This window comes from Salminus brasiliensis, chromosome 14, assembly GCF_030463535.1.
Source record: "Salminus brasiliensis chromosome 14, fSalBra1.hap2, whole genome shotgun sequence".
In the NCBI taxonomy this organism is placed as follows: Eukaryota; Metazoa; Chordata; class Actinopteri; order Characiformes; family Bryconidae; genus Salminus; species Salminus brasiliensis.
Window position 1 is genome coordinate 6,410,892 of NC_132891.1, and position 288,358 is coordinate 6,699,249.

Sequence of the window (288,358 nt, forward strand, 5' to 3'; positions counted from 1 at the left end):
TAGCGTGGTGTATTTGCCAGGCCAGGAATTGAACCCTTGTTATACCAGAAGACTCTGGAGACATGAGAGTAGAATCGTAAATTTAATCTTCACAAATAATGAGATGGAAACAATGTTAGCAAGTTTAACTGTTGATTGTCGTTGGCACAGGCCCCAGCGTCAGCCAGAAAAAACAGGCTTGTTTTTCAACACTGGTGGAGGCTGGTGATTGGCTAAAGAGGGGTGCAAACTACTATGTTGAGGCACTGTGTGAAAGGGTTAGATTTCTTACCGATGAACTAAATTAAACATCTTCATGGATCAAGTAAGGTTTCAGCATGCCTGCTAATGTTTTAAGGCATGTAATGTACTTGAATCCATGTTATACACTCTTCTGCAAGGGTTCTGACTGATTCTATTATCCAGAGTGTTTCAGTGATTCAGTGATTCAGTGATTCAGTGACCCTGAACCATGCCATGAAGGCCTCAGTGTAGACCTTTCCCGTAATGCATTGCTGTGTACATTTGAGGATATTTAGGTATTGTTGCAGTAACATCTCTAGGTTTATTGCTCAGTGTTGTAAATGTTCAGGATGGTACACTAACGGGGGAGTGCGAATGGGGCCGTGCCAGTTGCGGGCCCCACTTACGCCACCACTCTGAGTATTTTTAATTTGTTTGACAGACACTTCTGCAGGCATCCCATGCTTCTACAGCGTCAGCACAGCACAGGGCCTGTGTCTATAAATAAGGCCCTGCTGGATGCCCCCCCGAACCCCTCCCCACCCCCACAGCACTTGCTCATATACGCACCTTTTTACCCCCTAAGCAACAGCTGTCAAAAATAAATACTCAGCCTTGCATCCTTTAATTGCCTTGCAATTATTTTCCACGCGTCAGATGAAGAAAAAAGCGGATTTGTGTGTGTGTGTGTGTGTGTGTGTTTGTGTGTGTGTGTGTCAGTATGTGTGTGTGTGTGTGTGTGTGTGTGAGTGTGAGTGTGTGTTTGACTTCTATCTACACTGTGTATTGAGAGAGAGGCAATGTGTTTTTTTGGTGCTAGATTCTCACAGAACATGCTGTGAAGTGGCCCAGGATCAACAGTGACCCCCTGCTATTTCAAATCCACACAACAGCATGAAGTTTTCATTTCTTTCTGGAACATGATGTCAATCATCTCTCACTGAGCTCCCCTCAGAGTGCAGGAGAACCAAGCAATAGTGCATGTCTCTCTCTCTCTCTCTCTCTCTCACTCTCTGTCTTATATACATATGAGCACCTATATGTAATAACAGTATGGCCAGCATTAAACAGTATGTGGAAGTATCTGTATGCAATAAAATACTGTAGATGTATTACAGACACACATGCACACTTTTACCACCCCTCTCTCCCGCTCTCTCTGGCTGCTGGCATATCTCTTGCCATGCCAGTCAGCTTTGTGCCAAATCCTGGTGGCAAATGAATATGACTCTGTCTTTGTGCTCTTTCTCTCTCTCTCACTCTGTTGTCTTGCTCTCAATCTCTCTTTGTCTCACTCTCCTTTTCTCTCTCTCTCTCTCTCTCCCTCTCTTTCTGTTTTCTTTTTTCCCTCTTTTTGTATGTCGATCTGCCTGCGATGAATAGGATCAAAGGGAAAGAGAGAGAGAGAGCGAGAGAGAGAGAGAGAGAGAGAGAGAGAGAGAAAGGGGTAGACAGCAAGAGCAAGAGAGGATAAGAGAGAGAAAGAGAGAGAATAAGGGAAACAGCAAGAGTGTGAGAGAAAGCAAGAGAGGCAAAGAGAGAGAGAGAGAGAGAGAGAGAGAGAGAGAGAGAGAGAGACAGACAGACAGACAGACAGATAGAAGAAAGCAAGTGAAAGAGGCAGCCAGACAGGATGAATAATTGGGAGAGAGAGCACGGTGAGAGTGAGAGAGAGAGAGAGAGAGAGAGAGAGAAAGATAGAGAGAAAGAGAGTGTGAGAGTGAGACAATGAGAGAGTTAGGGTGAGACAGAGTGAAATAGAGGGAGAGAGAGAGAGGGGGCATTCTGGGCATAACTCCACTGGGCAGTCTTCCACACTGTGGTCTGGCTATGGGCAATTTGACGTGATCAGACAGAAAGTGATGTCACTGTCTTACACAGATTATTGCTTGGCACAGCGCTGGACGACTGCACCAACTTGGACCCACTAGAGTTCATATTTTACACTGATCAGAAACCAGTGTGTGCCCCAATACTGCAACACTGCATCAAGCCAATCTGCCCGTCAGCAGCGGACAGGAAAATCCTCAGTGTGTGCGCGTGTGTATATGTGTGTGTGTGTGTGTGAAGAAGTGAGGGCTTGCAGCTGTCTGGGTGGGAACTGGCAAATGGACATTTCTATATTGGTTATAGCAGATGTGTATGTTACTTCCTGTTCAGATGCTGGGATGTGGCATATGGCCAGTAATATGCTAATAATATACTGTAGTTCAGCGTAAAATAAAAGCGCTGCTGAACTCCAATCACTTTCAGTGATTATTATAGCCATAATAAGTGTTTATAATAAGTGTTATATTGGGACATCACTGATATTAACCTGTTTCAGTCATATGACCTTTTTCTTACAGTGGTCTTCTGCTACATCTTAATGGTGGAAAGACATCCATCCATCCATCCTCTTATCCGCAGTGGGTCTGCAGCCTACCTGCAATCATTCGCCGCAAGACAGAAACACCAGAACCACACTCAACCATTCACTCACACATACTGGCAGTAGCATAGCCAGTTCACCTGTGGTGTGTATTCCTGAGAGGAAACCTGCATAGACACAAAAAAGAACACACCAAGCTCCTCACTGACAAGCTCCTCATCTAACCCTCAACCCCAGGAGCTGTGTGACAAAAGGCTCCGGGTGGTCCAGCGCTGCCACTATGACCCAAGAATGGCTGGTTCGAATCCTGGGTCATGCTGCCTGCTAGATATCAGTAACCGGAGCCTGAGAGAGCACAATTGGCCTTGCTCTGCCAACAGGCTGCTCAAGACAGCACAAAGTTGTGTTCGACTGCTTTGCTGATATGCTCTGCAATGCTGCAAACTAACAGCCAGGTTCAGCATTTTAACTTCTTCAACAGAACTGCAGGATTACTGTTACAGGGTATTTCTGTAAACATTGCATTCATGTATGTAGCACACACTCAGCCAAGCGATTTACACACAGGCTGCTTCAGCTACATCTCAACCGTGGAGAATTAGTCTCAGTTCTATGTTGAAAAAAATGAATTTTTTACATTTAAGTTAATTGATATTTTATCTTTATTGTTATTCACGGGACAGCAGTAAAGAAGTGGGCTGCAGATCAGAAGGTTGCAGGTTCAATCCCTAGGGCTGACATCCATGGCTGAGGTGCCAAGGTGCCTAGTCCCCAAATGATCCCCTGGTGCCGAGGTGGCAGAACGTTAGTGTGAGTGTGTCTGTGCAGTAATTACCACAGTGGTGATAAAGTGTGCATAATTTTATTGTTGTTGTTTGCTGTAGTTTTCTTCATTTGTGAATAAGACAATAAGCATAATGACAATTTGTGAATAATGACAATAATGTTGAATTGAATTGAATAAAGAATGATGCATTCTGGGAGATTCAGGTCAAGCCTTTTGTCGAAAAATGTTGAACGTAGCCACTATTGGCAGCACGTGGGGACAATAAGCAGGATTTTGTACAGTCTTAAGCAGCTTTTCTCTGAATAGTCATGGGCTGGAGTGTTATTAGCTGCTAATTAGCTCTGATTTTGCCAATTTGCAAATTTGACAGTGTAAAATGAACACTCTTCATGTTGAACGCATCAATCGCAGTGTTAACACTGGCAAATTTGCTGTGCTTCTGTTCAATAGTTTGTGTCTGTTCAATAGTTCAGCCTAATTCCAGCCTTGTGCCCAATTATTCTGGGTAGGCTCCGAACCCCAGACCCTGACCTGTGGTTGGTGTGGCGCAACAGATAACACCACTACCTGCCACTGAGCTACCTCACCATGTGGGAGACTGGGGTTCGATTCCCGGTCTGGGTGACTATACTGCGCTACACCAATAAGAGTCCTTGGGCAAGACTCCTAACACTACACTGACCCACCTCTGTAATACGAGTTACCTTGTAAGTCGCTCTGGATAAGAGCGTCTGCTAAATGCCATAAATGTAAATGTTAATGTAAGAAGCATACAAGAAGATAAATAGATGGATGGATGGATTGATAGTTCATGTCATTTATTAAAAAGTCATTGGGTTATTTTGCTCTCATAAATAGTAAATACTAAGAGAAGTGCCTGTCTGCGCTATACAGTCTTTATTATATAGCCTTGTTTAGTATGCACTGTTAAAACTGCAAGATCCATGTGGAAGTTTTGGAGCTTCTTCAGTAAAACCCTTTTCCTGAGGGTTCCTTAAAGCCTCTTAAGAGGTTCCTTCACAGTTTCAAACCGAAGAACATCCAAAAGTTACTCAAGGTTGTCAGGTAAGACGTTAGCCTAAGACCTAACCCAAGAGCCTCACAAGCACTCAATGCCTCCGCTCCACCTGAGCTTCATAAAGGAGCCATTTCTCTGGGTGATGATGTTCTGGTGTTGGGAGCAGACGTATGAACGTTTGGGTGGATGTTTCAAATTTAGTGCCTTCAGCTACAGATGCAGGTCCTCATACAAGGTCATACAAACCGCACCTTACTGTGAAACAGTACTAGTTAAAAAAAAGTTACTAACTTTTAGCAGTTCTAGCTAGATACAAACCGCTGAGAATAAACTACAATACACTATATGGACAAAAGTATTGGGACATCTGCTCATGTATTGTTTCTTTCAAAATCAAAAGTATTAATAAAGAGTTTATTCTGCTTTTGTTGAAGTTACTGTCTCTACTGTATGGGGAAGAAGGCTAATAGATTTTGGAGGAGCATTGCTGTTAGGATTTGATTGTATTCTGCAACAAGTGAGGTTAGTGAGGTGAGTTAGCATTAGTGAAGTCATGATGTTGGATGATCACCACCCCACCTCATCCCCAACTCCTAAAAGTACTGGATGGAGCACCACCATCATTCCAGAGAACACAGTTCCACTGCTCCACAGCTCAATGCTCTCTACAGGGACTTGATCAATTGTGTGTGCATGCATTTGCGCATCTGTTTTACCAATGGCTGCAACCTAAAGTAGCTGAATGCATTCATTAGAAGAGGTGTCCACAAACATTTGGACATTGGAAAATTCCTATTCCTGAATTTCCCAAAGGCCAGTCAGCCCCTGCCATGATGTGTTTCCGGGCAGTATCAGGGAGGGACGCGTTCTCTTGATGATACTTTGTGGTGAAACGTGATATTTTTGGTTAGTATTATTTGTCTCTGCCTGCTGGTGCAGGGTGATGTCATCAAACCTCAGGATGTTTTTAGAGGTGGGTAAGAGTCAGTATATTTAGAGGGAAGATAAGGATAAAAAACAGCCCTTTTATCTTTTTAAAGATGGAATAGGACTGATCGACCTTAACAAGCACAAGGCCTTGACCTAACACGGTAAAGAGAGGGGGGGGGGGGGGGGGGGTTGTTGTGATTACTGGTTTACTTTGAGAATCTGCTCTGCTTCTCTAACGAGTCGAGCCCTGAGGTGCGTCAAACGCTGCTCGGTCCACTCACTACTATTAATACGGGTCTCATCCCGGTTTGGACTCCAGCCAGCAGCGAGCTCACTGCGCATGCGCGGCCAGGTCGCTACTCGAGTGGAGTTTTAATGATGAGGCAGACGGCGGAGTGCGCGAGCGCGCGAGCCAACTTTGAGGGACTTTAATAATAGGAGAAAATAAACAAAAGCAAGTAAACAAACAAACAAACAAACAAACGGCTAAACCGTAACTGCGAACTGCGAGGAGTTCAGTGTGTGTGTGAGTGTGTGTGCGTGTTTTTGTTTTTGGCGCGCGGAAGAAGAAAAGAACAGAAAGAAGAACAAGAAGAAGAAGAAGAAGAAGAAGAAGAGGTGGAGGAGAAGGTTGGAGAAGGGAGGAAGGTTGGAGCAATCTGGTCACCGTAAGTGCTGCCCCGCGCCGCGCGTCCACGGAAGCTCGCGCTCTCTCTCTCTCTCTCGCTCTCGCTCTCTCTCTCTCTCTCTCTCTCTCTCTCTGTCTTTCTGTGCCTCTCTTTCTCTCGCGCGAGCTTCTTCTGACAGCAGCGCCGCGCACTCCTCCACGCGCGTCGTGCTCGTTTTCTCGCTCCTGCACGTGAACCGTGTTTTTAGTGTGTTTGGATGAGGCCCCGCGGACGGCGCGTGGATCTGTGAGCTCGCACCGACCCAAGCAGAGTAAGTAGCGCTGGACACGCACGTTCACACACTGCTGCGCGTGCAGGTTTCCGTCTGAATACGTGTGTTAAGAAAGTTTGATCTCCTCCAGGTGATTAATGTTAAGGTGTGTGTTCATGTAGACTGTAAAAACAGATGACTGTTTAAGCAGTATTTCAGTGCTATCAAGGCACGAGAGCAATTGCTTAATAATTTTTTTTATTATTTTCATTTATATATTATTTGTGTAGACATTTTTGATGGTGAAACGTATATAACATATATAATATATAATATATAATGAAACATCTGTATTGTGGCTAATCCAAAGGGTCAAAAGTACTTGAAATAGCTTTATAGCTCATTATTGGAGGACCTGAATAATACACTGTCCAGTGTGAGCTCCATGAGCCCACCCTGTCAGTAATACCCAATGATAGGGTCTAAACACATCTTGCATGAAATAAGATGAGATCTTGCCATCAGAATCAGATCTATTAGAGAGGATCACGGTGGGCAGCATGACAATATTGTGGCTGTATTCAGTACTCAGTACTTAAACAGCACGGCCCACCTGAATGATTCACTGCAGTGACAGCAGGCCATAGTCAGTAGGAATGCAAGAAGTGCCCTCACACTGTATGTGTTTGCTTGTGAGTGCAGTGAAGGGAAGCACCGTGGTTTATGTTGCAGCTTTGGCTGATAACTGACTGATAGGAGTTGAGCAGCAGATATTTTAGTAGTTATAGAGATATTAGAAGCAATAATAGGCCCAATATGATAATAGTAATAACTGACTTGACTTGACTTGGTAGAAATGTGCCAGTGCCCACACTGCAGTTTAAGGTTGTGCTTTAAAAATGCTAATAATAATCAGAATAATAATAAAAAAGGAATTAGACATGAAAGAAATGATGAGAGCATCCAGGATAATTAGTCCTGCTTACCTGGATTTAGCGCAGTGTTTAAAGAGCTAAATAAAAATCATAGTTCTCAGTATTTGATCACATATTTTAACGTGTTAAGCGTGTTGGTTTGCTGTTCTGTCTTCTCCACCTGATCAAACTACAAACTCCTATTTGTTTCACCGTCAACTAGAAAGTGCATTACGGCTTCATAGCTCCTGCTCTTTCACACGCTGCTGATTCAGGTCCTCCAGTGTGGAAACGTACCACGCATGAAGCAGACAGGCTTGAACACCCCGGCTAATGGAAGTTCAAACAACATGTTAGCTTCTGCTTAAAAGGTGTCACCTTCTGCTCTTAACGAGTCATTGCCAGATTAAGAGAGAGAGAGGCCGTAGATCCTTTTCATCCAAATGTCACTCGCTCACATTTTGCCGTTTGCCACAGTTCACTCTTTATGGTGCTCTCTAACGGTTAGGCCTCTGTCCCACACAGCTCCAAAACAAAAAAGAGGTAACTAGGTGTGTGTGTGTGTGTGTGTGTGTATTTTTCACCGTATCATACTTTTTGCAATTAAACAGCATTTCAATCAATTATAGATTTAATAATTTAGATGCTTAATTGTTTGCTAATTTGTAAAAAATAATGTAAATAATATTAATAATAATAATATTAAGAAGAAGAAGAAAACAAGCAAGATAAGATCTGTTAGGAGGGGGCTGTTAGGTCTCTCTCTCATGCTCTCTCTCATGCTCTCTCTCTCTCTCTCTCTCTCTGTCTCTCTCCTCTCCTGAGTGCATTCAGTACACTATTGCCAAAGCTTAGTAACTGTTATAACTGTTATTAAAAATCAGATTAATTATAGTGATATTAACAGCAATAATTTGGCTATTAACTATAATAATAATCATAATAATCATAATAACAGTAATAATAATAATAAGCAGCAAACAAACCCACACAGACACATTTAATATCCTATATGGGGAGGAAGCTGTTAAGGTCTCTGCTTGATAATAACTGTTAATAGTTGAACATTCAGTAAATGTAATGCTACACAGTCAGTACACTTAATACCAGCAGTCTGTAGTTAATAGCAATAATGATAATAATAATAGTAATAAGAATAATTGCCCCCATGAGTGTACGTGGGCTGCACTTGCCATGGTCTGTTTCACCCCACGCCCCACTATGTGTGTGTGTGTGTGGAGAAGCAGTAATATGGTGTATGGTGCTGTGAGTTGCCTGTTGGCCACCAGCCGCTGTCTCGCAACTCCATCCTGAGCTCGAACGCGTATTAGATTACACACACACACACACACACACACACAGAGGATGAGTTTGGGTCCTTACACAGTCCTGCGGTGCTGAGAATGTCATGCATCAGCAGCGTAAGACTTTTAAATGCACTGTGTTAATCAGAACGAGGTGCATTGTGGGACTGCGCGTCAGCTGAGTAGTGAATTTGCATAAACAATGTACTCCATGGTCGTTTTTAAAGGGCTAATAAAATCACAGAGGACCGCAGGGTCACATCACGGTACAAATCTTGAATCAGATGAATTTGAGCATATGCTAAAAGATGCACAGATATGGCACAAACATTACATTTACATAAGTACAATATTTTACATGCACACATTTAATGCCAGACGTTAGAAAACTGAAATGTAAAAGTTTTATTCAGGTGAGAACGATGTAGATATTTTCGGTTGTGTAAATTCAGAGCTTAACCTATTTCAGTGAGCCTTTTCCTACGTTCATTTCCTTTGTTTATTTCTTTTGTTTTATTCATTTTTAGCTCTGTTAGAGCTGCTGCACACTCCAAACATATAAATCCTTCAAAAGCTAACATAGCAATCTACATAAAATAACTACAACATTACTAATTATAGCCTGTGATCTAAGGCTCGTGGCTAAACGGCCTTAATTACAGGCAGCTGAAATAATAAGGTAGTACATTTGTACTTGGTTTTATATAAATATCTCCTCTTTCTCCAAATAAACTGTGAAATAAATTGTATTTATACGCTGAGCTGCAGTGACGTATGCGTCCACGTGACTGCTTCATTCCATCAATCATTCTTTGCCATTTTATTCATTTCAAAGCTGATAAATTGAAGGAAACGGCTGGGATGAGGCCTTCATTAATTTTTCTATTAAGAGGGTAATTCATTGTACAACTGTGCAATTATTTCTATTTCTATAAATAATTAGAAGTGAAATCTAAATAGAAGCTAAAGTGTTGCTGCTTTAACCCCTGAAACAGCCTAGGGTCTGCCGGCAGGCTGAAAGTGTTATTACAAACCTCTATTACTAAAGAACAGCCCCACCAGTTTGTACAGAAGTCCCGGTAGATACTGAATAATACGCCTTAGTGTGTAATAAACCTTGTGTTAAGGGGTTAAACCCTTTAACCCCTGTGAGTATAGTGGGGCCACACTTCACTCAGTTGTTCACTCTCATAACTACATTACTGTCACAATTTACACCGGTTTTGTAGGCCCTAAAACAGAGCCATGTGGGACGCCACAAAATATGCTTCACTAAACAGTTACCAAATAATTGATAAAAGTTTATACATAAAGATTAAAAACTGAATAATTAGCATAGGGTGTATGGGGTTAATGACATACACTCTCTATAAATATTTCCCAGCACATTTAGCATCGATCAGCAGAGGAATTGAAGTTTGTTAGATTATGTTCTTCACTTTATAGATCCAGAAAAATAGAACTACAATTAGGACTAAAATAAAACTGATTCAAGCACTAAAGATTAAAATAGCTTGTGTTGATCAAGTGCAAAAGGACTTTTGAAAAAAGTTAAGATGACTGTTAAATGTTTTATTCATCTGGAAATGATTTGAATCACTTAATTCTATGCATGACTTCTTCAGTGTGCTTAAATAGAAGCAAAAGTGTGGTTTGAAAATACTGCGAGAAATATAAATCCATCAGAATGCTGCTTAAGTACATGGAACTGAGTAAATGGAGCCAGCTATTACTCACCTCGGGTTATGAGACTGTTAAGTGTGTGTGTGTGCGTGTGTGTAGTAGGACAGTGGGCTCAGAGGGCACAGATAACAGTAAAAATCAATGCTGCTCAGCTCCTTCCCCACTGAGCATTAAAGGCTAGAGTTTCAGCACACAGTGACACTGTGCGAATGAAAAATTAAAATGATGTGCCCTTCAGCCTGCGGCACACACCCACTCCTGAAACACACTTCCTCAGCACACACGTACACTCCTCTGTGCGCACTTATCACAAAGGCCAAGTCACTGTTGGTTATGCATGTGATTGAACAGTCTCATAGATTAGTTACCTTAAAGCAGCAGCTGCAGAATCATGCTGATGCGCCACTGATCTGTCTCTGTCGTTCCCACTCTGGGGCTTAACGCTGGAGCTGCACGAGACCTCTCGCTAGAATTGCATAACGCTGCATAACCCAAGTCTTATTTGTGTAAGATCCAGTAATATTACACTACCACTTCAGTGATTACACTGCCCAACTGTAGAGGGAGCCCAGGAGCATATGAGGAGCTTGTATATTGCTGCTTTAACTGAGGAGCAACAAACCATGAAGAGCTGTCCAAAATGCTGCCTATCTGTCTATAGATCTATAAACCGATTAGCCATTACATTAGAACTGTGAAAAAGTATAATAGTAAAACACATTGATTATCTTCAACAATTGAGGGTCAAGTCAAGAGGTGGATATATTAGGCAGCAAGTGAACAGTCTGTTCTTGAAGGTAATGTGTTAACAACGGCTATAGTTTGGGTCAAATTGTGATGACTAGACGACATTTGATTTCTGACTTTTTTTCTACATTTACATTTTTGCCTTTTTCACTTATTGACTTGGCTTTTTGAATCTGGCAGTTGTTCTTTATGTTGTGTCAGAATTTCATGATGAACAGACCAAAGTAAAAAAAAACTACATTGACTTTTATTTAAAAAAAAATTCTTCTCCTGTAAAGTTGCCATTTTTGACATACCAGGTTTTTGCGTGACTGCGAAAATATGCACATTTGTACTTATTTAAAAAGTACCAGAGAGAAAACTGAGGTGTCAAAAGAGGCGAGACAAGCTGCCCCCCAAACCTTTGATAAGCTGTGCAGATGGAGAAGCTCCAGCGTGGTCTCAGTGGTCTCAGTCACGACTGAGAGACGCTCTGCAGTGTGCTTTATGGCTGCTGCTATATTAACACCACTGTCACCAGGTCAACTTGTGCATAAGTGCATGTTTGTGTGTGTGTGTGTGTGTGCACGGGTGTGCTTTTGTACATTTTATTATATAATCATATAATATAATTTGCGTGTGCATGTGTACACGTGTGTGTGTGTGTGGGGGGGGGGTATTCTTATTTTATTGTTTATTACTTCTGTAAAAGATATTTCAGCCTTTCTGTGATAGTGAGTCTCCAGACATTCTTCTTCCCCATATCTGCCCACACACACACACACACATGCACACATGTCTGCTCAGACAGAAACAATGATGCAGTAACAGTGGCTATTGTGCTTCTTTATGGGTGTCTGTATACAGTTTCCTGTAGCGAGTAAACAGTAATGGCACGTTTACCTTGTTGCTCTTTCTGCAATGCTGCCATTTATCATACTGATTCATATACTCGGCTCTGGGAGTGGTGCATAACTCCAGCTGGACGCACTGTGAATGAAAGCATACTAGTGTTATTAATTATCATGAATGAACTTGTTTTTACCTAAAGTCTTTCTAGTAATTAATTCATTACTGTTAGTCCTGTAACGCTAATTACGTTATCGACTTATCGTACAATATATGGACACAACCTCAATCACTGACATCAAAATTGTCTGTTGCGTTTACTAAATGAAGAGAGACCCTTCATGTGAATGATTGTGTTTATTTAAGATATTCATTTAGGATTTTTAATATTTCAAGTCCAGTGTCTGAATATTCTTATTAAGTAAAGGTTTGTTGTTCTTTGAAAGGGTGTAATTTCATTATTATACCACCATATCACAATTATTTCTGAGACAATTTATCGTCCTAACTACTGTACAAAAGAAGCTCTATGCTGCCTTTACTGTTGGATGCACTGTGCTATAGAACGAATGGAACTTTGGTTATTGTTTAATCAGAGTAACAATTAAAAGGCGAGTGAAGTGTGAAATACCAGTGTCTAAATGTTTGTGGACGCCCCTTCTAATGAATGAATTCAGCTACTTTACTAAGCACCCAGAGAATAAGACACACAATCTCCTCTGATATATTTAAGAAGCCAGCCACCACCTTGTTTTGAACAACCAACATCCTGACCTCACTAACACTCTTGTTGTTGAATGCAATCAAATTCTCACAGCAATGCTCACTCCAAAATCTAATTAAAAAAGTCTTTCCTGGAGAGTAGAGACAGTTACTCCAACAAAAGCAGGATAAACTCTTCTTTTTAATATGCTTGATTTTGCAAGAAACGGCCAAAGAGCAGGCGTCCCTATACTTTTGTCCAAATAGTAAATGTAAATGTGACAACAGCACTGAGATACAGTGTTATTGAGCCTCAGCATTGAAGGCTGTGTGTGTGTGATGTGTGTCCACAGGTATCTGGATTAAAGGTAACCAAAGTGGAAGCGTTCAACTGATGGAGAATACACAGGAGCTGAACGAGCAGGCGGTAAGAGTGGCTCTAAGCACGTGTTGTGGTCTGTTATGTGTAATTGCTTAACCTGTTTTTCCAAGAGCAGAAGAGCAGAGAGTAGAGCACAAAAGCAGCTTTTCCACTGTTTTGGTCTGATTGTCAAAAGCCTTCAAGGCGTTTAGGGCTGATTTTTACTGTCGTAGTGGGTCGTGGGTGACGCAGCCTGCTTTTCAGCCTGATTCCTTCCACCTGCTTCACGTCCTGGCTGTAGAATTTGAGGAACACAGCGATTGCGAGTGGATTCTGCAGTTGTAATTGTCCTATTGTGCATCTGCAAAATACTGTTAGTCTGTCACCGGGTGGTGAAGGTGTAGAGAGAGAGAGAGAGAGAGAGAGAAAGAGAATGTGTGTGTGTGTGTGTGTGGGCCACCCAGGCCTGTAGTGAGAAGCACTAGGGCTTTAATATTTGGCAGATGAAGAGTGGGCTGAGGGGGGTATACACAGTAGCCATATGGCCACCGCAAATTTGAATGGTGTCCATATACTCTCTCTCTCTCTCTCTCTCTCTCTCTCTCTTTCTTACTCACTCACTCTCTCTCTGTCTCTACTCTATTGGATAGGCTTGTTGGTAACTCTCTGGGCTGATTATTCTATAGGATATTAAGTTTTTTCTTACTTTTGTAGTTTTGTAGTTTTATTTTAGAAATATCAGGTGGGTGTTATCAATCGAACAGTGGAAACCATTCCATTTAATCCTGTTGTGTCTAATATAAAATCTATTATAGCATAAGATCTATTTAAAAGTATGTATTAATGAAAACAGTAATACTACACACTCTTAAAAATAAAGCATACGACAGGTTCTTTAAATGGTGCCACAGAAGAGCCATTTTTGGTTAAATATATATGTGAAGACCCTTTTTAAAGGTTAAAGAAGTGTATGTAAAGGTTCTTCACACACATCTCTTTCACAAAAAAAGGTGGTTCTTTGTGGGGAAAAAAAGTTCCTCAGGGCATTACTCAAGAAGTAGAAGAATGTAGTGTTAGGAGTTTTGCCTGAGGACTCTTATTAACAGAATCCTAGTCTGCCATGAGAAAGGTATTATTGTTATATGCTACTATGCTTCAAAACCACATAAATAACAACTTTTCTATTCTATTGTATTATATTATATTATATTATATTATATTATATTATATTATATTGACACTGTCAGATGCCCTTTATGTTGTATCCAAAAAGGTTATTGGGTGACAGTGACAATAATTAGTTTATGAGTTACTATCAAACTAATGTAAAAAGCAAGGGAATGAACTGTGGAGGTACTTGCATAGAGCTTAAGCAGTTAATTAACCAAAAAATACAAATACTCTTACTGTAATTTACCTCAGTTTGTGTGTGTGTGTGAATGTGTGTGTGTGCGCATGTGTGTGTGTGTGTGAGTAAGAGAGGGAAAGAGTGTGTGCTTTAGTTTTGGTGAAGCCAAGCTGTAGCTGTAAGACAGGGCAGGGTAACAGGTGTAAAGTTTCCTTGTGCTTTGAGTTATTTACATTTTCTGCTATTAATAGTTCAGATTTTCAGGGGCAGTGATTAATGGAGTGTGATTGTGATGTGCTGACAGCCTTTGGCTTTGTTTTCTGTTTTTTTTTGGGTGGTGCATCCCGAATCCCACCATACGTAAATGTAAAATTAGTATGGCGAGTGTGTGCAGTGTGTGCAGTGTGTGAGGATTTTGCTGATTTGGCTTAGCAGGCTGGAAGAGAACGATCAGGATGAACCACTGAAAGGATCAGAGCATGACCAGGCTGAATTAAATAGTCGGCATGAGCTAAATAACTCTTTTAAGGACTCATATGTTGGTAAATTCATTTTTCTCACGGTTTGGAAATGAGTTTGATGTAGAAAGTAGTTTCAGAACATCCTGTTCACTCTTCAGTTCATCCATGTCTCCCAAACCCAAGCTGCAGAGAAACAGCCTCTTAAAATGAATTGTTTTTGTGATGTCACCAGTGCTGATGTCAAAAAGACATTTATCTGTCTGTCCAGCAGTGGTTTACTGCCATGCCATTCACGTTAACATTATAAGGAGTCTTTCAGTCCGGACTGCTTTTTGAATGAGGCTGACCAACTAGAACAGGGCTCATTTACATCAATCAGTTTGAAAAACTGTTTATTTCTAGGGCATAAAGAGAGATGTAGACAAATGTTGAAATGTTTTTTATATATATATATATATATATATATATATATATATATAGAGAGAGAGAGAGAGAGAGAGACAGACAGACAGACAGATAGATAGATAGACAGACAGATAGATATATAGATAAACAGATATATAGAGTAAGTAAGACACTGTGATCCAGCGACAGCTTTACAGGAGGAGGAAAAAAACCTTCTTAACTTTCAATGGAGGTCAAAGTAAAATATTTAATTTTAAGCCATTTTTGGAGGATTTCTATTGGTCCATTCATCAAGACAGTGTAATGCAATAAAAAGAACAACTTCCAGATTTGTCAAAATGTCAAAAAGTGAAAAATGGGAAAAAATGTACATTTAAGGTTTTTGTGTGTGACAGCAACGATATCATAAGGTGGACAGAGAATCTGTTTGTGGTCCTCAGTGGGGTCCTTTTAAAAAGTCAACCTTTGAATGAAATGATAATCATATGCGTCTGAACCAAATACATGACATCATCATAATTATTGCCAATTGGAGCTAACCTGAAAGGCAGACTTAATCTAATATGTTGATCTAACTGAAGTGAAGTCAAGTTGTGTTTATTTATAGAGCCATTTGTAAACAACAGATGTTGAGCAAAGTGCTTTACAATCCAATAAAACAGTTTTACCGCTTTAATTTTGCTTTGAGGAGAAAAATCAATGCATGCAAAGCAGATTGGTAAGAGACTGTAAAAAAAAGCAAGAATCATATAAAACAGTTAAACAGTTGGAAATTTAAGGCCAGTAAATCCAGTACAGTGATGTGTGGTCAGTGATGGGTGAAGCTTGCTGAAGTGGACGGATGGAGATGATGTAGTTTGCAGTTCTGCTGTGAGGGACTTTGTGTTTGGCAGCAGATTTGAAGGTTTTTTGAAGGTTTTTCCTCTTGACCTCTCCATCCAATCCAAAGTCCATCCAATCATTTTAACATGTTTTACATATTGATGCAGAGACATAGAGATGAGTGAACAAGCTACTTACTGAAAAATCAATTGTTAGGGGGTGGATATTAATAGTAAATTACACTTTATGTCCAAATGTTTATGTGCACTGCTTCTAATGAACGCATTCAGCTACTTTAAGTTGCAACTATTGGTGACACAGATATGAAAATGCACACACCCTTGCGCATGTCTAACACTCCTAAATAATAGAAAGCCGACTTTGGATAGTATTTTTTTTATATCCTTGATTTCAGAAGAAACAATGAGCAGGTGTCCCGATACTTTTGTCCATACAGTATTTAGATTAGATTCATTCTCCAATCCAGCATTTCCTGCTGACAATTGCCTGATACTGATAACTATCAACATCTATAGACAATAATATTGGGACACCTGCTCATTCACTGTTTTTTCCGATATCAAAAAATGTAGTTTATCCTGATTTTGTTTTTGAGTTTTTTGAGAAACTGTTTCTTCAGTCCAGAAAAGAAGCCTTTCCACTAGATTTCAGGATAAGATCAGGATGTTGGATGATCACCACCCCACCTCATCCCCAACTCCCCAACCCATCCCTAAAGAGAACTCGGGTACACTGCTCCACAGCTCAATGCTGGGGGGCTTTATACCTCTCTAGTTCCCACCTGGCATTAGGCAGCATGTTGCCAATCGGTTCATGTTCATCTGCTCCAGAGAGTCCTATTCTATTGGCAGTACTTCTGTACAGAGACTAGACAAGCTGTGTGTAACTGTATCATCAATGGGTGCAGCTTAAAGTAGCTGAATGCATTTGTTACAAGTGGTGTCCACAAACATTTGGACGTATAATGTGTCTGTATTAGTGACAATGTTGCATAAACTGTTGTGGTTTCCACTGATCTTGGTATGAAAACAGTCAGTGAGCTGCAATCCAAATCATTTATACTTTACACAAAATTTATTTCTCTTCTGTTTGGCTTTACTTTATTATTATGAGTGCGGCCTTGATTTTCCCAACTGATTTGAGCCCAAAATGACCCTGTGTGTTGAAAATGTATCGTATTGTACCGCACACATTGTACTGTGAAGGGTGTATCGCTACACCCCTAGCTAGTGCTGTTTGATTCCTTTTCAGTAACAGAGGGGGGAGAGCAGAGTGAGAGAGTGGCATGCTGTGTGACCCAGGGGGATGTGTGCAGGCTTTTGGAGAAAGAAAGCTGAGGAGAAACAGAGAAAAGAATGGAGAAGAAAAAAAAACACTCCTAGCTGCAGCCTTTTCCTCTGGCACAGGCCGAGCCCCAGAGCTGAGACCACAGAGACAGAGAGAGAGAGAGAGAGAGAGAGAGAGAGAGAGAGACTGAGGAGTCAGGTTACGCACACACACACACTAACTCAGTGACTTTGTGACACTCACATCATTCACACATAAGTACTTAGAGATAGAGAGAGACACTGCCGCTGAGTCTGTGAGAGAGAGACAGGAAAAAAGGCAAGAGTTTGAGAGAGAAACAGAGAGAGAGACACTGTCATTGAGTCTCTGAGAGAGAGAGAGAGAGAGAGAGAGAGAGAGAGAGAGAGAGAGAAAGAAAGAGAGTGAGAGAGAAGAAGAAAGAGAGAGAAAATGAGAACAGAGAGAGAGAGAACACTAACCGCAGTCAAGTCCATAAGTATTTGGACAGTTACACAATTCTGGTACACCAAATGGATTTTAAATTAAACTGTAAATTTTAAACCGTAAAAAAAGTTGTTTTGGACAAACAAACATAATTACAAGGATATATTTTTTCTTTTTTTATATTTTGTTCTTCCTTTGGTACTTCCTTTGGTACTGCCAGTTAACCCACCTGTTCATATTTTTGGGTCATTATCCATCTGTATGGCAAAGCACCTTCCATCCGTTCAGTTTTGCAGCATTTGGCTGAAGCTGAACAGAAAGTTGAGCTGTAAATACTCCAGACTTCACCCTGCTACTGCTATCACCAGTCACAGTCACATCATCAGTGGCAGCCATACATGCCTATGCCATTACAGTGCCTCCGCCATGTTTGACAGATCATATGTCATATGCTTTGGATCATGAATTTCTCATTTTGTTCTTCACACTCAACTTAATCTTGGTTAAATCTGACCAAAGAATCTTGCTCCTGAACTGGACTTGAGTTTTTAGATGTTTTTATTAGTCTAGTCTGGCCTTTCTGTTCTTAAGTGTTACCAGTGTTTTGCATCATTTGCATTTGAAGGAAAGCTGCTGACAATGATAAACGTACCTCCTCAGGAGTGTTCTTGACTTGCCTATGAAAAAATAATCTATTAATAATTGATGTGATTATGTTTTTATAGAGCGGCTTTAATAGAGCTGCTTTAATACCAAACACCACAACAATTTTACTGGTAGAAGATCTTCCCATCCAACCTGGAGCATTAGGGCAGCCAGTGTGAATCCCCTCACATCCAACCCACTTTGCACAATGGACCAAATCATTAGCTAGGCCTGACGTAGCAGGGTAGTGTTATTATTATAAGCCTCAATGGTCTTCAACTTCTTCTCTTTTTCTAGTTTGAGGAATAAAAGCCAAAACGGTGACAGGTCTGCTTGCCAATAAATGATACATTGAGAAATGCTGAAGTGTGTGGAAGACCTCTTCCTGTTTCTGCAGTTAGGCTGACATGGTGCCAACAATGAATATAGGACCAAAACATGCTTTTACACTAGGTTTTCCTGTCTGTCTTGTTGAGACAAGGTTTGGTGAGAATATTTTGATTAAACTACAGTATAATGCTGATGGACCATCTAAAAAAACACAGGTAATCATCCAAATACAGCCAGGAAAACAAGAACAAACAGGCCCTTCTTCAGAGCTTATCATTTAGACATATTGTTCTTCATGGATGTAAGTTAACATGGTTCTCCTAATAATAAATATCAGCAATTTAAGTGTGTTATAATCACAGTTATACACTTGAGTTAATGCTGTACTATGAGATTACAGATTACAGTATACGGTAGAGCACTCCCTCTCATGTATTGGGCTGCTGTAGTGCAAGCAAGCAGATCCTGCATCACCCATAAGAGTTCTTGGTTAAGACCTGTAGTGCTCTACTCTAAATAAGAGTGTCAGTGGAGTGCTGTAGATAAGTGTATTAGTGTATATTATACAACAGTTAGTTCGACCTCACAATCTGTGGGTCTCCTCAATTATAACGTCGCTCTATCTGTGCCACAAAATCTGAGCCTCGTAGAATCTGCAGTTATCTTAGACGGCATACAGGGCTCAACAGGCATCTTACTGAACCTCTAGGGTGTTCTGTTTTTTTACTTATTGGTGGTAGAAAATGACAATATTCAAGCATATTGCTGCTGTCTAATGAAAAACATGTATCTCTATTGTCACCTTGTCAGTGTTTAGACTGAATGAATAGACCAATAGAAATGCTCTAAATGACTTGGAATAAACTCTTATATTACATTGGCATTGACTTCCATTCAAAGTTCAGAGCATTTTTGCCTTCTCCTGTAAAGTCACCATTTTGGAGATAAATGGTTTCCATTGGACAGCGGCAATATTCAGTGTAAAACATAAAAAATAAATGAATAAAGCAATAGAACATTCCAGGTTGTGTGTTATCATAAGTAACATTATTGTTATTTGCAGTAACACACTCCATCTTGTGTTCTACTGCTTAAATTGATTTTTCACGCAAAACCTTTACAGGAGAGGGGAAAAACAAGTCAGTGTAACAAAATACATTGTGGAGCATTTCTATTGGTCCATCCAACATATTTTTTTTTATAAAGAACAACTGCCAGATTAACATTCTGTCAAAAAATCTATTTTTTGTGACAGTGACGATATATAACCAGACCACATTTCTTACTATAAGCAGGAGCAGTATGTTTATAAATATACACTAATCACTTCATCACTCATCAATACACAAAAATCCTAATTATCAGGGTTTAGATGAGTTATTGTGACGTCCTCTTTGGGACACTAATCTTTTTACAGCGACAGGCCACATTTCCTTTAGAGCTGATGCAGAGCACAGTTCACTCTCAGACAATGGCCACTCCAGGGTCTGTGTGTGTGTGTGTACATGTGCGTGTGTCTGGTTTTGGGTGAAGGCCTGAAAGGACACTTTGGGTCCAGACTGAGCACATTATTTAACAAGCACGTCGACATCTGGGAAGCAATTCATCATTTAATTAAATGCTGCTGAAACCCTGCCCCTCGGTAATGAGATTAATTTAAATAATTAACGAGGAGCTGACACAAGCACAAGGCCTCATGAATAATTAAGCAGCATTTTTTGTCCTTTTCCAATCAGAGGGGAAAGGGGCACTTTAATGCTAGAGTGCTTTTTTATATAAAGTTTCAGTTTATACTGTAACACACACATCACATACCCTCTCACAGACATACAAACACACACACACACACACACAAACACACACAATACGTATGCATTCACCCACAGAGAGACACAAACACACACACACACATACACACACTCACAAGTGCTGCGTAGGTGTGTCTGGCTTGCTCTGGTGTCCAGTTTCTCTCTGTCCTCTTTCCCCCTGGCGGAATATACCACTGTAAGCACGCACACCAGGTTGCTATGGAGACGGGGCGGTCTAAGACTTGGGCACAGGGAGGTCAAAGTTATAGAAGACTCGGAAAACAGAGACGCTGGAGCACAACGTCGTATCACAGAAATGGTAATGGGTATTTTGCCGTCATTTTGGAGCATTGCTATGGGTCCATTCAGCATGCAGTATTCTTACAGTGTGAAGAGCAGGTGGCAAATGTAAATAGCCTAGGTAAAAAACAATGGAGTTGCAACCCAGCTAGCCATCACTGTTGATAGACATTGTTATCTGGTTGGGACGCAGGTTGTGATGTTAAGTAACCAAAATTCGTCAGCTTTCAAATGTTACATATGACAGCGATTTTTCAGCCTCATCAATCTGATTAATGTATTCTGTACCTTAAACCAGAGCATTCATGAACATATTCTCTACAATAATGAGTTTCACGTTGGCTACATGACCAAATTCCAATAAACCAAAGTTATTGAAGTCCAGACAAGCAGAATGTTTAGGTGACGCTGGGCTACTGCACTACAGTATCTGCATTTTATTCATTACTACATTTGTAACCCTAACCCTAGTCCCAAATTCTAATTTTGTATATTATCATTATGAAAAATATTGGATACCAGCTCCAGACCAGAATTCCCATATCAGTGCATTCCTACAAATAATCCTACCAGACTCCTTTATCTTTAAACATGTACTGGAAATATGAAGGACAAATATACACTACTGTTCAAAACATATATTATAAGTAATACATCCTACATTTCTATCAAGGTATCTGCTTATTGAAATATGACAAATGCTGGATATTACTTAGGGCTGCTCAATATTGGAAAAAATAGCATTGCAGTATTTTTTTTCTGTGATAAATACTTCAGTTTTAAAAATTACAGGGATTTCACCAGATGTGTATTCAACATGCCATGATATTAGTAATGCACTCTGTGTATCCAATATAGGAGTAAAATAAATAATACAATAACAGGTATATATTGTAATGTCAAATCATTTTAAAATGTCCAACCCTATATTGTGCAGCCCTAATATTAATTCCATTAAAACTAATTCTTCCTCAGTCATTTCTGATGATTCAGCTTCAGCTCTGCTCACCATCCAGGACTAACATGTAATTACTTTACACATTTATCTGCAACCAGGTGGGGGTTCTTTTATTGAAAACATTGTTGAATAGATTGAAAAGATGCCAGACCGATTTTAACAGTGATTCCAAACTTTTGAATAGTGGTGTGTAAATAAGCCTGCAGTTAATTTCTAAAGAAGCTGAGAGCTGTGTTTGAGCTGAGCCAGTGGATATACACTCAAGTGGTTTGTAAAGAACCTTTGCATTAAGTGAAGAATCTTAAAACCTTTAAAAGGTTCTTCACACTCACACATCTCTATTACAAACACGATTCTTCACAGGATCAAAGATGGTTCTTCCACACTGTATAAGATCATTGAGGACATTTTTGGAGGTTCTTTAATGTGAGGACCCTTCAAGAAAAGGTTTTTAGAAGAAAAAGGTTCCTCTGAAGTTCCTCAAAGCATCTTAAGAGGTTCCTTCACAGTTTAAAAATGAGGAACTTGTAAAATCTTTTACTTGTAACAGTGAATGACCTCACTTAAAGAACCTTTTGAAGCTAGTCTAGTTTTAAGAGTGTAATGGTTCAGCGAGGAGAGAATTCTGCTTCAGGTTCGTTCAGGTTCTTTAAGATTACTGGACTTAAAAAGTGACGTGCTGAGTTTACTGTTTACATGATTCAGATGTGCACATCCTCTCCTCGTGAATAACATATATGATATCAACACAATTACTGCGAAAAGTAAGACCACCAGACTCTGGTGATGTCATGTAATTTATTCGTTCGGTCAGTTGGAAATACTAAAGGTGAATGACTTGATCTAATTTTAGTTTTCGTGCCTGATTTGCTCAAAGCCTCAGGTGGTTTCACCTCTGTAGACAATATGGCTCGTCACCTGGAAGACCCAGACAATGTATGTGTGTCTGTGTGTGTGTGTGTGTCAGTGTGTGTGGGTGTGTCTTTTCTTTTTTCTTCCTCTTTCTTCTCCTTTTAGCGTTTCTCTGACCTGTAGAAAGGAGTATTTCTGGGAGGAGACGCATGATATAGTCTTACACCTCCCTGGGGCTTTCTGAAATGTGTGTGTGTGTGTGCAGTGGGGGTGGGGTGGAGGTGTATGGGGGGCTGTAACAATGTGTTTTACATGAAAGCATGAAAGGAAGAGGATGAAGTTACAGTGGTGATAACCGTAATACTCGAGAGCTCAAAACAAGTGTGTATGTGTGTGTGTATGTTTGTGTGTGTGCTCGAGAGTAACTGAGCCTGAGTTTCTGTAAGTAGCACATAAAGATCATTAGGAATTGTGTTGAGGGATTCATGTATGTGCAGCCGTCCCAGTCTGAGTGGAATCAAGTAACTTCTCAGCAGCGGTTATTTTCAGTGAGCGAACAGGAGAAATGTCTTAGGAAGCCATATTTGCTGCGTCGCTGCCGATGGAGCTGCACTTCTGCGCAGAACTGTGGATGAGCTAGAAGTATTAACATCATGGTCAGTCACCAGTGTCCTGCTTTGTTGCCCAGTATTACAATGAGGAATGTGGGTAACACCATTGCCTTCCCCATGGTAGACTAGGGTTTGAATACCTGGCTAAGAAAGCACTTCACATTACGCCAATAAGAGTCCCTGGGCAAGACTTCCAAATCTACATTCTCCAACCTGTGTAACATGATTCAGATCTGGAGAAAAGATTCACTTGGCCTCAGCCAAGTGCTATAAATGTAAATGTCCAAGCATATATAACCATGAAGTATACCATAACTTACTAAACAGACCAGACCAGTCCACAGCTAATTAGAATAAAACAGCTGCTTATCTGGGCAGTAAGTGTTTATTTCCTCAGTAAAACACTAATATTAGAATAAATTAGGGATGGCCCGATCAAGAGTTTGTTATCCATGATCCGATCCGAGTCTCTTACTGCTGACTATCTGCCGATTCTGATCCGATCTTTGCATTTCAGCCCCACAATTTAGTTAAGCTTCACTTATTCACGCTAGTGAACAGCAGTAAAATCACTATTTCTAGGACCAGTTTCTGTCATTTTAATCGGATTCACTTTCTTTGGAGCAACGTTTTAAACGACTGTTTTAAACTCTATAGAGTTTAATATTTATTAATATATAATTAAAGTCCAGTCTGACTGACCCACCTGACCATTCAGCTCGCAGTTCTTTTAGAACTCTGCAGTCGGATCATTTGTGTGTGCCTTAGCATTAGCACTAGCCTCCTCCACGGTTCTGAATGCGCTGTTCAGAGCTGGTTCAGAACCAAGTAAAGGAGCGTGGTTCTTTTGCTGGTAGAACAGAGCATTTTCACCCTAGTCTGGTTTCTAACCAGGAGAAAATTAAGGAGTAAAGATCGGTGGAATGCAGAGTCAAGCTCTGTTTAGTTTCCCTCACCGTAATAAGCTCCCAGATGTAACTCTGTCTGGAGTAGCTTTCCACAGAATGAGAAGTTCACCTGCAGCAGCTAAGAATTATCTCTATTAATGGAGCCAAGAGGACAGATTGCAGCCTTCTACAGCAAACCTAAGGATCGGAAGTGGATCAGAATCTTAAAAGCTGAGACCCGATCCATTAAAAATGCCTGGATCAGCCCCTGATCCTGTGTCACTGGATCACATCGGGACATCCCTAGAATAAATACTAATAACATTCCTACAGAAAGTGGTGGAGGTTCTCCATCACTGTGTTCATTAGAACATCTCCAAAGTTCTCCTCATGGAGTCTAGTATTATTTAGAGTTCTCCTCAGATCAACACCTGGTTTGGTGGTAAATCAGGGCTTAATGATGGTAAATCAGGTGAGCTGCTGCTGCTGCTGATGGAGTTGAACTCATCCTCCACGCTGTGCTGGCTGGCCTGGGGGGCGTCCAGGAGAAACCTGGAGGAACCGAGCTCTGTTCTTCAGACTAGCTCACCGACAAGATCTCACTACTTTCTTCAGAATGAAAAGCTCTTGCTCCTTTTTACTGGATTTATGTGTATCTGCATCTGTTCTAAAGGGATCTGGAGAATAATAGCGTAGGTGCCTACAACCTCTGCACAGTACTGTATATTTAAAAGAGATAAGAGAAAAGGGGGGAAATAATAAAACAGTGATTGAAATTAGAAAGTCGAGATGATAAAAGTGAAAAAGCAGTGGGCCTGTTACAACAGTTACTTTATTGACTAATTGTACAATATATGGATATAACCTCAATTGTTTTTGCTGACCTCAGTATCACCCATTGTGTTCATTTAGCAAGGAGAGCCCATTACATTATTGTTGTTGTTATTATTATTATTATTATTACAGTTATTTCAATGTGTATATAATCCAGACAAAATAATTTGCATGGCAGGGCTGAATAACAGTTGTTTCAGTTGTACAGTGAAGAAATGGTGCTTTACATTTATAAAATTCAGGTGGAATAAAATAATAGAAGTGTCACATGATCAAAGCAAGAAAACATATTTTATTCATGTGCAACGAGGGAATCGAGAAGGGAATCGAGAAAAGGGTTGAACCAGTCATGCTGATATGACTGAATTATGACTGAAGTAAGAATTATGACTTTTGGTACATTCACCCCCACAAACAATAACCAACAATAAACCAAGCCACACTCTAAATACACACTCTAAATACATAAATATGGTAAGTGGTTGCCAATTAATACATTGACAATTCTGACAGTTTTCTACTAAACTTTACTGAAATTAATTTAGTTGACACTTATTAGACTTTTGCAACCGCTCGTCAAGATTTAATTGTGTAAAAGTGCCATTTCGTCCAGTGAAGGTGGACTTCAAGGGAGACTACAAAATCTAAGGAAAATGAAGGGTTGTGAGCCCTTTAAGTAAGATGAAGGATTTTCTGAAGTTGTTACTGTGTAGCTGTGTTCTACTGTCAGTGCCCTTGAGACCCAGACAGTGTAATTGGCAGAGCTTTTATTGGGCAGGATCCTCTGTTTCCACCTACACACACTCTGAAACCCTCTCCAGGCTCGACTTTCGGCTTCACCTGCTTGCATGTTTCCATTCAACTGTGTTCTCCACACTCACACATCTGTCTTACAAACATGGTTCTTAATAGAACCAAACTGATTCTTCTGTGGCATCACTCAAATAACCATCAGTAGCACCTTTATTTTTAGAAGTGTGCTGGGCTTTAACATTTGCTGTTTTTAACTGAAGCTCCTCAGTTACAATGTATCTACAAGTAGGTTATGGTGCTTGGTGGTACTACTGAACACTCCATTATACTGCGTATGAAGTGTAAGTCGCAGAAGTAGAAGAGTAAAAAACTGTAAAGTACAGACTTTGGGAAGAGCAACAGGGCTGTTGAATGATAAATAAAATAATTAAATGATCTGTTTAGAATAGTTTTTGTCACCTTGTCTGCCTTGAGATGAGATGTGTGTGATTTCATTTTTATTAGAACTTAATTCTTGGTGTTCTATGGCTTTCTCAATCATTTCAGAATCATCTACAGCTCTGTTCATCTTTCTAGACCAATGACCAACCAATGACCTACCAGCAGGTTTCAGCTCCAACTCAGATCTAACACACCCCTTGTTTAGCCTATCAGGGACTTCTGAAGGCAGGTTATTAGGTGGATTAGACTAGGTTCTTTGAGTGATGCATCGAAGAATCCCTTTTGGTTCCATAAAGAACCTCTTGTAATAGATCCTTTCAACTGGTAATGGAGCTTTACACCCAGCCTTTAAGACGTTCTGAACACAAAATGGTTCTTTATGAAACCAAAAGTGGTTTGTCTACGGCATCACTTAAAGAACCCTTCGTAGAACCTTTATGTTTTTAAAGGTGTAGATCCAAGCTTGGATCCAAAGTCTGAGAGAAGGTAGCTCTCCAGGAGCACGGTTGGAGACCACTGTTCAAGACACATCTAACATTTCCTAACAGCCTTTTACTTCACCGGTTTCAGATTAGCAGATAGGCCTGTATATCACCGCTGTTATGCAAAAGCCTCATATCTCCATATCTTTTGCGTTTTTTCACTTTTTTATATAATCTGAATCTGGCTGCTGTTCATCATATTGTGTCAAAATTATATGATTAATGAACCAATAAAAGTTCTCAGAAATGACTTGGAATAAAATCTTTTCCCACTGACTTCCATTAAAAGTTAAGAAGGTTTTTCCTTCTCCTGTAAATTTGCCATTTTGAGATACCAGTTTTTTTTGACAGCAATAATTTTAAGGCAAAATTTCACACACACACACACACACACATTCCTTTCACAGTAAGACATTTGTGGACCACACTAAAGTAATATAAGAGCTGCAGTGAGAAACATGGGGTGTGTGTATGCATGTCTGTGTGTGTGACATTGTGCAGTGACCACTCAGCACTCTAAACATGCTGCTGGACCCCTCCCAAACCACACACTACATCTGACACACATGTGCGCTCACGTAGTACGTACATATGTGTATGCATGTGTGTGTGGCTATGTGTGTGTGAGTGTATGTGTGTGTGTGTGTGTGTGTTTTCAGTTAAGGCCCCAGATGTCTCCAAGCTGTGTAGTTTGGAAGGGCTAAATGGTTGAAATTGATTATGAGACGTTTATAGACATTCTGAATTGTGTCATGCTTTGATCCAAACCCCCTTTGTGTACTTGAGGTTATTTCACTGTAAAGCTCTGCCATTCTGTAATTTAAGGGGTGAATGAGGAAAAATAACACAATATGGCAATGTGGTATGTGTGCTCAGAAGAGATGAGAGACTGTGCAAATTAGCCTGACACTTTAACAAATGAATGCAATCGAAAGAGAGGAGGTGGGACAGAGAGAGAGAGATCTGAATGAAAAGCAGATCAAATATACACTTTTAGGACAAAAGTTTTGGGACATGTACACGTTACACCTACAGGAGCTTTTAGAACATCCCCTTATAAATCTATAGGCATTAATATGGAGCTGGTCCCCCTTTGCAGCTCTAACAGCAGTGTTTGGAGCTCTGCAGTTATCGAGTCAGCAGAGCGCTGGACACTTTTCTGCACCATGCTCTGAGCTCAGCACTCGGCCCTGACCCCACTCTGTAACTTTCCGTTGTCTGACACTTCCTGTCTGAGTTTCTGTGGTTCCTAAACTCTTCCACGTTTCAGTAAAACCACTCACAGTTGATGGTGGAAGGTCTATAAGGGAAGAAATTTCATCAGCTGACTTGTTTTTGACTCCTATTACAGAACCACGCTGGAGTCCAGTGAACTCTGTAGAATCACCCATTCTTTCAGTAATGTGTAGAAAGGCAGACTGCATGGCTTGGTGCTTAATTTTATACACCTGCGGCAATGAGACTAAATTAAACACCTGAACTCAATGATTAACAGGTGTCTCAATACGTTGTGGTCATTTTAATCGTGTACACTCCTAAAAATAAAGTGCTACAAAGAGTTCATTGAGTGATGCCATAAAAGAACCATTTTGGCTTCCATAAAGAACCATTCTTAAAAGAGATGTTAGTGTGAAGAACCTTTTTAATTGGTAAAGAACCTCTACATGCACTTCTATACACCTTTGAATGGTTCTTGACATATACAGCTCTTTTAAAAAATGGTTCTATTATGACCCAGGTCTTTAAATCAGGACCTTGAATCCAGTTTCCAGTTCTGGATTATGCTCTTGCTGGAAGTGAAGAGAACAAATAATGTAATTGATTTGGCCACATAGTGTCAAACCTAGTGAGAATTAGCGAGGATGCAAGGTCCAGTTTTGAAGACCTCTCACTCAAAGAACCCGTTGTAGCACCTTTATTTTAAGAGTGTAGTAATAAGGGTGAGCAATTGGGCCCCTGTAGTTTTAGAGGGTTAATAAAAGATCAGGTGTTTTTATTATAGAATGGATATGAGGACTACAGAGACTAGATTGCAGCTAGTTCCATTTATTCTGTTTCACACAGTTTCCACCGTGGATTGTATCATTGGATTTGTGGATTTTTAGTCTTCTACTCAGTTGCATTTTAAATTAGTTACATTTTACTTGTTAACAACTAGTTCATTTTTGTGCTTAATTTCATTGGTGCCACCATCTGTATTGCTTTCTGATTGGCCCCTCCCTTCTAATGTCATTGAATTTTATATGCAATAAAAAGTCCACACTCATCAGTTCCTCTACTGATAGAAGTTGGAGGTACTAAGATGTTCCACTGCTGTACATTAACTTGCTCTTTTGGATAGTTTTTCAATTTTTTAGAACATATGTTTATTGTACAGAACACAAACCGTGAACTGGAGTATGGGTTAATGTTACTCTCCACAGCTCTGGTTGTCTCTGAACAGCCATACCCATTTATTTTTTATCAGGCAGTGTTTTATTAAAGGCCGTCGCCATCCCATGAAAACTCATCTGGCAGTTTGTCTGGTATAATTAGTTCCTTCAAAAAGTCAGTAAGAGGAATTTAAACAAGAACCTGCTGACTGTGGAGTGTGTGTGGGGGGGAAGAGAGAGAGATAGAGAGAAAGAATGAAAAGTTCGTAGAGTTTTAAAAGTAGGAGAAAATGAGAGAGATGAGAGTAAATGGAAGAGAAAGAGTGATAATAACAAGTGAAAGAAAGAAAGGCTGGTGGGAGAACGGCGTCTCTGTCATTCCCACTTCGGGCTGGAACGCTGCTACTGCACTGCGGAAGCGTGATGGAGCTGCACAAGACCTCTCTTTGGAACAGTATGGAGCCGCGTAACCCGAGTCAAATTAGTGTAAAATCCTGCAATAGCACTCTACCACCTCAGCCCACATGCTTCTTGTCAACAAATGCACGTGTACAGCTGTCCATGAGGGGGGGGGGGGGGGGGGGGGCTAAGTGTGAGTTGTATTTACAGCAGTGGTATAAAAATGTCAATTACACTCCCCAACTATAGGGATAGCCAAGGATCTACAAATACTAGTCCTCGCAGGGAGAGAGAAAGAAAGTAAATGATCAGTAATTAAATAAGTGAGGCTGTGTCCCAATTGTGTACCAAACACTAACACTATATGATATAGACTATATAGTCATCTTAATAGTGTGGGGTTTGCAGGTTAGTACACAAAATATTAAACATACTAACAGGAAGTGATTAAGCGTTGCTATGCCAACATACATGCATCATTATCCGCCATTGTTTTGTAAAAAAAAAAAATGTTCCAGGTACCAAGTGTTCCAAGTAGCTCCTCCTTTTCTATTTCACATTGCATTGTGGGATAATAGTGTCTATCATATCCACACTCAAAAATCGTCTGGTTCTGAGTATGCATCGTGCATATTTGAGTGACATTTGATTTGAACTTTTATCTGTACTACATACTTAATAACTAAGTAGTAATTAGTACGCAATTGTGACACACCCCAATAGAGAGAAATAAAAGAGACAGAGAAAGAGAGAGAGAGATAAGTAAATAAGAGCGAGAGAGAGAGAGAGAGAGAGAGAGAGAGAGAAAAAAACAAGTAAATGAGAGAGAGAGAGAGAAAAAAAACAAGTAAATGAGAGAGAGAGAGAGAGAGAAACAAGTAAATGAGAGAGAGAGAGAGAGAGAGAGAGAGAGAGAGAGAGAGAGAGAGAGAGAAAAACAAGTAAATGAGAGAGAGAGAGAGAGAGAGAGAGAGAGAGAGAGAAATTATCACTATCCTGAAATTTTAATATTCAGCTGATGTTTCTTCTCTTCATCTGCAGGTGAAGAAAACTCTCTCTGATACGCAAGCTCCGGACCCCTCAGACAACAGGTAACACGCAAATACACACTTATACACACACATACACACACACACACACACAAAGAGAGAGAGAGATGTTGAAGTCATTGCACATGTGAGTGGGTGTACTGTAAGAATGTTTATTCTAAGCCTTTTTGTTCCTGGATTTGAATGTGTGTGTGTGTGTGTGTGAGAGAGAGAGAGAGAGAGAGAGAGAGAGAGTGTGTGTGTGTGTGTGTGTGTACACTAGCTGGCTCAATCTTTGTGTGACTTATTGAATTTTCATACAGATGTTTCTGCCATAAGCAGGAAAAAAGCAGCTGTGTCACCCTGAATGATATAGCATGATTAAAGAAGCAGAGAGTGTGTGTGAGAGAGAGAGCGAGTGAGTGAGAGAGAGAGATATAGACAGATAGAGAGAGTGTGAAAGAGAGAGAGAGAGAGAGGAAGAGTTGTTTCATTTCCTGGTATGATGAGAAGAGTGGGAAAATCCTCGGAAAGGACAAGCAGTGGTCATCATTACTCTGGAACGATGGAGACTTCTCACTCCTTTCTCTCCTCTCTCATCCCTTCATCACTGCAGCATTTAAACTGTCCAGATCCTCTATTAACTGACCCGTCCATGCTCTGGCCACTATGTCTTCGTTTATAGCAACCGCTCAAGCTCACTAGGACAATGCTGTAACTCACAACTCTCAGCTTAGACAGATTTTCATTAGACAGTAATGAAGGAGTTGAAATCAGGCTTAAGAAGAACACTGTTTCCTGCAATCAGCAGCCAGAGCCCAGGAGAGCACAATTGGCCATGCTCTTTCCGGGTGGGTAGAGGGCTCTCACTCTCTCTCTCTTGCATTATGTGCTTGCATGTGCTAGCTGACTGGTTCCCGGCCCTTTCCTCCGAGCGCATTGGTGACCCGATGGCAGTTTAAAAAGAGGTGGTGGCTGGTTGCGCATGTGTCAGAGGAGGCGGGTGTCAGGCCATATCCTTGCCAGTGTTGGGAGCATTACATGAGATAAGAGGAGACATGTGGGTTAGGTCCAAAATGTCCATCACACACTAAACAACTAGGATCATACACTACACCACTAAACCCAACTGAAGGTGCCCCAAAACACGTCTCCCTAGCATTACCTGGCTTCTGTAAAAACCAATAGTAATTCTTCTGTGGTGCTGCTCAACAAACCTTTTGTAGCACCTGTCGTTTTGAGAGTGTTAAGAATGTTAAGAGTGCCAGACTGGGTCAGATCAGAAACTACAAAGACATAGAATTTAACACCATGATAGGGTAACATGACCAACAAATTTGATGAAGATGAAAGTGAGTGTCTGATTTTTTGCTCAGCTTTACTTGTAGTTCCGTTCCCTTGTTCCGGACCAAGCAAGAAAATGATACACTGTTACATGTTAATTCCTGGTTTGCTTTGTGTTCATACTGACATATCTGCTCTCAATCCAAAAAGGGGAGAAAGGTGACGCATGACGCACATATGACAGGTAGATTCATAAGACTGCACAAGTCCTGCGTGATCTACGCAATAAGTAGCAGGAACAAAACATTAAAAACCTTAAGACCAAGCTGCTGGATCTTTAAACCTGGTTTATTAAATCACCTTGTCTTGATATCAGTATTAAAAAAGCTGTAAAATTTAATGACACTGTGGCTGCGTCCCAACTTACACACGTGTTTACTTACTAAGGTAACTGCACTTATGAATGCACTTCTAATGGTGGCTAGTTCTGAAACCCTGTTTAGTGTCAGAAAGAAGAAGTTAAAGCACAGAAACATGGGCAGGGATGCGAGGAGACTCACCCGTGTTGAAGCGGGCAGGGGTGCTCGTAATATCTGAAAAGCGTTATACAGGTGTAGAACCACTAAAGCATCCAAATGATTTATTGAGTTTTCATGGTTCTATATAGAACCATTGCCTTTACTAAACAACCCCATGAAGAACACTTTTTTGAGATGGTATCTGTTGTGTATGTTGTAGTCTATGTTTTAACAGCAGTCTCTTATATGTCTGCAGGTCTTTGGAGATGCAGGACCTAACCAGCCCTCAGCACACAGTCACCAGCAGCAACGACAGCAGCTCCAAACTGGACAAGAACCTCCTCGCTAACAACATCACCACCAATGGAACAGGAGGTGAGAGACAGGCTGACAGAAACGAGTCCATGTTGAACTGATGAGGTTTACTGATGTCCAGTCTTCATGATATACCGGCGCTTTACTGCTTTACACATCAGAGTAGTAATGAAGGCATGAGAACCAACTCGGGTTTAAATATTCAGGTTTGGGGGGTCGAACTGAGCAACAGGAGCGTTAGTGAGGTCAGGATGTTAGACGATCACCACCTCACCTCATCCCCAGCTCATCCCCCGCCCAAACGTATTGGATGGATCTACATCATTCCAGAGAACACAGTTCCACTGCTCCACAGCTCAATGCAATCAGTGTCAACAATGGGTGCAACTTAAAGTAGCTGAATGCATTCAGTAGAAGGGGTGTCCACAAACATTTGGACATATAGTGTATGTGTGCTGTTGATTTAATGAACCCAGTATGTGTGCAGATTCAGATCTAGTATAATGAACTGGTGCATCATATGTGGTGCATAAGAGTGTTTTTGTGTGAGAGTCCAGCACACTGAAATCTTTCCCGTATTTCAAGGTTCATTAAGTGTTGATATCTCTCTCTCTCTCTCTCTTTCTCTCTCTCTCTCTCTCTCTCTCTCTGTGTGTCTTTGTCTCTCTGGCAAACTTCCTCTATTTCTCTTTCTGGCTGCTGACCTATCTCACTCTCACTGTGTGTAGATCTCTCTCTCACTGTCTCTCCCAATCTGTCTGTAGATCTCTCTCTCGCTCTGCCTGTAAATCTCTCTCTCGCTCTGCCTGTAAATCTCTCTCTCGCTCTGCCTGTAGATCTCTCTCTTGCACTGTCTGTAGATCTCTCTCTCTCTCACTCTGTCTATAGATCTCTCTCTCTCTCTCTGGCTGTAGATCTCTCTCTCTCTCTCGCTCTGTCTATAGATCTCTCTCTCTCTCTCTCTGGCTGTATATCTCTCTCTCTTGCACTGTCTGTAGATCTCTCTCTCTCTCGCTCTGTCTATAGATCTCTCTCTCTCTCTCTCTCTCTGGCTGTAGATCTCTCTCTTGCACTGTCTGTAGATCTCTCTCTATCTCGCTCTGTCTGTAAATCTCTCTCTCGCTCTGCCTGTAAATCTCTCTCTCGCTCTGCCTGTAGATCTCTCTCTTGCACTGTCTGTAGATCTCTCTCTCTCTCTCTCTCGCTCCGTCTGTAGATCTCTCTTTCACTTTTTCTCTTACTCTGTCTCAGCTTCTCTGGCACTCTCTATCTTTCTCTCTCTCTCTCTCTCTCTATCTCTCTCTCTCTCTCTCTCTCTCTCTTTTTCTGTGCCGCTGGAGGAAAATGTTAATTAAACACACGCTCACTTCATCACACTCAGAGCAGCTCACTGATGATATGTCTAAAAGTGTGTGTATGTGTGTGTATGTGCGTGTATGTGTGTGAGTGGGCAGTGCTGATCTCATCTGGTTTTGACATGCAGGCCTGAATGAAACAATAGAGGAACACAGAGAGGAAAAGAGAGCAGATCTCTGTAAATCATTCAGATTAGAGTCCAACTAATGATTTTAACAGACACACACACACACACACACACACACACACATACATACATACTGCCAATACTGTGACATATTCAACATTCTCCTCAGTCTACCTCATCAGCTCACAGTCTAGTTTGAAGTACACACATATACACAAATACACCACACACACTCACACAACCACCCACACACAAACCCTCCACACACACACACATACACACACAGGCAAGAACACCACTGTCTTTGAAAGCTCATTCATCTTACTTAAGTGTACTTTCTCAGCGTCTTGCATACATGCAGTCATACAGCGACATACACACACACTTGCACAAGACACACAATACCTATAGCCTTTTCCATCACTATGCCTCAGTGTTGCCATGGAAACATTGTAAATGTGATACATGGGTGTGTCCATATACATTAAATAGACAAAAGTATTGGGACACCTGCTCATTTATTGTTTTTTTCTAAAATCAGGGGTAAACAAGCAGCTTGTCACCTCTTCTAATGAATGCATTTAGCTACATTGCTGACACAGATGTGCAAATGCACGCATACACAGCTTGTCTAGTCCCTGTAGAAAAGTACTGCCAATACAATAGGACCCCATTGGCACCATGCTTAATGGGGCTAGAGGGTTAGAGGAGTATAAAGCCCCCCAGCATTGAGCTGTGGTGCAGTGGAAATGTGTGAAATGTGGTTGTTGCTCCATCCAATACTTTTGGGATGAGTTGGGAAGTTGGGGATGAGGTGGGGTGGTGATCATCCAACATCCTGACCTCGCTAACGCGCTTGTCACTGAAAGCAGTCTGAATCCATAATCTAGAGGAAAACCTTCTTCCCTGGACAGTAGAGACAGTTACTCCAACAAAAGCAGGATTACCTGGATTTCAGAAGAAACAGTGAATGTTCAGGTGTCCCATTATGTATGTCCATATAGTGTAAGTCCTTATCTATTCAGTCCTTGATTAACTTAAATCAGGTACGCTGCTGGTGGACCTGAACAAATACATACAGTATATGGAGTTCACAGAGAGGATCAGCTCCCAAACCTGTGTTTGAACCATCACCATTAGTTTGCTCATTATGAAATGCATATGTAAGAAGCCTTCAAATGCAGCAACTAGAGGAGGTTATTTTACACCCAAAGCTGTAAAGTTTACACTCAAACCGTTACAGCAAATCTGTCCTGCACATATGTTGGATCCTTCCCAGATAACATGCCCATGTGGGACTGGTATGCGTAGCCTAACTGGGAACCAAAAAGCCTACCAGGGTCCCACCAGGTTCCGTGATGGGACCAGGAAAGGTTAAACATGAGCCCCATCTGGGTTGTATACATGGGCCTAGATGGGACCCATGTGAGATTAGGGTGGGCTGTAATGATGAGGACCATTTAGGAAGCCCAACTGGGTCCCGGTAACAACACCTGTAGAAATCCACCCAGAGCTCATGCCCACCTGAAACCCACCTAGCCCACGTTCCACCCATTTGAGCCCCACATGAGCATGTTGTCTGGGTTTGTGTTTACAGTTATTGTTAGAGATAGAAATTTCAGGTCCAGAAAGTAATAATCCACCCCAGGATTTTGTTCCACCTGCCTGGGCAGCTCTGGACCTGAAATTGCCATCTGTAGCTATTGTTCTCCATGATGTACTGACTCCGCCCCCCTCCCTCAGGAGAGAACATGACAATCCTAAACACGGCTGATTGGCTGCTGGGCTGCAGCACTCCGCCCACTGCCTCAAGTACGAAGGACTATGGTATACTGCATGTGTGTGTGGGGTGAACATACATGATCACAGAACAGGGGTGTCCAGCTCTGGTCCAGCACAGTTTGGTGATTTCCCTGGACGAACACACATGGTTTAACTACGGGTGTGACTGAATCGAGCCGGGGTGTGACCAAACTGTGCTGGACATCAGTCCTCCAGAAGTGGAGCTGAATGTGGAGTTGAGTCCCCCCGTCTTAGAGTGTGTGTGTGTGTGTGTGTGTTTTAGGGTGTGCTGTGCTGTGGAACAGAGGAGGAGGGTGTAGGAACACTGTTGACTGTAAAGCTGTAAAGTGGATGAGTTGTTTGTTTGATGCAGTTTGATGTTTGAATTCATGCTTCCAGTTATTCTGCCTTCAAATAATGGATCCCCTATGGAAGGCCTCCCTCTCTCTCCCTCTGTCCCTCTCACTCTCTCACTTCCCCTCACTCTCTTGCTTTTTCTCTTTTTTTCTTATTCTCTCTTCCTCTCTCACACAACTCAATAGCTGTGTTCCAAAACCTAGCCTGCATTTCCCGGCTGCTATGCTGTAGAAGGCTGTTCCAAAGTGAGGGGCCCATCGCAAACAGCCCAGAAATGCAGCCTACGTTCAGAGTGATTTGGAGGCCGCAACTGATGTATCCTTCCCTGCCCTTGGCCACCCATAGTTCTCTGTGCACATGCATTGTGGAAAACCTGTCAGCCTCCAGGGCAGGGTTTGTTTAAAAAAGTTTTTATCATTATTTTTACATTAATTCATTTTTGTGAAGAAATGAAAAAGCACACAAATCTTGCACCACACCAGAACTCTCCTTTTACAGACTGCTGAAAGCTAAAGAGAAACTGGTGGATTTGCTGCAATTTACAGAAACAACTGGAATCCAGGCAAAAACCAGATCCGCTGTAGTTACAAATGTAGCAACATGCAAAGTTCCATTAAAACGGAAAGCAAGCAAACCTGGATGAACCAGTCTACTAAATGAGCCTTCTTTAGTCATTTGGTTGGATCTCTGTTGAGTGCAGCTGCTTTTAACCCAAGTGGATAGACGCTTGTTTTATTCCCAGTTTGGCCGTTTTCATAATAAACACTGCAGCCGTGTTGCAGAAGGTTTTGCCGCTCAGTCTGACTAAAGAGGGCGTGTCCAAGTCCTCTATAGGCTACTAAGAGGGAGTTTTCATAGGACAGTCCTACTGAGGACGCGCCCTACACTACCTTTCCCTTTACTTTTTTCTTTCTCTCCTTCTCTTCCACACAAGTCAACCCTCCCTCACTCTCTCCATCACTCTCACTGTCACTCTCTCTCTCTCTCACACACACACACACACACACACACATTTTCTCTTTCCTAGTTTTTTTTTCTTTCACATTCTCTCTTTTCCTCACTCAATGAAAAACTCTCTCTCTTTCATCACTCTCTCTCTCTTTTCATCTCCCCCTCTCTCTCTTTCTCTCTTTCTCTCTTTCCCTCTTTTCCTCTTTCTCTCTCTCTCTCTCCCTCTCTCATTTTTTCTGTCTTTTCTGTTCTTTACCTTTCTTTTTTTATTTGCAGATTTTTCACTGTCACACTATCCTTCACTTTCACACTCTCACACTCTCCCTCATTCTCACACTCTCACACTCTCACACTCTCCCTCACTCTCACTCTCTCACACTCTCCCTCACACATTTCCTCACGCTCTCACTCTTTTTCTCTCTCACTTTTGTACGCTCTCTCTCTCTCTCTCCCAGTTTTTACTTTTTTCTTCTCTGTCCCTCCCTCTCTCTCACTCGCTCTCTTTCTCAAACACACACTTTCTCACTGGTTTCCTGTCTTGCTCTACTTTTAACATATCTTTCCTACATGAAGCTTAAATAAGTCATAATCTCTCTCTCTTTCTCTGTCTCTCTCTCTCTCTCTCTCTCTTTACGTCTCAGTAAAGACAGAGCCTCTAAACAGCAGTGAAGCCGTCAGCACAGCAGGAGATACGGGACTGGACACTTACACAGGGTCAGGTAAGATATCACATACACACACACACACACACACACAAAATGCCTTGTGTAACCCTGCTGGAGAACTCGCTGAAAGCTCTGAGCCCTCAATCTTTGTACTGTCCTTGGGTTAACGTCATCAGGACAGCACTGGCTCTTTATTTAGCCTCATTACACACACACACACACACACACACTTACATGCACACACATTCAAATACACGAGCACACACAAACAGATTCAGAAATTCTCCAACCATTCAGCCCCCTGCAGAGAGAGCTGAGGCCCATACTCCAGCTGACAGAAGGGCCTGATGTCTCAATAGAACGAGAGAGGAAGAATAGTGTGTGTGGGTGAGAGAGAGAGAGAGAGAGAGAGAGAGAGAGAGAGAGATGGTTTCATGGTTTCATATGTGAGTTTATTAGAAGAGTCTTTGAATGCGTTGTCTCTCCGTGAGTAGAGAGATACAATATTAGCCTTATTGATAAAGCAGCTTTGAAATGTCTTCACTAAATGGATGAACTGGAGAAGCAAACAGAGGAGAGGAGAAAGGGGAAAGGAGAAAGCGAGAGGAGAGGGGAGTGAGGAGAAGAGTAGATTATGAGACAAACATTTTATTTAAAAAAAATGGAGAAAAGGGGAGAGGAGAGGAGATGTCACAAGGAGAACAGCGGAGACAGAAGAAGCATGAAGAGGAAGGGAAAAAGAGTCAAAGACAAGAAAATAGGAAAGGTAAGGAGAGAGGGAGAAAGAACACTGTAGGAGGTAAAAGATTCTTGAGGAACCTTTGGAGGTTCTTCAGTTTCAAACTATGCAGGAACCTCTTATGTTTTTGCTTAAGCTTTGAGGAACCTTCAATGAACTCTTTTCTTCTAAAACCTGAAGGTTCCTCAAACCTCATCCACAGTGTCAAACTGATGAAGCTCCAAAGGTTCCTCAATGATCAACTTCAACTTTTACAGTGTTGGAGGAAAGGAGAAAGGAGAGGGACAGTGAAAGGAGATGAGAGGAATAGAAGAGGGGATGATGGAACATAAGAAAGGAGAGCAAAGGAAAGGAGACGAGATGAAAAAAAGGGAAGATGGGAGAGAACTTCTCATAAGAAAAGAGGAGAAGAGATAGGAGAGGAGAAGAGAGAAAGAGGAGAGGAAAGGACAGAAGAAGAGAGGAGGAAAGAACTTAAGACAAGAGAGGAGAAGAAAAAAGCATATAGGAGATATGTAGAAAGGAGAAGAAGAGAGGAGAGGATTAAAGAACACAAGAAACGAGTGGAGAGGAAAGTAGACAGGAGACAGGAGAGGACGAGAAGAAATCAGGGGAGAGTAAAAGACATGAGAAAAGAGGAGAGGAGAAGAGACAGAAGAGAGGAGGGAAAGATCATTAGATAAGAAAGGAGTTGAGTGGAGCTAGAGGAGGAGAAGAGCAGAAGAGAAAAGGGGAGAGGTGAGGAGAAAAGGAGAGCGGAGGAAAGAAAATAAGATTAGAGGGGAGAGGAAAGAAGATAAAAGAGGAGAGGAAAGAAGACAGGAGAGGAGAAGACATGAAGAGAAAAGGGAGAGGAGACAGGACAAGAGAGGGGGAGAAGAGGGGAGAGGAGAAGAGAGGAGGAGAAAGGAGAGGAGTGACGACAGGAGAGGAGAGGACAGCGTGTCTTTGATGTGGATGGGTGTTTGACTGCAGAGGGAAGTTCCTGTTATTTTTTTCTTCTTCTCTACTGAATGAGGTCCAGCTGCTGCACAGCAGAAAATCTCTGTAAACTGTCACTCAGAATTGTGTACATGTGTGTGTGTGTGTGTGTGTGTGTGTGTGTGTGTGTGTGTGTGTGTGTGTGTGTGTGTGTGTGTGTTTGGGTTTACAACTTTTGGCAGATGCTCTCAAAGCGCAAGACGTCTAAGATGCACATTTTCTTTTACAGTTTGAGGAGCTAGTAAAGAATATATCAGAGTGAAGGAGATGATAAATGACACATGTTTCATTTTGCAGGAGTTTCTCAGTGTAGCCTGTGTGTGTGTGTGTGTGTGTGTGTGTGTGTGTGTATGAGTGTGTGTGTGTGTGTGTGTCATAAATGATTTATCAACCTAAACTGATACCACTCGTAATGTTATTTTTATGTGCAGTTATAACCAGCAGCGGATTCAGTCCTCGGCCTGCGCACCAGTATTCACCACCCCTCTACCCATCAAAGTAAGACAAGGACACTTACACACACACACTCACACACTCACACACACACACACACAAACGTCCATTCGCAATCACATGGGTTTTACATGTTCTCTTCTTTACACACATCCCAACACACTTCAGACAAACCCTCCTGAATGAATGTCTTAACGTCATCATCTGTTTCACTGACAGGCCTTACCCCCACATCCTGTCCACGCCTGTGGCTCCGCCCATGTCCCCTTACAACGGCCAATCCCAGTTCAGCAGTATGCAGCAGTCCACTGTGTACACACCCTACTCCCAAACCACGCAACCCTACGGCCTCTCAACTTATGGTACCGCCTTACCTCTTCTTCTGCAGTTTATCTTTCCCTTTATATGTTTATGGTGTCCAAATAAACCACTTCTTAAATGTGAAGTTTTTGAATGCGTTCACATTATGAGTCATTAGAAATCAGATTTTTCTGCCTTGACAGTTTACATTTGTGTCCATATTTGGACTGTGGACGATGTTTTCAAGATTTCCATTTTCTGACCATTCTCATTACAGTCGCATGACCAGCATTACATACACTAAATGGACAAAAGTATTAAGACACCTGCTTATTTGTTGTTTCTTTCTAAATCAAAAAGAGAATTTAAATGAGTTTTCCTGCTTTTGTTGGAGTAAGTATCTCTACTGTCCAAGGAAGAAGGCTTTCTACTAGATTTTAGAGCATTGCTGTGAGGGTTTGATTGTCAGGATGTTATGTGATTATTAGCCCACCTTAAACCCAACTCCCAAACTCATCCCAGAATTGCATTAGATGAAGCACAACCATCATTCCAGAGAACACTGTTACACTGCTCCACAGCTCAGTGGGGGGGGGGCTTTATATCAATCTTATACCCAGCAATAGGTTCATGTTTATCTGCTCTAGAAAGTCCTATTCTATTGGCAGTACTTCTCTACAGGGACTGGACAAGCTGTGTGTATGCATTGCACAACTGTGTCAGCTATGGATGCAACTTAAAGTAGCTGAACACCTTCATAATAAAAGGTGTCCACAAACATTTGGCCATGTTGTGTATGTATCAAATCTAAGAACGCATGTTTTGAAGATCTGTGTTATATGTAGGCAAAGAAAAAAAAATGAGCCTGCAGTGTAAACAAAGCCTTTCTGTCTTCTACCACTGAAATGTCTTTATGTCAGATGTTGCAAAGTGTTTAGAGGTCTTCCTCCGATCTGTACTCTCAGCAGATTTGGGGGTGATGTTACCAGGGATAAAGACAGAAGGGGGTCTGTCCCAGACCCAGTCCACCCTCCAGTCAGGGCTCAGCTACAGCCCTGGTTTCACCACCCCTCAGCCTGGACAGACGGCCTACTCACCCTATCAGATGCCAGGTAACCAGGCTCATGTTTTATATATAGGTGACCTATGGTCACCCAGTAGATGGGGCATCAAAATGCTTTAATTTGATGGACAGTAGTATCTATGCCTATGTTTGACCTGGAGGCATTCGTTGGCTAGTGCCTTGAAAAGTAATGAAATGTTGATAACCGAGATCTACCAAAAGGGTCGACCTGATCTGAACGCTCCTTTCTTCAGGTGTTCCTCTTTGAGAACCACTTTGTAACAGTCTCCTTCCTCTCTCACTCTTTCCAGCTTCAGGTTTTACAACTTCCCCTGGCCTCTACACCTCCAACAACTCTGTCTCCAATCCAGCCAACTTCAGCACACAACAGGTACTGTTAATGCCACAGCACACACTAACTCCACAAACACCTCAAACCCATTATTTATCCTACATCGGTTCTTTTTCTACACATAGACAAATGCTTGTTGATGTTTGTTGAGGAATGTTGGGTCAGTGTGTCCTGGCCTTTACCATGGTACAGACACACACATATGCACACACACACATACGCAAACACAAACAACCCCATTTGCAGAACGATGATATCACTGACAGACAGCCTAGCACTAAAGCAGGCCGAACCATCACCGTAATCACCATCATTCATCCAATAAACACACTAAATCTCTCTCAAACATTTATGATTAGACATTTTGCCAAAGAAAAGAGCCAAACTGGATTCACCTTCCCCAGAAGAACCTGCCTGTGTAAACAAAAGGGGAGCGCAGAGAGTTATGACTGTGGTTGAAATGAAGGAGTGAGCATCCTACAGATGGATGAATGGATGGTGGGGGAAGGTTGGTGAAAAAAAAGGAAAGCAGTTTTGCTGAGAGCATTTTTACTACGCCATTCATGTGCTCTGAGACTGACTTAGTGACAGTTTTAGAGGCATCTCCTCTAAAAAACTCCATCTGTCTGTGTGTGTGGGTGAAGAACGCTCACCGATAGAGAAGAACCGAGGGATTCATAAAATCCTCCCTTCAGATACTCTCTCTGTGCTCCAGCCAAGGATCCAACCGAAGTCTTCTCTTCTTCTCTCTCGCGCTTACTCGTATTCTCTGTGGGAAAAGTTGCCTTCCACTGAGCTTCTTCTTTCAAATGCTGCCAGAACAGTTTGGCCAGACACACTGCTAACATTTTGTGGATTCTGTGGTGACCCATTCACTTTACCAGTAGAGCTGAAGTCTAGCTTTTCGGAATAAATACAGTCTCACATTTGTGTTTGTAAAGCTGTTTTCATGTATGAACTTCTGGAGAATCGGGTCCGGAGTTTCCTCTTCATGCATTCAGCCGGATGCTTTGCGTGGTTCAGGCAAGAGGTGGTACCTATGTAGCGCATGCAGAAGGCACAGCGGGGCCCAAAAAGGACAGTAGCAGCATTTTGACGAATAATGGTGAACAAGACTCAACCCAACCCACTGGGAATTCTCTACTTAGTAGTCAGCAACAGTCAGTTCTTCCCACTGATGTGTTGTACAAGAGACAGATTGTGATGACTAAAGACTGGGTCAGTACACCTCCAAAACATCAGGCAGGTCTTCTAGGGTGGTCAGTACCTACCAAAAGCGGCCCGAGAAAGGACAACCAGTAAACTAATGAGAGGGTCCCAACTGTGGAGGGTCTGAGCTGTTGTAGTGACACAAGGGGGACCTGCACAGTAGTATGCAGATGGTTGTAATGTTATGGCTGATCACTTCTTAATGTGACATATTTCTGAGGAAAACAGGACATAAGGGTGTAACATGACTTTATTTATTCTGATTTGATTGGATTATGAAAAAGAGGGTGTGTCCTAACCAACATTTTCAAGTGTATGTGAAACACCTCCAAGGGAGACTAGTACTGACAGCACAGTAGACACAGGAGGAGGAGGAGGAGGAGGAGGGAATGTTGTTCCAAGAGCTATATTTATTCCTCAACATGCATTCGGGAGCAGTGGTGATGACCAGCGATTGCTTAATGCTATTAAATTATTGGTTATATATAAACTGCCAAATGTAAACAATGTGAACCCATAGACTGTGCTTAATAAGACCAAGGGCATGAACAAGCAATGTCACAACAGGGTCATTTTTAACTCAGTTTGATGTTAATGCATTGGGCAGTAGATTGAGAATTCACTAATATTATGTATGCATTGTTCTTGAACCACAGGAGTATCCGTCATACACAACATTTGGGCAGAATCAGTATGCTCAGTATTACTCCGCTTCGTCCTACGGCTCTTACATGACATCCAACAGCACATTGGACAACACAGGCTCCACCTCCAGCTATCAATTGCAAGATCCCGCCCCCGTAATAACAGGACAGGCTCCTGAGCTGCACCCAGGTGAGTGCTGGCCAATTAGAGAACCATACAAAAAGAGTGTCATTGAGACTACTGATTATAAATTATGTTTAATGTATGATCCTCATCAACTCATAATCATACCAGAAGCAGAAAATGCCAATTCTCGCACAATTCTGCTTTAAGAGGCAAAGTTCCAGGGCTCTGAAGATGTCAGTGGTCTAATGCGCTGCAACTTTGGCTCAGAGATCACAAGTTCAAATTCTGAGCTAATCCGCTTTGTCATTGGCGGCTCTAGTTCAAGAGAGATCACTCTGGGTGGGTAGATGGTACTCTCTCCCCTCATCACTTTTTAAAGTGATGTTGGACAGCACAACAATCTGGTGTGGTGGAGCATGGGGACCCGTAACTTTCCTGTGTCGGCTGCCTGGCAATGTCGCATCGGCGGCAGGAGGTGGCTGGCTTCACATGAATCGTAAGAGACACGTGTTAAGTTTTTACCCTCCCTAGCATCACTAGTGCTAGGGGGAGCTACGTACGGTGGATTAGTTGGAAGTACCAAAAATGTTTTCCTTCTGAGTTGATCCTCTACTGGGAAGCTACAGTATGCATCCAATTCCCTGCAGACATTCATTCATTATCTTGATATCCAATTAAAATCTAAATCATAAACAGCTAAACATATAGCAGTGCCTGAAGGATGTGTGTTACCTGCATTTAGGTGAGTTTGAGGCGGGCCAGAGTCCTTCCACACCCATCAAAGAACTGGAGGACAGGACGTGCCGAGCAGGCGGAGCTAAAAGCCGGGGGCGAGGGAGGAAAAATAACCCCTCACCACCGCCTGATAGTGACCTGGAGGTATACACACACCCACACAAATCTAAATGGATTGTGCTTGTAAATAGGCATCTTTGAGTATGTAAGTAAGTGTATCCACGTTCATGTAGTGTCGTCGTCAACAAGATTTTGATATTGAACCTAAAATCAAGGGTTGAATCTGAATGCTCAATATCAAACGATACTATAGCTATACTATAACTATAACACCAAGGGCTGGTGTTTTCTGGACATTAATTAGGCCTAGTTTGTGACTAATTTACAATGTCATTAGTCAGTCAAGACTGGACAGGTTTAGTCCAGGTTTAGCCCTAATCTGGGTCTGAGAACCTGGCTCAAATGATTGTGTATTGATTGGAATGAACACAGGAATGATTACTCAGTACAGAACTCTTCTAGCTCAGAGAGAGCGCAGTTGACCTTGCTCTCTCCAGGATGGGTAGATGGCACGTTCTCCCCTCAGCACTGCTGTCGTCTGCTGGGCGATGCATCAGAGCTGGGTATACGGCGCTTTTCTCAGAGCGTGTTGGTTGCCCGGTGGTGCTGTCGGAGGAGGTGTGTGTCATTCTTCACCCTCCCAGTGTTGGGAGCATTGCATGTGATAGGAGGAGGATATGCATGGGCTGGATAATTAGTGATCCAAATAGGGGAGAAAAAAACATACAGGGTAAAATTTGTTGAAGTATTGCCCAGGTTGTTGCCCATTTGTACTCAGTGTTCATTTGGATAATGATAATCGGTCCATATAGCTGCTGTGGATCCAGGTTATAAGTGTGTGTGTGTGTGTGTGTGTGCCTTACAGAGAGTCTTTGTTTGGGATCTGGATGAGACTATTATTGTGTTCCACTCGCTTCTCACTGGGTCTTACGCACAGAAATATGGCAAGGTAAGCTGTCTCTCACTCTCTCTATCACTGTCTGTCTGTGTCTTTGTCCTTCTGTCTGTCTCATTTGACCTGTTTAAAATCAATAAAATACAGAAAGAAACTGGTTTTATGATTTTTTTGTAGATGTTTTTCAGTCTTTCATTCATAATAACAGAACCTGACAGAGCCTGTCTTGATGAAGATTTTAGTTTATTAATTCATATATATTAAATCAATAATAATAATTTAATTACAATAGTAATAATTTCAGTTCTGGGAAGTGTTTGTGTGTGAGAGAGTGCCCCTGCTCCCCCTGCATGTATAACGTTAGCGGAGCGACAGGCTGAGGTTCAGACTGAGCTCTTTGACGAGCGGCCTCAGTAGATGTGTGAAGCGTCAGTCCTCTTTTCGCACCTTCGCTCATTTCTTGTCGTTGGTTCTGTGAGAGATATGGAGACAGCTGCATCTATTCCCAGCTGAGGGGCTATTTCTGACAGTGCTGTGACGAGCAAGACCCCCGATCTTAGGCACTCCGTCAGAGGCAGAGCCAAAGTGATTTCACTCACACACACACTTTTATACACACACACACACACGCTACAAATACATATAGACATGCTTGGACACAGAACCACTCTTGCATCCATTAGAATATGCTGGAGCTTATATTCCAACAGTGTTTGTTATAATGTGTGTGTGTGTGTGTGTGTATGTATGTGTGTGTGTGTGTGTGTGTGTGTGTGTGTGTATTTAAATGTGAATCTGAAAGTTTTCAATTCTGATTCATTTGAACAATTCAAACTCCAGGCATTAAAGGAAGATTAGAGTGTACATGTCCATACGTGTACGTGTGTGTATGTGTGTGTGACAGTGAGTGAGTGAGAAGACAGAAAGGCCATGTGTGTGAATGTACACACAGTATTTTCTATTCTGGCTCCCCACTTTCAGCCAATCAGAGTGCAGGCAGCCAACTCACATGTGATGATTTTTACAGCTGAGAATCTTTCTCTCTCCTGCTCGCCCCCTCCTCCTCGTTTTTCTCCCTTTTTTGCCCCCCTTCTCTGCTCCTTTCTCCCCCTTCCCTAAGCAGTGTTGATCTGCTCCTCCGTTCTCCTTCTTTTTTTTAAACATATGTGCGTGTGTGTGTGTGTGTGTGTGTGTGGGAGTCGGCTGATGGGCTGAAACAAGTGCTGGGCGTCTGTCATCGTCTGCTTAAACTGGCAGACATAGCAGTCTGGGGACGGAGAAGAAGCTGGAGACTATGTACAGGAAATTTGTGTGGGTGTGTGGGTGGGTGTGTGTGTGTGTGTGTGTGTGTGTGTGTGTGTGTAAATGACAGACCTGTTTGAGACAAGGATTATGAACCGTAAACATTACTAGGCTTTCTAAGCAGTTTCTCATCATTCTAGCCACAGAGAAACTAAATCCAGTTCCTCAGTAGTGAGGCTGATGATGATGATGATAATGAGGATGATGATAGTTATAGGTATGTAATATAATAACATGCGAACATCACAGTACGCTTTTATGCAGTTTAAATAATGTGCAACACTAGGGCTGTGTATTGTCAAGAAACCTTGTGATACGATATATATCGCTACACACGGTCTACAGTTTATTTTTTTGTGATACTGCAAGTCAAGTCAGGTCAAATTAATTAGTATAGCACTTTTTACAACTGTTGTCACAAAGCAGCTTTACGTAATCAGTAATTAATAAAAGACAATAAAAAAAGACAAATCAATAACATAAAAACACATTAAAAATTTAAGACCCCCAGTGAGCAGTCAACAGCAACAGTGGCAAGGAAAAGCTCCCTCAGAGCTGAAGGAAGAAACCTTGGGAGTACCCGACCCATCCTCAGATTCATCATCAAAACTATTATTTATACTTATTAATTATTGATATTTTTTGATATTGAAGTTACCAAACCATCTATACTGTTGAACTGCTCTGATCATAATCATAATATAATAATCATGGTGTAGTAGAACTTAATATAGTCATGGCAGTGATGGTCAGAGTAATGAGAGTAATGATAGTTAATAGTGATAATAATAGTAGTGGCAGAGAGGTAAGAGTCCACTGTAAGCAAGCTGATCTGTTGCAATATTTTTTATTCAATCAAATTTTAGGAAAACTATCATAGTTTAAGACAGGGCTGTGGTAAATATGGCCCCTGATGTAAAGCATGTGAATGTGGCTTTGGAACTGCCACATGTGGCAGTCTGAAGCTTGTCCACAAGGGGGCGCTAATTAACATTAGTTGCTTATTGTTAGTCATCCACAAATCTACACTGAGCAACATCATTAAGAAGAGGTTTAGAAGAGGCTCCCAGGTGGTCTAGCTGTCTAAGTGTGTTTTAACTCTGTTTGGTGTTTAATTGCATGTGAAGCGTGATGCAGCGAGGTGCGGCGCAGTGATGTTGCATCCACCTGTTTTTACAGATGTTTCACAGCTGCTGCATTTTGTTTGTTTCAATTTCCTTACAAATGTCCTACATGTATTGTGTCTTCTAGTAAAGTGGAAGTATGTTTTTGACACGGCGCCTATCTCTAATTATGGTGATTATCATTGCTACAGTAGTCACTGCCTAATAATGAAGATGATGATGATGATGGATGATGATGTCTCTGTAGGATGCTCCAATGGCAGTGACGCTGGGTTTGAGAATGGAGGAGATGATCTTTAACCTCGCAGACACACATCTCTTCTTTAATGATTTAGAGGTAATCCCTACTGTTCCTTTCTCTTAACATATTCCATAATAAACAATTTTAGTGTTTATTGCGTTCTTGTGAGATCTGTTTCGGGCTGTTCCGCTGGGCATGTGTGCCTTTGAAGCATTCACTACGAGCTCTCAAAAACAGTATGTGTATGTATACGTACACTGATCATTAAAACCATCAATACCATGGCCCCACTTTTGGTAGGTACTATCCACCGCATATCAGAAAGACCTCACAAAGACCGGCCTGATGTTTTAGAGAAGTTCTGACCCAGTCGTCTAGCCGTCACAGTTTGGCTCTTGACAATGTGATTCTTACGTTTGTCTGTTTTTCCTGTGTTTAACACATTATCTTCAAGAACTGAGTGTTCACTTGCTGCCTGATATCTCCGCCCTTTGACAGATATCACTGTAGATGAAGATAATCAATCAATGATTTTCACTTAATCTGTCATAATGTTATGGATGATTGATGTATGTATATTCTGTATGTGTGCATTACTGAGGTTTTGTTGCCCCCTGGTGGCTTTGGATGAGAAAGAAAAAGTTGGTGTCAGATCATTGTGATTTAAGTGTGTGTGTGTGTGTGTGTTTGTTCTTTACAGGAATGTGATCAAGTACACATTGACGATGTGTCATCCGATGATAATGGACAAGACCTTAGGTGAGTCTTACACTGAATAGATAGATCACCATGAGATCAGATCAGTTGTCCTTACCTCAAACGTAGTGTACCATGGTGAATTCGCTGAACCCGAAGACATCAAATGTCTTGACCAGTCAACTACACTTGATGTCAGGAGTGGAAAATTTAATTAAATGTGTAAATTTGATCTTTCGTTTGATCTTTCGTTTTATCTTAATACTTAAATCCACTAAACAGCTTAACTATTAAAGTAATGCTAGCTGGTAGGCTACAGCAATATTTCTCAACCCTGGTCCTGGAGGCCCACTGTCCTGCACTGTCCCTGCTCCCAACACTCCTGATCCAACTACTCCACTCATTAACATTCCATTATTGAGTTAAAGTGGGTGTGTTTAAGAAGGAAAGGCACTAAAACCTGTAGGGCAGTGGGCCTCCAGGACCAGGGCTGAGAAACGCTGGGCCACAGGTAATAACACAGACCCTGGTCCGTCACATCTGTTGTAATGGGCAGTTTTAGATTGTGATTGCTCCTCCTCTTATCACTGTGGATATTTAAAACATGGCTGTTATTGTTATTATCAACAGTACTTACAGTTTTGCCACTGATGGCTTCCATGCAGCTGCGACTAGTGCCAGCCTCTGCTTAGCAACGGGCGTCAGGGGCGGAGTGGATTGGATGAGGAAGCTGGCCTTCCGCTACAGAAGAGTGAAGGAGTTGTATTGCACATATAAAAACAATGTGGGGGGTAAGCTTCCACACCTGACCTTTACACAGACACTTCCCCATGTGCAACTGTACTGCTGGCCTAAAGGTGGAAAGGAACCTCACTGACAAACCCAAAAATAGGTCAATCTTGGAGAGTATTCCAGAAAACTGTGCAGAGCTGTGGTCCTCTCAGACTGTACCTTGTGAATGCTGATCTGCAGAGGTGGGGAATCCAGGTCCAGAAAGTAAACATACATCCCAGGAAGTAAAAATTGATTTTTTTACTTTCTGGGCCTGGGTTTGCAAGCTTTGCTGATTTGTGATGTTTATCTAGGCTATCCAGAATTGTTGTTGTAGTGCTCTAGTTGTTGGTGTGATTTGAGTGAATGACATTACAAGCTAATTCGGTTCAATAATAAAAAACCTATAGTCTACCAATTGCCAATTAGTACAAACCTCATGTCTAAATCACCACACTCTTTCCTCAAGGTTGTTCAATGATCTCAGATTAATTTGCTTATGTGGTTTCTGTGTGACGTACTGTTAATGCCAGAGATTTGTTTCGGTTGAGAAAGAAAAATGCTCTGATTTATAACCCTGTTACTTTATTTTACTCACAATGAAATACAGTGATTTTCTTTTTATCGTGGGCTTGTTGGGGAAAGAAAGATAAGCTCTTCTTTTATTGGCTTATTTCTGCACCACAACAGCACACAGATGTGTACAATCATGTAAAAAATTAGGACACCCTATTTAATATATATATATATATATATATATATATATATATATATATATATATATATATAAACATCGGGACATTTGATCTTCACTTGACCAATGTAGAGAGATGGAGGTAATATAACTAAACATGTAGAAAAGTAAAACTGAAGAAATGTCTTTTAAAATCATTTGTTAATTAATTAATAGAAATGCAATTTTCTTGTGAAGAAATAGTTAGCTACATTAGTATTGTAACTCTACCTTTGGGAAAGAATTGCTTTTTTAGGAGTTCTTGATTACCATGATGTTTTATCCTTTGGCTTGTGTTGCAGGGCTCCTAGGGCCAGCCAAGAGAGAGGCGTGGCTTCAGCTAAGGGCAGAGGTTGAGGCTCTCACAGACTCATGGCTCACTACTGCACTCAAGTCCCTGTCAATCATCAGCTCCAGGTTTGAATACTAATCTGTCATCTATGTCATGCTATATGTCCACTGCTAAAATGACACTGTACAGATTTTGCCTTTCTGTCGTTCATCAGGAGTAACTGCGTGAATGTCTTGGTGACTACGACACAGTTAATACCAGCTCTTGCTAAAGTGCTGTTGTACAGCCTGGGCTCTGCTTTTCCTATTGAGAACATCTACAGTGCAACCAAAATAGGTAAGTCATTGATAAGCAAGCCAGAATCACAGTCCCATAATTCAGCTTGCATTCAGCACTTACAGGGCCCATATATTGTATCATATTATTCTTACATTTTATTCTTACAATTGCATGTTTGTGTTGTTTTCTTAGAAAGAAATGAGCCTGAAATGTGCATTGAGAAGGAAAAGAAAAGACCTAACTGGGGCTTTTTTCAGCACTTGTGTTTTTTTGCCAAACGTTTGTGTGTGTGTGTGTGTGTGTGTGGAATAGGCTTTGGTTCGGACCCTAGCATCAAGTCATAAATTAAAACAGATCAGGGTAACATGTTCATGACTCCCTCTCTCTGTTTGTGTGGCCATATGGAGCTGATTCTGATTCTATGGGCCTAAAGTAGCATCTCTAAATGTAGTTATGGAATAACATTTTAGGGTGATGAACATGCCTGAAGACCCTCATCCCTAATCTAACTTCCTATGAATTCCATCTCTACCTCTACTTACTATATTAAGTCTAAAACATGTATATTAAGTCTAGAACACCTCAGAATACTTTCCAAGACAGACTGAAACTACAGTTAAAATGAACACAAACCTCACTGTTTTCACCCTCTGTCCCTCTCTGACCCAAAGTCCGATTCCTCACACACACACACCTACTCCTCCATGCTCATTTAGGTTGTCATGGGAACAGTAAAAACAGGGAGTTTGGGAGGTCGGGTGTGTGAGTGTGTGTGTCAGTGTGAATCCGTATCACTCTTCAGTGTTTATGGAAAATCATTTTTTCTCTTATCTCCCCTCCAGTTGCACTTTCTATTATTTCTCTTTTTTTCTCTCCCTCATTCCTGCACGTGCTCTCATCACCACATTCATCTTCTGTCTACAGCAGCCTCAATCATTAGGTTTAATGACTTAATGACCGAAATGGTTCTTTAAAGACATTTTCACACCTATAGTTTGTCTGCTCTGGTCCAAATCAGTTAACAAGTCTGTAAATGTTGGTTTGGGAAAAAGCCAAGCACACCAAAATGCATCTCCGCTGGTTGGTCTGGGGCAGGCGCAAGAAAGTAAATACAGGAAGAAGGTCCTGCATTCTGAACTAATGCAGATTTCAGTACAGTTTAACATGGAGCAGCAGCAGAGATGGTGTCTGTTCATAGCTGTAGTAATGATCTAGGTAACATAGCAGGCTTAGCTCAAGCTTGCGGAGTACACCTGATAGGTCAGATCACATTCCTACCACAAACGAACCATTACAGAACTTATTTGGGACTGGACCAAGGTCTCCGCCTCTCAGGGGTCCATTGTACCCACACCTTCCTAAATGAATCGCTTCACGGGTGAAAACAAACCAATTTAAACCGGACTAAAAATTGCAGGTGTGAAAATGTCTGAACCCTTAGGGTTATACTTACCACAGGGGTGCACAACATCAGTCCTAGAGGGGCACTCTCCTCAAATACACCCACTTTGCCTGGTGATTAACTGATGGTGTTGAATCAGGTGTGTTTTGGGACTGGGCTCCTTAATGCTGCGTTCGAGTGCTGATCGGACGGTTGTTAATACCGTAAACTAATATGGTAATATGGTAAGCTAGTAAATACAACTTCACTCCATTGAAAAAACACCCCATAAGCATGGAGATCCGTAGAATATCACAAAACAATGACATTGAGTTATCCACAAACGCTGTGAAATATCCAAAGAAATGAATTAATATTAGTCATATAGTCATTAAAGTATCAAAAACGTAAAAAAAAAATAAAAATACAAACATTTCTACAATTTCAAACAATTCAGAATGTTGTGTAGTCCAGTATTAAGCTTAACATCTGTCCAGGAAACTGGTCTACAGTGTTAAGACCATTTTAACTGGTAGAGAGAGTGCTCAGAGTGATGCTCGCTCTACCCTTTAAAAATCGCCATTGTGCTAAGATGCTTCTAGGAAATTTCTAGGATACTTTTTGGTTGGATATCCCCTTTAACCTCTTGCTGCCCCATGCCCAGTCAGCACTATGTGTGTGTACAACCTTAAGCCACTGCCATGTTTTTGCAGGTAAGGAGAGCTGTTTTGAGCGTATAGTGTCCAGGTTTGGCACTAACATTACATATGTAGTGATTGGCGATGGGCGCGATGAGGAGCACGCGGCCAGCCAGGTAACCTCACACACCCTCTGATCTTCCACCTCTCTGACATGTAACCCTGTTTATATTGCAGGCAAAGAAAGTTGCTTTGAGCGCGTAATGCAAAGGTTTGGCAGGAAGGTAGTGTATGTTGTTATTGGGGACGGTGTGGAAGAGGAGCAGGCTGCTGCCAAGGTAACAACCCCTGGGTGACCCAGAAGCAGTGTGTGACCCCCTCCCCCCTCCCGAAAGTGGACTCCCTGTCTGTGTGTGCTCTAGCAGTGCTTTACATGTAGCTTGACCTCAGCTCAGACTGACTGAAGGCTTGTTTCCCTCAGTTGTGTGGTTTCTCTGTTTGATGTTTAACTGCTGGTGATGGTAGACGGTGTGTTTTTATTTGCTTATCTGAGAGTTTTTGCATTTCCTCTCACGTCTCTGCAACCTGGCAGTCGCTCCATAGCTTTCTGAGGTTCCAAAACAGAGCTAATCAACCAAAGGCTGCATGTCTGCATTTTATTACGACAGTAGACGTGGTCGGGGTGTCATGATATGCAGTACTGACAGTTACAGACATCCAAGGCCATGAGTTAACCAGGATAACAAATGTTTTCTCAAGATCGCAGCTTACACTGTATGTCCAAATGTTTGTGGACATGCCTTCTAATAAATGCATCCGGCTATATTGAGTTTCATCTCTTGCTGGCACAGATGTGAAAATGCACACACAGCTTGTCTAGTGCTTGTAGAGAAGTACTGTCAATAGAATAGAACTCTCTAGATCAGATAAACATGAACTATAGGCACCATGCCTAATGCCAGGTGTGAGCTAGAGGGGTATAAAGCCCCCTAACATTGAGCTGTGGAGCAGTGAAACTGTGTTCTCTGGGATGATGGATGATGGTGCTTCATCCAGTACTTTTGGGATGAGTTGGGGATGAGGAGGGGAGGTGATCATCCAACATCCTGACCTTTCTTGTGATATTGAAGATAAGTTGATTTGTTTATGGATCAAGTAACAGTAAGTCCTGCACCTAACAACTGGGGTTATATTTAGGGCCCAGCCCTTCCCCTATACACTACCCACCCACTACACTGCAAGCTCCACCAGGTAGGCAACTCCCTTCCTATGTAGCTGTTTATGATCCGTTTAGCTTCCATTGGGACAAGAAAAATGACAAGATCCATTGTAATCCCAACAAAATAAGTTGTTAACATGAGAAATCAGTATAGAAATAATATCATTAACTCATGGCCTATCATGGATTTCAGCATCAGCATATAGTTCTGGTTATGTGTGTATATATATATATATATATATATATATATATATATATATATATATATATATATATACTTTGCATTTCTTTTTACTTCTCTATTAAATGTTTTATGTATCAAAATGCAAAAAAACATACTGTATATATAACAGACTGTACCATATTGTATCATAACACCCCTCATACCTTCAGTGCAACAGTATAGGTTGCATAGGTAGTTTACTGCATATTCCTGCTAAGCAGCATTTCAACCTGGATGAATATCTCTGTTCTAGAAAACACCAGAGAACTTCACATTGTTTTGTTTCTCAGCCATGTATGAAAATATGAAAATATTTTTGCAAATAATATGCCTTTTTTACCATTACATTAGAAACGGTATCTGGTATCTACTGTAAAGGGTATATGAAAGGGTCTATGCTACTTTTATGCTACTGTTACTCAACTTCACAAATTCATATGAAAATAATACTAAAAAAATTATTTGTCAATATATATATATATATATTCTGATAATTAAAGCTAAACCTTCACACCTTTTCATAAACCCTTCATTGTAGTGTGATTAGTATTATATCTGTCACTGTGGTGTTCTCAGGCTTTCCTGTCTGTAACTGGGTGTTGGCTTTTTTTAGTTACCATATCATAGATTTCACACGTAGGAGCAGTCTAACAGTGTTAGCACGGTATTCCTAAATGTTGGCAGGACTTGCATGGATGTTGATGTGTAAAATTAAGCTCATAGGCCTACTGTATACAGCATGTCCTTTGTGAAGCAGCTTCTTTACTGTGCCATAGGTACAATTTGACTAGGCCCTCTCTCTGTCCACAGCACAACATGCCATTCTGGCGAATATCGAGCCACTCGGACCTGCTCGCCCTTCACCAAGCACTGGAATTCGAGTACCTGTAACACTCGACAACTGTATCATAGGCCTCTTTTTGTACAACTATTTAAGAACAACAGTACACTGTAATCTCCTTTCATGTTGTTTTATTTTGTGTCTTTTTAATAATTTCTCTGGCTTCTGAGGTAACTCTGCACTGTCTTAAAAAGACTCGGACTGTCTGGGAAAGGGACAGCTGGGGTTTTAAACGGTCAAACCAGGCTCGGCAAGAGCTCACAAACGTCTTACGTCACCTGCACACTGCATTTCACTGGGGTGTCCATTTCTCCTAACACAAACAATAAACACACACTGCTTCCACACAAGGTCATATAGGCCTTCTCTATTCAGAGGAACTCATCTGTAAACCAATAGACATGTACTATCCCAAAAAAAGATGAATACACAGTCTAGCATAGATTGATAACTCATGTAAATTATTTTACGGTAACTAGTTTTAACAGTAAAGACGCTGTGTGTTTGAAAATGCTTTTTTTTTTTTCATTTGGTCTTTTTGTAAGTTTTTGGCTAAGTATGTGTATAATGATTTGTCGTGCCTTATGAACTGTTTTGTGTGACTTTTTTGTTTATTTGGAAAATGTATGTAGATGAAGGATAAAACTAAATGAAAGACTGAAATGCAAACATCTGGCACTTGTGTAATTCATTCAGGAAGATCATGAGGGCACAATTTTGGTAGAAAGACCCAGGCCCTAGCGATCTTTCGGCGAGCCTTTAGATTTAGGGTGTCGGTGTATTTCTGCCATCCTACCAACAGGAAAAGTATGACTTGCGCAGCTCTAATTGTGCAAAAGTCATGTACTAAGTCTCTTAATCATGGGGGCATTTTGGGCGTAATGTGCAATAAACCAATCAGTGCGTCACTTGCCCTTCCCTTTGAGAGCCAGGTGCGCTCTGACTGGGGAATTGATTTTTCAAAAGCAGGGCTGCACACACCCGTGTTGAAAATTCACTGCCAAGATAGAAATGAATGCCTGACAGTTGACGTCTGCCTAGGTTGTTTTAGTCAGTAAAGCACCAGAAGTTTCCCTGAACACACCTAATTGAGCGCGCTGCTTGCGCCTTGTAACTCCTTAAAATACGGCCCCCACTGTCTTTGGCAGCCTGAAGGCCTGCCCCAACTTCCCTGCAAACTATCAGCCGTAAGTCATACAGCTTCCAGTCAGGACATTTCTAAACTTCCTGCACACATTTCTCTCAACACTAGGAAGAGAGATGGTTTTCAGGAAAGTCCCCATTTTAATACAGAACAGAGATCAGCCTGAACCTAGTCACATCAAATAATGACAGTTTAACCAGTTCGTTTAAAGGAGACTGGTCATTTTGCTGCCTATGCTCAGCCTGGGGCAGTGGAGATTCAGTAGGATTTACCTTTTAATAAGCAGCTTTTTAGAGTGGTTTGGCATAAAATATTTGCCAAGTCGGAATAGTGGTGGTATAACCCAGATGTCTAAAGTCACGTATGCCTCCAAAAACCTCAGTTATTCATCAAGCCTGTATGGATACCTAGACACAACTCCCAACATACTGCACAAGGCATAATTGTCAAATCAAGTAAGAATTGAGTACAAAGGAAAGGGACCCCTAAAACATTTGATACCCCACCTCCTCCTGAAATTTGGGCAACACTGTAGCAACCATCAGCCTGATTTGATACAAATCCTTACAATAAAACATGCACATCACTGCATTAAGCTAAAGTTATGGTGAATCCAGGCTAAACCAGTGCGCTACAGGAGAAAGGGGGATCCTCAGGACCTAGACAGGAAACCCCTGCTCAACAGCTGTCCAAACCAACATGGATAATCAAATTTAGTTTGCAATAAGAGCCATCAGACCAAATATTTTCAAAACATTTATTCAGCCCCTTATTTCTTAGACTTGAAGTACTCCTCGATGACATCCTTGGCCTGAGACTCTTTGCCGTAGTCCTGCAAAAATAAAAAACATGCATGTTAATATTCTACACTTTATGGAGGAAATGCTCAAGACAATCTCCAACTCCAAATAGTTGGAAAGAGTTGCTAAAATTACAATACTTCCAACTTAAACTGTCCAAACTCTATAAGCTCCCCAGGCCCTCACTATAAATAACCCATATCAAGCCATTACTTATTCCACCAACACACTTAAACATCCTGCCAGTCAAAAGTATAACATACATTAGGAGCTCAAGGGCCACTGTTGGCTAGATATTTTGGTTGGTACAACAATTTGATAGACAATTTAATTATAATGCCTCAACCTGACATTACTGGACCTTAAAACAAGAATTCTGTGAGACCCCTGTAAGACTCGCATCACAACCAGAAAGGCTCTTACATTTATGTAAAGTGTTAAGCAGCAAAGCTGAACACTGCAGGACATGAACATGGAACCATACAGAACTGACCAAATGACTTGTTGCCTTTTTTTGGGACCTCAGAGACCATGTTTAGATCTTGAGGCTCGTAAGCCAGGCTCTCCCTCTCGCCAGGGTTAAAACAGACAGCCACACAGCACAGAAAGCCGGTGCCTGGACTCGTTCTGGCTACAAAGTGTCTTGTACAACACTAAACTACAAGCAGACATTCATCAGGCTTACCTTAATGACCACACAGCTGCAGCCCACCACCTTGCGGGGTTTGCCTTCTCTGTCGATTTTGCACAGACCAACCCACTCACCAAGCTTCTTGTTGTCGTCTACCTGCAGGAAGAACACATTGGAGTAACATCAGTATTGTCATTTACAAATCCTGTCCACTGCACAGATCAACAGAGCCTTACACTTGGGCAAGACTCACATTAGGTGACAAACTGGTTACTTTTATACAACCATAAAAGGTTGCGTTAATGTAGAAGATCAGGTCAAGATAAATATTTACAGGCTGTGAGGATTTCAGAAGCACAGATTTCCCCAACCACAGCACGTAAGATCATTATCATGATGGTTCCCAAATTATCAGAAACAAATTTACTTAAATGCTACTCAGGGCCAGTAACTTTCCCTAACAAAATCACCTCCACCTCAGATTTAAACTGGACTGCCAACTGGCCTTTACATACTTGCTGCAGGACCCAATGCAGTCGCTCTAAACCTCAGGCCTGAAGTTTGCCTGCCATGCATATAGTGTTTCTCAGCTGTACCACACAGTTTACCTCAGGATGCCTTCCAGCAGATGCATAAAGTGTGCCAAGAGAAGATCCTGTAGTACCTTTAGCCATTAATCAGGCTAAGCATACATTAACTAAGACTAAACTAGGACTAAGACTTACTTAAACTAGCTGAACCATGTCTACACCATCAAAGCCACCTAGTTTGTTGAACTGGCAGCAGGTGTATTAAAAGTAACACCCTTTAATTTCAAGCCATATTTTTTCATGCAACTCAAGGCAGTGTGTCTCAGCAACAATTGGGTAACAAAGGCAATTTCTTCACTGGATTCAGTAGAGGGAGCCAAGTTGTCATCACAGACACACAAGCAAGTAACTCTCAGAATGCACTATATTGCTAGATAGGAAATGGGGAGGGGTGACAAACAGAACACAAGACTGGTCATCTGTACCTTGATGAGGTTGATCTGATGCTCGGCACAGAGGGCTTCCACCAGCTTGACGTACATGGGCTCGTCACAGTTAGCAGCAAGGACGCACAGATGAGCCTGGCGCCTACAAAACAGTGCGAGAAGAGGAGCTTTAATTATCTCCAGTTAGTTCATGACACCAACACCACTGCAAGTTATTAGTATCTCAGAAAGCAATTGGGTAACGAATGGCAGATATCCTCAGAGACTTCAGTAGAGGGAGCCAAATTATCATCACAGATACACAACATGCATTAGGGCTGCACAATATTCTCTGTTAACAGCAAGGGCACAATAATCCAATTTAAAAATGACAGGAGGCTTCAATATGTAAATAAGCCTGCTAAGCAATCTATTTGGGTACTGTGTACATTGTAACAAGTCAGTTTCAAATGTGTCGCCAAATAATGAATCAAAGCACTTTTAATCCAACAAGCAACAAATGCAGTTAAACCAGGTCACTGACTTAATGAATTTGATACAATATACAACAGCAGTATACACCAACATAAGCATTTAGACCATATCATGCAGCCCTAACGTGCTTCTTCACATACAACACAACCAAGAACTAATTACATCTTACTTGTCCAGAGCCTTGGCAGCTTCACGGATGCCACGGGCAAGCCCGTCATGGATGAGTGCGGTCTTCAGCACTTCAGGCAGGGCGGTGTTCACATCCATCACTCCTCCGGCAGCAATGCTACAGCCACAAGCCCCAAATGAAATACAAATAGTTAACAGGACATCACTGGCCGCATAAGCCAAGCCATGTTAGACAACCATCGGCTTGTCAGACAGAGTTTATCACCCATGGATGGAGTGAAGGGGATTCCGACTAAAGATAAGATGTCATCATTACAGCCGACGCTTGTTCACAACTGACCGGTTTAAATGAGACTTTACCAAACACAAATGTCTTTCACACCAAACACAGTATGGGTCAACAAATACCAGGCCAGTTTCAAGAACATGGGTTAAGACTAGGACCCAGGTTTAGGCTTTGTATGGGCAGAAACTGGCCTGTAAAGCAGCCATACCTAATGAGTGTGTTTACATGAACAGTACCCCATTGAAGTCCAACCAATTATAGTTTTTAGAATTTTTCTAAATATTTCAAGTACACACCTGCAGGTGGAAATGGGACCAAGTCTATCTACATTAGTATTGCAGACAAGACTCATACTTCGGTAGCCTACAGAAACAGTTTGATCTTCTGGAGTCCTGGATTTCCTTTTCTTTTCCTCTTGAGCAGTTCTAACTATACCAATATTGGTTTCTTGCTACACAACCAGCTTCCCTTTTCTTCTACATGGTAAGGGCACTGCTGTGCATACAACCACAGCAATTCAATACTACCTCCACCTGAGTTTATAGTACATCCAGAACAGCATAAAGCAAGTAGGAGCTGCATAGCTAACTACACACCCTTTATGTGGCTTGCATATGTGGTCTTCAACCCTGCTCCTGGAAACTTCCACCAATACTAATCAACTGCATCTGATCCATTTGATTCTTCCCTTCATAAAGCTTGTCATGTTAAATATGGTTTGTAGGAAGGCTGAGCTCCAGGAGAAGGGTTGGTGACCACTGCCATATATAGAGACCTGTCAATACTCAAGTAATAGGGCTGCTAAGAATTTACAGCAATCATTCTTTTCACTGAAACATTACAACACCAAAACATCACTACATTCAGAAATGCATCAGGTTAAACAGCTGAAGTAGCCACAATAAACACAGTCAATGTTTTAATGACATGAGCATATTTGAACTTGGAGATCCTAAAATATCAAAGAAGAAAACCCAACCAAAATAATCACTCGACTCCAATACTATAAAGGCGAATTTTTAATTTCTTGTTTGGTGAAGGGAAAAAACATGGGTTAAAACATGGGTCAATCTGACTATTTCATGGTTTCATGGAGAAGGAAATCTTCTGTTGGGCCTACAGTAATGAACACCTACATGGAAAGCAAAATAACTGGTGTTTAGGTATATTAACAGGTTCCTTATACTCAGTTTTGAGCAATTTGACAGTAGTGACAAATAGCACAGTTAAGATTGTGAATGATATAGATTACCTATAAAGGTTACAACCTGACACCAAGTGTTAAGCATATGAGCTACAGATACTACTGCAGTACAAGTGAGTTTTTACTACTTCTGGTACCTGGGAGCATAATCTCTGCTCTCCCCAGCTGAACAGATCTGGAGGACTAAACAGACAGATGCACTGAACTGAGGAGCTGAAGCTGGTTGATAGCATGAAGGCTAAGCAGAGACACCCAAGTCTTCACGCCTAATGTTGGTTTTTAGGCCGTTTTAGCCGCTAATCCTGGTTTTTACGCAGCGTTTAAACAAGATGCATTTCACAGAATGATTTTTGTAAAAGTTACTTATTAAATAAATTAAAAAACTAGAGGCTCCAGCTTCCCGGAGCCGGTCTGTGTCTGTCACGCTTACCCTTCCTCGGCCATTGTAGATTAGCGATGGATGTTGGACTTGGAAATCCTGAAATATGAGCAGATATAGAAAGACATGTTAGTGTTTATTGTGGAAAAGGTGCTTCACAGCGCTTTTAAAGCGGGATGGTGAAGTTAGAGGGCTGATCCGGTCAGAGATCTTCACAAACTCACCCAATCCTCCCTCTGACTTCGGGTAAAGAGGACGTCACTCCGTCGACAACATTGCTTTATGGGTAAGAGGACCCGGAGCTGCCCGGAGCAATGCCTGAAATCCATGTCCTCAGTTTCTCTTCTTTGACTAAGGTGTTTAGTCCTATTTCACATTATCGGCGTCTTTTTATCCTCACAACGTAAAATCTTGGTTGTTTTTTATCCAAATCGCGTTTCAGGAAACTGAATATTCGTGTAGTTCAATCGCGATATCTGCGGTGTAAGGTTTACTTTCACCACGATGCGGCGCCCTCTTGCTTTTTGGCGGTAAAAGCAGAGAGATTCTCTGTTAAAGCAGGGTGGGTTTGTTGATCCCTGCAAACAGACAGACAGACAGACAGACAAATAAATAAATAAACAAATAAACAGACAGACAAATAAATAAATAAACAGACAGACAAATAAATAAATAAACAGACAGACAAATAAATAAACAGACAGACAGACAAATAAATAAATAAACAAATAAACAGACAGACAGATAAATAAATAAACAGACAGACAGACAAATAAATAAACAGACAGACAAATAAATAAATAAACAGACAGACAGACAAATAAATAAACAGACAGACAAATAAATAAATAAACAAATAAACAGACAGACAAATAAATAAATAAACAGACAGACAAATAAATAAATAGGTAGATAGATAGATAGACAGACAGACAGACAAATAAATAAATAGATAGACAGACAGACAAATAAATATATAAATAGATAGACAGACAGACAAATAAATAGATAAATAAATAGACAGACAGACAAATAAATAAATACATAGGTAGATAGATAGATAGATAGACAGACAAATAAATAAATAAATAGACAGACAAATAAATAAACAGACAGACAGACAGACAAATAAATAAATACATAGGTAGATAGATAGATAGATAGATAGATAGATAGATAGATAGACAGACAGACAGACAAATAAATAAATAGATAGACAGACAGACAAATAAATATATAAATAGATAGACAGACAAATAAATATATAAATAGATAGACAGACAGACAAATAAATAGATAAATAAATAGACAGACAGACAAATAAATAAATACATAGGTAGATAGATAGATAGATAGATAGATAGATAGATAGACAGACAAATAAATAAATAAATAGACAGACAGACAGACAAATAAATAAACAGACAGACAGGCAAATAAATAAATACATAGGTAGATAGATAGATAGATAGATAGATAGATAGATAGATAGATAGACAGACAGACAGACAAATAAATAGATAGACAGACACATAAATAAATAAATAGATAGACAGACAGACAAATAAATATATAAATAGATAGATAGACAGACAAATAAATAAATAGACAGACAGATAAATAAATAGATAGACAGATAGATAGACAGACAGACAAATAAATAAATAGATAGACAGACAAATAAAAAAATTAAAAAATAGACAGATAGATAGATAGATAGATAGATAGATAGATAGATAGATAGATAGATAGATAGATAGATAGACAAATAAATAGATAGACAGACACATAAATAAATAGATAGACAGATAGATAGACAGACAGACAAATCACAAAGTATATATCTAAGCTACACCAATCAGCCATAACATTAAACATTATAATGTTTCCTGGTATGCAGAAAGAACAACCGGTGAACCAGGGACATGGTCATTTGCTCTGAAGGCTCACTGATGCTCATGGCGGCCCACCTTACAATTTACAGGACTTACAGGATCTGTTTAAGGCTATTCTATTGGCAATATGTCTTTACAAAGACTAGACACGCTCTGTGCATGTCCTTTATAATTATACATCTGTGTCAGCAATGGGTGCAACGTAAAGTAGCTAAATGCATTCATTAGAATGGGTGTCCACAAACATTTGGACATATAGTGCAAGTAATTGCCTCACCCTCTAACAACCTTTCCTGCTTTTGAAGTGTGTTGTATGCCCTTATTTAGCCATCGTACATGCTTATGAACTTTAACCTCTATAAAAAGCCGTACAGCTAGACTGATCACATGGGTTGACACCATTGACTGGCAAAAACCCGGACAATGCTTTGCACAAAATAAGTCATTCAGGTTTTCAGGGCTGGTCTTAATGAATAGTCTATGTGTTTATATCACTTATTAAAGGTTTTAGGGACAGAAAAAGCTGCTTTTGCTGACTTGACTGTTGCAGGCTGTGCTTGTATGTAGGTGGCCTATATCAGTGTCTTAATCTGCAGATATTTATGGACCTAAGCAGTGGATTTTGATTACCTACCAGATGCATTTCTGTTTACAGCAGCTACTTACAAACAGGACGGGTCTGAGGGACATTATGAGCAATATGTTCCACATTGCCATTAAAACCTTTGATTTCTGGGTGGCTGGCAACTCAGACTGACTGTGCTGGTACTCGTTACACCAGACAGTGTTAAAAAATCAAGCTCTGGCATGTTAATAGAAAACAAAAGTTATGGGAGGGGTGTGTGTGTGTGTGTGTGTGTGTAAGTAAGTAAGCACATGAGGTGTGGCTGTCAAGTGAGCCATGTCAAAACTTGCCTACCTTGTCCTGGAGTAGGTATGCACACACACACACCCACACCTTTACCAGTCACACACCAGCTTCAGTCTACTGCTACAGTCGCTCACCCAGGGTCTTTAGCACTATTCACCTCAATCACACAATGTCTGTTGTAGTCTACTTCAGCAGCGCTGGTGGCTCTAGAGAGGTACAGTATGAATACATGTGTTACTCTGTTCTTTCTGTCTAGACGGACTCTTTCATGGCTTTCAGAACCTGTGTGAGCCTAGCCCAGGCCTTTCCCTGTATAAACATGCGGTTATGTCTCAGTCTCTTTCTAAGTCAAAAGAATGATTTGTTTCTTTTTTGCTTGACTTTATTATCATTCCTGATTCCTGTGTGGACTTTAGACATTGCTAGACATTGCTGCTGGGTATGTCTTCTCTACAAGCAGAAGATGTGGAAGATGTGGGCGATATCACAAAAATTACAGAAATTAGTAGGTTATACTGGATGTGCTTCACTGTTTTAGTGTTTCTGAGCTTTTCTGAGGCTTTATTTTATTCTAGGCATGTTTGTCGTGCTGCGATGCACTAAAGAAACAGAGCTAATTACAGCCACCTGTCACAACATTAGTACCAGGGGTCTAATATTGAGTTCTGACCGTTCAAGGCATGGACTCCACACGACCTCAGAAGGTGTCCTGTGGTATCTGGCACTAAGGCGTTGTCAGCAGATCCTTGTGAGGTGGGGCCTTTGTGGATCGTATCAATAAGCCTTAGCTGCCTGTAATCCTGTTGCCAGGTTCCTTGTTGTCCTTTCTTGGACCGTGTTTGGTAGGTACTGACCACTGCAGACCAGGAAGACCCCACAAGACCTGCCTAATGTTTTGGAGATGTTCTGAAGTCCCAGTAATCTAGCCATCACAGTTGGGTTCTCCACAAAGTGGAATTCTTATGCTTGCCATTTTTCCTGCTTTTAACACCATCACCTTCACCTTCAGAAATTGACTGCTCACCTGCTGCCTTATGTATCCACCCCCTTGACAGAGGCCAGTGTAGATGAAGATAATCAGTGTTTTTTCGCTGATGTTATGGGTGATCAGTGAGTGCTTTCATTTTACTAACTTGCAGTTGGTCAGTGTTGTTTATTTATTACTATATATGATATGCTCAGAGAGGTGTAAATTTGATAATAATAATAATTACCAATATCATCATGTTGGCCACCCCTAGACAGTAGATTTGAATTTGCGGACAGAACTGTGTTAAATGGACTGAAAGATGTTTGAAAAAACTGGACCAGATAAACATAAACCTATTGGCACCATGCCTAATGCCATGGTGGTGCTCCATTTAGTAATGGAGCTGAGGATGAGTGGGGTATTGTTGTATTTTTTATCTCTGCTTATGTAATACTGTTTGCATTACTGAAGTGTAAGAAATGTGCAGTATAAATAACCTGCCTTGACGTGTCTTGAAATCACAGCACTGTGTGCCAGTTTGCCAAACACAGATCAAATGTGGCTCCTTTCAGGGCTTCAGAGCGGCACAGCAGCCTAAGCATTGGTCCTATCATTAGGAGATTAGGAGGCCTGATGACGACAACTGTACTGGCCTTGCTTACTTATGCGGTTGAGGGCATCTGTTAGCTGAGGCAACCTGACTGGTAGTTCTGGCAGAGTTCTCAGCTGCTAGCTTTCACCCTAACAGTACTGGCAGCATTGTGTAATGGGGGAGTCCTAAGCAGTGGATGGGAACTGGAAAGCTCATTTTCAGACTTTCAACTGTTCACAACATACAGCAGTGAGATGCTAACTGTTAATGAAGTGCTAACTCAGATAGCAAATTTGATGTTGACCAAACCTGGGCCAGTTCCGGAACTTACTAGTGGCCTACATGGGATGATGGCACAGAAGAAGGCCAGATGCGGTCTCCAGGATCCAGTCTCCAGGATTTATAGCCATGAAAGGGCCGCATCTCAGCCATCTTTAAACCTCCACTGCCTGAAATGACCCACATCTCTTATTATTGACTCATTATTATTGTTATTATAATGATGAATGTTTTATTTATATCTGGATAATTATCATTACTATTATTGTTAGTTTCAGTAGTATTAAGATATTTTATTTCAAATGTTGTCTTTTTTATTTGATCTATTTACACATTAGTACATTTCTGAATGCTTTAGAACGAGGACCATCATAATTATTAATATGTAGCAAATTTTGTCTCACTTACCGTGCCAGTGCTGGTCGGTGGTGCCATATCTTTTCCAGAAACGGTCCAGATATGTTTTGGGACATGCGGGCCATATGAGTATTTTTAATATGTGGACCACTCGTATGTTAAAAGGGGTAAAACAGTCAATCTCTCTTTTCTCAATTTCCTCTCAGATGAAGCAGCAGCAGAATGAGATCTTCCAGTTCTTGGATGGAAAGAAGATCATCTACCGCGCGCATGACATCACACAGAGCCCTGAGGTGAAGGACGAGATGAGGAGGAAGGTGGGGAACCCCTCAGCTCTGCCTCCCCAGGTCTTTAACGGAGACAAATACTGCGGGGTGAGTCTCCTTCACCAGTCTTCTTTAGTTCATTCTCTGAAAGTGCGCTGGTGTAGAGGGAACGTGATACATGTCCAAATGTTTGTGGACACCCCTTGTAATGTATGAATTCAGCTACTTTAACACACTTTAACATGGATGTGCAAATGCACATACACACAGCTTTTCTAGTCCCTGTAGAGAAGTACTGCCAATAGAATAAGACCCTCATTAGCAGATCAACATGAACCTATTGGCACCATGCTTAATGCCAGGTGTGGGCAAGAGGGGTATAAAGCCCCCCAGCCTTGAGCTGTGGAGCAGTGGAACTATGTTCTCTGGAATGATGGATGGTGCTCCATCCAAAACTTTTGGGATGATTAGGGGAGTTGGTTTGAGATGAGGTGGGTGGTGATTATTCAGCATCCTGAAATCAGTAATGCTCTTGTCACTGAATACAATAAAATAGGGACAGTAGAGACAGTTACTCCAACAAAAGCAGGATAAACTCTTTTAAATACTCTTGATTTCAGAGGAAACAATAAATGAGCAGGTGTCCCAATACTTTTGCCCATATAGATCATTTGAACATGAATGAAATACATATTCATCAGCAGTGAAAAGACAGTAGACTCAAAGACAAAAACGTATGTAGATATTTACTTATCTGAAAATGATATACATATTTTAATAAAGTCCATGCTTAATGGTTTTTCTGTAACTGTGGAGCAGTTTTAGCACACAGTAGTATGCACATCCAGTGAGTATGTTGTATGAGCTGTGTGGAATTATGAGATTGGCATGCTTACTGGCAGCAGGTCAGGCTAATTACAGTGGTCTTATGTAATAAAACTGACGGATCTGATGAGCACACATTTGTAAGCCTATAGAACGACTGTTAGATTTCACTGCAGTAGTCCCAGTTTTTAGGAGAGCAGCATTTGGTGGATATTAATAGTAGCCTTTGTGTGTTTTTGCGAGCAGAAAGTACTGTGTTCTGCTGTGGCCGTTAAGACTTCATGTAGAAAGGGTGTGTGTGTGTGTGTGTGTGTGTGTGTGTGTGTGTGTGTGTGTGTGTGTGTGTGTGTGTGTGTATTTGACAGCTGTTACATAAGAAGTTCATGCCTTTAAGCAAACGGGATGTAAAAGCCAACATAGTTTGCTATTAAACCAAACAATGAAACGATCCTCCCATTAAGTGTACACAAAACGTACCAGTCAAAAGTTTGGACACGCCTGCTTGAATGTGTGTGATTATCATCTTAAAAACATTTGATCCAAATGGTAGGGTGACCCTATTTCTGCTTTTAAAAAAGAGGATGCTGGGACACACTGGTGTCTACTGTAGTTAGGATATCATTGCTGGGGGGTTTCAAGTAAGCCTAAGTTGTGTGTTGAACTGAACGGAGGTTATTTGGTCATATAGGCTATTAAGGATATTTATTGGTCTCGCTAAATTAAAGATCAAACGTGTATGTATTAATGTTTATTAAAATACCGTAGCGGCTTAGTTTGAGAGGTATTTACAACGTCACACATTTAGCGTCATTTAGCAAAACCATTTCTATTGATCTGTTCATCCAGAATTATTGACACAGTGTACAGAGCAGCTGCAGTGTTCAAACCATGAAGAAATTAAAACGGAACATAAATGGAGATACATGTTTTTCATTGGACAACACCAACAGTTTTATATAAGGTTTATGTTCATCTGCTCCAGAGTGTCCTATTCTTTTGGCAATACGTCTCTACAGGGACTAGACTAGCTGTGTGTATCTGGTGTGTCAGCAATAGGTGCAACATAAAGTAGCTTGACAGAATGCCTTCATTAGAAGGGGTGTCCACAAACATTTGGAAATATATGTGTGTGTTATATAATATGACAAGCAATATAGTAAAATCTATTTTATTCTGGAATGGTCCTTTAATGTGAAGCATACAGTGCAGCCTTTCCACCTGAATAAAGTACATCACAACTACTTCAGTCATTTTTTCCACTAAATAAATTAGGAGCATCTCTGTATTCAGTGCAGGAGCTAATTTGATTGTCTTCTCTTTAGCACAACTCTCCACTCCTTAGGCTGATTTGTTTATTAGGCCTAAAACTATCCATACTTGTCAAACTCACTAAGGTGTGGAATCAGTGCGTGTAAACTATGCATCTCAAACGGCAAATGAGTTTTACCTTCGTTAAGGAGATGTTAATAATAGAGTGTGAGTAAAATACACAGGCATGTCTGTAGCAACGTCTGTAGCAACCTTTCTCTCTCTACTCTGTGTGTATTTGTAGGACTACAAAGCATTCTTCGATGCAGTGGAAGAAGGCAAACCAGAGAAATTCTTCAAACTATGAGGCTTAAAACAGGATTCTTTTGTCATTTTTGTTTTTGTGCAAAAAGCTCAGAAATGCCTAATGAATAAATTAATGTATGTGCCAAACTTATTTTCTGTCATGGATGTATGTGTGGGGGTGTGTGATTTAACAACAGGTATTTTGCGTGTTTGAAGGGCCCACATCATACATTTGTCTTCTTTGTTCTGGTTGTACTATAACTAGCAGCAAGGGTGTTAAGGTTCTAAGGGCCTTTGACTGACTGGGGCCCTAAAACGTGTGTTAATTGGCCCAGTGTAATATTTTTATTATGGGGCTCAAGATCCCTGGTAGTGTCCCTCACTAGCAGTAATTCATTTCCTTTCCATTTCCGTTACTGTGCCATTAAATATTATACATGGAAGAGATCCATGTTCTGATTGGTTGCATGGTAATAAGACTCATTCAAAAAGCTACCGGAAACACTCCATATAACTTCACCCTTTGTAAATATTAATGTTTGGGGCTAAATGGCTGTATGCATGATACATGGTTCTGGGCAAATGTGTTGATTTTTGTGACATCACAAAAAGGCTCAAAGACCAAAGCATAAGCTTAGTTTCCATATTAGGCTGATATGGAGTGATACTACAATCCATACTACAATAATGAATTTGTTTTCCTTTATACATTTTCCAACATCTGTTTGTGTAGAAAAAACTTGTGTTGCCCAAGAATAAACTTCTTTCTAGTCTTCAACTGTCCAGTGTTGGTGAGCCTGTGCCCACTGCAGCCTCAGCTTTCTGTTCTTGGCTGACACCTCCAGCTTGGAGTTGTTGATGTTCATTCTGAGATGCTTTCTGCCCACCACAATTGTACAAAGTGGTAATCTGAGTTACTGCAGCCTTTCTGTCAGCTCCAAGCAGTCTGGCCATTTTCTGTTGACCTCTATCATCAATGACCTGAAGCTTCTGCCCTGTATCTGCTTGATTTTATTTACTGCCACTGATCAACTGACATCAGTATAAATGCTGTGTCACAGTTTACTTACTGTTCTTAAATGTACGTATTTAGGGAGAATGGTGAGTTCATTATTTTGATGAGAGATGAGCCCACAACCAGTAGATCATGGGTTCAAATTCTGTGGCTAACTGGTTAATCCTGCTTGTGTCTTTGGGCAAGGCATTTAACCGCTCCCAGATAGAGCATAGCTAGGCAGCAAATAACTCTTTAGAAAGATTTAGAAAGTAAACGAATAAGGTAATCCCAATGTGTCCACTTGATGGCAGCAGATGACAGTGTGTTTGTGTCTATATTAATTATGTTTATGTACAGATTTATCACCCCTCCCACACACACACACACACACACACACACACACAAGCACCACCACCCAATGGAGTATTGTTTTTATGATTTGTTTGGATGTAATTAAGTGTATTAGGACTGGGATTGAAACAGGGGTGTAAAAAGTAGAGAGAACCTATATGCAAGTGAAAGTGTGTTATAATTTTACCTAATTAAAAGCCACAATGTAAAGTGAAAGTCAAAAGTTTGGACACCCCCTTCATCCATTTCTTCAATTTACAACTGAGGAACCTCTTAAGGTGCTTTGAGGAACCTTCAAGAATTTGTTTTAGAAGAAAAAGGTTTCTTGAAGGTTAAGAGGTTCATCCACAGTTTCAAATAACCTCCAAAAGTTTCTCAAGGATCTTATACTTTTACAGTGTACAGTGGATGGTCACCCTAGCATTTGGATCAAATGTTTTTGGTTTAACAAATAAAATGAACAAATACAATAAAATAAATAAAAATCAGAACATATATTTTTGCATTAAGGTAACCTTACTGACCACATGCTCCATAATCCAGATTATTGATTCTGCCAGGTATTAACTATTTTTGACAAACTAAATTTACTAAATAGTTCTTTAGTAGAATGGAGTACAATTGCTTAAAAGGGAATTCCAGGAATTTTTCAAAAACAATTAGCAAATAATTAAACTAGCAAACAAATAAAACTGTTAAGATGCAGCCCGAGTGATCTGATGTGCACTGTCCTGAAGAAACTTACCAAGTCAGACTTTTTCACATCAGTGATGTCAGGAACCAGACATCACTGAAATAAATGATTCTACCTATAGAACCCAGAAGACAAGTGTAGGCTCACAGGTTGTTTTGGATTGGCTGTATTTTCCATTTTCCATAAAGAACCAATGGTTCTCATCCGTCACAGCTGGAAACAAACTTCTGACCTGGAAGTTTCCCTGTACCACTTCAAATCAAACCACTCTGAATAACCTTGTTTACAACTTACTGATTTAACTGTACAAATATTAATATTTCTATGGGCTATGGGGGTGGTTTCCAACCCTGGTCCTGGAGGACCCCATGTCCTTGTGGTTTTCTGCTCCAACACTCTACCTTCAACTCAGGAAATACAGGAAGGACAGCTGATTAGCTGGATCAGGTGTGTTGGGAGCAGAGTAAACACTAAAATGTGCTGGGCTGGGGGTCCTCCAGGACCAGGGTTGGAAACCACTGGGCTATGGTGTTAAAATCCCCAATCCTGCCCTCTGCTGGCAAATGAGAGACAGCCTAATTTAGGGTTATGGTGCTAGAACACCAACGGCATGTTCTCACACTCTCTGGCTCTCCTTCCTCTTTAGGCTGATGTTGAGTGAACCACATGTACAAGATCACTAGGCATAGAGTTCAATCTTCACATGTGAATTGGGCTAAACAAAATAATGCACTGAATTAACCTGACTGAATGTATACCTGATTAGTCATACCATTAGAATCTGATTACCTGGTTACAATGGCACCTGGAGCTACATATTAGGCAGCAAATAAACAGTCAGTTCTTGAAGGTGATGTGTTGGAAACAAGAAAAATAAGCATACCACTTGGACAAGATCCAAATTGTGATATTCTAGATGACCGAGTCACAACATCCCCAAAACATCAGGCAGGTCTTGTGGGGTGTCCCCGGTATGCAGTGATCAGTCCTTACCAAAAGTGCTTCACAGAAGAAAACCCAGTGAACCAGTGACATGGGCACCCAAGGCTCACTGATGATATCCATGGAGGCCCCACAATATTACCCATCACGTGGAGCTCACATAGGGTGGAACATGAGCCAGGTAGGTTCCAGGTGGGCATGGGCTATGAGTGAGTTTGTATATGTGTTGTTACTGGGATCCAGTTGGGCTTCCCAAGCCCACTCTAAGCTGACATGGGTCCCATCTAGGCCCCATGTACAGTGTACAACCCAGATTAGGGACAATTTTTACCCCTCCTATTACTGACTCTGGTGGGCATACATGTGTGGGACCAACATGGAACCCATGGACAAAAGTTTCTGGTTCTGGTAGGCAGTTAGGGTTCAATGTCATGGCTGATCGGTGTACACACAGCCTTCATAGTTACATTAATAGCTCCCTGTAAAGCCTTCCGGAATACAAACTGTAAATTCATCAAGCATTCATGGGCAGAGAATATTTTTATAAAACACTGATCTTTATTAGAGTCGTAGAGATTTAGTGTGAAAAATAGACAACTGTAAACCTGAACATACATCATCTACTGCTGAGAAAGAGGAATGTTTAAGTAGGCCTTTGTGTGTGTGTGTGCGTGTGTGTGAGACAGAGAGTGTGAAAGGAAGACAGAGGCTGGAGAGCTAGAGAGCAGTGTGTGAGTCTGTGTGTGCGTTGTGTGTTAATGTATTAACGCAGAACTCATTCATGTGGAATCATTTAATGAAACAGAGGAGGGGGGGTGGGATGGTTATGGAATAGACAAAGACAGGGAAAAAGAGATGTTGTGTGTGTGTGTGTGTGTGTGTGTACAGATACATTAAGCAGTTTAGCTGTAGGATATATTCTCCTGTACATGAACACGAGTTTCATTGTCTTTAGGCATCACAGTGTGCTACATCAAACATGCTAGTGCATACACCTGAGAGAGTCTAACCGAGGCAGTGAGGAGAGAAAGAGAGAGAGAGAGGCTGACCCTTCGGAAACTTGCATTGACATGTGACCTGTTTGCACATACACGGTTTGGGAAGAGCTTTGTTTACACTAATCGAACATCCCAGCATAAGTCAACCTGACCTCCATCTCTTTATTTCAGCAGCAAGGTCTCCATTAACATATTGTATGTGGATACTAGCATAACGAATAAAAGATCAACCATTGCTTTAAAGCAACATTATGTAGCATCTTTCCCCCAAAACAGCAGCTTCACAATTATGCTGAAGGAGAATAGCGTCTCTGTCATTGCCACTCCGGCCCGGTAACGCTGCTACTGCACTGTGGAATTTTGGTGGAGCTACACGAGACCTCTCGTCAGAACTGTGCATTGCTCCTCTACCGCCTCAGTCCACATGCTTCTTTCCCTTCAAATGCTGCTTCTGTATCTCTACAGATGCACTTGTGTGACAGCTGTCCATAAAGGGGATTATGTTTACAGCAGAGGAGTAAAAGTGAATTACACTCCCCAACAGTAGTGGGAGCCAAAGGCTTGCACAAAGTGGATGAATCTTTTTGCGAAATGCTGTATAGAAAAGCATTTACTGAATAAAAAACTGTATATCATAAGCGGCCTGCTGCTGAGGCATTTCCTCAGTCATCATGATTGTCAGTGTATTTTTTTCTTCCCCCGTCTTATGCTGTAAAATACCTTTCCATATCTCTCAGGGTTTTATTTTAACTATTAAATCATGATATCATCATTTGCATAATTAAAGATTTAACTCAACAGCTGGGCGGAAACCTGGCTAGTTTGACGCAGTACAATAACACAGATAATCATGTCTATGCATTTGCCTTAGAAAAGAATAGGAAACCTGTTAACTCAAATTTCATAACAGAAGCCAATAGGCCAATAGTTGCTTCAGCATTTGTACCATTGGCTCTATTATAAGTGTGTTGCTGAGTCAGCCTCTTTTCTTAGTTTTTTTACTAATTGGAAACATGAAAATTACTCTCTGTGGTAACTGACCTTATGCTACATAGGCTGAATACCAATGTTCCCTTATTAATAACACAATTGTTGTGATATCAAAATTTAAACACGTGGTTCAAAAATGGACACAGTACATATTTATCTGACGTACTTTCAGGTGTATATACTAATACTAAGACTATTTGGTCCACAAACATTGCTGATGTTCCCCACTCACTGTGCTCCATCCCAGAGCTAAACCAAGCTACAGTGTGATGCTGCCCACGTCTGGAGGAGGCCGGTTCTGATTTCAATTCAGTGTAAGGATACAGTATTCCCAACATTACATGCATGCACTGTTCACATGTGGATAACAGAGTTACGAGGGGTCAGAAAAGCTCACAGAAAGAACAACATAGATATACTTCATAAAGAGACACTCGCAATGGAAAAGGCAGTGTTAACAACAAAGCTTCTGAAAGGATCAGTTTTCTAAAAAATCTGAACACAGCTCTCCGAGGACATTGTTACTTTACAGCCAGCATTGTGCCTAAATAACTCTGTATATAAGCAGTTTGTTCTGTAAAAACTTAATAAAGTTCTGAAATTGAACCCGCTATTGAACCCTGTGAGAAAGAGAAGTGTTCAAAATCTGATGTGTTTTGACTTACATGACATTATATGACTGTCAACCTCACCAACAAACCAGCAGGCTTTGTTAAATATGGTGTTTAAAAAGATGCTGACAAGAAAATCCTAAAGTTTGAGTAACAGTGCTGTTACATAATAGAGCTGAAGTGTAATAGTAGCCTTTTTTAATAGTGTGTATTTAGAGTCATTCATAAGCCCCACAGACATAAAATTAGTCACTTTGCCTATGGTGGTAGTAACTTCAGGCTCCTGCAGATGGCACTGCATGAGGATGATTGGTCTCATAGATTGAGAAGAGGTGGTATAATGCAGTGAATGTCTTGTTCCATGTGTGAAAAATGGATCACAAAGCAGATGTTATTGCTATTGGCTAAGAGGAGTGAATGCATTCGGGCATGCCAAAGACCAAATTGTGAAGGAAGTAGCTAAACCTGCAGGTGTATGGAAGCGTACGGTCATACGGGTCTACCAGCAGTGGCAAAAGTCCCACTCTATAGGAAAAAAAATTGCTTGGGATTGCTTATATCGACTGATGAATTACCTTGTAATTCAGTGATATTCAGTGGAAAACATGTACAGAACAAACTGTATGATGTTTGGAACCTAACTGTTTATCACAGAAGGGTACATTTTAAGTACGTCATTTAGTTTTCCCACAGACAAAAACAACATAGACCCAGACGTCTCTTATTTGGACATACGGACGACAGGAAAATGATGCAAGACTTTGAAGGTCTGCGTAAGTGTAAGTGTAAGGTCTATTAATACCTGGTTCTATATTGTATTTATATTAAAAAAAATATTAAGACTTTTTGAGAACTGTGTTTTTTAAGGGGGGAAATGCATTTAAGGACAATTGGCCTCATTCACCAATATCTTCCTAAGAAAGTCTACTTCAGATTCATTCAATTGTTCACAGCTCTGCTCTTATAGTGATAAGAAACCACTGGTGATTGTCAAAATCTTTATGAAAACTGTGCAAGTGAGTTTTTAAGGAGAAATTTCTTCTCAAGAATGGTTGGTGAATTAGGCCCAAACACAGTCTTCCTATTTGGGATGTGTTCAGTTTATGAGGACACTGGGATCCATCACTATAAGAGCAGAGCTGTGAACAATTCTGCACTTTAACAGACACATACTTTTTATTTGGACTTTTCTCAAGAACAGATTTCTGAACATTATTGGGGAGATTTCTCTTAAATTAAAGGAAAGCTTTTCTGAACCCGACCCCTGGTCTTTCATCAGCTGAATGTGATCTGTTTGAACAGAATAAACACTAAAGTGTGGAGAGCTGTGGTAGTCCCTGACCAAAGTTTCGCAGCAGGGGTGTAGGCAGTGGAAACATAGAGGCGAGGTCAATGCATGCATATTTTGCTCTGATTCTGTGTTTCCTGTACAGGATCATGCCCTGGGCCTCTGGCCTGAACAACATTAGGCTTCAAAGCTTTATAAAGGACAACACTGCGTCAGGAGCCAAGGCTGTTTCCCTGTTCGCCTCAGTCTTTCCTTATTCCACAGAGGAGTTTCATCTACCTCTCACTGACTATCATTCATACAAACACATAGATATTCACACTTACAGGGCTATGCTTTGCTCAAATCGCTCAACTGATCTATACATGCCCCATCCACATGACTGTTTCTTCCAAGCAACTGTTGCCAGGTGGGACAAGCATTACTGTGCATTAGCAAAAATCTCAATTCTCAATTTTGTTGAATGGGATTTGTGCCAGTTCGGTAAAGTTTTTCCAACCTAGTAACATTTGCAATGTCAGAATGTGGGCAGCGGTGGGTTTATCTCATGTTAGAATTCACTTCAAATTATTCATACACAGAAGACGCAAAGCATGACCTACTAGGTACAGTACACAGATAAACTCATATAAGGTATGTAGATGCTTACAAACAGCTTACATGGATCACTGTACCCCAGACAGACACAGAAACATGGGTCACTGCTGTCCAATGAAAAACATGCATGTTCATTTTTTCAGTTTTTAGTTTTCTCTGTGGTTTGAACCCTGGAGCTGCTCTGTAAACTGTGTTAATAATTCCGGATGAATAGACCGATAGAAATGCTCTAAATGACTTGGAATAAACTCTTATTTTATATTAACTTCCATCCAAAGTTCTGAGCATTTTTGCCCTCTTTCCGTGAAGTAATCATTTTGGAGATACAGGTTTTTCACTGGATAGCGACGTATACACTGGATAGCGACGTATACAGTATTTCAAACACAAGCTGTATCAGTGTGATCATCATAGGACTAGCAGGTCATGCAACAATACAAACATTAAAAAACAACAGCAACAACAACAAGAGCATCAGAAATAAACATCATCAGGTCAGGATAGGTCTCTATAATCCACTGAGAGTAATTAGTCTCGGCTGGTGGGCAGCAGGTTTGGGGGTTTGGCAAAAGCACGGCTGGCAGTGAGGGCGTCACACTCTCGGGCAGAAAGATACATCACAATACAGATCCACAGTGCTTCAGTTCAAGTGATGTTCATCTCACAGCCTAGGATTCAGAATCCTGCAGAAGTGTCAGAGTTACAGAGTTAAAGGGTAAAACATGCTGCATTTAATGGGATCATATCCTGCATTTTTCTTGTGGTCAAATTTCTTTAATCACTTTTTATCTTATTTTATTCCACTTTTCATATTTTTCTTAGTCTTATTCTTTTTGTTGTTACTTGATAAAAGTTGTTGTTACTTTTATCATGTTTATTAGTATTATTATATTAGTCTTTAATCTTACTTTCCTTAGATTATAATTGTATAATTTTTTTTGGTTGTTTTAAAATCTTACGTTGGCGTAGTTATTTAAAAAAAAACTTTTTTCTCCTAATTCTGTTGTATATTTATGTTTATTAATTCCTATTTCTGATTTAATGTTTTTTTTTTTACTTTAACTAATTACATCCCAATTTGTTCATTTTATGATATTATTTACTCGTATCTTGATTGTTTTCATCATAAAGCTTTTAATTTATTCATTTACCTCCACTGCTTTTAGTTTAAGTTTATTAAATATAAGTTTTATTTTCCTGTTTATTGTGAATGCTTGGCTACATTGAAAAATGAGGGTCATCCTTGATGGACTTCCTCTAATTTCTGTTCCTTAAAATAAAAGTGTTACCATATATACCCTGTAGAAGGCTGCAGTGACTCGTTTGCTTCCAGATGGTCATGACCGTGGTCGCCATGTTGAGCTTCTTCAAGTGACAACACACACTTTTACTTTAACATGAATGTTTGGGGTTAAAGTGCTTGCAGGCTGAAAGAGCACTCATATATAACCATGTTCATTTTGACACGTTAACACTGTTTCCATAATTTTTCAAACTATATGATTTCATTAAAGAATCTACCAGAAGGATTCTTTTCAGTTTTCAGCACTTCTTTAAGCTTCTCATCCATATTCAATCTTCTGTGCATAGTTTGCTGTCATATCCCCATAAGCCATCTGTGTATACGGTATGCCTAAAGTCAAATTTATCTTCTAAATGCTATACTGGATCTACACTGTCATACTGACTAGTTAACTGATGCTGGTGTGCTGTGTGGCTTTACATTTCTCTTGGGACGGATAATCAGATTATTCCCAAGCTCAGAGCCAGGCTATGGGCGTGCATGCATTGTGGGAAATTAAATTCTGCTGATAATTGCCTTTTCATATGAGGTCAGCTGACATTCGCTACAACAGCATAAAGTATTATTAGCCTTCAAGGTTCAAATCTGTCATCCGGGCATAGCGAGGACACTGATTCATTTTCCATCTATTTTTTGTTTAGTATTTGGTTCTTCTGCTGATCATGCGAAAAAAAAATGCATCCCTTGAATATGGATAAATCCAGCACACAAGACAGGAGAGGGGAAAACTGCTGGAGAACAAGACTGTATAAAGTGAGAAGTGGGTGTGGAAGGGAAGATAAACATGGGCTAAATATTAAGACAAGACAACCTTATTCCCCATTAGTGTTTGGACACAGATGGAATCTGGCCTCCCCCTTTAACTCATCCGTCCAGTGAACACACACATACACACTAGTGATCAAACACACAGTGAGCACACGTGCCCAGAGCGGTGGGCAGCCATTGGGGCAGTTATCGGACCCACAACCCTTTCATCAATAGCCTGGTGCTCTAACTGCTTACCCACCATAAACATGGATCAATTGGTACTTATACTTTACTTTAGTTGAATTACATGAAAACACCCATAGAAACTCTCCTCCAGGACAGTGATAGGTCAAGATGGAATGGCCCACAATAAAACACACTGTGATTGGTTAGAGGGCTTTTTGCATACTGCAGCCTTTAACATACAGTGCTGTAAAATAGTATTTGCCCCATTCATAATTTCCTCTATCTATAAACAGGAGTAAACACACAGTGCAGTGTTAATTGACCTCTCTCTTTACTGAAGATAAAGATTATTCTAAACCTGTATCATCCGGTTTAGTTCCCAGTTTATTTTCTTTACATTTTTGTTAGCTAATATTTAATATTAGTTAAGTAATATATGATAAAGAGATAAAGACAAGTAGACACACAACAAAGATTTTAACCCATTCTGTTAAAAATGAATAAATATTTAATTTATTAGAATTAAAAATACTGGAGTAAAATTGACCCAGCAGTGACAATAGAGGGCTGAGAGATGCCAAACCATCAAGACCAACAAAATCTCAATAATAAAAATAAATAAATAAATAAAACATGTAATAAATGAAATGTGTTGAATGTCCAGTTTTTGCTAATGTACAGAGAACAGCAGTTTCTTTGTGAAATGGTGGAAAAGTTCACTACACTGTTCATGAATGAACTCCTTAAACAGCCTAGGGCCACCTGTAGGCCGAAAGTGTTATTATAATCTTCTATTACTAGAGAATATTCCCACCAGTTTGAACAGAAGTGCCTGTAGTTACTGAAGAATACACCAACATTAGTATGTAATAAGCCTTTCTGCTTTAAGGGGCTAATATTATTATTATTATTTATTGAGCTAAAAACAATGTTTATGGAGATAATATTCTACGTTCTGATGGTTACACATGCACTGGATTCATTTGACATTGGGGATAATATTGCTGTTCCAGCTGAACATAACAGGAGAGTTTAATGAGCATTCCTTTTAAAATCAACAAGCAATAGTGTGTGATTGTGTGTGTTGTGTTTCTGTACCTTCACTGAGGGCTTAGCGCTGAGGCGGAGAAATGAAAGCACTGTGTTGGTTTCCTTAGACTGGAAGAAATCTTCATAATCCTGAAAGAACAAAACACAGAATGGAACCAAAGGGATATGATGAATCTCATATTCTTGTGTTCTGGCGTTTTAACGCTTGTTCTGTTTTTTGTCATTGTTTGGACAGTGAAGCATGAGGAGCTGCTTCATGAGGAAAGTCATGAGTAATGAGGAAAGTAGGGTTGGTCGTATCCATGCTGACGTATCGATATTAGAGGTGGTAAATCTGTATTTCTAGGTTTGAAGATGGGGCCACAAACATTTGGACATATAGTGGATGTGTCTCTCTCTTAGTTTTCTCTTAGTGCAAACAGACACTCCAATAATGGAAATTTTGCTCTCTCTCTCTCTCTCTCTCTCTCTCTCTCTCTCTCGCTCTCTCTCTCTCTTTCTCTCTTTCTTTCTGTTCCTTAAACAGAAAGTGTGAGTCACTTTATGGGAAATAGTACTAATAAGCGTTCACCTCCCTAATTATCACTGTAGAAATCACAAGTTTACCTCTTTATTGTGCAGTAAAAATTTTTTTTATAAAAAATGTAATAATTAAAATATGATTTATTACAAATATTCAAAAATATAAAAGGAAACTGTCAGAAATTGTGATTGGTCAAATGGTCTGAGAGGCAGGGCTCTAGGAACTGACATTACAGTAGAGGGATATACAATGTAAAATCCAACTAACACTGGTCATTCACACACACACAAACATTATTCACACACACTGACCCTCATGAACAGAAGTTTTAAATCTCAGGTCAGAGTTTGATGTAAAGCTTACTGTTGGGACAAAAGACCACACTCTCATTTACATCATTATTCCAGCTGAAGCCTCATACATAACACACACAGACACAGACACATTATTACACACTATATGGACAAAAGTATTGGGACACCCGCTTATTTATTGTTTCTGTTTAAAATCAAGGATATTAAAAAGAGTTTATCCTGCTTTTGCTGGAGTAACTGTCTCTACTGTCCAAGGAAGTCATTCTACTAAATTCTAGAGAAGCACTGCTGTGAGGACTTGATTGCATTCAGCAACAACAACATAAATTAGGTAAGGATGATGGATGATTACCACCCCACTTCACCTTCAACTCCCCAACTCATTTCAAAGTATTGGATGGAGCCCAAGTTTACCCCAGGCATGGCATTAGGCATGGTGCCAATAGGTTCATCTGCTCCAGAGTGTCATATTCTGTTGGCGCTTCTTCTCTACAGGGAGCAGACAGGCTGTGTGTGTGTAGTGCTGTGTCAGCAGTAGGTGCAACTTAAAGTAGCTGAAAGCATTTATTAAAAGGGGTGTCTATAAACATTTGGACATATTGTTTATGCACTAAGACGAGCATGAATAATAACTGGAGGTCCCATATGTGTGTGTGTGTGAGAGAGAGTATGTGTGTCACTGCAAAAACTAATCAAAACTGAATGGATGGTCAAAACAGAGGTTGGAAAATGAACACCACAACTACAGGAAGGAAATACCATGTGTGATCATGTGATTGGATCACAAAAAACACACTGGCTAAAAAGCAGTGGAAGTCCAGTACAGAAAGTATCTGTGCAGCATCTCTGATGAAAATATGTACCAGAAAGATGAACATTCGACAGTATTGGGATGAGGATAAGGAGACAAATGTCAGATAATCAACACTTTTAAACACACTTCATTGATTACTACCTCCATATATTGATCTTCAATAAGTATTCAGTCAAATCTAGTCCATTCTAGGCTCATTAGGTACTGAGGGTTCTTTTGCTCTCATTGATTCTTGAGATTTAGCTACACGTATTAACATATTTGCCCTGACACTTGTATCACTAATTTAGCCAATTTTCAGTTTTTGACTTGCCAGTTGTGCCTGTGATCTAAATTCCATGATGAATGGACCAATAGGAATGCATTGACTCCTAAGAAGCTTTTTATTTCTTCTACTGAAAGTTGCCATTTTGGAGATACAACATTTTTGAGTGATCACTCATGTTTGCTGACGGTGGAGCGCAAGGATTCCAATGTTTCAGGGTGTTCATGTCTGTGTTACCTTCTGGTTCTCTCCTTTAAGCTAGGCTGTTATAGCCAGGTCTGCTGGAGTCGCTAGCCACACTCTAATAATTTATGGCACGGGTTGTCTTCAACGTTTTAACGTTTCTAAGTTCAGCCATGTCACACCATCGCTGCATTCTCTTCACTGGCTTCCTGTAGCTGCTGCCAGCATCAGATGTAAAACCCTGACGCTGGCCTACAAAGACAGGAATGGACCAGCCCCCCGTACTTGATGGCAATGTTCAAAAGCCGATCTCACCAAGAGCCCTTTCAGCTTCAAGTATGGCTCGGCTCGACCCGCCATCCCTTAAGATCCACGGAAGACGAGCGTCCAGACTTTTTTCTGTCCTGCACTGAAGTGGTGGAACGAACTTTCCCTGGGTGTCCAAACAGTCAGTCGCTCGCTATCTTTAAACGCAGACTGAAGACCCTCCTCTTCTGAGAGTACTTGGGCAAAGAGTAGAGTATTATGGTCTCCATATTGACTTGTGTTTAGTAGTGTCTAAGCTTACGGGTATTTTTGATTTTCTTTAGTTTATTCAAACTAGCTGAGGTTATTCTTGAGTAAACAGCGAAGCACTTTTGTAAGTCGCTCTGGATAAGAGCGTCTGCTAAATGCCGTAAATGTAATGTAATAATCTTCATATTCTCTGTTCTCAATAAATCCAAACAGAACTAATATAATCTCTTTACTCTATTCTGGGTTGGCTGATGGAAGACTGACCTTTGAGATTTCCCCTACATTCCCGGCATTTGCTACACCCCACACCTTCAAACTACTTCAAAACTACATCTCTGTGTCATCCTGATGTACCAGAGTTTGGATAAATGATGGGACTGTTTCAGCATTATTATTATTATTATTACTACTGTTCAGAATAGCAACATTAATCAGAAACTTGTGCATAACAATGGACTTGTGATTTTATACCATTAATTAGTAAATATATGTAAAGTGTTTGTGACCAGAGGTCGATGGGTCCCAATGTTTCTTCCTCCACCTAGCTGTTGTCGTATATGTCTGAACTGGTTACTTTACAGTAGAGGGGAAAACATGTATAATGCATAATGTCTATTATGTATAATGTATATGATAATGTATACGGCTGTAATGTTTTATTTTGGGTCATTTTGGACTATTTCTGCCTTCTTAAGTTTTGATATGGAAGCAATGACAAGCAGTTCACAGATGAGTGCGTGGTTTACTGATGACTTTGTGATGATTTATTGATAAGTGTGTGAGTGCCTTTTGAGACACACTCACCCCGCAGTAGACGGCTTCATTAAAGATCTGAGGGGGCAGTGGGTTGCCCTTCTCTGGTCTTTTGTCAGCTGGAATGTTCTGGTACATCCACAGTCTCTGCTCCTCCAGCATGGTGATGTCCACTTCCTCAAAACTGATCCGGTTTGCCTCCAGGAAGCCCACCACGGCCTGCTGATTCTTCTTTACCTGAGGAGCAGCATGGAGTGGACCAGGTTTAATATAAAATACTTACAGGGGTATAAAATGCTCTGAGGTAATGTAATTATGTGCATTTTTCATGTGTGCACGCTTCTGAAATGTCAGAATGAATAACAAACAGTTCTCAAACCCACTTTGATCATTCAGTATTGAGTATTTTGTATCGGTTGTATCATAATAATCAAGTCAAATTCAACAATTGTGGTAAAATATAAGATTTCAGATGCCTTTGAAGAATCATGACTAGAAATTACCAGATAATTCAGACTCCAGGTGTGTGTGTGTCCATGTGTTTGTTTGTAAACAATATACAGATGACTAATGATCAGGGGGAGATTATTTGGTTACCATTAGCAAGAACATATTGATCCCTGCTAAGGGCTTAATTGAGGGAAAATGGACAGGAAGCAGCTGGACTACACACAGATACACAAACGTGCACACACAATAATACAATGACCACTCTATGCTCACACACACACCTATTCACAAGAGAGTTAATGCATGTGCATAAAATGGTGTGGGGGTAGCAACGATATTACAATGCCACAATAAGAGCTGTAAAGAAATCTCTGAACTGGGATGAATAACTGCTACACTATATGTCCAAATGTTTGTGGACACTACTTTAAATTTACTTTAAATTGCTGACACAGATGTGCAAATGCACACACATATCTTGTCTAGTCCCCATCAAGAAGTACTGCCAGTAGAATATGACCTCACTAATGCTCTTGTCTGTAAATGCAATCAAATCCTCATAACAATGCTCCAAAAATATAGTAGAAAGCCTTTATCTTTGGACAGTTACTCCAACAAGCAAAATAATTTTTTTAATACCCTTGATTTTAGAAAACAAAATTAATGAGCAGATGTCCCAATAGTTCCATAGTTGTCCATAAAGTGTACATAATGAAGCTTCTTTTGCTACAGTATTGTATTTTGATATATTATGGTATTATATTCATTACATGTTGTAAAGGATATCAAATGGAATATTTCACTGAAGGGTTAACATTGCTGAGATCCAGCACAGGTAGTTTAAGCCAAATACACACACAGGGGTGGCTTAAATGAATGTAAAGCTGGTATTGATGTCAGTTCCAGCTATCAGTAACTGTCTGGCGCTGGATACTTACCAACATTTGAACCTTTTAACCTTTTAATGCAAAAGAGGAAAAGTCAGCTTCTGAAAATTTCCTCTACTTATGTGATTCCTCCGTGCTATTAGCACTAGTGATGCCCCTATATGGGAATTAACTCCTAAGGTACTGCAAATCAAATATGCTGTCAGTGTGGATACACCGACATGGGAATTCTGGCCAGATGGCAAAATATTCTTTCTTCTTAGGATGCAACAATATGGGAATTCTGGCCTGGTGCACTGATAAGGAAATTCTGGAAATTCTATATTTTTAGGATGCACTGATATGGGAATTCTGCCCCCCTGTACCAATATGGGAATTCTCAAATATTTTTTATATTTTTAGGATGAACTGATGTGTGATGTCTGGCCTGATGTACCAAAAAGGGAATTCTCATTCCATCACAATATATTCTATACTATTAGGATGCACTGATATGACAATTCGCCCTGATTGAATTGATTTGACTTAATTACAAAATATTCTATATATTTTTATATAGATTATATATTTTATATATGATGCACTGGGATTCTAGTCCAATGCAGATGTGGGTATTCCAGCATAATGGCAATATATATTTCACATTTCTAGGATACACTGATATGGGAATTGAGGCCTAATGCACCAATGAGGGAATTCTGGTTCCAAGACAATAGATTCTATACTATTAGGATGTACTGATATGGTCATTCTGACCCAATACAGATATGGGTATTCTAGTCTATATTTTTATACCAATGTGGGGATTCTGGCCTAATGGCAATATATTTGATGTTTTTCAAGTACATATTTGTGGATGTTGTTATATCACATGATTATTAAGAAACTGGAACTATCTGCATCCAATTCGTATTATGTAGAAACACAACATTCACAATGCTTTACACTTCAGACGTCTTCTATTGCTATTCTGAAACAAGTCAGTGATTAGTAGCGATATAAACCATGGTCGCACACAGACAGCTCAAGGTTCACATACTGATCCATTTTCCTGTGCCTCCTCCACAAATCAACACACATATGCACACAGGGTGAGGCATTAATAGCAGAGGTGTGTCCTGATCATGTCTGGAAAAAAATCCAGTACATGTGAGAGAGAGAGAGAGAGAGAGCAGGGAGTGGTAGATGGATATGGAGATGGAGTCTCTCTCTCTTTCTTTGCCTCACTTTTTTCCCTGTGATCTCTCTTGCTCTCACTCTCGTCATCTTGCTCTCCCCCCGTCTCATTCATGTCTCTCGTTCTTTAATTCTCTCTCTGTCTTTGCTGACAGTGCAGTCTGCATTGCTGGTCACTGCCAGTAGGACTAAACAGTCACTAGACCACCCCCCCCCCCCCCCCCACACACACACACACACAACTTACACACACATATTACATTTTTGCAAGCTGGTCATAAGTATATCATTATAAGCAAATCTGTCTGCAGCATCTATCTATAGCTGTCATAATTTATGTGTGCATTTGTGTGTGTGTGTTGGAATAATTCCCCATTTTTAAATAGAGCACAGAACAAAAGCTGGTGTTCTCCTGCATGAGACACACACACAGGGTGACAGACACACACACACTCACACAATGTAGCTATTGTTTTATCTGCAAAACAAAAGAGTGAAGATAAAGATGGTGGGTTGCAGCTTATTGTACATGACCCCTTTTTAAAAACCCATTTGGCCCCACTCCAACCTCTTCAAAAAATCCTCTATAAAAAAACATAACAGTACACAACAGGATCAGATATCAGGCTGTTTTCATTCATATCGGCATACACACAAAAAATAAACACCATGAGCTCAGTCTGCTGTCTAAATAACTGCTGGAAATCTCTATTGTCTCAGACAACATCAGCTGTAAACGAAGGCCAGACGGTCAATGAGGAACACAAACTGGGTTAGGTAATTCAGTCAGGATGAATGATGAGTGCTGTAAAGCTGCATGTTTATCACCAAGCAATTGACCAGTCAGTAGAATGTGGGTCCTCTATCACTGTGCACAGAAAACTACAGAAATAGAAAAAAACAAAATACATTTCCTGTTTACGTACATTATTTGCTGATCAGCCGTAACATTAGCACCACCTGCCTAATATTGAGTAGGTCCCTGTTGTGCCACACAACAGATCTGACCATTCGAGGCATGGACTCCATGTCCCATATTACAATATTTTATCGTATTGTGATGAATTTCATTATCGTGGTACACGATATGCTTTTATGAGTGTACCGTGAATATTGATTAACTGCACGTGAAAGTCTTATTAAACTGAATGGAGTGCAGCATATTTTGAGTAAAAATCACAGTACTCAGTGTGGGACAGTATTTGTATAGCGGTTTTTACAAAGTTTACGCTGTTGATACATTAATATTGCAATATATTGCAATAAATATTGTATATTGTAAATTATGTCTTTAAATATTGTGATATCAATTTTCCATAGCGCCCAGCTCTAGTTCAAGGGGTTAAATAAAAGCTAATGGGCAGCTGCTGAATTCTGAGTGCTTATTGAGGTAAACTGTATATATAAAACTCCCACAGAGACAAAGATAAGAGTAAAAAGAATACTGGAATCATAAATATTATTAATTATATTTATATAAATATATTATATAATTAGTATTAATTCCAGTATTAATTATATAATACTGGAAGTCAGGTTTAAGACCAAGTTAAATGCTTTGATGTCTGTGTGTGTGTGTGTGTGCATGTGTTTGTGTATTGCATATAGATAGAGCACTGCCAGCAAAAGAGATTAGAAGCATTCAACAGTTTGACACTGAGCAGTTTTCACCTATGCTCACATGATCATAATCTGCTTAGTCACATCTCTCTCTCTCTCTCTCTCTCTCTCTCTCTCTCTCTCTCTCTCTATCTATCTCTCTGTCTCTCTGTCTCTCTCTCGCCTTGTAACTCTGTAACTGTCACTGGGAAAACATATTCAGTGCCTTAGTTAGAGAACATAACTGTTAGGCTGTGCATTGGCAATAGCCTGACAACAGGATATATATCACGCTACAGGGGTTACGATCAAAATTTATGACAACTGTCATAGTATAAAAAACAGACCATCATATGCATAAAATCTAACTAAAAAAAACTGACTTTTTATCCAATCAGAACAGTGGGATCTGAGAGCACAACACTGCCATCTTGCAGTTGGGGGGTTTAAGCACAACACAAAAGGAACCACTGTCTACCACCAATCTTTACATGTGAACTAATTATTAAAAGTAGATTTTTGAGAGTATTGTAAAATATAAAATGGCAATACTTTGAAACCAATAACAGTATCATTCACTATATAGCTATATATACATATATACACTTTCTCTCTCCTATTGTCTCTCTCTCTCTCTCTCTCTCTCTCTCTCTCTCTCTCTCTCATTCTACAGTTAATGTCAGCTGCCTCTTCTCAACAACTGTCCTCACCCATACCCTCTTTATTCAAACACCCCCCCTGCACATATCCTGCAAAAACACACCCAACATACACATGTCAGAGATGAAAGATCTCTCTCACACACACATACACACACACACACACACACACACACACAGCCTGACAATGCAGATATCAGATTTTTGTGATGGTGATTTGATTACAGTGCTAGAGTGTGTGTGTGCATGTGTATGTGTGTGCGGCATATCTAATTACATCTCCTTAATCACCAGTTCCTCATTTATTAAGTTATTGTGTGTGTGTGTGTATGTGAGAGAGAGAGAGAGTGAGAGAGAGAGAGAGAGAGAAAGACAGAGACGACCTACCTCACCCTATCTCACTGTTCAGCATTTACAGAAACACTTTCAGTTGTTATTCTTTTCTTTTACTGAAGTTTTTTTTATGTATATTGATGTGACCACACAGAAACCTTGTATCTCTAATTTTGTTTTTCTTTACATTGAATAGAAACGCTCCACAATGACTCTGAATAAAATCTTTTTACATTGACTTCCATTGGACATTCCCAGTTTTTTCCTTGTCCTAAAAAGATTTTTGGAAGTTTTTTTGCTTCATAATTATTGCTTTCATTATACATTCTGTTGTTAGTGTTATTGTCATGTCAATAAAGCTACTCAAATGTCTTAAATGTTGAATTTTGAAAGAAGAGAGGGAGACGGACAGAAATACACACTTTAGTCTGTGCCGAAACTATGATTAATCTGTTCATCAGAACTTTGCTGTCATTCAAACACCTGAGAGACAGAAAGAGAGACAGACAGATAAAAGGAAGTAGAGAGGAAAAGAGAGAGAGAGACAGAAAGAGAGACAGACAGATAAAAGGAAGTAGAGAGGAAAAGAGAGAGAGAGACAGAAAGAGAGACAGACAGATAAAGAGAAGTAGAGAGGAAAAAGAGAGAGAAAGACACAGAAAGAGAGACAGACAGAGAGAGAGAGCCTAAGGAACAGAAAGTGAAAAAGAGAAAGAGAATTAAAAGAGGGAGAGACAGAGATACAAAGTGGGGGAGGAGAAGATTGGGAGAGGCAGAGAGAGAGACAGAGAGAGAGACAGAGAGAGAGAGAGAGAGAGAGAGAGAGAGAGAGAGAGTCAGAATTTATATGCAGGTCTAAAAATAACTCCTTGACTAAACAAGTCCGCGTTTTGTAGAAATACGGACAGAGTGGAAATCAGTGCATTACTCATTTCGGCCACTAATGCCGCCCCCATTACAGCAACCGTACTGTAAACCTCTCCATCTGATAACCAGCAAGAACAGCCTGACTCCGGCCACGAGCAGATACAGTGCCCATTCACTCCACATCCCATATATGGAAACTAAGCTGTTAAAATGCTCACTTTTATTTAATTATTTATCATTTTAGAAAAAACAGCACATTTACACCCATACAGTAAATATCGATATTTCAAAGTATTACAATATTATGTTTTGCAATAGAGCATCGATCGTTCCCTTTTATCAGTGAAATCGGACATTGTGTTGTGTGGGTTTTCTAAAGAAGCTAATCTTACCATTATTCACCTCATTCTGCCACACCCACTTTCAAGAGTTAGTTTCTTCAGTCCTTGGTCTTTCCATGGTTTATGGATGTATCGCATTCAAAGTAAATGCAGTCTGAAGGAGGCTACTGCTGTGGACGCTGATCATAGTATCCTAGTAGCTTGCTATGCTAACCCAACATTCCAACATGCTATTTAACACTATTTACAACATAGCTATCTAGCTTTCCAACACAAAAAGATTGAAGTGCTCTAGGCCATTATATCCAAAAAAGAGGATCTATGTCTGTGGTTAAAGGCGCTAAATCTAAAACTCCAACGTCCATAAGCCCTGGAAACCAGCACCAGAGCGTCCTTACACAGAGAAATGGCTGAGTTCTGAACCTCCGGTGAAGCAGACACGTGGGAATGTTAGATGGCAAGGTAAGACAGTAATAGGTAATACAGCAGGGCCAGGTGTGGGATAGAGGGGTATAAAGCCCCCAGCATTGAGCTGTGGAGCAGTGGAACTGTGTTCTCTGGAATGATGGTGGTGCTCCATCCAGTATGTTTAGGATCATTTGGTGATGAGGTGGGGTGGTGATCATCCAACATCCTGACTTCACTAACGCCCTTGTAACTGAATGCAATCAAATACTCACAGCAATGCTCCAAAATGTAGTAGAAAGCCTTCTTCCCTTGACAGTAGAGAGTGGAGTTACTCCAACAAAATCAGGATCAACTCTTTTTAATACCCTTGATTTTGGAAGAACCAATGAATGAACAGGCGTCCCAATACTTTTGTCCCTTATAATGCATTTTAATATCTTTCTTACTGGAGTAAAACTGAATGGAAGTGAATGTTGCAAACTAAGCTCTTTATAACACATGTTGTCACAAAGCAGCTTTACATAGACCCCTGTTTGAGCCTCTTTAGAGCAGGCAAAGGCGACAGTGGCAAGGAAAGGAAGTCCCTCAGATCGAAAGCAAGAAACCTTAAGAGGAACCAAGACCAAAAGGATACCTAAATCTCCTCTGGTCGATACCAGATACCAGAGTGTTTTTATACCCCTTTAACTTTTAAACTAAAGGAATAGCTCCCAAACACATCCACCAAGCGTGATGTAGAGCCTCACAGACACTCACAGCCTATAACGCCGTCGTTCACCACTCAGCTCAGTCTTGAGAGGTCTAAAAATCAATGCGGGTGGGGCACTCCACTACAGAACAGGAATATAATCCCTACTCTCAAGTCTAAAAGAGGAATGGACTAGGACATTTGTCCTGATCATGAAGGCTAAATGGCAGGAGAGAGCCCATTTAGGTTGAGCTGGACCGACGGCCTGTGTTTTTTCGCTGCTGAAGGTTGAGAATGTTGGTTTGTATAGTAAACATGCACTTTGGCCACCCTCGCTGTTTATTGCTTACTGTAATCCACAGTAGCAGAGAGTGGAGGCCGGCACGTCAGATCACGGCGAGTCTTTGAACCATGATGGCCCAGCAAACAATTGCAGACGACACAGAAAGGAGAGTGAGCGAGATTATAAGCGAAAGCGAGTGTCTAAGGTTACATAATGAAACACACTGTACAGGAGCAGGAGAGCCATAAGCATGAGCACAGCCCAGTGGAGCATGTAAAGAGCCATTCAAGGGAGTTGGGGGCATTTACTGAATTTAACACACACACATACACACACATATACACACACACACTGCAGTTTGTGATCGTTTTTTGATTATTTTATTTATTTTAATTTATTATTAAGGTTTTTTCAAGGGTTCTTTAGTAAAGATAAATGTTCTGCATAGAACCATCGCAACTCAAAGAACCTTCTGAACGTATAAAGTGTTCTTTATTAATGCAATGAAAACATGTACATAGCACCAAAAAGGTTCCACTACAAGTGAGGGAACCATTTTTGCTTAGAGTGATAACTAAACAGCTGCTCGTCCTAACCTTTTCATAAAGCTGTAATTTTGTGAAACAAAAACAACAACAATATTAATAGTGATAGTAATAACTACTACATGGACAAAAGTATTTGGACACCAGCTCATTCATTCTTTCTTCCAAAATCAAAAGCATTAAAAAAGAGTTTATCCTGCTTTTGTTGAAGTAACTGTCTCAAAGGGAAAAGTTTCTACTAGATTTTGGAGGAGCATTGCTGTGAGGATTTGACTGCATTCAGCAACAAAAGCGTTCCGTGAAGTCAGAATGTTGAATGATCCCCAATCTCACCTCACCCACAGCTAGCCAACTCATCCCAAAAGCACTCGAGTGCCATCATCCACCGCTCCACAGCTCAATGCTGGATGCTGTATATCTCTGTAGCCCACACCTTGCCCATTAGGCATAGTGCCAATAGGTTCATCAGGTTTATCTGCTCAAGAGTCCTATTCTATTGGCAGTACTTCTCAACTGGGACTAGACAAGCTGTGTGTGTGTGTGTGTGTCTGTATTTGCATATCTGTGTCAGCAATGAGTGCAACTTCAGCTGAATGCATTCATTTGAAGGGATGTCCACAAATAATTGGACATATTAAATTAATTGGACACAAATTAAATAAATTATACTTTATTATATAACAGTAGTATTAATATATTTATTATATAACAGTAATATTTAATAAAACATAGTAATAACAAACCTGTTTTTAAGCATATTTGTCATATTTTTTATTATTTATATTGACCTCTGGACCCATAAAAAGCTACACACACACACACACACACACCTAACCCCCTTCATAAGACCAACTATACTTCATTAATCACCTGACAAACTATGAAGACATCTAATTACGCAGATCTGTATGAAGCTTTACCTGTTTTTCAGGACAACCTACAGTACACACACACACACACACACACACACAGACAGTTTTACCACACACTTTAGTAAATCCACTGATCTGAATGAGTGCCAGTTAACAACGTGCCGTGAAAACACACCAACTCACCGCGAGAGAGCCGGACGACGAGGCGATGAAAACCCTGATGACCATCCTAATCCTCCTTCTCTCTCCCTCTCTCTCTCCTGCTGGTCCGTCTGTCTCTCTAACTGTCTCTCTCTCTTTCTCTCTCTCTTTCTCGCTCTCGTGCGCTCGCTTTGCACCCGCGGCGCGTCGTGCTGTAATATTGGGTGCACGGGGGCGCCCCCCGTATTTATACCATAATAACGGCGCTCACTCCGCAGCTTACGCGCCCTTCACTCCCCCAACAGGCTCGCAGGGAACTCACAGCGCGTATCCCGTGCACAGAAGCGGATCACAGGTGCATGCTGGGAATTGTAGTTTGTCAAAATCAAATCAAAATCAAATCAAATTTTATTTGTCACATACATAGTCATACACAGTATAACTTGCAGTGAAATGCTTTTATGACAGTCTGCCCACATCAAGCTATACAATAAAAATCTACATTATAACTTAACTAAACCTTAACTTAATGAAGTAAAGTGCAAAAGTGCAAAAGAAAAATAAAATGGAAAAAAATAGAATAAGTTACATTTAAGTTAAAGAATAAAATATAAAAATATGAAAATATAGAAATATAAGCAAAAAAAAAAACAAAATACAAATATACAAATATATATACACAGATGAAATAGTGCGTGGCTGTGTGTGTGTGTATATATGTATATATATATATATATATATATATATGTGTATACATATGTACATATTTATCTGTATGTGAGTGTATGTGTGAGTTAAAAAGAAATATTTTCGTTATTGTCCGTAGTGAGTTTTCCGTGAGCCATGGTTGTGTATTGTAGTGAGTGAGTTTGCAAATTAAGATGCAGATCTGTTGTCCTTTTTACCCAGAGAAACTGTTGACTTGCACTTAAGTTAAAAGCACTAAAAGTAGATTTACATACACATTATATGGACAAATGTATGTGGACACTTGACAAGATCTGAGATCTGTATGAGCTTGAGCAAATCCCATTACAAAGTCATTGGAATTAATATTGGGTTAAAGCATCATTATGTGAGAATTGGCATTGTGCTACCTTGCCAAAGCAAGCCTCCAAAGTTTTAGCTAAAGCTGCATAAATAAACCAGTAGGTAGAATATTTAAATGGGCTAAAAGCATCATATCATAGGATACTCCCAGCAGAAGAGTAGGAAAGATATTTGAATTTCGTCAGTCACTTTCTGGGTAAATCATAGGCAACTGAGGTGAAATGAGACAAACAGAATTATCATGAAAAACACTTGCAAACATTCACAATTGTGGGTCCGTGCATGCACAGCTCGACAGAACACAGGCATCGCAAGCGAAAGAAGCATGTGGACTGAGGCAGAAAAATAACATTACAGGGTTATGCAATTCACATGAGCGTTTTCCTGCCTGCTTTACCTCCCTTACATACAGCAGTGTCTGACATGCTATTGCTGCTATTCTCCCAATTACTAATTCTGTTACAGGCAGTGAGTTGCGAAATGTGTCCTCCGCATTTGACCCATCTGTGGTAGTGAACACACACACTCCCCACCCAGAGCGGTGGGCAGCCAACTCCAGCACCCAGGGAGCAGAGAGGGTAAAAAGGGCCTTGCTCAAGGGCCCAACAGTGGCGGTGGGTGTGTGGAGTCTTTAATAATCCACCAGTAATAAACCTGTCAGAGGAAGTCCAGGAGGATTATAAAGGACTCCTCCCACTCGGCAGCAGGAGGTACAGAAACAGCAATGCTGGAATCGTTCTGGACGGTTCTGAGACAGCTTCTACCCCCTACTGAACAGCGAGTAGTACACTGTGTCAGTCCAGTCCGTCACAAAGCTATCTCACCGATCTCATCACACCTCCACCCATACAAACACACTGTGCACCCTGCTCTTACTTGCTTACCGGAACTGTGAACTCAGTGCTCAGTCAGACTGTACCCACCAAAGACTTCTTCTCCACACTCACACTACACTTAAAGTTGCTTTAGAACAAAACTTAGTTGTAGAACAAAGGCTGGAAGCCTTCTACCCACTTCCACAGCCAGAACTAGAAAAAATTATATCCTCAGCTAATTGTACAACATGTACACTCGACCCGATTCCCTCTAAATTGCTAAAAGAAATTCTCCCAATTATAATCGGACCTCTTTTAACAATTGTAAATTCATCCCTTAGCCTTGGGCATGTACCCCAAACCCTTAAAATAGCAGTTATAAAACCTTTAATCAAAAAACCAAATCTTGATCCTAGCGTATTATCTAATTATAGACCCATCTCAAACTTAACATTCGTATCTAAGATATTAGAAAAAGCTGTGGCCCAACAACTCTGCTTATACCTGAGTAAAAATGACATGTATGAGAAATTCCAGTCTGGATTTAGACTCAATCACAGCACAGAGACAGCCCTAGTGAAGATTACGAATGATCTCCTTCTTGCCTCTGATCAAGGCTACGTATCTTTATTAGTCCTACTAGACCTTAGTGCAGCCTTTGATACAATAGATCATTCTATATTACTAGAAAGATTAGAGAAAATGGTTGGAATCACAGGGACAGCCCTATCATGGTTCCAGTCATATCTAACGGGACGCTTCCAATTTGTAAAGATAAATGATTTATCTTCAAACTACACAGAAGTAAGATATGGAGTTCCGCAAGGCTCAGTTTTAGGACCACTATTATTTACATTATACATGTTACCACTGGGCTCAGTTATAAGCAGACATGGCGTTAATTTCCACTTCTATGCAGATGACACACAGCTCTATATATCAGCCAAACCTGACGATAAATTTAGACTACAGAAAATGGAGGACTGTGTAAAGGATATAAAACTCTGGATGTCACATAACTTCCTTCTCCTTAACAGTGACAAAACCGAAGTTCTCCTTTTAGGTCCAAAAGACTCTAGAAATAAACTATCAGACTTAATGTTAGACTTGGCAGATTCTCCCATCATTCCTGGTTTAGCAGCTAAAAATCTTGGCGTCACATTCGACTCAGATTTATCATTTGAGCAACATATAGCTAATATTAGTAGAACAGCCTTTATGCAGCTTAGGAACATCTCCAAACTAAGAAACTCCTTATCACTACAAGACGCAGAAAAGCTAGTACATGCTTTTATTACCTCAAGGCTAGATTACTGTAATGCGTTACTGTCAGGTTGTTCCAGCAGGAACCTCAATAAACTTCAGCTGGTGCAAAATGCTGCAGCCAGGGTCCTTACTAAAACTAGAAAATTTGACCATATCAGTCCAGTTCTATCAGCACTTCATTGGCTCCCAGTTAAATTCCGTATTGAATACAAAATTCTTTTATTAACATATAAAGCCCTACATGGCCTCGCTCCTGAGTACCTGCAGGATCTTATAGTATATTACGAACCATCAAGACTACTTAGATCTCAGGGTGCTGGCCTCTTACGCGTTCCCAAAATTCTGAAAACCTCAGCAGGGGGAAGAGCCTTTTCCTATAAAGCCCCCCAGCTCTGGAATAACCTTCCAGATAATGTTCGGGACTCAGACACAGTCTCAATCTTTAAATCTAAACTGAAAACTTATATGTTTAGTTTAGCTTTTGGTAATTAATGTTTCTTAGATAAGGGCTGCAGGTCCAGGGGTTCGCGGACCCAGGGAATTGTAGTACTCTGAGATGCTGGAGCTGTCGTCTCGCTGCTTACACGCGATCACTCAGGTTTGTTGACGGTGGAGCAGATAGATGCTGGTGTTCTCAGGGTACGCCCGTGTCCGTGTTACCTTCTGGCTCTCTCCTTTTAATTATGCTGTGATAATCAGACCTGCCGGAGTCATCAGACATACCCAGATGCTGATGATCAACATTCTCTGCACTCCATAAAATTCCTCTTAGAACTAACTTCTCTCTCTTTACCTTCCCCGAGTAAATGGCCACCCAGCCCGATCTGCAGGAAGATTGCCCGCTGAGGTCCCCTCTACCTGCATCTAACCAGCTGCCACCTACCAGTCCAGCCAGCGGGTCCCCCCCAACCCGCCACCACCCATGGCTCACCCGCCAGCCGCTGCTGCCTGTTTGGTGGCCGTGCTGAAACCTAGATGGACTCGTGCCTGTCTGACACTATTAATATCACAACTATTAACTTTCTGTTGTACCTGGTTTGGTAATTTTTATCATTAATGTTTAAAACAGTCTGGCCAGAGGAGGATGGGTCCCCCTTGTGAGTCTTGGTTCCTCCCAAGGTTTCTTCCTCCAGCTCTGAGGGAGTTTTTCCTTGCCACTGTCGCCGTTGGCTTGCTCACGGGGGTCTTTGACGCTTCATGTTATTTCTTCTTTCTTCTCTGTCTCTGTTCTTTATTAAGTAATAATTATGTAAAGCTGCTTTGTGACGACAACAGTTGTAAAAAGCACTATACAAATAAATTTGACTTGACTTGACTTGACTTAAATTCACATCTTATCCAGTGTCTACATATTAATGCAAACAGTTTGCAGATTATATATATTAAACCTGCACATTTTAATCAGTGCAGTAATGTGTGTATAGTGTAAGTGGTGTGTATATATAATGTGTATATATTCTGCATTTTTATTTTGTATATGTTTGTTAGTAGTTTTTTACTACTGTGAGGCTCATAAGGGGAAAGGGTCCTCACCAAAATGTGAGATACAACTATCTAAAAAGTCCTGGTATGCTATAGCATTGCACCTTTCACTGGAACTAAGGGTCCGAGCACTGAACCCTGAAAACAGGCCCAGACCATTATCCTTCATTCATCAAGCATTCTCTCTTCATTCATTCATCCTCATTCATCAAGCATTCTCTCATGCATTACATATTGTTTTGTGAGGATTTTATACTAAGATTCACAACCCAAGTCTACAATCTAAGAAACAGACGCCTTAATGCCTTCCTGAGTTGATTGTCTGCTTCTTTAAATAGTACATGCCAAATACAAGTGTCATCTACAACTGTGGTAAACGGCTCTGGGATGGAGGCCTTACAGGCAGAGCTGCTTTTTAAGAAGACAACACCTAATAAAACACCATACCAACCCCCACAACTATAATAATAATAATGATCACATTTATACTACTACTACTACTACTACTACTACTGCTACTACTACTAATAATAATAATAATAATAATAATAATAATAATAATAACAGTGTCATTCGTAGCCTGCATTTGTTTAGCTTAAAAAATATATTTTTTGGAAGTGCAGAGTTTATTTTAAACAACATCAATAACAATAACGAAAATAACAATACTACTACTACTACTACTACTACTAATAATAATAATAATCATAATAATAGTCGTCATAATATTGGTGCACAATAAATATTATGAATATATTATTTTATTGCCACCATGCCATCATGTTTTTTTTTATTATTAATTATTAAGTGCCGCCTCCTTCAGAGGTTGCTATGCTCCGTGCGTCAATAATACAGCGCGCGAAGCAGACGTTGCCATGGCGAGGCGTCGCTGTTCCAGAGCTTTGTGTGTTTATGTCCGTCGCGTTTCTCTGTAATCGAGGACCCACTGTCGCCAAGAGTGGTCTTCGTGTAAAGTCGTTTAGCTAGCAGACAAATGTCCGTCGTCGTTTCCCTCCTCTCTCTCTCTCTTACATCATGAGGGAAACGCTGTTAAGCGCTGCACTTTTAGTAACAGGCTTTAGTAACTAGCCACGTTTAAAATAATCCCTGCTAGCTAGCCAAGTTAGCTAACTAGCTGCTTAGCTAAAGCGGCAACTCTGTTGGTTTTCCACGTCAAGGGAGGACACATGGACACCTAAGACGAAACTTTGGTAAATGTGAAGCTACTTTGTCTCCAAACATGTTGGTTATCAGTCGGTTGTTGGTAGCAGAATGCTGGTATGGAGGATGGTGGCTAACGGTGTGACAGACAAGCAGCCCAGATTAGCTTTAACCTTTAGCTACCTTCTGTTTTGTAGCTCAGTCCACTAACCAGCACTCGTTAGTGATGGTGGATTATCTCATACAATACCTTCTCATCTAATGTCACTTTTTATGCAGCCCAAACCTTTTGAGTTAAAGCTGAGAAGAGCATCTTTTGTTTTTGACACCTGTAGCTCACACAAACTTAGCTAGCATTGTAGTGAGCCGGAATTTAACTAGCTATTATTGTTTCTGACACTTCATTAAAACTACTTTCTGTATCTGGATCAGCTCTATTTACCATGTAGGAGCACTCTAGTTTTCTAATTGCAGGCTGTTTCTAATTGTCCATCTGTTTCTCTGCATACTCTGTTAGCCTCCTTTCACCCTGTTCTACAAAGCTTAGGACCCCACAGGACTGACCACCACAGAGCAGGTAGTATTAGGGTGGTGGGTCACTCTCAGTACTGCAGTGACACTAGTGACATGGTGGTGGTGTGTTGGTGTGTGTTGCTCTGCTGGTACGAGTGGATCCGACACAGCAGTGCTGCTGGAGTTTGTAATCGCCTCAAGTGTCATTGCTGGACTGAGATTAGTCCACCAGCCAGAACTATCCAGCCAGCAGTTCCTGTGGGTAATGCCCTGTGAGCACTGATGAAGGACTAGAGGATGACCAACACAAACTGTGCAGCAACTCTAATGAGCTCTAATGTTTTTATGTTGTACACAGGTGTGTGATGGTAATTTCTACCTCCTCTTCTCTCAGTACTAACGATAAACAAAAAGCTTGCATTAATTAAACCATTTATCAAGAAACCAACCCTTGATCCATGTAAACTATGAAATTACAGACCCATTTCAAAACAAATTCTTGAAAGATTTCAGCCAGGCTTGTGGCCCCATCATAGTACGGAGACGCACTAGTATGAAATGATCTTTTATTATCCTCTGATTGATGCTGTGTATGTTTTAGTTTTACTCAGTTCAGCATTTGACACCGGAGACCACTCTATCATGTTAGACAGGCTTGAAAATTTGGTAGGGTTCACAGGATTAGCCCTCCTGGTTCAGATCATACATGACTGATTGTTATCAGTTTGTAAATGTAAATGGAGAAGCTCCTGTACATACAGAACATACCTCTATTATTAGTGTTATATTTGCTACCACTGGGTTACGTTATTCGAAAACATGGAATCATTGTCATTTTCACTGCAATGCAGACGACACACAATGCAATGCAGACGAATACCCGGTGCACCTAATCTCAGAAAGACTGAGGATTGTGACGTTAAAAGCTGGATGTGATGTAACTTCTGCTTAACTCTGACAAAACAGATGTATCTACCTCAGTGCCTTTCAAATATATCAAATATCCTTGAATGAGGCCTCTTATAGCTAGGAAAAACAAAAACGATCCGTATATGTGCATAAAATATGGGTGTAAATAGAGATACAAGGTTTTGTTCAGAGAGAAAAAACTGCTAAATTACTTTTAATTATATTTATTTTTATTATATTTATTATTATATGTATTATTATTATTATTATTATTATTATATAATTGGTTCTTTTTTTCCTCGAAAGGACGACAGCATATTAGAGACCCACAGAAGAGGTGCTGAGGGCCGTTTAGGATTAATCAGCAAAGTAGTTCTGTCTCTTGTTATGAATGCCAGATCTGCTCTCTCTGGTTGTGCAGAGCTAAAGCATCGCTATTGCAGATAGAGTATGGAATGTTCTGGACCCATCGGGTCGGGTGAGTCAGAAGTTGGCCTAGCCACAGTGTTGGAGTAATCTGTGGTGAGGAACTTGTCTGTGTTGCGTTCAATAATCCAGCTGTTCTGCGTCTCTTGTGTATTGTTGTGTTTAATGTTAATGTTTTGGCCTATCAGTCTGAGTCGGGCGACAGTCTTGAGGCTGACATGATTCTAAACACTTCCATTGTCAGGTATGGAAATTTAGAGTCAGTCTGTGTGGAGGCTAATGCATATGATAACCAGGGAACAAGCTTGTTTTGACAGAATGTATTAGCATATTTTAATGGCTAAAATGGCTTGAGTACAGAGAACAGATGGAGAGAAATGTGCATGATTTTCTATTTTCACTATTATTAGTAGTATTACCTAATACTACATCTACTACTATTAATAATAACAACAATAATAATAATACTTAAAAAATATAATAATAATATGGATATAAATCTTTGTAAAACCTCTTGTGTTTATGTGGCTCAGGTTACAAAACATGCTAAGAGAAACTTATTCACATATCTCTGCGTTGTGACCATATACTGTTTATTTGTCAAAGTAATGAGAGCGAGTGACACTGTGGAAGTCACAGTAAACAGATGGATAATGGATAAATCACGAGGTCAGGATAGTGTTTGATTTGGCTCTTGACAAGTACCCTATATGTCCAAATATTTGTGCTTACCTCTTATAATGAATGCATTTAGATACTTGCTGACACAGATATTCAAACGCACACACAGCTTATCTAGTTCTTGTAGAGAAGTACTACCAATAGAACAGTACTTTCTGAAGCACATAAACATGTATAAAGCCCCCAGCATTGAGCTGTGGAGCAGAGGAACTGTGTTCTCTGGAATGATGGTTGGTGCTCCACCTAGTACATTTTGAATGAGTTTGGGAAGAGGTGGGGTGGAGTCCAGCATCCTGACCTCACAAAAACTCTTGTGGCTGCATGCAATCAGATCCTCACACCAATGCGCAAAGCAACTTAAACAATGAATGAGCTGGTGTCCCAATATATTTGTCCATGTAATGTATATATGGCAAAACAATACACCTTAGGATGGAATGCATCCGATTTCCCTTAAGTAATCCATTATAAACTGTTAAGTGTTGCATAATGTTCTTTTACTGCCAGTTCCTTTAGAATAATAATTTAAGGGATGTAAGACCTCGTCTTAACACTGAAAGATGGAGAATAAGGCTGAATGTTTGGACGTTTTTAAGTGCCTTGGCAAGTTTACTCTAGATACTCAAGATACTCTAGAGCATCTAAATGATGTACAGTTGTTATGAAAGTAAAGGATGTTGTTAAATTTCTGAAATTGCTGGAAAGCTAAGAGACAATCTTGGCAATTCTGCATAGAGTAACCACATGTTTTTCTTTAGCTGACGTCTTTTTTTTTGTGGGAGATGTCCACAAGTTTTCTGTGTGTAGGGCTTTTCTTCAAGTTGCAGTTGTTTTTTTAAACCTATTATTCATTAAACCTAGCCCTAGACTAAATTTTGTTTTCAATGGAGAATCACCATTCTGTGTGATCTGTAGTCCTAGTCTTAATACCTGTTTGGGAACTCCCAAGGTCATAAACTGCCCAAGTTGTTTATGCAAACAGGTATTGGTGATTAAAATTGGGAAAATTCATGATCATACAGAATGTTTTACAATCTACAGTTCTGAAACAAATATGCACCCATATACATGTGTTTTTTTTTGTTTGTGTTTTCTCATTTGTTTTAAATAGCTGTTGAATGACAGTGACATATTTTGGACTCAGAAAAGGCTATGCATGGTTTGTTATGTATATATGTTACAGTTACATCAATATTTATTGTTTGGCATGTTACTTGATCATGTTACTTTAAAACATGCAACAATTTGCTTGATTATTGATTATTTCTTGTTACTATTAATGACAGCCCTACAAATATCTGGAGCTCATATTTAGCAGCCTCAGTCTGATCTAAACCTGTGTCTCTGCTGTAGGTTGGAGGGTGATTCAGGGTGAGACATGGATTCTGAGAACAATCTAGAGTTCTTTGAGGATAACCGTATGAGAGTGTCAGAACAGAGCCCCCCGCCACGCCACAGAAACAGGAAGGATTCAGAATCATCCTTCCGGTCAGGAAAGCGGGACGGGAAGTTTCATAAGGATGATGAGAGCTTGTTAGGGGATCGAGCCCGGACCAGAACACAAGAGACAAAGCGGGACCCGGATCAGGATCAGATCAGTGATGAAGAGCACAGCAGGGCCTCCTTCTATTCAGACGATGATTATGAAAATGCTTCACTGTCTGATAGGTCCTTCTCACCTCAGTCCTCCTCTCCACCAGCACCCAAAGCAGTGAGGACTCGAAGGGTCTCCAGCAGCCCTTTACACAGAACAGGTACACGCATGTGCATAGCATTGTGATTCCACTGCATTAATTTTGGATTATTAGCATTGATTCTTTATAATATTCAATAATGTGTGCAATGTATTCATAACCTGGTTAGGTTAACTAGGTAACACAAAATTTGTATTTAGTATATTTTTTAGAATGATGTCCTGAATGGTTTTAGAATTTAATCGAATGTCAGGGATTTATACCTTTATACACACTTATGCACACACACCTGTCATTTACACATGCTCACCTTTTCCAAGGGACTTATCCATCTGCCAAAGCACCTATTGCTGACTCAGCTGTGAATGCGTATCCAAGTTACGGGATGCAGATATGCTGGGGTACTGAAAACAGTAGGTTTGAGAGGTGGAGGAGGGGATATACAGAATAATTAAAATGAGGAGTTGTTAGTGTAAAAGCTTTACAATTGTGCCATGTGAACAGCATGGAAGGCATAACAGTGTTAAACCATATTATTATTACATATACTCTATATTACACACATATGTTTGTATATGAATATGAAGGAGACCATTTTGACATTTTACCATTGACTTTTATTCTAAATAGTAGATGTGCTTTCTTCCTTTGATTATAGGAAGACCAAATTGATTCAGTGGTGATTATTCTAAGTAGACATTATATGGCCTGCAGTGCCAGTAATGACCAGCAGATGACACAAGGGAGGCCTAAAACAAAACCATAAAAATGTTTCCTGGTTGGAATTCCCCGTATTGCCATTTTGTTCTCAGTGCCTAATCAAGATCAGGACTAATGCAGGTGTAAAACTTGATGCCATACAAAAAAACTTTTTGTTTGTTGTTTTTCCCCCATATTTTTACACCATTAAATTTGCCATTTCATGAGGAATAAAATTATATATTTAGAAAAGCAAGCTGTTAAAAGTTTAAATACCTAATGTTAAAAATTAAGAAAGACAAAGTCATTTAATTAAACACAACTTTTAATCTCCACAGAAAAGACCTCCCAATAAATACTATTGCTGAAGCAGCCTCGCACAGGTGCCTAAGGTCGCCATTGGGGTTATAAGGCCCCCAGTGCTTAGCTGTAGACCAGTGGAACTACGTTCCCTCGAGTGACTTAGCTCCATCCAATACTTTGGGAGTTAAAATGATGTTTGTTATTCAAAACCAGTCATCCAACAGTAATGCCAATCTAATGCTTTTGTGGATGAATGCAATCAAATCTTTATAGAAATGTTCCAACATCTTGTGAAATGCATTCAAAGAAGGCTGTTACTATAGGGCAGACTACCTATGAATACCTGTTAATACACACAACATACCGATATATATATATATATATATATATATATATATATATATATATATATATATATATATATATATATATATATATTGTATGTGTGTGTGTGTGTGTGTGTTTACCACATGTACATTCTTCTGTCTAGGTGTGCGTAAGGGTGTGTCTCGTCGCCCAGGCCCCCAGGCGTATCACCCTCAGCTGCGCTCCAGCGGGTTGCGCTCTCAGAGCCTCAGTAAAGAGGCTCCTCCAAAGGATCTGGATCTGGTAACTAAGCGGCTGCTGTCTGCACGCCTACTGAAAATCAGCGAGCTGAAGAATGCGCTGTCCGAACTACGGTCGCACTCGGACGAGCTGCAGCGCGAGAACCGTCTCCTCCGCCAGTTGCAGCTGCGGCACGAGAAAGCGTTGCAACGGTACAGCGACACGGAGAGCGAAATATCCCAGCTCATCTCCCGTCACAACAACGAGACGCACACACTGCGCGAGAGGCTGCGGCGCAGTCAGGAGAGAGAGCGCACGGCCGAACGTAGCTACAGAGAAGCAGATGCACAGCTCCAGCGCTGCCGCAGCCAGCTGCAGAAACTGCAGCAGCTCGCAGACGATCAGCATCTGGGGGAAAGAGACGAGCTGACCCGCAAACTGACCCACGCCCAGGCCAAAGCACAGGAGAACGAACGCAGAGTCAAAGTGCGTAGACGTATTCACACATACTCCGCTTCTTTCAGTCATTTCAAACAGTTTTATGTGTATTAAAGATACATGTAAATATAATGGTAGGACTCTCTAGGCTACTTCTTAGGCCTCAAATACAATCATGTGAAAAAGTGAGGACACCCCATGAAAACCTGTGTCTGTAATATATTTAAACATCTAGGCATTTGATCTTTATTTCAACATTGATGTGAGATGGGGGTAATATAATTAAACAAATCACTTAAATAAAAATACTAAGTGTAGATGAGTCTGGGAAGGGATTTTAAAAGATCTCAAAACACTTAGAATTCAGCTGTTCCACTGTCCACAAAATAATTCAACAACTGCAACTGCCAACATGGCCAGATCAGGCCATCCTGGCAAGTCCAACTGCAGACCACAAGATGAGTGAAGAAGTCTCCAACAATCCTAAAAGGTCATCACAGGATTTACAGGTAGCTCTTGTCACAGTTGAATTCAAAGTACAGTACCTACCATCCGAAAGAGACCACGTGTTTGATTTTTATGGGAGATGCATAAGAAGGAAACCCTTGTTATAAAAAAACCCAAAACATCAGAGCAAGACTAAAGTTTTCCAGAGAACACTTTTTTAATAAATTAATACAAAGTTATAAAAATAAGAAATATTTGGACACAGTAACAGAGGATATGTAAACCTGACACAGCATTTAAGCACAAGAACCCATTTTAACTGTGAAGCATGGAGGTGGAAATGTCATGGTTTGGGGCTGCTTTTCTGCAGCAGGTCCTGTAGAGCTCTCCAACATAGAATCTACTAGGAATCTACTATTCCTTTTTGTATCAGAGGGCGCTTGAGGGAAATGTGGGACCATCTGTCTAAAAGCTAAAGCTGAAATGTCGCACAGCTGAAAGAATTCTGCATGAAGGAGTGGAAAAAAACACTTCCACTTGATGTCAGAAACTGATATTAATTACTAGTTTTAATTGGTTTAGTTATATCATCAACATTGCTTAAATGAAGATCAAATGTCCATATGTTTAAATATATTAAAAAAGAGAAAGGTTTCTATGACTTTAACACGTGCCTGTAATTTAAAGGAAACATAAGTAACATTCATAATCATGTGCACTTTATCCTCCTCTATTAGGAGTTGGAGAAGAACATAGAGTTGAGTAATGGAAGCTTTCAGAGGCAGCTGGCTAGTGAGCGGAGGAAAACACATGATGCCATGCAGGAAGTCCAAGCACTACGGGAGGAAGCTGAGAGACTCAGTGCCAAACTCAAGGTACTCAAATATAAACAAAAAAGTTGTTAATGAGCACATACATAAGCAGCGTATAAAATGTATTTAAACCAATACATAATTGCTGCAGAAAACCAGAGAAAAACCTTGTAACTTTGCAGGAAAGTGAAAAAAAGATTTTATTCCATGTCATTTTAGAACATTTCTGTTGGTCCACTCATCATCAAATTTTGACATTATGTAAAGAACAGCTACCAGATTCACATTATGTCAAAAAGTGAAAACCAGCAAAAATGGAGATATAAGGTTTTAAGCCAGTTGCGGTAATGTGTACATAAATGTATTTATTTATCACACGTCATCATTTGTTGCCCTTCCCCACAATCCGCGTGCAGTAGATAGATAGATGCATAGCTAGACACCTGATTCTGGCAGCATTCCTGAGGAATCTTAGCCCATTCCTCACGGGCAATGACCTCCACTTCACTAATATAATTATGTCTTATTCAAATCCTACCAAAGATTTTCTATTGCGTTTAAGTCTGGCGACTGTGACAGCCCCTCCAGAATCTTTCAGGACTTGGTGAGCCTTGGTGGACTTTGAGGTATGGTTGGGATTGTTCATTTGAAGCTCCAATGATGCCCAAGCCTCAGCTTCCTCACTGAGGTGTGGCATTTACCACATGGTTTTGCCAGTACAACCAAAAATGACTCATATTCCCTCATATTTTAAAAGTTTGCTGGAGAAAAGGTTACTTCTTCAGAACGTGCCTCGCTGCTACAGGTTCAATATAACAACACAGGTGCAGTGATTTAAAAACAAAGAATAAGACATGGATTGGGCTTTTTATAGCTGATACCTGGTTCATTCAGATATGCCTAGATAAGCATCCTTATTCAGAACTAAAGGTTCTAGTGCGTTTTGTATGACATCAAATCCAGGTGATTTGTTGCTGTAACCGTTTACCCTTTCAATTCAGAGCCAATAACTAGGCACTTCAAACAGTCCTGAGAAGTGGTGTTCCTGGCCATGTTTTGTTTTACAACATCTGATGGTGACTTTTTTTGTGAATGTTCTGTTCATGCTGACTGGTTCTGTACTGGATCTGTGTTGACTGATAGAAGTGTGACTGTAATCTACACTGACCCATTGTTTGTGTTTGGTTTGTGATTGTGATTTTAGGAGAAAGAAAGGGAGTTGGATGCTAGGAACATTTATGCTAACAGAATCAAGAGAGTTGCTTCAAAGAAAGAGTCTGAAAACCCCAACAAGAGAAAAGGTAGAGTATTGTTATTTTCTTTAACTGCAGGCTTGTGTTTCTGTACCTACTAAAATTGTACAGTAACTGTCACATTATACACGCTTTTGTCTGTCTTGTAGGGACAGATGTGTGTCTAATAAAAGCTATTAGCTAAGCTGTTGTTTCTGTGTATTTTGCACGCCTCAGGTCTAATTAGTATCAATAGTAAAGCTGTGCAGACTGAAGACCGGGCACTGTCATTGGACTTCCCCTCCCCTCCTCCTGCTATCACAGACGGCAATGAGTTTCCCACTGATGACCAGGTTGATGACTACCTTTCTCTAAAGGCAAGTACCTTTCAGTTTCACTAGCAGACCAGACTTGCTCTTGCTAGTGGAGAGAAGAGTTCTGTTTGTGTGTGTTCTGACTCATTGAGCCTGTTTACACCTGGCACCATAATGTGCGTTTTTGATCTGATCATGTGTGGATTGCAATTATTCACAAAAAGAGTCTGGTGTAAACACCCCCCCAAGACGAATTGTGGTCAGATTATGATCCTAACACTCAATCCATATTCAGAGGTGGATAGAGATCGATCTTGTCCACATTTAATACAAGTGTAAAAATGCTTTATCTGTGATCAGATTCTGGCAGGCAATGTGCGTGTGCTTGCTCGTGCTTACGCTTATTTACCTGTAGGTGAGAGCAGTTTTACTGAGTTAGTTCCCTTGCGGTTTAAGTAGTTTGTCTCAATTTCTGTGCAATTACGGGAATGTGAGAACCATCTATTGGTCCACCATATTGCAGAGCCTTCACAGTTCCTCTAAACTCTTCTTGATCTCCCTAAGAAGGACAATTTTGATGAGAAATCACTGTTTACTGGAAGTAAAACGGAAATGGGGTATTCTTGGTGTGCTTTTTATCCAGGAAAGTAAACTCAGATGTCATATGGCCGTGCTGGGGACGCATACAGTTTGTATACATTTGTTTACAAGTATATTCCGATACTTCCTGGAGACAACGCACATGATAATTCCAGGTGTAAAAAGGCTCATTTTGATATTTAATTATACAAAAAGGTGTGAATATTTAGTTATTTTGGGAGGTTCTGGAATCAATGTATCACAAATAAACTATCAAATATTTGGTAATACATACTTTATTGTAATACATTTAATAACCTGCTGGACTACATAAGTTATTAAATTAGATAAGATTATTAAACAGATGTAAGATTACATTTTAGGTGGTAGCACTGGTACTGAGCTCGACTGAAATCCAGCAGGTCTTTATTGAGCATGACTGCAGTAACACTTATGGCATTGGATTTTCTTACATGGCTGTTTTCACAATTAGTTTTTTTTTTCTTCATCAGGGTTCCCACAGATCCATAAAAAGACTTTTAAAGTTGTAAAACAAAATTAATGTCATAAAATGTTTATTTTTATGTTTTATTTTTCATGCTGGTGTGACGAATTCTGAGCTGTGGCCTAAAGACCAGGCTAAAAGAGTCATTGTACACATCATCTCATTTAAAGTTCACTGGTAAATGAGAGAAAGAGCAAAGAAGAAAAGAAAAAAAGATAGCAGTGCATTGAAAAGAGAGAACAGATAGTGATGCTGAACAAGGAAATTGAAGTTTGATTTTCAACCAATGTTTGAGTACATAATACTTAATATGTGCAATATCTGATTTTGTGTGCCTTGTGTGGTGAAAAGTGTAATTTTCCTTCTTTTGAGGAGAGAATTTTTGCTTAATATACAGTGTTGTAATATACAATTTAAAAATTAGAATGAAAAGCCTTTACTGACTTATCTGGGCACTCAGTGTTTTTTAGTTAGTGAAATATAGACAGTAAAAAACAGTAAATATTAAAATTAATACAAATAACATTCCTACAAAAATCCATCACTGTGTTTATTAAAACATTTCCAGAGCGCTTATTTTGGGGATGTCTGGCTAGAGACATGCAAGAAAAATCTGGAACCAAGCTTTGTTCTTCAAACTAGCTCATAAAATCTTGACTACTTTCTTCAGAATGAGAAATTCTTGTTCCGTTTCTGTTTACCTGCATCTGTTCTAATGTGATCTGGAGTTTCTACAGTAAGAACTCTCTTACTAATGAGAGACATGGTTTAAATAATGTGCTTAGGAGCACAATATCTTTTGTACTGTACTGTATATTTCTGTATATTTCACTTTAAGTCGATAAATTGATTCTAAGCTGCTGTTTGTTTTAATTACCATTGATTCACAGGTTCGACGGCCTGCTCTGAATCAAAGTCAGAGGATAAAAAAGGTTGGACCAAAATGCATGCCCTCCTGCATCCCAGCATGCAACACTGAAAAACAAAAACAGAAGTTTCTTGTTTTATAACCAATAAGCAACTTTCAGTTAGTATTGCACTGTGTAGTAATAAACCCAGTGTATATGTCCAGTGTTTTTTGCTAGGAATTAATATGCAACCTAGTTAATTCAACACTTTACCAGTAGCATAGTTAATTAATTAATCCTGCAGCATGAAACATAGCTCTGGGTTAAAGATAGCACTGGATTACAGATAATCCCAGGGTGAGGATGGTTCCTTTACTCACTAGCACAAATTTCTGAAAGACTGTAGCATGTTTTGATAGACTGTATATGCAATTAATCAGCTGTTTTTAAATACAGAATGTTTTGAATTTTAATTAACCTTAAGAAGGCTAGAATATTTTGTTTTCATATTTTAAAATTATATTGTTATGCAATTAATAGACATTTACTTTTGATGTTTGACAAGCTTGAGGCTGCACTTCTAACCTTTCAACCACTTTCCAATGTAAAGCAATGACAGAAACATGGCAAGAATGTGAAGGAACATAATAGCACATAACAGTGATTATTCTGATTATGTGCCTACACATAATGTTACCCAGCGACCTTCGGTGGAGTAATTGCAGAACTCATTATTAATAAACTTTTCTTTCATTTATGTTTTTTTTTCTACATTTGTATTACTCTTTCTTTCATCTCCCCTTGTATTTATGTTCAAACATTCTAGCAGGAGCAGCAAAGCAGTGAACAGAGGCAGAAAGAGGTAAAAGAATGGAGAACTCAGGTGCTGGAGAGAGAGCTAGAGAAACAGCAAGCACAGGAGAAAGAGACGGAACGGGCCTTTGAACGTGAGCGGGAGAGAGAGAAAGAAAGAGAGCCACTCAGGGAAAAGAAGAGAGAATCGGAGAAGGAGAATGACAGAAGTAAGGTAGAGAAGCAGAGAATAGATCAAGAGATTGACTCAAGCGAAGAGAAGGGAGCAAGGTCGAGAGACGGTAAGTCACTGAGCACATTTTAAACACTTTTTGTCATGTGCTTTATTTATTTGTTCCATTAATGCACTCTGTTCAGACCCATTTCTGGCGCTGTGCACTATCGAGTGCACACCAAGACAGCAAGTAAACAGTCAGTTCCTGAAGGTGGTGTGTTAAAAGAAGGAAAATTGACAAGCAGAACACTTCTAAGACACTTTGACAAGAAACTATTTGTAATGGCTAGATCAACTGGGTCAGAATTTCCAAAAGGCAGGTCTTGTGGGTTTTGCAGTGGTCAGGATCTACCTAAACTGCTTCAAGAAAGGACAACTAGTGAACCTACGACAGGGCCACCAAAAACGTATTGATGTGATCCATGGTAGTCCCACCTCTTACACAGCTTACAAGACTTTCTAAAGTCTTGTTGACAGATACCACAGGACAATTTTAGAGGTCTTGTGGAGTCCATGCCTTGAATGCTCAGATCTAGATCAAGAGGGACCTACTCAGTATTAGGCAGGTGGTATTATTGTTATGGCTGATTGGTGTATTGTGTTACACTGTTCTTACTTTTAGATCTAAGGTCCTGCATTAACAGTGGTTTCCATTTTTATTAAAATGTGTATTTTTTGCATTTCCTTAGTTGGACTGGAGTTGAGCAGGATTTACTTGTGCCTGACCGATTGTCAGCATGCTTCCTATCTAGCATTTTAGCAGTGCTAAATGCACTGTTCTGCATGGTCTAATTGAATATATAAATAAATTAACATTACTGCAGTGAATACTTTACAAAATACCAGAATTTCATTCTCTCCCGCTCTCCCTTATCTGTGACAGGATGCATGGGTTGCGGATCTTTTTGCACAGTTTGTAGACTAATCTACTTTAAACAATACATTTGAACTGTGCATGGATGATTCATTACCAATTATAGCCACTTAACCTCAGCGCTATGCTATAGCAGCTGCTAATAATGTTTGCACCATTTGATGCCTCCGGTTGAATTTTAAGTTACCTTTAAGTCTGTGTCAAAAAATAAAAGCTTTAAAAAGTCATTATGCACCCTAATGCCCACATAGTCCTAATCAATCAGGGAAGATGGGATTATCTATCAATTTTAAACATTAAACACTATATTTGGTTAATGATTATCAAGTCACAAGTCTTTAGGAGTGCTGAGAGAGTTTGAATGTGTAATGGAGATGACCCAGTCAAGAATTGTGGCACCTTTGTAGCACAGCAGATGATGCGGAAACCTGCTAATTTGCTAAGCCAGCTATGTTCTAATGTTTTATGGTTTGAATTGGTAAAATTCCACTTTTACAGCTAAAAAAGCACCTCTTGTTCAAATGTGTGCCCATAAAAAACTATTCACCCCCTTTTATTGTTGGAATATCTGTGTATTTAATTTGTCTTTTTAAAAAAGAATTTACCAAAACTAAAAATAAATATGAACATATCATGTAAAATTGTGATTGCATAAATATTCACATTAAGTGCAATTGGGGCTATTTGTCTCACAGTTAGTGAAATGGAGATCATCTAAGTGCAGTGAATGTGTCTCAAGCGTTTGAGATATATAAAGTATGTATGTATATATATATATACGGGTATAAAGACACCCGTCTGCAAGGTCCAGTCACAGAATAATCAGTGTTTCTGCCTACAAATAAACCATGAAGACATAAGAGCACTCCACACAAGTCAGAGAAAAGGTAATTGACAAGCATAAGTTAGGGATAGATACAAAAGGTCACAGAACATCCCCTGTAGTAATTTATCATCAAGAAATGGAAGGAATATGGCACATACGTAAATCTGCCTAGAGCAGGCGGTCCTCAAAGATTGAGTGACCCTGCAAGAAGGAGACTAGTGAGGAAGGCTTTCTTAATGATGGATTTAAATGAATTACAGAGGATGTTCAGCGGCTTGATTAATTTTTTTTTTTCTTTTTTTGTAAATTCGTCTTAAAAAGTCAAATTATATTGATTATGATTCCATTTATGAAAGCAATAAAAGGAAACAACATCCAAGTGGTGAATACATTTATGGAACTGTTATCAATAGGCTCAAGTCTAGTTCTCGTTTTTTGGACAGTGGTTTCTGGTGTGTCCTCCCCTTATGCTATATATGGGTGTATTGATTATATGTATTGGCGTATTAACAATATACTACATCATGCTCCATTTATCAATGTGAACATATTATGTGCACTAATAGTCTAGCATATGTTAGGGTACAACAGAACTACCCTAAAATGTATTTAATTAAACTATTAATGATAAGTTAACAGAACAATAATCTGTCTTATGTTAACTTATTATTTGAATTTCACTGTACTCAAAACTTTAGGCAGCCCAGTTACTTGCTTTGTAGGTTAAAACCTAATATTGGAATGTGTTCAGATTGAGACACAGCACTCGAGTGATACAGGGGTGTAGTTAGAAAAAGCTTTGTTAGATCCCTCCATGTCTGTGTGCATATTCAAATATATTTTGCTTAAGGATGAATGTTTCTTGTTCATCTCTGCAACAGGGTGGGACAGAGGGGAGAGGAACCAGAAGAGGTGGAGCCAGTACCAGAGTGAGGAAGAGGAAAAGAATTCACATGGACAAGAAGAGGAAGATCAGTGGATGCGAGATCAGGAGGTCCTGGCCAGTCAGGAGCGTGCAGAGGAAGAGCGTCAACGTAAAGAGCAGCTTTTGGCTAAGATGCGCGAGATCGACATGCAGACTCAAGGCCAGGACTCTGACTTCTTCTCGGATGAGACCGGAAGCATACGTTCTCCTCCGCGGTTGTCTGAGCCACGGAACCAGAATGCCTCCATCTTCAGCTTCACGGAACCAGATGAGGGTTTGGGCACACCTGGGGTTGGGAAAAGAGGTGGAGCTCTCAGAACACAGAAAACCAGTCAGGAGCTTGACTTTGCCTTTGGCAGTTACGAACCTTCATTTGGTAAACCAGCCTCTAGAGCAGGCTTCGGTCATCGCAACCAAAGCCAGCCCAATGGCCAGCTGCCAGGAGAAGGAGATGCAGGGCTGAATCTGAGTGGACTAGTGAAAGAGAGGAAGTCCAACCTGATGCAGCAGCTTTTTGGCTCTACAGCATCCTCTCCTCCTCCTGACCCGTCCCGCAAGATGGAGCTTCTGAGTTCTGCCGGCACAGCCAAACTGCCATCCGGAGCCCCGAGTGTACGCAGAAGGGATGCAGAAACGCCGAATGGACTTAACATCAAGAGCAAGAGTGTTCTTCAAGTTTCTGAGAGCCGTCCTGCTGTCAGGGCCATTACGTCATTTGATGATGACATTGAGGAGGTAACTCTGTGAAAAAGGCACATTTTCATGCCACCACAGATGGAAGAGTTAGTTTCCTACAACACAGAGAGGCCAGGATAAGAGAGGAATTAGTTAAATCCATCTTCAGGAAGTATTTTCAGATGAAACCAAGTTCAGAGGGCAACATACTCCAGAGTCTTTTTATTCATTTAGCAAAGTCACTGAAAGAAACCATCTGTTGTATTCTGTGCTCGAAGTAAACGTACATTATATGACTTTTAAGAGAAAGATGTCTCTACACACTAAAACACACTACTATACTGAATGTATTACATACCTAAAGTTTGTATTGAAACGGCCTGATTATTGTCCTTTGCTCTGTGCTCGTCCAAGAATTTCCCGCTTCCGCTGTGTGTGTTTGAGATTATAGTAGGTTTGGGAAATCCTATTGGTGCGTATATAACTGAGTCCTGAACTTTAACTGGCCACTGTGTGGCCTGGCACACTCAGCCCTGAGCTAAATTTCCTATGCCCTTAAGACTGGCCCACCAATCTGCCACACTATTTCACATCCAATCTTCTGTTCACATGCGCCCTGGGTGATCCGATCATAAGCGCCCAGCACAGGAACAGGTGTAAACGCATTGTAATCCGATCACTCTGACCACATTCTGAGGTAATCAGAGACACATATGATCACATTATTCTTGCAGTATGAACAATGTCATAATTTGTCCCCGACAGCCCAAAAATACTTAAATCCTCTCCTGGTCATTTATAAGTTGGGTTAACAGACCACAGGATAGAAAATCCTAAACAACCCATATAAGAATATCAGCAAGGACTTACCGTCTATTTTGCTTTAAAAACAAAAGCAGCTGGAGAGTGGCGTCATTCATGTGCATGTGCCCCTCCTCCAGTGGAAATGATGTGAGAAATGCAATCGCAAGCAGTCACAGGAGACGCTTTGAAAATGCCAGGTGTGAATGGCTATGCGTTTCGGCAATCATTTGTGATCGGATCACCCAAGACGCATATTAGTACCACGTGTGAACAGGACCTTAGGGAGCGACCAGGTTGCCAACAACACAGCATTGTTCAGATCACCTTACTTTCTACATTTAACCATCAAACCATGACCATGTTCTGTAGCACTTGAGGAAACCCAGACCCTGGACACGTTGGAGTAAAGAAACCACTACAGTAATGCTACAGTCCCCTAAACAGCCAGAAAGAATGTGCTTCTCTGGCCAAACTGTGGTTACATGTTCTTTCAGAGACCGAAAATTGATGAAGTGTAGGAGCTAATGCTAATGAAGAGTTTTCGCAACAGACATTTTGGGTCAATGTTGAAGTAGTACAATTTCATGTCTTATTTATTATTTGTGAGCATTTGTGTTTGCTTCTGATGATCAATAATATATTTGTAAAGAAATGAAAGTACTTTACCCTCTAGTTGGAGTGGTCTGTAAAAAAGGAGGTTCTAAAGTTTGGGGGTTGGTAACTTTAGCCTTTCAGAAATTCTCATGTGAATCATTGAGCACTTGTGATTTTTTTTTAGCTTAATAATAATAAAAGAGGAGTAAAGGTTTTTATTTATGGACTTTTTGTGAATGGTAGGTGTTGTCACATACAATTGTATTTAACACAAAACAGACATATAGTGGTGTGACCTGAATTTAAAATATCTCAGGGCAAGTATTGACCTGGTAAGAGACTTTTGTATGAGCTAAACATTGAAACTGATGCTGAAATAACACTCCATTTCAGAATCTGGCATCTACAACTTTCCAACATTAGGAATAAACAGTCATGTAAAAGAACAATATTATTATTAGACGATGGAGGTCATATGACTAAACGCCTAAAACTGAGGTTTAAATAAGACGGGCTCCTCCAAAAACTTAACAATATTCTGAAGCTTGCACTTGGTTCTTTTTTTTTTTTTAAAACATTCTATGAGTGTTCTAACCTTTTCCTATTTTTGTTTTTATCATTACATTTTACAAATTTTTTTTAAAGACATTTCCTCAGTTGTAAGTGTTTAGTTATATTTCACCTCCATCTCTCCATATTGTCCAAATAAGGATCAAATGTCCAAAGTTTATGGCTGTACAATTAACTACAACATTATAATATGGGTATGTACATTTAAACTAAAGCTACAGGCACATTTGCTGATTTTCACTCTTGCAACTCCTTCATTTTAGATTCACACACTTGCAAACCTTTTTAAACTGGTATTGTTAAAATACTGTCATCATGTGTGTTCCATATTGTCAAATTTGCTTATATCATTTATTTTGGTAAGAATCCCCCCACAGTATCGATGCTCACTGTCTTTTTGTGGCGATGTATTTTTTAATCGGTTTTATAAACATGTAGTACAGTACATCTGCGTATTGATGATTGTTTCATTTGCGTTTGAGTAAAGAAATTAATTGTGGCTCATAGTCTATCTTTGCACTGAAATGCACAAAACAGCACAAGCCAGAATGGCTCTGGTTCTGGACTACATAAAGCTTTCATCCAGCACACTTCTTCTTTGCACTCTGGACTGATCTGCATCATCTGATTCATAGAATACTTCTGGGAAAAGGCACACAGGCACACACATACACACACATTCACCCAAGCACAGGAAACCTCTGATTGTTCACAGTTGGAGGGCAGTAGGCTTCTAGAGGTGTATGCATGTTCTGTGATGTTAGGCATTATAGAATGTTGACCATTGTGAGGTCACCATGGAAGGTCTTCCATTGTGAGATCACTATAGAAAGTCGTCCATTGTGAGGTCAGCCGTAGAATGTCGTCCATTGTGAGGTCAATGCAAAGGGGTGTCCATTGTGAGGTCACAGTAGCAGAGTACCATTCCTGCTTTCTATGAAATGTAGACGTTTATTACGTATTTAAAAAAAAAACATCCTGCAATATTAAACGCATTTGTCATCAAAATTCGCGTTCATGTCGATTTCGAGCTCCTATTTGGGCGATTTTAGCTCATAAAGCCCCCAATGACGGTGGTGTTCATTGTGACCCTTCCTACTGGAGAAGCGAACAGAGAAACGGATTAGGGTGAACAGTGGAGCTGCTTGCTTGATGGCCAAATCTTTTAAAAGCGTATATAGGTAGCAGACCTAAGACGGAGACTGCTAATGCAGGGCTACCCCACTTTTTTGGGGGGATTTTATGAAGACTTTCCTTTTGTTTACACTCAGAAGAACTGAAGAGCTGGTAGTATTTAGGAATACGTTTCCCAGCTAACCAAGCTCGCGGTGTCACGCGATGATTGGCTCGGCGTCCCTCAATCCAACGCCTCACGCGGACCTTTAAACCTATCCGGTGCGCCGAGCTCTGATTTGCATAGAAAAAAGCGCGTAACCAATCAGAACGAAGTCGAGAAGCCTCTTGTGAAACGTAAGCCAATAGCTGCAGTCGATATATTTACATATCGGGGAGACGAGCCAATCACAGAGAAGCGGTGGGAGAAGTGCCAAGGGAGCTGGCCAATTGAAGGGAGCGTGGGCGGGGTTTCGGGTCTGCATATTATTAACATGTTATTACCAGAGGTGTTTTAGATATTGATCCAGTATTCCGTGGTAGTTACAAACTCACTCCCTCACCTCTCGGGTCAATACAGACAGACCTGTTCAGCTGAAGTAAAGCAAGTGAAAAAAACAACTAGGCAAAATGCCCAAGAGGAAGGTAAGGACGTTTTATTTGTATTCTTGCTACGGCGATTTTCCCCCCTCGTCGTCTCTATTTCAGGGGTCTAGCGGGCTCGGTTTTTCTCCGGTGATCATGTCTCCAAAATGTCGAGCAGGTAAGCAAAGATTAAGTTTGTGGGGGAAAAAACGTCGTCGCGTCGTAAAACGTGCCGCGTATAACCGCGCGAGCCCGTGCACCCCCCCAAAAAAAGAGCCCAACTATCGTTTGTTTTTTTCCCCGTCTCATTCAGTCGTCGTCGACAGTTGCTCGTTTCCTCCATGATAGTTGGTCGTTTTATTAGCCGGAGAGTCGCCACTTTGTGCGCACTTGCGCTGAATGTCACTTGGCGGTGATGCTTCAGGGCTCTGGCTGCCCAAACCGCTCTGCCTCGCGCTAAACACGAGCGCATTACGACTTTAACGAGATACTGTTGCGCGTGCCGGAGAACGCTCCTCTTCGATCAGCTCACCTTGGTCGATCGATAGAGGAATGCATTATTTATTTATAGCCCTATATGAAACGACACCCTTTGCCTCCTCCCCCATTGCGGTGCAGACCCGTATGTAACCAGCCGGCTCGTCAATCACACTGAACCGTCTCGGGAACGCGAAAAGCGCGGGGACGCGCCACACAGACAACTGGCACGAAGGGAGAGGGAGAGGGAGAGCGCCAGGCACACTCCAGCATAAACCGAACAAGGACCCTTGGCTGTAGAACTACGGAGTGTGGATTAGGCTGGAGCAGCCTTACAGTGAGAGAGAGCGAGTGTGTGAAAACGCTGGGAAAACAGGCCCGACTTCTCCCCCACACTGCCTGCATTTGCATTGTAGGTCAGGGCGATTCACTGAAAGTGCTGGAGGTGACATGCACATGTGAATCCCTCCATAGGGCTTCCGCTGGGTTTGTGGACATAAGATAATGGGGCAGATAGGAAGCAGCTAGGGAAAAGCTTCAAGTGTGAGAGTTGGGTTTACTGTCATCCATAATTTTTTCATACACACAGGTATGTTTAATTAGAAGTACTTTATATGATTATAATTAAATTAGGGATAAAAATAATAGTATATCAAAATATTTTTATATTATTATAATGTTATTTTTTCAGACTTGAGAAACTAGAGGAAAACTGGTGAACACTGAGATGAAATGCATCACAGTAACAAAAAAATGCCATCTTTAGATATGAGGAAGTGCATATTTTAACTTAATGATTTAGAAGTCAGGAACGAAGCTGATTTTTAAGGTTTTGTGTGTAAGCTCTGGGTTTTGGGAATAACAGTGAGGTAGAAAGCAGAATAAAGCTCCCAGTGTTAGATGTTTGGTCAAACACACAGGTATTAGTAATAGAAGTAATGTTATAATACAAATTATTATTATTATTATTATTATTATTGTGTTATAATAAGTATATATATATCAACATAAATATAACATGATTTGCTTGATGATTTCATTTATTTATATATATATATATATATATATATATATATATATATACATATATATATGGGGCTGCACACTATAGAAATGCAGTTGGCCTGTATTCAGTACTGACAATATCCACAATATGCTCAGCAAAGAACATTGAGACAAAATGTATCACAATAACTATAATAATAAATAATATAAAAAAGTGTAAGAATGCGCATATTTTAAGATTCAGGTATATTTTTGGTCGAGATTTATTTCCAACAATTTGTGTGTTAGCTCAAATGAAGTACTACGCAGGGATGACCCTAAACTTAGGATGCTCAAAGGGTAGAGCGAGGGTCAGCACTTTCTCTACCATTTAGAATGACCTTAACACTAAGATGTTTGTTTGAATGACAAAGCGAGCCCTTTTTAATAAAACACAGCAGTGTTTTTGTAAGTGTTGCCAGTATTGACCATATTCACAGGTAAAAACCCTGAACTGAGAATGGGACCTCCTTCACTCGCTCTCAGTGAGAGCACTTTTCTCTGCTGCCAGTGGGCCCCAGATGCATACATATTAAACAGACAGATCATTTTCAGAACTGAAATTCAGATTTTCATGAGCTGATTAAATTTTTGAAAACACATTTTACCAGAAGGTATAGGTATAGACTTCTAATTAAATACTGTGTGATTAAAAAGCTAAATCATGGCAGTTTTATAACTACAAGTGGGACTTTTCCTTTTAAATGAAAATTTGTAACATTTTGGACTGTGGATTTTGGCATTTGACCAAAATGTTTAGCTCATGAACGCCTGGAGGTATGGTAAAAATGCACAATATTTTCATGATATACAATATTTATCACAATATTCTGTCATGCAGACAAATGCAGATTTTAAAACCTGCTATCCAAATACTAACTACAGTGATTTTATACAATTTGCTTTCTACTCCACCCAATTAAACAGGACTAATTGCCCTCTCTGTAATGAAACATGCAGTTGGTCAGTGTTCTTGAAGTACTCATGATATCGATAATAAGGCCATAAAAGCATATTATGCATCATGCTAACAAATGTATCACGATTCAATAAAATACCATCATACTGCCCACCCCTACCTAGAAGGCATATTAATATTTAGGTGACATCTGATAGGCCAGTTATTGTAAATCACAGTGATTGGACAGGTGAATTAGGGCCTGTAGGGCTTGTAGCTATTTTTAAATTAAAAATAGCTGTGAATCATTTTACAGTGCATCAGATATAAAGCACACACAGATTCCTGCTTATATCCGCTGCCTAAGCTCTGTAGTCCAACATGACAGAAAATATTATAATAAAATGTAAACCAGAGCATTAAAACTGCATAAAAACATGGATCAAAAGACTAATTCAACATGCAAAAGTATGTGTTTAGACATCAGTTATATAAATATATCTGCAACATTAGGCTGGAGTTGTTTTTGTAGGAAACAATGGTCGTGTGTATATTTACTACAATAAGTAAGATGTTATATCAAATAACCTTTATTGACCCCATTCAAAAGATAACATATTTGAGTATCTAAATAGATCAGTTCATCAGAAAATAAAGACCATAATTATATTTTAATTACCGTAGTGAGCAACAGTAGATGTACTGGGTTAATTAGTAATTTATCTTCTAATTATTGCTACTTTGACAGTTATTGCATATTTCATATGGCACAAGGAAAGCCAGTGCTGAATGTTTGTTGACAAAGTAGTCATTACTAATAATTCTTTTAGAGATAATGCAAAGTATGCTTCTGTGTGTGTGTGTGTGTGTGTGTGTGTGTGTGTTTGTGTGTTTCCTCCTCCAGTCACCTGAGGGAGCAGAGGGGAAAGACTCAACTAAAGTTACAAAGCAGGAGGTGAGTTATATACATGATCACATTACAATATTAGATCACTACATCAACATACACTATATGTCCTAATGTTTGTGGACACTCCTTCTAATGAATGCATTCAGCTACTTCAAACTCAACCCATGTGCAAATACACATATAGCTTGTCTAGTCGCTGTAGAGACATATTGCCAATAGAACAGGGTTCTCTGGAGTAGATACACACGACCCTATTGGCTAGAGGGATATAAAACCCCCAGTATTGAGCTGTGGAGCAGTGGAACTATGTTCTCTGGAATGATGGATGGTGCTCCACCCAGTACTTTTGGGATGAGTTGGGAATGAGGTGGGGTGGTGATCATCCAACACCCAGACACAACTAATGCTCTTGTTGCGAAAGGCAATTAAGTACTCACAGCAATGCTTCTAAATATTTATATATATTATTATATTATATTATTTCTAGGCCTGTACTACTGTGTATAAAAATGTGTGGGTATTGTTAGATGTCCATCTAAGATACAACTATACAGAATAATTAATCATCAGTACTCATTTTAGACAATCAGGACAAAGTTTGTAGCATTTCTCTTATTCTACTAAATGATGTTGTTATACATGAATGACATTAGGCAGCTAATACTGATGAGACACTGTAGCACTGAATGTAAATGTATGTAAAACTCTTTGTCATATGTATGAGTCTCCTTGCTAATAACTGTAGGACATTTTAAATATTTACACAAAAAGTATGTACACAAATTTGTCCCTCACTCTATCTTTCTATCTCTCTCTCTCAGCCCACTCGGAGGTCAGAGCGCCTGTCTTCGGTAAGTCTCTCTATGCGTCAATTTAATATTAAGTAACAATAACTTGCATCTTTGTCCAAAAAAAGGTTGTTGGAAGATGTTTGAGTGGTGTGTAATTAGTACTGACACAATATAATATGACAAAATAATATCATGATAGTTTCTAAAAAAAATAACTGAGACCAGATGTATAAAAAAATTCTAGTTGCTTTAAAGATTATTATATAAAAAAACACACTAAAATATGTCTGTATTTGTATATTAAATTAATAAAGTGAAATAAAAAATAATAGAAGTGATTAAAACTGTGTTTGAGTGAAAGATAAGTGAGTAGACAATTAACTAATCTCAAAAAGGCATACAGTTCAATATCAAAATATAAATATTAAATTAAATATTAGTGTATTTTTGGTTCATACAATTTCAGAGTAAAAAAAAAAGAAAAAGAAAAGACACCATGCAAATGTTTGGAGACTCAAGAGATTTGAGGTCTCACAGAATGAGCTTGTTATGGCTACAGCTTATTTACAATCATCTCTAGGAAAGACCAGATGATGCAAATGTAAAAGCTTTATAAATACTCCTCCTAAATACTCCTCCAACCATGTCTCAACAATTTGCAGCCATTGGCTCCTCTAAGCAGCTGCCTATGATTCGTATTATATCCTATAATAATATACTCAAATTATTCTAGAGTATAATTATTAATAATTGAAAGCAGGAGATGTTTGATGGAAAAAGGGTGCTGAACTTCATGAAGAAGAACAGGGGAGGATCAGTCTGGCTGTGGGCTTGTGTTGCAGCCAGTGGCACGAGGAACTTTACTGGTAGAGGGAAGAATGAATAGGATAATGCAGGATAATGATCTTAAACACACCTCAAAATCTACAACCCACTTCCTATGTTGCAAACCAAGCTTTTGCCAAGACCCTCAGCACAAATCTGGAAGCTTTATGTGAGGAATAATGGATAATAATCTGAAAAATGTTACTACTGCTACTATAGATCATAAGCTGTGATAGAAGGTTAAACAACATACTGACCATGCAGAGTGCCCAAACCTTTGCTTTGGGTCGTTTTCCTTTTTTGTGCAATTTTGAACCTGAAAAAAAAATGCTTAAAATTTGCTCACATATTTTGCTTAAAATATATAAAAGAAAGTGTTGGAGAGAGCCAAATGGGTAAAGTCAATGTTTTAAGGCTGTTAATCAGCTCACTGATTTGTGCTGCTGTAACTTTAACATTCTTTAACATTTTTCTTTCTTTGATCAACAGAAACCAGCTCCTCCTAAACCAGAGCCCAAACCCAAGAAACCTGCAGCTAAGGTAATAACAATCACAGAAACACACCAAAGCATGCATGCATGAGCTCATGCGCATCTGCATTAGAACACTGGTCAGATCACTTTTTAGCTTTTTACATGTACTTTGCATGTGGCTTGTGTTCATTTGACAAGATATTAGGCTTTAGGTCTTTTTGCATATTAGGGTGTTCAGTCAGATTCTGATGCATGTGTGTTTGGCAGGCTTTTCTGCATCTTTTAGGTTAGGTCATGTACAAAATTAATCAGACTTTAACAGGTGAAATTGCTAGATGAAGTATATCGTTTTTAATAAAGTAATATATTTAAATAGAAAACCTGATGACATTTAACAGGTAAGTTAGAAGCAAAAAAACATTGCATATGACTCTTTCACTTTGGCTTGGCAATTCTTCAGGTGTTAACATCCTTAACAAGCAATCCAGTCAGTTTAATTGGCGTCTGCTTGTGTGCATGGATGATGGTTGTTTTTTTTGCTAGTAGGTTCAGAATTAAACCTATTATGTTAATCATGAGGGTTTTAAAGCATTAACTTTAATTTTTCAAATTAAAGGCTCTGTCTATGCCATGTACACCAATCAGCCATAACATTACACCACCTGACATATTGTGTAGCTCCCCTAAACGGCTCTGACTCAACAAACATGACTTTACAACATGACTTCTGAAGGTGTCCTGTGGTATCTATCACTAAGACGTCCAGGGAATGGCGTAGTTGTCTTTTCCTGGACCACATTTGGTGGATACTGGCCACTGCACACTGGGAACATCCCACAAGACCTACCTGATGTTTTAGAGATATTCTGGCCCAGTCCTTTAGCCATCACAAATTTTCCTGCTTTCAACACAAGTTCACTAGCTGCCTTAGTGTTTTTAATGTTATGGCTGATTGGTATATACTGTAATAAAAAAACAGAGGTAGCCTAAATGTAGCAAAAATGCCTAGATTATTTTGTCTTTCACTCTGAACTACCAGCCACAGACCAATCTGGATGCTATACTAAGTCCAAGAACAACTTTGAAAGACTTACAGTGGTGCAGAGCCTGAGATACAGATGTGGTCAAAAGTTTGCATGCACATCATAGGCCATTGAAAACCTAATTGTCATGGCACAATTAGGTTTTCAATGATTTGTTTAAACTGTTCTTTTTCTGTGGCAGAATGAGTTACAACATACGTCTTTAATAGAAAAAATACAACTGGGGAGTTTTCTGTTATCAAAACAGGATCAGAATTATACATATATACAGCAAGTCCATTAGCAAGTTGCACCTTTACCAGGCTTTTGGCAGAATTTTTAAAGTGCAGTTAAGTTAGTTGGTTCCCTGGCACAGATCCAACTACAGTGTAATCCAAGTATAGTATACATATGTTCAGCAGGGTTGAGATCAGGACGTTGGGCTCAATGTTTCATGTTATCCATTTACATTTAAGGCATTTAGCAGACGCTCTTATCCAGAGCGACTTACAAAGTGCTTTGCTATTTACCCAAGAAAACCTTATCCATTCCACATCCACCTTTGTTGTGTGTTTGGGGTCATTATTCTGTTGGAACACCCAGCTGTGTCCAGGTTTCAGCCTCCAGCTGATTGTTTGAGGTTATGCTGAATAATTCTGAGGTAGCCTTCCTTTTTTAATATTTCATCCCCTTTGTGCAATGAACCACGTCCACTGGCAGCCATGTAGCCCTAGAGCATGATGCTACCACCACCATGCTTAACAGTTGGTACTGCATTCTTGGGGTTGAGTGCCTTGTTTCTAAACATCTCAATCTTCTTAAGCCTATACATTCCACCAGAAGGCTTTTTCTTTGTCTGTGTGTTCAGCTCCAAACCTTTGTTGAGCTGGAAGGTGTCTTCAGTCCCCTCAGTCCACGTTAAACTCACTTGATCTAAGACAGGGACAATGCTGGTGTTCTTGTGTTTCAGCTTTGATGGTTCCGGTGTTGTTCTTGACCATCCGAAACAATTTTCTCTCAGCTAAGGGTGGGTCTTCTTTTAAACCATGGCAGAGTGGCTAAACCTTTTAATAATTTGGCAAACAAGCCCTTTTTATTGGGGTACTGAGGTGCTGAAGGCTCAATATTGCCATGCCATTCATGTCTTCTGAGTGTACATAACCTTTCAATCACAACTGTAGGTTAAAATTGCTTAACCTAGGTGCAAAAAGGTGGCCTTTGTAGGAGAGTAGCTTGAAGGAAGCCACGGGAGCCTACATTGAATCTGCAACACATCTGCTTGATCAAAAAAAAAAAAAAAGGACAAAAGGTGTTAAAGCCTGTTGAGACAAAAGGAAACCGTTCTGGTTTTAACTGTCAAGTGCTGTGCTTAACTCACCACAGAGCGTATCTCACCATCTCCACAGTGAAGTCATGGTATGTGGGGTTTTCTCAGCAGCAGGGTCCAGAAAGCTCATTCGCATAGAAAGACAAATGGATGGAGAAACAGATCAGCGGAAGACTTAAAAACTGCATTTATTTCATCATTTTTCAGCAGAACAGTGATCCTGATTACAAGTCACCAACTACTCTATCGTAGATTTAGGAAAGAAGGTGCATGTTTCTGAGATCTCAATCCTATTTGGGAACCAGTGGGAAATGCTGGATGTAAGTGACCAAGGAACCTGAGAGCTTGTGTATATTTCCTAACAGGAAGGAAGGACAAAATCGCCTAGTTCCTCACCACCTTACTCCCAGTGGTGCCATATGAGAGAAAAGACTTAATTTGGGATAAAATGGTGTAGGAAATGAAGGTTTACAGTTTTCACATGAAGTTTAGCTTTCATTATTTTACTTTATTTAACCCTTAGCTTGAGTATCAGATTTAGGGCTGTGTATTGGCAAGAAGATTGGCTTTTAAAATTACATTTTAGGAACACTATCAAAGTATAAAAACATACCATCATTTGCATAAAATTAGCATTAAAGAAAAGTTGACTTTTTATCCAATCAGAACAGTGAGATCTGAAGACATGAGTACAACACTGCCGTCTAGAGGTGTTGGTTTTAACACAACATAAATAACCCAGCGTCTGCCTCCAGTCCTTGTAAATTATTGATTAAAAAAACATACTGTTTTTGAGAATTGATACAGTATGGCAAAACATAATATCATGATACTTTGATATATTGAGACTTTCTTACACCCGTAGTCAGAATTTGAGTTTTACTAAAAATCTGGATGATGTATCTTTGATACCACAGATAAGCAAATAGGGTTATGTATAGTACCAGACTTGTAATAATAGTGGAACTAGTTTTTGGTGTGACTGAACCCTTTTTGAGAGGGCTCTAAACAAGAGGAGTTTTTTTTTACATTCATCCAGGCAAAGAACCATTATGAATTCAACTGTGTGGTTCTTCGAGATGACATGGTTCTATATAGCACTGCTGCCTGTATGTGTATGGCATAATTAGCATATTGAGACGCGGTTGGATTGGTTGAAATTAAGAACAGTCTTGGCCTGATTGGCCTTTAAATGCTCTGGTCCTGTTTGCCCATGTTATGATGACTGTACAATTTGGTCACTATCTAGTAAGTTTTTAGTTTTTTTTTCTTATTTGACTTTTCTGATAGATTTTCATGTTGTTGTGTTCAGTAACTATACTGTGACACTGAAGTCCTGATTGTTGATTCCAGAAGCCATCTGATGATAAAGCGGTAAAAGGAAAGAAGGGTGGGGCCAAAGGAAAGAAGGAGGAAAAAGAGGCGGTGCCTACCGAGAATGGAGAGACCAAGCAAGAGGGGGTAAGACAGTGTATTTTCACACTATTAATGTGTTGTCAGACAAAACAGGTGTGCTTAAAATATACAGTTACTTTATCTCATCTTAAAACTTTGTACAGAGCTGAATGACTTCCTCAGTTAGTTCATTTTAACATTGTAGAACTACCGAACTGAAGAAGACTGTTCACTTACACACAGCTGTAATGAGAGTGAGACAGAGACAACTATATGATCTATTTGAAGTGCAAGAACAAGGGCTGTAATTGATATTTCCGGGAGTAAATGAAAGCGTACATATGCGTATACAATCACCGAGCACTTTACTAGGTGGGTAAAGGGATGCACAGGGTCATCACCAGTACTCAAATAACCTGTGGCATTCAAGCAGTGATTGATTGGTATTAACGGGGCCCAATGTGTGCCAAGAAAACATTCCCCACATCATTACACCACCATTACCTCCACCAGTCTAGACTGTTGACACAAGGCAGGTTGGCTCCATGGATTCAAGCAATGTGTGCCTCAGCACTAAATCCTTATATCACACCAGGCTAAATTCTTTCAGTTTACTGTCCAGTTTTGGTGGGCACTGCAGCCTGGTTTGAGGTTAAGCTGAATTATGAATTATGAGGTAGCCTTCCTTTTTCAGTATTTCATCCACTTGGCAGTGAACCAGGTCCACTAGCCAGAGGATGCGATGCTATCAACACCATGCTTAACAGTCGGTACTACCTTTGATCTCTGTTCGTGTTGGAACCCAACACTGTCTTCTCCTATTGTAGCCCATCTGCCTCAAGGTTGGATGTGTTGTTAATTCCGAGATGCTTTTCTGCTCACCGCAGTTGTACAGAGGGGATATATGGGTTTCTCTAGCCTTTCTGTCAGCTCAACCAGTCTGGACATTCTCTGTTGACCTCACAGGCATTTTTGTCTGCAGAACTGCCTCTCTTTGGATGTGTTTTTCTTATTACACCATTCTGAGTAAGTACACTTAGAGACTGTGCTGAAACTCCCAGGAGATCAGAAGTTCTGGAAATACTCAAACCAGTCCATCTGGCACCAAGAATCATGCCATGCTCAGAATCACTAAAATCACAATTTTCGCTGTTCTGGTGGTTGATATGAACATTACCTGAAGCTGCTGGCCCATATGTGCTTGATTTTATGCATTGCACTGCTGACGTTTGGCTGTTCATCTAATTGCATGAACAGGTGTACAGGTCTTCTTAACAAAGTGCTCGGTGTGTGTGTGTGTGTGTATATATATATATATATATATATATATATAGATGATCTCAGTTCATCTACACATCACTGTTAAACACTTAAATCTGCATGTGATGAATGCTAATGCTAAAACAATTGCTGCATGTGCATTTGCAGTACCCCTCAAACCAGCTTATCTGTAACAGAATCAAGCTGAATCGTCTCATTGATAAGGACTTGGCATAACTTATAACAACCTGAACCAGAAACCTCTTAATTACATTCTGTGTGAAGAACATCAACAGGAAACAGCCTTTGGTGTCTCTGCTGTTGGTAGAGCTTCATGAGTATTAACTTTCATTATGTAATCATAACTTCTATCTAATTTTCCTTCCCCTCGCCCGCTCTCTCTCTCTTACACACACACACACACACACTAACACACACAATCTCACTCACGTAGATTTGCATCTCTCGCTCATCTGTTACTGTGTCATCCCCGAGGAGTCCATCCCCCACCTTCCTGTCCGTCAGAGGGCAGTGGGAGACAGTGAGAGTAAAAAGGGTATGGGAGTGTGAAGAGTGACACTTCAGTGTGTATTTGTTTGTGTGTGTAAGGGTGTTGAGGCTAAAAGTATGTCTGCGTTACGTGTTACATTTTGCACCTGCGACACGTCACACATAGCAGGGAATTCAGAAGACGAATCCATAAAACTGATTTATCGACATCAAGACTTCCAGATGTTTTGACCCCTAAAAGTCTAGAGTCGTGACTGTCGTCTTTGTGAATATATACTCTATAGCCCTGTTCAGACTGGATTACTTTAATGCTTACTATACACTAGAAGACTTTAAAAAAAACTAAAGTCTGACACACTCTGAAGACAGTTACTCTCACAGATCACTTTACAAAGACTAAGAATCATACAGGGTCACTATTTCTAAGACTACAACTAAATTCCTATTGCTATTACTAAATCCCTTTATTTCATTATTTTTTTCTTAATCTTATTTTTTATTTGATCATTTTGCTGCTTTGCTGCTTCCTTTTTGGTGCTGGAGAAAGCTCCCCTGTTGGTCATCTCTAATGTCCACGTCACAATTAGCAAGAGCCCAGACTAAAAACGAGTCATTTAACATTTAACAATTTTATCGGAACGTCAGTTAGGACAGCTCTAACAAAACTCACGTGATTATAGTCCAGCTATGGACGTTTGTGACAGTGAAATCACTTAGAAAGTGGTTTGGTGTGAGGCCGGCATGAATTTCCAGTGCCCGAATGTGTGCGCCATGTTGTCACATGATCGCATTCAGTGCAAAGCAATTCGGCTTTTCCTTCTGTAGGATGTTTAGAATGCACTGAAGGATCTGGGGTATGTGCGCTTTTTTCCCAGTGAGAGGCACCGCCTACCTAGAAAACCAGAGACGTGGGACTAAACTTATTTAGTTCAGTGAAATAGTTGTTAATTACACAGTAGGTAAGGTATATATGCCTGTAATTAAGCGAAAAGAAAGAAAATAGGTGTGTAATTTTCTCAGAGGATGAGGATGACAAAAAAAAACAGAAAATAAAGGAAGACAGAATTACCCCAGAACCCATAGTAAATTTAATCCCGTCAGAATAGGGTTTAGGATGTAAGCCCTATTCCAATTGGATTAGTATTGGCCGGGTGGACAGAAATACAGTCACAGAGGTGCTTCCTGTGTGTAAGATAGAAGTACCCCAGAAGCCCAGAGTCCTGTAGTGTTACATAGTGGATTCCATTCAATTGGCAGTCTCAAAAAATATTAAAGCTGCGCTTCCAGCTCCTTTCTGGGTTATGGTTTTTTACAGGATAAAAACCCATCTGAAAAGTGAAGTTTGCACTTCTGTTTAACCCCTTAATTCAATTAAGCCAACATGAACCAATTCTGATAAGATTTTAAGTTAACACTTGTGTTTACGCTTTTCTCACTTCTGTTGTTGTTAGTTCTCAACCATTTCTTGGTTTTGTGTTATAACACATCGTTCTCATGTTAAATGTTAGATGTTAGAAGTACATGTTACATGTTTTTGTCATTCTAACCCTGGTGGTGTGCTGTGTTTACATTCGCAGTTCAGCCTGTATTGCTATCAGTTAAATGGGTTTTGTGTTCTGAAGCGGCACAGCCATCTACAGTTTTGCTCAGTTTTGCCCACCAAAAAGTTCTTTATGATCAATGGGCTGTCGATAACAGGGTTGTGGGTTCGATTCCCGGGCTCAGCAAGCTGCCACTGTTGGGCCCTTGAGCAAGGCCCTTTACCCTCTCTGCTCCCCGGGCGCTGGAGTTGGCTGCCCACCGCTCTGGGTGTGTGTGTACTCACTGCCCCTAGTTCACTAGTGTGAGTGTGTGTTCACTACCACAGATGGGTTAAATGCGGAGGACACATTTCGCTGTACAGTGTACACTGTACAGAGACAAATGCGTGCACCTTTACCTTTACCTTTTATGTGTTATCAGCAGTGTTCTGCTGCTATATGTAAACTGTGAGTCCTTAGTATTGAATGTTGGTATTATGGAGAGAGGAATAATTAAGACAGAAAGACTCAACACACACTGTTGTTAAGGCCAGTAAAAACTGTGATTTAACACAGATCACTCAGCTTCATACAAGTTCAGTGATACAATTGGTGACTGGAGCAGAACTTTAGTTTGACTGTCCTGTGTTAAACAGTGTTCAGCTGTTTACTATCCTAACCTATTGACCTTAAAGCCCATGCTTACAATTATACTTAAAATGAACTTTGAAACTTTGAAAATGAAATTCAGATTTTCACCTTTAATATGAGTCTGGTCTATTATTAGAGTTAATTACGTACATATACATACTTATATATTTTTCTGTTTGCAAACAGGGTTGTATTCATTATAGATGAAAGCCACAGTGCTGTAGTAGGTATTGCCACAAGTACAGTATAAACATGTGTCCATGCATTCGAGTCCATTTTGCTGCTTGCTTGAGTTTTGGCTTTGCAGTGTATCAAAAAGTATAATGCTCAGTACCTCATTGATTTCTTTCCAAATTGGCTGGGTAAGTATATTGTAGTGTGTTGGCCTGTTTTCTCATTTCAGAGGCGTGATGTAGAGATTATGTGGTACTAACCATGTGGTTTCACTTTTGTTAAGGCAGTGCAACTAACATAAATACTGATACTTTCCACAACAGCAACAATTCACTGAGTGCAATCAAGTGACCATGTTCTCTTTATGTCTCTCTTTCTCTCTCTCTCTCTCTCTCTCTCTCTCTCTCTGTTCATGTCCTGCAGGAATCTGAGGCCGCTGAGGCTGATGCTAAGGAGTGACTCTAGCTGGTTTTCTGGGGAATCGAAAGACAATTTTTGTATTCTTTATTGAGTATTTTGTAAGATGCTAACTTTTTTTTTTTAGACTCGTCATTGTAGATTCACTTAGCAAACTCTCATACTCCTCTCAGACGTTCCATGCCTCCCCAGTTCTCCTCTCTTGCCACAAACATGGACAGATCTATCAGCAGAAAGGAAAACAAGTTTTTTTCTTCTTCTTCTTCTTCTTCTTCTTCTTAAATGTTTCACCAGCAGCTGCCATATCAATCCATAACACTTAGTCAGTTGGAATCCGCACCCCATGCCACCGTCATTAACATCGCAAGCACGTGGTTAATGTTTGTGCCGCCAGAACTCATATCCTAAGTGCCCTGGACGAGCAGTCTGGACATTCAGGTTCATGAGTTTAGTGTGTACTGTAAAGTCTTCTTCAGGACTTTAATTACAACCTCCTAATTAATACCCACGTGTGAATGACTGAGAACCTAAGAGAAGATTGTTGATCACTGAATGAAATTTTCCAAATTGGTTTCGTTTTTTTTTATCCTCTTTGTTGGCGGATTAAGACTCGTGTACGTTTTTGACTTTTTAAAATTGAGAATTTGAATATGACCCTTAAAAACACCACATGACCACAGCAATAAACCAGGGGTGCTGGAAAGATTCTGGGAGAGTTGCGTTCTGAAATGGATACTGACGTGGTTCTGAGGATCCACCTGCTTGGTTTGGAATATTGTCTGTGAAAATGTTTTCAAATAAAAATGAATAAAATACAAAGGACACGCTTTCTGTGTTTTTGTTGTTGTTGTTTTTTGGGGTTTTTTTTTACTGCCCGCAGCTGCCCATACCACAGGTTTCATAACCTTAGCAGAAACACACAAATGTTCCTGGTGCCCTCAGTTTAGCTTGAGTTTGTATTTTTAACTCAGTGGAAAGCTCTTGAGGGTCCGAGGGGTTACGACAAAGGCCTTTCACTGGGCCACTGTGTTCTATATACACATGTGATCCTGACCAACCACTTGCGCACACACACACACTCGCTAAATACAACTGCTGATGTCAGGAAGTGAAAGGTCAGCAGTGCCACAAAGAGATCGGAACAGAAAGGGGAAATTGAATGGCTGCTTCTCATTGGATAGGCCCAAGATCACTCAAAAGGCCAGGACAATAAATTGTCAAGTTCTGCCATACACTGTAGCTTTAGAGCTGTCCCTGAAGGATGCTCTTTTTGTTAAAGATCACAAGGAACTCAAATGTAAAGATGCAGTGTTAGATTAGACTGGTTTGACTGTTGGCTAGAATTATCTGTTCGATTTTAAAGGACTTGTTGCCATGTTCTCCATGATGTCCTCAGATGCTAAGTAAAAAAGTCAGCAGTTTTATGGTTTGTGTAATATTCTATAATTGTTATTGTGGAAATAGAGTTGTAATACAAAGACACTAAACGATGTGATACATACTGTGTTTCTACACTTGGTGAAATGTGTTCCCCTTCATTAGTTAATAAATATGTAATCACTGCTGTCAGAACAAAATCTCAATGTTTGTTTTTTTCTGTCTGATTTAATGTAATTTGTCCTTCAAACAAGCTGTCCTTTAAAACTTCACTGTGTTGAAATTTCTATGTTGAAATGTCATGATGAATAGACCAAAAGAAATGAACCTGAACAACCTGAACAAAAAGAGTGGTAATGCACATTACTGTAAATACATGTGCATTGTTCTGATTGCAAGGATGTGTGTAGAGTGGCCGAAACCTAGACACACAGTAAAATTATTGAAGTATAAATTAATCAATCCGTCAAAAGTTATACTTCAGCATTACGTAAATCTACCTGCTCTGTTTACAAAGGGTTCTTCAAGGGTTCTTTATTTAGATTGACGAGTATGTCATTTGTCTGAAGCTCTTATCCAGAACTACTTCATTTTCAATCAGGTTACACAAGTAGGTGAATGCAGAGTTAGGAATCTTGGCCAGGGACTATTATTGGTGTGGCGTGGTGTGCTTACCCGGCTGTGGAACCTTAATTAAAAGGAACTGTTCTATATACAACCATGACAACTCACAGACTTCAAAGAAGATCTGAATGTGTAAATGGTCCTTATACAGATGAAAGGTTCCTTTGTGTATTATGGGACATTTTACATTGTTTTGTAAAGAACCTTTCAAAAAATGGTTCAATATACCTCCGAAGGTGGTTCCAGTGGGTCTAACATCTATTCAGTACCATATAGTACCATGCTTTTTGCTCAGAGTGAAACTACTAACCTATGTTATAGCTATATTAATGTTATAGGTAGTGCTGAATGGACACCTCTTCACTGTCACTGACGTCTATATGCCAGTACTTCGGTCTATGTTATTGATCTTGGTCCCTCCTAATCACGCTGAATGTCGTTAGGTTGGGTTAGGAAGGCCGTAGTGGTTTACCATTGTGGCAGATTAGTGGGTTCGTGAGCTGAATTTAGGTTTAGTTACTGATATGCAGCAGCGTAAACCTACAGACTGCCACTAACTGAACAAGTTAAGTCACCGCTGAGTTTGGCCTCATAACCTTTGACCCCTACTTGGCCTCTGCACTTTGGACACCTGAGTGATCCTGACCTCCAGTGGTTGATTAAAGTTACTGCACATCGCAGGTTTACAGAAAGCGTGTGATCAGGAGATGATCATTTCCTTCTCTGCCTTTTGAGACTGAGTTAATTGCAGGGGTGTGATGATACACAAACTTCATGGTACCACATCATATCGTGGTTTCTGCATCACAATGGGATAGAGAGGAAATGCCATCCTTTACATTGTTCAGATTGTTTTGGTCGAAAACGATACATACATTCATCAAAACAAATATATACACGAACAGTGTTTTGTGATTAGGTATATAAACGACATGTGCCAGTGGAAACCCCATGCCAATTTTTGTTAATATGTCAGATAATGCAATATCTTTCTTTATTTCTAGTATATCATCTAAAATTATACATTTCACAACCTCAATATAGAAAAAAGAGATATATTAGATATATTCCTCATAAAATCTAAGATTTCAGAATGTAGCAGGTTTTTTGCTTTATGTAATTACTCAATAACTACATTTAGGATGTCATAAGCCTGAGGAATTGAGGGGTAAATACACATTGTGTCACACCAGCTTTAATATGTTTAAGCATGCATTTTGAGAGTGTTTCTTTACAGGTACATGTCTTGTTATAAAGGCCCTAAATTAGGCACTAGGTATAGAGGAATTGTTGTTTAATATGCCAAGATCACACTAGCTTTAAATAGGATGTCCCAGTCGTGCTCTATAAAGATTAATGCTTTGAATTTTCTTGACTCACACGACTTGACAGTGTACATCTCTTATGCATCGTCTACCACAATTAAATCAAGGCCAAAACCTGTATACTGTATACCTTTAGTACCCTGCCTGCTACTGTCTGAGTCTTTTCCCCCTTATCTAACACTTACACTATGTCTTACAACCTTTAATGTCACAAGCACAAACCTTTAGCATGACTGAACTTTCCAATGAATGAGGTAATACCGCAACTGAAACTGATCAAGACACAGGTCTTTACACATCCTGCCTCACAGAAATGGATGGTGAAGTAAACACCTGAAAAAAATACCCCTTCTTTCAGTGACAGGCCTGCTTTTTCAGACAAAGGCTGATCCCAGTCTTGACCCGAATTATAACGTCAGTGGAGATTACTGGCATAGAAACTTGACATAACCTGTGACCAGCAAACCGGCCTGTGAGGTTTAACTCGGGCAAAACGACCAAAACTGTCATCACTTGCACAATTATGGCAAGACGTTAAATGAGTTTGAGCTCTTTCAAACTGACACTGGAAATAGATAACGTCAGTAAAGGTGTGCATGTCTTAAATGGCTTTACCTCAATAACAGGTTCAGTTATCTTGCCAATACTGACAATAGCTACATAATCCATGCAGTTATTGCCCCTGTTTAAACACTATATAATTGATCTTGCGTGACCAAGATTGTTAGAAACAACTCTGTCAATTGATGTAAAAAATATTATACGCAGCTTTAGGTCTATCTCTGATTTCTGTGTTTGGGTATTGACCACAACTGAACCAATTGGCCATAAATACTATTACTATATAATTACTGCACTCAAACATTTCTATGATTTGGATGAATGTGGTGGTACCCACGGACAGACTTTTCTGTGCTGTGTGTGGCAAAAAAAATCTAATAGGATTTTCTAAGGTGTTTATCTACGTCGTCCATCTTCTGTTGTTGCTATTAGACGTGGATTCCTGTAACTGACGAGGTTTAATTCATTACATTCCCCTGTTTTACTACCCTTCCCCCATTTTACTGCCTGCCTGCTCGGATTTGGGAAAGAAATGGAGGACTTCCTAACTCAAAACGCGACCGGGGGGATGGCTTCCCGAGCCCTAGCAAGCCTCCAAACACCTTAGAGTGGAAGATATGTGTAAAACGGAAAGAAATGTGAAGGAAAGGCTGGCGAATGTCGTGTACATTTTGCGGACTCTTGATCGTAACCCTTATTATTGTTGTAGTCCGAGACAACATGGCAGCGTCGCTCAGATTCTGCATGGTCGAACACAGTGAGGGGGAAAACCACGCAGCTATATCTGCTAAAAACGCTCAAATCTATCAGATATTACTTAAAACACACAGACGACACGTTTAATGTTGTGATACGAGCGCTAGCTAGCTAGCTACGCCTGCGACAAGCCTTCCCTCGCCCTCAACGTTAGCATCGTAGCCTCCTATGTGTGTGTATAGCTATATGTGTGTGCTAGCCTGTGCCTCGTATCCCTACGCGGAGGGCTTGTGCTTTTTTGGAGGGAGGGGGGGGGCGTCGAGCACAAACCGGACCCCAAACAAGCGTGAGCGGGTTATCTCTTAAGAAAACGTGTGTCTTAAAGCGGGGTGCTTTCGCTTAAAGTTGAGCGGTTTGCCTGAATTAACGCGGGGGCACGTTAAACGTGTTAGAGAGGGGACTATTTGTCGGAGAGCGGAAGACGACAAATAGTGGCCGGCACTTCTTCTTCTTCGCTGCCTTTGCCTCAGTGTGTAGTATTATGTGTGTATGAGAGAGCGAGTGTGTGTGTGTGTATGAGTGAGTGTGTGTGTGTGTGTGTGTTGGGTGAATGGAGGCGCAGCTCTTCCTGGTGGTGAACAAACACTGACAACTACAGGGCAGCCGAGCTACCACTCGCACGGCCACACACACCTTCTCCTTCAGCCCAAAACAACGTAAAAACATGGCCACTGACAGCAAACACGTCGCGCAGTTGAAGTCTGGTGAGTAAAAGGCGCTGTGAGGTTTGTGGTCGGGAGGTTTTTTTTTTTTCTTGAAAAAGCAGATCTGTGTTCCCACAGCGCCCTTAATGTAGCTCGTGTATTCTTCCTCCCTGATAGAACTGTACTTCCTAATAGCCCGGTTTTTAGAAGCTGGACCGTGCCAGGACGCGGCAGAGGTGGGTGATTTTGTCGTTTAAGGCTATTAACTATCCCCCTGCACTGGCGTGTGGCTTAATACAGCGTCTTTCTGCCTTTTTCAGACCCTCATACGGGAGGTTCAGGCGAAGGAGGTAAGCTGCACAAGGCTACTTGGCGCTGCATCTCGCCGCACTGTAGTTTAGCGTGCTCGTTTGTCGCTGATTTTGCCGTGCAATTTTTTAAAACCCCCCGCAATGACCCTTTAAAACGCAAGGCAGCCTTCACAACACTGTTTTTTCCATTACAGCTGTTACCCAAAAGGATAGACTGGACTGGAAAGGAGCACCCTGGGAGTTACGAGAATTTGGTAAGGGCTCCCTATAAGTGAGAAAAACTTTTTTAGAGGGCAAAATAAGAAATTGAATTTCCCGCAATTTTTAAATCAGGAGCAAAAAAAAATAAAAAACTCAGGGAGAAAAATGCAGAGAAGTGGGAAGCCGAAAAAATCCAGACACGCTCTCGCGCGAGACGCAAAGCCCTAAACTTGCACTGACCTGGGGGTCTCAGTTTGGTGACCATAGGTTTGAATAGTTAGGGGGAAAATGTAGTAGAAATAAAGATACGTCATGAGTGTTGTGCTGGAAGGGCAGGCAGTGTGTGTGGGGAGGAGGGATCAGTGCGCCAGAGAGAGAGAGAGACAGTGTGTGTGTTATAGAGAGAGAGAGAGAGTGAGAGAGAGAGAGAGAGAAAGCTGGGCAGGATGGAGGCGCCCTGCTCCATGCAATACAACCAACACTCACTAAAAACACACATGCTTTACCTACCTCACTTTATCACACTTAAACCGAGCGGGGTTTTTTTTTTTTGACCAGGAGTTTACAAAGCAGGCGCGCGAGTTTAGAGGGTGCTTTTGTATTATTTTGGATGAAGCCCCTCCACTTCAGCTGTTTGGAAATGCATCTTTTTTTCGCAGCGCGAGACTTGAGGAGAGAGGACAGTTGCACATGCTGCAGGTAAAACATAATTGATATGCTATTGATTAGTGGGTTAATTGCAGGGCTCTGAGATGTAAACAAACACTGGCTTGCAGGCGCTCGCGCTCGCAGCAGAGCAGGGCGCCGGGTTTGGGAGGTCTCGGGAAGGCGGTGTTGAAGGCTGGTCGGGATGCACGTGAAGAAATGTCTATTTTAAAAAGTTTAAGATTGTGCCCCCCTCTGTTGTCGCCCCCCTCCACCCCCCCCCCCTCGCATCAGAAGTATCAGTTGCGTAACTAACTGCCAAACAACTGCTTTATCCCAGGGGCTGTGAAGACAGCACGTAGAGTGTGTGTTTCTCCACGTTGTCTCGGGTGGGTTTGAGGGAGATGTGTGTGTGTGTGTGTGTGTGTGTTGTGGACAGCAGAAAAATATTTTAACGCGTTCCTCGTGTGCGTGGCGCGCGCTGACTCTGAACGATAGGCTGCATTTGTAGGGAGTGTGTGTGCGTAAGCGTGTTCCTGTGTGTGTGTGTGTGTGTGTGTGTGTGTGTGTGGTAAATTCAGGGTCGATCTCGGATTTGAGGTTTGAAGCTCGCCTCATCAAATCGTGAAGAAAGAGCAAGAAGCACCACCTGGGGTGGGCGCTATTTTTAATTTCGCATTTATTAATTTTTTCATTATGCGTTTTTACGCACGTATTATGGTGAACATGAATGCAATGAGCTCGCTGCGTAATGCAAGCGATTTAATAATGAGAATAACATAATAATAGTAATAAATCTATTAATTGTAATAACGATAATTAAAGCAATATCATAACGATTGTAATTAAGATGGCGATTGTGATTAGTTAGCAATTACAACAACGGCAGCAATGTTATTAATAATTATAATGACTAATAGTATTATTAATTAATTACTTAATTAATTAACATGGTTAATTATAACAATTAATCTATTCTATTTTTTATAAATATGATGGTAATGTAATAAATGGCTGCAGTTCTAAATAATCACAGGTATTAACCAAGGTTATTTTATTATGATATATAAATATATATATATATATATATATATATATATATATGTGTGTGTGTGTAATGTATAGCATAAAATTAACACACATACACTCATATACACATATGATTATATATATATATATACGTTTATATATATATATATATATATATATATATATATATATATATATATATATATATACGTTTTCAGTTTGGTGTTGCAGGCTGCATCCATCGCCCATAAGATACAAAACAGCGTCACACCGTGCCGTGCATATGCGTGTGTGCGTGTGTGCGTGCGTGCGCGCTGGCGTGTGTATGCGAGGCAGGGGACTGGCGTATGTGCACCAATGGGATAATGCTAAATGCAATTAAAGCAACATTAATTACTGCAAGGCGTTGGAGGCGTCTGCTGAACTGAGAGATAAAGAGCAGGCTGGAGAGGGCAGACGGATTAGACCGATGCTGAAAACATGACAAAAGCAAGATGGTCTTCAGTTGTCTGTCTATTAAGGTTGTAAGGATGTCATTTCATAGCATTGTGTGTCCTGCAAATATGAAGATACAGATAATCACATCTGTAGCAGTGCTGGTTTTAATAATGGTTTAAAATTCATGCAAATTGCTTTCATTTACATCATGTAATTTTTCTCAGATTGTTTTTTTTTTAGGAATCAAGTTTTTTGTGTGTAATCATCAGAATTGTATCAGATATTGAGGAGAATGTTTTTGTCTGTAATAGCCGTGTCTGTTTTGTGTGTGTGTGCAGGTAAAGCTATATAAGCACATTTCTCCAGATCACCTGTTGCAAGTGTGTGAGCGCGTGGGTCCTCTTTTGGAGAGGGAAGTGCCAGCCAGCGTACCCGGGGTTAACTCTTTACTGGGAGTGGGACGCCAGTCACTTCTGCGCACCAACAAGAGTAAACTTTCTGTTTATGTCTCAAACAAGCACAGATTTGACAGATCAGTGTATTCTGTTGTATTTATATGTGGGATGATTTTTCATAAAATGTAATTTTATATTTTTCAATATTTTACTATGCTATTTTCTTTAACACCTAGGAGCTTGGTATGCCTAATACCGTGCATATTAGATCAAAGTAAATCATTAATTATTATTATTGTTACAGAGTAATAATAATAATCTTGCAGGGTAATTGGTTTAACAGCTCAAAACCAGGGTAATGAAATTGTCATTGTGGGACTTTTACAATAAATGAGTGGAGATGTGATGCACGTGTAGCCTACAGTCTATATTTAATGTTAACAGTGCCATTCATAATTTTAGGATTTATCATTTCTCTGTAAGTGCGCCTATATTCTTACACTACAGATCGTTGGCAGTAGTAAAAAGTGTGTGTCTCTGTTTCTTTTATTAATGATAATTCACTATAAGGGGCTGTACTTGCCCCTAAAGCCTAGTACCCACTCTCACGCACAGTTTGTTGACAGTGCTTTGTGTGTTGACAGGTTGTAAGCACGTGGTATGGAAGGGGTCCGCCCTCGCAGCCCTGCACTGTGGCAGGCCACCCGAGCCGCCAGTCATCTTTGGAAGCCCGCCCAATATTGGTAAGACACTTCTGATTGGCTGTGGTAGCTGTGTAGAGCGAAATATGGAATTCTGTTCATTCAGATGTTGATAACTGTATGGCGGAGGTGGAGGCTTCAAAATGAGCAATAATAAATGATGAAAATGACTTAATTCAGTGAGTTTGGAATTCAGTGTATTGGATTCAGTGTAATTTAGTGTGTTACTGTATTACATAAAATACATTTCTATGTTTCTAAACTAGATCTTTTGTATCTCATTGTGTGTGTGTGTGTGTGTGTGCGTGTGTGTAGTAGAGACAGCTTACAGTCGGAGGCTGAACGGTTCATATCGTTTGGGTCAGCTAGTCCCTACAGCCGTCTACTCCCACATGAAGATGCACAAGAGGATTCTGGGACACCTATCCTCTGTGTACTGTGTGGCCTTCGACCGGACCGGCCGCCGAATCTTCACGGTAGGCCTCTTGTGCTCATGTGTTTTTGTATTCATGCGTGTCCCCGTGAGCAAAACTGATAGGACTAGATGAAATGAGATTGGATTATTTATGATCAGGACACACAGTGTATCGGCGCTGCGCAGTTGAGCACATGATGTTCTTTCCTAGTAAAGGTATTTCTTGTGCTGTAGTCTGAAGAGTAATGCTCCATTGGATTTTGGAAATTCCAGGGGAAGATATTGCTACTCAATATCCTGGGTTTCTCTTGATCCTTCAAATGATGTGTGTGTGTGTGTGGGTGTAGTTGTGACTGTGTTCTTGCTTTTCCAACCACAGAGTTTCTGTTGGACTGAGGTCAGGAAAACGATATAGCCAATAGAGAATATGGTAGCGAGTGTGTTCTCCATAAATAGCTCACTTTAGCATCCATTTGCAGTTGGAGACAGAATTATCGGATGTGGCTGTTGTGGGCAGTATTTGTACTTCTGTACTTACTTCAAAATTCAATTTACTCCACATTTTCACTTCATGTGGCAAGGTCAGTTCGACAGAGTTTGATGTTTGGATCAAATGCAGGTATGTCAGGTGCTAGACCTATCTGGATAGGTTCCAGGTTTGAAAGAGTTGTGATTTGAGGTAAATGTAATACATCTGAAGGCATGATGAAGGCATTCGAAGGGCCTGCAGTTCTCAGTAGTGAATGATAGGGGGTGAAAGTGTTCTGTATGTTGGATCGCTATGAGGGTATGGAGCCCGACTTAATACCTGTGATTGGTCAGTTTATCCAGTATCCTTGAATGCTTCACCCTTACAATCTGCAGCCATCACTTGCGGAATGAACAGGTATTAATGTACGTCAGTGTAAATCAGTCACTTGTAGCTGTTTGAACCAGGCAGAGGAATCGTATTAAAAGTGCATACACTAAACTTTGTGTTCATAACACAAGTGGAGACGTTTTATTATTGGCATTTGAATTGTTGTGTTTACAGTCACTTGTTTTGTGGAAGGAATCCCATCATTTGCAGAAGTGCAGGCTTGAATCTGTCAGTACAGAATGTAAATTAATTGTGAATGTAATGCATTACATAGTTTGTCTGGTGATCCAATGTTGGGGGCGGGAATTTGACAATATTTGTTTGTAATCATGATACATTTCACTAAATGAGACTTCCGAGCATAGCGGGAATTTCTAGTATTTCTAGACTACCTAACAGCTGCATGTTTATTTACAAAAATGATTAAAAATGAAAGTTTTTGTTATATTATTATTATAAAAAATAATATTTTAATATTATTAAAAAGTTGGGACTACTGGGTTTTTGTCTGTTCCAAATTAACAAACGCACGTAATAAACTTAAATACTTTATTAAAGTACATATGTAAAAAAAAAAAGGTCTTCAAAAATGATAGTATAATATTTATGTGTTGTTGCTCATCCCAATTAAATATGTAATTACTAAATAATGGGGGTATAATAATAGACTCAGCCCATTGGCCTAATGAGCAGTAGTACTAAGATCATCACAATCCCATATTGTCACATTGTTTTGAACAGAACCTGGGGGAGGGGGGGGGGCGTGACGAGTCTAGCGCATGACAAGGCCATGCTGGAGGAGGTTGTGTGTTGTCACAGTGTGTTGTTTTAGTTGTCTTCTAGTAATGAAAGTTATTGAATGATGAGAATAAGTAATACAGACCATTAGGATTTCAGGGCTCAACATCCTGAACTTAAAAAGCGAGCAATGCTCTTGCAGTGCACAATGCTGTGGGAAAGGTTCATGTGGGTAAATGCTCAGGTAAAAGCAAATGGGATTTCTCTCAGGTTTTCTGGTTGAGTTATTCAGTGTTTAAACGTTACTGAATGTACTGAATGAGGTTCAGTGGCTCTTGTTGGTTGATTATTTTTTTCTGCTTTGCAGTCTTGCCTTTTAATTCTGACTGACCTACGTAAAGACACAGTCCTGCAAACAGTGCTGGTGGTTTCTTGTGTGCATGCTAACATTAGTTCCACTTTTTATTAGCAGATTTCTGATGCAGATAAAGACTAAAATAGCCGTATTAGGGCTGGTTTGATATTTGCGTGGGATCTTGATTTAGCATCGTGATGTGCATTAACTTGCACACTGTTGATGCCCTTTTAACTCTTAGTTAACAGGCCCAAATGATATAAAACCACATTTTCCAGATTTGTTATAGTAATAAATGACTCGAGCTGGTACATGACTATCTCAAAGTCAAAGTCAGCTTTATTGTCAAAACTGCAATATGTACAGGATTGAAATTGCAATAATAAACAATAACATGGTGCAACAATAAACAAACATCAAACATTGAAATAAACATTAAACATTAAATAACACTAAGATAACACTAATTCCCATAGAATCAGCCTTGAAGCTGAACTGAAGCACCCTGTTTAACTGTAGAGGACAGAGAGAGGTTGAATCAGTCATGACTGTTATTGGTACGTAAACGTACACAATACCTCTTGGAGGAAATAACATATGATACACTATGACTTTTTAAAATTTGTATTAATATGTTATCTATACTAATATGTCGGTGTTAGAGGCATACATCAGTACTGATATGACAATACTGACAGTTTTAGTGGTTTGAATAAATAATGAGCATTATGTCTAGGGTTGATCTATGCACCAAAATGTAAATTCCTGGCTGATGCCAATATTCAATACATTTTCACAAACATGTCTTCTAAAACTAAAATCAGCCATAACATTAAAACCACTATTGGTAATTATCTTTTTATAGTGGCACCTGTTAAGAGGTGGGATCTACATATTAGGCAGTGAGTGAACAGACAATTCTTGAAGGTGATGTTAGTGTTAAAGCCAGGAAAATGGGCCAAGTGTAAGAATCTGAGCCACTTTGAAGAACCAAATTTTGATGGGTCAGAACATCTCCAAAACATCAGGCAGGTCATGTGGGCTCTTCCTGGGATTCCGTGGTCAGTACCTACCAAAAGTGCTCCAAGTAAAGAGAACAGTTGAGCCAGCAACAATATCATGGGCATACATGAATAGCCCGCCTGGTCCAATCCTCCAGAAGAAATACTTTAACACACACGACTGAAAAAGTTAGTTCTGGCTCAGCCATGTGGAGTCCATGCCTCAACAGATTAGAGCTGTTTTGGTGGAACGAGGGAGACCTAAACAATATTAGGCAGGTGGTTTTAACTTTTTAACTTTTACTGTTTTTTACTGTATTTGCAGATAATGAGCTGCAATGATTACAACATTTTGGAAGTGTATCACAGTGTCAAGTTTAAATGTGCTGCTAAGAAAAGTAAATGAAGTCATGTTTCCATTAATACACCAGACATTTACATTTACTCTACATTTACCATTTATTTAATTGTACTATTATTTATATTGCAATTTATATTGCAATATTGCATTTAGGACTAATCTAGATTTTTAAAAAATTCTATTAATACAAATTTTTATTCTGTTAGTAATGTCCCCACTGTGTGTGTTCATGTACTGTCCACTTAAAAACAAACTACCACGTGTGCAGTCATGTGACCCCCCCCCCTTCCAGTCTGTGACATGGAAGCAACATGAAGGAGAACTCAAACACTGAGCCACCTGAGCAACTCGAGCAGCTTATATCGCTCATTATTCATTCATCTCAATCGAGATAAAATGTGTAATATATTTTGATACTGATTTGAGGTCATATTGCCCAGCACTGGTTCTGAGTAAAGCGCACAAAATAGTACTATAAACTATAAACAAACAAAACTTCAGCAACATGGATGCTTTGATTCATGAACATCATTATGACTATAGAGCTCATTATGGAAAGATATTGCAAAAACACAAAAGCAATCTCACAGAATGCAGATATCCTGGTACACAGGTCCACACTTGGTTATAACCGGTGTACGTCGTTTGCTGGGTGCTCTAGATTGTTTTGAATGACCGTTTGGAAACACATAAAGGCTAAATGAATATTAATAGTCGTCATTTTTTCCTTTTTTTTGGTTTGTTTAATTTTTAACCAGTGTGTTTAACGAGTGTTTAAAAAGCACAGGTTCATTAACTTTATTCAGTCAAGCTTAAAAATCCTCTTACACTATGATGTTCATCGCTGTCCAATGAAAAACATGCATTTTTAAATTGGTGACTTTACAGGGGAAGGCAAAAATGGTCTTAGCTTTAAATGGAAGACAATGTACAATAAGTTCAGTCCAAGTCATTTAGAGCATTTCTATTGGTCCATTCATCCAGAGTTATTGCTACAGTGTACAGAGCAGCGTTCAAAGAGTTCAAATAATGCAGAGTTCAAACAATGCAGAAAACTAAAACCAGACAAAAGTGGAGATTGGAGATGGATGTTTTTCCTTAACATCTTATAGTGATATTGAATTTATCAGGACTGTCCAGTTCATGCATTCCTTAACTCCTAATCTCTGTGTGTGTGTGTGTGTGTGTGTGTGTGTAACCTTTTGACTTAGCTTTGTGGTGTGTTTCTTAGGCTTGTCAGAGCATTGCTTTTAGTGCTTCCTGGGTGATCTAGAGGAGTGTGTTTGTTTCTGATGTTTGCTTCTGCACTCTTGGGTTCCATTTTCTTCCGCTATAGTTTTTTAAATCTCCAAAAATGGCTGAACTGCAAAGATTACTCCCCCTCCGTCTCTCCCTCCCTTTCTTTCTCTTTTGCTCCCTCCCTTCCATCTCATTCTCCTTCTCGATCCCCCCTCTGTCTCTCTCTTTTTCTGTGTGTGTGTGTGTGTGTGTGTGTGTGTTGGGGGGGGGGGTGTCTCTCTCTCTCTCTCTCTCTCTCTCTCTCTCTCTCTCTCTATGTGCGTGGTGGGGAAGTGTTTCTTTTGTGGCTCTGGCAGAAAGCCGAGAATAGAATCATCATCTCCTTCATATTCGGGAGCTATTAGCCAGTGTGTCATTGGCATTCAGTCTGTGCTTAACATGCGTCTTCAGGAATGCGCCTCTCGCTACATGTCTGGAGGCCCGCGCTGCCGCTCTTTAACGTGTTGGGAGCGTATTTGAAGCAGTGAAACGTGTGCTGTTTATCAAGCTGCGTTTATGCTTTCGCAATTCAATTAGGATACTTTTAATCATTCCGAGATGCAGCAATGTCAAACTGGAATACGCTCATTTCGTGTTTGACTTTTGCCTCCGCTGCTGATATTTCCCTCTATCTGTGAGAGATATGTCTTAAATGAAGTTTAAGGAGTGCTGCAGGTATCATTCTCTTTTGTCTTCTGCTTTACCCTTCATCATAAGAATCACCACCGCTGCATTTTCAGCCATAGCTGTCATTTTAAAGAGGTGACAATGGCTGATTGTATTGGAAATGGAATATGTGCAATAAATCATGTGATAAATAAGAGGAATGATACAAAACAATTTGATTACCAGAATATATAAATAATTTATCATTAAAAATATGTTTTAGCAAAATAAAAAATATGATTTCAAACTTTTTCTTTTTGCTTTTTTAATACACCATTTTCAATTTGAAATTTTTCACCTACCCATTACACTGTGACCCAGTTTACACCTGGTCACTTCATGCGTCTTGAGTATCAGGATTATATCTGGATTAGGCCAAGACACACTAAAATGCAAGTGTAAACGCACCAAAGACTCATTTACAGCAGATACAGATCAGGAGGTACACTTCAGGAGGCGGTCTGAGACACATTTCAGCCACATATTATAGCAACCTAAGCACAAGACACATTCAACAACCAAAACCCCTTCCAGTACAACCCAAACACCAGTAATAATTGCCATGCACTAGCAAATTTGCGTGTAAACGCATGTGGCTAAAATCTGATCAGGATACAATCCAGATATTAATCACATGAAGTGACCAGGTGTAAACGGGGTCTGTCTGACCATTTTGGGGTGAATGAACCAGAAATGGTCCAGAAGTTCAGAGTTAAGAGCACACTTTTGCTTCTTCTAAAAAGTTACTATTTAAGAAAAGTTTTTGCTTCAAAATTAAAATGGTTTCACCTTTTTAATCATCATCCTGTTAATCTGCCCAAAACACAATACTGTCTAAATGAAAGGATAGACTCATTCTTTCAGGCCGTTAATCAATGTTATTAAAACACAGTTGTACTTGAATAACTTGATATTTTTAGATGTAATTCGTTTAAACTGCAAGCAGAACCATGTGGTGTTTTTTTCTTGGTCACGCTATTGGGTGGATCTGATCAGTATTTCAGGTTTCAGTGTAGATAGGCGCCCAGATGTTTAATCTGAATAGCTAGTGGTCTTATCTGTTTGATTAATGTAAAATAAATTAATTAGCTGTTATTTATCAGACATTTCATATTGTGCTGAGAGAAATGTATCAGCTGGCAGTTGATCAGATTCTATAAAATGTAATTAAATGGCTCATATGAGCAGTTACACATTCATGCATTTATTCCTCAGCAATTAAAATGACAGAGATTTGAAAAAGGTAAATCTTTGAAATCATAAATAGCTGTAAATTTACCTGTTCATAATAACCTGTTTATAATAAACAGTAGTAGACAGCTGTCACACAGCTGCAAATCCTATCTTTCCTCTCATCCCTAGCCGGATTTATCCTGATTTTATTAGGACGGGTCTCGATCTCCCAGTCTGAAACTTAATTGGAAAAACTATCAGTTACAACTTGAAAGGTCTATAACTGCAGTTCACTGATGTTGTAAATGAGATGTCTTATGTGTTTGTTAGAGATGTCCACTTACTGATTGTGAATTTCATTTTTATTTGTGTAATATCGACACATTAACCTGTTTCCTTCAGTCTGTATGTTATCTTGGCTTGACCTATGACAAATCTAGGACTCTACTAATGTGAACTGAACAATCCAACTTGTGAATGAAAGTATAAAACTACACGTAATCAGTCAAAGCTAACAGGTTCACATAATTCTACAGAATGCCCTCATTAATACCATTCAGGACAAGTACCTGACATTTTCTGTATTATACAAAATTTAATTATATGAATGAACCAGCGTGGAAAGAGACCAGAAGATTTTTTTGTTGTTCATTTTAATATTTTATTTAATAACATTAATACAGTTTTATATCAATGCAATTTATTTAGTTCTAAAGAGTTATTTTAGAAAATACATTATCAATGAATGTGTTTAACAGTGAATATAGTATTGTAGAAGTTGCATTCTGTTACCCAACTAATGAACTTTATATGGTATGTATTTCTATATTTCTATTTCTATACCAGAGGAAAGAAACAGCTCTGTGATTTACTTAACAGACAGCACATCCCCATTCTCTGAGTACATCTTTAACCTTTTGAAGTCAAGAGTAATTACTTTCAGTTTGTTTTACTATTCAAATGTTCTTGGATATTTAATTTAGTAGTGAATTAACTAAGTAATAACATTTACATTCAGTTTAATTATACATTAACAGGGTCGAGTTGTGGAATTGAAACATGGAACAATTGTAAATTATGCTTTTGATTCAGCAGAACAAAACTGTACACGCCATATTTTTTTTAATTGAATGAATATAATAAACTATATCTTCTTGTACTTAGAAATACAAAATTTATTAAAGATTTTGAATCGGCACTTGCAGCAGAATTTCTTTTACAAGTGAGAAATACTTCATATCGAATTGCTCCATGCTTTTGTTTCAGCTGCTAGTAATTGTGACTTTGCTTAACTTTGAGAGTTAAGTGGTTGTGTACAGCAGAACCGTGTTATAAATACATCTGGAAATAAAAGAACTTTTATACAAGTGTATTAACTGACCTCATGACCTTTTATAGCAACTACTAGATAAGAAACTGAGAAGATGGGGGAGGTTTCATTTTACAACCAGTATGGTTTGTTTTTGGGACAGTGTTTGGTAAGCAGCTGTATGGTGTTTGTTGTCAGGGTTCAGATGACTGTCTGGTGAAGATTTGGGCCACGGATGACGGCCGTCTGCTGGCGACCCTGCGGGGTCACGCCGCAGAAATCTCGGACATGGCGGTGAATTATGAAAACACCCTGCTGGCGGCTGGCAGCTGTGATAAGATGATCAGGGTTTGGTGCCTACAGACGTGCGCTCCCCTTGCTGTGCTGGAGGGACACGCAGCATCTATCACATCGCTACAGGTAAGATTCACACACATTAGGGCTGATATCAAAATAACAGCGACCAATTGCGTTTTTTCATTATAATAAGCTTACAGTAATTAGCCCTGTTTAACTGGATATACACCAATCAGCCATAACATTAGTAACAGGGGGAGTGAAAACCATCTACAGTGGCGGCTATCTGTCAAGGGTTGGATATATTAAGTGAACAGCCAGTTCTTGAAGATGATGTTGGTGTTAAAAGCAGGAAAAATGGGCAAGCATAAGAATCTGAGACACTGTGATGGCTAGACGACAAGAACATCTCCAAAACGTCAAGCAGGTCCCTAGAGTGCTCCAAGAAAGGACAACCAGTGACCAACCGGTGACAGGGTCATGGGCATCTAAGGCTCATGGAGGTCACACCCTACAACTTACAGGACCAAAAGGATCTGCTGCTAACACCTTGGTGCTAGATACCACAGTACACCTTCAGAGGTCTTGTGGACTCAGTGGGTCATATCTGTTGTGAAAGCACACATTTAACTAAAAATTTATGGTACTTTAAAATCTGGTACCACAAGTGCATTTTGTCTATGTCAGAATATTATGATAGATATTGTGTATTGTACTGTGCCTAAGTATCATGATATAATTTTGCCATATCGCCCCTCCCCCTAACTGATATGATTGTCACTTGTCAGTTATCACATTTTTAAAAACTGAAATAACAGCCAGTCTTCCAAATCTTCAGCACAGTTTCTAATAAGTATATATTACTGTTTATTAGTATATAAAAATATATACATAATGTATATATTATATAGATATTAGTGTTTAGCATATTATATATCAGAACATAATCTTCATGCTAGAGGTTATATTTAGAAGCAATTTACACATTTCTGTGATTTTGTAAGTGATAATATTTTGTGAGAATTGGCATACAAACATGAAACCATTACATTCCCTGAAATTAACACTTATTAGCACATCAGTAATGTATCTGTTATCTTTTGAAGTAAGTCTCTAAATAACAGTGTGTTGTCAGGGAGATTTAAAATTATTTATAGTTTAAACAATGAACATAGAGATGGCATATTGGTATTGTTTGATTTGGGTATGGACATGGGGATCAGCAGAAAATTATGGATCAGATATCAGAGGGGGAAAAAATGAAAAAATGAAAAACAGTCCAATCTTGTAACAAACCAAGCCTAAAATAGCACACACTTGTGTGATATGAGGATTTTGCTGTTTTGTTTCTTGTCGAGTAGTAGAGTGTTTGAGTAGTTTGAGCACAATGTCTGCTCAACTAAGGTACTTAAATTAAAAATAGCTCATTTAAAGCTATGTCATTTTTAAAGAATCACAATTGTGTCCTTACACCGATCAGCCATAACATTAACACCATTAAAGAATTTTTCTACTGTGCAGTGGTCAGTATCTATCTAAGGTACTGAAGACAACTGAAATGGCAACAGGGTCATGACCAATGACCCATGTTATTGATGTGATCCATGGAGGCCCCACCTCACAACTTAAAGAATTTCACTTAAAGTAAATAAAATCACTTAAAGGATTTGCTGCTAATGTCTTACCACAGAACACCTTTAGAGGTCTTGTGGAGTCCATACCTCAAATCTGGGACATACTCAATCTTAGGCAGGTGGTGCTAATGTTATGGCTGATCGGCTGATTTACTTGCAGATATGAGATTACAAAAAGTGGTATTGTGCCATTTCTAATTGAATAACCACTGAAAGGTGTTATGAAAGATACCCAGTGTATTTGCACATATAATGTACACATATTTACTCAAGCCCACTAAAATACTTGCTTATACATATGTCTAGACATATACTCTACCAGACGAACTAGACAAAACTGTGTATTATTTCTTTTGTGTGTGTGTGTGTGTGTGTGTGTGTGTGTGTGTGTGTGTGTAGTTTTCCCCTCTGTGCAGTGGTTATAAGCGGTTCCTGTCCTCCACTGGTGCAGATGGAACCATCTGTTTCTGGCAGTGGGATGCTCGGACACTCAAATTCGGGTGGGTGGTATTCACTCCCTGCCAGTCTTTACATCTGTCAGAAAATCCATCATTTCTTTTAGTTGCTGTTCAGAGCTTCTGAGTGTGTGTTTGTTTGAATACAGGACACGACCCAGCAAATTCACAGAGCGGCCCAGGCCTGGTGTGCAGATGATCTGTTCATCTTTCAGTGCAGGTAATCAGCCCCTGTCCTTCTAATAAGGTGATAATATTGGATATCATCAGCAACTGAAAAGTACCACAATGGGGCTCCTTGGCAGGTGGTTATCGCCTGTGTTGCGATACAGAAATGATTCAGAACTAGATAAGCCTAATTTAATTTTAAACAGCACTCCAAATAATACTACATTCAATTTAGGGGACTTCAGGGCAAAACCTAATTAAATATTGCAGTGAGATTAATTATAATAATTTGTAGAAGCAACCTACACACACTTCTGCTGAAAATAAAATAGCTTAAAGCACTTACCATTTGTGAACTATTCGACTAAAAGTGGCACTAGTGGAAATGTTACTGCTTAATCCATATATGTGGTCAGTTGTACCAGACTAAAGGACTAATTGAATTGTCTATTAAATTGATGAAAATACAATTAATTAAATTAATAAATTGAATTCAACATTTTGAACTTGTTTTCCAAACTAAATTCACTAAAAATCATAAATGAAAAAGAACCATTACTAATGAAACAGGCACCGGTGTATTTTGACATATAAGGAACAGCAAATATCAGTATGATATTTAATTATGTATGTATTGTTTTTATATGATTATTATATTACTAGAATAATATATTACTTTTGAATAATCTGTAAAAAAAAAGGAAGATTAAAATAACCTCAGCGTGCTTTAGAATGATTCTGTTAGAAATTGAATAGATAAACAGATACCTTTTTGTACACAAATGGACCAGACATTGGTCTTAAATGGTCAATTTCTACTTTCCATGTCTACCTAGTGTGAAAATGGGCAGATATGGGAACAATGACCTAAAGCAAAAGCATGTTTTATTTGTGCTACATTATATCCCACCCTCTACATTTAAAGTTTTATTCTCTTTTACTTTTGGGAGTAAATTGTTCTCTTTTACCAATATTAGGGATTGTTCGTTTTTACATAATAACAGTAAATTAATTGATTTTTACAGATTATTAATCAAGATTATAAATCAGTAGGCTAATAACAGATTATAAATCAGTAGGTTATGTTATGTTATGTTATGTTATGTTAGGTTAGGTTAGGTTAGGTTATGTAATAGTTCTTTTTGTCTGATTTTACAACTCTGCTAATTATACATGATAATTAGTAAAATATTATCACTGTCATGCAAAAACCTTATATCTTCAAAACAGCTACCTTACAGGTAAAGACTTTCAGTGAAAGACAAAGTAAAAAGGTTTTATTTCATATTTTAAATGATAGCAGAGATATACAGCTTGTTGTACATTATAATGTAACACATAAAGTATTAATGATCTGAAATTTTCCAAATTAGGGCCGATTGTCTCTTGTCATTAGTTTATTCCTTTTATTTCTGAACCTGTTGCTATGTTGCTCTGTGTGGGTAATGGCAACGCTGCAGTTAGATTGATTAGGCTTAAACTTGCTTCCTCAAAGTGGAGCTAAAAATATCCTGTTTTCAGACAGATACCAGAGGTTTTCTGAAAAAATGCTCAATGTGACAGCACTTTAAAAATCTTATCAAATGAACACATCTAACCATGCCACAGGCATCCACACACACACACACACACACACATAAGACGTTTTTAGATCTTTGTAGTTATACTTTAAGTGAAAATTGAGCTGTTTGTTTTGCAGTTATATCACTTGATCACTTGCTATCTGGCTTACATTGCAAAAGATTACAAATTGTTTACATATAATTTGTACATACACTTAATTATTTAATTTTTTAAGGTAACGATGGAGTTTAAGTATCATATTAGTTAAATGGTCATTAACAGTAGTATTGCTTATATAAATGTTTAAGTGGTTGGTTGAAGTTTAGTTTGAATTGTTTTTTGATGATGTGTTTGCTTCTGAACAATGGACACATTTGACTGCTCAGTACACATTATGTTAATCATTCATTACATTCATTCATTTCATGGAAATTTCATGCTGCTGAATCTGTTTTATCTGTCCATATTTTTACCTAATACTACAGTTATTAGTACAGTTATTAGTTATTCGTTTAGCTATTTAACTGTATTGTAATTAATTATATAGGTTATATAGTAATGTTTTACATTTGCAGTCAGTTTGCATTTTTATTGAAAGGTTTAAGTTATCTGTATGTTTTGATACAAAAAAATCACTAAAATGTGTCAATAAGGTAAAGGATAATTTTATTTCTGCAGAATCCAAAATGAACCACACTTATAGATTTGTATCAAAATTATCAAAATATCAAATTGTTGGACTTTTTATTTGCGTAGTTGTTAAACTCTAAAACTAATTTCATGATAAAATCAATAAACATGAGCAATTCCAACAGACCAGACTAACAGGAATCATTTTCTGAAATTGTCACCTTTTCAGTTTTAATGTCTGTCTAATAGAGTAGCTAATTGGAAAATTATTTATAAGCATGCCAGACATGGATGTAGACATGGACACAGCTGTTCTCTGTATCAGTGCAGTTTATATATATATATCTCACATATATAACATCCCAAGTGGGTATGTGTGTTGTATGTAAATTTATGTTGGTATTAATTACTGTGTGTTTCAGGTGGGATGTTTCTGGCTACAGGCAGCACAGATCACATTATCAGAGTTTATTACTTTGGTGGGGACCAACCAGAAAAGATAGCTGAGCTGGAGTCACACACTGTGAGTGAGTGTGAGTGTGTGTGTGTGTGTGTGTGTGTGTGTGTGTGTGTGTGTGTGTGTACAAATTCAGAACTAACAAATTCTAATTAATCTTTAAACTAATTTTGACCATTGCTTTGATTTCTCTGACACTTTCTCCAGGATAAAGTCGACAGCATCCAGTTCTCACATGAAGGAGACAGGTGAGGATTTGTCACAAATTTGTGTGTGTGTGTGTGTGTGTGTGTGTGTTTATAGATGTTGGTGTGTTTTAAAGCATATTCACTTAGATTAATAGAACCTTTGGGTATTATGAGCTGATGTTGTCAGCAAAAAAAAGTATTTAAAAAATCCAGTGCCTCTGGTAAAGCCTACGCATTCACACCCACATGCATGTTTTTGCATAAGTTCATACACACACACATTTCAAATGGTTACAAGTCAGTTTTAAAAGCACGATGCAAAATTTAAGTTCTTTTGCAGTAACAACTACAGTGAGGCTTACAGCAGCAACATAAATATCACATCTTTCTCTTCTTCTTAGAGTGTGTCTCTCTATTTCTTGCTGTCACACTGATTTTAATGAGGGGAAGGGGAGGCAGGTTGAGAGAAACAGAACAAGAGAGCGAGAGAGGTGTATAACAGGCCTCGAGGGTATTAGAATTGCATGCTTGTATGCATAGAGAATGTTTGAGAAGAAATCGCTTAGCTCAGAATAACAGGAGAAAATAATGAAAAGAATTAGGAAAAGAAAATGGTACATAAAGAAAAAGCCATGATTAGTAACACAGCACACCTGTAACACAGCTGTGTGGAAAATCCATTAACCATGTGGTTTCTTTGTGTATCATAGCTAAAACTAAAGAATACAGGCATCAGACACCAAACATGTCAGTCTGATTGACTACATGTCAGGTTGGTGGGACAGAGTGTTAATTAGATTTTCACTAAACTCTCATTTAGTGAAACACAATAAGTGTCATCTCAAATCCTGCCATACAGATATACTATAGTGTGTGTGTGTGTGTGTGTGTGTGTGTGTGTGTGTGTGTGTGTGTGTGTGTGTAGGTTTGTCAGTGGCAGTAGAGATGGGACGGCGCGGGTGTGGCAGCTACAGCAGCAGGACTGGAGGAGCATTCTACTGGACATGGCCACCAAACTACCAGGGTAAATGTCATCCTTCTTGAATAAAAAGTAAAGCGAAACTAAAAGAAAAACACACACTTTGCTTGCTGGCTCGATTTAGCCTTTTACAGTGAAGAAGACTATATTACCGGCGCAGTGCACAGGCCTGCTCTATGACAAAATGTAGAATTTCTCATTCTTATTAGGTATGTACAGATAGCACTTAGCACTTTATTCTTGTATGTTTATTTTTTTATTAGGAAGTACAACCCTCCACCTCTGGAGGACAAAGTGACCAAACTAAAAGTCACCATGGTAGCCTGGGATCGGCATGACAACACAGTCATCACTGCAGCCAACAATCTGACGCTGAAGGTGTGGAACTCCTACACGGGCAACCTAATTCACATCCTCATGGTAAGAGTACTGCTTATGTGTTACTGCAACAGTTTTTAGGTGACAAACAGTGAAGTTTTGCTTATTCTAATATTCAGAACTTGGTTATTATTAAGAAACGATGATATGTGAAGTTAAGCTTTCAGCTCTGTCCTGTGTTTAATGCTGTTACACAACACCACTCCATATTGAATCAAATCGAAAGGTTCGTAAGATTCTCTGGTTACTCAGTAATCTCAGTGTTGGTACTCAGTACTCAGCAACAATTTATAAAAATTTTGTCAGTAAAAATTGCAGAAGACATTGGCCTCTTTTCCACCGCAGAGCCAAATGGTTACTAAGGTCGTGCCATACTGTTCTGCCCTGGTTCGGATCCATTAGACCAGTGAAGGGTTATTTTTCCATTTGCTGTGTTGCTTAACCAGGACCGCAGTCTCTTAATAATTTAATTTAATAATAGCAGTTTCGCTCTTTAGTCTAGCAGTACAACTTTTTGCTTTCACATGGAAAAGCCACTGAAATGCGCTCAGAACTGTTCGGCCCTGCAGTGAAAGAGCGGCCATGGTTCCAGGAATGCAAGATGGCTTTATCTTTATGTGTTTCGACATACTTGGCCAATAAATCTGATTCTAAAGAAGGTGATCGAAAACACATTCTACTAGAATCTGTTTAACTACATGGAAAAATCTGTAGTGTACTTGTTCTCTTACTGAGTTCTGCCCCACTCTTCCCTAATATCAGATTACACCTTGCTCTGGCAATAACTACATCTTCTACAAGTTAACCCAAAATTGTCAGCGTAAGAGCCTTCCGTTTTTCATTAAACCTCGGTTCTTAGAAAAGGTTATATAGGTCTGAACATGACCTTTACAGCCTCAGCTTCACATTGCAGGGCCTGAGTGAGCGTTTAAATGATTATTTCTGAATGAAAAGAAAGTAGTAGAATTTCATTTTGTACTGCATCATGGATCATCAATTGGAGGGTGTTTTGCAATGTGTGTGTTAAATGTTTTGGACAAAAAAAAGCAAAAACAGTTGTTTTGTGTAAATAGTTCCTAAAGTCATTTTCTGTGTGATTTTAAATTGTGGTAAAATTGAAATTGATTGAAAATTAATTTAAAAAATGATCATTGTCAAATAAAATTGAACGTCAGAAGTTTTTACACTTAAAGAGTACTTTACACGTTTGTCCTCAGGGCCATGAGGACGAGGTGTTTGTGTTGGAGCCACATCCATTTGATCCCCGAGTGTTGTTCTCTGCTGGGCATGACGGCAATGCTATTGTGTGGGATCTGGCACGAGGAGTGAAAATACGCTCCTACTTCAACATGGTAAACACTGTCTGCTGCTGCAGTATATTTGCAAATGTTTGTGGACACCCCTTCTAATGAATGCATTAAGGTACTTTAAGTTGCAGCCATTGCTGACAAAGGTGTGCAAAGGCACACACACATAGCTTGTCTTGTTCCTGTAGAGAAGTACTGCCAATAGAATAGGAACCTGTTTGCACCATGACTAATGCCCGTCTTGGACTACAGGGGTATAAAGCTCCCCAGCAATTAGCTGTGGAGCAGTGGCACTGTGTTCTCTGGAATGAAGGTTGGCGCTTTTGGGACGAGGTGGGGTGGTAATCATCCAACATCCTCACCTCACTAATGCTCTTGTTACTGAATTCAATCAAATCATTACAGCAGTGCTCCTCCACAATCTAGTAGAAAGCCTTCTTCCCTGGACAGTAGAGAGAGTTACTCCAATGCATACGGATAAAGACTTTTTAATACCCTTGTTTTCAGAAGAAACCATGAGTGAGCAGGTGTCCCAATACTCCATATGGTGTATCTATCCATCCATCCCTCTGTTTATCATTTAGTTTAATTTAATTTTCTGATACCTTTAGTTTTCTGAAGGATATCTTCCTCTCTTTCTTTGTCTAGATCCTCCTCACCCTGATTTAAGCTTTGCAACAAAATTGCCAAAGTAATCAGATGACAGTAATAAAAACTGCTCATATAAAATGTAACATTCCAGAAGTTCAATGCTTCAGTTATTCACTAGTTACATAATCATCTGCCTTTTGTCATTTCTTTTGCATCTGCACCAGAAATAAAATGCAAACAACAGAAGATAAAGACATGAATTTTAATTATGTTCAGTATGTTAGTGATTTTTTTTCTTAGTCTTTAAAATTCCTACAGGGAAAAGTAAAGAGCATTTCACGTCTTTTAATGATCCCAGTATTCAGCTTTCTTTAGCTAGCTAAATTTTTCACATCTCACGTCTTTAACTGCTAGATTGTCACTTAGTTCTTCTTTCTTTTCTCTCTCATTTTAATTAAAATTACTTCATTTGGCATAAATTGTAATGAACAACTCTGGCCAAAGAAATGAACAGAATGCTCAGTATTAATAGTGATCGTATTGATGAGGGAAAGAAAAACAGAGAAAAACGTTAAGAAACAGTACACAGATGTAGACCGTAGACTCACACCTGCACATGTTCCTTAATACGCATAATTATGTGCGTGCACACCTGCACACGCCTGCATATATACACACACACACCTACACACACACACACACACTCATGCATACATGTACAGACACTCTCTGTTTCTCTGTTTCTGTTTATTTCTCTCTCATTATTCCTATCTTTATCTCTCTGTCTCTCTCTCCTTCTCTTTTTCTCTCTCTGTCTGTATTTCTCTGAATTGTGGTCAAGCTTAAGTCTTTGTTTTCTAGTTTGCTTATATTTAAACACCCCCCTAAGCTGCCTCTCTCTATATATGCCGTGGCCTTTATGTGTGTATGTGTGTTTCAGATTGAGGGTCAAGGGCATGGTGCGTTGTTCGACTGCAAGTGTTCTCCAGATGGTCAGCATTTTGCCTGCACAGACTCTCATGGACACCTGCTCATCTTTGGCTTCGGCTCCAGCAGCAGATATGACAAGGTCCTGAATCGCCCAGAAATACTCCTCTCAATATTGTTTCTGCCTCTCTTTCTCTCTCACTGTTCTCCTCAGTGTGTGTTTTGATTTATAGGATATTTATTTTTACTTGATACTATGATTGTTGCTTTACTGCTCAGTTTTTAAGTTAATATTTAATTACAGTCCTTTATTATATCATTTGTTTATGTTCTATTTGAACAGATTTGAGTCTGAACTGTTGCCTTTTATTTGTTTTGATGTTTACTTAAATACAAAATGAAGTAATTAGTTGCATGATGAATTACATTTGATTTAATTTGCGTTCTGCATTGACAGATTGGAGTTTGCACATTTTTGGGTTTGTTTGGATGTCAGTACAAATATAAATCCAATATAAAAAAAACTAATAAATAAATAATAAATAATTAATTGAAAATGAAATTGTAAATTAAATAAGAAAAATCTATTTAAATCCTAATAAAATAACTCCTCTGCTATTTACAGACACAGATTTGGCCAAAAGAAAAAAACAATTTTTACAGAATTTCCTGCTTCATAGAGCTGCAAGGTTAAAAATAAAAATAACGGCATGCTTTTGTTCTTGCTGGAGCTGTGACTTGTTAATGTTTGTAAATGTTTATCAGTGGTTGCAGTAGCTGTTCTCTCTGTGTTGTTTATTGATCATGTTTGTGATCTGTTTCTGATCTGTGTTCCAGATAGCGGATCAGATGTTCTTTCACACAGATTACAGGCCGCTGATCCGAGATGCCCATAACTATGTGTTAGATGAGCAGACGCAGCAGGCTCCTCACCTTATGCCTCCGCCCTTCCTGGTGGATGTGGATGGTAACCCTCACCCCCCACGCTTCCAGCGACTAGTACCCGGGCGAGAAAACTGCAGAGAGGAGCAGCTCATACCACAGATGGGCCTAACGTCATCAGGTGGAGAACGCTTAAATACTTAGAATATTGTGGATTGTCCAAGATATGTCTGTTTTAGATTTGAACTATGGGGAAGTTTGCAGACACCGTGCATGTCTTGGCTTTTGCTGTAGGGAGAAATCTATGTACTTTTAATTTGACTTTAAACAGAGATGTATATATTCTGATTTACCTCTGTTTGGCTTCTCAATACCACACTTTCTCTCAGTTTTTACATCTCTGTCCCTTCTTCTTTCTCAGGATTGAACCAGGTTCTGAGTCAGCAGGCTGCAGAAGGTTCCAGTCCCCTGGACAGTATGATCCAGAGACTACAGCAGGAGCAGGACCAGAGACTGGGCTCAGACTCTAGAGCCACCCGAGGTAGCCATGCTGCTGATGATAAAGATGATTCCTTTTCAAATAAGATATTTTGTTGATTTATGAAGTGAATACATCCTCCACAGTATATTTGTATGATATCTTTAAATATATAGTTATAAAAAAAATATAGAGCACAATTTATAATTATTTGCCAAAGTTAAAATAATAAAAAACATAAAACATAAAATATCTAATAAGATATGTAATATGTAATAGGAACAGAAATGTTGTGTTAAAATGTGTGAAGTGGACTCTTTGTCCAATCTTATTTTTACTTGCTGAGCAGAACAGGGGGTGCCCAAACTTTGGCATGCAACTGTATTTGTAATGTTTTCATTAATATGATTAATTCAGTTGATCATTATTTTAATAGATGTTAATGTACTTGTGTGTTGGTGTATGTAGGGTCTGTTAGCTCACCTACAGAAGTTTCCTCACCCCCTAATGTGGGTCTGAGACGGAGCGGTCAGATTGAGGGGGTCCGGCAGATGCATAGTAATGCTCCTCGCAGTGAGATGGCCACAGAGACTGACCTAGTGGCCTGGAGCAGACGGGTACTTGTACCTGAGCTCTCATTTGGAACAGCCAGGTAGGCCACAACACACCACAACTGTTTGCATGGAGGTGCTCTCTGCCTCATACGTCTGTGTTTGAAGGAGGCATAAAACAAGGGAAGCAGAAAATCTACAGAGACGTTGGAACTGCTGCTTATTACATATTTTACGTTTCAGCAACTAGTTGTGGCCAGTGTTGCATGGATTTTTCTCAGCTTTTACAATGCACCAAAGGTGTTTTATAGACTGCCTTTAATATTGACACCGCAGCTACATAGAGGCACAAAACTCAACGATGTGTTGAAAGAATATTAACCAAAAAAATAAACAATGTTCACCAATAGAAAAACACAATTTATCTTACAAGGTCACATATGTGTGAGAGGAATTTTAAGTGTGTGCACATTCAATAAAAGACAACAGTAGGTTCTATTCACATGCTTTCTTGCTCAAAATGGAAAAAGCAGCAGTTGAATATTTCTAAAATATCCTAAAGATCCACTATATAGACAAACGTATTGGGATACCTTATTGTTTTGAGAGCATTAAAAGAGTTTATCCTGCTTTTGTTGGAGTAACTGTCTCTACTGTCCAAGAAAGAAGGCTTTCTACTAGTTTTTATAGCATTGCTGTGAGGATCTGATTAGGTTCAGTGACGAGTGTTAGTGTAGTCAGCATGTTGAATGATCACCACCCCACCTCATCCCAAATTCCCCAACTCATCTCAAAAGCACTGGATGGAGCACCATTAGTCCAGAGAACACTGTTCACTGCTCTACAGCTCAATGCTCTTCTCTTTAGGGACTAGACACGCTGTTTGTGAGCATTTGCACATCTGTATCAGCAATGGATGCAACTTAAATTGGCTAAATGCATTTATTGGAAGTGGTGTCCACAAATATTTGGGCATAGTGTTTTAGTGAAATCCTGGAAAAGTTAAGCCACTGAGATATTTTAGTCACTGATGCCCTGTTCATTGAAGGATGTAATGCTCCACTGTCATGTGGACAGATGTTGAATATAGCTGGGTGTTGAAAAGTACATCCAGTAACCATCTAGTGTGTAAAAGCAGAAGTTTATAATACAGTCATTGTTTATATATTGTTATATTCGGAAGTCATAAAAAACGTCCTGTAAAGGTCCTGGAAAATGTTTTTCTAAATCAAGGGGGAACTCTGTGGTAGTACATACAGAATAAAAATGTTCAAGTTTTGCTTTTTTAAGATGTACTTGACAAAATAAGTGTGGCTGTGGCATTGACAAATTACGTTATTAAAAAGGAGAATACTAAACTGCGATTCTGTGCTCTGCCTGGAGTCTCCCACCCATATAGTATACAGGCTCAGTTTTGAAGTGTAGATCACACTTTCAGTTAACGAATTGTGGTTAGAGAAATCAATGCAGCACAGTAGAAAGGACACCAAATTCAGCCCTCTGCTTGCTGAAGATCCATGAGCAGAATGTAGAGGTCATGGAGAGCAGGGAGGAGACAGGGAAGTGGCGGCTTGTAAAAATGAAATGTCCCAAATAAAGGTAGAGGTGAATAGGGAATATATTAACTAGGTAGGAGGAGTCTGTGGCGTGCCCTTTTTCCAACCCCTCTCCTGGAGATCTACTTTTCTGCAGATTTTAGCTCTAGCCCTCAACCCGCTCCACCTGATCCATCAAATTACTGCTTTCAGAAGTTCTTGATTAGCTGGATGAGTGATGTGATTTGGGTGGGAGGTGTAGATCTACTGGAGGAGAGCTGGTGATTACCATAAAGGCTAATGAGGCTATGCTAAGAACAGTGCTGGCAGGTTCAGTAGATGTTTGTTGGAAGTTATGACGTAGTTTGAGGCGGTAGCTGAGGTGTTGGCAAAATGTGCCAAGCAAAACCCGAAAAGCTGGTTTTGTAGATATTCTGCTTCCAAATAAAGAGTCTGTAGGTGCTGCACAGCTCCACTGACAGATCCAGTTAAAAATAAATAGTGGCCATCTTGAATTTGTGTGTATATATGTCTATGAGTGTGACAGTGGGATGAGAAACTGATCATAACCTATTATATATGTTTAAATATAAGCACATGTGCAGAGTGTGCAGCATAGAATATGGAGTGATTTGATGCCCATTTAATTGTCATAAATCTTGTTCTTCCCAAGTACACCAAGTATTCCATTCAGAATGAGTATAGTTAAGGCTGACAGGAAGAGAGTTTTTGTAGACTTTGAGTTTGCATTGGAGTTTTTTTGCAAGTGTTTCCCGAAAGCCGTCTTAGTCTCTAAAATTAGAAGTTTGCATGGGAAACGCACTGCCAGTCAAACACTGAACCTCCTATTCTCATACCTTTACTCATTATTATGTCTTAAACGTATCTTTATGCAAATATTTGTTATACAAACCAATAACTGCTAAGTATTTAAATGTATATATATATATAAATAAATAAAAAACATAATAATTACACACAATAATTTTACACTTGCAATTCCTGCCTGTCGCATATCAGGTCTATAAACAGGCTCACTTAAAGAAAAAAAATTAAACAAAAGCTTTCCAAAGCTCGGAGAAGTTCAACAAATTAACCATTTGATTAAATTATTTTATTTAAATGTGAACATCAACAAATAACCTCAAGTAAATAGTTTGTTTCGTGTGAATGAAAGGATTTTAACCCTGAAATAAAATGAAACACGGTATATGTTCATGCTCAAAAATGAACTTCCTTCATAGTTGGAGGCTGTAACGCTACCCACTACACCATGATATATATCTAATAGTAAAAACATACTAAATACCTAACTACTATCATTTAAGCCAGTAGATTAGATTTTTGTTGACAGTGTAGTGTAGGCAATGTGATGACATTTTCCAAAATAAATATTGATTTTCATGAATTTTAGGGTTTTTTTGTATATTTGTGGTGTCAATCAATTTAAAATGTAATTACATTAATCAAAACATTCTGCGATTAATCACAAGTTAAAATACTAGTACCTATATTTCTGGGAAGGAAATAAAACACATAAATGTGTGCCTGACACACTGGCTAGAGGAAGTTTTTTACTTTATTATAATACATTAGTGTAGTGTTGATGATCTCTGAATTTTCTGAGTGAAAGGTTCAGGGAGAGCTTTAGCGTTAAACATGACAAAGCTCAGGCACAGCTTTATTGGACCTCCATATTTAACTAGAACTACTTTTTAACAGATAAACAGAGTAGGACTGGAACCGCCTAACTTACAGGAGCAGCAACTGTGTGTGTATGTGAATGTAAGAGAGAGAGAAAAGGAAGAAGAGGAGGTGGGTGAGCATAAGCATAAATTAAATGTAACCTACCTTCTGAACTCAACAGTAGCGATGCTGTGTTTACATTGCTAAATAAAATTGGTAATATGTCACTAGGCTCTGTAAATAAAGTGAATTATTGGAGGAAATTGGGGCTAAAATTAATTAATTGTATTATCGTATAAATGAACAGGTTTCCAGTTCAATCTCACATCTTAACATTGACAGTGAGTTTTTGAAGGGAAACGTAGCAGCCTCCATCATTTTTGAGGTAGAACTGCACATGAACTTCAGTTAGGAAGTTAGGAAGTACTGCTTTAGTTCTGAAATATTTAAAGAAACACTTGTAATTTTAAGAAAGTACAGGGTTATGAAAACCCATACCTACACAGATGTCTTAATCATATCTTATTTCCGTAGGAGAAACAGCCTGTTTATTTTGAGGGAGGTTGGAACATGGCTGTGTAAAAATTAGCATTTTCTTTTAGAAAATAAAATTGCATAAATCAAAATGAGATCTTAAAAAATTTACATAGTAATGTAGATATTAATGTAAATAAAATATAAATCATGAAACAGATACTTGGCCCTACATATATTTAATTCTAAATGGAAAAAAATGAGAACATTATTTTAAGCTTACCCTTTTGCAATTTATGTGCAGTGCTGTCTAATTCCACAGCTTGAAATCCCACACTCTGCTCTTTTGTGTATTGCTCTAACGTATCTGCCTCAGCTCATTAAGGGCTTAACAATAAGCTTATGTGTTCAGTCAGGTGTGGTTCAAATCAGATAGGGAATACAAGAAAAACCCAACGAAACCAGTATGGAGTATGAAGTTCATAGGTCCAGGACTGTAAATGCTTTGCACATGGATCATCTTTAATACATGCTTTTGTACAGATGTAATAAACATCAAATTCCTCATTTTCAGTTTTTGGTGAGATGTGTTTTTTTTTTTAACTGAAGTGCTTATATTTAATAAGTAAATAATTGTGTGTGCAGTAAACAGGAGAGCTGGAGGGCGGCTAGAGGAGATGAGGAGATGAACGTCTACAGATCAGAGCGGAGGAGACGCAGTGTGCACAGCCAGTACCACAGAGAAAACCGGGTATACACGAACACACACACACGCTATCTGTAATTTAACTTCTAAATTGAGGTCAGAGTGTGTATTAAGGTGTATATCTTTCACAGCAGCATGCAACGGAGAACGCAGTGGAGGAGGGGCGGCGTTACCAAGGCAACCAGCACAACTACCACACGCGACTGGCTGTAGAAGAGACAAGCAGACAGAGTGAACCCAATGAGGAGGAGCCTAGCGCTTCAGAGGTACGCACAAAACACACTCACAAAACAGGGCTCTACAGTGTGAGTGAAATGCTCCTTATTTACTCCTTCTTTTATTAAAGTGTGAGCAGATGTTTTATTTAGAAGCACCAGTGTGAGAACTAGATTTGACCTAAGTAAGTTACAGGTTGGTTATGTGTGTATGTTATATGTGAATGAAAATGTGATGCCACTGGAAAAAGCGAGTACTTATATTTTTACAGGATATGATAAAAAAATTGCCTTCTTGGCTTATCGCTTAAATAAAAATAATTGTTGCTTTGCATGTAAATCTCACGGCTACTCAAAAAAGATGCACAAACCCAGCTCATGTCATGTATTTGCTATTTGTCCAGCAATTTTATCCAAAACGCCCTATTAAATTAAAAGTAGAGTAATACACTGATAATTAAAGCAACATTGTGTAGGATTTATATCTTTCAAGAAATGTTGATGCTCCATTGACTTGTTATAAGGGAGAATAGCACCTCTATCATTCCCACTCCAAGCTCGGAGCAAGGCCCTTCACACTATCTGCTCCCTGTGTGCCGCAGCAATGGCGACCCACCGCTCGGGCATGTGTGCTCACTGTCACTGTGTTTGATCACCAAAGGCCAAATTCCGTCTGTGTCCAATACTAATGGTGAACATGCTTGTCTTGTCTTGAACACTGCTATCTGCTCTATGTAACTTTGGATGAAGTGGGCTGGACAGCACTTGCGAGAACAGCATAATGCTAAATAACCTAATAGTCATAATGGTGTAAAATCCTGTAGCATGACTCTACCGCCTCAGTCTACATGCTTCTGTCACTTTCAAATGTCGGTTCTGTATCTCTCAGCTTATTCAGAAATTCATGTGAAAAGCGTTTCCTTCAACAGTGGCTCACTTTTCAACTGTAGGGAAAACCCAGGAGCAAGAAATACCAATTCACACATAAAGCTGTTTTAGCTAAACAACCAGCTGATGAATCTGAATTGGGTATTTAATCTGATTGCATTGAGAAAGTAAGGGAAAATCAGTGGAAATCAGCTTCTCACTCGCACCACTTGTGATGGCCATTCTGGCTCTTTACAGCAAATCAGTAGCACTGACAGTATTTTAATCCCAAAATTTGGCTTGTTAGCAATGTTATCTAATACTTTATTACTCAAGCAATGAGTTACCCATCCATTAGTATTATATTTTTTTTACTTTGAACTTATATTACTTTTTTAGATTTGTCCTGGCTAATAATTTGATACTTGATCATTTGATCATTTGATACTTGATTGATTTTTACATTTTATACATTTTGAAGTCCTTAAAAATGCCTTTGCATCCACATTCAGTGAAATGTGAAAGTGTTATATTTAGACCACAAAGTGCTCTTATTTATTTAAATATTATGTTATTCTATTTACTCCAGTTAAATCTTATATCTAAAGGATATAACTGTAAAGTAAAGCCCTTTTAACCAATAATGAACTTTGCTTAATTGCTCTGTATTTTCTGCTATTAGTAATTATTTAATAGTCCAAGTTCGTAGTGTTGTGTGAGCTTGTGAGCATTTTTCATTCTGATCCATAAAACACAGCCTCGGATTTGTTATATTGGCACTCTCCCAGTTGTAAATGAGAAACATAAGAAGTTTATAAATGAGTAATTTGCTGCAATATATGATAGCTATGTTTGCCAATATATTAACATATTTAATAATTACTGATGTCACTGGTAATTACAAAATTACCCAGTAACCTACTATTCAGTAAATTTAATCCAGTGTGAACAGAGTTTGTGTGCTGACTCACTGTTTAATCTGCTGAGTCAGTTTTTGCTAATGTCGAGTCAGTGTTTTGTGTAAAATGTTAGTGAAAATAATGGCACCCATTCATATCCTCTACCAGGGCGAAGCAGATGTACGGCCACCTAGCAGAGAGTCATCAGATGAGGAGCGAGAAGAAAAAGAGCCCTGGCCTGATGACCACAGCAGTTCCAGGTAATCACTCACACACATCCATTCAGCTAAATGCACGTTAAGGTTTCGCAGTATGTTGTGTATTTGTCATTGAGAAATTAGTCTCTTTGAGAGACTCGTTGAAAAAAGAGGTGCAATAACACAACGGTCAATATTCATTATGACTGAAAATAATAAATAATAGCACCACTCAGACTCAGACACTCAGATAGTACCAGAGTGAATTCTTTCATGCTATAGACTTGTGTCTACATGGATAGCCAGACAAATAAGCTTCCAAGGACTGTTCTTTAATACAGCTGGATCATATACAGATGTTTTAGTCACCTAAGCACATTATTTAAAATCAGTTATCCATGAGGAGATGTTTTAATGAACACAGTGATGGAAAACCACGACTTTCTGTAGGAATGTTTTTATTATTTATTCTGATATTAGTGTTTTACTTAGGAGATTACACTTACTGCCTAGATAAGGAGATTTTTTTCACAGGTGCTTAAATGTTTGCACTGTACATGCAACAAAATGCAACTTTTTTGAGTAGTCTAGGATCACTGGAAAAACAACAGGCTAATTTATTTCAGAAAACCGAACATTAGTCATTCTGCTTTTTAAAACACAGTCACACAATTTGTTGTATGGACATAAGACTAATATAAGAGGTTCATACATGACTAATAATAATAATGCTGCAGTATCACATACATTTACTAAAAATCCTTTCAGAATTGGGACATCAGCATTTCTAATAATTACTAATGCCACTGGTAATTTACACTCTGGCTCATAAATCATGACTTTAATGAGTAGCCTATTAACTGAACTGAACTTTCAGTGTAAGTTTTATACATATAATTCTGTTCATTTTGAATGTTTCTCTTGCGTCTGACGTCTGTGTTTTAATTGAACACAAACAATACGTTTGTGTGCTGACTCACAGCTTTTTGTTTGTGTGTGTTTACAGCGAGTACTCAAGCGATTACTCAGACTGGACGGCGGACGCAGGCATAAATCTAGAACCACCCAAGAAGAACATTGTGAAAAAGAAAAAGAAGAATGCCAGCAGTTCTGAGGAGGACGGAGAAAAGAAAAAAGACAAAGATGCCAAGAAAGAGAGGAGAAAAGAGAAGCAAGACAAAGATGGAGCATTACCAAAGAAGAAGAAGCCAAAAGAAAAGAGGAAGGTTAGCGATTGTTTCAGATCTTCATTTGAATTTTAGTGATTCTGAACGGCCAGTGATTCGTTTGTATGATGAGCTCTCCTCTGTGTTTTCTGTAGCGGTTACCTGAGTTCCGGGAGCAGGGTCTAACTCTAGAGGAGTGGCTGCCCTCAGCCTGGATCACAGACGCTGTGCCACGGAGATGCCCCTTCACCCCTCAGATGGGTGATGAGGTAACTCACTTACACAGAAATTCACAAAAACAATATACATGCATACACTGTGAGGATTTGATTGTATTTTGTGACAATGATCACCATCCCACCTCATCCCCAACTCCCCAACTCATCCCAAAAGTATTGGATGGAGAACAATTCATCATTCCAGAAAACACAGTTCTACTGCTCCACATCTCAATGCTGTGGAGCTTTATACCCCTCTAGCTCACACATGGCTTTAGTCATGGTGCCAATAGCTTCATATTCTATTTGCATTACTTCTGTGCAGGGCTGTGTGTGTGTGTGCGCATCTGTGTCAGCATAGGGTGCCACTTAAAGTAGCTAAATGCATTCATTTAAAGGGGTATGCACAAATATTTGAACATAGAGTATACTTATTCCATTCCAGCCAACACTTTTTAAATCGTCTACATTAAAAGCCAGTGCTGTATCATTCTATATTGCTCCAGTTGTAAGATGAAGCCCTGTATACACATAATTAACATTGCATGGTGGCTCTATATACTTGTTAACCTTTCAACAAATTGAAATCATAGGTAATGATCACCTTCACTTACGCACACAAATGTGCATGTTCAGCTGAATTTATCTGCATGTTTTAAGGAACTTAGAGCAAATCACTTGCTATCACCTATGGTAACAATCCCATAATCTAAGTTTAGAATCATGACTTTTGTAGGCTGGATTGTCATATATGCGTTTCTGTGCAGGTTTATTACTTTCGTCAAGGCCATGAGGCGTATGTAGAGATGGCCAAAAAGAACAAGATCTTCAGTATCAACCCTAAGAAGCAGCCCTGGCACAAGATGGAGCTGCGGGTATGGCTTTAATATATATATATTAAAATACATATATATGTTGCAACTTTCAAACATTTAAATGCAGCGCAGGATATTCTACAGTGAAACAGCAAATAAAAGTAGACAGTTTAAGTTAAACATATTTCAAATATTTTATGAATGACTTTGTTATGCATTTGTGTCCAAAGTAAAGGAAATTGTAGTAGATTGTCCACATTTTTTTACATGAAAGTTGAAAAATCTTTGCAGAAAGCCTTGCAAAAGTTAGAGATGACCTGTGAAATGTTAATTAATTTCAATAAATGGAACTGATTTAGCACTTCCAGTGTGATTTCAAAAAACACAATAGTGACTGCAGTATTTTTAGCCTAGAACTGTTATCATGGAAACTGGTTTGCTAACAATTCAGTTGACTTGCGTATGTGTGTGTGTGTGTGTGTGTGTGTGTGTGTGTCTGCATGTGTAGGAGCAGGAACTACTTAAAATCGTAGGCATTAAATACGAGGTGGGTTTGCCTACTCTGTGCTGTCTGAAGCTGGCCTTTCTTGACCCAGACACTGGCAAACTGACCGGAGGCTCCTTCTCTATGAAGTGAGTGGAGTGAGAGTTGCATGAGTCACTTGGACTCAGACAGAACTGTTTCTCTGTTTAGAGCTTGTTTTAGTTCAGAAGTGCTTAAATGCTTTCTTTTGGCCTTAGATACCACGATATGCCTGACGTCATCGACTTCCTTGTACTCCGTCAACAGTTTGATAATGCAAGACAGCGTCAGTGGATGATAGGTCAGTGACATGTCTTCATCGGAATATATTACTGTGTAAGTGTCATAAACACATGCTGAGTCTTATTTATGAGTCTTGCTGGTCTTGTTTCAGGTGACCGTTTCCGCTCTGTGATCGATGATGCCTGGTGGTTTGGTACGATAGAGAGTCAGGAGCCATACCAGGCGGAGTATCCCGACAGTCTCTTCCAGTGCTACAATGTCTGGTGAGTGAGTACTCCCACTACAAACATGCTATGTATACTATATACATACACATGTATGATCTGGTATTTCAAATTAAAATCTCTAATTAAAAAATCTAAGTTACATTTTTTCCCCCAAATGTGGCAGATCAGCCAAGGCATGGTTTTCTTTAGCTTTAGTTTACTAAAAATGTAAGTTTTACATAAAGGCAGTAACAATACTGTTGCCATTTTGAATGTGTTTGTCCAGTTGTACCTTTTTTTCTGCCAATTTGGAACTACCAATAAACCCACCCGTTTGTTGCTCCCCCTAACACCAGTAGTGCTCCCAACACTAGAAGGGTAACGACTTAACATATCTCAGATACATGCGAAACTAACCACAGCCTCTTTTCAAACTGCTGCTGATGCGGCACATCCGGGCAGCCGACACGCTCTGAGGAAAGCGCCGAGGTCCCTAGCACTCTTCATCACCTAGCAGATGCCTGTACCAACCAGCAGTGCTTTTAGAGTGATAAGAGGAAAGAGCATCATCTACCCACACTTTGTGCTCACTGCCAATTGTGCTCTCTCACACTCTGGCCACTGATGGCATGGCTTATTCAAACTTGCGACCCCAGGGCTATAGTGGCAACGCATTAGACCACTCAGCCACTCAGAGCTCCACCGTTGCCATTTTTAGGACAGTACTCCAGAAACAACAAAAGCAAGTCATAGGACAAGTGTGTGATGTTTTAGGCATGCAGTTTGCACTATGATAATTAGTGATTATAAGCTAGCTTAGCTATATTAAACTTGTACAGCAGACACAAACATGTTTTGGCTGATCAGCTGCTTTTGGGGTAAAGAGAAAACTGTAATAATTAGATTCTTTGCCAGACTTTCGCTTTCAGTTATTTAAAACTGCTTAATCATACAGTCTGCCTTTTGATGTCTTCCTAATAAACGTAGTCTGGGTACAGTCAGGTCTTTAAAGGGCTTTACACACCAAGCGACATTAATATATTTAGATGTCAGTAAATTCATTCAACACACATGAATTATTAATAGTGTTTTTTTAGAGAGTGAAATTACAACATTATCTTTTTTGCCCTCTGATTTGTTTTGCAAGCTATCTTAGATAACATGAGCTCACTCAACCAATTGTTGTCACTGGGGTTGGCATGACAACAAACAAAATGATGAATTATGACTGTAGTTTTTGAAAAACATTGAAAGGATTATTATGTCCTCTGCATCGTTTTAAGAAAGGATCTTCAAAAGCAGCTCAAACAGAATGGAGATCTGAGCTACTTGCAAGGCACTTGTTACATTTCCAGCTCCTCAATTAAGGGGATGAAACTCTCTGTGCTCCTTTTGCTTTTCCAAAATGGAAAGTGATCTCCCCAATGACTCCACTTGCTCTCTTTGTCTCCTTTCCATTTAAAGACATAAAGACGGCAACATAAAAAATCTGAAATATTTTGATTAAAACCTAGAAATTAGAACCAGCCCTGAACCAAACTCTTGGGCCTCTTTTTCACCTGGTATTGACATGAGTCTTGCATAGTCAGCAGTAAATACAAGTGTAAAGATGGTCTAATGCATCTCAGGGACGCACTGGAATATGATCACTCATACCACATTGAGGTGGTCAGGGCATATGACCACATTGCATTTGTATTAGATCTGCACGATATTAGAAAAAACCTGACATTGCAATGTATTTATTTGGTATCACTTTACTTGGATGGTCCATTTTAGATGCCTTGTAGATGCTCACCTGACATATAACATTCAATTGAATATTAAATGCAACTGAACTCGAATGGTTGCCTTTTGAATGCAACCTCTAAAACCTTAAAACCTAATCGTAACCCTAACCTTAACCTAATATTAAATCTAACTCTAACCCTAAACAGTCTTTTACATTTAACTTACAGTTGCTTTTAATAGGCATTCAGTTGAATGTTAGTTGAAGGTCAGATGTGCATCTACGACACATCTACAGTGGATCATCGAAGTAAAATGTTACGCTTTTTTCTGTGATATGTGTTGTGACATTAAAAAATTACAGACATTTTTACCAGGAGTCAGTGATCCAACATATCAAGATAACAATAATGCACTCCTTTAATCCAAGATTGCAGTGAAATAAATAGCACTGGGCAGATATGATATGCTTCCTGGTAGATATAGCATAGAAAACAGAAAGAGAACAGTAATAATTTCCCTTGTGTTACAAGCAGCAAAAGGTTGTAGCATGACGTTTGATTTTATTTGCCTTACTTGACGTTGTACGTCCTGCGATGTGCACATCACAATAACGATGCTGTAACTACATTCTGCAGCCCTTATTTTTTAGTGTGCATTTGTGTCTAGAACAGCTAAGGACTGAGCTGTTAACTTACTTTTTCGTCTTCTGCCTCGTCGGCTGCTCAGCTGGCTTTGTCTGTTCAGTCTAAATGGTTTAAAAAGCCCAAACAGACACATTAAAAGAGTTTGTGGGACATTTTCTGTGACAGTATAGAGCCACTGAAATTCTGACCACTTGTGGTCTGATCACTCGGGATGCAGGTATTACAGTAATACCAGGTTTAAACCGGACCTATCTTTCAGTGTAGCCACAACACTCTGCTCTGAACCAAAACATTGCCTTTGCCATAAACCTAACCTAAAAATGAACTTCAGATACAACCCTGATCCTGACTGTAACATAAGATGAGCGAGCAGGTCTTAGTGGAGGCCTAAAAAGAGGATGTTTTGTGCTTTCAGTCCAAATGATATTTTAAATGGTGCTGAATCATACTTACAGTAAATTCTATTTTGGTTTAATTAGATGCTACAGCTCAGGGCCTAGGGTTTAGTTAAGCAACATTTAGTTACTGTGTTAGGTTACAGTGAATTGCATCACCTTGAAGAAGAGTGTGTATGTGTGTGTCTGTGTTTTGCAGCTGGGATAATGGAGACACAGAAAAGATGAGTCCATGGGATATGGAACAGATCCCCAATGAAGGTGTCACAAACACATGTACAAAGAAAAACTTTTTATCATCATCCATATACCCCGATAGCCCATCTTTATAACACCTACACTAATTACACACAAATCACATTACATCCCACAAATACGCTCTGGCCCATAACATTCACGCACACACGCACACACACACATCAGCAGCTGAGCTTCCTGAAGAAACTAATGCATCCATTTTGTTCAGTTTTGTGAATTACTTGCTGGGTGAGTGAGGAGAGCTTAAGAGCTTAGTTGTCATGGTAACAGTTGTTAGATTGAGGGTATTAGTTGTCTATTAGCTGTTACGCCTTTTAAATTTCAGACTGGTCAGAGCACTGTGACCCACCAACCAGCAACAAACTCTGATTGGCTGGTGTTTCAGACCTGTGTTTGACTGTTTAAATACTCACACTTATTTATATACATTTACATTCACACTATTTAAAATGTACTACCTTATTCACACTGTTCTAGAATATTCACTCACATTCACACTGTTCTAGAATATTCACTCACATTTACACTGCTCTAGAATATTCACTCACATTTACACTGCTCTAGAAAATTCACTCACTGTTCTAGAATATTCACTAACATTCACATTGTTCTAGAATATTTACTCACTGTTCTAGAATATTCACTCACTGTTCTAGAATATTTACTCACATTCACACTGTTCTAGAATATTCAATCATATTCACACTGCTCTAGAATATTCACTAACATTCACACTGTTCTAGTATATTCAGTCATATTCACACTGCTCTAGAATATTCAGTCATATTCACACTGCTCTAGAATATTCACTAACATTCACACTGTTCTAGAATATTCAGTCATATTCACACTGTTCTAGAATATTCAGTCATATTCACACTGTTCTAGAATATTCACTCACATTCACACTGCTCTAGAATATTCACTCACATTCACATTGTTCTAGAATATTCACTCACTGCTCTAGAATATTCACTCACATTCACACTGTTCTAGAATATTCACTCACTGTTCTAGAATATTTACTAACATTTACACTGTTCTAGAATATTCACTCACTGTTCTAGAATATTTACTAACATTTACACTGTTCTAGAATATTCACTCACTGTTCTAGAATATTCACTCACATTCAGGCTTTTCTAGAATATTCACTCACATTCACACTGTTCTAGAATATTCACTCACATTCACACTGTTATATCACTCACTGCTCTAGAATATTCACTCACATTCACACTGTTCTAGAATATTCACTCACTGTTCTAGAAAATTCACTCACATATACACTGCTCTAGAATATTCACTCACATTCACACTGTTCTAGAATATTCACTAACATTCACACTGTTCTAGAATGCTGTCTAGATGTGATTTTCTCTACTAATGTCTTCTTTCTTGCTTCCCTCTGTAGCTGTGTTTCCTGACGAGTTGGGGCTGAGTGTGCCGTTGACGGAGGAGGAGCAGAAGGCTTTGTTGTATCGTCCGCTGGAAGGAGAGTGGGGTTCGCGTACACGTGATGAAGAGTGTGAGCGCATCATCAGTGGCATCGACCAGCTGTCCACGCTAGGTAGGAGGTCAAGCCACTAGAGGACTACCCAGATGTATTGGAAATATTGAACTTTGTTTTACACGCACATTTAATCTGGCTCCTCCAAATTCACATGATCAGCATCCAGGTGGTCATCTGCCATCACAACATACCACAAACATTCATTTGTAGAAATAATGATTGTGCTGAATAATGAAGTTCAACACATTCACTCTCACTCCTTCCCCTTCTGTCTGTCAGACGTTGCAGCTCCGTTTGCTTTGCCAGTGGATCTGCAGGCATATCCAACATACTGCACCGTGGTGGCTTACGTCACAGACCTCAGTACCATACAGAGCAGACTGGAAAACCGCTTTTACAGGTCAGCATGTGTGCATGCACATACAACACACACTCTTAACACATTAATCCTTAAACGCTTGGCCTCATTTTTTCCATTCTACCATTGATCCATATTTTTAGACACTAAAAACTATAAAACTATAGTGTATTCTGTTATTTTCCTATAAAAATTTGTTTGTAGAAATTGTGTTGGGTATCAATGCCAGATTGGTAACTACCCAAGGTATGAATGGAGAGTTATTGCACACCTAATTACTCACTCAAAAAAAACTTACACCCATGCATAAGCACACAGTAAAACCTCTTGAGTTCCGCTGGCTTCCAGTGTTACAATGAATTCAGCTTCTAGATTTAAGGTACACTTTTGCCAATTTCAGTGTGTGTTGTGTTGGCAGGCGAATGTCCTCTCTGATGTGGGAGGTCCGCTACATTGAACACAACGCACAGACCTTTAACGAGCCTGGAGCTTTTATCGTCAAAACTGCCAAATTCGTGTCCGACCTGCTGCTGCAGTTTATTAAGTAAGTTTTTTTAGTGCATCACATTTGTTCATATGACATACTGGTTGGGGTAGCACAGTGAATAACACCACTGCTATTCCTGCATATTACAGAAGGTTTTGATTCCTTGCCCAGGGGCCAAGACTATACCAATAAAAGTGTTTGAGCAAGATTTCTAACACTCCATCCACCTTCTTTAATAGCGTGATTTAGAGAATTTGCCAAATACTGTGAATAGCAGGGCAGTACAGACAACTCTAGAACTTGCGCTGTTCTAGAATATACTTTCTCGCATTCACGCTTTTACAGAATATCCTCCTACAGTCACTCTGTTTTAGAAAAGTCTCCTGCATCTTTACTGTTCTAAAATGTTCTTCCCATTCCTGTGTTCTAGGAAGTTTTTAGGTTTAGATAATTGCTCTGCATTTATTTTGTTCTAGAATATATCTGGGATCAGTATAGGAGGGATTATTTACTCTGTTCTAAAGAATTCTTCCCATCCTTGCTTTTCAGAGAACGTTCTTTCTGTTCTCACTGTTCTACAGTGTATTCTCTCTCATTCACACTGTTTTAGAATATTCTCCCCCTTTTGTGGGTTGAGACAATTGCTCTGCATTTACTTTATTCTAGAATATATCCTTTATCATTTACTGTGTTCTAGAATATTCTTCCTATCCATGCTGTTCTAGAATGTTCTTCACTTTCTCACTATTCTACCGTGTATTCTTTCTCATTCACGCTGTTCTTGAATGTTCTCCCCATTTCCATGTTCTAGAATGTTATCCCCTTTCATTCTGTTCTGGAATATATTCTCTCTCATTCACGCTGCTAGATTGGTCTCCTGCATCCAAACTGTTCTAGAATGTCTCCCCATTCCCATATTCTAGGACGTTTTCCCCCGTTTTTCACACTGTTCTACTGTATTCTAGAGTATTGTTCTCATCCATGCGGTTCTAGAATGTTAGTCCCTTTCTCACTGTTCTACAGTGTATTCTCAGTCATTCATGCTCTAGAAGATTCTCCTTTCATGTTGTTCTGGAATATATTCTCACGCATTCACGCTGTTCTAGAATATTCTCCTACAATCACACTGTTCTAGAATGTTCTCCCCATTCCCATGTTCTAGAACGTTTTCTCCCTTTTTTAGGTCGAGACAATTGCTCTGCATTTACTTTGTTCTAGCATATGTCCTCCCTCATTAACTTATTCTAGAGTATTCTCCCCTTTCATGCTGTTCTGAAATATATTCTCTCTCATTCACATTGTTTTAAAATGCTCTCCTGCATCCAACCTGTTCTAGAAAAGTCTCCCCATTCCCATGTTCTAGGACGTTCTCCCCTTTCACACTGTTCTAGAATATATCCTTCCTCATTCACACTGTTCGAGAATGTTCTCCTGCATTCACGCTGTTTGAGAATGTTCTTCTACATTCACACTTTTTTAGGATGCTCCCCCTCATTCACCTTGCCCTTGCCATTCATTCTGTTCCAGAATATATTCACAGACATTCACCGTGTTACAGGATATTCTGCATTCACACTGTATGTGAAAAATCAATCCAAGACACTGGACTTTGATTTCAGAAATAAGGCAGAATGTGTTGTTTCATATGAAATGAGAAGAAGGCTGATGTTGCTGACCCTAAATCAGACTTCATCATAGTGCTGTGAGATGTGATTAACGCTTCGTTGCATTGCAGAACAGATTGCAGGTTGGCTCTATCTAATGCTGGGAAGACATTCGCTTTCACTTTCATGTGAATACTTTCATGTGTAAAATTAGCTTGAGAACTTCTCATGCTGGAAATAATCACATTTTATTTTATTTGAAGCACCTAATGTTTGATTAAACTTTGGCAACATGACTTCCAATTATGCTGGAATTACCTTCAATAAATATAAACAAGCTTTAGTACTTTATCTTCATTATTGATTTTAACTCTTGTATCACTGCAGTATTAGATCATGCTTTCACTTGTTTTTAGCAGATTAAATCAGATTAAACATGGCTTATTGTGTCATTTGTGCTCTTGGCCATCTGCTAGACTAGGGGTGGCCTATATTCTACCTGTATGTATTTAAAACACTGGAGCTGTTTTATTGATTTGTTGTGTGTTGTATTTAATTTATCCAGCCTGTCAGGTTAAATTAAGTTTTAAAAAAAATTAAAAGCAGATGGTGAGTTTTCATCCAGAAGAATTACTCGTTTAATTAGTCATACTTTCATTTATTTATTTATTTTTGCTTCTAATAGGGACCAAAGTTGCACTGATATTATTCCACTGTATAACAGTATGAAAAAGACAGCTTTCTCAGACTCAAGTGATGTAAGTAGTTCTCTTTCAGACACACACTTATACACACACACACACACACACACACACACACACACATTTGTCACTTCAAATAAAAGATTTGCTAGATTAATGAACAGATGTGCACTCTAATACATTTGGGGTTTGAATGACTTGATTGATATTTTTTTGTTTCTATGGAAACTCAGGACGAAGAGGAAGATGAGGAGCCTGAAACTCCTGGTACATCTAAACGCAATAACAAGGTAGTATTTCTACTGTATACTGAATATTGTTTTCCAGGGCTGAATACGAGCAACAGCTTGTATTTCATGTGTATCAGAGGAAGACACTTGGAATAGTGTAGTGTGTAACACAACTGCCCTCAAGACAACAGGCTAGGGCTTAGTTCCTTGCTCAGGCCAGCCAACCACACTATACCAATAAGAGTCGTTCTGCAAAGTTCCTACTGTTACATGATTTTATGTCCCCGGTCACACTGGGTATTCGTATCACTTCACGTCACAACACAAATTCGGCATTGCTGCATGCAGGGCCAGTACACCATTTTGCTTCAGCAGTTTTAGATCTACTAAAAACCTCAGAAGAAAAAGAAAATTACCAGCTAATCCCACCTCCCCACAGACTGTGCCATGCTTGTGTTGTATTTTTTAATCCTCACAAAAAGAGTTGTGGAATATCTCCAGTTTTGAAACATATGATGACAAAACATTATAAAGTGCTCACCGATCCTAACTGTGCACTGAATAGAAAATATAGTAGCACACAGAACCTACACATGCTGATCAATTTCTGTAAGACCAGCGTAGGCATGCATTCACAAACTCCTCTGGCAACAGATTTAAGCAAGTTAAAGTACATCTCAGAAGAAGAATTAATATTTCAAGGGTTACCAAACACTATTACCAGCAGATGACAGATGAACATGAATTAGTCTTGTCCTTCTGTGCTTTTGTGCTTAGTTATAGTCGCCCCTATTACATTGTGCTTTATTTATTTGTAATTGAAAAAGTTTGATATTTGTTGATGATGTTGTAATGTCATACACGTTAGCCTGATTTTGTGCTGTTCTGTTTAGGGCAAGCAGCAGCCCATCCTGAGAAATCTGAGAAATAAGCCTGCATCTGGAGACCCCCAGGCCTGGAGGGGGCGCTGCAGAGATCTACTGGATCTCATTTTCCAGTGTGAGGACTCTGAGCCGTTTCGACAACCGGTGGATCTGGAAGATTATCCGGTAAGGTGCACACAGAACAAAACACTGATTGACCACAGTTCAGTCCATTAATTATTAGGAGTTCAAGTTTTTTACATACTACCCAAATATAATGTAATGTCTATAAACACACTTAATTACATACTAAAATATTCACAAGTTACTTCAACAAAAGTGGACTGAAGTTCTCATCAAATTGAAATGAAAATATCTATATTTATCTTTTTCTCTACAAACATATTTTAACTTATCTGCAGTAGAATTTCTCAATATTGTCTTGCAATTTATTAAAGAATTTTGGACATAGTCTGTAACTCGGTTTTCTCTTGTAGGATTACCTGGACATCGTGGACACTCCTATGGACTTTGGGACAGTCCTAAGCACTCTGCTAGCAGGAGAGTACCAGTCTCCTATGGACTTGTGCAAGGACGTGCGGCTCATCTTTAGTAATTCTAAAGCCTACACGCCCAGCAAGAAGTCCAGGGTAAGAAATAGACTGAAAGAGTTCATATTTACTAACATTATCTCCTCCTTATATCAGAATACAACTCCCTACCGCTTTACCAGTCATTTTTATCCTAATATACACCAGTTTGTTTGTAATTGTTTATAGATCTACAGTATGAGTCTTCGGCTGTCTGCCCTGTTTGAAGAGCATGTCGGCTCCATCTTAACTGATTTCAAAGCAGCTCAGAGTTTACAAAAGGAGCGACTGACCAGACAGCGGCACACTGAACGGCCGACCAGACAAACAATGAAGAAGAGGAGAAGAAGCTCCTCCCCATCCAGCTCCGCCTCCAGGTACAAATATTAATGGAACCCCTAGAGAGTAATTAAAAGGCTGAAGTTTATGAACCAATTTGGAATTGATGTGCAGAGAGAAAGTGCTGTTGGAAAATGGGAAACCAGGGGGGATCTGATGAATGGAATGAATGGATAGAGGTGTATGTGGATGAATATAATTGTTGACTTGCTGTGTACAGCGGTTGTAGCTGTAAAGATAAAGGATTGTACTGGTTTAGAAAGCCTAAAGTGTCTGAGATATCAGAATGTTGAGATGGGTTATCTGAAAGCTCTTTTCTGTTATTGCTCATTAGTCCTGAGAGAAAGCGCCGCGTCTCTTCCCGTGCTCCTCCCCGATCCGACACAGCTGCACCTCCCACCCCAGCTGGCCCATCGCGACCTCCCTTCTTACGACAGACGCTTCCACATATCAACGGAAAGGTGGAGCCGGCTGTTGCCGCTGGACGCACACGTAGCTCCGCCCGTTCTGGAACTCACTCTACAGACCCGCCTCCCCCAAAGACATCTCCACCTCCTGCCCCCGCCCAGAGTAAAGGAGCCGAACCCTCCTCCAAAAATCTTCGCGCTCACAATTCTCACTCCACTCCCAGCATCTCCCGGGAAACAGAGGGTTCTGCCGTTGCTCACGGTAACGAGGGTGGAGGCAGAGAGTCAAGGAGGAAACTTCGTACTCCTGTAAAGCACACACCAGGTTTGTGATGGTATCAGGTTATATTATGGCTATTATAAAAAAAAATCGTTTGATTAGTATTTGAACCAATGTCATTTCAGCACTCCTAACAGGCAAATAACAGCACATAAATATTCTGAAAACACCTTACAATTATTTTTGGCTTTCACAGGAATTATTTCTCCAGCTTATTTATAATACTTATAAATACACTTGATTTATTTTTGACCGAGTCCACTCTGCACTGAACGTCAGTTGCCGTGACCTTCCACTCCAATAAAAATTCACTGAAATTTCAATCCAGACTGGGATGTTTGTTCCACATTAAAAATACAATTACTTTAACATGTATGAATAACTTCAGCATAAGCAATATGTTGTACGCTTCAAATAATCACTTTTCAATAGTACTGTGGTTTCAAATCCTTGCCACAATGAACTAAGACAATTCTGTATCTTCCCTCATTTAGTACACCTGATTTAGTTCTTTTTTTTTTACAAATTAACTCCTTATTATTGACTCCTGTGTCAGTTATTCTGTTATTAATTCTAATGCATAAACTAATAAAAACTAGTATTTCATCACCATTTAGTTCAGCATGCTTTGTGGAGTCCCACAGGGTTCTATTTTAGCGCCTGTGACAGTAGTGTAGTTATTAGTGAAGAACTGAATGAAGTGTGAATCTACTGTACACACAAAGGTTTAAGGGTTTAATAAGACCCTCTTGTGCAGGGTGATGTATATTATCGTCTTATTGCTGGTGGTTCTAGACATACGAATAACTCAGCCAGTTTGCACTGTTTTTCATGTTGTTGCTGAATAAGAATTTAAGAGTAGGGAAACCACAGGAATGTGCAGACATGCCTTCCCAGGAATGGGATTAGGAACCACTTCCCCAATATGAAGAGGACATTGTGATGCCAAAGGAAGATTTTGGAGGATGTTTTCTTGTTATTTAGACTTTATTTCATTTATCCACTGTTTTTCTGTCAGGTCCAGTGGATCATACTCCTCCACCACCGAACAGCGTTCATCTGAACGGCCATAGCAGTCAAGTGACTTTGGGCGTGGTGAAACGGGGGCGAGGCAGACCCAGACTGGAGCCTCAAATAAGGACAACAGAGGTGGCTGAGCCATCCCCGTTGCCTCGCTCTCCGGGGAAAAAGCGTGGCAGGAAAAGTAAAAGAGATCTGGAGGCTTCACAGATAAACTCCGCCCATGAGGATGAACATGACCAGTCCACAGGTGACGAGGGTAAGGGTTCATCTGCCGCACAGGATGCTAGCTTATCAGACTCGGGGGCGGGGCTTACCGAGCAACCAAGAAAGCGAGGCAGACCACGAATAGTCAGGACAACAGAGCAAGCTCCGCCTACCCAAGCCCCCTCCGAGCCCAAAAGCGTGAGGAGAAGCAGTCGCCGTGGCAATGAACCTACGACGCCTGCCGCCCCAGGTCCAGCTCTGAGGGAGGCAGAGCCAGAGCTGGACGGGGTGGAGTCTGGAGGGGACGGTAACTCCAAGGGGCAAATGAGAACACGCAACCAGGGCCGTAGGACAGCGTTCTACAACGAAGAAGACTCTGAGGAAGAGCAGAGACAGCTTCTGTTCGAGGACGCCTCCATCACTTTTGGGACGTCCAGCAAAGGCAGGGTTCGCAAACTCACAGAAAAGGCCAAGGCCAACCTTATTGGCTGGTAACTGTGCCAACCTGCTGGTCCTTTGTGACTTCATACCACACTGGAAGATAATAGCACTTTGGTTTTTCTTGATTCACAATGTGTACATTATTTCCACATGAATAAAATACATCACATCGACACGGTTACTGCCAAAAGAAATGAACTTGAAAGGCGTCAGTTGTGTTGAGGTAATGTGCATTACGTCCAAAAGTTCGTAGACACCGCATCCAATGTTTCTTCTAAGATCAATGGCATTAACTGAAATTAATTTGCCTCCACCTCCTTTGGCTGCAGTGACAGTCTTCACTCTTCTGGCAAGGCTGAACACTAGGTGTTGGAACATTGCTCTGAGGCTCCACTGCTCAACAGGCAAGTGCTATGGGGCTTTACAGCCAGTGTGCTAGCCTTGAACAGGGTGACCTCTTATTCGGCTGGTCCAAAGCATCCCATTCTATTGGCAAAGCCGTTCTGTAAAGTTCACAAGGAACTAATACTTTTGGACATATAGAGAACATTACATGAACACAATAATCATTGCCAAAGGTATATACACTGAAAGACAACTCTTATGTTGATGTGATGTATTTTCTCAAGTGCAATCAACGAGCACTTTTGAATCAAGTGAATTTCAAAGCACTATTATTTTCAGTGCATATCTGTGCCCCACTGCTGTCCCGCAATGTTTTGGGGGGCAACACACCATTCCTGCTGCTACTTGACTGTCTTGAGGTTATCTGATTCTTTGATTCTGACTCTGAATCGTTTGACTCTCCTCAGCGACTCTGAACCGAAGGGCTTCTGTCCTTGAAACGGTCGCTCAGCCCCTGATAGCCCTCCCTCCGCACTCCTCCCAACACACTTCCCCTTTGCGTTAAAACGCACACGCAGTTAAACATGCATTCTACCAATGTTTTCATGTACATGTGCACTGATTGAAAGCCAGTGAGTCGAGGTACTTCAGTCTTCAGTCTGACAGACGTTGCAGTTTCTTCTCTTGCATCACACCTGCATCACCATGTTTTTACAGCGGTAGTAGTCGCTAAAGGCAACAAGTCAAACCTTCATTCTTCAGTTTCTAACAGAGTGTTCTACGAGCATGAGTGTGAGCGTGAGTGTGTGTTTGTGTATGAGTGTATGTGGAGTTTCAGAGTAGGATATTTTGGTGGTTATGCAATGATGGACCTTTTAAACTGTTAAGATTGTCTTTAAAACTTCTCTCCGAGTCAAAGGAAGCCCCAACGGCCGGTTTTAGCATGTTTTTATATATTTAGCAATACCTTGTGCCTTTTGATCATTTAAATACAACATTCTTTCTTTGTACTCCACACTGTGTAGTATTGTGTGTGTGTGTGTGTGTGTGTTGGATGCTTGATTGTTATTGATTTATCTAGAACAAATTGTCTCATTGAACTGATGATATAGGCTAATGAGTGCTATGTCTCTGTATTACCACTATTACCATGTGTGCATGTGTGTGTTTGGGGGGAGGAGGGTACAGAGGTGACCTCATGCTGATAGTGGTCTGTAAGGCATGTAATTGAAGCGACATTAGGCATAGACACACTTTTATGCCCTGGATTCCCAGTGTGGCACTTGCAAAGAGATTAACCTGCGACACACACACACACACACACACACACAAACACACACACACACACACATAAACACTTAGCCATTCATTCAAGAGAGCTCTATTCAAGTCACAGCACTTCTGTACAGTACCTTGGGGTTCATCTAGCATTTAAGAGGGTAGCTCCGCTGAGCAGGGGTTGAAGGGAGTGGGGATTCTTCTCAGTGCATTACGATGGAAAGCAAGATTTTTCAGTTCTTTTTCTTTTTCCCTGGAAACGCACATTCCTTTCATGCTAGCAAAAACGCTCAGTCAGAAACACTGTGTGTGGCTGTCTTAACGTATTGGAGAAGGTCTGGAGTGTTTCTTTCTGGTGCATTGGCCGGTCAAGGTCATCTCACAGAAGGGAGAGAAGGATTCAGTCTCTGTGGTTTTGCCTGTGCCTTGGAACACTGTGTGTTTGTGTATATATATAAATATATATATATATATATATATGTATGAGAGTGAAAGAGTGAGTGACTGAGAGATATAGAGAGATATTGAGAAGATTTAGGGTGACAGAGAGAGAAATATAGATTTAAAATCCTGGTACTTCACTTGCTTGATAAACAATTCTGCAGCCTGGAGTTATTTCAACGAACAGTCTCCATGAGGTCTATTCTGCTTGATGTAGTCGAAGCTTTACATGTATATCCTTGTTTTTGCCAGAAACAGCTTATTTTTATTGCCAGAACGATTTTTATTCTTTTTTTTTTTTTTTTAGGTCCTGCTCATTGTTGGCAGTTGTGGTCTGGTCAGGTCATTCACTGAAAAAAAGTGATGCACTGAATGAACTTGTGGAGGTGTAGATCATTCCCATATTCAGCAGCTATAGTAACAGTAGTTGCCAAATGTAAGTGAACCGAGAGATACCGCAAAGAATTCTCCCAAATGTCTTTGGATTCACTAAATTACTAGGTCTTTGAGGAGTCTACATATGTACAGTAGCAGTCAAATGTTTGGACACACCTGATTGAATGTGTGCTGATCATGACCTTAAAAACATTTGATTCAAATGCTGGGGACACACAGGTAGTTAGGATCCACTGTAGTTAGGATGTCACAGTAGGGGGGGTTTAAGTAGACCTAAATGATATCAAGAATCACTTTTCCTATAGTGATGGAATACATTATATGAACTTAAGCATGATCATGTAAAATAGAAACTTCAAGGGAGTACAAAAGGTAAAGCATCTGTGTATTGCATTAAATAACACCCCTACCCGGCTTCCCTGTTCCCGTAGCTGCACAGAAATAAGATGAGATGAGACCACCGCTGGTGTACAAAAGAGATATGTGTGATTCCATTTGATGTGCTTGTTTAGAGTCTTTACTTGTTTCCATATATTTTATTTTATTTGTTCTAATTGTCTTTAACATTTTGACTCATATTATATTTAACCCTGTTAAACCAAACATCCATGCAGTTGGGACTGTGTCCTGCTGCCAGAGGATTATAGCACTTAAGACAAGCACTTACTTTTTAGTTTCATGTAATAAATCATGTATTTGTCCAAGACAATTCATGTTCTTTGCATGCATCCATCTTTACATACAGCCATAACATTAAAACCACTGACAAGTTAAGTGAATGACACTGATTATCTGGGTCCAGTGGCACCTGTCAAGCAGTGGGGTCTACATATTAGGCAGCAAGTGAGCAGTCAGCTCTCAAAGTTGATGTATTGGAAGCAGGAAATGTGGGCAATTGTAAGAATTCGAGCCACTTTGGCTTGACAACTGGGCATCAGGCAGGTCTTTAGGGGTGGTCCCAGTATGCAGTGATTAAAAGTGCTCCAAGGTAGAACAGCCAGTCAACCAGCATAGGGTCATCTGTGCCCAAGGTTTTTTGATGTTATCCCTGAAGGCCCCACCTCACATCTTTCAACAGGACTTTCAAGAAGGATCTGATGATAACACCTTGGTGCCAGATACCACAGGACACCTTCAGAGGTCTTGTGGAGTCTTGCCTCAACAGAGCTGTTTTAGTGACAAGGGGGAACAGCACAATATTAGGCAGGTTTTAATATTATGGCTGATTGGTGTATGTAAATGAATGTTGCAACAACAATATGCCACATTTTGCTTCAGCCTTATAGGTTTAATAAATGTTAAAAATTACTCTTATTTAAACTGCAGCCATTTCAGAAATAACAGCCTGAAAATCATTAAAGAAATCACTCATCACCATGTGTTCTTAAGCGTATCGGCCAACATTAGATGAATTGAGACGATACACACATTACACTTCAGCAAACATTCAGTGCATCACTGTTTTTTCAGTGTGTTGTGGTCGTACTGATTTAGGCCATAGCTTTAAAACTGGTTTGGTGAACCAAAGTCATGTATGTATATGTGTGTGTGTGTGTGTGTATGAGACGGTGAGTATGGGCTTTTGTAGTTTATGGCTGCGTGCTGGGTGTGTTCTGCATGCATGTTGTTTATACTGTGTGTGAATGTGTGTGTGTGTGTATACAGGTCATTGAGATGGTTTTCTGATCACAGCTTGTTTTGTTTGACCATTTGACCCTTGCCCAGTCCCCCATACTGCTACCTGCACAGAAAGTGCCATCCCACGGACACTGAGAGCAAAGCGGGCTGCATGTGCACTCGGCCCTCTGTCCCAGACGTCCCGAGGGACAAACACACCTTCAAGGGTTGGGTTTTCCCCCCTCACTGGTCCTATGTGCCTGGGCCGAGGGGGCTTTCTATGTTAGTTTGTATACTTTTATATAAAGACATAAGAGTAAATGCAAAAAAGAAAACATTAAGATAGAATGTACGTGTAGGGAGTACAGTTGTCATTAGTTAGTTCATACTGATATTTTATTGAAATAAACAGTTGTGTTTCCACACGCTGCTCCGTTGTCTACTTGCTCTCAGGCGGAAATGTGCTTAAAGGATCCGTACCGTGGTCCTTAAATGAGATAGATGAGACCACCTCATGCAGGGCCTTCTGGAGTACAAGAGATATGTCTGATACTATCTGGTGTCTTTTCTAGTTTCTAAATAAGATTTTTTTTAGTTCTTATTGTCTTTAACATTTTGACTCTGTTAAACCAAATGTCCATGCAGTTGGGACAAGTCCCTTAACTTGTTTACATCTGCTGCCAGAGGATTATAGCACTTAAGACAAGCATTTACTATTTAGTTTAATGTCCAAGAAAATTCATGTTCTTTACATACACCAATATTTACATATAGCCATAACATTAAAACCACTGACAAGTGATGTGAATAGCACTGATTATCTGGTTAGCTCTGCTTATGTGATTATCTCTTGCACAGAATTATGCTGAAAGGGTCTGTCCCATGGTCAAGTTCTTTCCTTTCTTCCAATAAAACAATTTAAATTAATTACATTTTAAGTACATACCTCTCACAGCTCGGTTCATACAGTGCTTACTGAAAAACAACCGTTTTTGAGCTCACCGTGGTTGCATATTATGCCAAGTTTTAACAAGGCCCTTGTGAAGGTTTCAGCCAATCAGAAGAGAGGTCGTTTACATACAGTCTTAAAGTCTGGAAGGCACAGTAAGAGAGAAAGCCTTTTAGAAAGTTTCTTCCAAAATCAAGGCTTTTAAAGGCATTGGTCCCTGCTCTACAGCAGTAACAGCCTCCACCTTTAGGAGCAGGGTTTGTGACATTGCTGTGACGGTTTGATTGCATTGCTATTGAAGAAGTGTAACCCAATTCTCATGTGCAGCCGCTCCAGATCATCCATTTTTATTCTTCCATTTTATTGCGTTCATTATACACAATATGTCCAAATAATTGTGGTCACCTAGTCCCTGTAGAGAAGTACTGCCAATAGAATAGGACTCTCTGGAGCAGATGAACATGAAGTTATTGGCACCACCAGACGTGGGCCAGAGGGGTATGAAGCCACCCAGCATTGAGCCGTGGAGCAGTGGAACTGTGTTCTCTGGAATGATGGTGGTGCTCCATCCAATACTTTTGGGATTTGGGAGTCAAAAGTTTGGACACACCTGGTTGAATGTGTGCTGATCATTATCTTAAAAACATTTGATCAAAAGAAGACACTGTAGTTAGGATGTTGTGGTTTGGGGGAAGTTTCAGGTAGGCCTAAGTTGTAGGACCATGGCAGTGTAAATGTGTGAGAGTGGAAAAACCTCTCAGACCATGCAGCTACAGTATTTTAACATGATTACATACACATTTACTCCTTAATTTAGCAAGACCAATAATAATAATAATCTTAATAGTCTATATAACCAAATCATCTTATTTCAATTTACACAAAATTCTAACTGCAGTGTGTCCCCAGCGTCCCCTTTTTTCAAAACAGAAATATGGTCACCCCGGCATTTGGAATAAACTTTTTTAAGATGATGATCAATGTCCTTACTTTTGACTTTTACTGTATCTAATATGTATTATGTTAATGAGGTATATTTTAATCAAGGCCAGAATAATCAGAACTCCTGAACCAAAAAGGCCCCACATTTTTGAATGGCGTTATGGCAGAAAGATGTCTCATGTAGGGATTAATAATACTGTCCATGACCTCCATGAAGAACTGAACACCTGTGCCAGCATTTGGGCGCACTTTAAAGAAGCTGAATTCTGAAATGATGAGGTATGTCCACAAACCTTTGGACATATAGGATCACACGAATGTTATGAGTAGAATTCAGGGGAACCATAAAATCCAAGAAAAATGTATAATATAGGCCCATAAAAAGAGACATTACACCATTATTATTGCCTCTGAAGGCCAGTCTATTATTTTATTGCTGAGCTCTGAGCTCCCACTTTCTGATAAGATCCTGGTAAAAGAATCTCGATGGGGCTTTCTTGTCTGCCCTCAGGACCGGCTTGACCACTTTAGAGGGTCTTTCATGTGCAGTTCTCCCTCCTGCTGGGTAGAAAAAGCCTCCCAGGAATACTCCTGAGATTTTAATGAATGATCCACCACATCGCTCTTGAACTCCTGTCATGATTTGTAATGAGCTTGATATTTTGCAGACCCCCTTTACACGCATGTTCTTCTTATCTACCGTATTCTCACACTGTCCAACACACCGTCTCCTGTACGCCTGACTGCCACACTCAATAGACCACCAGATCCTTCTCTGATGGTATTGGTATGGATACGGATGGCTATGGATATGAATTTATCACGCAGATCGTTCCTCTGTTATCTCGGAGCCTCTTGCTCAAACCAGTGATTAGTAAAGTTACCCGTGAGGATATTGTAGTTTCCCCTGCTCTAACACACCTGACTCAGCACCTGAGGAACTCCTTAATCAGTTCATGGGTAGAGTCAGGTGTGCTAGGTGAGGGAAGTACTACTCAATCTGGTGCAGCCTAGAAGAAGATGGGTTCCTCTTTGAGTCTTTTGAGTGTTTTTGTTTTCTCAAAGACTTTTTACTTTTGGAGTTGGTTCCTTTTAGAGGTCAGAGGTGCTCAACCATGCTCCTGGTCATCTACCGTCCAGAAGAGGTTGATTGCAACATAAATCTAACATACAGCAGCTGATCCATCAAGATCTTCAGGAGCATCTGAATATTACAACCAGGGGTGTTGGAGTTTTTTAGGGTTTCCACTCTATTTTCAGTCTTGGTTCTTGTAGGTGTGCTCAGGGCGTTAGAGGTCACAGTTTTAAAGTGCTTTGTTTTATCTTTGAATTCACCTATGTTTTTTTATAAAGAAGGTCATGCTTTGGGAGCGCCCCCCCCCCCTTAATCTTGTTTTAGGTGATTTCAAGCCTTTAGAGAGCTCTTATTTGTTTGTTTTGTACTTCTTGGTTGTGAATCTTGGTTTCTTTCACAGGTTGTTTGGGAGAGGTTTTTTGAGTATAGGATCATTTAGGGGTGTTCAGGCTTTTTGGAAATGCTTTTTTTTCTCCTTTAAAATCTCGCTTCCCTTTTATGTTTTTCACAGATTTGGAGTCTTGGTATCTTCAGGTGTTTTCATGGTTTGGGAGATGTTTTACTCTTTCAGGTGTGTTCAGGCTTTTGGAGAGGTTTCCCCTTTTGGTTCCTTTAGGTGTTTCACAGGTCTGTAGTGTCTTCTCTTCTCTTGGAGTCTTGGTTGCTTTAAGTATGTTCAGCCTTTTTGGAAAGTCTTCTCTTTTCCTTTACATATTTTTTTATGGTTTTGAGATTTTTCCACTTTGATGATTTCATGCATCCTGTGTTTGGTTCCTTCAGGCCTTTAAACATTTTTGGAGAATCTTCATTTATTTTCATATTTTCACGACCTAGGCTAAAATCAGACATCACCCAGGTTTCGCAAGAAATTCTCAGTTGGGACGTTTTTTCTGATACTGTTACCCTTCTCTTCTGTATCAGGCTGCTGGATATGCTAACCAATCAATCCCTAAGGTACCAGATGGCCTCTTTTTCCTGGACATGTCCTCTTGAAAAAGCGTCACAATTCTACACTGTGTAAAAAAAGTTAAGTATTTAAACTGTTCAATAATGTTTAATCTGTTCAATTTTCTTACTTATAACATTTTTAAACCTGTAGTTTAGGCAATACAAATGTAGCACTATTTGTCATGCTAAGAAGCACCCTGAATTAAACTGAATTGAAATTGAGAAAGAGAGAGAATGAATGTTAAAAAATGTTAAAGTTAATAATAAAAAGAAACTGCAGAAATACAAGGTTCTAGGACAGCACAGAATTTCACAAATTGAACATAAAATTAAGGGACCAAATGTTCTGAAATGTCCAAATCAATAATCAGATCAAAGTCACCCCCCCAGTTATAGTCTGCTGCACTTACCAGGAGGACTGAAAAAGGTCCAGTGCAATAGTGTTTTTAAGGGAGCTGACTTTATATTGTGATGATAAACCTAAAGGAGATTATTTGAGCATATGTGCTATTAAGGGTATTTATTAGACTTGGTAAATAGTCATATGTTGTCATATGTTGTCTCTCTCACATGCACAGACACACTGCTCTGGTTCTACAACTGTTCTAGGCCTACTTAATGCCCCCGGCCACAACATCCTAACCTCGGTGGACGCTCGTGTGTCCCCACTCTTTTTTAAAAACCAAAATATGGTCATTCTATATTAAACACAACCTCTATATCCTCACTATCATGCAAATGATCTCGCTGGTTAGGTGAGTGTATCTGAATCACAGGCTTCAGCTGAATCCATCTGCTGTGGATGACCGTGGCTGTCGGTTCTATGGACACTGTCTCCCTCTGCTGGCCGTTCCTGTGAACTGCACCCTGTAAACAACATACCTCGTGCTGCGCTTCATCCCTGACGTGGCGGCGCGAGACACGCACACAGCTGCGCCCCTCGTGGGCCACGGCGATTGGCGTGTGTGTGAGAGTGTGTGTAGCGATTGGTTTGGCTCTGTTTGTGTACCGGGGGCAGGTGCAGAACTGAAACTTTCACCTCATGCAAATATAACGAGTTTTACAGCGCGCGAGGCAGCGTGTTTGGGGTCTAAGCTGGCGACGCGGGGGGGAATCCAGACCTCAGGGAGGATTTTAGGAGCTCGTGCTCAGGCTCGTGCTGTAGATTTTAGAAATTAGGCTACTTGTGCACCTGTTCCAGCTGGTAAGACCCGCCGGTGGGCTGTTTGCTCTGCACACTGTCCGCCTTTAAACCCTGTTCATGTGGGCTGGACGGAGGGTTGGTTAGTTGGGGGTTAGAATAATATTTTATAATCACTTTTATTTAAGTACATTTTCTCTATAATTGAAATGCAGTAATGGCTGAGAGTGGTCTGAGAAGCTTATGAGCTTTCTAATTCTGATTTCTGATTTCTGTAATAATTACCGTTACTATTTATTTATTGAATACGTATTTCAGATGTTGCAGAGGTCCCAAAAATGCTTATCACATCCACGCTGCCCTTCCTGACTTCTGTTACCTTTTTAATTGATTTAAATGTGTTTATATTTTGTGGGACTGTAAGGGCGTGTGTAAAAGCAGGTGTTTTGTACGCTTGTAATTTGGCAGGTTAAGAGATGCCCCAGCTGACTGCATTGCTGCAGGTGGCGCTGTTGCTCTCTGCAGTGCCCGCGCAGTATCTCCTCAGCAGGTGGACCAGTGGTACAGCAGCACAGCGCAGCCTCGCCACACAGGGGTAGACAGACACACACACACACACACACACACACACACACACACAGAGACGTTTGTCATTCTGTTCTGTTTTTTTTAAACCTTCAGAGGTTTGAAGTCATGATAATGACAAGGATTGCAAAGTCAGCAGTAAATACATAGAATTAGAGTCTAAAAGTTGCAGAAATAGAATTATGTATAATTATTTGTCACTTTTTGACATAATGTGATGGTATTTATATTGTGCGTTATATAATTTTGTGATGAATGGACCAACAGAACATTTTCTGAGGCACAGCAACTAATATATATTAGGACCCAATTAATCCCAATTAGTTAATCAACCAAGTTCGGCCCCAACTTCCTACCATTAGTTTTACAGAGCCAATGACGTATTAGTGCCTTTATTAAGCTATTGAGACACAGCGTCACTACTGTTGGGCTCAGAGGGTAGATTACGCTTTATGATAAAATATGGATTAAATCTCATAACTAACTCTCAATCTCTGACCCCTCTCTCTCCTCTATCCAGAATCCTGGACACATGGAAATGGGTGAGGGAATCATATCTAAACATGGCAGTGTGGGGGGACTGGCTGAGGTCTTGGATGTCCAGTATACCGTAAGTCCAAAATTTAAGTAAATTCAAAATGCCTTGGTTCTTTTAGAAGACTCTCTTACCCAGACCGACTTACAAAGGTGCTTCACTGTTTACTCAGAAAATATCTTTAGCTAGTTTGTGTCAACAAATCGAGTAAGACATGGAAAAGATGGGTCTTAAGATAATCTTCCAGGACCTGAATGCGACCCCTGTGCTGTAATGTGCATGTGTGGCTTCACATACAGGTTCTTTGGAGAGGAGGAGGAGATGGATATGGGACGGGCGATGCAGGAGGCGTTTGCCCTGGAGATGCTGATGCACAACAATGACCAGGGCTACTTTGGAGGTAAGGGGCATTCTGTTTTTTTTATAGATGTGCACACACAAGTACTAGAAGTGCTAACAGCCGAATGCTGAGGTAGGTTTTCAGCTGAGATTTGAAGGATCTAACAGGAGAGAGTGAGAGTGAGAGAGAGAGGGAGAAATCGGGGAAGTGCATTCCAAAGTTTGGGTGCCAGATCACTAAATACTATCCAAGAAACCCACCCTTTGTTTTTCACCACCTCAGGTTATTGTACAGATTAAGGGAAATAAACAGAGCCTAGAGTGAGGTCTACAGTAGACGTTGTGACCCTGAAGCTGCCTCAGTGAGTTAGGAGCATTTTATGAATTAGTTCAATACCATTTAGTCAGTTCAACTTTAATTATGTCAGGCGATTTTAAGGATGGTTTTGCAAAAATAGCAAGGCCCTAAACTTTACTGTGTGTGTGTGTGTGTGTTTGTGTGAAGTCTCAGAGGAGCCACGCAGCCCCAGGCCAGAGTACGTGCTGCACCGAGTTGGAGAGGTTGTCATGGAGACGCAGAATCACATGGTGGGGGTGATAGTGGGCTGGGACACCGGACTACGAGCCCCAACAGAGTGGATCAAGAGAAAACAATACACAGATTCCGAGGTCTGTGTCTGTACCACACACAAACACACATGGAGTAAAAGAGTGGGACTCATCACTCCACAGTTACTCCAAAGTCTAATCTAATGAGTAGATTCACATACCCACATTTTTCCTCCTCATCTCAATCTGCTTCATTTATACTGTACCTTAACCTGAAGCATCCAGGTTCTCTACAAATAATAAGTTTCGCATTGTTAAAGGAATGAGACTTTTGAGGAACCTTTGGAGGTTCTTTGGTTTGAAACTGAAGAACCTTGAAAAGTACCTCAATGATCTTATATTTTCAGCAGTGTGGATACAGACTAAATTCAACAACTGGCTGAATGTAGGTTGTGACCTCAGGTGACCACAATTCAATGTCAGGAAACGTCTAATGCCATTGGCAGTGTGATGTAGAATAGTGACCACTGTGGTTTGAAACCTTATACTGACATAAATTAGTACAGCAAACAGTCAGTATTTAGTGGCATGTTGATCAAAACCCAACGTATGCTAAACCTCTAAAAGTTAACGTCCACGCAATGTGAAATTATGAAATTTGGTTCTGAGTGGTGTTAAGGTGTAAAGTAACTAAGATTTACCATCTATCTAATGTTGGATTTTAATGTCAACCCAGCATTGTTTTTTTTTTTTTATAAGATATGTGACTTTGAGTTCCAACCAAAATTCAATGTCTGCACAACACTGGGTTTTGATGTCAACCCAACTTTCATTTTCAACTAAACTGTAACATCTCTCTGACGTCAAATGGTTTTCCAGTGCCTGCTGGGAATTGTTTGGAGTGTGTGTTTTGAACATTCCTGAGTACCGAGAAACTCTAATAGCTCTAACTGTGTTTAGGTGAAGAAACTGGAGGACACTCCACACTACAGAATTCTGTTCAGTGGTCAGGATCAGTCCTCTCTTATGATTGGATACATTCCACAGACTGCAGTACATCGGTTTGAGGGATACCAGGTACACAAAAACACTCTCTCACTTGCTCTCTCTCTGCTTGTCCCTCACCCCACCCATGTGTACAGTATCTACTGGATAAAAACGAATATTAAATATTAGTATTAAACCATTACTGATCATTTAAATACTATTTCTATTCACTGTACATTCAGTTTGACCACATTATTCAATTCTTTAAGTAATTACAGAACTACAAATGTTATCATTAATAAATGATAATTAATAAATCAAGAATCCACACTTACTGCTTGGCTTGTATTAAAGAAAACAAAATTACAACATTACAGGGCCAGTGCAAACCATTATATGTCCAAATGTTTGTGGACACCCTTTCTAATGAATGCATTCATGCTACTTTAAGTTGCACCCATTGCTGACACAGACGTGCACATGCAACTTGTCTAGTCTAGTCCCTGTAGGAGCAGATAAACATGAACCTATTGCCACTAAAGCTAGACGTGGACTAGAGGGGTATAAACCCCCCTGCATTGAGCTGTGGAGCAGTGGAACGGTGTTCTCTGGAATGATGGTTGGTGCTACATCCAAAACTTTTTTTGAGGTAGGGTGGTGATCATGCAACACCCTGCTCTCACTTATGCTCTTTGATTGCCAACTGCAATCAAATCATCACAGCAAATATTCCAAAATCTAGTAGAAAGCCTTCCCTGTACAGTAGAGACAGGTACTCCAACAAAAGCAAAAAAACTCCTTTTTTTTCATTTTTCTTAATACCCATGATTTTAAATGAAATGATAAATATGCAGGCGTCCCAATACTTTTACCATATAGTGTATATAGTGCTGAAGCTGCATTGTCAAATTTTACATAACATTGAAAAGTCCTTTTAGTCTAGACTTTGGGTTAATCTAGGCCTGGAGAAACTGCCCCAACAGCTTTTTAACTATAAGGGATAAATCTAATTTTATCACAAAAAATATTTAGTTGTTTGTGTGTTTTTTTTTACAGTACTGAACTTTGTGTGTTTGTGTGTTGTAGCCGGACATCCCCACTCTGGGTAATTATTTCTATCACTTTGATGGGAAAAGGTTTGTGATGCAGGAGTGGCTGAAAGAGCGCTACCCTGAAGACTGAGTGACAGAGAAAAAGAGACTGGACACATCAGGACTGTAGAGATGCTCTTCTGTTATCTCAGTGGGATGTGTGGACATTTTTCTCAACAGTGGACATGCGACCACAGCGGTTTAAAACTAGCACTTTAGTCAGTTTGAGATGTGCCACGCTCACTGCCATGCCTTGGAGTCTCCTGCTGCATAGTGGTGGTGTTTGGGTTGTGACCATGTAGATCTCATGCTTACAGGGCTTTTACTGGACCCAGGATCGGGACAGCAGGAATTTCTATGTAGTGTTGCTTCGGCTTGCATATCTTAAGATCAACATACACAATCTGGTGAAAAGTATTGGGACACCTACACATTACACCGACAGCAGCGTTTTGATGACATCCTATTCTAAATAGGCATTAATATGGAGCTGGTCCCCCTTTGCAGCCCTAACAGCAGCAGGTCTGGAGCGCTGGAAGACGTTTCTGCACTATGCTCTGAGTTCAGCACTGGGCCCTGACCCCGCTCTTTAACTTTACGTGGTCTGACACTTGGTGGCTGAGCTGCTCTCTATGGTTCCTAAACGCTTCCACTCTTCAATAATAATACCACTCACAGCTGATGGTGGAAGATCTAGGAGGGAAGATATTTCACTAGCTGACTTGTTGCAGCAGTGGCTATAATTACAGAGCCACGCTGGAATTCAGTGAGCTCTATGGAACCACCAGTTCTTTCACTAATGTGTGTAAAGGCAGACTGCATGACTAGGTGCTTGATTTGATACATTAGTGATTATGAGGTGTGTCCTAATACTTTTTGTCCATATAGTGTTGAGGAAAATGAACTGAAAGACTGAAAATCATGAAAACACCTGTGTAATCCAACATACACTGGTTTGGGTAAATGCAATTCAGGTTAATGTGATTTATGTGATCTGTGAATGTTGTACAACAGTATTTCAGTGGGTTTCAAAAACATGTTTTGAGATGAAAATTGCCATTATTGTGAACTTAAAGGATAAAGAGACACTCTGACCAGACTAGGAAAGCCTCTGATGGTGGCAGCCTTTCCTAGTCTGGCTGGAATTCCCCATTTAAATCAGCGGTCAATAACCCTGCTCTTGGAGATCTGCCGTCCTGCAAAATCCACAAAATCTAGTGGACTGATGATCTGGACGTTCAGTCAGGGTTAGAAGTAAGGAGGTACAGTAGATGTACAGGAGCAGCGTTGGTGACCGCTGCCTTAAAAGGGATTAAAACAGAAGAGCTACATGGAGCAGATCTGTACCCCAAGTTCATGTTACAGCAGCTCACATTGTATTATGATGTTTGCACAGTTGAATTTAAATGGGTTTTATTTATATTAACTGACAGAAAATCTGAGGTCAGATTAAACTGTTGTTGAATCTGCAGGATGGGTCAAAATTAGCATAAAATGAATATTTTTGTATTTTCTTCATTTTTAAACCCATGAGCATGGGAAACGCAGGGAAAGCATTTAGTAAATTAAGTAGCCTGATACCGGTCCGGTTTCTGTCTTAAGTTGACCGAGCTTGCTGCTTAAAGTTTGTGATTAAAGTGATACTTTTTACCCATGGTTGGACTCCTTTTACCTTATAAACATGTCAGCAGGAGCCATTTTCTCAGGAGCCATACTGAGGTTCTTCATACTGCCTTAAAAACGATGCACTGGTCAAATATCTAATTCACACAATTAATCCCAGGTTGATCAGCCAAGACATGTTTAATGTCTGAGCCGGTAACCTTAAATTACATATGCATATGTGGTTTCTGACACTGCTTGACCCACTGCTATCTATAAACATGTACAAACATACCTCACATAGCTGTAAACAATTGTAGCAACCTGTCAGAAACCACTTAACCAAGTCCACCTGAGATTGCCTGGTGTGATGAAATAGCCATGTAGTTGGCATAATATTAACTGGTAGCTGTTAGTAGATGTTTTCAGTACTTGTCAGATACATTGACCTCATACAACTCTACTACAAAACTGAAGAGACAAATTTTGGGCACCAAACGTCAACAGTACAATTGTGCAATTATTTCTCAATTATTCTGCTTTAACTTCAAGTATCATCCAAAGGCACGTAATACTAATAGACAGAATTCCCAGAGCGCAGACTTCATAACTTCTTCCTCGTGCTGTCCTTAGGTCGCAGTTCAAAAGTGACAAACACACGTGATGAGGCACATACGGTCATCTGGCCCACTTTTTGCTGTAGTGTCAGTGTAGGGTTGACCACTCCCCCTTGTTGGCCACATGTCCACTCCTGAAAATCCTCTTCTCTTACCAGTAGGGGACGTCCCAGACCCTGTCCCAGGACACTACACACCTCGATTGCTTTGAGGCGGGCAGTCTCCACAGCTGCGACACACACACGTCTTCTGCAGAAAGCACCAGAAACTACATTAGCATTTTGTAATAAAGAACACCATGTTCAAATGTTTAGTGAATACATGCAGCTATCATAAAGTTTCACCAATTGCTGACATAGATGTGCAAATGCACACATAGCTTGTCTAGTTCCTGTAGAGAAGTATCGGCAATAGGAGAAGACTCTCTGTTAGCACCTGTTAGGCTAGAGGGGTTAAAAGCCCCCCAGCATTGAGCTGTGAAGCAGTAAATGTGTCTGCTGGAATGATGGTGCCCCATCCAACACTTTTGAAATGAGTTAGGGTGCTGATCATCCAAAATCCTGAACTCACTAACTTTTTTTTTTTGGCTAAATGCAAGCAAATCCTTACAGCAGTGCTCCAATATCTAGCTGAAAGCCTTCCCTGTATAGTAGAAACAGTTAATCCAACAAAAGCAGGATCAACTCATTTAAAGAAATGAATGAATGACCAGGTGTTCCAATACTTTTGTTCTTATGGTGTAGTTTTAACTAGATTAACAGCATTTTCAGTCGTGCACCTGAGTGAGTCTATAAAACGCCATAAAATGTGCCCAAAATATTTTGAAAGACTTGAGTTTAAAGGCATGTTTTTAAGGCCTACTTACAAACAAACCAGAACGGTTGTTCTGTGGCTGCACTCTTAATTTGTCTTTGGAAACTCTTAGCCCACTACCAAGATATGTGCAATTCCCCCTGGAGGATCAGGCCTACCTCACAAACCTCAATGACAGCTTATAGAAATCTAACACTGAGCCCTCCTGCTGTACTGGTCATGTTTTTATTGAGCTGTGGTAAGCAAATCCAATGTTCCGCAGTTATTTAGCTTAGCTGCCATTGAAAACGTTCAGTCAGCATGTGGTGATGCTTTCTCAACTGGCTAAGTAGGTTTAAATACCTAATGTCAGCCACCCCCACATCCCTAAACCCCAGTCTTATTTTCTATTATTTGTACTAAGACATGTAGTCAGCCAGTTATTTAGGGACTGCTGTTTAAAGTTTATGTATGTATATTTATCTTCTGTATTGGTCCAGAGTTTGACTCCGGTATCTAATGTAATGACACAAAATTACAAACATGTCTCATTTTGAAGGGGACAGCCTAAGGCACTTTATTCTATATACAGTAAGTCAGTTATAGAACAGGACATATCAGAATGAATTTCTTCTTAATAACTTTCATGTAAAGCTATTTGTGAGCAAAATATTTACTTTGTGAATAGAATGAAATACAACATTTAACTGTATGACATATGTTTGGGGATTCTAAGCTTTAAACAGGACCTGGGCTGTCTATGTTGGACCTGTAATGCTTTAGATATGCTGCATAAACAATATTTATCAGTGTAATATTAACCAGTGTAATCACTGTAATTGTTTTACTGCAAGTATAAGTGATTACTGGTGATATGCCCCCCCGGCTGGTGTGCGTTTCCTTTTTTTCAGCGATGAACACAAAAGTGATATCAATGCTAATAGCTCCCCCTTGTGGAGAATATTCAGACTGCACATAGCTTTACATTAACCTGTGTATTCCCTGTTTAGCCAATCAATAAAACTTCAAGTTAATTACTAAGCCAATTCATAAATATTTAAATTGGTAATTATGACAGCTCTAAAAACAATGACTAAAAAGGAATAGAAGGTTATTTAGAATTGATAATGCAAAATCAATCTGCTTACTTCAAAAAGTTAAAGGTATTAAATAGCCTTTTTGATAGAAGGTGGGAATTCTTTGTGAATCTGTGAGGCTTAATCACACTGAACACATTAAAACATGTTTATCGTGTGTTCGTTACCTTAACAGACTGAGGCATTCTTCACTGTGCGAGAACTGAGGGTCCCCAACGCACACACTTCTGTCCAGCTTTTCAATCAGCAGAGAGCGCACACACTGCATCTTCTCAAAGTCTGAAAACACCACACTTACCTAGTACACACACACACACACAGTTATCTTTGGTAGACAGTTGTTGATTGATGTCGACAGAAGCTGGATGTGTAAAACACCACTGAAATCTTGGACTACTGATTTTAATAGCCCACCTCAGCTTGCATACGGTAGAGGTCATCGTCTCTCTGCGTATGTTTCGTCACAACTGTGTCCCCTTCCTGACAAAAACAAAGGAAATTACAACTTTCCAGCAGACGTCATCAGTGTCAGTCCAAGAGTTATGAACGAGTTACCAAAGTTATGGATGGTGGAGCGGAGGGATGCCAGTGTTTCAGGGTGCTCCTGTGTCCGTGTTACCTTCTGGCTCTCAGGTTGTTTTAATCAGATCTGCTGGGGTCATCAACCGCACTCTGATAACGTTTACATTCTCTTTACTTCATAAATCCCTTTACAGAGTTTATCATTTAATATTGTTCAGCCTGACAATGATGGTAGAGTGATCGTCGGGCTCTCCTATTACCCGGATCAGACCATCTAACCACCCTCCAGCTACGTAGACCCCCACCGTTCATTACTGACTACGCTAAAGTTTACATGGACTTCTGCTACTACTATTATTATCCCCACCATTAACCATCAGTGCTTTCATTATTCTTTCTCTATCACTATTATGATTATATTAGTTATATTATGACTAAATCAGCACACCACAATCAGCAGAACAGGGTTTTGTGATGGTACAGTGACTTTTTATCACTGTATTTCTACCAGAGAATGATGGGTGCCCTCTTGCTCACTGAAGGGGGTTGTTCATTTTTTGTGTGTATTGTCCGCTTCCTGTATAAGCTTATTAGCGTTATGCATTGTTGATCTTTTGTCATATTACTGGATTCATGTAAAGCTGCTTTGTGACTATGTCAGTTGTCAAAAGCATGAGACAAATACGTTTAATTTTATCTGATTAAGAGCTGATATAATCTGAAGGTATAAAACATTCTGCAAAGCAGGCTTTTCACACACTAATGTTCTGTATCTCACTCCTGACGCAAGTAAAGTGCCTTATACAGCCTTATTGCTTAGGTTTGAGAGGCTGTATTTGGGGGAAGCCTCTGATTGTGAGGAGATGTTTATTAATATGACACTTTTAACATGTAAAGAAACAGCTTGAACAGTACAGCTGGGGTCAAGCATGCTTCTAGAGCAATGATGGTTCTACATAAAGTGCCCACAGCCTCCTAATGACAGCAAATCTATGCTGACAGATCATGCAGAGGTCTGTTACGTCCTGGACAAAGCTGATTTTATTGTACAGACTAAGTCCAGGGTACTTGAATCAGTCTACCACCTCCCAGCAGTCCCCAATCCAGTCCTCATTGGCTAATATTTTATCTCTGTGTATATCTGAATGCCTCTTTAGGACCTTTTAAGCCCCCAAGACACAAGTCTGACCTCATTAGGAGTAGAAGTAGGCCTAGTGTGCACCAGACTCGCATCCATAAAGAAATGATTCACTAAAGAATCACATTTCTAATCCCAGTGAACAAAGAAAGAATCACTGAATCGGTTCTTAAATGAATCGTGACCTTTACTACAGAAACCCCACCTTAACTCCTCGCTGTCTGAGGGTCTGCAGGATGTAGTCCAGCCTGCGGGTCACGCTGTTGGCCGCGTCGTTAACACTTTCTTTGCTGCTCGTAACGGAGACGGTCAGGGCGGCTCTGTCCGGCGGCGAGCGGAGCTCCGCGCTGCCCGTCACCTCCACGCGTCTCGTCGGGACTCGCGGTGGTGGAGACCTCGGTTTCGTCGTGTAATTAAGCTCTAACTCGTCCATTTCTCCGCGAAGGCCTCCGCTGGCCGGAATCAGAGAAGCGAAAACCCGGGCTGGACTGACCGCCATGCTGGTAAATCAACAGGCGCTATGGCAACGGGCGCGGGGGGTGATGGGAAATTTAGAACCCCGAAAAGACAACGAGGAGGAAATCGAGATTTCGACAAGTTTTATACACTTGAATATTAATGTTTATGATTTATTATAACTGTGTCAGCGGGCTGAATGTGGACACTGGACACAGGCTCTTTTCGGCGGGTATTTAGCTGCTGTTTAAACAGTTGTTTATTGTATGAGTTAGCACCTCTGAGCCGCTAGAGGGGAGTAGAGGTCAACACGTGGAACTACAGGCTGATTCAGCGCACTTCTGAAGAGCAGCTCGCTTTGTGATTTTATTAATTTCACAAAATTGTTCTAAAATAACGATTTATTAGTTTCACTAATGTCACTTTTATTATTGCATAATAATAATAAGTAATAATAAAAATAAATAATAATAATAATAATAATAATAATCATTTATGAGGCTATTTAGGATCTTTTTGTTTTTTGTTTTAATGTGTAGAATGTATAATAATTCAGGATAGAAATAATAAAGGCCCTGAGGAGCTATATATAGCTCCTAATATACACACACCTTGTTTACTTTAATTTACATGCACATCACATAGCTGCTCTACATATTAACTCCATTAACTGTTAGTGTACGCATTTGAACATGCACATATTTGTATTTGTATAATTTTGTATTTATTATTTGTATTTGCATTGTTTTTGCACTTATTTATTTATGCACCCTGTCCTGCCTTTTGTCTATTGTCCTTGCACTATTGGATGTCCTACCTATTCTGCACCGGATTTAGCCTAACAGTATTTCATTGTACTGTACAAGCCTGTACTACTATAATGATGATAAAGTTAAACTGAATTTAATAATTAAATGAATAAAACCCTAAAATACAAATAACAATAGATGACAATGGGTGATTTTAGATTGCAGTGGTAGATTGGGACAGATTGTACATTAGGTGATAGTGTTAAACAAGGTCAGTTCTAGTTAAATAAGCTTGCACTTGAATTAATAATTAAATCACACTTAATCACTGCATAGACAGAAGACAATATGGATAATATACCACTGACAGTCTTTCTCAGACACAAAGATCCTCAGCCTATGCATTGAAAGTGTCATATAAGGTTGCCAATATATGCTTTAGTATTATAGATATTTCTAGATATTCTATTCTACTGTCTTTTATTTTATCTACTTATTCTATAATATTAGTTATATTCTACTCTATTCAACTTTGTTGTATCTGTGCTTCCCTATCTTTTCCTTTTTCTTCTTTTTTTTGGGCATGACTAATACACTGCTCTGGGCTAACACTGTTGCTGCAGCCCTACCCTGTTCATTTACTGTTTAATGCCATTCTTGCATGTAATGTAGGTCTGTACAAAAACACAAGTAGTCTAACTGCCCGAACTGGAAGTAGCTGACAGATCGTTCAGAATTGCACAGTCGCAGGCTGACCATGGCCATCCGAGGCCTGTCCCAAATGCAGCATTTCTGCACACAGTGCCGTTTGTTTGCATTTGACTGCGGACCCCTCTTTCTAATCTGAGCCTGAACATGCAGAGGACGTGTTTGTTGATCCTGTCTCGGGTTGCGCATATTTCCATGCTGGCTTTCTGAAACTGTATATCTGATGATGTGCCTTTTGCCAAGATCTATGCAGCGGGCTCTTTTTATTTGCTTAGCCATGTGGGTTTGGCCCCTGGAGCCCCGCCATGCTATTGAAGGAGCGGATATTTTAATTTTGCGCACTGAGAGAGAGTCCGGGAATATTAAAACAGACTTCAAACGGAATGATAAGCACCAGAGATAGACTGAGCACACGGTCTGAATATGGAGAAATGATGAGGAGGCCATTCAGCAAAGGCCTCTGATACACACACCACTTTCACTACTCTGATCTGTTCGAAATGATGAGAGAAAAAAGGATCACATTCAGTTAGTCCTATTCTCTCTGTTTTTTTATTTTAGCATTATTAATATAAAATATGTATGTTAGAGGTGGAAAAACACTAAAAGGTGGAGCACATTTGTGGATGGGGTGAATACAATTAATTATCCTGTAGTGCATGTAAAGGTCTGGGATGTATGTTAGATTTTAACCAAACAGTTGGATCTCATAGGCGACATTGGATGCAAGAGAAATGGTCAGGAGTAAAGACCTGAGCAACTTTGATATGGGCCAGATTGTGATGGCTAGATGGCTGGGTCAGAGCATCTCCAAAGCATTGTGGTGTGCTCTTGGTCAGCTGTGGTGGTTATATAACTTTTAACAATGATGGTTATACCTCACAACACACAGTGCATCCCACCCTGCTGCATAGCTGCTGAACAACCAGAGTGCCCATGCTAACCCCTGTCCACTATGAAAGGTGACTGTAATGGGCACATCAGCATCTGAACTGGACCTCGAAGTAATTGAAGAAGAAGAGCACCTTGTCTGATGAGTCTTGTTATCTTTTACATCTATTGGATGTCCAGGTACGTGTGTGGCATTCAGCTGTGGGTTGTGCCGGATCTGAATCAGGCGAACTATCAAGGAGGTTAAAGACCTGACGCTAATGTCTAGGTCACTTTTGTAAGTCGCTCTGGATAAGAGCGTCTGCTAAATGCCTTAAATGTAAATGTAAATGTAAATGCGATACCACAGGGCATCTTCCTAGGTCTTAAAAAGTGAGCTGTCGTCAGCCTTCAACATATTAGGCAAATTACGTCTTAATGTTTTGGCTTATAGTGTATATTATATTTTACTATATATTAAGTCAGGTATTTTGTGCAGTTTGAATCAGTAAATTCAGTTTTCAGATAACTTCAGTTCACTTGCTTTTTCTTACTGTGGTCACCTGAGCTGTCCACCTGTGTGTGTGATGTCAGCTGACACCCCCCTCCCCACCCAACACCACCTGACCTCTCCTACGCTGATTGGCAGCGGCTGCTCAGGGTGCTTCCTGCAGGCTGCGGGCCCTGGGAAAGCGGGGAGTGGACTTTTCCCGTTAAAAGAGTTTCTGGACATGATTAGATAGATCAACAGGAGGGGACAGGGCTCGCCTGCGGGCACGTAGTGTGTGAGTGTGTGTATGGTGCGCATGCGTGTATGGAAGTATTTGTGTTTTCCCATGTTTCCTCCCTTTGGCACTACAATGATTCTCAGACTGTCACGGTGACTTCTGTGGGTTTAGATAGTATCAGATTAAACCAAGAGAACTACTCTGCATGTGTGTGTGTGTGTGTGTGTGTGTGTGTGTGTGTGTGTGCACTGAGGATCTGTGGTAAATTACTTGATTCAAATGTTGAGGTTGCACATGAATAAAATATATCACCACAGTTTTGTCTTACTTACTTTTGGCTGTAATTGTGCTGATGTGTTTTATTCACGTGGAAATTATGTAGTAATTATATACAAGGGTGCTGAATTGGTCTGGTTAGTGTGGAGTGATCAATACAAAAAACTAGGAGAACATGACCTTTAATATTCTCAAGAAATACTAGGCTAGTCACTAGAAAAACACAACAACAAGCCATATCAGTGCACTATATGTCCAAATGTAGAGAGGTACTGCCAATAGAATAGGACTCTGTTGCAGATAGACATGAGCCTAATGGCATGGTGCAACAGAGCCCAATGCTAGGCGTGGGATGGAGGGCTTTGAGCTGTGGAGCAGTGGAACTGTGTTCTCTGGAATGATGGTTGGTGCTCCATCTAATACTTTTGGGATGAGCTGGGGAGTTGGGGATGGGGTGGGATGGTGATCCAACATCCTGACCCCACTAACAGCAGTCTAGGTAACTCAATGCACCACTTATTTCTGTACTAATAACCATATCATTCAATTTAAGACTGCATTTAAGTTCAGATTGACCTCTGTTGACCTTTGCATTACATTTGTTTTTGGGTGTATCTATCTTTAGGTTTTGTCATGGATGAAATCATGCATTAAAATCCAGGGCTAATTAAGGGCTAATAAATGATGGTTAAAGCAAAATATATTGAATTAATTACGGTATGTAGTCATTTGAATTGGTAAGCGTGTTTTAATGTGTTAATATGTAAAGATTTAAAAGGGAGCACTGAAGGCCTCAACACCGGTTCTGTTCTGGTTTCCCCTCTAGCAATTTCAATGTTTATTTATAATTTTAGTTTGGTGCAAATTATTAAAAGAAAAAAAACCAAAAACATATATTATAAAAATGTTAGATGACGTTTGTGAAAATGAATCTAAATCCACTAAGAAATCATTAACAAATGAATGCAGTTGTAATTAAATTATACTTATACATGTTTTATACAACATAGTTTGCAGAACTTTTGACAATAGTAAGTAAATAATAAACAAACTATGTTATTTTTCTGTTCAAAAACATTGAATAACTATTAAATAATATAAAATAAAAAGCAAAAGCTGTTTATCTAGGCAGTAAATGTGTTCTTGTTCTTTCAGTACAATAAAAAACAATAAACTAAATAAAGAATTGTGTTTAATGTGTATGAGAGAGAGTTTTAGCTTGCAAAGGATTTCTTCAAGGAAGGCCACGATGTCCAATTCTCATCCAAAATCTAGTTAAAGAGCTCAGAGAAGTCAGCTACCAGATCTGTGTTCTTCTAACCGTGTTCCTCTAACCAACATATCAGTAACTTTACTGACCAACAGCACATTCTGACCACTGACTGCATTTGTTTATTTGTATGTTCTCCAGTGTTTAACACACACAAACACATTTACTGTAGAGAGAAATAGCAAAAAACAAGTGATTCCAAACTCTGCACTGGCTCTCTCAGTCACCGTGAGGTTTGCCGTGCAGAGCTTTTTTAATCCTGATTTTCTCCGTGTCAACTTCCCTCATCACATCCGAGAGCAGTAAACATTTTAGAGCTCAAATATACAAATCTCCTCTCACTGCTCACCACAACCTTTGTCTTTCTGTAGAGCATGACACGCAGGATCTCAGTTTACATTCACACACTGATTTAATAAAAGATTAGGAGCAAGATTTTGGGTTTCTGACAGTCTACATACACACAGTATAGTTGTGTGATTATTAAAAATAAATGACATTCGGGTTGGTTTTGAACTGTGTTCTTTTATCATTTTTTGTGTTGACTGTTGCAGTTATTGACTGATTAAGGTGAGAGATGAAAGTAGACATTAGAAAAACACTGAAATCTTACTGCAACTCAGGCACTGTATGTAGCGACTATATTATGCCCTGTACCATACTGAAAGAAATGCTTTGAATTTGGCAGATGTGTAAATTATTTCCATAGGGTTGTTTTTGAATTTTTGGTGACCCTGCAATCTGTATTTGGATAAAGTATTTACAAAAACATTTAAAATGAAGTTAATGCATAATCATTACAGCGTGTGTTTAAGTGGCATGTGAGTCATTCTGAAACAATTCTGTCAATAACAATAACACCATGCATGGTATTGGCAGGGCCATTATTATTTTGCTTATGGCAAGATCAACTATATAAATATATAAATATATGTGTGTGTGTTAGAACAGGTCAACATAAATACAATAAAAAGGTCCAAGAACTTCCCATTTGCAGAAACTAGTTCTTCTTGTGATCTTGTAAGTTTGGAGAACAAAGCTGGTGCATGTTCTACCCCAACTCATCTGATTTAACATCATTAAGCACTGATTAACTAAGCATTGGATGATAATTATTAATGACTTACATAACATAAAATTACCTAAAATGCCACAACTTTTTGTAGGAATGTTGATTGTTAATATTAGTATTTAACAATTAATTTTTTGCACAGTACTTTATATATATATATACAGTACTGTGCAAAAAATGAATTGTTAAATAATATATATATATATATATATATATATGTACATATATATTATACGCTACATTAGCATGTTTTTGAATGGTCTCGCTAGTTAGTTATGTTATGTTACATTTACAGGTGCATTTAATTATGTCTTTCTCAATTTGGTCCTGATATTATATATATATATATATATATATATATATATATATATATATATATATATATATATATATATATGAATGAATAAACAAGTAAATTCAATTAATCACATTTCTGTTTCTGTGCGGTACAAAATACAAAGAATTTCATGTGTTCATATGTTTCACCTGCAGCTTTCCTCTTTCACCAGACTCCTATAAAACTAGTGCAGAATAATGATTTTCTTTGAAGGCCAGCTGGATGCTTCCGGACCCCAAGCCACTGTGTAGCAACAGAGACAGGTTTCATACATGTTCGAAACACACCTGATTACTGCAAGTCATTTGGTTTAACTAAAACTTATCCCTACGAAACCCTAAGGGTCTGTATGTTGATCCACACCTGAGGGCCTACTTACATATCTACATAATGTACTTAATAAGCTTATAGTATTTACCAAATAATTTATTTTAAGATTCATAACTGAATAACAATCCTGCAGTTTACAGTGGTAAAGTTGACTTTGCCTAAAGTGAAGCTTAGCGGTATACTTATGTCCATGTTATATCTTTGTGCACGCTACATTGGCATGTTTTTGAATGGTCTCGCTGCAGTTGCAGTGTAGTTAGTTATGTTACATTTACAGGTACATTTAATTGTTTTTCTCGATTTGGTCCTGATATTATAGGTCATATTCTGCCTTTAGATCATTGTGAAGCTAACAATGTGAAGGATACCATGTGTGACAGGTTTAGTTTGGCGCTGATGGTTGAAGTAACGGTCATGGTTAATAGGATTGTTTATCCTGTTCAGCTTCATCAGGCCAGGCTTGTTGGCCTTGTGTTTGACACTGACACACAGGGTGCATTAGTGAGTGTGTTGAGGCACATTTGAGCAGGCTAATGATGGAAACGTGCTGTGGGAGGCTGGATCAGTGTGAAGACTGCCAGTGTGACCTCAGCGAAACTTCTATTGAAATATGCCCACCCACCTTCATTTCATAGTCTCACAATGTTAAAACAGGCAGCATAGACTATTAACCTTAATTAGCTTTTTTGTAGATCATTTATCTTTATCCAATTATTTTTGGAACCTTTGCTAGGTTTACAGAATGCTAGCAAAAACCTAATTCCATGACAATGACAATAACACGTTTGCTATGTTTCACTGCACAACCAAACTATGCGAACAGTGTGACCTTTGACACACATACAAAATAAGGACAAAAATATGACATTATTAACACACTCTAAACACTCCAAAATCTAGCAGTCTCTTATCTTAGGTTAAGCAGCAACATAAGGTAGGGCTTCCCCTACAGTTGGGGAGTAAAATGTACTTTTACCCCACTGGCATAAATACAAATTGTGCTTTAAGTGCCCCCTCATGGACAGCTGCACATGTGCATGTGTTGACAAGCGGAGAGATACGGGACTTGAATTTAAAGTGAAAGAAGCACTGGGTAATTTTACAGAAGTTGACACAAATTTGACTCAGCGTTACGCAGCGTTACACAGTTCTGGAGAGAGGTCCACCAACATTTCATAGTGCAGTTCCAGCGTTCCAACCTGGTGTGGCAATGACAGAGATGGCATTCACCTTATTACAAGTCAGTGTACCATCAGCATGATGTTCTGAAGTTGTTCCAAGCCTTAATGGAATCTCACACCAGAACTAACCGGGTTTACTATCAGATATTACTGGTTTTGAGAGGAATGTGGTACTGATTACTGAAGTGTTGAATCTGTTAATGACACAGGTGTATTATTATTTAATTGGTGAATGAAACCAGCTTTTTCTAAGTGATGCTTAGTTAAAGGCCTTTTAAAGTCATAGTCTGTGCCTCCCCCTCTCTCTTGCTCTCACTCTCAGTTGTGCAGAAATGTGTGTTTAAAGGCTCCTTGGATTTCAGGGCTCTATGAAAAGTTCAAAGCTGCAGTTTACTGCCGTAACTAGAGCTACTCCTGCTCCAAACACACTCAGCTAATGAGAACGAGCCCCCCACCCCCTTGTCTTGTTTTAAAGTTTGGATAACGGAATGGCTTTTACAGACCAAAAGCATTTCTTTTTTCCTTTCTTTCTCTCAGTGATCCATCATACATTTAATGGTTCTTTCAACACTTCCTCTTCTTCTCTTTTTCTCTCTTCTTTGGCTGAGAATGGGTGTCTCTCCTTCTCTCTCTCTCTCTCTCTCTCTTACTCTATCTATCCATGTCCCAAACTGATGCATTTGATGTTGTATATTAAATATTAATATTAAACTGTGGAAAAGGGCTCACATGATCAACTTAAAAACGACTTCATATGGTAACATAAGCAAAAGTGAGTGATGCAATATTCTGCTTTTTTCATTCAAGGTATTTTTTTATTCATTGTTTCATTCAAAGTTTTTATTGGAGTTGATTAAAAAACAGTTAATTATCTTGTTACTATATGTAGCCATTTTCAGGTTACTTTTTTGTTACAGTTTGTAGGTATGGAGTGGGTGATTAACAAAATTGCAAGAAGAGCATGGGAAGGGGTTCATAGAGACTGACCAACTTCAGCAATGGATGAACGATGCTTTGGCCAAGGCCACATTTTTTTTTAGAGAGAACACAATTGGCCATGCTTTCTCGGGGGTGGGTTAATGGCACTTCCTCCCCACAGCACTCCTAGTATGATGTTGGTCAGCACAGTTAGCTGTTAGCTGTTGTATCAAAAGGAGGAGCTACGTTTCCCTCCTAGCATGCTGGATAATGCTGCATCAGCAGCAGTTTAAAAAGAGGCGGTGGCTGGTGTTTCTGGACTTCGGTATTCTGGACTTTGGTCAGCAAGTCTAGTAGAGATTACTTAACAACTTAAAACTGTGAAAGGGTTTAGGTGTGCAGTAATGGTAACCATGAGCAGATAAACATAAACCAAAGCATTGAGCTGTGGAGCAGTGGAACTGTGTTTTCTGGAATGATTGTTGGTGCTCCATCCAGTACTTTTGGGAAGAGTTTGTGGAGTTGGGGATGAAGTGAGGTGGTGATCATCCAACATGTTGACCTCACTAATGCTCTTGTCACTAAATGCAGTCAAATTCTAGAAAGCCTTCTTCCCAGGACAGTAGCGACAGTTACTCCAACAAAAGTAGGATACATTAGTTTAATATCCTTGATGAAACAATGAATGAGGAGGTGTCCCAATACTTTTGTCCATATAATGTGACGTGAAAACCAAACAGTCATTCCGGCATTAGATGCCCACAGTTCTTGGAAGCAGTTTCAGAATAAAACAGTTTGATAAAGTTTGGCAAATGTTTAAATTTCCTCCAAAGGCTTACGTTCCCAGGCCCAGGACAAGAAAAACAACTCATGAGGTTTCACAGTTTCGCAGTATATTATTTCAGTCCTCATTTGTAACAAATTAGAAAATAGCATTTGTTGAGTCTGAGCTCAACACAAACACATGAGTAAACAGCTTACAGGACGCCTCCAATTCGGCCTGCCAATGCTGGACTGCGTTCTCAGGGGTGAGTCTTAGGAGAAACACAGTATCCACTGATCACTTGCCTCATAGCCATCCATGCATGCCAGATAAGCCCACGTGATACAAATATATAAAGAAAGGAATATAAAAGTGTCAAAGAAAACCCAAGCCTTGTATGGTGCCGTCATTTGGATTGGAAGGGAAAGCAAACTCAGCATTGGAATTTCATTTTATCGCTTTTCTCCATTCTCCCTGGCTGGAAACTTCTAGGAGAGATGAAAGAGTTTACACCTCGAGGTCCAAAATGCATGGTCCTTCTCCGAGAAGAACGTGAAAGTGCAAGACAGAGAGAGCGTGCGCCATGCTCATAAACAGCAGAGACACTACTCATAAACTCATTTAATTCATTTAGTTTGATTTTCCGAGTCCATTTTCCACAATATTTACCAAATATGAAAATCATAAACATGTATATCTAATTATATGAATGGAAAGGACTGCGGAGGAAGGCCCTCGGCGCTAGTTCACGAGCTAGCGTCCCTTTTTACTGCTAAAGGCCAGCTGCTGGAACACGGACTCTTCTGGTTTAAAGGCCTTGTTTGGGACCGTATGGAGGGTGGTTGGCTTAGTTCGAGCTGCAGATGCCGGCACTAAAAGTCGGACCTCCACGAGCCGCAGGAAACTGGATTAGCAAAGCGGAGCCAAGATGGCACTGCTGCAAGACCGGCTGCAGGCCAGGGTGCTTAAGCCAGGCTTTTCTATCTTTCATTGAACCCTATTTTAATTACATGAATGTAACATTGGCAACACATGCAGATACATTCAGAGCTTTGTCCCTTGTAACTTGAAAACTGTCCCCAGTGTAGATAGTGTGCTGCATGTTCACACTGGCCACAATACAGTGGATCTGCTAATACAAATACTGCTAATTGCAGTTATCAGTGTGCTAAAACAAAAGAATATTAAATGGAGGTGAATGTATTGCAATAAAAGTAGATGGTAAATAAATAATGTTAAAATATAACAGTCTGATATAACTGCAGTTGCAATTAGGGACTTTTCTATGACTATATAAAGTAAATGCTGCCTTTAAGGTTGGATTGACTGTGATAGTTGGCACACAAACTATTGAATTTGCTGCATCAGAACAACAAGTAAAGATGTGAAATATATATTTTTCCACATTTTCAGGTTTATTAGATCATGCACTTTAAATATTAAAATAAATACCAAACCAGTGTTGAGAAACTGTGTCATTAATGGTGAAAAGAAGTTTAAAAGGCAGAAACAGCTTCTAGCTTCTTTTTTGGTCTCAGCATTAAACCCAGGCTCAGCGCTGTCTCGTGTGTCACACTGGAGGATGAACGGAAGGATCGCGGCCCAAGCGGCTTAGAGCCCTGAATGGAAGTTGTGAATGGAATAATGGTTATTTTTATTCTTACTTCATTTCAGCAGAGGTTGGTGTGTGTGTGTGTGTGCATGTGTGTGTGTTCCTTTGCTGGGCAGTGTAATAACAGCATTGGTATGAAAGATTAATGTGTGCAGTTATTGGTGTAATGATGGGCTCGGAGCTCCAATCTGCCGCTCTCTGCGGCTCGGCGGGCTTCAGCTCAGAACACATGAAATTAATGAAGAAACGATTCAGAGGGAAAAAAAAACACATGGGAAACCAGGCAGACAGGAAAAGAGCCGACAGAACGTAGAAAGTGTGTGTGTGTGTGTGTGTGGAGCGGGTACTTCCTGACTGGTAGAGTTGGATTTGGGGAGTGTGTCTGTGCTTGTATGTCTGTGAGTGTATGTGTGTATAACTGGTTCTTCCTAGTTGGTAGATTTGGTGTGTGCATATGGGTGTGTGTGTGTGTGTGTGTGTGTGTGAATACAAATGGGTAACTGGGTCAGGTGTTGGAGTATGTAGGAGGCTGGATAAATAAGACATCCGAAGACTGAATGGGAATTGTGTGTGTGTTTAGTTTTGGGCAGGTGTTGACAGAAACACCACTCTTCCCCTGTTCACCCTTTAATTCTCTCCTCCAGCCATGAAGCCCCCAGCATGTCACCTGGCCTCCACTGGGGGGACTCCTCTGACAGAGTGATTGACAGATCAGCTCAGGGACCTAGAATTAAAACCAGTTGTGGTGGAGAGGGAGAGAAAGAGAGAGAGAGAGAGAGAGAGAGATTAACATAGAGACAGAGATGTAGTTAAGTTGTACAAAAGAAAGAAGTAGTATAGAACAATTAAGCAGGAGAGATGTTTGAGTGGTCAGTATGTGCTGATGCAGTGCTCTGTGCAGTGTCAGTAGAACAATATGCTACTGATCTTTGGCCTTCTGCTCGTTTTCCCCAAAGTACCATGTTACACTATTATGCTTTGCTACACTGTTATGCTTGTAATAGTATTACGATGTCTTTGGCAAACACCTATGAGTGACTGTTGGATGTGTTTGCAGTGCCGTGTTTTAGGGAGAACACAGATGTGTAAGATACATGCTAGCAGCGCTTTAAAAGAACCAAAGTCTTTGCTTTACCATTCTTAAGGCCAGCCGTAGATTTCTTTATCCCAGTGCTCCACTGATCCTTGGAAGTTTGTGTGTCTAGTGTGGTGATGGTTACTTCTACTTCCCTCACTACACTGATTGAACAGTGATGTACAAAAATGGACAAACAGTGAAACCATATATACTGTACACACTGCATTAATGTATATACACTGATGAGCCATATCATTAGTACCTAATATAATAGTGCCTAATATTGAGTAGGTCCCACCATTCAATGCATGGACTCCACAGGGCGTCTTCAGAGGTTTTATGGAGACCAAGATGTTAGTAGCAGATACTTTAATCAAATCATTGAGCATTAGGTGCTCATGACCCTGTCACCGGTTCACCGGTTTTCCTTTCTTGGACCACTGTTGGTAGACACTAAAAAAAAAAAACTAAAAAACTACAAGACCTGACTAATGTTCTAAGATGATCTAATCCAGTCGTCCAGGCATCATTGTTTGGCCCTTGTCAAAGTGTCTCAGATCCTTATGCTTGCAGATTTTTCTATGACTAGATAAAGCCTACCTTTGTTGTTGGATACACTGTGATAGTTAGCTGTGTGAATACGCACACATTAAAAATGCAGTTCACATCACTAGCCTATATATACAGATACTTAAATCCAGATGCTGCATGGATTTGCTCAGTTCTACCAACAGCTCACCCTATTTACTTCAGTAAAAAACCTGATTAGGTAAACTACATATTGGATAAGAAGAGCGCTGGAAATGGTAAGCTTGCATCCTCACACACATCCACAATATATAGGTTATTAGTTGCAATTTGCTCGAATGCAAGTGTTTCTTTGTACAAACATGCTTTTGTCAATGTTAATGTTGCATGTGTATAAAAACAGAGCTCTGCAGCTCTGTGTTTATATTCTTTTACTAACAGGGCCTCTTGAAACGTTGTGTTCACCTGCTGGATGTAAATGCATTAGTTCCGCTGCCACCCAGAGCCACAGCCAGTGAGGGAGTGAAGCGGGTCCAGCGCCGTTAAGCAGGCGTCTTAAACGGCTGGAGGTGCAAATCTACTGCCCATGCGCCAGCCCAGCCTGCTGTCAGTTTTTCCTTGGCTGGCTGGTGGACTGGCGGATCAATAAAGTTAATTTAAAACATTCGCACTCTGCCATCTGAAATCAACCATTTAATGACTCTCTGTTCCAGTAAAACTGCAAAAGGGCCCTTCGGATTTATAGCAACAATAAGAGAGGGAAGAGAGAGGGAGAGGAAAAAAAAAAACGAGAGATGGACGGGAAAGAGAGTAGAGGAAAGAGAGGGAAATGCCAAAGAAGAAAGAAGAGGAAAACTGTAGCTCTTTGTTTGGGCTTTGCAGTGGGAGCAAACAGTTTAACAGGGCCGGACTTACTGGGCAACATCTGCGTTGAAGCGGAGATGAAAGATAATGACACTTTCTTGATCTTTGTATTTTATGATGCAGACAGCAATTAAAAGAGGATGGCATTTTATTTATTTTTAATTGTAAATGTTTTCATTAGGATAATTTCCTTTTCAGTAGTTTTTTTGTCCTGAGATTTGGCCTCTCCACTTGTTTTCTGGCATAAAATAGATTTTACATTGTACATACTAATTGTTATGGTGCAGTGGCCCAGATTTGCAGATACATTAAGCTCCTTGTTAGTCTAAGCCTAGGCCAAATTTTGTATAGTGTATTCTACAGAAATATACAAGATATGTCTTTTATCCTAGCCTTTTCAGTACTAGTTGTAGCTATATATGAGACTTTTGAGTGGCTCTACTGCTTAACCTTACTGCTGCCGCAATGCAAGGAACTAACTTACTATAATTATGAGGTTATGAGGCCTACAGTGTTGCACAGTGGTTCTGATTCAATTATTTGGTTATGGTTTGGAATAAACAAGAAAGTAAATATAGTTCATAAACTAGACGCATAGACACAGAAAATACTCTCCCTATAATTTCTCTGGTCACTACTGTCAATCCACACTCTTGATACACTAGATCAGAAACAGCTGCCACATAGATGACCTTTGTGGGTCTACAGTTGCTGACCATGACCCATCTGTTGCTGCACATATGATCATCCACCCTGTGCCCTGTTCTTCAGCGAAATAAAAAAAACCTAGGACCACCACTGACAAGGTTATCACAGTAGTTATTATAGTAGAGTGTGTTTCAATACAGAAACATTGCTATTTTGAAACACTGTACAGTAGTGCTGTATGCATTGTGTCTACAGTGGGTCATAGGAGTGTTTATTCATGAATATGCCTCATTTTCTGTCCTGTTCTGCTTCCTGAGGAACCGGCTGTGCTTGCTGAATGTTTCTCTCCCCTGCCAGAGTTATATGTCTCTGGAGAACACCTTACCTCCAGCAGACTCTTTACTCCAGCCTGAATATCACACACCACGCACCATAAACACTCGTTACACCATCTATCACATACACACATACACACACTGTTTTGTTTTTACACAATGTAGGACTATGGAGTGCATATATATATATATATATATATATATATATATATATATATATATATATATATATATATACACACACAAATATATATGTGTTATAAATAATATCTTCTAAACCTAACTATTAACAAACACATAACAAGCACACACACACACACTCTCTCTGCACACTAGAGATGGGCCTAACCTGCTCACTCCACAGTGACTGCTGGACGTTTATGAAGCGAAACTGTGGAACTTCCCGTTTTCACCCTGACAATTAAATTAGGCGAGCGAGGGATGGAAGGAAAGGGGGGTGAGAAGGTGAAAGATGGATGATATCATCCCTCTCCTGCTCCCTCGCTCCTTTTACACTGATGTCTTACTTTTGGGGGTAACGTTTGGAGGAAAATCCCTTTAGCAGCTGTGATGTGACTTTTTCTTTCTCTTTTTTTCTTTTATGAAGCCCTGCTTTTCCGAAACATTTGCTGGAATGGATTTTTCTGAGATAGCCTTACCGGCTCCCTTTATTTTATGTGTCGGCAGGAAAAAAACTGCATGTCTTAACAAGGGGGCATGGAATCAATTAGATCTGGGGCTTTCGTTCTCTCTCTCCCTCTGTCTTTTTCTCTCTCATTTGCTCTCTCTCCTTTACCCATGTGGCCAGGTGTGCCATGAATATGGCTGTTTTTCCAGTTTCCCTATTAGACCCTCATGGCTAGTCGCTAACAGCTAACAGCCGGTTCACTTAAAGGGCCGTGCTTGTTTGCTTTGCCGTGGCGTTTATTTGAAGAGCCGTTGTACGACTCTTAAAGGCAGTTGGAGAGTAAACGTGTCTCGAGGGGAGCTATTTGCGCTGTTAATTCGGTTTAACTTGATAACCATTTGGCAGATTTGTCCGAGTTTAAGCCGGACAAGGAGTATCTGCTCTGTATATTTTGAATAAACAGCGGAAAATTCAGACCAGCTTTCAGCGGGCCCGCCATGTTGGAGGCCTCTGAAGCAATCTGTCAAAGGAAGGGACAGAGCCTGGCCTTCAGCAAGTCCAATAACACCTAATGGACACTTTCGAGTACTAATGCAGGCCCACTTCTCACACCTCCTTTCAGCCTGAAAGCGGAGACACATATATCCGGCCAGAGAGGGGAGGGGTTGCTTTCAGACCTGATGAACGTTCAATAAGACATTCTGGAGACGGAAATAAAGTACAGTCCATCCCATTGAAAACCACAGCTCTATAACATCTGGAGAGGGAGAGAGATACGGAGAGATACAGAGGGAGGGAGAAAGAAAAAATATTAAATGTGTCCCGCAGCATCTGTTTTACATTAATGTCCACCTCACGTCCTCAACAGTGAGCTTCAAGCTTCAAATCATCTGCTTCCTTTAGCCGTCCTCTCCACTGGGCCACTGATGGACAGAAAAGAGGAAAATCTCCATCCAGCAAGATCCAAAATGAAGATAAATGACAGAGGGATCAGGGTGATATTCTGTGCACATAAGCATACTGTGTTGTTATTATTATTACTACTACAACCACTAATAATAATAATAATAATAATATACATTATATATTTTTTAAATAAAAATAAAGAAAAAATAAAAAAATCAACTGAAAAAGGTGAATGAAAAACTAAGGACAAGACAGCCTAGTTTATGTTGTCCTGTAAATGTCTTTGTACAGTATGTAGGTGTAATGTATGTCTGTGTGAAGTGTGTGTGGTCTGGATCACTGATAGGTTCTGTCGTCCAGTTTAGGAAGTGGACTCGCCCCCTGTTTCCTCTGGATCCCTCACTCTCTGTTGTGACTACATTACAACTCCTCAGAGTAGCCTTATAGCAAAACATGAATACATGCCCGCACACACATATACACAAACTAGCTGAAGCATATGACGGAGTGAGCAAAAAAAGGTTTTAGGAATAAATCTTTGCATTATTTGTATCCATTTAAAAAAACAACAACAGTTCTCACACGGTGAGAGTCGACCAATAGAAATGATCAAACAAGACTTAGAACATCACTGTTTTAGATTTATTACCATTAAGGCTTTTTTCTTCTCCTATAAATGTACAAATTCACAGATATAAGGACTTCAAAGTGTTAACTTTAGTGCTTTCATCTTTGGTGAAGTAAAAACTGAGATGTAATGAGTAACACTGTCTGGTAGAACTTCACTGTAAACATGCCACAGCCACTCATAGTCACTGGCAATGTATATAATACATGGTGGCTAATGCCTTTTCTACAACAGCACTGCTTAAACAAGCACATTTTAAATCTCAATTAGGAAACCACTGTATGGAAAGGCATTCTCTGTGTCTCTCTCTCTCTCTCTCTCTCTCTCTCTTTGTCTCTCTCTCACTCTCCCACCCACCCACACGCTTGAGGTGCCATTTGTTTACTCATTCTCCCTCTCGGCCCACTGGGCTGACCTATGACTCAAGCTCTCCACACCATTTGGTGCAAGTGTACTGGGGGTCTAAATGCCTGGACACACACATACACACACACACACACACACACACACACACACATTTGCATTGTCTTAATAATAGTACTTAATAAATGCAGTGGTGAACATGATCATGATTACACACATACACAAATCTAGTGGCTGAGTGTTCATTCATTTTCAGTTAGGCACAAACACACCTAATACAGTAATCTAGGAGTATATAGAGGGTTCAAAAGTTTATAAACTTCAAAATCATATTAAAAATAATGACTCCAAGTCAATAATATAGATGTTAACATGGATAAGACACCAAAATATGACTCTAATGACATCTATTATAAACAATAAGTGTGTAAGATGCCAAAATAAAATGTTTTTATTACTGTTTAGGACCAACATGAAGTAAATTTTTCTGGATGTATAGTTTTAAGAACATCTTACAGCTTTGTTCATTATTCTGGACACCTATAATTTCCATTTTAAGATACCGCTTGCAATTATTTGAAATTCCACACAATAAAGCTTATAATATTAGAATCATTAGACATTTATCTGCCAGCAAACTGGTTTGTTTAAATGTGAATTTTAAATTAAACCCAATGTGTGTGAATATCATGGAAAAGATGAGCCTGTATTGCCTTTATGCCGCCACTGTGCATTAACACACAACAGCTTTCTAAAAAAAACAAAAAAAACATTCATTACCATTCATTTTGTTTTTGAATATGGATATGAATATAATATGAAAACAGTTTGCTCACAAATAAATATGTAAGGCAATTAAAATATCCTATCTTAATCGTGTAGATTTTGAAATCATTGCAAGCAACCTTTACAAAATGAAGGAATTATAGGTGTCCAGAATAATGGACGAAGCTGCAAGCCAGTCTCAAAACTGTACATCCAGAATGCCTCATATTTTATAAGTAGTCATCAAATCTTGAGGCAGATAAGTTGAAATGTACCACAATTTCTAGTTGGTCTCAAACAATAATAAAAACAATACTGAAAATCTTTAAAATAATGATAATACTTAATTTAATAATAATAGTAGATGTAGATTAGGACATAATACAGAACACATGTAAACATGGAAAGCAAAACAAATGAAAAATAATACAAATAAAACATACATAAATATATTATTGAGAAAGTTTTCCTCGTTTTCTTAACTAGTCGATTAACCATTGATCACAGATCTTATCGATATTGGATTTTACAACCAATCAGAAAAGACGCAAGATACTTTTCAAATTTTAGACAGGCTTTAACCGTTAACCGTCAAACTGAGGAGGAAAAACGTTAAACTGCGAAAATTAGGAGAAAATAACGAATAACAAGTAAAAATAATAATAAATAAGTGCTAAATTAGACACATTGGCAGGGAAAAAGCCTTGCCCGCTAGTTAGCAAGGTAGCTAGCTATTGCTAGCTAGCTTCATGATTCACACAGAGCAGCCATAACATTAAAACCACCTGCCTAATATGGTGTAGCCCCGCCTCGTCCCGCCAAAACAGCTCTGACACGTCGAGGCATGGACTCCACAAGACATTGCCAAGAACGTTTTCAGCAGTTTGGGACCATCCGGGCTAGCCGGGCTTGCTCCCCATGCACATCGACGAGTCCTGTGTTCCCATGACCCTGTCGCCCGATCAGCGGTTGTCCTTGCTCGGACAACTTTAGGAGAGCACTGACCGCTGCATTCAGGGTGAACCCCACAAGACCTGTCTGATGTTTTGGAGATGTTCTGACTCAGTAGTCTAGCTATTACAGTTTGTCTCTTGTCAAAAAAAGTCTTGCTTCCAACATATTATTTCACTTGCTGCATAATATAGCTATCACATTCTGATAACTTCACCTTATATCAGTGGTTTTACTTATTTTATTTTTTAATTAATAGGTAGCTAGCTAGGTTTATGTAGGCTTTGCCATTATTTTAAACTCATACAGCCATGTGAATAAAATAGGACACCCCATGAAAACCTCTAGACAATGGAAAGTGGAATAGCTGATTTCTAATTCTAATGAGATCTTTATAAATCCCTTATCAGACTCATCTGCATCTACTACCTTCTGTCTGAAGGCCTCAAATAGCTCTTTGAATCTTGTGATGGTGATATTCACCACTCCCTTCAACAATCAAGAGCAAACTAAATGTCTGTGATTCAGCTAAACAACAGAGGCTCCTCCAAAGTCCTCTCTAACAGTGTTGTCATCATTTGCAGCCAATGTGCTGCACCTGATTCTAATTTTAGACATTTTAAGTAATAATAAATGGGGTGTTTTTGGGGTGCCTTTACATTTTCCTCACAAGAAAATTGTGTTCCTATTAATTACATTTTATGTTATTTTAAAAAGACACTTTCTTCAGTTTATTGGTTCAGTTATATTACATCCATCTCTCAGTATTGTTTAAATCAAGACCAAACATCCATATGTTTGAATATGTTAAAGACAAAGGTTTTCATGGCAGCTTCAGAAACTCCTACCTTGTCAGTAGTTTCAGTCCGAACCAGTTTGGGGACAATCAATAGATTCAGATTCGTAGAAACAAAGAAGTCTGTTTTTTGACAACTAACAGTTCTTTCACCAACGTTAAGAACAGAGCATGTCTTAAAAGTGTCTTGAGATACTTTCATAAAAATGACCCCCTGGCTGGATTTAAAGAAGGCAGGAAAAAAGACGGCATGAGGACAAAAGAGAGAAACAGAGAAAGACCTAAAAATGATTTTTAAAATAAGAGAGAGAGAGTGAGAGAGAGCGAGGGCGAGACTGTATTTTGGGCACACCCTGGTGATTAGGCGCTTGGCTGGTGCAGGGCTTGCTATGGTCCACTGCACACACAAAATCCACACATACTCACCCTTTACTGAGCCTATTTTACGAGGGAACCAGAGAGAGAGGAGAGCAAGAAGGAGTTACTGACAGCTTCACTAGGGAGCAGGAACAGAAGACCACATGGAGGAGAGGAGAGTGGAGGAGAAAAGAGGAGAGTGGGGTAAAGAGAAAGAGGAGAGAGAAAAGGCAGTACACTTAAAAAGATTTACAGGCCAAGGCTACAAGTCTACAAGCCAAAATGAAGGGAAAGTAGAAGTACGGAGGTTGTGCATCATTTTGTTGCTCAGCATCAGACTCAGAGAATAAACAAAAATATAACAAACCAGGTTTCTGCTAAATACAGGTTTTACTAAAATATCTCTGGATTATGAGTTAAGTGATGAGTTTGCTAAATAAAAAGCTACGCTGAGTTAGCATGATAAGACCTGCAAATTTAGCAAATACCTCCAGACTAACCGGCATGCTTTGTCAGGTGTGTCAGTTAAGTGTCCTTGGCAGCAGTAGTGTACAGTTTAAGTAGCTGATGCGGGTGTGTTAGCATGCTATTATAGTCAGAGCATTAAAACCAATACATCCCTTTTTCCTGTTCCTGTTCAGTCTTCCCGCAATTACAGTGCGACACTACGTTGAAAATCTCATCCGTTTTTTTTTTTTTTTTTATCCAAAAAAAGTATACTCTGAAAGGGACTTTAGGTGCCCATCATCCTGTTGCTCGTTCATCAGTCGTCCTTTCTTAGACACTTTTGGTAGGTATTGACCACTGCATACTGGAAACATCAGCCTAATGTTTTGGAGATGTTCTGACCCAGTTGTCTTGTCATCACAATTTGGACTTTATCAGACCGGCTCAGTTTCTTATGCTTGCTCATTTGTCCTGCTTTTAACACACCACCTTCAAGAACTGACTGAACTTGCTGCCTAATATATCCAACCCGTAGACAGATGCAATCAAGATAATCAATGTTGTTCACTTCAACTGTCAGTAGTATTAATGTTATAGCTCAGTATTTAATTTTTGATATTATTTATATTTGAAACATTGTTGTTTACCACAGGGTCCAACCATGGTGATGAAAGACTGATTAGACCTGGAGATCCTAATATGGACATAATGGTGATAAAAGGGCAGGACGCCTGTGCACGAGGTCTACAAGATCTGGAACAAGATCAGGAAATATTTAAGGTAAAGTTTTTTGCAAGCAACACAAACGTATCTTTTGACAAGTTATTCAAACATATTTCATATCACAGCTTTAATGCAACTGCAGGTGGCAAGTTAAATGCAATTGATCATACCCCTAGTTAGTCAGATTAATAACTGTTCTATATCATATCATTCTGGCTATACCAAATAATCTGTGCGGTGTTATTTAATCTTTGTGCCAAGGGTTTAAAATTCTCAAAGTATGACGATCAAGTCCTGAGTTCTGCAACTGTCTAAGCACTGACCCTATCATTTGGAGACTGCAAGCTTAATCCTCAGTGATCCCACAGCCAGGAGTTTAAGAGAGCATAACTGGCCTCGCTGTTTCTGTGTGGGTAGGATGGCCCTCTCTGCCTCTACATTACACTGTTACACAGCATGGGCATTTGTTATCTGATGTAGTAGTAAATGGCAGTTAGTGTTCTCCAAGAACATTGGCCTGTCCAATTTATCTCTATTAATATATGGAATCAAACACAAAACAAGATGTAATCCCATGTCATGCAGTTTTCCTACCAGTTTGAATGTTAAGGTATATATTTATATACCTTAAGGTATATTGTTGTTGTTGTTGCTTCCAAACATGTGGCCTGAAACTCTACTACATAACTACATAACAGAAGCAGAAGCCAGTCACTCTTACCTGTTAGCTATGGTAACAACGGGACTGTATTTTTTAATGTTTGGTCACTGCACGCTGACTCACAGCATATGAACTGCTAATTGCAACTAATTAAAATGAAAGTATCCAGCACTGAGACAAAATGGAAGACTTTCATTGGCAATTTACTGTTTTGTGAGCTTCACAACACTCGCAGGCTTTTACACCCCAGTGACCTGTGACCTGTAGCTCGATACTAGAGACATGACTCTATTTTGTTCCTATGTGGGTTCCAGTTTCCTGCAGCTCCAGATGTTGGAGGTGTTGATGGGTCATATTTGGCTCAAACAGACCTGGCATTTCTCTCTCTCTCTCTTTGCCTCTGCTTCTACCTCTACCTCTCTCTATTCTTTCCCTCTCACTCTCTACAGCCCACACCTGCCTCTCCTGCAGCACTAATGGCAGTTTCGACACATGGAGAGGAACAGAGGAAGATGAAATAAAAGGAGGAATGAGGGTAAAATGTCCTGGGGGCAAAGCAGACCTTGGCTGCCTCTCGCTCACTCAGGCCCGTTTAACAACCACAGAAAAGTCATAAAAACTTTCATGGAAAGCTAGAAAACTGAAATATATCATTTAAAAAAAGATTTCAGTAAAATAATTTCCCCTGGGCTGGAAATGAAGTGCTGAAACTGATTCATTTTCATTAGTGATAAGTTATTAACAGAAATACTAAGATACATGCTAAAAAGATACTAGCACCTGTTGAGTCCTAACTGCAGACACCAGAAGCTGTCTAGCTGTTCTGGTCTTTTATAGTTAGAGGAACGTCTCATCACCTTTAGAACAGACACAAATTTTAGATGAAATATCACCTGTATTCCTAGAACCATTAATATGGGGGAAAAGCCAGAGAGAGACAGAGATTGATGTGCATTATAAGTTGTTTCCATGTACAACCATAACACATCAATAGCTGTGTTTACATAAATGTTCTTCACAAATTACCAGGAAGGAAAATGCATAAGGAAAAGTCTGTCATTTATATGAAGGAGTTTGAGAAATGCCTTCGTCTCCTCAGTCCAGCTGTACATCTGCGCCATACTGTACGTTTGCTTATGAGGCACATAAGGGGAAATTCTGTAACATGATGCTTGATTTATGAGTAAATGCTTTAATTTTCCTGACCAAGACATTTGCAGTGTATTTTACAATATGTCAGGTATTGACAAACATTTTATCTGCTAAAGCTAAACAGTCATCCATATCACATTACTAACAATTTAGATTTCATTGACTATTCGTTTTTAAGTGATACAAATAAAAATCATTAAAATCCCTTGGGTGAAAACATGTTGTATACTACAAGTTGGGATGTACAGTTCATAAGTCAGTTTCAGCATAACAAATGCATCCATGGATAACTCGCTTTACAATGGCATACAACACCTTTTGCTATGAACTCAGGTTTAGACACCCAAGCAGTTATTCATTCTTGTGTGCATGCATATAAAAAAGCATGCTTATTCCTAGTGGGTTAATGGTTTACAGAACTTATGGTTCAAATCAGATCAATTTGTGAGTCATAGATTGGATCAGTTTTCAGACCAGCTAAAAAGAAAGATGGAAGACAAATGTGAGACAGTAATTTTAGCTTTCAGTTTAAAGCATTTTGTGTTATTGCTTCATTTATATTAGTAACTTTTATTTTAACATAATCTGTTATGTAACAGTTGAGTGAAGTGATTGCTTCTCTCTTGCACTGTTTTTGTCCGTCATTATGTTACAGTTAACAGTCGAGTTCATTGTTCTAAAGTTGACTTGCTTGAAGATTTTCCCTATTTACACTACACTTGTGTCCATATGCGACTCCTATGCTTCACATCAACATAACTCATAACTACAAAAGTGCAATAGGGCCTAATTTAGGATCTTGCCTAGCTAATTTTGTTTGGTTTTAGTAAGGAGAAGTCAGGCTGAGAGATATGTCACACGGGTAGCAGCTTTGACTGCTATAGGTAGGTGTTGTGAGTGAGAAATGCAGGGCCATGTTCACTGTCTCTCAGTTATACACACACAGACTTGCTCGCTGTGTGTTCTCTGCAGGATGTGGAGATTATTTTATCACTGCAGGACGCCAGGACATTCCTGCTGGACTTCCGAGCGTTGGTGGGATAAAAGCTTTGGTGAGGTGTGTTGCTGTGGCTCCAGTTTCATGTGTGTAGAGTGTTTGGGCCAGGGGGGTGTTCAGAGGTGCTCCGGTTCCGAGAGTGATGTGTATTTATAGATATTTCTAGCAGCACTGTAGCCATCCAGCACAAACACATTACAAATTCACACTCCCAGTGTGCTGAACAGTCGCAACAGCCCTGCACGGCTATCATTAGAAGAGAAATAGTATGTGTGTGTGTGTGTGTGTGTGTGTGTGTGTGTGTGTGTGTGTTGTGTTTGAGTGCAATTGATGTGAATACAGGAAGAGAGTGGGACTCAAATAGTGAGAAATTCTGGAATCCTCCATGGGCTCCTATAATAATAACATATAACGCATTCTCTCTCTGATCATGTTCCCTTTGCAGATCAGGCCTTTTCAACTAGGTAAAGTGAGTCTGCTTCAAAGCTGACTGTGGATGAATAGAGCCATACAGACAGAGTTTCTGACCTAACAGTGTGAAGCACCATAGCACTATAATTTACCTTGCACCCAATTCACATCAGTGCAATACAGTACAATACAATTATTCAATAAAGACCAGTGGCATTGATTCAAAATGTCTATATTTTTTTATAATTATCCATTTTATTGTTATGATCCAGGAGGCCTGCATCATTGTACGTTCATTGAGAATCATATGGCCCGACTTGTAAAAGGTTATTAAGTTAAGATGAGAGGTCATGTATGATTTACTGGCACATCTATGCATCAATGGCACATCTATATGTCAATGATTGTATTCTTTACTAGGTACTGTTGTGTGACTGGAAACTTCTTCACAAAATGCAGAATTCTACCTTCATGAGAAATTGTAGCACAATATTTCAGTAGATCAGTTTTAGTCAGAACTGCATTATTAAAAGTGCATTATTAATTTAAAATATTATATATTTTTATTATTATTTTTGACTGTGTCTTACCTTACATTTCACACAACCTTGCACATTCAGGTCACACAGGTAATGACAACACAATCTAATTTAATTGTAAACTTAGTTAAATGATAATAATGTCACATAAAAAAGCTTATGTACTATTTACATAGCACCTATTAACTTACTATTTACTTAGCACCTTCTCAAAAAGAGGTTTCACAAAGTGCTTTACAAGAAATACAACAGCTATAAAATAAATAAATTTAAAATATAAAATAAAATCCATTATTTGACATTTGTGCAAAAAAAGGGCAAAGAGAATTAAAAACAATAAAATCTGATAAACAGCCAGACAAAAGAGACCAAGTATTTTAAATGTACAGAGATCATTGAGAGTTCCAATGATTAGGGAAAAGGCTGTGTGTCCACTTTTAAGCAGGGGTTGCAGTTATGGACAGTTATGCACTGAACATTACAGAGGCCCTGTACCAACTTTGCCCTAAAAGGTCAATGTGGCATCCAGCCCCGCCTTTGATTGGTTTCGGCTATTGGCTAGCCGTGCTCAAAGGCTCCCCTAAACACCACCAAAAACACTGATTGGTTCATCTCTAGTAATAATTTATTCTAGTCCTTCCCTTCCCAGGTCAGGTAACGCAGGTTCACAGTTGTTTATTTAGGCTGACTATTGTATTATACTATACATCATTTTCGTAATTGGCCTGTTTCCGTTATTAATCATTGTAAAGTCCATGTTACAATAACAGGCTTTTACGGTCAATAGAAAGTGTTTCAAACATGTCTTGGCCAAATGTAAGATCAGTCTTATGGAAATCGACTTTAATGAAGAAATGACCTAATGTTGCTTGACGCTGTGTGGAGTTGCACTGGAACCAGTGTGATAGTATGTGTGCATATATATATATATATGTGTGTGTGTGTGTGTGTGTGTGTGTGCAGTGGCTGGTGTTGCTGAGTGATTGTCATGGTCAGTTAGCCACAAAGAGAGTTGGAGTCCAGCGATCAGTATGCGTGCAATACTGTGCAGTACTGTACTCTGCCCAAAACACACATGCCACCAGCCAGACAACTATTATCAGCCAGGTAATCATGAACAATACAAACACCACACACACACACACACACACACACACACACATACACACACACACACTCTCTTGCTTTCTTTCACACACTCTTTCCACCAAACACAGACACACACACACGGATGCAGTGTGGCAGGGCTGGGTCAGAATGACACATAGTAAAGTTTTACAGGTGCAGTGAGGCGGGTAATTGGTGTGTTAATTCGGCCGCGAGCGCTCAGCGCACTCTAATGAAATTTCCACTGGTGTTCCCTTACATCCTGCAGGTCAGGAGGCAACTTCCTGTTTGGATAAGGAACACTTTAAAGAGAGAGAGAGAAAGAGAGAGAGAGAGAGAAATACAGAGTAGCGAGAGAGAGAGAGAGAGAGAGAGAGAGAGAGAGAGAGAGAGAACGCGCAAAGTGTGGAAAGGGGCACACTTTGACTTTCAGCTGTGCTGGACTGGGCTGGGGGTAAAGGGGACGGATGGAATTTCAATTTGCCGCCAACCACCCGCATAACCACCTACACACACACACCCGCGCCCCATGCCTCTCTGTGTCCTGAGGATGAAGAGAGCAGATGGAGAATTAGACGATGTGTGTATAACTCAGTGTTAAGTATGAGCTCATGTATTCAAGGTAGTTTACACAGGCCATCAGTGTGTGTGTTTACATGCACACTAATAATATCAGTGTTATAATTGGGTTTGACGGATAGTAAATTATTCATGTGGTGGTTAGTGTACTACAGTGTATCTGTAATAGCAAACACATAATTAAATTAGAGATGCCCTGAATGCAGTATACAGAAAAGTAACCTCACTTCAGCATTACAGCCATGGATTGATGACAAATGTGTGACCTGCAATATTAAAAGCTCTCACACACAAAAATGATAACAAAATAACAAACAAACAAATATGCTCTCAGTGTGTTTTTAGAATGAATTTATCTGAGAAAAGTGTGAATCCGTAGATACATTGTGGGTCCAAGTCTTTTTTTTAATGGTTTAAAATTAGACTGACACAGGTCACCTTGCCAGTAAGGGTTAGGGCATCTGTAGCAGGAATGTGCCTCTATTGAATTGTGTGTGTGTGCTTATATCCTGAGGGTGGTAAAGGACAAATGCTGTTCAAGAAAATATGCAATTGTACAGAGTCAGAGTCCTACTTCTGCGTAAAGCCTATAGTTGCATATAGGTATTTTACAGTCACACATACACCTAGGGGTTAAAATCAGGCATTTAAATCAGCATAATATTCATACCATGGATTTGACTCCTTTATTTTGGAATGATTGAGAATCAAGAGACTATTTGTTTATTATAGATAAATTAAATATGTTTAAAAAACTGTATTTTTGATGTTGGCAATATAACATTTTTTATTATTATTTTAATTTCTAAGATTAAAATAATATAAACCACCACTAGACTGACAGATTGTGATGCATTGATGCAGTTTTACACCTCTAATACTGATTAGTTGGTGTGTGTGTGTATGTGTGTGTGTGTGACCTTAAGCTGGTTGTAAGAGGAGTTAAGCGACTTCTGTTGAGAAGATCTATGTGTAGGAAACTGACATTTGCCCTTTAACCTTTGGATGGAATTTGCACACACACACGCACCCACACTCACACACACACACACACACACACACACACACACAGATACACCACCCTCCAGCTGTTGACAGAGCTCATCATCACAGCTCCACAGCCTGTCAACTCACCCTGACTGATGATTCTGATTTTGGCATCATTAACACACATGGACAGAAACACACACACACACACACACACACACACACACACACACACACACACACACACAGATCAGACTTTCAACACACAGGCAGCAAAAAGAGAGAGAGTGATGGATGTATTGGTGGAGAGATGAGGGAATAGATGAGAGCATGGATGAATGGACAGATGTGCTGAGGGGACACTAACAGCCCCAGTGGGACAAAGGGGCTAATGCTAATGCTAACATGGCTGATACTCTGAGTGAAGGCGAGAACTGCAGTGCTGATGGTTTTTCACTTATCTCAAGTGCTGGTGGTCTCAATGACTTGGTCACGGCCAGTTAAAGGCCCTCATTCAGGAGTGTGCGTGTGTGTCCGTTTGTGCTGCATGCCACATGATGCACAAATCAAGCCATCAGCACCTCATCAGCATTGTGACTCTTTTACTTGTTGCTGTATTTCTTCATAATTGTGAAGTACAATATTGTAAGTTGCAGATTAGTAGCAGGGTAGTAACAATTAATAACAAGGATTTAAATCTAAATTTTGACGCCGCCAAAAACCTTGTTAACAATTGATGCATGATGAATGGATCAATAAAAATTGCTTTAAAACGTGACATACCTTTATACTGTCTTTCACTTTAACTATTCACCTATTGATACTCTTTTTTTGTGTTTACAGAAATGTCATTGTCTATTATTAGCCTGCTTTACCAGTGCTCATATCTCCTACTTTGAAGCTGTAGTGTTTTATATATACTGAGCTGCTAACATCTTGGGACACCTTCAGAGGTCTTGTGGAGTCCATGTCACAAATGCTTAGATCTGTTGTGGCAGGTGGTATTATTGTTGTGGCTGATCGGTGTAAATACATGCAGACAGTTTTATTAATCCCAGAAGGAATTTCATGAATTGCAGAAGCAAAAAGACAGTGAAAATAACAATAAAATAGCAATAACAGGGGCAGATAATACATACACTAAGATAATAATTTATTTATGTATTACTTTATTTATTTAATAAGAGAGTATAATAAGAAAACAAAAATATGATTCATTATCACTGTGATATAAATGTCTTTTTACATCAGTATGTGTTAGACTCTCCTCATTCACTGGACAAAATGAGTGAAATGAGCTCGAATGACTGGGAAAAAGGGAAAAGGCAGTACATCTTGCTTCATTACATTTTATAGATTAATTGAATTTATAGAAGAAAATGACTAATTACATTTAAAACATACCCCCTCCCCATCCTTAAATACCTTCTGCCATGTCACTGTCTGTTTTGGAAATACAGTCTCCAAGAAACTGAAGCTTAATCCATACGCAGAGATGCAGATGATGTGTAGGCTGAATCCAGGAGTTATGTAACACTATGCTACTGTTAACTGAATGTTTTAAGGTAGAAGGCTTTATTACTGTTACTGGAGTAGCTTTCGGGAAACGTGCAGTATACTTTAACTTGATATTAGATCATCAGTACAGTCACACAGCCACATAAGTGTGTGTGTATGTGTGTGTGAGAGAGAGGTTTATATCAGTGTGATGGAGATATCATCTGTGGACCGAAGCCCAGTGGAACAGTAATCAGCAAGAGCAGGTCACCACACACACAAGACACACACACACACACACACACACACAACCCTGAAAAAGCACACTTGTGCAATAAAGACATCATCTCTCTCTCTCTCTTTCATTTCTTTGTTTCCTCTTGTGTTTCTCTCTCTCTCTCTCTCTCTCTCTCTCTCTCTCTCTCTCTCTCTCTCTCTCTCTCTCTCTCTATAGGTAACATTGAAAACTTAAGCTCTGCTTTTACTGCAGTGCTTTGATTTGCTGTGTGTTTTACACATTCTAACAAACAAGCTTCGACATGAAGTCCTGCTTACAGCCGCAGGAGGGCGCCAGGTACCGGCCTTTCACTGCCAATTGACACACACACGCATACTCATTCTTACCTCGTCAGTGGTGTAATGGGACGCTTTCTGGGACAGCAGCATTATTTTCCCTCTTCATGTGTCAGACCTCACTTTGAACCCCTGGAAAGAATTTAAATATGGCTTATTTAGAGGAAAATGCAGCACGATTCTGGAGCCTTTGTACTTGGACAGGCTACTAACATACTTTTTTTTTTTTTAAATAAAGTTATAAACCAATAGATGTATGTGAGGGCTTATATACATATCAGTAGTCCAATAAACAATCTAGAGACCAGTTAGTGTGACTTGCCATTTAAAAACACAATGTAACATAAGAAAACAACATAAAAATGATCAAATGTCACAAATTAATGGTTATGTCAGTTTGGAGAGGAACATAAGGAACATAAGTTTGGGTACTGACTTTTCAGTGCACACAGACACTCCTGCAGCACCTGAATTTCATTTAATAAACCACTGATTAGATACATTAGGTGTTAGATGGGAACTGGAAACACTGGCCTTCCTCCAAGAGAGCTTTGAAATTAGATAAGCTAACAAATAAACACTTACTAACCTAATAATTAGATTTCCAATGATTTACTCTTGGATTTCTGTGTATATTCACATTCTGTCAGAAAGTTAAGTTAAACAGCAAAAGACACAATTGTTTTGTGTAAAAGGGTTGAAATATAGTATACATGCATTTCTGTCTGGCCTGGATCTAAACAGTGAAGCTGATCTAAATTAGCTGCAGTATATGAATATGTGCGCTCGCTGTTCTGTTAAGCCAGGGGTGCTGCATTTCCAGATATTTCTGTAATTTGGAGATCTGTGGCTTGCTTTGTGATTAAATGAACACCAAGCATTTCCCTGCTGTGTCCTGTTTTTAGAAGCGAGACACAGACCCGGCAATCCAATAATAACTTTTAAAGGAATCTCCTCGGCCTGAAAGGGAGTTAAATGAGAAAAGGCTGGGGTTGCGTTTGAAGGCAGACTGTTAAAATGTTTGAGATATTTTTCGCCTTAAAAACGAGCCCAAACCAAAAGCCACAGGCTGCAAAAGGCCTCTGCAATCAAACGCTTTGCACTAACACAGCTTTCCAAAGAAGCACGATCATCCCAAACCGGAACCGAATAGGCATGTTTTTTTTCCCTTCTTTTCCATCTCACAACTCAGTTGTGTTTATTTTTACATTTGTCAAATCATAGGATTTATTCAGCATCAAATTATTACCCATAGAGATGTGTGATGTTGATCCATTTGCTGATAAAAGCAGTTTGGGCACAAGCAGACTGATCTGTGTGCTACACACTCTGCAGGAACACATCCTTCGTTTATTTGTCTTTTCTTCCCTTCCTCCAGGAGGAAAGCCTATGCTCCCTCCTTCCTCTTTTTCATCTCTCCTTGGAAATGTGCTCTTTCTTGTGCTCCAAGTACTCAAAGGACTTTTCACAAGCCTTTATTTTGTTGGACAGAATTCTTACTCGGTGTGTAAGCAAGACTTTTGTAGAACATGCAAAACATGCTATTTAAAGACATTTTCATCTGAATCCCAAAAGAACATGGATGCGGCATCCTCGATGTAGGGAGTCTGAATGTGTGTGTTCCTGGACCCTTTCACAGTCGCTCTAATATTTGTTGTTTAGTCTATAGCTATATTAGTCATTTACTCTCTCTCCTCAACTTTCTCTCTCTATTTCTTTCACATACATGCACAAAAGCACATGACTACACATGACTTAGGAACATGACTCCACTATACTTCACTATGGATATTTAGTGTTTATTACTACTATTGTTTTACTGATGAAATAAAAAACTTACTGCCCATATAAAGAGCTGCCTAATTCTACATTTCAAATGTACCTAAAACTTACCTAAAACACAGGTTGATCCAAGTTTTTCCTAATGAGGAATACATGAATATAAATAAACTCATTTACAGCTATTGATTTCTCTGTTTTAATCACCCACTAGTCCAGTAGCTCAGTAATCCTCAGTGGATTAATACTTTACTGCTGGAGTGTGTCTGTTCATCAACAACGCTACTCAGACAGATTACCACACACATGCACTCTGAACCTTTTTTGTCCACTCCAGTCTGATCTATAGTTGAAAGGTTAAAAGGACTTTTCCTATACAAAGCCTATATGAACAAGCCTGAATGAGCCTATATGAGCCTGTGTAAAACATATTTAAACTGCAGTACACTGAACAAAATGATGCATTCAACTGGCTTGATTTAAATATGTGTATAATTTCTAAATTAATAAATGATGTAACGTAAAATGTGCTGAAACACACTGAAAGGTGAAGGTGTGCTGATGTAATATATATATTTTTGGAGTGATGTATTCATTTGCGTCAAATAAATGTAATGCTCCACTTTTCTTGTGGAGTGGACTGTGTGCATGTGTTACATGACATATGCAGCCCTCCTTAATGGCCTGAACGCTTCATCGTAAATCACTTCATTCAAATGCAAAACCATTCATTCTCTTTCTGTTTTCTCTCTCTCTTTTTCTCTTTTTGAATCATTCATTTTGTCTCTCTTTTTCTCCAATAGCAACGTGTGTTATATCATTCAAATCCGGGTCCCTGTAGGAATGTGGACACTATCTGACCATTCTACTGCAGGCCACAGCCAGGCTTGCGGGGTCAATGCTTTAAAAGGGAAAAGCGCACACACACATACACACACAAGAATAACTGTATGTGCTCACAACCATGGATGGAAATTTTAAAAGTGTGCTTAAGTCATGGATTCATGACGAATGGCTCACACTAGTAGTAATATACACAGTAGCTTATAAACACAACTCAGGAATTTACAGATGCTTAAATAAATGTTCCTATGGGGAAATGAGAAGGTGACCAGAAATTAGTAATACTTATCTAACTATGTGTCATATATATTATACCAGTGTACACTATATTATACATTCACCGCTTGTCTAGAACCTGTAGAGAAGTTTTGCCAATAGAATAGGACTCTCTGGAGCAGTTAAACATGAGTCTATTGGCACCATGCCTAATGCCAACTGTGAGCTAGAGGGGTATAACACCCCCCAGCATTGAGCTTTGGAGCAGTGAACTGTGTTCTTGGTTCACCATTGTTGTTCAGTGTGCAGGAGAGATAAGGGCGCAGTCTTTCTTCTGTTGGACAGTGAAGCTATACTGTGATTATGGTATAATTGTGGTAAGATGACTGGGTGGCTGGACTGAGAATAAACAGCCTAATGTTAAAATCAGTAGTGATATCTGCCAAAATGATGTCACCTACAAGCTTTGTATAATTGGCTTAAAGGAATCGGGGGCTAGTTTGATGGGAACTGCTACCTTAAAAGTTCAGTATTTGGCTTATGCTTTCATTTCTCAGCCTCATAACTGCACAACTTACATGTTAGTTTCATAAAAATGATTGATTAATAACTGATTAATAAGCATGCAGTTTGAGTGATTAAACAATTGTCTATTTGACCTCATAGCATCCCTCTCTTTGAGGATATGTGTGTGTGTATGTGTACGAGTGTGTGTGTGTTAAGGCCCTGGTGGTCTTGCTATGTGTAATTGAGATGGTAAAGCCATCAGAGGGAGGTGTGACAGTAGGTGACACTCAGCAGGATGGTTAGGAGGTGACACAAACCTTGTGTTTAATCACACACGTAATGACTTTCTCACTCTCTCACTCAGCGTATGTATGTATGTATGTAAGAAATCTGAAGAATAATAAAGCCTGGAGTTTAATTCTGTCGAAAGAGAGACAAAGAGATCCTAGGCTGGCTTTAACTGATAGTTTCTTTTTTTTTCTTCATCTTTTTTTTTATTACTCTGAAATATAAAGTTGGCAACACAGGCAGTCTGCCACCAACCATTACACTGCCTGCCGCCTTCATTTAGAATAGTAACACTAACGTGTCAAAAGAAGCCTTTTCCCTGCGGATGCAATTAAAGACTTATAAAGGGAAACCAGAGCTACTTACCAATTCAGAAGAAGAAGTGTGTGTGTGTGTGTGTTCGTTCCAGTATATTTTCAGAGCAAACTTTGTAACCTCCAGGAACAGTGCAGTAAAATTCACTGAAGTGAAGTGTTTTTTTTTTTGCAAATACTTCATGTTTTGTTTTTTGATAATGAGAGCTAATTTGTTTTAGCAAATATAAATGTGGTTAAAAAGAGTTATTTAAATCACACACACACACACATACACACACACATACACACATACACATGCACACACACACACTTTATGTCCAAATGTTTGTGGACACCCTTCTAATCAATATATTCAGTTACTTTAAGCTGCACCCATTGCGCACACACACAGTCAATAGAATAGGATTGTCTAAAGCAGATAAACATGAACCTTTTGGCACCTTGTCTAATGCCAGGTGTGGCTAGAGGGGTATAAAGCTCCCCCCAGTATTAAGCTGTGAAGCAGTGGAACTGTGTTCTCTGGAATGCTGGGTGGTGCTTAATTCTGTAATTTTGGGATGAGTTGGAGAATTGGGGATGAGGTAGGGTGGTGATTAATCGAATTCTCACAGCAGTGCTCCAGAATCTAGTAGAAAGCCTTTCCTGGACAGTAGAGACAATTGTGGCAACAAAAGCAGGATTAACTCTTTTTGCTTCCCTTAATTTAATGAAAAAACAAGGAATGAGCAGGTATAGTGTGTATACATACCCTGTATACCTCATTCACTATTTAAAATATAAAGGAAAATATTTAAATTATGTACAAAAAAAAAGAAAAACAGCAAAAACAAGATGTTTTTGTGTGATAACACATATATTTGTATTATTTTATTTGCACTTATATCCTGAGATTGTAGAATAAATTAAGCATGTGTATGTGTGCTGCATTGCTGTCTGTGGAAAGACCATGATGCTGCTTATCTTTATTATGCCCAATCTCATGATTCTGTCCTCCTGTGGATTTCTCAGAAGAAGAGACAGTGTGTGTGTGTGTCTGTGTGTGTAAGGGAGGGAATATCCACTGCAGTAATAATCTCATTTCTGCGTCTCTCAGGCGCCCCAGCTAATCACTCCCTCGCTCCATCTGTCCATAGAGCTGCCTGAGAGACACCCCAGAGCAAGCAGGATTGAGGCATAGAGAGAGGAATGAATTAGAAAAAGTTACACACAGATACACAGACTTACACGCACATGCTTTTCTGTCTGATCCAGCATGTAGGCGACTTGTAGGAACTGACGCAAAAAGATATCTCTTCTGAAAAATCCTGTCCACCCAGGTCCCCTGATACAACCGTCTCCATACACAGACACACAAGTACTATCATACAAAACCCGGGAGAAACACAACAAAGAAACGAGGGAGAGGAGAGAGAGAGAAAGAGAGAGGGAGAGAGAGGGAGAGAACAAAAACTTTCCTGAACTGAGAGTGACTCAGAATTGTAAATGAAAATAATACATACACAATTTCTGCTGTGATTTATGTAAAATATAGAGTGGTCTTCCTCAGAGCTGCTCACCCTTAAAAAGAGATTTCTAGCCCACATCGCTTCACATAGTACTTATTGGAACAAACCAGTACCTACTGGCATAGTGCAGTGCAGTGTTTTAGTCATCCATTTAGAAGAGACTCCATATACACTGCATGTGCAAATGTTTCTACACACCTGCTTATGTAGTGTTTATTTTAAAATCAGGAGTATTACTAGAGAGTTTGTGCCCCCAGCCCTTGTTGCAGGAAAAGCCTCTACACGGATTTAATCTACATTACTGTGAAAATATGATTACAATCAGCCAAAAGAACATCGGTCAGGTACTAGCTGATGCTTGGAAGGCAGGTGATATTAGGCTCATGTGGGCTGATGGCACAATTCATGGCTATGCTTCTGAAATTGTGATTCATTTTGTCACCCAGGCTCTTCGTAATTACTGTGTAAGCTTATTAAAAGATTGTACCTAGATCGTGTAGAAATACCAAAGTGGCAAAGAGACAGCAGTATACTGAGCATTGGCACAGTGGCTGAAACAGAACAGATTTGCCCTCACCAACAAGTTTCATCAATCTTGCCCTCAGTGTGTGTGCTCTCTAATGCCTATATGCAGATTATGTCAGCATCCTCCTGTGACTGTAGCAGCCATATCAGTGTATTTTCTGCCACCAATCCTAACCCCAAGTGTGTTCATGACAGAGAGCAGTATCATACGGACAGGTACTGTGTGTGTGTGAGAGAGATCACCCAGAGTGATCCATCACATTGAAACAGATAAGGTCAGTGTTGGAGTGCTGACGTGCCTAAGAGCTTAGAGAAGAGAGACGGCTCACACAGAGTTAGACGTACAGCGGTGATAACACACACTTATCTTTAAGAGCGTAAGTGCTACAGGGACACAGCAGGCATGACAGTAACATGGAGTACTGCTTTCATGAGTGTGTGTGTGTGTGTGCATGTGCGTGCTTGATTCTTGCTGAAAGATATAAGTGGTGTTTGAGTGAGTGAGGCAGCCATAGACTTCAGCTGAATGTAAAGTATGTAAGAACCTGACTTGATCTATCCGAGCATCTTCCACTAATTTCTTCTGACGTAGCAACTTTTGCCAGGTTCGACACACTGGCAAATGAGACACTAGCTAGTGCAGCTTATTTGTCAACATACCTACATTTGGAGGACGTCATTCATTTCCAATGATATTTATTTTTGCATGTGCGTAAAAAGCTTCACTGTTAAGCTGGATTGGATGCCAACGTTGGCATGGTGACAAATGTGATGTTCCAACCAACAACATAGAGGCTGTTTACGTGCTAATGTGCTTTCTTACTCAAATCTCATCTGGTTACACTGGGGTGCATTTTAGTGACATTCAGATACTATCCGAATAAGAAACGGTAATGTTAATGCCAGGTGTGAACAGGCTCAAATTCCAGCTCAGTAAAGTAGCAGAGCAGTGGAGTAACTAAAAGCTCCACACAAAGATTTCTACAGTTATATAATATTTTGTAATACTTGTCTAACCTGGTAACAGTCAGTAACAGTAGCTATGAAAGTACACATTTGTGGGCAGAGCAGATGTAAGTCATATTACTTACAGGGAATGTGGAGGTGGCTTCTAATACAATATAGACCCAGTAATGGATGCTAGATCATTTATTGTTAAAATAATATAGGGATAATATAGCAATAACAGTTTCGGTATATGAAAAACTGTATTCATTCACTTGTGTGCAAATGTTTGGGCACCCCGATTGAGTAATATGTATTGTTGATTTTCTTAGTAAAGATATGGACACAATCTCTACAGAAACACAGAATCTCTACTGATCTAAACTAGAGAGAAAGCTAAAGAATGAGGATGTTTATGGCTGGGCTGTAGCTGTCTATTATGAAGCTTATTGTTTTTTTTCCAGCTCCATTTCTCATTTAGTTCTTGCTTTTTATTGTCTGTGGTCAAGCAGATACCAACATGGCTTTGAATATTACATAGTAGAGAGAGAGCAATAGAAAGTGGTGTGTGTGTGTATGTGAGAAAGAGAGAGAGAGAGTAAGAGACTACCTCTTACTTTGTGCTCTTCAATGGATTTTGCAGATGTTCAACACTAGCTATTCTCTCTGAGCACTTTATTAGCGGCCTGATGCCTGTTAGAGGGATAAGAGCATGAAAACAGGCCTCTCTTTCTCTTTTTCTCTCTATCTGCCTCTCTCGGACACACACACACTCACACACACACACACACACACACACACTTTCTGTAATGTCTGTGTGGCAAGTGCCAGTTTTCTCTTACCACAGATTAAAACATTGTGCATTGTTAATGTTCCTGAGAAACGTTTCAAGACAGTTTATCCTCAAGTGTTTGTGTTTGAGGGTGTGTGTATGTGTATGTGTGTTTGTGTGTGATTGTGTGTGCGCTAATGTGAAGGCGTTTAGCTTTCAAACAACAAAAATAATGAATTCCGTTATGTTGCAGTCATACTTATTGAGAGTATTCATGTTTTTCATGTATATAATGTGTGTGTGTTTGTGGGTTAGGGCTCTCATGAAGTTGAACTAATGCAGCTCTGTTGTAAATCTCACTAATAAGGCAGCAGCCACACACACATACACACACATGCAGACACACACTCACTCACTCCTCTCTTTTCCCCCTGCATCCCTCACTCCCTCTCTTCTCTGCCGGCCGATAAATGACCTCTGACCTGGCCACGGACGCCGCTGGCACACTACAAAGGCCTTACCATCCCATAATTCCAGAGTAACGATGTCTGGAAGAGGTGGGAGAGCCTGGTGCTATCAGCGAACGAAATGTCATAAACATGATGGATGGAGAAACAGTTATTCGTCCGTCCACTCCTTCTGTTATCACTCCATCACTGGCCCCCGCTGCTTCTTTCTCACTTGTTTTTGCCATCTTCTCTCTTTATGTGAGGTTCTTCCCCAGAAACGCCTTATAGTAGACTGGTGGGAAGCTCCGCCCACTCCTGATACATTGCCAAACGTGGGCAAAAGAGGGTCTTTTTCTCATCCGTATGCCGGTGATGTCATTAATTATCGCTACCACTTCCTCCTCCACTTATCAGGCCCAAGATAGAGATGTATTTACTTCTGTGGAGGGAGGAGAGACAGCAAGAGAGCGAGAGAGAAAGAGGTGGGAGTGAAGAGGCTGGTGTGTGTAGCTTCTTTGATACAGACCTGTTGAGTTTTAGTGTGTAACAAATGAGTCAGGCCTGAAAAAGTGCTTGTGATGAAGTGGTGGGCTCCAGCTGGTCCTAGTGGAAAAACAAAAATGTGCTTTAGACATTTTATGGTCAATTAAAATTCCTATATTATGCAATATTAAACATTACTTGGTTGTTTTTTGTAAAACATTGTTTTTGTTTTGTATTCTTTGTCTTCCTGGCCAAACATGACACTTTGGCATGGCTCTGAAATTTTCCACCTTAGTGCTTCTACATTGCAGCTATTAGACTTTCCGGGCCAACCAGTTACGTGGCTTTACATTTCAGCTCTACATTTCCAGGCCAGACGCTGGAGTGGCTTTACATTGTGGCTCGGATATTTTCATGGTCCACTGCCATAGCAACTCTACATCGCAACCTAGATATTTTTCCAGGCTTGTCGCTGGAGTGACTCTGCTTCATGACTCTTGCGTCCCTCCTATTCCAGCCACTAGAATGACTGTACTTCAGGGTTCTGAGGCCGCTCAGGAGTTAATTATTTTATTACACTTTTTATTATTTTATTAGTTTATTATTATTATTACACTTCCCACGCTTGTGTGTGAAGGTGAATGTGTGCTTGTCTCACCTTTCCCCTTTCATCCCTCATTGCTCACTAGTAGCTCAACATGATGTCATTTCACACAAGAGAGCCAAGTGTTTAAATTAATCTGATAATGCTTAGAGATTTGATTTTACTCATTTAAAATGAGTCTTTTTTGGAAAAAAGTCTATCAGCAAGCATGGAAACCATTCTTTCCTCCATCTCGATGAAAGGCCAGAAGTCAGTCATTCGGAAATGTAGGTATTTCCCAGATTTTGCTTTTAGGTTGAGAACTCTGTTTATGATATTTTCACTTATTTACGACAATTCCAAAAGCACATGAAGGCAGCATAAATCAGTGCAGGCTGATGCTTCTTGGTCTAAACCCTCTCCCGTCAGGCTTCATCCTCAGGCCTGAGGCCTGCAGTCCTGCCAGCACTTCATCACCAGTAAGCGTTTTACAAAAACAGTAGTGCGGTCCACTTTTCTTCTTCAACTTCAGTTACACCCTCATTATTCTCTTGCATAGCTGGACAGGGAAAATGACAAATGGAGAAGTTTTTCTCAAGCTGCTCTATTCATCATTTTCTTTGACTATCCTTTCTCCATCTGCTTGTATAACAAGAATGCTTTAGTGCATTATTATATTCTAATTTCATCACTCAGACTGGAAATCCCACTTTCCCCAAGATGCTGGACTGTTCTGCTCAGACAAGAATAAAAGGTAAGTAATAGTGGCTCCACACACACACACACACACACACACACACACACACACACACACACACACACACAAACACACACACACAGGAAGGTTTATTGTCATACAGTGTGAGAATATGGGATCATACATATATTCACGCTATAAACTATAAAATTAAAGATTACTAAAGTTTATTTTATGTCAAAGAAGAGTTGTTTAATCAATGGTTGCCTGTGGTTCTATGAAGAACTAAATGTATTTCTTCCACAGCAATTGGGAAAAGGTAATGTTTTTGAAGTTTAATGTGCCTAAACTTTCGTAAACATAATTCCAAAAATCAGGACCATTGTGCTGGTCCTGTAGTTTATCCTGTTTCTCTTTTTTTCCCTACATGGAATTTTTTGTCTACAAAAACACACAAAATGCACACACAGAGAAGTGAGTGGTCTGTACTGTGCTTGCCCCAGGGAGAACTTAGAGTGCAGGAGCAGGACAGCATGGCTAATTTGGCAGAAGCTTGTTTCCGATACACTGAAATCCTCTGCTCGGTGTGGAGGGCAGGAAGTCCGGCTGTTTGTTTGGCCTGTAATTGATAATATTTGAGATGCATCCAGCCGTGACACTGTCCCCTAGACACCTTATAACTCTGTGTGTGTTTGTATATACATATATATATATATATATATATATATATATATATATATATGTGTGTGTGTGTGTGTGAGAGAGAGAGAGCTTTGTTCAGTTTTCAAGTTTGTTTTGCTGTCCTCCCTTTTTTGCAGGAATTAATAATGCATTATCAGAAAACTGTAATTCAGAGTACAAATGTGGTACACTAAAGGGTATGTCTTTAGTACCTTTACTTAGGAACGTTGCAGTTCTCTGGCTTCATGCATCCTCTGCTTGTTCCAGGGTTTTCAAATTTTATTTTTATTTTGTAAAAGTTTTTAAAAAGTAAAGAGCTCTGGAGTGGCACAGCCATTGAAGCTTAAATTAAGTGATTTTCAGATTGATTCTCTGTGATGCCACTGCCATCCTTGGCCAAGAGTCCCAAAATGCATAATTGACCTCATTCTTTCTGAATGGGTGAGTGGCCCTCCCTCTCCTCCCATGCCTCAGTGTAATGCTAGCCTGTGCAGGCATGTGTTAACTGACATAACAGAACTGGCAGTTAGCGTTCTCCTCCAAGCGTTAGCGGCAGTTTGAAAAGATACAGTTGGTGACTCACATGCTAGCCTTCACCCTCATCTTAGCATTGTGTGATTTCTAGTGGGAAGGAATTGAAAATAACTAAATTGGGAGGATTATGTACTAATTGGACCTTATGAAGCTTGTGCTAAAAAGTGTTCGAAGCTTACACCCGACCAATTAGCAAAATGTAATATATAGCAATACAACATACCTACCTGAATCATCACACACTTGCACTAAAATGCATGTGGACAAAATTCAGGCTTCAGTATTGCTGCCACTACTGCTTTTGCTATACGGCATACTTTTGTGCTTTCTAATCCGGTAGATCATTCCAAACAGGCATTGAGGGCTCATGTTTCCCTCTGTGCTTCAGCTCTCTATATCAGCCTCATTAGAGTAAAGGAGACCCCCCTTTTTTTCCTCATCACCCACAGCCAAAACAGCAACCTGTAGCCCCTTAACCCTCTCTCTGTCTCTGTCGCGCTCTCTCTCGCCCTTCCTCTCGCTCTGTGCTTGTCTGCCATGGTTTTAAATGTGCTATTGATTTGGTTACTTCCTGGGACAATGGCAAAATTGTTTTTTATGCCATTCAATTAGCTGGCCACTGCTGGCCTGCACCATCTGGTCCTCTTTATCGAGAGAGAGAGTGATGAGGAGCGAATAAGAAGTGAAAAGCAAGAACCTCCTAGCGGACAGAAAGGGAGGGAGAGAAGAGGGGGGTCTGATGCTGTCCCCGAGGTCTGACCTCAAACTAAAGCTTCCTCTCCACCCTCCTTTTATTCCCTTCCACATCTTCAGAGCACAGGAGGCTGCCCCTTACCCAGCTTGGAACGCCCAACCCCAGCCATGTTGGGTTGCTGAGCTGGGGCTGTAGTAACAGGCCTTCAAGTCTCAAATCGCTAAGCAAAAAAATAACATTTTCCAATAGTGACTGATGTTGTGTGAGTGACCTTTAGTAACCTTCTTGGCTTTGAAAAATTCTGACATAGTAACATAGCCAATAGTAGTTTTTAACATTTGCCATATTGTAACCATTTTTGGTCAGATTTCAAGGCACGCAATTACATACACCTACAGAGCAAGTATGTACGATAACTTTACAGCAGATGTTCAGAGTTTGCCATGGAGATCTGATTGAATTTAGGCACAACAGCATTAGTTCACGTGCTGATGTTGGATGATGAGTTCAGGACAAACAGTGCACTGAAATCTTAAAGTGGATTAAATTTAGGGTACATACTTTGTTTTGGCAAACCAGTCGCAACAGTTTTTTGGTATTTTAACAGTTGACATAACCTCAGGTTATTTTAGTTCTGTATGAATTGCCATGTTAATAAATATTCCCTTGTGAAAAAAAAATGGAAAGTGCGGAGACAATTGAAGAAGCATTTACTTGTATTTTATGTGGTCCAAATCAAGCCAGTATGAACATCTTAATATTGAAAATAACAGGAATGTTTTGATTTTTGTGGCGATGTTAACTATAACATGTAGTGAAGCAGTGAATCAGGTGTGTATTACCCATTACATTCACCCAAAACAACTAGGTAGATGTTCAGGGTCTACAAAATTCAGATTATATTAAATGTTTCGCTTGTTTTCTTATTCTGTGTTTGAGTATATTATATATGCAAATACTTTGGTGAGACGACAGTGTGCAAATTAAGCAACCACTCTTTAATTCATACAGATACAGACATCCTGACAGTGCATTTGTCCACCTCTTGATGTAAGCATAATGTCATCCAAATAGTACTCTAGTGTGTATATTTTTGCCAGTGATGCTCTCTCAGGTCTGTAGTTCTGCTGCTTATTGTAGGGTTTTCTCACCTTTAAGTCTTCAGTAAACAGTTATTGGTTGGGTTAATGTTCAGTGTTCAGTGAAACACATTCCACTTGGTCCTGAAAAACGCATTATGTTGTGTTTTGGACCCTTTAACATCTAAAAAATGATGAGGCACCCATTCTATCACGTGTCAATAGTATTCTTGGAATGATCATGAGCTCAGGGATGGATGGCACAATTAGCTTCTGCCCATCTATCTACAAGTCTGTCTCAAAGATCATCAGTTATTTAAATACTTTTTCTAGCTAACTGTAACCTGTCTGTTCTGATCTTTTGGCGTATTAGTGGGTTATATCTTGTGTTAAACTCTCTGAGGTCATGCTGGTGTATTATTCTCTTTGTCTCTTGGTTTTTAGCGCATCTGTATCTACATCCTGGATAGTGTTCTTAATCTGATCAAGAATGCTTCTGTATGGCTGAAATTAAAGTGTCCCGTAGCCAATAATGTGGTCGTCTATGTTCTGCCAGGTTGTCTTCTGCCATTTCTAAGCTAACCACTGTGCTTTTGGATTGAAAAATCAGCTGCGTTCAAACCCCAGCATAACAACCCTAGAACAGGGAACTGGGAGAGTGTTAAGAAAACATTTAATTTAACTTGTTTTTCCACCATGAACTGAAACCTTGTGGCGTTATTGTGAGCACAGTGAAAGTGAATACATTGACACATTGTATGAAATCACATGAATAAAGTTAGACATAAAGTTGATCCAAAAACATTTGAAAGTTTGGAGGAAAGACAATTAAAATGCAACTATACGTAAATAAAAAAACTACATTATTAACCAGTAAACAAGATTTCAAAGTAAGGTTGATTACATATTTGGTTGCATTTTTATTCCTAGGAAATTATTATTTATTTCTGATGTTTTACTTTTTGATTCACTTTGATTTAGATTTTTTGAATCTTTATTTTTCAATTTTTTACTTTTTTTAAATGCTGCATTACATTGCTTCAATGCATTACATTGCATTCTCCTGTGAAGAGCCAACAGCTATAGAAGTCTAGAAAGGGCATTCGCATTCAGTTCAGTTCAATTCAATTCAATTCAATTCAATTCAATTCAATTCAATTCAATTCAATTCAATTCAATTCAATTCAATTCAGCTTTTTGTCGTTATACCAATACAGGGTTGTACAGACCTGTCTGGTGTGGTAAACAGCATCACATACGTAGTGAAGTGTACAGTGCAGGAATAAGTATAGCAGCTAGTGTTTAGGTGAGGGAACAGTACATAGCTCATGTACAGAGAAGTTCCAGTTAACGTGCAGATATTGAAGTCCAGAAAGGGCATGAGGTTGTTTTGTTTGAAATCCAACGTACAGCACAGAGACAAAACATCAGAAATCATGTAAGTGGATGAACATCATGATCAACTGATCAACATCAGTCATATTTTGTCAAACAAATACAGTGTTGGCAGGTCACAGGTTTGCATGCCACATGTTCCCATCAGATAGTTTTGTGCGTGATAAGGGTATGAAATTGTTTACGTGATGGTTTGATGGTTAAGTCAAAGTAGCATATTTCTGGAGAGATACAGTCAAACAAGGACAGGTAGTTTGTCAGCTAAGGCGGTGGTTCAGTGCAAGGTTTTTTAGATGACAGTCAAACAGCACCCATTTCCTCTTCTGCTACATCAAATCTGATCCTCCTTCACAGATCTGCCCATCAGATTTGATTTTTCCTTCTTGTTTCGTCTGGCTGTGCAATGTTTTCTGGCGGGGAGACGGATTTGATCCCACCATCTTGTACTTGGCTCCACACCGCCACCTTTACACTTCACTGACTGGGATGGTAACATTCTTGGGACGCACACAAACACACACACACACACACACACACACACTCTCACACATTCCTTTCTAGCACGTTTAAGTTGATCTAATACACTGTTCTTTGTGATTTAGACTTGAATTATCTCTTGCTCTTATTTTAGTGTTAGTGTTTTCTAACAGCATATCTCCAAATCTCACTAATGCTTCATTGGCTCCTGTGTGTGTGTGTGTAGATTGCTGCTCTCGATAGCATCTTGACGGAATGTGTGAGCAGAGACTGTCATCGCCGGTTGCCGTGGCACCTCTCCACGGAGATGTTTTCCTTAGCGATAGCGTTATTTTGACTAGTTACATGTTTCTGAGATGGATAGGGGGATGGCAGGAGAGACGGATGAGTGGATGGAGGGAGACTCTGTTTTCCTTTCTGTGAACGTGCAATAGAAGGTAGGCCTGATGACAGATAGAGCAAACAGTGTGGAGGAGAGAGAATAAGAGAGAGAGAGAGTGTGTGTGTGTGAGAGAGAGACTCAGAAGGCATTTAAAAGAAGAAGGAGAAGATAAAGAAGAGTGTGTATGAGATAAGGACAGTGATAAGGGTAGGCACAGAAAAGAATAGAAGTGAGAGAGAAAGAGAAGAAGGTAAAAATGTGCAGCATTTAGTCTCCTCACTAGACCCCAGGTCTGTTTGTACAAAACCAAACCAAGACTGTACAAACAACCAACTCAGTATCTCCTTTCAGCAGAATATGTTCACCTGTTTAATTAAAAAAATTGGTTAAGCATCTCTACCTGCTGTCTGAGTTAAACAGCTGCAAGTCTTTAGTCTGCAGGGCCTGAGACAGGAACCCATCTTGATCTGCATAACGTAGCTTAGAATCATCCTCGCTTAGGCAACGAGTGTTGTGTTAAAATTTGTTAAACAGCCTTGTTCCATAATGATGCTTATATCAGTACCTGCAAAATGTGAAAACATAATATACTGCAATATATTCTAAACATCTTGATAGAATTTATTGCAATATATTTCCAGTATTAATGTTGCCTGCAAAAGCCTCAGACTTACACCCTTTACCCTCACTACAGCTTCCATTCTTTTCCTGCTGAAGTATTGTTGAGGTCTGGACTCTAGGGTGTCCATTCAGAATCAAATAAACCAACAATAAATCAAATCTTCTTTTCTGTTTGCTTTTCTGAGTAAGAGCTTGATGATTAGCTCATCATCCTTTCAGACCCACAACGTTGAGTCGTCTTCTCACAGGGGAAAGATGAAAGGATGGGGATTGTCTCTACATTGAGTCCCATTTGTGAAGTCTCTGTCTTGAGTGTTCTTTTTTTAACTACAATTTTGCATTTTTACTTATTTTCTTCTCAAAATGATGTTTCCTGAAAAAAGATTTATACATGTACTAAAAGGCTGCATACAATTAAACAAAATGGTGGTCTTTGATCTTTGCACAGTACTGTAAATCAAATAAATAATCATTTTTAAACCACTTAAAAATAATCTAAAATTATTGCAAAGACAATTTCAAGATATTTGACATGTAGTCAGCACACATAATGATTTAAAACCTCCCTAAGGTCCGTTCTTGTTTTCTCCTGACAGCCGGCAAGCTTTACCATGACATTTGATCTTTGACCTCAAGCCTAACCCTGAGGTGTCAGCACCGTCTCATGGCCTTCTGCTAAAGCAGAAAGAGGATCTCTATCTCTCTCGCTCACACACACAGACACACACAGGCCACTTGTTTGCAACAAATCTGTATAAACAGCATTTTCTTCTACAAAGTTGGGTCTGTGGGCTTTGGTCAGACTTCAGAGTGTGCATGTATTTTAGGTTCTCCTCTCCTCTGTAGATGAAATTAGCACCTTTAGCTGTTCTAGGTCCCTGTTGTAAAAGATCTAAGTTTGGTTAAGGGCGTCTAAAAACTGCCTGATTGTAAACGTCTACCACAGTGCTCACATCTGTTATAATGCCACAATGTATAGAGCGACAATGCTTTACCAAGCACCCAGTCTGTCATTAGACTTCTTTACGAAGGACCCGACATCTGCTGCTTTATGGCTGAGCCATGGAGCTCCTCTGAAGGGCATATAGGGCCCCTCATCCTGGCACGACATGTACAAACAGTGCTAAGACCCACTTTCATGGCCATCCATGTGGTGACACAGAGCATGCTGGATCTGGGGCCAGATTTTACTTTGAGAATTACTTTGAGAAAAATGTGGCAAGAATTTGAAGGATGGTACATTTTCTGCAAATACATCAGAACAGAATGTACTCTTCCTCTTACTTTTGAGAGCTTAGAGCTTTTGACTCTGCACTACACACAACATTTTTCAGCCTGAGCTGAAAGTGACAAATAATTAAAGTCAAATAATATCATGCTTTAGCTATTTGCTTTTTCTACAACCATTTTCATGGTAAAATCTTTAGCTAAATGGAAGCTGTTGGCATGAGATGTTTCCGGTTATAGATTTCAGGTGGCTCTGAAATTCTGCTGAATTTGAATTCAACATTTGAATTGCTTTTAATTTCAGCTCACAAATTCACAGTGTTGACCATTTGGCTGCACTTATCTCCTCAAGTGGTCTGGCTTACAATATCGAGGTGAGAATTATATAATTGCTAGCCACAACCCCTGGAGAAAACCACTGTTAGCTCTGTGATATTAGCTAGCTGTTTATTATGTTCATTTCAGTATAACAGTATTGCTAAAATCACTGTGTTCGGGTACGCATGGTGGCTGCCTCGCATATCCTGTGTTTGTTTGGCGTTGTTGTGCAAGTCCTCAGAAATTAACGCTACGTGTAGGCAAGGTACAGTACATGCAAAACGCTTTTTCTGCCATGATCGTAGAATTATACAAAGGCCAATCTCCTCCGGTGTGGCCATTTTTATATTCTGTAAATCTGGAAGTTCTTTATGGTCAGTGTTCTCTGGCCTGCCCTGTAGTGGAAGCCACCAGTAACATGCGTAGCACATGTATGTGAACAGTTACATTCACAAGACAGCCGGTTGTCTACACAAACGCATGGCCAAACAGCAAGTATATCTCTAGCCTAAGAAGAGCTAACAGTGCTTTTCTTTATTGGTATGGCTATTAATACTCACCTCTATGTACCTAGCCCCACCGCTAGAGAAGAGCACTCTAACTTGCGTAGCTTGGCTTTAACACTGGTTCAGTGTAAGAGAATGAGAGGGGTTTAAAAGAAGGCAGCCTTAAACTCCAGGCTTATTATTCAGCTGTTGCTCAGTAACCTCAGCTACTATTCAAACTTAATTGTGAGAGTGAGGAATGAAAGTGTGGGCCAGTGTGGGTCTATGAGCACTTGCGGTTTAAGGGGTTAAGAGAGAGCGAGAGATGTAAGAGCGAGAGATGCAGTGATTTGTAGTGAGTAATAAAGGCAGTGTGTGTCTTGTTGGTGCGGTGTTGTTTTAGGGTGATAATGCAGTGCAGGGTCTGACTCCCACTGTTGGAATGCAGCACACGCAGACTCTCTGCTTTATCACCAAGACTGATTGACTCTGACGCCGTCACAATCTCACACACTCACATACACAAACATACACTCATATGCCCATGCACAATGCGTGAACATACACACAGGAAAAAAAGAACATGCATAAGTGCATGCTCACACTGACACACATCCGCCTCACAGGTCTCCTGTACTGTAACATGGAAGTTCCTTCACACGTACATTAACTCTGGGTCATTGAAGAGTGCACACACTCACAAACACATATGCACACACTCCTGAACTTACACATAGGCCACAGACACAGCAGAAGCTAAAGGCTGATATATACTGTATGTTCATAGAAATATGAAAATTTGAAAATGTGCTTAAATGTACACATTAGTGAAATAATACAGGATAAGCTGAAAAAATCCTACACCTAATAATTGGGGTTATACATAGGGCTCAGCCCATTCCTTGCACCCATATTTTAACTCACCCACTACCTTGCAAGCTCTTCACAGGGGTCATCAGGTAGGCACCTCCCTTCGTCAGCGCTTTGTTAAATTATGCCATGACACCTCCGTGCCACATGCGCCGTGCCACTAGTCCCATGTGAACTCTACGCATTACAACAGCAACCGTACACACTACACACCTGCGCTACACACATTAAAGACATAATTTGGCAAAAAATCATATTAATATGCCTTATCACTGAACCCAGATACAGTCGAATACATCTACAGCTCTTCAAAGCTGAATGGTGGCTGCCGTTTGATTAACCAGAACCACTTTTACCTTAACACAGTTTGTGTGGTTCCTTCATACAGAGAATTCCAGTTTAAAAATGGAATAGCATTAGAAAGTGGAACATTTCTGCAGATGGTACTGTTGTTCCAATGTTGGCTGAATTATTTAAAAAAGGCCTGTCCATGCAGTTTTACTAAATCTTTTTGTAACTTAATTAATTTGTGAAGTAAATACATTTAGATTTTGCAAGTTATTTATTTAAATGAGGCTGGTGGCAGTCTAAGTTCAGTGTTTGTTAGCGATATTAGCCTAGCAGATCCCATTCTAAACTGCAGAATCATATCTTGGCTGATTCTTTTTTTTCTTGTGTGTGTGTGTGTGTGTGGGGGGGGGGGGGATGGTTCTGCCAGGTTATAAATAAAAGGGTGAACAACTTATCAATGTCTGCATGGAACTGTGGGCAATTTGTTGTTTTACATGTTTCTTTTGTTGTGTTATTTTGTTTTGGCTCTGTTCTCCAGTACGTGTGTGTGTGTGTGTGTTTGTGTGGATACATATATACACAGACATGAGCACATGCATACACTCAAATGTGTATGCGCACTTAAACCCACAAACGTAAATATACGCTAGCATAAACACACACATATAGATGCATATGTACTCATGTTTTGTTGTTGTTGCTGTTGTTGCTTTGACTCTTGATTCTAGTAAACTGAATTTGAAATAAAAGGAAGACTGGGTATTTACAATTGAAGGGTATTTCCATCTATATTGGGTAAACCCCTACTGTAACCCAAAACATATGAGTAAAACTATGGCGTTTTACAGGCAAAACTGAAAGCCCAAAGTCCTCTAAAATAACTAGCAACTAAAAACTGCCGCAATACAAGTCTGACAGTCTCAGTAAATATGTTTAAATATAAATACGAATAAATAGTTCGGTCTCTAAATATGTTATTTAAGATTATGCCAATTTGGTTAGTTACTTTTGATCCTTTGAATCAAAGGGGCAGAACTCCCTACATGGTTCACCCAATATAGATGTAAATAGCCCCGAATTTAAGGTGGCATTTCACGCTTCAACCTCATTTCCAGCATCAATCACCAGTCATTTTAAATACACTGTTCTGGAGTACAGAGCCATTTTCCAGTTACTTACAGACTGTAGACTGTAGAATACAACAAAAGGGCTTCATAACTGTGTGTTTGGCAGCCGTAAGTTTTATTTTCATAAAGCATAATGTGGGCATGCACCGTTCTGGGTGCTGAGCATTGTAACGTTCTGTGATGATTAGCTGAAATGGTCGTCTCCTGCAAGGCTTCTGGTTTGGAGGTTTTCTCACTAGAGTGGCAATATATAGCATTAAGACATTTATACTGCTGCATATGTGTTAACATATATGTGGGAGCATACATGAGGTATGCTGTATGTGTGTGTATGCATATATGTGTGTGTGTGTGTGTGTGTGTGTGTGTTCTGTGAATAAGCAGCCTCCAGGGGAGACTTGCGTTGTGGATCATTGAGTAACTGATGGAAGGTGTTCATGAGGAATTTACATTAGCACCAAGAGAAAATAAACTTAGCACATGCGAACACAGACGCACACACACGCTTAGAGAAAGAGAGAGAGAGAGATGGACAGATGGACAGACAGAGTGACAAAGTGGTTGTAGCCTGTGAAGTAGCTAATCTGTGGCAGTTTACAGTAAAATGATATATTCCTTCATGCACAGTGTGTGTTGTGTGAGGGCTGTATCCATATGCATTTTTCTATGAGGCCTGAACCGACCACAAAGAGCTATTGAAATATCATGGGCTGCAGTGGAAATAGGATGGAAATCTAACATATGTTTGCTTATGTGTGCATTGGAGAGAGAGAGATAAATGTAGACTATAACAAGATAAGCTATGGAGAAAAAACAGGTAAATAATGATGTTTAGAGAGAAAGTGAGAGAAAGAGAAGTATTGGGACACCTGCTCATTCAAAGTTTCTTCTGAAATCAAGGATATTAGAGTTCATCCTGTTTTTGTTGGTGTAACTGTCTCTTCTGAAGGCTTTCTACAAGATTTTGGAGCATTGCTGTGCTCTCAGTAATTGTTACTGTGGTTTACAGTTGTTTTATTTTATTTATATGTTTTATTTATTTATTTAAACTTCTGTATATTCTAATTTCAATGTCTGAATATTTATCATGATCAATCCATTGCTCTTTAGAATTATGTAATTGCATTATTACGCTATTATACTATCATTATATGTGTTATTTGTCTTAAAATGACAATTATATTATTATCTATATCATTTCTGGGACAATGTATCATCCAAAAAGAAATAGGTATGTCAACATGTTTCCCTGTAGGCATGTTTACCTGCTCCAGAGAGTCCTAGTCGCAGTACTTCTCTACAGGGACTAGACAATCTGTGTGTGTATCAGCAATGAGTGCAACTTGAGGTAGCTGAATGTATTCATTAGAAGATGTTTTTTTAACAAATAATTAGACAGAAATATAGAATATATTTAAAAAGAGAGAGGCTGAAGATACAGAAAGGTAAGAGATTGAGAGAATGAGAGAGAGTAAGACAGGGGGAAAGAGTAAAGAGAAAGAAATGTAGGAAGGAATAGAGAGAAAGACAGAAGGTAACGAGAAAAGAGAAAAAGAAAAATGATATGTACAGAGAGAAAGAGCGAGCGAGAGAGAGAGCATTTCTCTCTCTGTGTACTCTGTAATGGAGCATCTCTGTTTAAACAGTCTCAGTGTTAACTCCCTCCACCTCCTCTCTACATGGTTTGTACCAGCAGGTCTTGACCTTTAAGACACATGTTGCATTTTATTTCAATTAGAGCTGCAGAATTCCCCTACTGTACTCTCACCGCTTCCCCTAATTCAGTCTCCTCCTCTAGGCAGAGCTAGTTGCCCATGGCCGTGGGTTATTGGCCGTTGCCCTCGTCGATGGGTTATTGGCCGTTGCAGAGCTCCATGCTACATTAGCGCTGCTTGGAGCCAGTGAGAGGGGAGGAGGTCGTCATGGGAACCGAGTGCGCTCAGTTGGGTCCGGCTGCTGACTGGGGGCTTCTCCACTGCTCTCCTTCCACTAATAAAGACTGAAGGCAATACACAGTAGGCCTAATCCTGATGCTTAGCAGCACTAATGCTAACAAAGTTTGCCTTCGATGCAAGCTGCCTTCTGCTCCTCCGCATTTTACAAGACAAAAAGTACACGTTTCATCACCTACCATGTTTTGCAACTGCATAATGACTTTTTGATGCGATTTTGTGGTTAAAAAGTTCAACTTCTGCTCCTAAAAGTACACTGTTTTTTCAGGCAAACATTCAAACCTTCAGGTCCAACCCTAACATCTATGTGTCAGCTGTGGATATTGTATTTGTGCTTGATAAATTAGCAGGAAAAGCTGAGGCCTGACCATTTCAGAGCCGCCATGATATTTTTGTTTCCAGTGGAACGTTTGATGTGACTGACTTGAGCAATGCACCGCCTGATACCTCTGGCCCTCTGGAGCTTTAGCTGAGATGACAAAGCGCTGGAAGGTGGGGATGTTCGCTTATTTGCAAGGGAAATAGATGCTTGTTTCTAGCCGCCACTAATGACTTATATGTACCTGCATCTACATGCAACCATTGGTCAAGTTTGGTCTTGACCCAGTTACACACCACAGCAGATCGACCTAATAGTGAAAAAGTGAAAGATGGTATAAAAAGATATTATTTTCCCAAATGAGCTATTAAAGCTATTTATCAGTATTGGTAAATGAGTAAACATTTATGTATGAATAATCAGAGTTGCATGTTTTTAGAGGTACACTATATGTGCAAATGTATGTGGACACAGATACACACAGCTTGTCTAGTCCCTGCAGAGAAATATTGTCAATAGAATAGGACCATGCTTAATACCAGGCGTGAGCTAGAGGGGTAAATAGCCCCAATCCTCCAGCATTAAGCTGTGGAGGAGCTCTGGAATGATGGTGCCCCATCTAGTAGTGGTCATCCTGTATAAAACCTGTACTCACTAAAGCTATTGAGCTATAAAGCTATGCATATTGAGCATGATTGGGCAGTGTGTGTGTGTGGTGTTACGCTTGTGTTAAAGTTTAGCTGTGTAATTGCCATTTAAGGCCTGCCTGTCTCCACCCCATGGCCCATCTGGTATGGGTTTCTCATCCCGCACATTCTGTGGAAATCTCCCATCTACCTGCATAAGTTTAACGATCCTGATGAGCACCAGCATTTGTGCTCCAGCGTAACGTACTCTGATCCCAGTGACAGTTCGACAGGCAGACTTTCAAACTTGACAGAAATGCTTCAAAGAAGCACTGTGAATGCTTGAAGAGGTAGTTTGATCTATAAGGCTATTATAGATAATGTAGATGTAATGGAAACTTATGTACTTATGTTCTATACATGTCATCACGTTACTTGTGTGATTCTGAAACTGTATAAAAAAGAAGAAAGTATGTTGCACTCAGCACAGTCGTAACAGCCTGGATTTTATCTGTGCCTTTATCTTTTTTTATATAGATTTTGGTTAGGGGTGAATTCACATGTTCTGCTTTTCAGTGTTGTTTTAAGGATTTGACACGTAGTTCTACTTGTTTTAGCTGCATAAAGAGGGGTGCTTCACCCTCAGCTTTGTAAGGAGGCTCACTTAATCATGCCCTCACACACATTTATCATTCTGTTTGCACTTACAGTAGGCCTACAGGAAAATGCCAATCACTAAAGCTACACACACACACACACACACACACACACACACACATATATATATATATATATATATATATATATATATACATATTTACTGACAGACTGATCACACACTCACGCACAGTCCTGACTCCTATTCAAGTTTTTGATCTGTGTAGATCTTCAGTTTCTGTATGAAAGAGACTTTCAATATATATACTCACTTAGCCTACTTATTCATGCAGTTACTAAGTAGTGAAGTCATTCTAAACATGGCATGATTGTTGGTGCCAATTTAGTCATTTGAGTATTTTGTAACTGCTGATGTCCTGGGATTTTTAGTGCAACAGTCTCTAGGGTTTTCTCACAACGGTGCTTTAAAGAATAAACATCCAGTGAGCGGCAGTTCTGCAGAAGGAACTGAATAGGCAGGCTGGTTCAAGCTGCCAGAAACGCTGCAGTAAGTGGTGTGAAGAATGTTGTCCTGCCACACTTTGGGCCTGTAAACACCAATCAAGCATCACGTGAGTGCCTTAGCCTATTTGAGTATTGTTGCTGACCCTGTGCATCCCTTTATGGCCACAGTGTACTCATCCTCTAACGGCAACTTCCAGCATGATGATACACCATGTCACAAAGCCATCTGAAAATGCTTTAATGAACATGACCATGAGTTCAGTGTTCTTTAGTGGCCTTTGGGTTGTGTGAGGCAAGTAAAGTCAGTGAAGCCTCATCTTTGGGTGGAAATAATGTTTTGGCTCATTAGTGCTCATTAGTGAGTGTGGAAATGAGACACACGCTTGAATGAATTAAATTCAGTAAATGTGTTCATACATAAATGTTATTTGTTCCACATAAATACATAAAACTAACTTGTAGAACATGTTACTGTTTATGCAGCAGAAAAGTGTTTTAGTTGAATCTTTCTATCTGTGGAGGAAGATGAGGTGATTTTCCTATGAAACAACGCCCACATTCTCTCTCTCTCTCTCTCTCTCTCTCTCTCTCTCTCTCTCTCTCTCTGTCTTTCTCTCTTCCTCTGTCTCTCCTTCTCACTCGTTATCAGGAGCAAACTCCACTTGACAGAACCTGACCCAAGCCCTCAAATTGACCCTGCTGTGCAGTGTGTGTGTGTGTTTGCATAAGTGTGTGTGTATGGTGGTGAACGAGAAAGCTACTGATTAGGATCAGATATAGGCGCCGCTCTCTCTTGCATGTTTGTCACCCCGGATCCTTGCAGTTCAAAGCCAGGATAGGGGGTGTTGACAAGAAGATCTGTGTGTGTGTGTGTGTGTGTGTGTGTGTGTGTGTGTGTGTATTGGTGTGTGTGTGTAGATGTGTGTGTATGTGTGTGTGTGTGTGTGTCAGTCATATGCTTTGCTTTCTTTCCTAACTGTCTTTCTCTGATACACATGGTTTTGTGGTATCTCTTTAATAGTGTCTGACCATCTGTGTGAACCTCTGGGTACCTATAATGATCAAACCAGCATAAACTCCTATTAAACCCAGCAACCTGCTGACCAGAACTGCTGGACACTCCCTGAGCTCCTGTAAGATTTATACAAATTATCTGACAGTTCCAACATGGCTGATTCTCCAGCCCCATTCCCCAGACACAAGGCCCTTTTTACCCTGTGGAGATCAAGCAGTAGTGTAGTAGTGAAGATGGCTCAGCATTTTTGGTGCTATATAGAACCATATACAAGCACTTATTCATCATAGAGGAGATTATATTTAGCCAGGCCAAGAAGCGTTGAACCTTTATGTGGTTCTTTGAGGTGTCATTGTTTATATAGAACGTCGTCCTTACTACAGAACTCTAGAGGAAATTGCTTGATTTTTATCCAAGCCATTTTGCACAATTGAATATATTCTTTTACTCGCATACGTTTTATTGATGACCAGGGGTGCCTAAAGTTTTGCATACCTTCTAAATATATACATTATATGGCATGGTATTGAGACAGGAGCTTTTATGACAGGCAGACTGCATGACTAGGTGCTTGATTTTATACACTTGTGGTAATGGGACTGAATTAAACACCTGCATGCAGTGAGTAACAGGTGTGTCCCTATACTCATGTCCTTATTGTGTATATCATCGCTGCCACACAAAAACCTTGTATATCTGTTGTTTGTTATTTGTGTTTCACTTTTTGATATTAAACATTAAACCACATTGACCATTTGAGATGGGCACAGATGGAATTTGGCGTTTGCATTTACCCATCTGTGCAGTGAACACACACATACACACCACAGTGGACAGTGAGCACACATGCTCGGAGCAGTGGGCAGCCATTGCTGTTGTGCCCGGGGAGCAGAGAGGGTGAAGGGCCTTGCTTAAGGGCCCAACAGTGGCAGCTTGCCAAGCCCGGGTATAATTTGTGTCTGGAAGTTGCTCTTGATGAATGGACCAATAGAAATGCTCTAAAATCTTTTTACATTGACTTTCTTAAGTTAAGGTTTTTGCTTCTCCAGTAAAGTGGCTATTTTGGAGCTATAAGGTTTTTGTGTAAACAGTCTTTTTCAGTGTTCACCCCCCACCCCACACACATACAAGGTGTGAACAGCGGTCAAGTTAGCACGCATCCATTAACATAAAAATAAATACAGACAAAATAAAAGGTTGTATATTAGTGCTGTTTATTACAGGCTATGAAAAAGAAGCTGAGTGGTGTTGCTAAGAGACTGCCAAAATAAAGCTGAGTAGTTACTTGAGGTATGTTATGGTGTCCATTTCTATCATTCGGTGTGCAACTCAAAAATACTTATCAGAGTTTATGAGCATGTGAGTGAGAGTGAGAAAGGCCAAGAAAGTGGGAGGGACAGAGAGAGAGATAGAAAAACAACATAAGGCCCATACAACAAGAAATGGTTTCAGAAAAATATATAAAAAACACAAAAAACTACCTTTATTTACAGGTAGTGTTGTGAGTATTTCCTTTGGGTTGAAGGTTGAGTAATAAAGAAGTTGAACTCCTGGTAAACTGGGCGAATTTATTTCTCCTGAATCTCCTGTCTGTAAAATCTGTAAAAATACACTGCAGTAACATCCATCTATTATTATTTAGAACATCCATCCCTTAAACTGCTAATGGCTAATATATTTTATTAGGCTTTACTGTAACACATTTTGTGTTAAGCTTTAACAGCACAGCACATTTCCGACACATCTCTGACTAGCACACAAAGAAGAACAGTAATGCTCCTCAGTGCATCTGTGTGTTCAGTGTGAGGACAGTGTGAAGCAGTTTCTCTTTAATACCTACAGAGAAATATCATCAAATCTGTGGAAATCTACACACCAGAGATCACAGCGTTCATAATGTGCGCACACACACACACACACACACACACAGACACAGACACAGAGGAATTAGGGTGTAATCCCTGCATTTTGTCTGACCCCCAGAGGTCACTACCACATCCGGCTCCGAAAACTAACGATGTTATTGGTCATTCTTCCTCTCTCTCTCCCTCTGTTTCTATGTCATTTCTTTTTTATTCATTTCTTTTTTTCTTTATTTTACTTTCTTTCTTTCTTTCTTTCTTTTCATTTTCCCCTCCTTCCTTTCTGTTGTTAATGGTCATTCTTCCTCTCTCTCTCTCCCTCTCTCTCCCTCTGCTGTCATTTTTTTTATTCATTTCTTTTTTCTTTCTTTCTTTCTTTCTTTCTTTCTTTTTCTTACTTACTTTATTTCCTTCCTTCCTTCCTTTTCATTATTCCTTCCTTCATTTCCATATTTCTTTCTTTCTTTCTTTCTTTCTTTCTTTCTTTCTTTTTTTAGCTCCTTCCTGCTGTCTCTACATTTGCTGTGTTTCTTTCTTTCTTTCTTTTTCTCTCCCTCTTCTTTGCTCTCTCTCTCTCTCTCTCTCTCTCTCTCTCTCTCTCTCTCTCTCTCTCTCTCTTTCTCTCTCTTTCTATCTTTCTATCTCTCTCCCTCACACACACACACACACACACACACACACACACACACACACACACACACATACATATACTGTTTATTTCTCTTTGTTTAAGCAGTGTATACTGGTGGAGTAATACAGTAATGTACAGTTCTGCTGGGTGTTACTGTGGTGTGTTTACTGTATTGACCTGCTCTGATCAGGTGGGCCAGATGGGACAGAAACGATGATTGATTGTCATTAATCTGAGTTATTGATTATTCTTACAGTGGAAGTGGATCTGTACTGTACACACACTGTACTGCGAGTGTGTATGGATATGTGTTGTCCTGTGGGAGGCTTCTTATCCTCTCTCATTCCTTTTCTGTCCCACAGTGTGTTGATTGAACACCCTCTTGGATTACGGCTCATTTACATGCAAACAGCTCTCTCTCTCTCTCTCTCACACACACACACACACACACTCTCTCTCTCTCTGTCTTTTCTTTTTCCTTTTCTTGTGTATTTTAATGTGTGTGTGTGTGTGTGTATATTTGTCATTCCATGCTCAGTGTGTGTCTTTCTGTAAATCTGTCCATCTCAGCAGTCATTCCAGCAATAATAAACACACACATACACACACACATACACACACACACACACACACACACACACACACACACACACACACACACACTGGTCATCTAGCATTTTCTGGAGCAGTGTGACAGTATGAACAGATTGCTGTTTGTGTTATTATGACTACAGCAGCATTTTGCAGCAGATTGTAGCTCGTTGTAACGACACTTGACACATAATTATTAAGACAGTCCGTTTTTTTCATATTTCTGCAAATGCATTTAACATCTCACTTTATCACACTTTAATATTTATGAGCTTTCCATTTATAGGTCATGAAAAAATGTACAGTTTAATTGTTCAGCATTCCCTCAACCCTCAATCTGAACACATTTTACTTTTTAAAATACTTTTAATATTCCGCAACTCACCCTACTGTCTGCAGTTTACTGTTCAGATGGATTTTGTGAAACCCTTCCCGATATTCCCAAATTATCGGCTGAAAGAAAACTGTTAATTTAAAAAAAAACAACAACAACAACATTTAAAGTAAATTATTACATTATACCAGTTCTGATCTACCATTTTATGGTGCCAATATTTCACAATAACAGCATTATAAAACACACCTCAGCATCAGTTCGTCCTAGTGTCTCAATTACATCATACACACTAATACTATTAGGTATATACTATATTGGCTACTAATCTTAATAGTGCGGGTTTGACAAGTTAGTACACAAAATCATCACTCAGATGTTCTAAGTATGCATAGTGGATACTTGAGTGTACTCAACTATGACACTTTTATCTATACTACATACTTTATAACTAGTTAGTATGAGTAATTAGTACGCAATTGGGACACCCCCCAGTCAATCCTGCATCACTCTGTGCAGGCACAGGTGTTCTGATTGGCTCAGATCTGATAATGTACTCTGATTAGCTACTGCAAAGGTTCTGGCTTGTGATTGGTCTTTTCTTCTTCAGTACTGTCAGTAGGCTGTTGATTGATTGACAGCACCTTGGGCCGTTGGTCTGAGTGGGTGGCCGTGTTGAGCCTTTTCTCTCAGACATAAACAGAACCCTTGTTGGCCAATCAGATTGCAGCGGAACACCAGGGATTCTGTCTGTTGCACACACAATGAGGTTTCCTCTGTGCCTTTACAAACATATACAGAAAAAGTGTATACATTAACACACCGCCTTATGACGTCTCTGTATCATGCATGCACACACACATATTCACATATAGACATTAACATACAGACATAGTACTGTACACAGTGACATGCTCAACTTAAAATTAGACAGTGTGTAGTGACATATGTTCAGAAGTGTGAGTACCACATTTTGCCTTATATCATGTCAGTTTGTGTGTGTGTGTGTGTGTGTGTGTGGCTGTGGCTCGTTGATATAGCTGTCATGGGAGAGTGGTCTTTGGTCCAGGAAGCTTCCGGATGGAACCGGTGGGTGTTGAGTTCTTCTCAAAAAAATAAATAAACCAAGATTTCCTCACCTACCCGAGAGAGAAAGCAAGGCGGAGAGAGAGGAATGGTGAGACAGACAGACAGACAGACAGACACACAGGAAATAAAGGGAGTGAAACAGGGGGAACATAGAAAACAGAATGATTTTGTTTTTCTTTTACATTTAGTGCCGTCTCGGTTTTGGTGTATAGTGCTGTGATAAATATAGGTGGCATGGTGGCACTGCAGGCAGTGTATGGTAGAGTAGCTTCAGAGGCCTGGCGTGGTGGGCTTGATCCTCGCTCCAGTAACTGTCTGTTAGGAGTTTGATGTGTTCTTGTCTCTGTGGGTTCCCTCTGGGAATTCCGGTTTCCTCCTACCTTCCAATAAACAGGTAGTAGGTGGCTAAAATTGCCCCTGCAATGGTTGATGTCCTGTCTAGGGAGTATTCTTGCATTGCACTCAGTTTTTCTGGGTAGGCTCCAGATCCACTGCAACCCTGACCAGGACAAACATATAGGTTTGATGAATGTACTCACAATACTTCCACATTAGACTGATTACACTTAGCTAAATTAGCCTGACAATGTTGAACCCCTTCTGTAATATTCAGCTGAAAGGAACAGCAGTAACGTTTCTGGGTCAGATTGACCTGGTGCAATGTTACTCTATTTGAGAGTAGAATGCCCATAGTTTACTTCACTCATTTTTCACACACACAAAAAAAGTTATTTTTTCTGTACATTGGCAATAACTAGACATTCACCACATGTTTTATGTTTTTTTTATTTAGACTTTTTTTATTTGGAATTTATTTGGCCTTGGTAAACTTGGCACATCTTCCTCCTTTGTGGAATGTGTACTTTTCTGCTCATATTGCCTATTTTTCAACCTCTCAGAGTTGACATAGTGTTGGTAGTACCTGCAACGTAACAGGAGGGTTAAAGAGTTGATCTAAGTTGAAGGAATTTGCGTTGAGAGAGTCTTTTATACATTAAAAACACAAAACAGTGAACACAGCAATAGAACATGAGATGGAGTGTGTTACCACAAATAACATCACAGCTGTGATTTGGTAACAGTAGATTTTCACAGCCGTGATAATATGCGCGATAACACACAACCTGGAATGTTCTGTTGCTTTTAAACAACAGTATAAGTAGTAAAGATGCAAAATAAGTTCTAGTTGCGCTTAACGTGGCGTCTGTTTACAGATTCTTGAGTCAAACGCTACAAACTATTCATGATGTTTTTGTCAGATTTTGGTGATTTAAAATGTGTTTGATTTTGTAAGGTTAATTAGACCTTCAGTTTTGAGTATTCTGGTCTCTTCTCATTCATAGAGATGGGAGACTGGTCTTGTGTGACTGGAAATAACTGCCCAGCGGCATTGCAAAGATGGCTGCCGAGTGAACAGAGTTGCATGTAAGGACATCTGCTGATTCAGCTCAGCCTTTTCAGTTGTTGTCAATTTATGATAACAGCACAACCTTTTTATACTAAAACTGTACCACTACACTGATGCACTGGTACAGTTTTAGTATAAAAAGGCTGTGCTGTTATCATAAATATCTGCACGGTTAGATCGATCAGATTGTGAGGTTGGAAGTAACGTGTATATTATAGTTTAGAATTAGTTTTCATGTGTTTTATTGATTTTTGTAAATGTTCTCACTGACAGTCTAGAACTGTCCTTTGCTTAGGCTCTGCTGGTTAGCAGAAAGAACGCACACAGTGCACATTTGACAGCTCAATCGTTCATTACAGTGGATAATTTTAGTAGAGGCTCAGCCCAGCTGGCCAAATAATCACCCAGGCTGATGCACACACACGTACACACACATATGCACTTGTCAAGACACTGATTTGAGAAATAGTACACTTGTAATCTGAGTCATTTGATGAGCAAATATATCCACACAACCATGCTGGGACACACACACTCACACACTCACACACATATTCATCTGTTCTACACCTTGGGCCTATCTTTGAGGACCTTTAGCTAAGCCCTACTCTGGCTCATTATACATCTCCCTCTCATGTTCTGCACGTCTTCCCTTACTTCCTTTACTTTCTCTCTCTCTCTATTTCTCTCTCTGTCTCCCTATCTCTATCTCCCATCCAGTATAGCAGCTTATCCCTCTCTTCTCTCGTCCTCCTTCTCGTTTTCCTCTCAGGGGCTGAAATAGTGATCATGGCTGCTGTTTCATCAGCTCTTTGCACTTCTCACTTCTGCTAAGATTGATGGTGTGCTGGGCTATAAATGACAGTGCTAAGTCTGGCCATAGCGTGGAAGAAGTTCACAGGTCCACTACATTCTATTGCTAATGGGGCTGGAGGAGTGTATGTGTGTGTGTGTGTGTGTGTGTGTGTGGAGTGAGGAGTGAGCAGCAGGGCCAGGGGGGTGAGCAGTGGTGTCACTATTTATGTTGCTCGCAAAAGACAAACTGCCCTTACTGTCACCTCCCTTCTTCTCCCCCTCTACCTCCCTCCTCTTGTCTGGAAGTTCTAGTGAGTTCTGCTGAAAGCTAAACGGATGGCCAGCACAAACCTCACTTTCAGCAGCTGTGGTGATCACCACAATTCAGGACATTATTTTCAGCAGTACATATACACATTACTACACATATCACTGATATATAATATATGCATTACATGGACAAAAGTATTGGGACACTTGCTTGTTTATTGATTTTTTTTTCTGAAATCAAGGGTTTTAAAAAAAGAGTTCATCCTGCTTTTGTTGAAGTAACTGTCTCTACTGTCCAGGAGGTTTTTTTTACTGTATATTTGTAAGATTGCTGTGAGGATTTGATTGCATTCAGTGACAAGAGCACTCGTGAGGTCAGGATGTTGGATGATCACCACCCCACCTCATTCCAATTGCCCACATCATCACAAAAGTATTGGATAGAGCACCATCATACCAGAGAACACAGTTATCTTGTTCCACAGCTCAATATACCACTCTGTGCAGTCCATCATCCTGTCTCTTCCTGTTTTCCACACAACTCAGTCATTGACAATTCTAACCTAGTAGTTAGAATCCCTTATCACTGTATGCTGCTAGTGCTGGGAAAGTATAGACTAGCATGTGTTTCCTCAAAGTTAAATGAAGTACCTTTAGCACTGCTGCTAATGTGGTGTCATTGGACAGCTCAACATGCTTGGAGGAGAACATTAACTGTCTGTTCTGTTACATCATCTGTCAGGCATCTGCACTGGATAGCATTGTGTTGAGTGGGGTGGGGGGTGGTTATCCTACGCAGTGACAGAGAGTGAGCCGATTGTGCTCTCTGGGACTCCAGGCCACGGTTTACGGTGGCATCAACAACTTGAAGAAAATGTCTTTACCATTAAGTTGCATTAAATGAGTGTCTGTCTGTGTCTGTGTGGGCTAAAGGCTGGCACATCACCTCTTCTCTACAGCCAGAAGGGCCTAAGTTGGCCTTTGCTATGATTTATATTTCAGTTTTGATTTAATCCAAGCCAAGGATCGTTTAGACCCCTGGCAAGCAGTGGAGATGACATTTATAGAAGATATCACTTACACACATGCATACACACACACACATACATAAACATATAAATATTAGCTTTGTGAGCCATCTTGGATGTGTAACATTTAAGGAGATTAGACAGAGAGGTGGAAAGAGAGTGTGATCTACATGAGAGAGGGTGTGTGACTGTGAGAAAGTGAGTGAGCAGAGAGAGAGGGCTCTTTTCAACACATTTCATTTGTTTACATGCTGGAATTAGTGGAGAATATTGTGCAGTAATGGTTTGTAAATCCAGGCCATAGATCAGAGTTCAACAGAGCCAAATATAAGGCTCTGAAAACAGGGCTAAACTGGCTTCATTAATCATGGGAATGGAAGGGTTTGATGACAAAGATTAAATGAGTGTAAGAGACACCAGTGAGCCTCAGATTACTGCAACTGTCATCAAATACCCTTCAGGACATTAACGGGTCACGCAGACCCCCAGACACCCCCCACCACAGGCCTCTGGTGCTCAGTGCAGCACAGGTGCTTTTCTAGGGACACCCAGGGAACTACTGTGAATGAGCATGCTCAACCATGCATACACACGCACACCATCCACTTGTCCTCTCACACTTGTCGGAAATTCTTTTCCATTTTTTCCATCTCAGCACGGCCCAGCACGGCCTCATTGCACCCCCCTGACTAAGGCCTCCTGTGAGGGGTTAGGTTAGTACCAGCTTTATAAATCCTGTACTGTTTAGCTATTTGAACAGCATGAAATACGTAGGCTTTAGGTTAGTTAGTCTCTCTAAATATTCGGTCCAGATTATACACATAATGCTACAGACACCTTGTCTGGTCTTTAAACAGAAATTGATAAGCATTATTAGCTGGTTTTCCAGTTAGAGATTAAGCCTAGTCCTAAACTAAATTTTAATTTTCAATAGAGAATCACTAATCAGAATGCCTTATAGACCAAGACCAGGCGTAATTCCTGTCTGGGAAATTGGCCATATGAGCTGCCTTAAAATGGGCATGAAATAATGTGTGGTACAGGAACAGCCAGTGAGATTAAATGAATTAAACTACATTTACATTTGTTGATTACATTTGTTTTGGAAGCAGGTAAAAATGGGCAAGTGTAAGGATCTGAGACAATGGCCAACTCTGATGGCTAGACAAACAGCTGAGGTGTTTCCAGTATGTAGTGGTTAGTACCTACCAAAAGTGTTCCAAGAAAGAATAACCAATGAACAAGTGACACAACTTACTGGACTTAAAGGATCAGCTGCTAACGTCTTGGTGCCAGATACCACGGAACACCTTGTGGAGTCCATGCCCCGTGCTTTTCTTGCTATGGATGATCAGTGTTAATGTAATGCAAATAAATGTAATTGGTCATCCAAGGGTACATGTCCAGCATAGTGACACAGTAAAGGCCACACTTGCCTCTTCCAAACTGAACCACCTGTGCCTAAACTTCAGAACTTTCAACATTGTCAAGCACCTCAGTGTACTTAGTGAAGAATGTTAAGCACTCAGCTTTGACCCACCAATTTGTACTCAGCCATCCGGCTGCTATGACGCATGACTAACACTGTTCACACTGTTCTGAATTGCTGAAGAAACAGTATCCAAGAGCATGTAATTTGAAACCTCTACCATAGATAGGAGAAAGCACAACTAATTGATCAGAGGTAAACTGACTCAGGCAGTTGTCTGTATTATGTCTACATACTCTTCTCTGTTTTTTCTTTAACTACAGGCAACATGCCATGTGTCATATGTAGCCATGCCATTCACTTCCTACTTCTAAATGTAGTGTTCTAAATGTTGTTGTTTGCTTAATGGGAATCTCAGGTTTTAAAAGTTGTACAACTTTTAGATAAATACTTCTCTTAAATTCCAAACTTTTGAACAATTGAATTACGTAAATGTGAATTGAATTATGTATATGGCTCAGTGTCAGCCTTATTTGTAACATTTTGACTCTGTTTTGTCTCCTCCCCCTCATTATTGTCAATATCAGTGTCTTGTTTAATTTTTTAATGGCTTTATATGTAATTGGACTTGGGTTGTCAATGTGACTTTGTGAGGTGTCATATCACACGTCATAACATATTTTCATGTTTTCTGAAGTTTTCCCCAGTTCAGGTGTTCAAATTTTTATTAAGGCTAGTCAAGTCCAAGACTATGAATAGTCAAGATCGAATCAAGGCGAAGCAAGAGTCCAAATGAGACATCAAGACAAAAGTTCAAGTGAGAGCAAAGTCAAAATTGAGACCCAACAATATTACCATCAGAGTAACTTTTAAGACCAGGTCCTTAACAGGTCTTTTATCAGTCTGTAAATGGTTTCTGATCAGATTTTCTAGCAATGTTTACAACAGTGTTTACCCCTGTAGATTCACTCGGGACAAAAAAAAGAACTTAGCATAGCTTAGCTTAGCATATTAAGTTTGCTTTTATGTTGAAATTAAATGTCATCATTACATAATTATCACTTATAGTAAACACATGTAACATGTAACATGTAACAACACTTCAATTTACATTCTGTATCAACAGATTTTAGTGTGCACTTCTGACATCATCAAAATCTAATAAAATACCTCACAGAACGTTTTATGATTCACATGGATGAAATAAAGCAAACATAAGCGGTTTCGGTTCGGTTTTGGCAATTAAAAGAAAACAAATGCCAATAAGTATCATTTGAACATGGAATTTGGTCTTAGTTGAAACCAGAGACACTTTTTTCAAACAAATAAGTCTCAAAGTCAAACAAAGATGCTGTATTTTCATATGCTATAGATATACTGTAGGTTTTACATTTTTCTGCCTGTTTCTCTGCCTCTTCCTATGGATTGGCCCTGGTTAATGCTGTCTGCTTTATGTGTTTTTACCACTTCTGTCTGGCTTGACCACGAGTCCTAGAAAAGCCTAAATAAACAAACTTAGCAATTACATCCAACCACTGCCGGCTCCCAAAGCTAACAAAACGGATGAAAAACTCCACCTCTCACCCATAGCGCTTATATTTGTCGTTCAGAGACATAAATAGTATATCTGATAATATTTTCAGATTTATATATTTGTGCCAGGTGGTTGTAAAGTAATACATTCCTACATATGTGGATAGACAGCAAAAAGAAATCAATTAAATCTTAAAGCTCTTGCTAGACTAGTCTTGGACTTATTTGGCTTTTTCTTATTTTAAATAAAAGTTGTATGATTGCTTGAAATGGTCTTACTGCAGTGGCAATCCGCTTTGCTTGATTTGCTTGTTTCAAAGAATAGTGTTTATTGGAAGAAAAAAAGTGCATTTAATAAATAAATGTTTAATTTGATAATATAAATTTCTCTCTCTATATAAACCTATCATATTCTTAAAACAAGTTCGTACTGGCACACATTAGATACTGCCAAGATATAATTTTATGAAGTGCATGTCATGAAAAGCTCCCTAAATAGCTTTCCTCTTGTTGCCAAAAGTGTGTGAAATTGCACAATGACCTCTCAGCAACTGTAATGGAGGACATAGCTGTGTTTCCTCATGGTTTATGCTCAGTCATGAATGACCAGGCCACAACATGTAGCTACAGAAAGCGTTGAACACAGACTGCAGTGTAGAAACCTTGCATTAGTCATATGTTAAAGAGGGAGGTGCCAGACGGGCTGCTGAATGAACCCTGTCCATGCCCTTTGAGGCTGTTCACAGATGAATGGCAAATCGTTCGCATTATGTCATGCACCAGGAGACACATGAATGAATATATCAGTGCATGCACAGCCCTATATGATGTGGTCTGAACTACACACTGACGTAAATAAGAGACGTTTATTTAAATGCTGTGATGGACGTATATGGCGCCATTAAATAAATATGAATTATTTATGGACATAAGGAACTTTTAAACCATTTTTGTTTCCAGTGCTGTAAAACACTGTACAGAAGCTGTAATACTAAGGATGAACCGAAGTTTGGCCAAAATACCATTTAACTTAATGAGAGATTGTAGTACACAACTCAAAGTGTGTTAATAATTACAAATATTAGTAATACACCTTACATGTTTATCCAAGGTCACATAGGACAAGAACATGGCTCAGCCAAACAATCAATTTTAAAAAGGTTAAGTACTCAAACCTTTTATTTTGGGGCAATTCTATTGGTCCATTCATCAATAAATGTTGTAAAGTGTAAAATGGTGTGAAGCATAGGCAAAGTTTGAGTAGCCTGTTCTTAAGATATAACATGGACTGTAGAAGTGAGAGACAGTGGGACAGATTAAATGTGGACTTGGCTGTGTCCAAGCTGAGGTACCAGGTGCAGAAGGTTCATGTAGCAAATGCCACAGAGTGTTTCTGAGTGAACTCATAAATCAATCAAATGCAGTTTAACACCAGTATAACAGCACAACAATGTAACCATGCAGCTATGCCACACTGTTACGTTATTGTGGATCCATGTATATGCGCACACACACACATACAGAAAGAGTCCTAATGCATGGACTTCTAATACAACTTAAAAATGTTGTTGCTTTTCCAATAAATGTTCATTTTATGTAGTACAAAATGTACATTTACATTCATGGTATTTAGCTGACACTTTTATCTAGAGTGACTTACAAGGTTACTCGTATTACAGATGTGGGCCAATGTAGTGTTGGGAGTCTTGCCTAAGGACTTATTGGTACAGTGCAGCATAGTCCCCCAGAATTAAACCCCAGTCTCCCACACCAACCACCGAGATAAAAAGTTGTTTGTGAAAGTTTGGGCATCCTTGACCAAATTACATATTTGTCTTGGTTTTTCATGCAGTAGTTAACAAAGGACATAACACTTATTGGACACAGAACACAATATTTTCAACAAATCCTAATGCATAGGTGCCATATCGGGGGGAACTGTGGAAGTCTGCTCTTATGCTGGAAACAAAGGCAAATCAAAACATAATCTTCATGCAACAGTGATAAGAACCCCCTTACCAGAGGTACATCATCACAAAACACAACACTCAGCATGTTTATAGCTTGCTACACCATGGCTAAATAAACCAGATGACTTGTGGAAAGTGGTGTTGACTGATCAGAAGTCAGATAAAACTCTTTGGCCACAATTAGCGAAAGTTCGTTAAGAACACCTTGCCAACTGTGAAACAAGGGGTCAGTCTGTCAAGCTTTGGGATTGTGTGATTGCCAGTGGCATTTACTGAAGCTTTTGGAATGGCCCTGACAGTCCCTCTGACCTAAGCATCATAGAACATTTGTGTATAGACCTTTACCAAGCTATGCATGCAAGACGATCCAAGAATATCTCAGAACTTGAGGGCTTCTAAAGAACTCATTTCAAGTGCAAGAACTGAAAGGCTTTAAGCTGCCTACAAAAAGTGTTTGCAAGCTGTTAATGTCCTCAGATAGACTGATAATGAGTCCCACATCGATTAGGTATGCATACCAGTGTGTGTTTGTGTGTCATTATGTGTATGATTATATATCTGTGAATATGTGTCTGTGTGTGTGTGTGTGTGTGTGTGTGTGTGTGTGGTCTGAATTTGCAGAGCAGGAGGGCTGTCACCTGTTTGTCAGATTCAGCAAGCCAATCATTCCACTGTTCTAAAATAAAGCACAACTCCTGGCCCCCATCTCTCTCTCTCTCTCCTTCTCTCTGTCTCTGTCTCTCTCTCTCCTTCTCTGTACACATGCTGTTTGTCTGTCACTTGACTCACCTTCAGCCTTCAGTTGTGAAGTGACTCCTTGGCTGTCAAAGAGCAGACTCTCTCCATGTATTCATATACAGAACAGGTATTTCTGTAAGGGTTCTATATTGCTGACCTGCTCTAGTGGTTGGAGTAGCATAGTGGGGAATACTTTTGTCCTCCATGTGATAGAATAGGATTCAATTTCCTGATCAGACAAGCACACCACTCCGTGCCAGTAAGCGTCCTTTGGCAAGACTCCTAACGCCACATTCTCCTCCGTAATGGATGATTAACCTGTATGATAGAGAAGAGCGTCTGCCAAATTCCATAAATGTAAACCTATATTGTTGAGTTTAGAAATATATATGTATGTATATTTTGTGGTTAATAGAAATGTAAATGAAAGAAAGAAGTCGGTCAAGCTGCCACTGTTGGGCCCCTGAGCTGGGCCCCTCCCCCTCTCTGCGACGCAGCGATGGCTGCCCAAAGCTCTGGGCATGTGTGCTTACTGTCACAGTGTGTAACTTAGTGTGTTTGATCACTAGTGTGTATGTGTGTTTTCCCTTCACAGATAGTCAAGTGTTATGGTTATGTTGGATGTTACTAAGAAATGGCAGTTCTGGAGGAACTGCAGAGGTCAAAATAAAATCCGTAAGACCCCGAAAAACCTGCAGTAAAGTTTAAAGTAGTCAAGAAGTCAAGGGTCAAGAGTAGTGGTGCATCGTCCCACTGTCACAAAATGTGCCAGATGAGTGTTGGAAACAAGTGCTGTGGACTGATGAAGTCCAAAATTTACTTTTTGGGCGCAAAAAAGGAACTTAATGGGAAGAAACTGAAGCTTTTATTAATTTACTTAATTTACTTTTAATAATAAGCCTTTATTATTAAAGATTTTAATTTGTATCTGTTGTAGGGATGTGTTCTTCAAAATAACACACAAGCTGATGAGACTCACAGAGGGGTGTCAAAGGCATCTCCGCCCTGTTAAGATGTGTTTATACACACACACACACACACACACACACACACACACACACACACACAGGAACCATGTTGACGACTTCTGTAATTTCACACTGGTTTACAGTTTTCACCCAAACAGTAACACATTGATGACAGCTGCTTACACTTTTATTATTGAACTCTGGGGGGTGGGTGGGTGGGTGAGTGCTTGGCCTTTAACATTTCTACTCATCCTCTAGAAGCTGACAGAAGCCTTTTGCGAGTCTTGTACAAAAGCATATTTAGAAAGATTGTTGGGTTATGGAATACTTGATTTAGCATGGCAGCTAAAGATGTAGAGTATAATGTAGTTTGGATGTTATACTATGATTTTGACTACATTATACTGTTGTTACTATGCTACACTGTTATACTGTGAGCGTCATTTAGAAAACAACGCTAATGTGGAGACATGGAGACACCTTATACATTTACTTAATAGATTCTTTTGGACTGCAGTTTTGTTTTTGCTTACTTGAGCCATATATTATAGATGTCAGAGTAGAAGGAGGTTAAAATTTGTTTATCTTTAATAATCTAATAATAATAATCTAAAAGTTTATAACAATTGTTAAAAATAAAAATGCTACACTAAGTTTATTTGAGTGATGCCATACAATAATCCCATATTTGTATAGATCTGTGAGTGTGAGTACCCTTTTAAATGTTTAGAAAACTGTCAAATATTTTTAACATTCTTTATGGAACCAAAAGTGGTTCTTCTAAGGCATTGCTTAAAAAACCTTTTGTAGCACCTTTATATTTAAGTGTGTAAGGCTGAAGGTTGAAGCAAACCATGTTATGTTAAAAGCAACATGAGTTAAGTTTGCTTTAACATAACTTATCAAGTGACACTTATTAATTTATGAAGATGGTGCTCTTTTTAATTTGCCAATCTGTCATGACAATTACAGCAGTCATACATACATGCACACACACTCACTCACGCTCATGAACAACACACTGAGAAATGACTCACTCTAAAACATGCACACATTGATTAATACTGAAAACTCTCATAGTCTTGTTGATTTTAACAATATGTATACATTTTATTTGGCTCTGAAGGTTTTCTTGTAATTCCCCGGCCAAGATTTCAAAGACTGAGCATTAAAAAAAATAACACAAGTAAGTATTCGCCGTAAGTGCATGAGTGAAATCTTCCAACAATAACATTAATATCGTCTTTGCCTTATTTATATTGAGTCGTCAAAAAAAAAAATACAGTCAGACATATCAAAGCTATACAGTATGTCTGCTTGGGAAATAAATGGCTGTGTTTTTAATCATTGAAGCCTGACCATGCCGCTCCAGTTCAGTGGAAGTGGCACTAAAAGCTGACCCAGGATCAGCCGAGGAGCCTGACAGAGGTTGCCAAAACCTGCATTTGAGGCTGTATGCATGGTTAATGATGCCAGGACCTGCATTTGTAAATCAGTCCAGCAGAAAAGTGCTGATCTGCGATCGAATTTCCACCTGCCTATGGTGGTCAAAGATACCATGTCAGAGAGCCAAACCGATTCAGGGCAAAAAACATAAAACATCTGACTTAGTAAATACATTCCAATGTTTCATTTTTACCTTACATTTACTTTACCCTTCCAATTTCAGCTTAAAACCCATAAAATATGGTCATGAATGGTACACTAGCTTGCTAGCTGAATATCATTCAGGTCATAAACACCGGAGTTGCTAAATCTGGCCATCCGGCTCTAAACCAATGCAGTCTGCTGCTGATTTCCTGCTTGCAAGCTATGCTAATACCAAGACATACCAATTGCACTTGGAGCTGAAGCCTGAATCGGTCCCAGTGTAGCTACACGTTTTATTTGGCTCCCGAGTAACGGCCTTATAGCTTCAGTTGTGCTGTGACATTGGCCACCTTTCCTTTGCTGGACTCCCAGGCTGTCAGCTGCTAAGTTCGTAGAAGGCTAATCCTGATTCTAGGTCAGGCCTACCAGGAGCCTCTCCCAGTAACATAAAATTGGATGAATGTCCACTGTTTGCTGTGCTTTCGGTAAAGAGAAGTTGCATTTTTGCCTCAGGTTCTGGGAGTGGAAGACTGAAAGATGTGTGACTGAGAGAATATGTCAGACTATAAGGCAGACTGTTTGTCCATTCTTGCTCTGCCAGTGTCCAGTTCAGTCCTAATTGATGGCAGAAACGATGTGAAAAGGATTATCAGTCATTGGAAAATATATTCTTGATGTTTATAGCTGCTGCAGGTCACCCTGCCTCCATCTGACCACTAAACAAGTTTCTTACTGGGAAACTTCATAGAGAATAAACTGTATTAAAAACCAACCAAGGTCTCACAGTGACCTCCAGTTGACATCAGCACCTGAACTCTATAACTTTTGCATCTCAAACTGTCTCTTTGGTTCCTCATCTTTTGGCTTTGTTATCACTTTGGCTTTTCATAGCTCCTCAAAGTGGTGTCAGAGTGCTTCAGTACAAAATATTCAATCGTTCCTTACCTTCATCAATAACATCTCAGGCATTGTCCAGTTAAGCTTTATGAACAAGAGCAACCTCCACACAGTTCTGTCCACCTGTTTTTGCCTGTGGCATGGTGGGCATCAGAGGTTGTGTGCATAGGTCAAGCCATGTGGGCAGTAACCTGAGAGGCAGAACTTGTTAGCCCTAATGTCCGTGAGTCAAAAAGAGACTGCTGGGCACCACTGAGCATGTGCAGACCATCCACGGGGGACAGAACCTGCCTGTCTGTTAACGTACCACTAGGAGAGGAGCCAAGCACTGAGCTCTGTGTTGCAGCCATTTTCTCAGGACTTGCAGCCAGTCGCGGTGAGGTGGAGAAGTTGTATCCATACAGACCGTAAGGACTGTGGAGGCGGAAACCATTGTACGAGGTCTGTGCGCTCTGATTGGTCGAAAAGGTGTTGTGGGCTGGGCTGGGCATGAAATACTGGAGCTGAGGGGCGTGGCCAGGCATACCAGGGATTTGGAGAGGTAGGCCAGTCTGTGTGCAGGAGAAAGCCTCACTGTCAGCCCCACTCATATAGGTGGGGTTTCTAGTGGAGGAAAAGGCATCAGCGGCAGGGCTGGCCAATCGGCTGTAGGAGTCTGCAGTGAGGGGAGTGGCAAACCGATGCAGAGGGTGGCCTGTTCGACTGCAGGTGGAGTAATCACACACAGACCCCGCCCCCGAGGCCAGGTGAAATGCTGGGGAGGAGCAGGACGATGTGGAGAGTAAGTGTGTGTGAGGGGAAGACCCAACCACTCCATGGGAACCAGCTGCACCTGCATTAGACACACACATCATGCATGTACATTTAGAACACAGTCTTATCCCAAATAACTTACAGAATTTGCCAATCAGATTCTATCCATCTTATTTTCCATTAAACAGTGGGGACGTTTTCAGTTCCCTGCCTGTTTGTAATAAGTCCAATGCATCCAGTATAATTACGTAAATATCTATATGTACTAAGACATCTATCTATATGTGAACATCTAAATTATATCTAAACAATAAAGCTTAAAAGTAACATGAAGTTTTTGTTCCATGTGAAAAAACAAACATATTTTACAAACTCGGGACCTTTTTATTGGTCATGTAGGTCACCGTTGTTTCTTTGTGGGTTTCCACATGCAAAATAAATACATCCAAACAAATGTACGCACATATTCATGTTTCATTTCAGCAGACAAAGGTGGGGAATCTTATAGGCCAAATTTGTACCTTGTTTGGTCATTCCTGGTATGTCCTCAAATGTTAGGGTTCTCAGTGAAGGCCTCCAGAAAGCATAAGACTCCACTAGAGCCTCCAGCCCCATCCTGCAAGAGAAACACCATACAATAGTACAGTGATGCTTAAAACACTTTTTTTTACACCTAACCGACTTACAGAATACAACACACACACTGCAGGTATATTAAGACTTGGCAGATAATGACAGGTAACGTAGCCCCAGTTTGAGTTACTGCTGCGAGAACCAAGAACAGTGACTGGCTGCCATTACTAAGCTTCCAGTCCCAGCAGCCATCTTAGCCTGGGCCCCTTTCCTTATCACCATGCTTTTGGCAAGGCTCAGGTAATGAGGAACATAAAATGTGTGTGTGTGTGTGTGTGTGTGTGTTAGCAGGTATTTCTGCAGGGCTGTAATTATTTTCACACGGCCTTAACAGTAGGATCAGACGCAGAGTGCAGGAAGCCACAGTTAAAGCTTTATGAGGAGAAAGAGAGAGAATGAGAGAGAGAGAGGTGTGGAGGTAATGGTGGTTCTCAGTGCTCCTCGTTAGCATGGCTGTCCCCCCACCTTGCTGCCACTCAGGCGATAACTCGCACAAGATGTCCCGACTTGTTTGGACCCCATTTTTTTATCAGGCGTGCTGTTTTAGCTACCCAGTGGCTCAGTTTGTTTAGCAAACTGCTTCAGTTTTCCTGAAACGCTGTGAGGAGAGAAGGCCTTAGTGCGAGAGCCCTGAGAGCTGGAGAGGAGAAAAGTGCTTGGAAAAGGAGGGAGGAGGAGGGGTGCATATGTGGTCTGGTGCGATTCAGTAGGGTGTTAAAATCGCTCTCGTTTAAAACTAATGAGCAGAGTAAAAACCCACCCCCCCAACAAGACTCCACGCCAGCACCACAACTGCCTTATTACTGGGCAACCTCCATTTCCTGTTTATGCCTTTTATTATTTATTTTTTCTCTCCTTTTTTACACGAGGATGGAGATTATTTTTATTATCTCGTAGATTTTATTTTTGTGTTTATACATATTTTTCTGTTCGTGGATGGAATAATAGGCTTTTATTGTGACGCTGTTTTTATTTCTTTTTTATATTTATTTTGTCTGGGCCTCTTGCTTGGAATGTTGGCCATATTTTCCGTTTGGCTCAGAGAGGACTTTTGTCTCGCAAAAATAATTATCAGATAATCCGTTAATGTGGCCTGCTGGTTCTCGAATAACTTCACACTGACGTCAGGAGAGATAGAAAGTAAAATGACCAGCAAAAGCACTTTTTAAACAAGGACTGCTTCGAAAATATCACTATAGAAAAGAAGAAATTGCTCAATTACAAGAGAATAAGTCATACATTTACTAAAGTCAAGGCAACGCACCATTTCTTTCACTACTAGAAGCCACCACAGCAGTTGCACATAAATTATACTGTAGATATGTATACACACACACACATACACACATATATATATATATATATATATGTATATATATGACATATCTTTACTGCCACACAAAAACCTTGTATCTGAATTTTTATCTTTATCTTAATTTTATTTTTTGACATAATTTGAATCTGGCACTTGTCCTTTACACTGTGTCAAAATTTCCTAAAGAAAAAGACCAAGTGAAATGCTCAAAAATATTTAACAATGACTTCTATTGAAAGTTAAGAAGTTTTTTTCCTTCTCCTGTAAAGTTGACGTTTTGGAAATGCACAGAAATAAGATATACATGAGGCATCATGTCTAAAAAATAAACATTATATGGGAAATGTTTACCTGTTCCTGCCGGAGTCTCGAAATCCCTTTGCGAATGGATTTCTGTCTATTTTCAGTCTCGTGATCTGAAAACGCACATACAGAAAGTCTCAGATTTTTTTCACTGACCCACAGCCTGTTATGCCACGTTCTCTGACCCCATGCAAATGACCCCTAGCCCGTAATGCAATGTGTGTGGGTGGTTTAGCGCTTGCGAATGTTCGTCTGTGTGCGAGCATGTGTAGAGGAGTTGATGGGCACTGTTTGTTAAAAGGGTACTGCACAGTTACGTTTTATAATGTACAAGCATTATAAATGACACTGTCACACAAAAACCTTGAATCTCCATTTTTATTGTGACGTTTTTATTATGACAGTAACCTTATAGAGACAAAATGTCCAGTTGTGGCCCAATTGGTTCTAAAGTGCACCTTAAATATTTTTTAAAGCTCCCTACATTTACATTCCCAGAAGAGAACTGTCTGTTCAGACTTTTATCTATTTTAAATAATAGAGTCTGCTAAATAAATAAAAGATCTACAAGAATATATGTTCCCTATAACTAAATGTACTGAAGACATACTCTTAACTGGGCCCCCAGTGACAATGTTCATACCATTAACAGTGCAGTTTAGTGACTTTTTTTTTTACTGAGAGTATGTGTATATATGGCTGATGTCTATATATATATATCTTGACATCAGAGAGTTATGAGATGCCTAATATAAAAAATGATCTGTTTCAAGAAACTGCACAACGTTAAACAAAGCTGCTTTCAGTCAAAGAATGTCTCTTAAAGCCCTGAACCGCTTATTGTGGCACACTACACTGGAAAAGTGCACACACTAATAAAGGCCATAAAGGCCTTCCAACAGCAACCGAAGCTACAGTGAAAGTCAGCATACATCATGAAAGCTGAAAGGCCAGGCCTGAATGCGTGTGCTAAAAACTAAAACAGCAGAACCGTGTCTGGGCATTATCTTTCTGTCTCTTGTGAGGAAACTCCATAAGCAATACTGAATACACACTTTAAATACCTGACGATTTATGGGTAAGTTGCTCTTTATGGGGTGTTTTATGCTGTTTGTGTTGCTGACGGGGTCTCAGTCGTCTTTGATCTGGTCTCATCTAATGGAATTATTGCGGAGGGAATTGGGGTCCTCCTAAACATTTCTTTTGCTTATAAAAGTAACACTGAAAATGAAGCATCGTGGTTGAAACCTGATCTCTGCTGGGAATCAGAACCCCTGTCTGAAGTCAATGTGGGATATGTAGTGTGTACACTGAATTTGCATGTGCTTTATTTATGTGTACATCATTTCCAGCTGAGTAAACCATATTACATCTACACCATTTTTGTTTTTCAGTTTATTAACTTTTGGCAGTAACAGTGACTGTTGATGTTATGTGTTTTATTCATGTTCAAGTAATGATGCACACATTTGAATTAAGTCCATTTAATACATTTCTAAGAAAATAGGTGAATTGTGTTAGTGTGTGTGTTGTTGGCGGGGGTTACCTGTTGGTTCTGGTAGGCCGTAACTGTGGTAAAGACTGTTTCAGGGAAGCAGAAGGCTTTGACTCCGTCCCCGGTGGGAACAGCTTTGACTGGAGAAAGCTCCTCGCCGCACTCCTTGCGGATGACGTGGACGCGGGGCTGATACTTGTGCATGGAGTGCAGAATGATCTGGAAAACATTATCCGGCGCATCCATGTTTAGAGTGGGGAAATGCAGGAATTACCAAAAGCACTTTTCTACTTCAATAAAATGTGCACATAGACACACACACACACACACATGCTTACATTTTCAAAGGCCTTCAACCACCTCACCCCCGGGGGGATGCTTTCAATTGGGTTTGTTTACAACCTTCCACATTACAACATGTTTAGGCCTTTAAAATAATTCAGCAAAACAAAATGCACACCAGGTGACAATCACTAGCACATGTGTCTTTAACAGGTATATAAAGAGAGCAGTCTGCTCTATTTATAACACTGAACCTCATTAAAGATCAGAGTAGCAAATTCTGGTGTAGGCCAGAGCACTGAGAAAAGTGATGCACTGAACTCAGTTTTTAATTGAAATGTGTCCATCTTTTACACATAAACAAACCATTAGATCAACACTGCGAAAATAAGAGAACTATCTGACAGAACTGCATTACTGTATTAGATTTTATTCATTATACAAATTGTTGGTTTAATATGTACGCATTTAAATTTCTTTTTCATGATTTTTTTTCAGTGCAGTTTTTTTGTAGCAGTAGCAGTAGTAGAAGTAGCAGTAAAAGTAGTAGAAATAGAAATAGCTGCAGGAATAGAAAGAGTAGCAGCAGTATTAGTAGTATGTGTAATATTAACAGTAGCACTACTTATAGTAGTATTAATAGCAGCAGCCGTAATGGTATCAACAGTAGTAGTAGTGGTAATAGCAGTAGTGATAGTATCAATAGTAATGGTAATAGTAGCAGTAGTGATAGTAGTAGTGGTAATAGCAGTAGTGATAGTATCAATAGTAATGGTAATAGTAGCAGTAGTGATAGTAGTAGTGGTAATAGCAGTAGTGATAGTATCAATAGTAATGGTAATAGTAGCAGTAGTGATAGTAGTAGTGGTAATAGCAGTAGGAATAGTAGCAGTAGTAGTAGTAATAGCAGTATATATAGTAGTAGAAGTAGTGCTAATAGTAGTAGTAGTGGTAATAGCAGTAGAGATAGTAGTAGAAGTAGTGGTAATAGTAGTAATAGTAATAATAGCAGTATGGATAGTAGAAGTAGTGGTAATAGTAGTAGTAGTAGTGCTAATAGTAGTAGTGGAAGTAGTAATAATAGTAGTAGTAGAAGTAGTGGTAGTAGTAGTAGTAGTAGTGGTAATAGTTGTAGTAGAAGTAGTAATAGTAGTAGTAGTAGTAATAGTAGTGGTAGTAGTAGTAGTAGTAGCAGTAGCAGTAGTAGTAGTGGTAATAGTAGTAATAGTAGTAGTAGCAGTAGTAGTAGTAGTAGTAGCAGTAGTAGTAGTGGTAATAGTAGTAATAGTAGTAGTAGCAGTAGTAGTAGCAGTAGCAGTAGTAGCAATAGCAGTAGTAGTAGTGGTAATAGTAGTAATAGTAGTAGTAGCAGTAGTAGTGGTAATAGTAGTAGTGGTAGTAGTAGTAGTAGCAGTAGTAGTAGTAGTAGCAGTAGTAGTGGTAATAGTAGTAGTGGTAGTAGTAGTAGCAGTAGTAGTAGTAGTAGCAGTAGTAGTAGTAGTAGTGGTAATAGTAGTAATAGTAGTAGTAGCAGTAGTAGTAGTGGTAATAGTAGTAATAGTAGTAGTAGTGGTAGTAGCAGTGGTAGTAGGAGTAGTAGCAGTAGTAGCAGTAGTAGTAGTAGTATAGTAGTAGTGGTAATAGTAGTAATAGTAGTAGTAGCAGTAGTAGTAGCAGTTGTAGTAGTGGTAGTAGTAGTAGTAGTGGTGGTAATACAGTATACAGTAGCAGTAGTAGTATAGTAGTAGTGGTGGTATAGTAGTAGTAGCAGTATACGGTAATGGTATATGGTAATACAGTATACAGTAGTAGCTTCTCTCTCCAGCCTGTATAAAACAATCACTTATTTGCGTGAGGTTCTCTTACATGGCCCTGGTCGTCCAGCTCGTTGTTGGTCAGTTTGAGTTTGTCGAAGCTGATGACCTGTCTCATCCACGTCTCCCCGGAGGCCGGAGAGTCCGGGTGAATGTAGACGCGCGGCGGAACCGGAGAGTCCGCGTTACCGGCTACCATCCACTTGGAGCTGTGATACACGTACCTGCGCGAGGGAGCAAAACACAGAGCGCGCGTGAGAAGCTGTTCAGATTAGTTTGAGCTGCGTTTGTCGCCTGATCCTAGAGGTCACCCTCCCAAAAGGTCATTACAAAGGATCAGACCCAAACGGAGAGGTACAAACGGTCAAGCCGCCCAAAAGGAGAGCTCGTGAGGAAACGCAGTTAAAGCAGAGAAAACAGGACAGATCCAAAAGGCCACGCTCTCCCTAAAGTACCATCTGCTCTTCTCCTGTTCAACCCCTATATACATATATACATATATACATATACATATACATATACATATATACATATATATAACTATTGATTACTCTGGTTATTATTGATTACTCTGTTATTCGCACTCACGGCTGCATGTGCGAGCGCTAGACTGTAGACTAGGTGTGTTCGAGGCGGGCTCGTTTATTTGTTTGTTACCTGTATCGTTTGTTGTCCACAGGAATGATGTCCATGGCGATGTAATACTGCTGATGAGGGTCCAGACCAGTGATTTTCACCCGCATTGCGGGAAACATCCTCCTAGAATAATAATTAAAAAATAAATACATAAAAGCGACATAGCAATGTTATTACCGCTACTAGAACTACGGCTGCTAGCGCTACTACTGCTAATTATTATTATTATTATTATTATTATTATTATTATTATCATTATTATAATTTATATTATTATTTTTATCATTATGATTATTATTATTATGATTATTATAATTTTTATTATTATTATAACAGCGTCAACAATGACATTGCTACCTTCCCTATGTCTGCTGCCGCTACTACAGGCTGGTCGTAATACTAATAAAAATCGTTTTATAATAATAACTCCAAAAATGATTGCCATAAATATGACTGCTAATCATCATCATCAGTTAAGCTATGAGAGCTTGTGTATAGGGGTGGGAGGAGGAGGGGGGGGGGTGTTTGTTGTTATACCTGCCCGCTTTAGTGATGATCATCTCCGTTCCGATCTCGTGAAAGCGCTTCCACAGGTCAGCGCCCTGCAGCTCCACGCGCACCTCTTGTCCCGCAACCGCGTGCATCGGCCCGCTGTGAGCGGCGCGGGGGCTCTGCACCACAGACTCACACTCTACCGGACAGAACATGGGTCAAAATACAGACGTTAAAATACCAAGCAAATAACAGCATACAGCGAAACTGAGAAACACGGTAATGATGAAGCTTCATAGCGAAGAGACGACTGGACACAACGCGGGGTACATGCAGTGCTGTGGCACGGACGATGATAATAATAATAATAATAATAATAATATTAATAATAGTTGTGTTTGTAGGTGGCGTTGCTGCTGCTACTATAAAATATAGTATTATTTATTATTAATAGTATTAAATACATTGCTGATTATTTGGTAGGATTTATGAGGGCTCTGGCTATAGTAATAATAATAATTATTATAATAAAGGCTATGGTAATAGATAAATACAGATTGTTACAATCTTTGTACAGATTGTACAGATATGTTGTTTTATATTATTATTATTGTTATTATATGTGTTTAATATTAATATATCTTTCTAATAAAGCCTGTGGTAATCTGATCTGTACAGCAGAGCAGTGTGTGGTTTAGTATTGTGCTGTGTGGCTCTGCAGGTCTCAGTGCTGGTGTCTCCCTCTCCCCTGATTAAGTCATTAGCAGGATTTACTGCCTATGGAAGCTCAATAAGAGCAGAGATAAATTGTTGTGGCAGCAGGAAACAGGCCACGCGATTCTTCCCGTTCACACGTCAGAAATTAGCCTTTATTAAGACCGGGCCGCTCAGCCTGGGACACTTTTATCCCGGGACACACAGCTGAACTCCGCGTACACCCCATCTGCACAGAGCTGTTCGGGTTTTTTTCTGTCTGTCTGCTTTTCTGTCTGCCTGTCTGCCTCCTCCACGAGTCCAGCTCAGTGTTTCTGATCGTGACTGGGCTCGTAAACAGAGCTCAGTTTCAGACCCCTCACACTGCTGTATTTATGACTCTCATAACTGCAGATTACTGCTCATTTCTGCACTGGAGTAACAGGGATGTCGCTCTGTCCCACTGCTGATAAACACACACTTAGGGAACCAGCCCCATACCCAAGATCAAAGATTAACATCCAACGGTGGAGTGATCATCATTAATGCTATTATATTAATACTGTACTATGAATTAATATCCACCTCTCCATCACCACACGCATTATCATCATCATTATCATCATTACCACTGTTATTTTTATCATCATCATCATCATCACCATTATTATTATTATTATTATTGTTATTATTATGACTGATAGAAGCAGCAGCAGTTATAATAAAATGAATGTTATAGAGTTGCTATTATTGTTATTATTAGTATTCTTATTATTCGTATTATTTTTATTACTACTACTACAAGTAGTCTACTGGTACTGCTAGATGCCATTAGTAATGTGCTTTGTGTTTATGGTGTTATTTGTATTAATATTCATACTCATATTTTAGTAGTGGTGTCGTTACGGTTTATTGCATATTGCAGCAGTTGTATATGTATAATATTTTACTATGATTATTGTAAATAAATAAATAGACCTAAACAAGCAATAAAACTAACTAACTAATGCAAGCTTTACATATTTATTATATCATAAAACGCTGCATTTTCATTTGAAACATTGTTGCGTTCTGGCGTTTGTTATGATTTCTGGCTGCAGCGCGAGCTTTTAAATATTGATCATTGATACTTACTCACATAATATATTACATATTCATATATACACTCTGTTCTGTTTTTCTGTCTATTTTGAGTCGCGAGCTAAAATACAGTGTAATCAAAGCCCCACTCATCCTGACTTTCTGCCTTTTAATAACCTTTATAATTAATAAGCTTTGATCTTTGAATACAGGAAAGCTACTGTATGCATCTCAAAGCCAGTGGTAACGCAGTGCCAGTGTGATGCCAGTGTGATGCCAGTCTGAAGCCGGTGTCAGTGTGAACGCATCTCATCACTCACTAACTCCGTCTCCGCAGCTCGTCCTCTCCGCGCGCGCCTGTGGGCTCGAGCCTCCGTTCGTCTCCTCGAAGCAGCTTCCGTCCTCTTCCTCCTCCTCCTCCCCTTCTCCTTCGTCTTCCCCTTGCCCTTCTTCTTCCTCCTCCTCCTCTTCCTCCTGTTCCTCCTCGAGCTTCCTCCGCTTCTCCGCGCCGATCAACGCTTCCACCGAGAACGCGTGCGCCTTTAGGCTCATGGTGCACGCGGAGCGCCGTTTCTCGGCCATGCTGTGTGGCGTTTGAAAAGTAGGAGGAAAGTTCAGCTCGAGCGTATCCACGGTAACAGCGACCCGTTCACTCTTAACAACGTTTAATCCGGTTCGGTGTCTGATTACCATCAGCCAGAGTCGCGAGCCCTTTAGTAAACGTTCCCCGTTGATCCGTGAGCGCGCGCAGGCACCGAGTGTCCGAGACCCGTTAAAGAGCCACAGTTCAGGGCCTGGAAGGGTGGGTGGAGGGCGCGTGCCAATCAACCACGCATGCGACCAATAGGAGCTTAGGGATCCCGCCCATCACCCCGCCCCATTTTTTCCCCCTGTGGGCGACCGAGGCGGATCACGCGCCCCCAGCGCTGAGCTTCGGTCGCCGCGTGCTGATCATTTTCGCACCGCGGCTGCACATGCCTCCCGCGAGCCAAGCGCAGAGTGTAATTACCAAATCTGCACCCGCGTCAGCGCGAGGCGAGGGGACACAGGCAGCATGGAGGGCTGCGAGGGAAACACGGAGGAGTTTGTGACTGAGACTGAAGCAGCGCTCAGATATCAGACCAGATCAGGACAGTGAGCTCAGTGAGCAGACTCCAACACTAAACCTCCAGCTCTACTGCACGCTCTGCTTATACTCACTGAATAAAGCGAGGCACTGGATTCAGATCACTTCACATATTAATTATTGAATTATTTAATACTTGCTAGTCAGGGAAATCAGGTAAATTCAACACACCAATAATCACAATTCTCATTATTATGTAAATATATGTATATATATATGTATATATGTATGTAACTGAAAGGGGTTAATTGTTGCATTAGTCAAATAAGCCCTTTTTTTAAGCTCATTATAGATCCCTTTGATTTAGGGTGTATAAACGACGCTATAACGTTATATAGAACCACCTTCAAAAGATTCTTTAAAGAACCAAACTTACGAGGTTTTACGGTTCAACATAGAGCAGCTGCCCTAAAGGAACCCACCAAGTGTGTGTATGTGTGTGTATGTGTATGCCAATGTATCTGTACTGTACCATTTCCTTTGCTTGTCTATCAATCTAACCTGTAAAAACATTAGATATTATATTTATTAATGTAAAATAGTAATATTAATTAATAAATGATACATATGAATAATCAATACATTAAGACTGGAAGAGTGTTTCTCCTGGAGGAAGGCCAGTATTTCCACCAGTTCCCATCCAACACCTATTTTATCCATTCAGTCCTTCATTAAAGTCAGGTGAGCAACAGGCTACTAATGGGAGTGAACTAATCTATACAGTGTCACACACACACACACACACACACACACACACACACACACACACATATATATATATATATATATATATATAATATATATAAACACACACACACACACACACACACACACACACTGAAACACTAAGTAAAATAGATTGTAATGATTTTAATGAGTTGTACTGATATTATATATAAAATTATAGCAGTTAGATCGGCTGTTTTGAGCACGTGAGCATTAGTTCATTAGTGCGTATTGGTACATAATGCATGTCCGCGACCACAGCGCACGAGAGCACACGCCGAACCGAACGGCTAAATATAAGCTTACGGGGCAGCTGCGTGCCACCAGCACAGGCCACGGGTTAGCCTCCTCGAGCAGGCTGCACATCATTCCCACCCGAAGGTCTGCTGACTCTCCCGCACACAACGAGGACCAGTCCACACATTTCAGCCTGGAGGGAAATACTCGACCCCCTCGTAGAGCGTAAAGCCCTCTGACCAAACCCCAGGCAGCCTGATGTGCTTATTATTACCCTGGTATTACCGGTAGCGTTATTACGTGTGTTATTACACTGTTATTAACGACAATACAGCTTTGTTATTAGTTCTTAATGTATCATTTTTTACAGTAAAATTAAACTCTGAAATTACACTGAACACTCCCCATAAACTCCCATAAACTAACCGCCCCCGACACAGAACCGTTAATATCATTATAAGACCACTCTCAGACCCATCCTCACAGAAAACACCTGAGTTCTGAACTCCTCGCACCTTTTTCCACGCAGTGTTTAACGCACTGAAACAAGCGGCTGCGCTCACACACTCACACACTCACACACTCACACACACACTCCGCTTTTCTTCACTTTTACAATTTCAGACCTGAGTTAAACCGGAGCTCTGGAGGATTCTGATCATTAACCAAAGCATGAAATAAGGATTGATCGCTCTGTCACTCAAATTTAAATCAATTATAGAAATGAATGGTGAATTATTCACTGTGTTAATTTGATGCAGCAACAACAAACATGTCTTTAAAAGCAGCCGGGTTGTAACAGCTAGGCTGATTTAAATCTTTAAAATCTGCAACTCACTTCTTATTACTGCAGAAATTGAAGTTTTGTTTTACTGGTTAAAACGTAACGTAATTTTCTCTGGAGTCTATTTTTCTAATAGGATAATTTTTTTGAGCGCGTGGTTTAATAAATGAATAAAAAACGAATATATTTCATATTTTTGTTCAACTGCTAAACCTGAAGTTATACCACTACTACTACTACTACTACTAATAATAATAATAATAATTTGAACTAATAACTGTGACAATAATAATATTAGTTATTATGAAAATAAAAAGAATAAAATAAAAAGAAGACAAATAATAATAATAATAATAATAATAATAATAATAATAATAACAATGACAAGAAGGAGTAAAAATAAATAATACATTAATAATTGTCCGGACTTGAATACTAAATATTACTAATAAAATCAAATCGTGATTGATCCACACTGAATTAATCACAAAACTATTAAACAGACTCGTTTAAACAGGTGATCAGTACAGAAATAACCACATCGTGTTTAAATGTATATCTGGGATGTGTTCAATTTGCTGCTCGCGCTCTCACCGCGTTTGTGTACAACTTACTTTAATATTAATTATAATAAATACAATATTATCCTGTAAGTAGGCAATAATACAAATCCCCTGATGCTGTTTTCTGACCCACCTGCCTCCATTTAATCTGCGCGAGCCACTATTTTGCATTTTAAGAATTCCAGAGCGCGCATTTAGAGCATGCACGAAAAGTAAATCAATTGTGTCTCGAGACAGTTACAATATAGTGCACGTGTCGGGTAACACATGACTCCAGCCGTGCTTTGTTTTTTATTAACCTCTAAAATGTAAAAATTCTTTTTTATTTCTTTTCATAATAATCAATATAATCGAAGCTGAAATAGAAAAACACATTTGTTAAATGTCATGTATGTGCTGCAATGCTTTCTATTATTGTTATTATTGCTATTATTATTATTATTATTATTATTATTATTATTATCATCATCTCGGTCACGCGGGGTTATGATACAATATCATATTAATAAACATTGAAACGCGGTTGTTTGTGTGGAGTGGGCCTGGTGTGTGCGCGCGCTGCCCGTCTGGACTCCACATTGTTAACGGCGCTCTTGCGCGCGCTAATGGCCGCGTGGCAGCTCGCCAGCAGCTTTATAGCGGAAGTGGCAGCGCGAGGAACGCGGGGATGTGGAGGAGAGGAAAAAAGAGAAAAACGAGAATAAAAAACAACAGCGACAGAAGCAGCTCTTTGAACGAAGAGAGGGCGCGCGACCCTGGATCCAGAGGTGAGGGATGTTCTGCAGAGGTGGGCAGAGCAACCTAAAGTCTAAAGTCTGCAGTCCTGAAGTCATGAAGCCTAAAGTCTCAGCTTCCACCTGCTTAGGTGTGTGTGTGTGTGTGTGTGTGTTTGATCTTTGCTTCATACAGACTGACCTAAATCCTCTGAACTGATGCTGGTCTTGTGAGTGTGCCGAGGGGAAGAGAGGTAAACCCCCCATGAGAACAGACCCTGAAATGATAAGTGTTCAAGTAAGTGTTTGTAATTGATTAAGTTGAAAGCATTTGTTGAATCATAGCAACTGATTATTTTGTGACATCCATCAAAACTCAGAGTAAATAATGGAGAATAATCAATAATTGAGCTTTAGGTTCAATTAAAGCATCACTTTTTATTAATATAACACAACCTAAAGCAACATCTCTTCAACAAAGACCCCGGTTATTATTATTATTTTAGCATCATAGCAGTATTGCAGTATTGTTGTTATTATTGTCGGGCTATTATTGATTTATTTTGGGTTATCAATGACATTATTTAAAAATGTTGATGGATGATTGAAAAATGTATATTTTCCTATTACCAACCTCACTCAATCATAACAGATATGAATACATAAATAACAATGTGGTTTGGTTTTCACAAAGGTTACTGGCATGGTAAGAATGTGGGATGTTTATTTAAGATTTTTATATATATAGCCCAGGTATGCACTACTGGCCTGTGTGTGTGTGTGAGAGAGAGAGATGTGGTGTGTGAGGGAGTGTGTGGGTGAATGGTAAGAGCATTTAACAGAATTACTGCACAAACAAACCACAGTATTTTTCACACCTGCATTTAAATGGGCTCCTCCCTCATGTGCCCCGATTGGCTGTTGCTCAGGTGCCCCCATACTTTAGTAAAAGTGTTGCTACTTCATTGAAAAATGACACAACCAGGTCCAAACACCCCGAGTCCACTTCTGATTGTAAGTTGGTTGATCCACTTAGAAGGGAAATGGGCTATTTTACCATCCCGCTACAGCCCATCTGCAGAGCAGTGCTGCCTAAAGGGTTTCAGGGGGATTAAAGGGGAGTTCCACCCATTTCTCAAAATTCTGCATAATGAAATAGTTAAGATATAAACAAAGTCATCAGAGTGGTTTAATGTGAAATGATCTGTTCTTGAGAAACAGCGGTGTTCAAAGCAGTGAGAATAGGAAACAGATGCCTGAAGCGTTTAATGCCTCTGTTGTAGAAAACTACATCACAGAAAACATAAAATTACATAAAATAGCCTGAAGCCTCAGACAGTGTTTAATAATAGGTTAGAGATATGATAGATTTGGCCTAAAACAGTACTTATAAGGAAGAGAGATACACTATATCACTATATACTGAGTTTCTGTGCTTCCTAAACACTTCCACTTTCCAATAATGCCACTCACCACTGATGGTGGAAGATCTAGAAGGGAAGAAATTTCACCAACTGGCTTGTTGTTGTAACAGTGGCTCCTATTACAACAGAACCACACTGGAATTCAGTGAGCTCTTTAGAACCACCCATTCATTTACTAATGCCTGGAAAGGCTGCATGGCTAGGTGCTTGATTTTATAGCCCTGTGGAAATGGGACTGAATGAAACACCCCAAAAAATGTTTAAGAGGTGTGTCCAAACACTCTTGTCCATATAGTGTCCATGCAGGGAGTTATAAGGCAAAATAGTCCCCAAATATATACACACCATATTAACATAATCGTGTTGGATTACAAATACCCAGGAGACACCTGTAGACTCACTGGTTTTATTTTATAGTAAATAAAAATACTTTTTATTTCAAGCCACTCTGGATTCCTTTACATCTCAATGATTAGATACATTTCAAAGTTTTACATTTTGATAGAGTTCCCTTTTAAATATCTTACTCACATGCTTAACCACGAATATCCCGCGAGTCCTGGGATTCGACCCCATGACCATCTGGTTTTTAATGGTGAAACACCATTGACATCACAGTTCTAAAACCAGACCATAGACTTTAATTAAACCTCTTTTGGCTTTTGGAAAGCACTGACTCTGAAGGAGCTCCTCTTACAGCGTTTAAAGGCAAAAATAGCATGTTAATATTGCTCTGCCCTTCTGTTATAGCATTTATTATCAGCGTTCATTTTGAATGATCCCAGGGACAAGGTGTCTGGAGAGGATCATTGATAACTGCCTTCATTTCAGCATTCTTGAGCTGTGTTGCGCTGATAAACCCAGGGCAAAAGTTTCCACTAATTTTTATGGGACAGGATGACGACTGCGGTCCCTTGTGGTGCCTTGGCGGTGAGGTCATATGTAAGGGGTGCTCTGTGAGGACTGACAACATGATAATGAGAGAGAGCGAGAGAGAAAATACTGGTAGTGGTTGTAGTGACTAGTTGTGGTTCCTAGAGGGCGATATATCAGTGAAACACACTTAGCTTCTTTGCCAGAAGCAGCAGCAGCACTCAATCTATGGCCAGGTCAGCACAGAACTGATATTTTCCTGAGTAGTTCCTGAGTTCCTGAGTCCTAGATAACAACATGCTATTTCTACTATAATTGAAGATTTTGCCGTTTTGCAGTGGGTCACTCCTCCATCTTCAGTGTCTACTGAGTCATTATTTCACTGAGGTATCAACACTTTTAGTGTTGAGTGTAGATGTAGGTTAGGCGACCCACCTACCAAGATACTAATGCATTCAGTGCATAGCAAGAGCATGGGCCTACAAGGGAAAAGAGATAGAGATAGTAAAAATGAGGTAAAGTGCAGATTTTAGGTTTGATCCTCCTATGTCCCGTTAACCTGATTTGAATATCTCCAAATATAACAGTGCAGCAATATATAAACACATGTCCAAATGT

The 288,358-nt window shown here is 39.8% G+C and overlaps 10 protein-coding genes and 3 non-coding genes across 30 annotated transcripts; 6 read left to right on the plus strand and 7 right to left on the minus strand.

Moving 5' to 3' along the window:
• The first annotated feature begins 5,756 nt into the window (after positions 1-5,756).
• Positions 5,757-55,556, plus strand: eya4 (EYA transcriptional coactivator and phosphatase 4). Of its 8 annotated transcripts, none has more exons than XM_072696275.1 (20): positions 5,757-6,267; positions 12,739-12,812; positions 30,248-30,297; positions 32,293-32,411; positions 35,578-35,661; positions 37,566-37,643; positions 39,741-39,807; positions 39,982-40,124; positions 41,028-41,174; positions 41,437-41,516; positions 43,343-43,520; positions 44,200-44,336; positions 45,118-45,201; positions 47,821-47,910; positions 48,515-48,573; positions 49,141-49,301; positions 50,317-50,431; positions 50,521-50,642; positions 52,680-52,780; positions 54,857-55,556. In XM_072696275.1, the coding sequence occupies exons 2-20, from the start codon at positions 12,780-12,782 to the stop codon at positions 54,935-54,937; spliced, it is 1,929 nt and encodes a 642-aa protein (XP_072552376.1). In that variant the 5' UTR covers positions 5,757-6,267; positions 12,739-12,779; the 3' UTR covers positions 54,938-55,556. The 8 variants fall into 8 exon arrangements, with proteins under 8 accessions (XP_072552376.1, XP_072552375.1, XP_072552378.1 ...); XM_072696274.1 differs by lacking the exon at positions 52,680-52,780 and adding an exon at positions 52,842-52,942; XM_072696277.1 differs by having other exon boundaries at positions 41,031-41,174.
• A 1,218-nt stretch (positions 55,557-56,774) lies between these two features.
• rps12 (ribosomal protein S12) lies at positions 56,775-142,833 on the minus strand. 2 transcript variants are annotated; one of them, XM_072697505.1, is made up of 6 exons: positions 142,822-142,833; positions 60,962-61,009; positions 59,082-59,198; positions 58,478-58,580; positions 57,517-57,618; positions 56,775-56,863 (listed from the first exon to the last, which is right to left on the minus strand). In XM_072697505.1, the coding sequence occupies exons 2-6, from the start codon at positions 60,973-60,975 to the stop codon at positions 56,801-56,803; spliced, it is 399 nt and encodes a 132-aa protein (XP_072553606.1). In that variant the 5' UTR covers positions 60,976-61,009; positions 142,822-142,833; the 3' UTR covers positions 56,775-56,800. The 2 variants fall into 2 exon arrangements, with proteins under 2 accessions (XP_072553606.1, XP_072553605.1); XM_072697504.1 differs by lacking the exon at positions 142,822-142,833 and adding an exon at positions 61,135-61,196.
• Positions 58,309-58,390, minus strand: LOC140534987 (small nucleolar RNA SNORD100). Its single transcript, XR_011977525.1, has one exon. It is a non-coding gene; the product is annotated as a small nucleolar RNA SNORD100 (small nucleolar RNA).
• LOC140534988 (small nucleolar RNA SNORD100) lies at positions 58,656-58,740 on the minus strand. Its single transcript, XR_011977526.1, has one exon. It is a non-coding gene; the product is annotated as a small nucleolar RNA SNORD100 (small nucleolar RNA).
• LOC140534980 (small nucleolar RNA SNORD101) lies at positions 59,284-59,360 on the minus strand. The gene has a single exon (XR_011977519.1). It is a non-coding gene; the product is annotated as a small nucleolar RNA SNORD101 (small nucleolar RNA).
• LOC140577496 (SH3 domain-binding glutamic acid-rich-like protein 3) lies at positions 63,739-68,666 on the plus strand. Its single transcript, XM_072697506.1, has 3 exons — positions 63,739-63,890; positions 66,081-66,248; positions 68,518-68,666. Exons 1-3 carry the CDS (start codon positions 63,846-63,848, stop codon positions 68,578-68,580), a joined length of 276 nt encoding a protein of 91 aa, XP_072553607.1. The 5' UTR covers positions 63,739-63,845; the 3' UTR covers positions 68,581-68,666.
• Positions 72,042-92,187, minus strand: sh3bgrl2 (SH3 domain binding glutamate-rich protein like 2). The gene is made up of 4 exons (XM_072697160.1): positions 91,936-92,187; positions 82,696-82,881; positions 79,325-79,405; positions 72,042-76,670 (listed from the first exon to the last, which is right to left on the minus strand). Exons 1-4 carry the CDS (start codon positions 91,978-91,980, stop codon positions 76,656-76,658), a joined length of 327 nt encoding a protein of 108 aa, XP_072553261.1. The 5' UTR covers positions 91,981-92,187; the 3' UTR covers positions 72,042-76,655.
• Positions 97,410-115,407, plus strand: lca5 (lebercilin LCA5). Of its 4 annotated transcripts, XM_072697076.1 has the most exons (10): positions 97,410-97,717; positions 99,704-99,759; positions 101,550-101,950; positions 103,383-103,924; positions 105,061-105,198; positions 106,340-106,436; positions 106,605-106,744; positions 108,656-108,697; positions 109,440-109,707; positions 112,222-115,407. In XM_072697076.1, exons 3-10 carry the CDS (start codon positions 101,575-101,577, stop codon positions 113,010-113,012), a joined length of 2,394 nt encoding a protein of 797 aa, XP_072553177.1. In that variant the 5' UTR covers positions 97,410-97,717; positions 99,704-99,759; positions 101,550-101,574; the 3' UTR covers positions 113,013-115,407. The 4 variants fall into 4 exon arrangements, with proteins under 4 accessions (XP_072553177.1, XP_072553175.1, XP_072553179.1 ...); XM_072697074.1 differs by lacking the exon at positions 99,704-99,759; XM_072697078.1 differs by lacking the exon at positions 99,704-99,759 and having other exon boundaries at positions 109,443-109,707.
• On the plus strand, positions 116,498-131,119 carry hmgn3 (high mobility group nucleosomal binding domain 3). Of its 2 annotated transcripts, none has more exons than XM_072697183.1 (6): positions 116,498-116,666; positions 119,930-119,980; positions 120,757-120,786; positions 122,041-122,091; positions 125,727-125,834; positions 127,483-130,300. In XM_072697183.1, the coding sequence occupies exons 1-6, from the start codon at positions 116,652-116,654 to the stop codon at positions 127,603-127,605; spliced, it is 378 nt and encodes a 125-aa protein (XP_072553284.1). In that variant the 5' UTR covers positions 116,498-116,651; the 3' UTR covers positions 127,606-130,300. The 2 variants fall into 2 exon arrangements, with proteins under 2 accessions (XP_072553284.1, XP_072553283.1); XM_072697182.1 differs by lacking the exon at positions 127,483-130,300 and adding an exon at positions 130,307-131,119 and having other exon boundaries at positions 116,512-116,666.
• phip (pleckstrin homology domain interacting protein) lies at positions 135,070-185,267 on the plus strand. Of its 5 annotated transcripts, none has more exons than XM_072697493.1 (39): positions 135,070-135,647; positions 135,765-135,823; positions 135,908-135,937; positions 136,093-136,152; positions 138,550-138,700; positions 139,251-139,349; positions 139,623-139,783; positions 147,661-147,882; positions 149,793-149,893; positions 149,998-150,068; positions 152,632-152,732; positions 152,874-152,914; positions 153,780-153,878; positions 154,097-154,253; positions 155,429-155,563; positions 157,050-157,178; positions 157,874-158,099; positions 158,340-158,459; positions 158,865-159,048; positions 163,288-163,393; positions 163,480-163,614; positions 165,498-165,589; positions 166,533-166,752; positions 166,848-166,961; positions 167,678-167,785; positions 168,234-168,358; positions 168,467-168,549; positions 168,643-168,754; positions 171,667-171,743; positions 173,140-173,295; positions 173,518-173,638; positions 174,015-174,140; positions 176,373-176,445; positions 176,622-176,678; positions 177,512-177,667; positions 177,979-178,131; positions 178,261-178,448; positions 178,745-179,142; positions 180,116-185,267. In XM_072697493.1, the coding sequence occupies exons 1-39, from the start codon at positions 135,608-135,610 to the stop codon at positions 180,817-180,819; spliced, it is 5,490 nt and encodes a 1,829-aa protein (XP_072553594.1). In that variant the 5' UTR covers positions 135,070-135,607; the 3' UTR covers positions 180,820-185,267. The 5 variants fall into 5 exon arrangements, with proteins under 5 accessions (XP_072553594.1, XP_072553595.1, XP_072553596.1 ...); XM_072697494.1 differs by having other exon boundaries at positions 163,483-163,614; XM_072697495.1 differs by having other exon boundaries at positions 135,071-135,647; positions 171,667-171,728.
• Positions 185,268-189,789: 4,522 nt separating this feature from the next.
• LOC140577018 (uncharacterized) lies at positions 189,790-195,616 on the plus strand. The gene is made up of 7 exons (XM_072696781.1): positions 189,790-189,960; positions 190,366-190,492; positions 191,003-191,092; positions 191,317-191,417; positions 191,862-192,025; positions 192,866-192,982; positions 193,979-195,616. The coding sequence occupies exons 2-7, from the start codon at positions 190,374-190,376 to the stop codon at positions 194,072-194,074; spliced, it is 687 nt and encodes a 228-aa protein (XP_072552882.1). The 5' UTR covers positions 189,790-189,960; positions 190,366-190,373; the 3' UTR covers positions 194,075-195,616.
• On the minus strand, positions 194,899-200,250 carry irak1bp1 (interleukin-1 receptor-associated kinase 1 binding protein 1). The gene is made up of 4 exons (XM_072696779.1): positions 199,957-200,250; positions 198,506-198,571; positions 198,259-198,389; positions 194,899-196,451 (listed from the first exon to the last, which is right to left on the minus strand). The coding sequence occupies exons 1-4, from the start codon at positions 200,248-200,250 to the stop codon at positions 196,190-196,192; spliced, it is 753 nt and encodes a 250-aa protein (XP_072552880.1). The 3' UTR covers positions 194,899-196,189.
• A 70,206-nt stretch (positions 200,251-270,456) lies between these two features.
• On the minus strand, positions 270,457-281,965 carry tbx18 (T-box transcription factor 18). 2 transcript variants are annotated; one of them, XM_072696935.1, is made up of 8 exons: positions 281,615-281,965; positions 279,567-279,720; positions 279,051-279,152; positions 278,446-278,617; positions 276,349-276,516; positions 274,851-274,915; positions 273,073-273,167; positions 270,457-272,630 (listed from the first exon to the last, which is right to left on the minus strand). In XM_072696935.1, the coding sequence occupies exons 1-8, from the start codon at positions 281,874-281,876 to the stop codon at positions 271,969-271,971; spliced, it is 1,680 nt and encodes a 559-aa protein (XP_072553036.1). In that variant the 5' UTR covers positions 281,877-281,965; the 3' UTR covers positions 270,457-271,968. The 2 variants fall into 2 exon arrangements, with proteins under 2 accessions (XP_072553036.1, XP_072553037.1); XM_072696936.1 differs by having other exon boundaries at positions 279,567-279,726; positions 281,618-281,941.
• Between the last annotated feature and the right edge of the window lie 6,393 nt (positions 281,966-288,358).

What these genes read in the sequence shown, in the direction of transcription:
- eya4 (XM_072696275.1), top strand. Translation starts at nt 12,780, where the DNA reads ATGGAGAATACACAGGAGCTGAACGAGCAGGCG. An exon ending in GGCTCCTGAGCTGCACCCAG is followed by an intron (nt 43,521 to 44,199) that starts GTGAGTGCTGGC and finishes ACCTGCATTTAG; the next exon opens with GTGAGTTTGAGGCGGGCCAG. An exon ending in ATATAAAAACAATGTGGGGG is followed by an intron (nt 49,302 to 50,316) that starts GTAAGCTTCCAC and finishes CTTGTGTTGCAG; the next exon opens with GGCTCCTAGGGCCAGCCAAG.
- rps12 (XM_072697505.1), bottom strand. An exon ending in ATCAGATCAACCTCATCAAG is followed by an intron (nt 57,619 to 58,477) that starts GTACAGATGACC and finishes TTCTTCCTGCAG; the next exon opens with GTAGACGACAACAAGAAGCT. An exon ending in GCAGCTGTGTGGTCATTAAG is followed by an intron (nt 56,864 to 57,516) that starts GTAAGCCTGATG and finishes TTATTTTTGCAG; the next exon opens with GACTACGGCAAAGAGTCTCA.
- LOC140577496 (XM_072697506.1), top strand. Translation starts at nt 63,846, where the DNA reads ATGTCTGTTGTAGTCTACTTCAGCAGCGCTGGTGGCTCTAGAGAG. An exon ending in GCGCTGGTGGCTCTAGAGAG is followed by an intron (nt 63,891 to 66,080) that starts GTACAGTATGAA and finishes ATTTCCTCTCAG; the next exon opens with ATGAAGCAGCAGCAGAATGA. An exon ending in ACGGAGACAAATACTGCGGG is followed by an intron (nt 66,249 to 68,517) that starts GTGAGTCTCCTT and finishes GTGTATTTGTAG; the next exon opens with GACTACAAAGCATTCTTCGA.
- sh3bgrl2 (XM_072697160.1), bottom strand. Translation starts at nt 91,980, where the DNA reads ATGGTCATCAGGGTTTTCATCGCCTCGTCGTCCGGCTCTCTCGCG. An exon ending in CGTCGTCCGGCTCTCTCGCG is followed by an intron (nt 82,882 to 91,935) that starts GTGAGTTGGTGT and finishes GCTGCTCCTCAG; the next exon opens with GTAAAGAAGAATCAGCAGGC. An exon ending in ATGAAGCCGTCTACTGCGGG is followed by an intron (nt 79,406 to 82,695) that starts GTGAGTGTGTCT and finishes TTGTTCTTTCAG; the next exon opens with GATTATGAAGATTTCTTCCA.
- lca5 (XM_072697076.1), top strand. Translation starts at nt 101,575, where the DNA reads ATGGATTCTGAGAACAATCTAGAGTTCTTTGAGGATAACCGTATGAGA. An exon ending in GACTCAGTGCCAAACTCAAG is followed by an intron (nt 105,199 to 106,339) that starts GTACTCAAATAT and finishes TTGTGATTTTAG; the next exon opens with GAGAAAGAAAGGGAGTTGGA. An exon ending in ATGACTACCTTTCTCTAAAG is followed by an intron (nt 106,745 to 108,655) that starts GCAAGTACCTTT and finishes ATTGATTCACAG; the next exon opens with GTTCGACGGCCTGCTCTGAA.
- hmgn3 (XM_072697183.1), top strand. An exon ending in CCAAGAAACCTGCAGCTAAG is followed by an intron (nt 122,092 to 125,726) that starts GTAATAACAATC and finishes TGTTGATTCCAG; the next exon opens with AAGCCATCTGATGATAAAGC. An exon ending in GAGAGACCAAGCAAGAGGGG is followed by an intron (nt 125,835 to 127,482) that starts GTAAGACAGTGT and finishes TCACTCACGTAG; the next exon opens with ATTTGCATCTCTCGCTCATC.
- phip (XM_072697493.1), top strand. Translation starts at nt 135,608, where the DNA reads ATGGCCACTGACAGCAAACACGTCGCGCAGTTGAAGTCTG. An exon ending in CGTCGCGCAGTTGAAGTCTG is followed by an intron (nt 135,648 to 135,764) that starts GTGAGTAAAAGG and finishes CCTCCCTGATAG; the next exon opens with AACTGTACTTCCTAATAGCC. An exon ending in GATGACCACAGCAGTTCCAG is followed by an intron (nt 165,590 to 166,532) that starts GTAATCACTCAC and finishes GTGTGTTTACAG; the next exon opens with CGAGTACTCAAGCGATTACT.
- LOC140577018 (XM_072696781.1), top strand. Translation starts at nt 190,374, where the DNA reads ATGCCCCAGCTGACTGCATTGCTGCAGGTGGCGCTGTTGCTCTCTGCA. An exon ending in TGACCAGGGCTACTTTGGAG is followed by an intron (nt 191,418 to 191,861) that starts GTAAGGGGCATT and finishes GTTTGTGTGAAG; the next exon opens with TCTCAGAGGAGCCACGCAGC. An exon ending in AACAATACACAGATTCCGAG is followed by an intron (nt 192,026 to 192,865) that starts GTCTGTGTCTGT and finishes AACTGTGTTTAG; the next exon opens with GTGAAGAAACTGGAGGACAC.
- irak1bp1 (XM_072696779.1), bottom strand. Translation starts at nt 200,250, where the DNA reads ATGGCGGTCAGTCCAGCCCGGGTTTTCGCTTCTCTGATTCCGGCCAGC. An exon ending in TCAGACAGCGAGGAGTTAAG is followed by an intron (nt 198,572 to 199,956) that starts GTGGGGTTTCTG and finishes TGTTTTTGTCAG; the next exon opens with GAAGGGGACACAGTTGTGAC. An exon ending in GAATGCCTCAGTCTGTTAAG is followed by an intron (nt 196,452 to 198,258) that starts GTAACGAACACA and finishes TGCTTTCTGCAG; the next exon opens with AAGACGTGTGTGTGTCGCAG.
- tbx18 (XM_072696936.1), bottom strand. Translation starts at nt 281,876, where the DNA reads ATGGCCGAGAAACGGCGCTCCGCGTGCACCATGAGCCTAAAGGCGCAC. An exon ending in ATCATCACTAAAGCGGGCAG is followed by an intron (nt 279,153 to 279,566) that starts GTATAACAACAA and finishes TTATTATTCTAG; the next exon opens with GAGGATGTTTCCCGCAATGC. An exon ending in ACCAGGAATGACCAAACAAG is followed by an intron (nt 272,631 to 273,072) that starts GTACAAATTTGG and finishes TGTCTAATGCAG; the next exon opens with GTGCAGCTGGTTCCCATGGA.